The following is a 217,652-nucleotide window of genomic DNA, read 5'->3' as shown; positions in this document are numbered from 1 at the left end:
TAACACATTCACAATACCATTAACTTCCTGAGGAAATTTAATATCCATATACTGTAATGGAGAAGGAAATGGCAACCCACTCCAGTGTTTTGCCTGGGACATCTCATAGAGGAGCCTGGTGGGCGACATACAGGCCATGGGGTTGCAAAGAGTCAGACATGACTGAGCACACACACACACACACACACACACACACATACACCTTAATATAAAGTCCATATTCAAATTTCACCAATTGTCCCAGAAATGTCTTCTAAAGCTGCTGTGTTTTTAATTTTATTTTTAAAAATTCAAAGATTATATGTTGCAGTTATTGTGTTTCTTTTGTCTTTTCCTTTGTTTCCTTTCTTTTTTTTTTTTTTCTTGCATCCGTGTTAGAAATGTTTATTTAAAAGTGGTACCTGAGGTGAGAGTTCCCTGGTGGATGAGGGGTTTAGGATTTGGCACTTTCATTGCCGTCTGGCGCACAAAAAAGAAAAATGGTGATTAGGTAATTGAACAAAATGTAGGAGGCCTAATGTAACTGGTTCTAGTTTTTTCTATGTAGAGATTATTTTAGCAACGTTTTATTTTGAAATAATTTCAAAGTTACAGAAACATTGCAACAATAATACAAAGAATGTTCCTATATGTTTTACCCAGAGTCACCAATTATTTATACTTTGTCACATTTTTTTCATTTTCTTATCTACAAATATATATACAGATTTTTTTCTGAACCATTTGAAAATAAGTTACTTCTCTTGCCCCTAAATATTACAGTGTATTTTCTAAGGACATTGTCTTATATAGCCCAATGCAAGTATCCAAACCAGGAAATTGAACTGTATTTGGTACTAATATAGTTATATTAATATATACTACTATATATATTAATATATGCTAATATAATAACTAAATTTGGTACTATATTACCCATATTCAAATTTCCCCAACTGTGCCAAGGATGTCTTATAGTCTTTTTTTTTTTTTTAGAGAACCAGGATCTAACTAGGGTTCACATATTGCATTTAATTGTGTCTATTCAGTCTTTAAATATATTTATTTATTTGGCATTGCCAGGTCTTAGTTGCAGCATGTGAACTGTTAGTTACAGCATGTGGCATCTAGTTCCCTGACCAAGGATTGAACCTGGGGTCCCTGCACTGGGAGTGTGGAGTCTTAGCCACTGGACCCCCAGGGAAGTCCCTTTAGTCTTTAATCTAGGTGATTGCCCAGCTTCTGTGTGGATATTTCACAATAAAGACATTTTTTAAGAGTTCAGCCAAGTTGTTTTGAAGAATGTCCCTCAATTTGGTTTGTCTGTTTGTTTTTCATGACTAGATTCAGAGCAAACATGTTTGACTACTAGGTACGTGATGGTGTGTCTTTTTCAGTGCAAAATGTCAGCGGGAACATGTTAAGAGGTTGTGTCACCTTTTGCTTAAGCTGGGTTCAAATTGGGGCTGCTTATTTTGCTAGCTGGGCAAGTGAGTCATTGAGATGATTTTTCTCAGCTGTCAAATGAGGGTAATAATAATCCTGGTTTATGAGTTTGTTGAATTAAAAAAAAATTATTTGGCTGTGCTGGGTTTCAAATCTTTTTTGGGGCATGCAGGATCTTTTCTTCAGTTGCCACATGTAAACTCTTGGTTGAGGCATGTGGGATTTAGTTCCCTGACCAGGGATCAAACCCTGGCCCCTGCATTAGGAGCCCACAGTCTTAGCCACTGGACCACTAGGGGAGTCCCAAACTTGTTGAATTAATACATATAGGGCCCTTAGAACAGTGCAATGTGTTGTATTTGATAAATTATTAGTATTGATATTATTGTCATCAATACTATTTTTACTGATATTTATAGAGACCTTAATATGAGACGCACTGAGTCCAGTGCTCACTTCTTAGCCCTTCCAGCACCTAGGACCGTGTATGACACAAAGGAGGCATTCAATAAATATTTGTTTGCAAAATGTCAACACTATGAGATAGATTGCTATTAATAGCCAACCAACTCACGGATGAGGAAGCAGAGGCTCAGTGAAGTGATTTATCTAGGTCACTACTGGCAGTAAGAGGCAAGAGCCGGGATTCGAACCCACGCTTATAGGCTTTGTAAAACCAGGGATAAGGAATCTGAATATTTTGTAAACCCTCAAGGACTGTGTAGATGTAGAGCTGAAATGGAGCGTCACGCACAGTGCGCTGCCTCATGCATACAGAAGGCGCTCAATACATAGCTGAATGAATGAGAAAAGAGAGTGAGTTAACTAGGGAGAGTTCATCATGCCCTGGTCTGGGCCAGCGCTTGGGTGGGACTGGGAATCCACCCGTCTTCATACCTCCCGGCCAAGAGTTACCACAGGACCACGTGTTCCAGCAGGGTGTGGCTTCTGGTGACCACGCCCCACAGACAAAACCACACCTTTTTGCTTTTCCGGGCGCCCGCTAACAGCCGAGGTGTTTTGGCCCGCGCGGGAAGCCGTAGCTACAGTTTCCTCGGGCGTCCGCGGCCTGGAAACCAGCTATTCCAGGTCCCGGGCAGACGTGCACAATGTCGGAGAAGGCAGGGAGTCAGAGCGGGGGCTCCCCGGAGGCCAGTGGCGTAACTGTCAGCGACGTTCAGGAACTGATACGGCGCAAGGAGGAGATCGAGGCCCAGATCAAAGCCAATTATGAAGTGCTGGAGAGCGTGAGTGTGGGACCTGGGCTCCCGGGCGGCCTGGGAGGCGCCGCAACGCATTCCTGACCCGGCCCCAGGCCGGGCAGTGAGGCAAATAACGTGAATAACTAGGAACGATTCGAATAGATGTTCTAGCAAGCATTTATGGAGCCCTCACTGGGAGCTGTGTTAAACGCTTGACATTGGTTAACGCATTTAATCCTCCCAACAATCTTTTGAGGTGAGTTCTATTATTTCCCCCATTTTAGGGATGGAGAAACAGACATTACTTAAACCTGCCTGAAATCACAGGACTAATACATTTGCAGAGGCAGGGTGATAATCATCTCTGTCATCAGTCGTTGTTGTACAGTTACCAGATGTCCTGTAACCACTTTACCTTAGAGCTTCTTAAACTTTAATGTGTATGCGAATCACCTGGCGATCTTGTTAAAATTCAGATTCTGGTGATGCACGGGTGTATGGGAACAGCTACTGCATTTCTGCAAATTCCCAGCGATGCTGATGCCACTGGTGTAAGAACGTAACAGGAAAGGCATATTATCCTTATTGTATAAGGAGGAAACGGGCCAAGAGTGGGGCAAACCCTTGCCTAGGGTCATGTACGTCGGAAGTGGCTGTGAAGGGGTTAGTTCTCAGGTCTCTCTGGCTCCGAAATGGGTAGTTTTTCTTAAGCCATCTAGCATAAAACCACAAATCAATTTGCCGAGGAAGAGTAAATGAAATTACATTCTATATAGGGTGAATGAAGTGCAATGTAGGTGATGGTTATAAGATGAAGTATCATGTGCAGGCCAGGGTACCCTTTTACTGGGTGCTGACTGTGTGCCTGAAGGGAGCTGGTTTATGTGTATGCTATATCCTGGAATCCTCTTAACTGCTCTATGAAATTGGTATGTTACTCTGGGGCTCAGAAAGCGGAAGTCACAAGGTGAAATTTAGATCTTATGACTAGGGAATCCAGAACCTGTGCTTTCAAGTGGTTTATGCCAGCTGTTTCTCACACCTTAGCTATTTTTCTACTGCAGGCAGGATGCTGTGTCTGTATACCTCTTGTACTGTTCAATTCAGTTCAGCTCAGTCGCTCAGTTGTGTCCGACTCTTTGCGACCCCATGAATTGCAGCACGCCAGGCCTCCCTGCGGAGAAGGCAATGGAACCCCACTCCAGTACTCTTGCCTGGAAAATCCCATGGACGGAGGAGCCTGGTAGGCTGCAGTCCATGGGGTCGCTAAGAGTCAGACATGACTGAGCGACTTCACTTTCACTTTCATGCATTGGAGAAGGAAATGGCAACCCACTCCAGTGTTCTTGCCTGGAGAATCCCAGGGACAAGGGAGCCTGATGGGCTGCTGTCTATAGCGTCACATAGAGTCGGACATGACTGAAACGACTTAGCAGCAGCAGCAGACTGCCAGGGAAGTTCAGAGTTGTACACTTTAAATGGGTGGATTGCATGGTGTATGAATTATATCTGAATAAAGCTGTTAAAAAAAATGGAGAGGCCCAGATATAACAAGTGATCTGGAGATAATATGAAGACCAACACCAGTTGGAGACTTTTTCCTTGACTACTGGAGGGTTGATGATAATTGAAAAGGGAATAAGTATTTTAGATTCAGGGTTATTAAATGCCTTGTATATGAGTTGCCAGTGGCCTGGGTCCCAACTTTGGAAACCAGTCTCTGATGCGGTATTGCCTTACTGCAATCAGGAAGGCCAGTCAACTCTTAATCATTGTGAGCAGACAGGAGGCAGATACAGATATTTAGCCCCTGGCACATTTATACCGTATCTATAGAGAGTCCTGGGTTAAGGGAGTATACAAGACCCCCTTCCCCATGAACAGAAACAGTAAGTGTAACCCAGAGGCTTTCAGAAAGAGAGGGAGAGACGTGAATGGAATCTCTCCTCTTGGAACCTGTGTACACTCAGCAGTTGGTTTCTGTGCTGATCATTACAGCCCTCATTTATTACTTTCTGTGTGTATTAGTTTCCTGGGGTCATCATAACAAATGATCACAAACTTGGTGGCTTAAAACAGCAGAAGTTTATCCTCTCTCAGTTGTGGAGACCAGCAGTGTGAAATGAGGAGTTGGTAGGTTTGATTCCTTCTGGAGCTCTTAGGGAGAAGCCATTCCCTACCTCTCTCCTAAATTCTGGTGGCTCTTGGCCATCCTTGGCTGGTGGCAGTGTCACTCTAATCCCTGCCTCTGTCTTCATGGCCTACTCTCTGCATCTCTCTGTCCCATCTTTCCCTCTCCTTTCTTTTATCAGGATACCCATCATTGGATGTAGGGGCCACCTGAAATCCAGGAAGATCTCTTCTTGCGATCCTTCACTTAATTATATCTGCAAAGATCATTTTTCCAAATAAGGTCATGTTCACGTTCTCGGGGCTAGGACTGGGACATATCTTTTGGGGGCTGCTATTCAACACTCTGTGATTGTGTCTGGCACCGTGCTAAGCACCCTACGTAGGTCAATTAGTTAATTCTCAGAACAGGTGTGAAGTGAGGTGAGTGTCATTGTTCCCATTTTATAATTGAGGAAGCTGAGGCCCAGAGAGGTGGACATATTAACCAAGGACACCCAGCTTGTGTGTAGCCGAATTGAACTTGAAATCAAAGTCTGCAAAAACCCAGCTGTATGTCATATAATATGATTCATTGCTGTTGTGCACCATGCTCTGATTTAGGTAGGAAAAAACTTTAAAAATATGAAAATGGCAATTCCTTGGTGATGCAGTGGTTAGGACTCTGTGCTTTCACTGCCGAGGGCGTGAGTTTAGCCCCTCATTGCGGACTAAGATCCCACAAGCCATACAGCACAGCTGAAAGAAACAAAACATGATAACAAATGTATTGTTTTCAATAGGGAATACATTGCCATGGTCAAAATTCAACATTTACAATAAGATATAAGATGGAAAGTCTCTCTCCCTTCCCTGTCCCTAGCCACCCCTTTCCTCTACCCCAGATGGCAACTGGTAATATCAGTGTATCCTTCCAGGGATGAAAGGCCTGTTTGAAGGTCCCTTCAGATCTCTCTCTATTTTCAGAAGAACCAAAGTCCTGCCTCAGCTGGGTGCTCTTGGGGGTTTTTACCCACTTCTAACCTCCAAGGTCACCAGCCAGGTGTCAGCTGCCCATAGTAAGGAGGGTCTGGAGGAGTTGAGGTAGCCTTGAGGGTGATGCTCAAAGGAGTCGTTAGTTTTATCTGTACTGCTCTAATGTCAGAAAAGAGAGTGGGTCCACGCATTACTGGTGGTGTTAAAAGTCAGTTAAAAAATAGTGCCCACCTGCAAGGGCAGTGGTGGGAGGGCCTGGGAGAAGGCCTGGTCTGTGCGAAGTGATCAGTACATGGCTGCCGTGGTCACTGGCACCTTTATCACGACCGCAGAGGAGCAGAGTCAGGGGAAAGAGGGCTCGAGGACTTCATACCTGTAAAATCTTTCTGACCTTGTTTCTTCCCTCCAGCAAAAAGGCATCGGGATGAATGAGCCACTGGTGGACTGCGAGGGCTACCCCCGGGCAGATGTGGACCTGTACCAAGTCCGAACTGCAAGGCACAACATTGTCTGTGAGTGACCCTGGCTGGGGATGTTTCCCTACCTTGCAGCAGGAGGTGTATAGGGCACAAAGAAGTCACCAGTATTCCATATTACCTGCTTTCCTCTCTCTCCCTTGATGGGATCATCTCCTTGTCCCCATGGAGGGACTGAGAACTATGGGAATGGGATAGACTCTAGGGGTATATAGTTATAGTCTCATTTTTCTTTTTTTTTTAATCCTTTTTTTTTTTTTTTTTTAATTTGTTTTATTTTTTGGCCTCACCATGTGGCATGTGGGATCTTAGTTCCCTGACCAGGGATCAAACCCATGCTCCCTGCATTGGAAGCATGGAGTCTTAACCACTGGACCTCCAGAGAAGTCCTGTGGTTTCATTTTTCATTTGCTTTTAGGAATCTTGCTTAATTGTGGAAACTTTTATTGCAGTAACAACAGAAACCCAAGGCAGATATGGCTTACAATCCCAATCAAATCAGTTACATGTAAGGAAGTATGTTTCGCTGTTAATGATAGTGACCCGACTATGGACACTCAAGCAGAAAATTGCTGAGTCCCTCAGTAAAGACATTTGGAGGTAGGCCATGCAGGGCTGGTCTTCAGAAACCTAGGCTCTGCCATCCTTAGGAAATCTTGTTCATCTTCAGGGTCACCATATCCATGTGGCAGGCAGGAAGAAAGGGAAGGAAGAAGGTAGGAAGGACACAAGCTCCTATGCCAGCTGGTACACCTCCTGTTAAGGATCTGTCCTGCAAGTCCCATGCCCACGTCCTGCATCAATTTCTGCTTTTCTCTTATAGGCTCCCCTGCCTGCAAGAAATGTACCCCACAATGGGCGTATTGCTATCTTAAATAAAATGTCTTATGTGTATAGGTGTATATAGTGTGTCCCTGGAGAAGCAAATAGCAACCCACTCCAGTATTCTTGCCTGAGAGATCCCATGGACAGAGGAGGCTGGCAGGTTACAGTCCATGGGATTGTAAAGAGTTGAGCATGACTTAGCACCTAAACAACAGTATAGTATGTATGTGTGTATTTATTATCAAAGAACTAAGAGAGTGAATAGAGGTTGGGTAGTTTATTTGACTTCTGTTTCTGCTGTAACAAATCATCACATACTTAGTGGTTTAAAATGTCACACAAATTGGGACTTCCCTAGTGGTCCAGTGGTTAAGACTTTGCCTTCCAGTGCAGGGGGTGTGGGTTTGATCCCTGGTCGGGGAACTAAAATCTCACATGCCTTGTGGCCAAAAAAACCAAAACATAAAACAGAAGCAATATTGTAACAAATTCAGTAAAGACTTTAAAAATGGCCCACATCAAAAAAAAAAAAATCCAAAAAAAGTCACAAATGTATTATCTTACATTTCTGGAAGTGAGATGTCCACGTGGGTCTCACTATACTAAAATCAAGGTGTCAGCAGAGCTGTGTTCCCTCCAGAGAATTCATTTCTTTGTCTTTTCCAGCTTCTAAAAGCTGCCCACCTTCCTTGACTTGTAGCCCCTTCCATCTTCAAAGCCATTGGTCACTTCTCTCCAATTACTGAGTCTGTCATCACGTCTTTCTCTCATTCTCCTGCCTCCCTCTTTCACTGATAAAGATCCCTGTGATCACACTGGGCTACCACTTGAATAATCCAGGATAGCCTCCCAGCTCAGGACCCTTAACTTAATCCTACCTGTACAGCCTCCCTTGCCATGTCAAGTAGCAGATTCACAGGGTCTGGATTTAGGATGTGAACATCCTTCCTTGGGGCCACTTTTCATGCTGCTACAGCTAGGCAACCAATGATTTCTACAAGGGCCTATCAAATAGAAGGGAATTTATCATCTCATTACTCTTCCCACTTTTTAAAAAATTTAATTAGTTAACTTATTTTTGGCTGCAGTGTGTCTTTGTTGCTGCACTCGGGCTTTCTCTAGGGCTACTGTTCGTCGCAGTGCACTGGCTTCTCACTGCAGTGGCTTCTCTTGTTGCCGAGCATGGGCTCTAGGGGCGTGGGCTTCAGTAGTTGTGGCAGACGGGCTCAATTGCCCCACGTCACGTGGAATCTTCCCAGACCAGGGATCAAACCCGTGTCCCCAGCATTGGCAGGCGGGTTCTTAACCACTGGCCCACCAGGGAAGTCCTACTTTATCCCCTTGATGACTTCTGTTTTACCTATGTGAATCTTGACTCTATCTGCAGCATGCTTTGGTATAAGTTGTCTTTAGGTTAAAAAAAAAAGTTACCCAGATCCTAGCCACTCTGATGGACTGGCCTGCAGAGACAGCTTACTCGACTGTCGCGTTTGTTCCACACATTTTGAGTTAACTGGCAATACTGAAAAGAATCAGAGGACTTCATCCCCAAACTCCTGGTTTCCAGCTGTTCTCACTGTTGCCTCTCCCACGCTGAACACCACCAGTCATGTGTTGCTAGATGGGGCATTTTCTGGAAGCATTAAGAGAAAAGTGAGGTCCTCCTTGGCTCCAGCCTGCTTCACTTGGTCGCTTGCTCACGGCGCTGCTCCTTGTGTACGCTTGAGCTTGTGGCCATGGATTCGCTGGACGAGTCCCTCCTGCTCACCTTTCAGGCCTCCACTGAAATGGTGCTCCCTTTGGCAGGCCTTCCTTGATCTTCTAGACGAGCCAGGTCAGGGCCCGTGGGCGGGTCAGCCCACATCGTGGTCATCAGGTGTCACTGTAATCACTCATCCCTTGGTGGCTCTCCTTGCGGGACTGTAGGCTTCACGAGGGCAGCCCCTCTGTCTTGTTTGTAGATGAGTCCTCAGCGTCTGGCTCAACCTCTGGGATATAATAAGCACTCGTTAAATATTTACTGAATGAATGTTGGGGGCATGTCTCATGTCCTCTGCTGTCTTTTCTTGGCCCCTGATATGATACTCTCCTTCAGGCCTGCAGAACGACCACAAGGCGGTGATGAAGCAGGTAGAAGACGCCCTGCACCAGCTGCATGCTCGCGACAAGGAGAAGCAGGCCCGGGACCTGGCGGAAGCCCACAGGGAGGCCCTGAGCCGCGACCAGAGCCAGGGCCTCAGCCCCGCTCAGGCCTTCGCCAAAGTGAACAGCATCAGCCCCGGCTCCCCCGCCAGCATCGCAGTAAGCCAGGGCTGACTCCTTGAGCCCACGCCCTGAGGGTGCCTTGAGGCTGGGGCACTGTGGACAGATAGACCCACACTGTCTCCAGGGCAGCAGACACCAGGGAGGGCCAGCAGGAGTGAGGCTGTGCTGCCCGCTCAAGGAGCCATGAGGGAAACCCTGGGCCACAAGGTGGAAGGCGATAGATGTCCCAAGAGAGGGAAGGAGGTGCTCTTCCTGGGCCTGATTCTCGCGGGGCGTTGAGTAACAGACGGGAGAGTGACAACAATAGCTGCCACGTACTGAGCCCTTGCTTTGCAACACGTGTCCTGCCAAGTGAGCTCGCCTGGTGTGTTTTGACAAGTTTTAACAGCTGTGATTGGGATATAGGTCACATGCCGTAACTTTTATCCATTTAAGGTACATATATGATTGAGTGGCTTTTGGTGTAGTAACAATTAGGAGTCAGATTTTAGAGTATTTTCATTATTCTGAAAAGAAACCAGTTAGGCATTACACCTCAACCCCGCATCTCCCTTCACCCCTGACACCCACCGGTCTGCTTTCTGTTTCTATGAATTTGCCTATTTTGGACATTTCATATACGAGTGAATGGAATCATACAATGTGTGGTCCTCTGTGTCTGGCTTCTCCGTCTTAGTATCGTGTTTTCAGGGTCTGTCCGTGTTGGAGCATGTATGTCAACTTCATTCCTTCTTCGTTTTCTAGAGCTTTTTATTGGAGAATAGTTGATTTATGGTGTTGTGTTAGTTTCAGGTGTATAGCAAAGTGAAGAAGTTATACATATACGTACATCCACTCCTTTTTGGATTCTTTTCCCAGAGAGGCCATTACAGAGTACTGAGTAGAGGTCCCTGTGCTATACAGCAGGTTCTTATTAGTTATCTATTTTATATATAGTTGTGTATAATCTCCCAGTTTATCCCTCTCTCACCTTCATTCCTTTTTCTGAGTATAGTGTGGTGTCTATACTCAATATCTATAGTATAGATCACACTTTGTTTATGCATTCATCAATTCATTTCCATTTTCTGGCTATTATGAATAATGCCTCTGTGAACGTGACATACGGATTTTTATGTAGAGCTGCAATTAATGCTGAATTCCACAGCCACCCTCTGGAGTAGGTACCATTTCACCCATGGGGAAAAGCCTCAACCCCTGAAGTACTTTTTGCCAGGACACATAGCTTCTAGAAGGTGGAATTGGGCCCTGCCAGTCATCTTTAGTGATCGTAAGACCGTGAGTTACATGTTTTATCCACCACTGTGCACACAGCATCTGGTACAGAGTTGTCGTCAGCCCGTGACGAGTATTTGCAGAAGGGATGGAGGAACTGTGATCTGTGTTCTAGAACCACAGGGTCACTCTTGTCCTGGGTCAGCGTTGTGCCCCTGGCTGCTCGAATGGGGCCTTCTAGGGCAAATGTGTCTAAATGTTGACTCCTGAACAAAGTAAGCCAGATTAGCCTGCCACTCCTTGCCCTCGCACCTGGGTCAGGACCCCCAGAGAGCTTTGCCCCATGTTCCTCAAGGCCTGCAGCTTTCATCAGGCACTGGGCAGCTTTCATCAGGCACTGGGCAGACCTGGCCGGCCACCTTTTGCTCACTCTGTGCCTGGAGGAACCCCTGGAGGAGCTGGCCCAGTTATGCGCTGCCCCTCCCTGCCCAGTGTATCTAAATCCTAACCTCTTTGCTTCCTGCCTGCCATTCTTCTCGGTGGAAAACATGCTCATTAAAAAAAAAAATCAGAGTATAATTGCTTTACAGCGTTGTGTTTCTGTTGTACAATGAAGTGAATCAGCCATACGTATAACATATATCCCCTCCCTCTAAAGCCTCCCTCCCATCCCAACTCCCATCCCACCCCTCTCGGTCACCGCAGACCGCCGAGCTAAGCTCCCAGTGCTGTACAGCAGATTCCCACTGAAAATGCGTGCATTAAGTTAGGACTGTCTGAGAGGGTGAAGAGCACCAGAAGCACACTGAAGCGCTCTCCTGACTTCCTGTTTTCTCTTCTCTCTTTAGGGTCTGCAAGTGGATGATGAGATTCTAGAGTTCGGCTCTGTGAACACCCAGAACTTCCAGTCACTGCAGAACATCGGCAGCGTGGTCCAGCACAGCGAGGGGGTGAGCTGGAGGCTATGTGGTGTCTGGCCAGTGACCCTGGAACTGTCGGGGCAGGAGCTGTGGCCAGGGTGCGGGCCAGCTGCCCTCAGGGGCTGTTACTCAAGCACAGTCCTTCCCGCACGGGGCCTTTACATGGGCTGTTCCCTCTGCCTAGAATGCTTATCCCCCTGATTTCTGGCAGGCATCAGGCCAAGAAGCAGTCGGCTAGTGTCGGTGCCCTGCTAGAGGTCAGGCCTTCATTTCCACACTGACTGACCCCTTCATTCAGGCTGTGCTTAGGTGAAAGTTTATAATTTTGATTTTTGTCAAACTCATTAGTTTTGCACTTTATGGCTTATATCTGCTTAAAGAAATTCTTCTAGTGCTTTTATTTTTTTTTAGCTTTTCTTTAATCCATCTGGCATGTATCTTTTATTATTTTTTTTTATAACAGTTTGAGGTGCAATTTACATACCTTCCAGGTCACCCATTTAAAATGCATAATTCACTCATTTTTAGTCTGTTCGTAGAGTTGGGCATCCATCACCACAATCAGTTTTATTTATTTTTTAAATTTTTATTTATTTATTATTTTTTACAATCAATTTTAGAACATTTTCATCACCTCAGAAAGAAGCCTCATTCCCATTAGCAGTCACTCCCATTTTCCCCATACATACCAACCCCTGGCAGCCACTAAACTACTCTTTGTCTGTACAGTCTTGCTTGTTCTGGATATTTCATGTAAATAGGATCCTACAGTATGTGATTTATACTGTATATATATACACACACATATATGGTGTGATATATCTTATATATATACTAAGTGATATATATATATATCATTTAATGTAGTGTTTTCAAGATTCATCCATGTTGTAGCATATGTCAATACTTCATTCCTTTTTATGACCAAATAGTACCCCGTTGTATGGATAGGCCATACTTTATTTATCCATTCATTAGTTGATGAATATTCAGGTTGTTTCCACTTTGGGGGCATTATTATAGAGTAATACTTCTGTGAACATTCTATAGAAGTTTGTGTGTGCACATATGTTTTCATTTCTGTTGGATTCATAGTTCATCTGAAATTAATTTTTGTCAATGGTATGAAGCAGGGTCCCAGACATATTTTTTTTCCCCAAATGGATAGTAGTTGTTCCAGTATTGTGTATTGAAAAGTTAGTACTTTACCCACTCTTTTATATTGCCACATCTGTTATATAATTCTTATACGTGGGATTCTTTGTTTCTTTGGTCTATTTGTTTGGAACCTTTCTGGGGTTCCCTAGAATAAATCCATTTGTCCTGCTCTGCTTCCCTTTAACCCTTTGCCAGAGAAGGTGTATTGGTGAGTGAAAAAAATCACCCCAAAACTTCAGCAACTTGAAGCTTCAAGCATCTATTAGCTCATACAGTTTGGGGGTCAGGCAGTGTCCAGGAGTCGTGTAGCTGGGTGGTTTCGGTTCAGGGTCTCTCATGAGGTTATGATCAAGATGTAAGCAGAGGTTGCCGTCATCTGAGGGCTTGACTGAGGTTAGAAAATCTGTGTCCAAGGTGCCTCATTCACATGGCTGTTAGCAGGAGACTTCAGTTCCTCAGCACATGGGCCTCTCACAGTGCTGCTCGCGTGCCCCCACAGCCTGGCAGCTGGCTTCTCCAGAGTGGGCAGTCCAGGTGAGAGCAGAGAGCCGACAGCAGCACCTTCTCTGACTCGGTCTCTGAAGATTCACACTGTCAGTTCCACTGTCTTCTATTTGTTAGAAGCAGCTAAGTCCAGTCCTCACTCAAAAGGAAAGGAATTAGGCTTTAACTCTAGAAGGAAAGAATTTCGAAGCATTTATTTATCATTGTGGCATTATACCTTTGTCATCTCTTTACTGTCCCATCATCATCTTAGTGAGGTTTCTAGAGATGACACATTGTGTTATTTTTACCAAAGTCTATTTTTCACTCCTTCTTCCCCACCCCACCTCCCCAGCTTGCTAGGGTGTTAGAGTTTACTCATGTTTCTTGGGTACCTTGCTGCATGTGACAATACTTTTAAACTTTGTAGTTATCTGGGCTCATTGTTACTGCTTTGTGTTGTAAATGTGTCTCTTTTTTTTGCCTCCTGGAAGAGGTAATACTTACTAATGGCAAAAACAGAAGGAAAAAACAGTGAGAAACCTCCTCTCCTCCAGGTTCATTTCCTTTCCTCCAAAGGCAGCTGCTTTCCAGCTGTGTGTCCTTCCAGGGACGGGTTCTTTGTGCATTGGTGTTCAGAGCTACTGGGTGCTTTGATTAAGTTAAGGCCTAATGTACCCACAGCAGAATTCACCCTTTTCAGTGTATAGTACTGTGAGTTTTGACAACTGTATGTGTATGTAAATATCACCAAATGAAGATACATCGCAGTTCCGCAACCCAAAACGGCCTCATCCTTTTGTAGTTAACTTCTCCCCATGCCTCATCCCCAGGAAACCACGGATCTCTGCTCCACTCCTGTGGCTTTACCTTTTCCAAAATGTATAAGTGAAACTGCATAGTGTAAAGCCCTTTAAGGGACTTCCCTGGCAGTCTAGTGGTTAAGACTCTGTGCGTCCATTGCACGGGGTGCAGGTTCAATCCCTGGTCAGGGAACTGAGACCCTGCGTGCCATGTGGCACGACTGAAAAAAAGTCCTGTAAGTCTGGTACTTTCACGCAGCGTCCTGCATCTGCGGTTCTTCCAAGCTGGCATGTGCACTGTAGTTCATCCCTTTTCACCACTGAGTAGTAATCCGTTGCGTAATGACCCCCAGACTCTTCATCCATTTTCCCAGCGTAGGACATTTAGGTTGTTTCCACTTTTTGGTGGTTACTCATAATAGCTACTGGTTTCTAATCTGTCTCTTCTAGTTAGATATAGTCTTAGGCTATTTATAGCTAAAAGATCTGTTTTTGTTAACACTGAGGTGTAATTGACATATAACATTATATGAATATTATTTTCAGGTGTAAAACATAATAATCCAATGTTTGTATATATTGGGAAATGATTGCCACAATAAGTATAGTTAATATCTGTCACCATACATAGTAGTTACAGGGTTTTTTTGTGTGTGTGATGTGCACTTTTAAGATTTACTCTCTTAGCAACTTTCAGATATCCAAGAGAGTATTATTATATTCCATATTGCACAGCATGGTTACTCTAGTTAATAATACTGCATGAGTCCTTTTTTACAAAGGCAGTCATTGAACATTTTGTAAGAAATTTCATTCTTTAAAATGAAATTTCCTGGGGAATTCCAATATATCAAACAGATAAGTTGAACTGCTGGGATGGGCTAGAGGTGGGTGGGGGCAGTCTCACACTCTCAGGGCCCTGGGTCCTCCTAGAACCAGAGCTCAGAATCACGGATCTGGGTTTCCATGGTCTGCTCTGTGAATTGGAAAAAAAAATCTTTTTTTAACCCCATAGCATTTTATTGTTAGACATTTAGGGAGTTTCCAATTTTATGGAAACTTGGAAATTAACACCCTTGTAGACAAATCTCTGTTTCTGTAGATAAGTTTTTAAAGGTGAGTTTCTGGATCAAATGCATGTATTTTCAAAGGAAAAAAAATCTTAAAACAATATTTCTTTATAATAAAAATAGTGTGTATTCAACCATAAGAAAAGAATGGTGTACTGATAGGCTGTAACAGTAACAGTCCTTGAAGGGATTTGTGCTAAGTGGAAGAAGCCAGACACAAGGGCCACATATTTTAGAATTCCATTTATATGAAATGTTCAGAAGAGGCAAATCTATAGAGACAGAAAGTAGAGAGGTGGTTTCCAGGGGTTGGGGAGGAGGGACTGGAGAGTGGTTGCTAATGAGCACGGGGTACCTTTTTGGGTGATGGACATACTCTGAAATTAGGTGGTGATGGTTGGACAAATCTCTGAATATACTAAAACCCACTGAATTGTATACTTTATTATTATTTTAAAAAATATGTATTTATTTATTTGGCTGCACTGAGTCTTAGTTGCGGCCACCTGGGATCTTTGTTGCGGCATGCAGGATCTAATTCCCTGACCAGGGATCGAACCCAAGCTCCATGCATTGGGAATGAGTCTTAACCACTGGACCACCAGGAAGTCTCAAAATTTCTATTATTTTTAATTGAAGGAGAGGTGATTTATTTTTTTTAATTAATTAATTTATTTAGCTGCCTGGGGTCTTAGTTGTGACACACGGGGACTTTGTTGCAGAGCACAGGCTCTGTAGTTTCAGCGAGCAGCCTTAGCTGCCACGCAGCACGTGGGAACTTGCTTCCCCAACCAGAGATTGAACCTATGTCCCCTGCATTGTAAGGCAGATTCTTAACCACCGGACCCCCAGGGAAGTCCCTGAAGTATATAGTTGATTTATAACATATGGGACCTTTTAGGACATATATTCAGATGGATTCATGCTTCACTGGTTTTGTTTTATTTTTACTAAACCTACTTATTCACTGCACTATATTTAAACAGTACCTTATTGAGGGGTATTTTGGGTGTTTTCAGTTTTTGAAATTTTTGAACAGTCCAGGATGAATGCTTTGTTTATTTATCATCTTGTCCTTTTGCAAAAGATATCTTGTATGCACCTTTTAAAGATTTTGTTGTTGTTGGGGAGGTATGTTTCTCCAGGAGGATGGTACCAAATCTGTAGCCCCATTGGCTCCCCCCAGAGTGCCATGTCCCCCACATTCTCGCCAGTTGCAGAAATTATGTTTAGAATAAGCATCCTGGGACTTCCCTGGTGGTCCAGTGGCTAAGACTCTGTACTCCCAATGCAGGGGGCCCAGGTTCTATCACTGGTCAGGCAACTAGATCCCACATCTTGCAACTAAGACCTGGCACAGCCAAATAAATAAAGGAATTTTTTTTTTTTTTAAGCCTCTTTACCAATCTGGTGGGCAAAAAACAAAAAACTGCCCCCCCCACCCAACCCCAGTATCTCAGCCTTCTAGCCTGAATCTCTTTGAATGCTAAGGAGGCTGAACATAAAATGAGTTTATTTTCCTTTCAGAAGCCCCTGAATGTGACAGTGATGCGCAGAGGGGAGAAACACCAGCTTAGACTCGTGCCAACACGCTGGGCGGGAAAAGGACTGCTGGGGTAAAGTATCTGTGTCCATTCACACTGCAGTGTCCGTTGCATGCTTGTTAGACATAAAGCTGTAGGCAGGAGGTGGGGTCTTTGGGGAAGGAGGGAATTTCCAGATTACCTGTAGCAACTCATGATGAATCTTTTTGGCAGGACTGAGATTGCAGGTGTGGAGATGAAGGGAGCCCTGGTCACTCTGGGTCTTTCATTAACTGGGTGTTTGTGTTGAATGAACGGGAAAGCATGTAGGTGAAGAGCTCAGAAGGGATCACTTCTGATCTTCCTGAACGGAGCCACCAAACTTACATACTGTTTTCTTTTCTTTTTTTTCTTCCAGCTGCAACATTATTCCATTGCAAAGATGACTGTCCCTGAGGAATGGAAACAGGAAAGCATCTTCCTTTGCCCCAGACCTGGGTCCAGTGGGCATTTCCTCCTCTTCTTCTCTGCCTGAAGCTCAAGGATCTCAAAGAGACTGGACGCCTGAACTTCGAGGTGGTGGAAATGCTGTGGCCTCTCAGTTCAATCTCTCGGGACTAAGGCATTGTTAAAAACTTGATTTGTGTTTAGCATCTCTTGCAGCTTAGGCTGTGACCCGAAATGAGACTCCTCTGGATGGTGAGGAAGTGGGCGGGAGTTATTCTGGCAGGTGCTGATGTGACTTTATTCTTCTAGAAATCTTTTGTTTTCCTCAAATAAACGCAGTTTTACAGTATTGATATGATCATGTTATCACCCCAGTTGAATTTCCTATGAACCTCTCAAACCAAAGCTCAGACAGGAGTTAGAGCCTCCTCATAGAAAGTTGGGCAGAACAAATCAACAGTTGTGCTGAGTTTGACTAACAATATCTCTGGAACATGATTCTTTAGTGAGTGAGGTTTCCAAACACTCAGGCTGCACCATCTGCTTTTGCGTTGCAGCATTGCTGCTCTGGCTACAGAAATTGCATCCTCAGCATTTGGATCTCCAGGGCCACAGCTCCCTCTCAGGGAAGCCAGGAAGCACGCCTGGTGCTTTCCGTAACCCACCTGAGAGCAGAAAGGTCCTTTTCTGGAATAAAAGACCCTGCAAATTAGCCTCTGATGACTTTTCATAATTGAACCTCCTAAGGTGTGTTGACATTACTGTTGAGAATCAGCAGGGTGTGCAGACCTGGCTTCTTGAAAATGCTGATTCCTCCTGCCTGCCTTTTATTTTCTTTCTTGAACATGGCAATGTGAGTTTAAGTGATACTTAGTGACTCCCTGTTTACTTTCCTTCTCTCGTCATCGTATTACAATCGTATTACAATGCTGTGACTCCACAGTTTCTGCTAGACCACCTTCTGTTTCAGAGGGCATTGGCACATTCTGCTGAACACATGCTCCGGTTCCTCAGGGCTGGATTTGCTTGGCTTGGATACAGATACCAGGTCGTCCTGACAGGAGTCAGTACTGGGTGTGCTCCTATCCATGGGCTCTCACGCTCAGCTGGAAAGACCTCCGATTGAGTACGCGCCCCAAACCATGTACCCTAGCCAAACTTCCACTTGGATTTCCCCCCCTTGTAGTTACAGATGTGCTGTGTTTACCAGTGTTTGCTGTTTAAATTGTTTTTTTCTAATTCCATGTGTTTTCCAATCTCTTTTTATAAACCCTAGACTATAATAAACACGGTTTGTCCCATCCAGTAATCCCTTTTATTTTTTTGAGATGTGTGTATATGAAGATCCCCTGGAGTAGAAAAAATGGCAACCCACTCGAGTATTCTTGCTTGGAAAATTCCATGGGCCAGAGGATGGAGGCTACAGTCCATGGGGTTGCAAAGCGTTGGATAGGACTGAGCACACACGCAGGCACCCACATGCTTATCAGCCAGCCTTGTGAAAAGAGGGTGTGGTGGGGTCAGGAGAAGCATTCAACCCTCCTAAGAGTCTTTTGCCTCAGAGCCTTTGGCTGGTTTCCTTCATGTCTTCCTTCAGAAACCTCAGGATGGACATGCAGTCCGGCTGTCTTTTGTGAAGGGCTAGTGGAGGGTCGCTGTGAGGTGGAATCATCCTAATGGATTTTACCACACTGGTTTGATAGAAACATTTTGTGATAAGAATCGCAAGATAATGTAACCTGTGTAATATTTAATCCCAGCCAGCTAAAATGATCTACACAACATGTAGTTCCCCGGGCGAGGAGCTTGGAGGACAGTTGTATGGTGCATCAACGAGATCGGAAAATTCAGTTTGCTTTTGACAAAGAGAATTTTATCAAACAGTTTGTACTTCTTCACTTAATTCTGTCAAGCCTTCAGAAAGTCAGAATTGCTAAGATTGGGCTCTGCAGCTTCTTAGTGGATGGCGGCAAGGGAAAAACTGGGGGACAGGAAGATGAGGAAAGCCAAATTTCAGCTCGCCAAGTCGCGGCGGCGCCTCTCCCCACCGACCGCCAGGGGGCGTGCTCGGCCCGCTCCCGCCTCTTTCTGGGCACGTGATCTCGGTCCGGCCTTCTCGCTTTACGGCCGGTCGCCTGCAGCGGCAGCGGTTACCATGGAGACGGAGCTTGGTTGGCAACCGTAACTAGGGAGCCTGTGGAGAAAGCGGCCGCAGCTGGAGGCCGGGAGGTGGGAAGAGGGCTTCACGCAGCGGGACGACCCCGGCCTTTGAGGACCAGGGTGGGTGCGCTCTGTGAGTCAGGAGCGGGGTCCCCGGCAAGGCGGGGCCTGGTGCCTCTCGGGAGGCGGGGGGCGCTCACCCCACCTGGGCCCGGCCTGAGGTAGGTCCAGGGAGACCTCCACCGCGCCTGAGCTTTGTGACCCCAAGGGCCCAGACACCTGCTCCCCGCACTCCACCCCTCCCGCCCGCACCTTGCTGCTTACTTGCTGTTTTACCTTGAATAAGTCACTACACCTCTCAGCGCCTCTTAAGTTTGCTATGAGGAATAAACGAGAGAATAGGTAAAAAGGCTTTTAAACTTTCTAAACGACTGCTGCCATTTCTCAAGCACTCTGTGCTGCAACTCTGTTGCGCATTTTACAATCTTGTCATCTTCACAAGACCCCCAGAATGTAGGGTTATCATTTTCATTTTGCCAGTGAGCAAATTTAGACTCTGAGGGGTAAAGTGACTTGCCCGAGGTCACAGAGCTACTGAGTGGTAGAACTGGGGTTCAGTGCCAGCACAGGCTGACTGAAAAGACAACACTTTTAACCATTACCTGCTTCTTCCTTGATTCATGTGATTAGAATTGTCCCCAATACCTGGGTTATCATTTTGCTGCCTGTGGGAATATGAGTATATTTAAAGTGAGTTAGAGGGCTCTAAAATTATTCCTAGAAAGCAATGAATCCCCGGGGGTAGGGGGAGAAGGGGTGTTGGGCATCAGTATTTTTAAAGATTTAGGACAAGCTTTCCCAGAAGTCTGGTGTTCTTATTCTCATGGAAAGGGACCGAGCTGGCATTGCCCATTTCATTGATAAGTTTGTGGACCAGGAAATCCAAGTGGGACAGAAAGGGCCCTGCTGACTATTATGTTCAAAATTTCTTTAGAGAAAACTCCAAAGAGAATAATGTCAGATGCAGAGGAAAACCCACTAGAAGAAACAGAAGAATATGGAGAAATAGAAATGCAAGAAGAAGATGATGAAGAAGAAGAATATCCAAATTTTGAAGGGCTAGAAAATGTGCAAAAGGAATTAAAAGAAGTTAACACATTAGCATGGATAGAGTCTCCAGAGGAGGAGGAGGAGGAGGAAGGAGAAGAAGAAGGGAGGGAGTTTGGGGAGGAGGTGGAAGCAGAGAATGGGGAGGAAGGAGAGGTGGAGATAAGAGAAGAGGAGAAGGACAGGGAAGGGAAGGAGGAGGGAGAGGAAGAGGAGGAGGAAGAAGGGGAAGGGGAGGAGAGAGTGGAGGAGCATGAGGAGGAAGAAGGAGGGAAGGGAGAGGAAGTGGTAGAAGGATTTGGGAAGGAGGCTGTCAAAGAAGAAGTGGGGGAAGACACTGCGGAAGCACTGGAGGAGGAAGAGGAGGCCTCAGGAGCACAGGAAGAAAGCACAGTGGAGCCCGAAGAAATCACCACGTCCATTATCAGTTTGGAGAGATTTACGCAGCCTGATTCCCAGACAGTCTTGTCAGAAATATCCCTAGTAAGTAGGAATTGTCATTCGTTCATTCATTCCTAATCATAATTGCATGCTTGTTACCCACTTACCTGCCCAGCTGTGGGAATATAAAACCAAATAAGACACAATCCATTCTCTTAAGGAGCTCTAGGGTGTGTAGGGAGGCAGACCCATAACCAAAGAGCAAGTGTTAGAAAACTAAGTGGAGTGAATTGACTTCCCTGGTGGTCCAGTGGCTAAGATTCTGAGCTCCCAAAGCAGGGGGCCTGGGTTGGATCCCTGGTCAGGGAATTAGATCCCATATACTGCAACTAAGACCTGGCACAGTCAAATAAATATTCAAACAAACAAACAACTGAACTAAGTGGAGCGATTGAGAGATGCATAAGAGATATGTATCTATATTAAGGCTGACAACCCAGCTTAGAGGATGATCAGGGAAATCTTCCTGGAGGAAGTGTGTACCAGACCTGACTTAAAGGACAGTGGTTAGCTGGAGTGTGCTTATCTAAACAGAGTCAGCCTGTAAAACTCAGCTGTGATCCAAGAAGTGTGCGCCTGGGTGCTCAGTTGCTTCAGTCGTGTCTGACTCTCTGGGACCCTGTGGACTGTAGCTCACCAGGCTCCTCTGTCCATGGACTTTCCCACCCAGAATACTGGAGTGGGTTGCCATGCCTTACTCCATGGGATCTTCCCAACTTAGGGATCAAACCTGAGTCTCCTGCATCTCCTGCATTGCAGGTGGATTCTTTACCCACTAAGCCACTTGGGAAGCCCCAAGGAGAAGTGACTCTCTGTGACTTTGTGGTGGTTTTGGAGGCCACTTAGAAGAATCATTTTGCTGTTGTGGGTCTGCTAGTAAGCTGAGAATAAATTTGACACACCCACGATTCCTGTTATTTGAATACAAAACATCCCAGGCTCTGTTTTAAAGCAGTTCATAGTTCTGATGTGAGGCTAACACTAAGACTGGCTGCTGATTAGGAAAAGAAAGGAGACTAAATGAGGGCGAGTAGTGGCGTGTACTGGATTTGGCATCACAGTCTCCTTTTTATTTCTTTTTTTTTAAAGAAAAGTGGTAGCGAGTCAAAGCTTTCATTACAATCAGAGTTTTTGGAAACGTTCGAGCTTCCAAGAAGCCCTGGCTCACAATTAGAGTTTCTGGATTTGGATGTAACCACTTCTGGGGAACCACTGATTAGTTTCCCGGAAAGGCAGCCTTCAGGCGAGCTCGACCAGAGGCCCCAAGATGAATTGGAAGAAGAAGAAGGGAGAGACTTGGAACCAGAAAGGGGAGACTTGGAGCAGGAAAAGAGGGAAAGGAGAAAAGAAAAGAGTGTATCATATATCAGCAAGAAAAGCGAAAAAGAGTCACAGCCCAAAGCAAGGATCACCAAGGCATCGCTGGTCTCCACTGCCACTGAGGACATTTTGTTCCAAAGGAGGGAGAGTGCCAACATGTACCCCTTGGTAAGTGTGGCGTCCATTTATGTGTTTACTTTTTAAAACTTTTTATTTTTGTATTGGGGTATAGCTGATTAACAATGTGGTGAAAGTTTCAGGTGGACAGCGAAGGGACTCAGCCATACACATGCGTGTATCCATTCTTCCTCAAACCCTCCTCCCATCCAAGCTGCCAAATGGCCCCCAGTGCTTTGAGAGTATTTTGAAGTAGGGGAATGTTATGCCTATGGAAAAAATGCCACCAGAAAGATCCATTTTAAGCTAATCATAGACTTGGTCTTTTTAAAGTTCGGTTCAGAGCTCTGGCTGGACGTGTGTGACAGAATGCGCTGCATCTGGATTCAATAACGGTGCTGTTCTGCAGGCAAAGAAATTCCCCAAGCGGTTTGTCTGTTGCATAGGGTGTTATTTTCTTTCTTTCTTTCTTTCTTTTGGGGGGGGGGGCCACACCTTGAGGCATGTGGGGAGTTCCTCGACCAGGGATGGAACCCATGCCCTCTGCAGTGGAAGCACGCAATCTTAACCACTGGACCACCAGGGAAGCCCAGGGTGTCGTTTTCTTGTGGGAGACTCAAAATCTCTCTCTCCCCTCTCTCCTCTCCCCTCTCTCTGTTTCTCTCCCTTCCCACTCTCTCTCTTTGATATTCTAGTACTTCTCATCCAGCCACCAATTCTTCTTTTTCTCCTCCTCTCCTCACCTCTTCTCCTGTAACTGGCTTGATCCTTTTAGCAGCTCCCCAAACCATGACAGTTTCCTAAAAACTAGCCACCCCAAGATGGATCAATAAGCGAAAGGTCTGGAAGAAGTGAAAGCCACCAGGAAAAGCACCAGTCGATCCAATGGAGTCTGCCTTTGCTGCCACTGACAGCATTGCAGGGAGGCGCCATCTGCGAGGAATAAAAATATTATCATTTGCCAAGAGAAGGAAGAGGAGGTTTCTTTTCCCCCTTCTTCCTCCATCTGCTACTTTCTGAAAATTGTTTCCTGGGATTCATCCTCCCCCTGCCTCTCCACTGTAGATCCGTGCCTTTGGAAGATTCGTAAGTGATGGAGTGTGTATACTTAATGCAGTTCCTAACACAGAGTGAGCACTTGACAAGTGTTAACAACCAGATGATGAATGGGTGGTGGTGGTGGTGGTAATGGAAGGATGCCGAGGGGAAGTGCGGAGAAATTGACAGCCTCCTTTCTGTAGATGTGGCTGGCTTTGAGCAGTGGAGTTAAAGCTTCAAGCTTGCAGTTGCTTGGTCTGAAAGAAAGAATAACTTTGAGTTTTTTAGAGCCCATGAGGACATTGGTCTTATTTAGCCGACTAACCAGAAATCAGGTGATATCACTGATGAGAGCAAGTGATCTTTGTGCCAGGGCCCCCGCTCCCTGGACTTGACAAAAGCCACCATGCAGGTCTGGTCCCCTGTTAGCCTTGGGCTTGCTGTGGAACCAGACTTGCAGAGGCTGTCCCCCTTTGCAAGTTTGCTTAGCTCTCTGAGGGCGCTTTCTTTTTCCTTTCCTTTTGCTTTTATTGTTTCTTCTTTTTGTTAAAATGAATAAGTGCTCTTTATTAAAATTTTATATATATATATATATATATATATATATATATATATATATATATACACACACACACAGAGGTTCAGTGGCTAAGACTTTGTGCTCCTAATTCAAGGTGTCTGGGTTCGATCCCTGGTCAGGGAACTAGATCCCACATGCTGCAACTGAAGATCCTAAGCTCAAAGATCTTGTGTGCCACAACTAAGACCTGGTGCAGCCAAATAAATAAGTAGTCTGTATTTATCTTTCTTAAAAACAATTCACCCTTTATTTCTTTTTTCTTTAAAAAAGGTGAAGATTCCTATTCTTTAACACACTCTCACCCAAAACCATTTTCCTGAGATGATTACTGTTGCAGTTTGGTATAACCATGTATCTTTCCAGACTTTTTCTGGTACATATACAAATATGTATCTATACACACAGAAACGCGTGTGCACACGTGTACACACACACACACACACACACACACACACACACACGTTTGTGTTTCAGTTTTTGTTTTTACCAGTGAGATATTCTGCATCTCTGTAAAATGTTTTTGCACTTAATATCTCTTAGAGGATTTTTTTTGTATCAGTGCATGTGTATCCACTTCCTCATTTTAAATTCAGCTATTTCCCTGTTGATGGCCATTTACGCTGTTTCTAATTTATTGCTCTCACCAAAGGTGCTTCTGTTGCAGGAAGGGGGGCCTCCTCCAGGGCTCGAAAGTGGGCTCTTGTCTAACACTCGGAAATGAATTGTCTGAAGAGGTGCACGTGCTGACAAAGCAAGAGGCTTTATTGGGAAGGGGGCCCAGGTGGAGAGCAGGAGGGTAAGAGAACCCAGGACAACTGCTGTGCCAATGGGTTGCAGTCTCAGGTTTTATGGTGGTGGGATTAGTGTTCAGGTTGTCTCTGGCCAATCAGGGTCCTTCCCGATGGCACAGGCATTGCTCAGCCAAGATGGATGCCAGCAAGGAGGGTCGTGTTCCTTATTGGGACCTCCTGTTGTGAAATAATTCATGCAGTGGTTGCTTATGCTGCCTGGCCAGGGTGGGTGGCTTCAGTCAGTGTGTCTCCCCTAACTCTTCAGTGCGTATACTTCTCCATCTGTGTGCCACAGCACCCTCATTTTCCTTTGGGGTCCCCTGCCTTATCCCAGAGGCCTGTCATAAGTTGAAATGCTCATTGGTAAATAGGCATAGCCATGGATACCATCTCCACCCAAAATACTAAGTATCATGAGTTTATGAGAAGGAATCATATGACTATCGAATATAGTGAAATCTGGCTTTGACAATCAAGTTTTGTTTTCCAGATCACCACGTTTTAGAAGATTAATATGAGAGGTGACTGTCCCCATGATCATCTATCATAAACGTCAAAACTAGTGCAAAACGCAATGAGTATGAGTCCTGTGTGATTTTGGTTAATGGTAAGGCTGCTCAAGGAAGTTCTGTGACTACTGAGTGAGGTCCATCTAGTCTTGATCTTGGAAGAGTTGTTTTACCTGGAGGCAGGAGTCTAGTTAAGAATGTGTTCTTTTTATAACTAATTTGTTAAATTGGAACATAAATTTCCAGGATGACTATAAGGCCTTTTAGAATTACTAGGTTTCCAAAAGAACCCTCTCACATGAAGAAATCAGCTTTTAAGAAGCAGCTAGGGGGGACTTCCCTGATGGTCCAGTGGTTAAGATTCCACACTCCCAATGCAGGGGTCGCTGGTTTGATCCCTGGTCAGGGAACTAGACCCCACAGGCTACAGTGAAGATCCTGTGTGCTGCAACTAAGACCCAGCACAGCCAAATAAATTAATTTTAAAAAAGATCCAGCTAGATATGGAATATTTCCATTCCTAAAAGGTGCAGCTTGAGACAATTATGATTCCATAATTCTACCACTCACACACATGCAATAAAAGATCTAAATATAAGTTACAGCAAATGAGCAGATGGAATGAGGAGACAATGGAGAATGAAGTGTGTAGGAGAGAAATCGGCCACGTTGCCCACTCTGTCTGTCGTGGGAGAAATATATGGTCCATCATTTAACCTTAAGTATCATTCAAATATCAGAAAGGAAATACACCAGATTTCATCTCTGTGCTCCAATATAATTCACTGATTTTTGGTAACTAATTACATAACCATTATTTTAAACACTCTACCACATCAGCCTTGGTTAATTTTTAAAATAGACTTTATGGGGGGGGGGTGGCAGTTTTAGGTTATAGAAAAATGGAGTGAAAAACAGAGAATCCCGTGTAGTCCCTGTGCCTTCTCCCCACCCCGGTCTCCTCTGTTATTCTTGCATTTGTGCGGTGCATCTGTCACAGTGGATGAGCCAATAGGGAAGCGTAAGTATTGCCTGAAGTCCATAGTGTACCTTTGGGTTCACTGTGTGCTGTGTAGTCTCTGGCTTTGACAAATACGTAATGGCACATATCTACCACTGCTGTTTCATGCAGAGTAGTCTCACTGCCCTAAAAATCTCCTGTGCCCCACCTGTTCATCTCCCCCTCTCCCCTAGCACACCAGCCACTGGCAACCATTAATTTCTTCAAATTGTCTCCATAGTTTTGCCTTTTCCAGAATGTCATGTAGTTGGACTCATACACCATATAGCCTTTTCAGATTGGCTTCTTTCACTTAGTTAGCATGCCTTTAAGTTTCCTCTGTGTATTTTCTGGCTTATTAGCCAATTTCTTTTTAATTTTTAAAATTTTAATTTTACTTAATTTTTTAACCATGTCTTGTGGCTTGTGGGATCCTCGTTCCCTGACCAAGGATCAAACCTGGGCCCTTGGCAGCGAGAGTGGGAAGTCCTAACCATTGGACTGCCAGAGAATTCCTTCATCGCTTTCTTTTTTTTTTGATGTGAACCATTTTTAAAGTCTTTACTGAGTTTGTTACAGTATTGTTTCTGTTTCGCGTTTTGGTTTTTTGGCCATGAGGGTCCAGGGATCAAACCCACACCCACTGTATTGGAAGGTGAAGTCTTAACTACTAGACCACCAGGGAAATCCCCCCTCATTTATTTTTTATCACTGAATGATACTCCATTGTATGAATGTACCACAGTTGATCTGTAATTTTTGTAAGAGACATTGAAAACAAAAATATACATAAACAAACTGCTATTGAATTGAAAGCAATAGTCAGATTTATAGTACCTGTTATTTTTCATTTCAGGAAATTTTAACTTTGTTTTATTTTACTTGTTACTAGAAACATGGGGTTTTTAATCCTCCTAAGGGAATTTTATCTCTTTATATTGAATACTTTGTCCTTCCAGGGAGAATCATGAATAAGGAACAAATACTCAGGCTAAATAATTGCCTTTCTTAAGAAGTTACTTAGTGACTTTATTATAACTTATCCATTCTACATACTCTCAGTAAATTGAATTTCACAACAGTCAGTGCTCACTTTATGACTGATTACTGAACTGGGTTCTAGGTTCCGGGGAGTAGGTAAATAGGAAGTTGTTTCTATTTACTGTTGAAGGCTTTCCCTTATTTTTAAAGGAAACATTTTTATTGAAATATACAAAGAGAAAGCGCACACACAAGTGTAGAACTCACTGAATTCTTACACAGTAAACATACCTGTGTAAGCACCTTGCATCTTTGCTTTTCTTTCTAAATGGAGTTATTATCAATCACATACCATAAAATCCATCCTCTTAACTGTTTCTTAAAAGATTATGGTAAGGTACTTCCCTGGTGGGCCAGTGGCTAAGACTCCCAATGCAGGGGGCCCGAGTTCTATTCCTAGTTGGGGAGCTAGTTCCCACATGTCACAACTGAGTTCTCATGCCACAACTAAAGATACCACGTGCTGCAGCTAAGACCTGGTGCAGCCAAATAAATAAATACATAGTTTTAATCAGATTGTGTTAAAAGGTACATAACATAAAACTTATCATCATAACCATTTTTACATGTAAAATGATTTTGTTAGGTTGGCCAAAAAGTTTGTTCTAGTTTTTCTGTAAGGAAAAACCATGTTAGGTGGCGGTGGTTTAGTTGCTGTCGTGTCTGACTCTTTGTGACCCCATGGACTGTAGCCCACAGGTTCTTCTGTTCATGGGGTTTTCCAGGCTAGAATACTGCAGTGGGTTGCCATTTCCTCCTCCAGGGGATCTTCCTGACCCAGGGATCGAACGTGGGTCTCCTGCATTGCAGGTGAATTGTTTACCAACTGAGCCACCAGGGAAAACCTCATAAGCTGTTATGGAAAAACCCAACCGAACTTTTTGGCCAACCCAGTAAATACATTCATAGAGTTGTGGAACTGTCATCATCGCCATCCCCATAACTCTCTTCATCTAGTGAAACACATGCTGTACCTACAGCTGCCAACTCCCCACCTCCCACCCAGTTCCTGCCAACATCCTTCTACTTTCTGTCTCTATGAATTTGACTATTCTCGGTACCTCAGACAAGTAGAACCATTCAGTTCATATTTGTCTTTCTGTGACTGGCATATTTTACTTACATTATGTCCTGAAGGCTCATCCACGTTGGAGCATGTGTCAGAATCTCTGTCCCTTTGGAGGCCGAATAATATTCACACATTGTTTATCCGTTCATATGTCCATGGACCCTGGGGTTGCCTCTGCCTTTTGACTATTGCAAAACGTGCCGCTCTGAACATGGGTGTACACGTATCTTTTTGAGACTCTGATTGATGTTCTTTTGGGAATCTACCCAGAAGTGTAATGGCTGGATCACATGGGGATTGTATTTTCAGTTTTTTTGTGGAATCTCCACACTGTTTTCCACAACAGCTTCACCGTTTCACACTCCCACCCATGATGCATAAAGGTCCCAGTTTCTTCTCATCCCTGTAAAGTGTACCCTTTAAGTTTTTTAATTTTTAAAGTTATTTTTGTTGAAATGCAGTTGATTTGCAATGTTAGTTTCAGGTGTACAGCAAAGTGATTCAGTTATATATAATATATATTTGTATGTATATATATGTGTGTGTGTGTATATCTTTTTCAGATTCTTTTCCCTTATAGATTATTATAAGATATTGAGCATAGTTCCCTGTGCTATACAGTAGGTCCTTGTTAGTTATCTGTTTTATATATAGTAGTGTGTATATTTTAATCTCAAATTCCTAGTTTATCCCTCCTTCCCAACCCACTTTCCCCTCGTGTAACCATAAGTTTGTTTTCTATGTCTATGAAAATTTACCCTTTTAAAATGTACAATTGGGTCTTCCCTGGTGATCCGGTAGTTAAGAATCCACCTGCCAATGCAGGGGTCACGGGTTTTAATCCCTAGTTGGGGAACTAGGATCCCACATGTCTCAGAGCAGCTAGGTCCTCATTGCTACAACTAGAGAGTTTGTGTGCTGCAATGAATGATCCTTCATGACCCAACGAAGATCCCTGCATGCCGCAGCTTAGAACTGATGCAGCCAAAAAAAAAAAGAAAGTACAATTGTTTGGTTTCTTAGCCCATTCACAAGGTTATGCAACGTTTGCCACTATCTAATTTCAGAACATTTCTGTCACCCCAAAAGGAACCCATACACAGTAAGCAGTCACTCCCCACTTCCTCCCCCAGCCCCTGGAAACCATTGACCTACTTTCCATCTCTATGGATTTACCTATTCTGGACATTTCCATATAGATGGGGTCATACACTATATGGTCCTTCGCATCTGACTGCTTTCACTTAGCATCACATTCTTAGGGGTCATCCACGTAGTAGCATGTTCTTGACTTCTCAAGGTGATGTTTCTCTCTTTAAAAAAATTGTTATTTGATGGCAGTTTTATATTTTTGGCAGTTTTGGATCTGAGTTGCAGCCTGAGGGCTTAGTTGCCCCATGCACACGGGATCTTAGTTCTTGGACCAGGGATAGAACCCACATAGCCTGTGTTGAAAGGTGTATTCTTAGCCACTGAACCCCCAGGAAAGTCCCAAGGTGGTGTCTCTTTATTGGCTGATGATGTTGTTGCAGGAAGGGGAACCCTTTCCAGGGCCCGAAACTGGGCTCTTGTCTAACACTCGGAAATGAATTGTCCGAGGGGACACATGTGCTGACAAAGCAAGAGATTTTATTGGGAAAGGGCACCCGGGTGGAGAGCAGTAGGGTAAGGGAACCCAGGAGAACTGCTCTGCTGCATGGCTCGCAGTCTCAGGTTTTATGGTGTTGGGATTAGTTTCCAGGTGGTCTTTGGCCAATCACTCTAATTCAGTCTTTCCTGGTGGTGCACGCATCGCTCAGCCAAGATGGATGCTAGCAAGAGGGATTCTGGGAAGTGGACGGACACGCGGTGTCTCCTTTAGACCTTTCCCGAACTCTTCCGGTTGGTGGTGGCTTATTAGTTCTGTATTCCTTATCAGGATCTCCTGTCATAAAACAACTCATGCAAATGGTTACTATGGTGCCTGGCCAGGGTGGGCGGTTTCAATCAGTGTGCTTCCCCTAACAATGTGAACCCTTTTCCTCCAGGACTCGTGCTAGGATTGCCCCGCGGCCCAGCTCTGGGCTCACACACCATAGTGTCCTGCTGGTTTACCTTTGTCTTACAGACCATGACCTGGTCATTCGGGTGGAACAGTTCCCTTCCTGTTTACTACCTTCGAGAAAACCAGAGAGTCCTTCTCTACGCCAGTGGTCACACTGGGGTCATCTACAACGTCCTCAAGAATAACCAGTACCATCTTCAGGTTTGGAGGCCCCTCTTCTGGTGAAAGAGGTTGTCGTTAACTTGAATGCAGCACTTTGTTTTTTATTTCCAGGACCAACCTCATTCTATCTCAGTCACGTGTTCCTTCCTCCCTTCTGAACCAGAGAGAGTTCGGTTTGCAAACAACTTTTGCTGTTTGTTGTCTTTCTGATTCTAATCAGAATCAATTTACAAATAGCAGTTGACTTTAATTTTATAGTAACTAGAGTCTAAAGCATCTGTATTTTTTTACATTTCTGTAAAAATGGGGTCAGGAGAGACCATGTTGTCTCCACGGGACAATGATGAACGCAAAGGGAAGCTCTTCAACGGGGATTCAGACCTCGTTAATCCTTAGCCTCCTTTCCAGGGCTCTCAGGGCTTTGATCCTCCTACTCATGCTGAAAAGTGGGTGTTAATATCCCCATTTCACAGGAGAGGAAACTGAGGCTTCGGTCAATTTAGCTGACTGGCCCAAGGCTGCTCTAACAGGTGGTGAAGCTGGGTTTTAGGCTCAGGTTTCCTAACTTGAAAGTATTAAGTAGATCAGTTGTCCTCCTCCCTCTCCTCCCTCCAGCATCTGTTTTTATTTACACCCCCTAAGTGCCTCCTTAAATGCCCCACACACCTTCCGTCCCCACACTGCTCTGCTTCCTCTGTTCCGGATGTTTTTTTTTTACCCCTTTCGTTTTCATTTACCTGTCCAAATGTTTTTCCAGTGTCTGAATTTCTACTAGTTAACCTGGTAAACAGTTCCACTTCACCCCTTTCAGTTGACCTATATTTTAATAAGGACCTTCCTCAGTCAATGCCTAGAAGCTTCACCAGGTATTCTTCCAAGAGGTCAGCCAGTACTCAGCATCCTGCCAGGGATCCAAGACACGTGGATGTGTAACTTCAGGAATTTGCTTCCTAGAAGTCCTGAAATACACACAGTCAGCACGCCCTTCTTGGCGCTTAGTTGAATGTGCAGCGCCGAGCGCAGCAGAGGGAGAAGGGACAGTGTGATGGTAGGGATGTGGAGGAGGGGCAGATGGGCTGAGAAGCAGGGAGCAGCCAGGCAGGCGTCCAGCCTCCCCAGAGGGGATGGCTGGGCGGGGCCTTGGCCATTCATTCATTTCCATATGTATTTGTCATAACCACTACGTTTCAAATGAGGTCATGAACAAAACAGACTAGTTCCCCCCACCATGGAGAGGCAGACATTAACCAAGTGAACACATAAATATATAACTAAAGATTAGGGACTTCCCCTGGTGGTCTGGTGGCTAAGACTCTTGTGCTCCCAAAGCTGGGGGCCTGGGTTCGATCCCCGGTCAGGGAATTAGTTCCCGCATGCCACAACTGGAGATCCTATGTGCTGCAACTAAGAGTTCCCATGCCACAACTAAAAGGTCCAGCATACCACCCTGAAGACCTAGGGTCCCACGAGCGGCAACTAGAGACCTGGCACAGGCAAAGAAATACATAAAAAATAAAATTGCATAAAAATAAAGATTATAATAATCGCTGGAATGGGTATGTGAAATTGCTCTAAAAGAGAAAAATCAAGGTCTGAGAAGACTTCCTCTGAACTGGTAGGCAGGGAATGGAAAAGTGCTATTTCTGCTGAGACCGAAGGCTGAGCATGAGCCAACAAGGGGCAGTTTTGTGGGGAAGAGCATCCCCGACAGAGAGAGCTGCAGATTTTCAGGCCTTTTGTGTAGGGCCCAGAGAAGAGGCCAGAGTGAGCAAGGGGGTGACATGGAAAGAGGGCAATAGGGATTGTTTCCTGGCTGCCATCTCTCGTTTGTGTTTCCAGAAGATTCCTTTTTGTGTGGGGAGGATTGTAGGAGGATACAAGTGAAAGCAGAGGCCAGCAAGGAGGCTTTGGCTCCAGAGCTGCTCAGGGACGCGAGTGAGCAGTTTTAAGGGAGATGAGGCCAGCAGGGGGGTCCAAGGAGGTGGGACCTGGGAGGACCCAGACATTTATTCTCAACCAGGGTTCAGAGTCAGGTACATACCTCGACCCTAGGAAGCCACTGTTCTTGTGGGGCGTGTAGCTTGTCCTGTGAGTGTTTTGTTTTTTTTAATACTTTTTTTTTACTTTTAATGTGGGCCATTTTTAAAGTCTTTGTTGAATTTGTTGCAATATTGCTTCTGTTTTATGTTTTGGTTTCTTGGCCCTGAGGCATGTAGGATCTTAGCTCCTTGACCAGGGATGGAACCCACATCCCCGGAATTAGAAGGGGATTAGATGGTCCAGCTCCTGGACCTTCAGGGAAGTCCCTCCCACAAGCGTTTCAAGGGAAAGTTTGAAAACCTCTGGCTGTAGAGTAACACTGGGAAAATGGGCAGGAGTTGGATGTTCAGAGGTGGAGACTGGACAGGGAGCTAACGTCTCTCTCTGGGGTCCCGCCTTTCCTGCTGGCACCAGGGCTGGGCCGCACCCTCCATGTCTCAGAGCATCTTCTCTCCATGTCCACAGGGCCACCCCAACGTCATTTCCTGCCTCTGCATCAGCGAAGACAGACGCTGGGTTGCCACGGCCGACAAAGGGCCTGACTGCCTGATCATCATATGGGACTCTTTCACAGGGTAGGCATGCCAGAGTCACCTCCTCCTCATTTATGTACAGTAATGGGCTGCTGTAACCCACAAAAAATGGGGCATGCTGGTCTGGGGATACAGAAGCTGGTGCTGGAATGTAGGGCAAGGTGCAAGGGTCCCAGGAGAGCTTGTCTTCCTGCCTCAAGGCCCATGGGAGTGACATGACTTTGGTGAATTTCCCATGGACAATTCTTGGCTCTTTAAGCCAGAAACCTTGTTGCTTAGATGGTAAAGAATCTGCCTGCAATGCAGGAGACCTGGGTCCGATCCCTTGGTCGGAAAGACCCTCTGGAGAAGGGAATGGCTATCCACTCCAGTATTCTTGCCTGGAGAATTCCATGGATAAGCTGGCGGGCTACAGTCCATGGGGTCGCAAAGAGTTGGGGACACGACTGAGCAACTGACGCTACCAGGCACACTGGCCTGAGGGGAGGCCAACTCACACTCACCCAGCTGGGGGACACAGAGAAGTTGTGTGACTTTCACCATCTGCAAAAAAAAAAAAAAAAAAAAAAATGCTAATCATACCGTCTTTGTTTCCCTGGGATGCTGTAAGAAATTACCTCCAGGGACTTTCCTGGTGATCCAGTGACTAAGACTCTGTGCTCCCAATGCAGGGGGCCTGGGATTTGATTCCTGGTCAGGGAACTAGATCCCACATGCTGCAGCTAAAAGATTCAGCACAGTAAAATAAATAAATATATATACAAAAAAATTACCCCCCAACTAGGTGGCATAAATTACAGAAATTTTTCTCTCATTGTTCTCAAGGCCAGACATCTGAAGTCAGGGTGTCTGCAGGGAGCTCCTCGGGGCCCTGAGAGAGAATCTGTCCCATGCTCCCCTCCTGACTTCAAGTAGTCACTGGCATCCTTGGTGGCCCTTGACCTGTAGATATGTCCCTCCAGCCTCTGCTTCACGTGGTGTTTTCCCCTCCATATCTTTCTGTAAGGTCTTTTCTCCTCTAAAGACACCAGTCGTTGGGTTTAGGGTCCTCCCTAAGCCAGTATGACCTCATCTTAACTAATTAGACCTGCAGAGACTCTGATTCCATGTAAGGTCACATTCTGAGGTTCTGGGTGGAGTGAATTTTGAGGGGCGCACCATCTGACCTACGCTACTCACCTTACGGGATTGTTATGAAGATCCAGAGCACAGTCCCCGGCCCAGGGCAGATGCTCACAGATGTGTGTCCTTTTGTAATTCCTGGTCCTAGAGACAGAGGGCAGTGTCAGTTTCATCCACAAGATTGTAAGGGCTTGACTGGGTGTGGGGGGTGGGGTGGGGAGAGGTGAGGTGGGTTGGACGAGTCCAGGTGGAGAGGAAGGTTAGGAAGAAGTTACGTTGAATTTCTGGACACAGGAACTTCCCTCCTCCGGGTGGCCCGTGACATCCACAGGGCTGTGTTAGCTAGACGCAGTCCTTACCTCGCTTGGCCGCCCAGTGGCTTCCAACACCCTTCACTCCCCTTGGCTCCTCTGACACCATGTGCCCCTGGGTCTCCGCCCAGTGCTGTCTGTTCCTGCTCAGATTCTTCTCAGCCTTATCCTCCTCTGGCCGTTCCTTAGCTGCGGCATGAGGGGATGCAGGTGCTGTTGGTGATGTTCTCCAGCCGGGCAGGAGCACACCCAGCGCTTGAAGCCAGACCATCTTACTCTCAGTGTTTGCTGTGTTTGCTGAGGGGGCACTGCTGGAGGGGGTTCCACCTGCTGGTCCCATGGGCCTCCCCTGCCAAACTGTCCAAAAGTCCAGTGCCTTTGCCCCCAGATAACCGCTGCCTCTGCCCTTCCTCTCCTGCTTGAGCCACTGCAACAGCCTCCTGTTGGATCTCTCCTGCCCCACCTGCAGTTTTGCTCTTCAACCCACCCTTCATGGCACCGAACTACTTTTTCTTTTAGTTATTTATTTTTGGTCACACTGCGCGGCATGTGGAACTTCTCCAACCACGAATCACACCCTCGCCCCCTGCAGTGGAAGCATGGAATCTTAACCACTGGACCACCAGAGAAGCTCCTGAACTACTTTTACACATACAATTTCCTGGCATTAATTACATTCACAATGTTAAGCAATCATCACCACCATTTGCAGAACACTTGCATCGCCCAACCAGAAAACCTGAAGGAATGAACTCCTCACTCTCCCTCCCCTCAACCTCTGGTAGCCTCTCATCTACTTTCTATCTCTGTAGATTTGCCTGTTCTGGACATCTCATGTCAATGGAGTCATACAATATGTGGCTTTTGTGTCTGGCTTCTTTGACTTAGCATAATATTTTCCAAATTCTTCCATGTTGTAGCATGAATCAGTATTCCATTCCTTTTTATATCTGTTTAAGATTCCATTGCATGAATATACATTCTGTTTATCCATTCATCTGTTGATTTTTTTAAACTACTTTAATACATTTTAATTGGAAGCTAGTCTCCTTTGGCCACCATTTCCAATCCTAGTCTTCTAGTCAATTTGGAGCATTTCGTTCCAGAATATTTGCTGTTGTATTAAATACACATGTGTGGCCAACAGCATCATATGGTTTTCCTCCACAACTTTTTTTTTTAAGATCTTTTTTAATTTATTTTTTTGGCCATGTGACATGTGGGATCTTAGTTCCCTGACCAGGGATCTCTCCCTGCTTTGGAAGTGCAGAGTCTTAACCACTATCACCAAGGCAGTCCCTCTCCACAGCATTTTGAGCTTGATCTTTGAGCCAAATGCAAAATCCGATTGTGTTGCTCCCCTGCTGAGAACCCGCCAGGGACTGCTCATTGCCAGTTCAGCCCCTGCTGCAGGGGATTCGCATCTCACGCACTAGCCACGCAAACACTTCTGCCACGATCCCCGTCTGTGTGCCTAGCGGTTATCTGTAGCAATGACATGCTTTTCAGCTGCGAGTAATGACACAGCCGCCTGAGGCAGGAAGGGCAGGCCTCTCTCTCGTGTCTCTTTTCTCGACCCTTTGCCGACAGCTCCCCTGGCCCAGGCAGAGCTGGCCTCCTTTCAAACTGTGTTTGTCCTTTGCTTTTTATTTGCTTATAGAACTGTCTCCCCCATTAGACTGGGGCTGACTCTGTAGTAATTTTTTTTCTTTAACTGTGAAGTAAAGTGTGTCTCTGGTTAACAATGCAAATGATTCATCGATAATGAGTTTTATGATATTGCAAATGATGACTTGGGGAACCCAGAAAGGATATTTGGTGTTAAAATTAATATTCATTTATTAAAGTGATAAACCGTATTTCTTCATTTGAGATATCAGTTCACCTGAATCCTAACTCTGAAAATCTAGCATGTTTTTGCAGTTGCCTATAAGGGGGGCTCTGATTAGTGTTTGGTCTCACAGATTTTGTTATTATCTCCTTTTAAGCCTTGTAAACTGCATTTAGAATTGGAATATATTCAGTTTCATCTTTAAGTTCTTTAGTAGTCTGATTAACAAATAAATCTTTCATCAGTACTTAAGTAATTCTCATAAATCTAATAAACTAGACATAAATATGGCAATAAGCCACACGTAAATGTGGCAAGTCTTAAGTTCTCTTAAGTGTTCTAATATTGTTTATGAACCTAATACAATTTGAATTTGAAATCACAAGTCTAAATCAACTACAGACTGTAAATTAGAATCACAAATTAATCTGTTTGTTAACATATCAGAGACTCTGATATGTTAAATTCTCTTAAACATGACTCAGTCCTTTAAAAAAAAATCTTTTATCACAAACGTTAACAGCACAGGTCCAGCTGACTTCATCTTCTCTACATTTAATTCTGTCTCCAGAGATGAGAGACATTTCCCCACAAAGGACATCAGTATGGCATTCCTAACAACTTTAGAACTCCCTTCTCAAGGGAATTTTGGGGGCTGCTTCTCAGTGGCATAAAATTTCTCAAGTGACAGAGAACCAGACAGGCCCTCAGCCAGCACGTGGACTTGGTTCCAGTCAATTGGTACAGCAATGTGACATCCTGAGGCCTGTTTACATTAAGGTCTCCATTATGAAAAACCAACTGCAGGAGCTTCTCCTGTGTCCAGTGGCTAAGACTTCCAAAGCCAGGGGCCTGAGTTCAGTTCCTGGTCAGGAAACTATATCTAGCATGCTGAGATTTAAGAATTCATGTGCCGTAACTAAAGATCCCCCATGCCACAATGAATATCAAAGATCCCACGTGCTGCAGATAAGACCCGGTGCAGCCAAATAAGTAAGTAATAAAAAAGAAAAACCATGGATCCACACAGCCCATGTACCTGGATTAAGTCTTCCTACCACCCACTCTTCCAGTGGAGGTCAGTGCCTCCCCCACATCACAACTCACTTCCATCATGTCTTCAACTGTTTCTTTTGTTACCTTGACTCTCTCAGATATTCATATATTGTCTAATTAAATTCTGCATGTGTTAAGGCTTTGTCTGCTTCATACAGTTCTAAAGTGTTGTCAGTGACATAATACAAACATGTAGAAATAAAAAAAAAAAAAAAACGAAAGTCCCCTTTCACCCAAGCCTATATCTGGAGTCACCATGTGGTTTGCAGTTCATTCCTCCAGATTTTTTTTTACTTATAAACACACACACACATACACTCACTCACACACACACACTCAGGATGATGCTAAGTATACTGCTTTGCAATTTGCTTTTTCCACAAAATTTTAGTCATTTTCTCAAATCTACCTCATTCTTTTTGAAGGTGACATTTTTTTCTTTATATGGTTTTACCATGCTATTTGTTAAATAAACCCCATATGCAATGGATATCTGTGGTGTTTCCAAATTTTTGCTGTGAAAGCTGTGCCGCAAGGAATATGAAATGGCATTTATCTGTTTGCTTTAGCTGTTATTTCTCTAGGGAAAAAACAAGTTGTAGAAGTGAAACTGGTGGCCCTTAGGATCTGTGCATTGAAGACTTTGACACATGCAGTTAAGCTGCTGTGGAGAAAGCCTATGCTTGTTTATTCTCCCCCTTCTGGAGGAGGTTGCAGCTTTCCTGTGAGCTGGGATGGTGTCTGAGGCAGCTTGTTTCATGTTCTCATCCTTCACTCCTGGCCCAAAATTGGCCCTTGATAACCAAGGACAGACTCGAGCTCAGACAGGGAACAAATAGCACATTTACATGCTGCCCTGAGCTTTTTCTAAAAATTAATTTATTTTTAATTGAAGAATAATTGCTTTACAGTATTGTGTTGGTTTCTGCTGTATATCAGTATATGAATCAGCCATAAATATACATATGCCCCCTTCCTCTTGAACCTCCCTCCCACCTCCTACCCCGTCCCACCCCTCTAGGTTGTCACTGGGCCCTGGTTTGAGTTCCCTGAGTCATACGTCAAATTCCCACCAGCTCTCTATTTTATATATGGTAGTGTATATGTTTCCATGTCAGTCTCTCCATTCATCCCCCCTTCCCCTTCCCATCCTCTGTGTCCACTAGCCTGTTCTCTGTGTCTGTCTCCACTGCTGCCCTGCAAGTAGGTTCATCAGTACCATCTTTCTAGGTTCCATGTATATGTGTTAATACATGATATTTGGTTTTCTTTTTCCTGACTTACTTCACTCTGTATAATAGGCTCTAGGTTCATTCACCTCATTAGAACTGACTCAAAAGCATTCATTTTTATGCCTGAGGACTGTTAAGGACCAGATTAGAGGTTTTTTTTTTTTTTTTAATTAAGGCAAAATTCATGTATGGCTCAGTCAGTGTAAGACTCTGCCTGCAACGCAGGAGATGGGGGTTTGATCCCTAAGTTGAGAAGATCCCCTGGAGAAAGGCATGGCAACCCACTCGAGTATTCCTGCCTGGAGAATCCCATGGGCAGAGGAGCCTGGCAGACTACAAGTCCATGGGGTTGCAAAGAGTTGGATACAACTTGGTGACTAAACCACTACCACCAAAATTCACGTAGCATAAAAGTAACCACTTTATTTTTTATTTATTTTTTGCCCCACCATGCAACATATGAGATCTTAGTTCCCCAACTAGGGATTGAACCTGGGCCCCCTGCAGTGGACGTGCAGAGTTTTAGCCCCTGGACCCCCAGGGAAGTCTAAAGGGTAACCATTTAAAGTGAACAATTCAGTGGCATTGCATGTAATCACAGTGAGGGGCAGCCATCGCCTCTATCTGGTTCCCAAACATTTCCGTCTCCCCGAAAAGAAACCCTGAAACCATCAGCAGTCACAACCCACTCCCCCACCCTCCATCCACAACCACCTGGAACAAGCATACATCTGCTATCGGTCTCCATGCATTTGCCTATTCTGGAGATTTGATGTAAATGGAATCATACAACGCATAGCCTTGGTGTCTGGCTCCTTTCCCTCAGCACCAAGGTTCATCCGTGTAGTCGCCTGGGTCAGTGCTTCACTCCTTTTTGTGACGGAGTGACATTCCATAGTGTGGACGGACCACAGTTGTCCTGTTCCTGAAGTGGATGTCCCCCATCGTGTTTTGCAGCATTCCTGTGCATACAATATTCGACAGCTGCCCAAGAGATAACGGCATCAGGGCCATGGCCATGACCCGCGACGCTAAGTATCTGGCAACCATCTCAGATGCCGAAATCCAGGTACGGGGCCCATTGGGGCAGCCAGCCTGTCAAATGTTTCCCTGTGAGCATCTCTGCCTCAGGCCGTGCGGAATCTGTGGTTCCCTGGGTGGATGGATGAGCAGATTCCCATCAGGGGCTCCCTGCCTGAGGCTGAGCTCACTGTGCATTGCTCAGTTAGCAGAAGTCACTGCGTTACCATGAGAGGTGTAGGTGACTTCAGCAGCGTTTGGGAACCTTCTCTCTCTCCTCTGTCTGCTTTGACTTACAGAAAGTTTGCATCTGGAAGTGGACATTAGCGGTAGAAACGCCAGCGTGCACTCTTGACCTCCCCAAGGAGTATGGTTTTCAGGTGAGTTCAATTTGAACCTGTAAAGATCCACCTGAAGTTACCCTGAAGCCAGGTCAAAACTCCTTTTTGTTTTGCTGGAGCTTAGTTATGGTGTACTAGAGCTTTTTAAAAACTCCTATTCGTGTTCTTGGGCTTCCCTGGTGGCTCAGTGGTAAAGATTTTGCCTGCAATGCAGGAGACACAGGAGATCCAGGTTCAATCCCTAGGTCAGGAAGATCCTCTGGAAGAGAAGTGGCAACCCACTCCCGTATTCTTGCCTAGAGAATCCCATGGACAGAGGAACCTGACCGGCTAAAGTCCATGGGGGTTGTGAAGAGTCGGACACTGACTGGAGCAACTTATGCATGCATCCATGTCCTTAGTTTATTTTTGATGATAATAGATATTATTTTAAATCTTTAATGTGCAAGTTCTGCTAAGTTTTTTGCATGCAGTATCTCACATAATCTATGCAACATGCTAGAAAGAGGTTCAGTTCAGTTCAGTCGCTCAGTCGTGTCCGACTCTTTGCAACCCCATGAATCGCAGCACGCCAGGCCTCTCTGTCCATCACCAACTCCCCATCGAGTCAGTGATGCCATCCAGCCATCTCATCCTCTGGCGTCCCCTTCTCCTCCTGCCCCTAATCCCTCCCAGCATCAGAGTCTTTTCCAATGAGTCAACTCTTCGCATGAGGTGGCCAAAGTACTGGAGTTTCAGCTTTAGCATCATTCCTTCCAAAGAAATCCTAGGGCTGATCTCCTTCAGAATGGACTGGTTGGATCTCCTTGCAGTCCAAGGGACTCTCAAGAGTCTTCTTCAACACCACAGTTCAAAGGCATCAATTCTTCGGCGCTCAGCCTTCTTCACAGTCCAACTCTCACATCCATACATGACCACTGGAAAAACCATAGCCTTGACTAGACGGACCTTTGTTGGCAAAGTAATGTCTCTGCTTTTGAATATGCTATCTAGGTTGGTCATAACTTTCCTTCCAAGGATGAGGTTACTGTGGAATTAATATTAGTGCTATTAATTATCAAATAATTGGTCTACAGTCACCTAGCTTTTCTTATTCTAGAAGCATGCTCTGAACTGCTCTTCATATAGGGCAATTATCAGTATTCTTGATTTGCATGAGGCGACTTGCCAAGGGCACCAAGAGCGATGACTCTGCTGCTCTGTATTGTCTCAGTCAACCTCGTAGCCTTTGTTCCCCTGCACTTATTGCACTGTGTCCCAGGCGCTGTGGTAAGGACGTGTGCTGCTTGTGTGAACTAGAACCCAAGCTGGGGTCTGGGTGACTGGACTCAGCCAGACACACATCATTATCAGTTTTATATCCATTTTCTCTCTTTCTCCCCCTCCACCAACATTCTTCCTGCTCCCAGAAAAAAATAATTTCTTACTTAAAAAAAAATTTATTTGGCTGTGTTAGGTCTTACTTGTAGCAAGCAGGATCTAGTTCCCTGATGAGGGATTGAACCCAGACTCCCTGGATTGTGAGCTGGAGTCTTAACCACTGGACCACCAGGGAGGTCCCAAATTTCCTTACTTCTTAGAGTTACCAGTCATACTTGGATATTTAGGATGAGATACCAAAAATATTTTGGAGATTTTGATAGACATTGCACTGAATCTGTAGATCCCTTTGGGTAGTATTGTCATCTTAATAGTATTGCCTTCCAACCCAGGAGCACAATATGTTTTTCTATTTATTTATATAATCTTTAATTTCTTTCAGCAGTGTTTTTTTTTTTTTTAATCTCACCAGGTTTTTAGTTGTATTTTATTTTTAATTGGATAATTACAGTATTGTGATGGTTTCTGCCGTACATCAACCCGAATCCACTATAGATATGTATATGTATGGCCCCCACTCTTGAACCCCCCACTGCCTCCCCACCCCACCCCTCTAGGTTGTCACAGAGCACCAGCTTCAGGGTCCCTAAGTCATACAGCAAATGCCCACTGGCTAACTATTTTACATATGGTAGTATATATGTTTCAATGGTACTTTCTCAAATCATTCCACCTTCTCTCACTCCTACTGTGTCAAAAAGTCTGTCTCAGCAGTGTTTTGTAATTTTCAATGTACAAATCTTTCACTTCCTTGGCTAAATTTATTCCTGAGTATTTTTTATGCTTATGTTTTTATGCTTTTCATGTGGAATTGTTTTCTTAACTTTTTTCTCAGAATGTTCATCGCTAGCGTATAGAAATGCAGCTGACTTCTATACTGCAGCTTTGCTAAATACACATGGCTATTTCAGTTTAAATTGGTTAAAATAAAAGCGCACATTCATTTCCTTGGTCTCACTAGCCACATTTCAACCACTCATCATCCACGTGGAGCCGGTGGTTACCCTTGTTGACAACACACGAGATAGAATATCTCCATCCCCTCAGAAAGTACTGTGGACAGCACTGCGCAAACTCCCGGCCCCCTCCCCCCAAGCCCTGGGCGCGTCCCACAGGCAGCGTCCTCTGGATCCAGGCCCCAGAGGGCTGAATGTCGATGATGAGAATCACCCAACTGAGCAGATTCATCTTACTTAAAATTCAGTCACGACTTTCAAGAGGGCTCTCAGCCTGGCCTGGCTGCTCTGGTAGGCTGTCGTTTTCATTTCTAGAGACAACAGTTTCATACCTGCTCCTCCCATCTCCCACTGCCCTGCCTCCCATACTCAGCTGATGACCCCTACCCCTCCTGTTTCACTGAGAAAAATGGAAGCCATCAGATACAAACACCAGCCTGTTCTCCCTCCCAAACCTGCCGTGTGTGTGTGTGTGTGTGTGTGTGAAGTTCTTTTAGTCATGTCCGACTCTTTGCAACCCTGTGGAATGTAGCCTGCCAGGCTCCTCTGTCCATGGGATTCTCTAGGCAAGAATACTGGAGTGGGTTGCCATGCCCTCCTCCAGGGGATCTTCCTGACCCAGGGATCGAACCAGTGTCTCCTGCATTGTAGGTGGATCCTTTACCCACTGAGCCACCTGGGAAGCCCTGTAAATCTGCCACACACCTTCAACCTCACCATCTTCTCTTTTCCCCTCTGACTGCAGTGAAGGGCCAGGGCACTAGTTCCTGGCTGCCTGAGGCCCTTCTGCAGCTCTCATCTCTCCCTCTACTACGTATAAACATGCTTTTGGACCACTGATCCTGAGAGAATGCTCTGACCCCACATCTTCCAGCTACACCCCCTGCTCCTCTTTACAGGCAAACTTCTCAGAAGTGCCGTCCACACTTGCTTTCTCTACTTCCTTGTCTCATTTCCTTTTTATTTTTTTGCAGGAAATATTTGACCTCTTTGTGTTTTGTTGCTAAATAAGGCATACGTGCAAAATGTGTACATTGTAGAGGAGAAAATAAAATGTACCTGTGTGCTCATCACAGGATCATGGAATAGAACGTTACCTTAACCCTAGGGGCCCCCTGTGTTCCCCTTCCTGATCTCATCCTCAGTCTTGCTCCCAGAAGTTAACCATTATCCCAAATTTTGTATTATTCATGCCTGTGCTTTCCTTTATACTTTTCTCCAGTGACTTATGTATCTCTCAATACTATCTGTTTTCATTTTGCCTGTTTTTGACCTTTCTATATTTGTGATTGGGTCTTCCCTGGTGGCTCAGTGGTAAAGAATCCACCTGCCAGTGCAGGAGCTGCAGGAGCCGTGGGTTCAACGCCTGGGGTCAGGAAGATCCCCTAAAGTAGGAAATGGCAACCCGCTCCGTATTCTTGCCTGGAGAATCCCATAGACAGAGGAGCCTGGCAGGCTACAGTCCATGGGGCTGCAAAGAGTCAGACATGACTGAAATGACCAAGCATGCACATGTTTGGAATCAGAATAATTGTTTGATCTGCTCATCGTTGTTTCTGAGAATCGCTCATGTCAATCTTTGAGCTGTAATTCCTATTCACCTTCACTGCTGTTTTGTTTTTTGCTCTTTGAGTGTTGCAGGACTTATTTATCCATCCTCTGTGGATGGACATTTCCCTCGTCCCATCTGTCCTCCACCCACCCACCGCTCTAACAGAGCTGTGCTGCTCACGGTCACTGGTATCCCTAATCACATGGACATTGTTTTTTTTTTTTTTAATAGCTTCCCAATGGGTCTCCCCATTTTTAGTTTTTAATTTTATAGAATTTTATTTTAAAAAATTACAAAAAATGTTTTTGGCTATACTGGATCTTTGTTGCTGCGTACGAGCTTTCTCTAGTTGTGAGCAGGGACTCTTCTCTAGTGGTGGTGTGAGAGCTTCTCATTGAGGTGGCTTCTCTTATGGCAGAGCATGGACTCTAGGGCTTAGTTGCTGCTTAGCATGTGGAATCTTCCTGGACCAGGGATTGAACCCATGACCCCTGCATTGACGGGTGGATTCTTAACTACTGGACCATCAGGGAAGTCCCACAACTGTCAACCTTACTGCTAAATTTTTTTAAAAGTTGTGTCTTTTCCCCCACCTCTAGCTGCTTTTAAGATTTTCTCTTGGTTTTCAGCAGTTTTTCAATGGATGGTGTATATATGTGTGTATGGACATGTTGTTGGTTTTGTTTTTTTTTTTTAAACTTTATCCTTTGGGTTTTTTGAACTTGAGATGCCATGTTTCCTCAGTTTTGGAAAACTCTGGCCATTGTCTCTTCAAACATTATTTCTGCCACATTCTTTCTTTCCTTTCCTTCCGGGACTCCAGCTATATGTAAGTTAGACCTTTTCAGCCTGTCCCAAAGGTCTTTTATTCTCTTTTCTGTTCTTCTGTGTCTTTATGCTTCATTCTGGATCTTTTCTCCTGTAATTTATCTTCCTTTTTTACTGTTAATTGGGCTTCCCTAGTAGCTCCTTTTCTACTAACGAATTATTTATTTGGCTATATTTAATTTTCTGTTAAACCATATTTTGAGTTTTTAAAGCTATTTTTTTTTCAGATCTAAAAGTTCCATTTGATTCTTTTTAAAAATAGAGTTATCTTGTGGCTAATCATCAGGGAAATGCCAATCAAAACCACAATGAGCTATCTCCTCACACATATCAGAATGGCTATCATCAAAAAGGCCACATATAGCAAATATTGGTGAGGGTGTGGAGCAAAGGGAACCCTTGTACACCTGGGAATGTAAATTGGTTCAGCCATTGGAAAACAATATAGAGGTTTTTCAAAAAGCTAATAATAGAACTTCCATATGACTCAGAAATTCCACTCCTGGGCATATATCTGGAAAAAATTACTGGTTCACAAAGATACACGCACCTCAATGTTCAAAGTAGCATTATTTACAATTACCAAGATGTGGAAGCCACCTAAGTGTCCATCAACAGATGAATGGATAAAGAAGATGTGGTACATACATTCAGTGGAACACTCAGCCATAAAAATTATCTGGTGTTCTCTTTCTGTAGATCACTCATCTCCCTCCTTTTCAGTCATATGACTCTTTCATATGCCTGGTTATTTTTCATTGAATGCCTGATGTTGTACTTTAAAAAGAATAGGAATAATTTGAGGCTCAGGATGATAATAACTTCCTCCAAGGAAGACTTAGTTTTGCTTCTTTGGGGCCTTTGGCAAAGCAGTCACCTCCATCTAATCAGAGACTGAGGTGACTTGAGACTGATTTTCAGTCTTTGTGAAGCCTCATCCATGTACTTCCTTTCACTAGGTCTTCACCCCACCCAGACCTTTGTGCTGTCCTGAAATTGATCCTCAGACATTAGCCATGGTAGCTTACATTCCTGAAGTGATGCAGCAAGCAAGGGGCAAGGAGTCAGTGATGGGATGGAAGGGGCAGGAACGGAACTTAAAAAGCATTTCTTGAACCTGTCTCTCAAAGCTGCCTCCTGTGCACCCCTTCCTGTCAGATTGCAGCCACTTGCCTCCTGCACACATATCATTTCAAGACTTGCACTTAAGTGTCCGCAGGGATTCCTCATTTGTTGTAGTTGTTCTGCATTTCAGGTTTCCTTCACTTCTATAGTATCCACAGGGTTGGTTTTTGGGAAGGGAGCCAGGCAACCCATGCTATTCACCATCTTGGCAGGAATCGGAAAATCTTTCCAATATTTTGCATTCATTCCAAGTTCCCTTGTGGCCCCGTCAAATTTAGAAATCAGTACACAGCAGCCTTTGTCCAAAAGGACACAGAATAAAGGTTATTGGTGAATACTGGTTTACTTTTGCTTGTTCCAATTTATAGATGATGAATTACAGTAAATAAGACTAAATAAGAAAGGAAACTCGAGTTTATTAATTTTCACACTCAGTATTTCAGTTATATTCCTATTGCTTCTAAAATGCCATGTGTTTTCTGTTTTATATTCATACTCGGTTATTTATTTTAATTAAAAATATTATTTAATTTAATTTTATTTTTTGGCCACACCACCTGGCTTGTGGGATCTTAGTTCCTCTACCAGGGATTGAACCTATGCCCCCTGCAGTGGAAGTATAGAGACCTAACCATTGGACCACCAGGGAAGTCCCCAAAATATTATTTATTTTGCCTGGCAAATCCCGTGGACGGAGGACCCTGGTAGGCTGCAGTCCATGGGGTCACTAGGAGTCAGACACTACTGAGTGACTTCACTTTCACTTTTCACTTTCATGCATTGGAGAAGGAAATGGCAACCCACTCCAGTGTTCTTGCCTGGAGAATCCCAGGGACAGGGGACCGTGGTGGGCTGCTGTCTACGGGGTCGCACAGAGTCGGACACGACTGAAGTGACTTAGCAACAGCAGCAGCAGCAGCAACATTCAACTTAACCAGAGAGAAACAGAAAATTTTTTATTATAACATAATATATTTTAATATTTTATATTTCAGAACTACCTAATTTTTAATCCAACAAATAATAAAGAATTGGTGAGCAATAGTAAAACACAAGTAATATATTATACGTGGGTAAGTAAAACTGTTTTCATTTGTTTTAAATATATGGACAAGTATCTGTTTATTCTTTGAGTACAGATGTTTTGGTAATGTAACAATATAGTATCTACTTAAAAAGCAATAAACATATTAAAGTGTTTTGATTTAATTATAGCATTTATTTTAGTCCCACTGAAAATTAGCATATTAAGTCAGAAGCACATAATTTAAATTCTATTTAATTTTTTAAATTAATGAATATTTTTTTGAATGTATTTAAGGCCTAAGATATAGGAGTTTTCAAATCTTGGACTCTTTTCCCTTTTTTAAAAAATTAATTAATTTATTTTAATTGGAAGCTGATTACTTTACAATATTGTAGTGGTTTTTGCCACACATTGACATGAATCAGCCATGGGTGTACATGTGTCCCCCATCCTGAACCCCCGATTAGCAAACAGATTGGTGATAATGTATACTGACACAGGGCAAAATCATGATATTAAAAAGACATAAAAATGTAAACATAAAATTACCATACGACCCACCAGTTTTCAGGTATATACCCAAAAGAATTGAAAACAGGCATTCAAACAGATACTTATATACAGATATTCACAGCAACAGCATTATACACAATACCCAAAAGATAGGAGCAAATGTCCATCAACTCATGAATGGATAAACCCAGTGTGGTCTATCCACATATGGAACATAAACTAGTCTTTAAAAGGAATGAAGTGCCGACACCTACTGCAACTGTGGATGAACCTTGGGAACATTAGGCTGAATGAAAGAAGCCAGACACAAAAAGCCAAACACCATATGATCCCATTCATAGGAAGTTTTCAGAATACCTGAATCCATAGAGACAGGAAGAAGAATGGTGGCTGTCAGGGAGTGGAGGAGTAGGGGATGGGGGGTGATTGCTTGATGATAGGGGGGGTTCCTTTTGGGGTGATGGAAGTGTCCTGGAACCAAAGAGAATAACAGTTGCATAGCACTGGTTATGTACTAGATGCCACTCAGGTGTACACTTTAAAATGGTTAAAGATTAACTTTATGTTATGTGAATTTTCCCTCAATAAAAAATGCAAGACAATTGAGTTGCTGATTTACAGTGATAACTCATTACTTCAGGTATTAATGATAGCTTAAAACCTTATAAATGCAGAAGTCAGATCTGCATTAACAACGACTTAAAATCACAGTCATTTGTGGCATTATTTATTTTCTTTCAGCATGTTTTCAGATGTTCCTGGAGACAGCAGGTTCTCCTCCCTGTAGAAATTGAAAAGCTCTGACCCCGTTTTGATGCATTTGTTTTGATTTTGCTGTTATGTTGCTTTTCTTTTGGAAATGTCTTTTTTTAAAGTAGTGATTTTTTTTTCTGTGCTTATCAGTATCCAGAGGGAGGCATACTTGTTCACAGTGCCCCACTTTTAACAGAAAAAGTGAGTATGCCTGTTGTGCTTTTATATGCCTGACTTTGTAGGAAATAAGCATGTGTGTGTCAGCCTAGTCACTTTGGGGTGCTCTGTGTGTGTCCTGATATTGGGAAATAATTTGAAATTTTTACTTAGGTCCTTTACCATACTGAATGGTCAATTTAAAATAATGGAAGGGTTTGTCAAAATAATATAGAATACAAATAAATGGCAAAGAGGTACATGTATACGTATGGCTTAGTCCCTTAGCTATTCACCTGAAACGGCCACAATATTGTTAATTGACTATACCCCAATACAAAATTAAAAGTTTGAAAAAATTATAAATTTATCCTGCAATATTGAAAATAAATGGCAAAGGAAATTTACTACCACAAGCAAATACCCAAGAAAGTGGTGGCTTTTATAATGTATGTGTGCCTGTGACAAAGGATGAAAGTTAATTTGGGGTGATGTAAGTAAAGACTTCCCTGGTGGCTCAGATGGTAAAAGCGTCCGCTTACAATGCGGGAGACCCGGGTTCAGTCCCTGTGTTGGGAAGATCCCCTGGAGAAGGAAATGGCAACCCACTCCAGTACTCTTGCCTGGAAAACCCCATGGACAGAGGAGCCTGGTAGGCTACAGTCCATGGGGTCGCAAAGAGTCGGACACGACTGAGTGACTTCACTAGTCACTAAGTAAAGTCATTGGACATGAGTGGATCCTTAAGCTTCTTAGTTTTCAGAACAATTAAAAAATGATATGGAGGGACTTTCCTGGTGGTCCAGTGGTTAAGAATCCACCTTCCAATGCAGGGGACGTGGGTTCGTTCCCTGGTCATGGAATTAAGATCCCACATGCCTTGGAGCAACCAAGCCCACGCACCGCAACTGAAGTGAGCCCATGTGCCATAACTAGAGAATCCCGCGAGCCACAACGTAAGATCCTGTGTGCCACAACTGAGGCCCAGCGCAGCCAAAACCAAATTTTAAAAACGGATATTGGGTGTTTAGCTGTTTAAGGTCCAGTAGGAGGGTGGTGAGCCAGGTGTTAGCAGAAGCATTTTATCCGGCCGGCTCTCCTTGAGCGATTGCGCCGGGGGTGGACCTTGAGTCCTGTCTCCTGCATCAGGTTCTGTTTCTGATACTCGTGTAACCTGCTCTCAGTGTGCACCTTATGATGGTTTTTCTGTTTCCTTTCTTCTTTTTTGATTCAGTCTATAAAACTTTACTTTTCAAGCAAGCATGCAGGAAGAAAAAATAAAGAGAGAGAGACAGTGGACACAAGGCAAGAAGATGATTCTGTCTGCAAGCTCAGCTTTTTATAACTCGAAGTATCAAAAACTAAATAGTCGATTCTCGTTATTTGCCATAGTTAAATTCTGTAAGGTCTCTGCAGACCTGAATTAGTGGATGCTGAATCGTTGCTCCTAGGAGAGTTGTAAGAACAGGTTCCTGCCAGCTTAGGGTCACCACCATACTTTCATCGACTGACAGATCCATGACCTTGTTTTATGCATATTTCTGTTTAAAGACACCGTATTTAATTTATAACGTTAGTTCCTTAACATTAGACTCAAGGTTGACAGCACCAGGTAGAACTCATGCCTGAATGAGGCTTATCTAACACAGGTGAATTCTCTGGAAGGCATGTCACAGCCTTCTCGTGTTCCAAGAGCACCATATGGTATTTTAATACTATGTTCAGGAGCCAATTTAAATACCAAAATCACCAATAAAAAGTACCGCCCCCCCCAAAAAGAGCAAATATCATGGCAGTAAAGACCAGGCTAAGGACACTTGCTTCCTGAGAGCTGAAACCAGACAGAGAATTGCCTTGCTTGACCTCAGCTGGGAATGTCAAGTTTTTTGCCACTCGGCACACGCATACATCTGCAAATGATTGTGAGGTGCCACGAGGATTGCTTTGGAAGTTACACATACATTTCAGCATGTAGGTAAATTCACGAAAATGGAATCCACAAAGAATGAAAATCGGCTGCAGTTTGAAATGATAAAAACGCCTTGTGTTGAACAGGGCTGCTTTTAGACAGAATGTGCTGTTGTTCGTGCTTGACCAGTTGTACTTCTACTGACCTCACAGAGGTCTACCCTAGGATTTTCTCTGCCTAAGTAGAGCCAGACAGCAGACTTGCTGTATCATAAGACAGATCACTGACTTCCTTCGTGTATTCATTCAGTAAACATTCACCAAGGGTTCACTCGCTGCTCTGCATTCTTTCTATACTTCATCTCTAGGACACTGTCAGAGAAAGATGGCCTGGTGCCTTATCCTACGTAGCATACATTTACTAAGGAATCTTAGGGGCATTTCTGTGTAAAGCACTTACTTTCCACTGATGGGAAGATGATTTATGATCAGAAGAAGACTGGGAGAATTGTTTTATGATTTTTTACAGCTGGAGCATGCTTTTGTTCATGACAGACATTAGTTTCCTTATCAGTCTCTGAAAACTCTGAAAGAGAAGTTGTGCAGGTATAAACAATGATTAACCACTCTTTCTTTTGCTTTAAGCAAACCATTTAAGCCCGTACGTAGCCCTTCACTTGCTCTTAGCAAACCCTCAGAGGTTCAGAACTGCCTGGATCATGGCAATCCTCAGGGAAGTGTTTTTTAAGTTATTTTTTTTACTTTATTTTTTTCCTACTATATTTAGGTAAAACATTATAAAACGTTGTGCTGATAAATGTTTTGTTTTATATTTACCATCAACGATAACTTGTACATATAACGTGTAACCTGTCTTTTGAAATACAGACATTCAACAAGCTCGTGGGAAAATTTAGCCAGTCTGTCTTTCATTTGAATTTAACCCAAATACTGTCCGCGACGATGGAAGGGAAGCTGGTTGTCTGGGACATTTACCGCCCACTGCCATCTGCCTCCTCCTCCATGGGCTTTCCCCATATCAAACCTTGCAAACTGGTTCATTTGCAGAAGGAGGGTATCACTGTGCTCACTACAGTTGACAGGTAATTAGTGAATGAAAAAGTAGCTGTAGATGATTATAAACTTATCTAAAAACCCGTTTGGAGGTAGATACATATTTTGTATATGCAAAGATTGTTTCTGGGGAGAACCAATTTAACGGAACACTGGCTGCCTCTGAGGAAAAGAACTGAGAACCAAGATTAAGGACAGGGGTGGATTTACTTCTTTTTATAGTCTCATTTGTACTAATTGGGTTGCTTTTATTTAAAAAAAAATTGCATGGGCATGCATTACTTTTAAACGCAACCCTTTGGGGTTGGTGAAACAAAAAGTAACTGTTTTGTTTTTTTCTTCTGCTCTAATTAGACTTATTTCACACCCTAAATTTTACATTCTTTCAGTGGAAGAAAATGGCATAAAGAGCTATTTTTTTTTCTGATGACAAAATAACATTTGCCAATCATGAAAAGATGAAATACAACAAAACTTTATAGAGTTCCTTAACGCTTTGATTTTGAGGGGCTGTGGGGATCCACAACTGATCCCAGCCTTATGCCTTAGCCTCAGACATAAAGGGGTTCACATGCCAAATACATTCCTTCCTTGCTGAGTGATTTGGGACAAGGGACTTAAATGTGCCAAACCTCCATCCTTCCATCTGTAAAGTGGGCACCGTAACACTGTCCCTCTCTGAGTGATTTTGTGAGGATGGCTTGCTGGATCTTAGTTTCCTGACCAGGGACTGAACCCATGTCTCCTGCAGTGGAAGCACTGAGTCCTAACCACTGGGCTACAAGGGAACGTCCCAAGGATTGTAAAACTCTTAGCATGCTCTCTGGCACAGGGGAGCTCTAGGTACAACAGCCCTTGTCAGGGTGCTAGGGAAGTGCCCCAAAGTGCTAGAGATAGTTGCCTCATGACGAGGACCCTGCCCACGTAGTGGAAGTCACTGTGCCCTCTGCTCTCCAAAGGCCTGTTGCTCTCCTTCTCCTTTCTTTAATTTAGGGTCTATATTAAAGGTCTTCCCCTTTCTTTAATAACAGTGAGGCCCTGATGTGGCTTGCATAGAGAAATGCAGATCGTCATCTTCACCCAGTTGGTGGGAAAAGATAGCAGTAGAATCACACTTAATGAAGCAGTCAACTTTAATCATTGAGAGATAGGACCCAGGGAAGACCATGCCGGGGTTCCCCTCTCTCCATGTTAAGTAAAACACAGCCAGGGGACTTCCTCTGCAGTCCAGTGGTTGACTCTGCACTTCCAAGGGAGAGAATGAGGGTTCAGTCCCTCGTTGGGGAAGTAAGATCCTGCATGCTGAGTGATGCGGCCAAAACAACAACAAAACAAACAAACAAAAAACCCCCGCCAGGACCAGGGAGCCCTTGCAGGAAAAAGTCTTAAGAAACACAGGAGAAAAAAAAAAAAAATTCTCCTTGTTTTGCTGTTTCTGTCCAGCAGAGGGCAGTGAATGCCGTTCTAGCCAATTACTCTGCCCACTTGCCTTGCTTATTAATCAGAAACCTCATTTAATCGCTTTTCATATATAAATATATATATATATGAGAAAATTCATCCCCCACCTACCCCCGTGATTAGAATTATGTCAGAGGCTTAAAAAAAAGCAAGCTCATTGGGATGGCCCTGAGGAAATAAAAACCATTTTGTCACGCAGCACTGCCTTTGGCTGTGATGACTGGACAGGGTTTTACGATCCCTCTCACAGCAGTTGTCTCCCTGTGTCCCACTGCCAGCCTGTGTGACTTCAGAGGAATGGTAGCTGGACTCTTGTCATCTGTAGTCTGTGGTAGAGAATGGAAATCACTGCCCACAGCCGTTGCACAGGACTGACCTTGGAGGGCAAGGCAGAGGAAAGCAGAGAGCATGGACTTTGTGTTCCATACACTTGGACCCCTGCATAGTCTAGCCATGTGGCCCTGAAAGAGTTGCCAGGTTTAAGTGTGTCCCGGGACTTCCCTGGTTGTCCAGTGGCTAAGACTCTGATCTTCCAATGCTGGGGACTCTGGGTTCAATCCCGGGTCAGGAAACTAGATCCCACATTGCACAATGAAGGATTTGAGTGTGGAACTCAAGATCCCTCATGCTGCAACTAAGACCTGATGCAGAAAATAAATTTTATATATATATATATATATATATAATGTCCCAAATACTGCATGAAGCAGTTGCATTTGGGAGCATACACTATTGGGGACATACTTATCCTAGAAATTTACTCGTGGTTCATCTGAAATTCAAATTTAACTGAGTATCCTGCATTTTTACTTGCTAAATCTGGCAATCCCAGGCCTTAAACCTTAGTTTCCCAAACGTGAACTGGGAATGACAGTAAAATCAGCCACATGGGGCCATATTCAGTGAAAGTTTTTAACAACGCCTGGAGTCCAGAGGCTGGCATATGTGTTCAATAGATGATACTCAGTATCATTATTTAACCTACAATGCAGGAGACCTGACTTCGATCCCTGGGTCGGGAAGATCCCCTGGAGAAGGAAATGGCAACCCACTCCAGTATTCTTGCCTGGGAAATCCCATGGACAGAGGAGCCTGGCGGGCTGCAGTCCATGGGATCACAAAGAGTTGGACACATCTTAGCGACTAAACCACCACCACCACCACCATCATTTAACAAACTGACTTTATCCTCTGTTTTCAGCTATATTGTCACAGGTGACATTCGGGGCAACATCAAGTTCTATGATCACACCCTCTCCATTGTGAACTGGTACAGCCACTTCAAACTCAGCTCCATAAGATCCCTGTCCTTTTCAAAGACCCCAGCAGCCCCTCCAGCCGAAAATACAAACTATCCTCCAGACTGCACTCTAAAAAGTGACGATTTTGTTGTAAGGTGAGTTGTTAACTGTTGTTGTTGTTCAGTCACTGAGTGTCCGAGTCTTTGCGACCCCATGGACCACAGGCAGCATGCCAGGCTTCCCTGTCCTTCACTATCTTTCGGAGCTTGCTCAAACTCATGTCCAGTGAGTTGGTGATGCCATCCAACCATCTCATCCTGTGTCATCCCCTTCTCCTCCTGCCCTCAGTCTTTCCCGGCATCAGGCTCTTTTCCAGTGAGTCGGCTCTTCACATCAGGTGGCCAAAGCATTGGAGCTTCAGCTTCAGTATCAGTTTTTCCAATGAATATTCAGAGTTGTTTCCTTTAGGATTGACTGGTTTGATCTCCTTGGGACTCTCAAGAGTCTTCTCCAGCACACAGCTCGAAAGCATCATTTCTTCAGCGCTCAGTTGAAGTCGTTCATGAACCTCATCATTGGAACAGTCAGAAAGCTGTGTCTTTTAGTTTGTGTGCCGTGGTATATTCTTCCTGTTCCTGGGATGTGAAATAGGAACCTGGCCTTTCTAGTTAGGCCTTTCCCTGGGTCAGAGATGGATCTCCTTGGCTGATTACGATCACTGTTTAATCTTTTTTTTCTAAGTGAAACATCATTCTCCTATTAAGAATGTTTAGTGATAGGAAGCTGGAAATGGCTCTGATCTCAGTGACCTCTGGAGTCCTTCATTGTAGGTTGGTCTCCTTTCTCTGAGCTGAGTTTGTCCTAGCTCTATGGTTAAAGGGATTTGATAGTGAATAGCCATAACATTTCAAGACAGAATTATCTGTGAGCCTGCTTAATTACCCTTGCCGTATTTGCAGGCACATCTGTATGTGTGCACCCAGCACCATATTTGCATACACAAATGAATATTTGCATGTGCAGATTAGCTAATTGTACAACTGACTGTCCATCTGCATACTTAATGACTCAATTTACATGTAGAAATGTGGGCTTTTTCACTTGCAAATGGAGGCTGTTGGGTTTTGGTGGCGTATTTTTGGAGATGCTGGGTTAATAATGTCACTAAATTATAGACGACAGAGGCGTTTCGTGTGCAATTAGAAGCAGAATTGCTGGCATGCCCTGTTCCCTGCAAGTGCTGATACGGGTTGGTCTCTCCTTGGCAAACAGGAATTTTATCATCGGAACATCAGACGCGTCAGTGTACCACCTGACAGTAGATGGGACTAAACTTGAGAAGTTATTTGTCGAGCCCAGGGATGCCATTTGTGCCATCTCCTGCCACCCATACCAGCCCCTCATCGCCATCGGAAGTTTTTGCGGGATGATCAAAGTGTGGGATTATGAACAGAAAAAATACCTCTTCAGCAGGGTCTTTGAGAAGGGGCTTGGAGTTCAGAGTCTGACCTACAACCCTGAAGGTATTTTCATTTTATCCACCTGTCTTAGGTTCTAAACCAAAAGCAGACCCAAATGGCTCTGCCTTCGGCTGTAGCAGCTCCAGGAGGGTGACCTTGACCCACTCCCCGCACCAGGCCAGATGGGATGCCTGGTCCCCCTGGATGCTGCAGAACTCTGCACCGCCTGGTCTCATCCCATGTTTTCCAGTTTACTTCTTCCTCTCAGGACCTTGTCTCTCCTGTTCGTTGCTGTCTCCTTGGCACCTAGGACAAGGCTCAGCACAGAGTTGATATTTCTTGAGTCAATGTAGTCCTTTTCTTTCCTTTTTTTTTTTTTTTAAATGTATTTATTTATTTAGCTGTGTGGTTCTTAGTTTCGGCATGCCGAGTCTTTAGTTGCAGCATGTGAACTCTTCGCTGCAAGTGCTGATACGGATTGGTATCTAGTTCCCTAACCAGAGACTGAACCCAGGCCCCCTGCACTGGGAACTCAGTCTTAGCCCCTGGGCCACCAGGAAAGTACCAGTGAAAGCCTTTTTCAACCCTTGTTCTCCGACTTGTGATTTTAGGAGCTCTGCTGGGAGCTGGCTTCACAGAGGGGACAGTTTACATTCTTGATGCAATGTCCTTAGAAAGTGCAATCTCAGAGCCTTTCAGATACTCCAGAAGCAGCGTGACTCACATCAGTTTCTCCCATGACTCCCAGTACATGGCGACTGCTGTGAGTATCCTCACTGAGTGTGGTCCAGTGGATCCGCAACCTCCTTTAAAGCCGCAAGAGGGAGGAGTTGGGACGTGCAGGGGGGTGGGGGTTTGGGGAGCAGGGGCTCCAGGGTATGGGTTTCTTTGGGAGGTGGGCCATGAAAACGCTCTAAAACCGTGATGATGGACACACAACTCTGTGAATAAACTAAAGTCCATTGAATTGTACATTTCTGGGGGGTGAATTGTGTGTGGTGTGAATTATATCTCAATAAAGCTGTTATAAAAAGAGAAAGGGATGGGGGAAATGGGGCAGTGGGTGGGTGGGGGCACTTCTGCCTGAAAACAAGACAGGGGCCTCAGAACTCCCCAACTCCGGACTCTGCCACTCCGACAGCTCATGTTGGTTTGTGAGTTTTTTGGAACCCTCTCTCTGCATCCTGGCTTTCATCTTTCCCTTTGATTTCTGACGAGATGACATTCTCATTTATCTCAAGGCAAAGTCTGCCGCCAAGCATTTTGGATTCTGTTCCTTCCCTCTGTGAATAGGGCTCTTAATCTCAGTAAAGATTTTTTTCGGGACCCCCGACCTCTCCCTTCCCCCCACTTCTCCTGGGAGAGGGGGTGGGGATGCAGGGAAGTAGCTGCTGACATCCTTGACTCCAACTCGCTTTCCATCAGCACAGCGACTCAGGTGTCCCCTGTCCCTTCAGGCTGTTCCCGTCTGCTCTCCGTTGAGCTCTCAGCCATCATGTATGTATTTTTTAATCATACCTTTTAAAATTTTGTGTAGCTGGATAAAGAGAAGGGATGACAAAGGCATAAAGGGTAAGGATTTCAGTTTCCAACAGAGAATGACACGGGGACCAGCAAGGAGAGTAAGACCATAATGTTAGACAAATACCATCTCTGCCCACCCCACCACCTCCCTCCCCGCCCCACTGCCTCCCACTACCTACTTTGAACTCTGATTTTTCTCATCTGCAAAAATGGGTATTATTTTACCACTTGTTCCAATAGACAGAGGTTTTCTTTTTGGATAAAATACTCTAAAAGCAAAGTTAGTATGAAAAAACACAGTGATAACTCTTAACTTACAAAATCAAAAATGGAGTAACTTCGACTCTTTCCCTCATACTCAGGATGTAAGTTTCACTGTGGCTGTTTATGTGGTGAGAGTCAAACATAGACGAAGGGTCTGGGAATACTTGGCAAGGCTGCGCTCTCACCGCAAGAGCATTCGAAGTATCCTGTTTGGGGTTCATCTGGACAGCAATGAGCCCCGACTGCTGAGCCTCGGCAGAGACAGACTCCTGGTGAGCTCCTTTGCTTTCCTTTGTCTGGTCCTCAGGACTGTGTCTCATTCTTGTTATTTCCCAGGAGTCTGGCATAAAACCAGTATGTGTGTGTGTTGGAGAAGACGAATATATGGGGACTTCCCTGCTGGTCCAGTGGCTAAGACTCCACGTTCCCAATGCCCAGGTTCTATCCATGGTCTGGGAACTGGATCCCACATGCCACAACTCAGAGTTCGAGTTGGCAGGTGAAGATCTCGTATGCTGCAACTAAGACCCAGCACAGCCAAATGAATAAATTTAAAAAATAAATGTCTTTTAAAAAAGAAAGTGAATGTATGACAAAATAGCAAAAACCATTCTGAGTTGGCACTTGGCTTTCATGCAGCTCTGACACTGCACAGGGACTCGTGTCCTGAGTGAGGAGGGCCTGGGAAATGGCATGTTGGTGGAGCGGAGGTGGTCCTCCCCACAGCATGGACAGCTCAGCCACCCTTGCCTCTCAGTGGATATTTGGAAGCCAACACTCACAATTCCCGGGTCTCGGGGTCAGGCCCAGGCTGTTACCTCCATGTGACAACCCAGAGAGGATCGAGAAGGAAAGGCAGTGACAGTGGCAGATGTGATATTACATGATTGAGCCCAAAGGATTCAAAATGAATTGGTTTATCTGTGTATCCGTCTTAACTTCCTTTCTTTTGTCCCCTTACTTCTTTTATTCTATCCATTCTTTTTTTAAAAATATATTTAAAATTTTATTTATTTATTTGACTGCGCCAGGCCTTAGTTGCAGCACATGAGATCTTCAGTCTTCATTGTGGCACATGGGATCTAGTCCCACAGCCAGAGATGAAAGCCGGGCCCCCTGCATTAGGACTTCAGAGCCTTAGCCAGAGGACCACCATCGAAGTCTGTCCATTCTTCCATCCACCCATCATCTATCCATCCTTCCTTCCTTCCATCCATCCCGGTCTGTCCACCAAAACCTACCTATGGGTGAAATTCAGCAGGCTGCTAATGTATGACTTTCAAGAGCTGAGATCTAGCTATGAATTGGTTCGTACTCACAGAAAGTTCCCAAGATAATGCTAAGTGAAGCAGGACAACAAAGTTGTAAGAGTTCAGGTCCTGGAGTTAGTTGGACCTAGATTTGAATTCTCACTCTACCACTCCTTGGCTGTGTGACCTTGGGAAAACCACAGAATCTCTCTGAACATCTGTTTTCTCATCTGCAAAATGGGCATAGCAGGACTGCACTGCTGGGGAGCTGTATTAAATGGCATCAGCTTGCTCATAACAGATACTCCATATTGGTAGTTTGTTAGGTGTAGAAGTTCAGGCAATTCTCCTCTTAAAAGGCCTGATACTGTCTCCCCCGACAAAAGGATTGTTGACTGACTTCATTCACCTCAGTCCTCATGTGTGTTCATCTGGGCTTCCCTGTAGATTGAGTATAACCTACTCAAGAGCTACAAAGACCACCTGGCAGTCCTGGACATTCACCGAACCGACCAGGGCAGCTATCCCACCTGTATGGTCTGGTACCCGCCACTCACCAAGGAGCTCTTCCTGCTCATTTGCAACAGTGGCTACAAAGTGAAGCTTTTTAATTCTACCACAAAAATGTGCAGGTAAGCCAGGGAGCTTCCCGCAAATGGTGCATAAATCAATTTCTCAGTCCCCAGGTTATTTCAAGTCCCACCTTAAGGACCTGCAAACAGCTTGCCTACCATTACAACCCTTCTTACTTTGCAAAGTAGGAAACTGAGGCACAGATAAGGTTAGTTGTCCTTGCTCAAGTTTACATGGTTAGAAAGTGCCAGAGGCAGGGACTTCACTGGCAGTCCAGTGGTTAAGAATCCGCCTTCCAATGCAGGGGGTGCGGGTTCAATCCCTGTTCGGGGGACTAAGATCCTACATCTGTGGGACAACTAAGCCTGTGCACTGCAACGACTGAGCCCAACGCTCTAGAGCCTGTGTGCTGCGGCTAGAGAAGCCCACATACCACGGCCAGCAGTCCCTGTGCAGCAATGAAGAGCCAGTGCAGCCAAAAATAATTTTAATAAGTAAATAATAAACTGCATTGGTAACATCTAAAAACATTTTAAAAAGGAAGTGCCAGAGGCAGGATTCAAACCCAGAAACGTTGTTTCTGAGCCCAGCACTTCACAGGGATAAGGTACTCAGGCCTCGGAGATGGAGATTCAGCAAAGGCATCAGACCCCACAGCCCCAGAAAAGCTGCTCATGTGCAATGGAATCTCCTGTTCTTCTCTCCTGGAAAAAAGCGGATTCACCTGAATACTACCAGCTGTTTGATTTTTCTTATTCTTGGTTCTTAAAGAAGTTATAAGTTCAACTTGATAGCATTCTTTCTTCTCTCAAGCCCACTATATGGACTATAGCCCACCCTATGAACTGTAGCCCTCCAGACTCCTCTGTCCAAGGGGTTTTCCAGGCAAGAATACTGGAATGGGTTGCCATTTCCTCCTCCAGGGGATCTTCCCGACCCAGGGATTTCCTGCATTGGCAGGTGGGTTCTTTACCACTAGCACCACCTGGGAAGCCCCCTTTGTTCTCTCAGTAAGTGTTTACTGAGCCCCCTACCAGAGCCAGGTGCTGTTCTAGGTGCTGAAGATGGGAATGAAGACAAAACAATGTTGTTGTCACCATGAGATTTGCATTTTATTGGGGGAAGTGGCATTCAAGTTAGAGGTTGGGCTGGAGATCCATATTTGAGGTCAGCACACTTGGTGGTTTAAAGCATAAGACAAGAGAAGGTTCAGGAGGGGAAAGGTGGATAGAGAAGAGGTTAAAGGACCAAGCCCAGGGTATCCAAAGCTTAGCATCTTAGAGCAGTGGTGCCTCCATCCTGAAATACGTCTACACCTGTGGTTGCCCTCTTGCACTGCTAGGCTTGTGAGTCCAGGGTTTGCTCCTCCTGATCAGTGCATCACCCCTTCGTCAGGGCCCTGCATTCATCATCCCATTTCATCTGCAACAGTCCTGCAAAAAGATCATGCCACTGTGGATCAGACAGGTAACAAAACCTGCCCAAGGTCACGGAGCTGGTCAGGGCAGGACTTGCCCCTTGAACCCACGTGTGACTCTGTCCTCTCTTTGGGATCGCTGGTCCCCGATGCAGCCCTCACAGAGGTGAGGATGCTGTGGTGACCCCACCTGGGAGGAGGAAGTCAGAAAACACCACAGCAGCTGGCCCCATGCTTGAGGAAGACCATCCTTTGGAAATGTATCTCAGATAAGATAGGTCCTCAAAAGGCCAAGATCACTCAGGGTCTTTTTTTTTTTTTTGATTGCCCTTTTTAGAAGGGCCCATGGGAAAATGACTGAGACATGCCATGTCATTGTGGCAGGGACAGGAAAGAAATACAGCACAATTTTTTTTTTAAGCTATTAAAACACTGGGAAGGAGACATTTGAAAGAAATATGTAAAACGGAGTTTTGGGAAGATTTCAGAATCTTTATACATCATCTTTAATGGACACAGGCTTTTTGGATAAAAACTATCTCATAGGGACTTCCCTGGTGGTCCAGTGGCTAAGACTCCGTGCTCCCAATGCAGTGGCCCAAGTTCGATCCCTAGTCAGGGAACTAGATCGCACATGCTGCACGAGGAGCTTGCATGCTGTAACTGAAGATTCCCCCGTGCCACAATTAAGAACCAGCACAGCCAAATAAATAAACATTAAAAAAAAGAATATCCCATAGATGTGCCCAGTTCTGAGAAGCTCCGAGTTGGCTGAGCAGGTGGCTGGGGGATGGAGCTGCCCAGACTTGGAGTTCCTCCTCACAGTTAGTAATGAGAACTCAAAGCTGAGCGGTTAGGAGGTTCTGCCATTGAAGATCAATGGGAAATTGGTATAGAGCATCTTTCTTGTTTTAAAAAATGTTTCCACCTGTTGCCTTTATTGTTGCTGTTATTTTTTATTCCAGTTTAATTGCGATATAATTGACATACAGCACTATATAAGTTTAAGGTGTACAGCGTAATGATTTGACTTACATACATCATGAAGTGCTATTACAGGAAGTTTAGTGAACATCCGTCCTCTCCTGTAGCTACAAAATTAAAGAAATAGTAAAACATTTTTTCCTTGTTATGAGAACTCTTAGGATTTATTCTCTTAACAATTCTCATCTGTAACATGCAGTAGTCTTAACTATATTTATCGTGTTATATGTTACACCCCTAGTGCTTATTTTTCTTACAACTGGAAGTTTGTGGCTTTTGCCTGCCTAAATCCAACTCCCCTTCCCCCCAACCCCTGCCCTCTGATAACCACAAATCTGGTCCCTTTTTCTAAGAGTTTCTTTGTTTGTTTTCGAAGTATAACTGACCTATGACACTGTATTATTTCTTGTTACACAACATAGTGCTTCTGTGCATTTATTCCTATTTCTATATATTTCAAGATGATCACAACAATATGTTGTCATACAAGGATATTACATAGTTATTGACTGTATTCTCTGCATTGTACGTTTCATAACTGGGACTCATTTATTTTGTAACTGGAAGTTTGAACCACTTTATTTCCCTCTCCTATTTCTTTCCTCCCCCACAACCCTCCTCCCCTCTGGCAACCACCTGTTTGTTCTCTGTATCTATAACTCTGTTCCTATTTTGTTATATTTGTTCACTTGTTTTTTTTAGCTTCCATATATAACTCAAATCATACAGTATTTACCTTTCTCTGTCTGACTTATTTCACTAAGCGTAATACCCTTCAGGTCCACCCATGTTATCACAAATGACAAGATTTATATTCCATCGGATATATGCACTACATCTTCTTTATCCATTCATCTATTGAGGGACATGTAGGTTTCTTCCTCATCTTAGCTATTGTAAATAATGCTGCAGTGAATATAGGGGTGTGTATATCTTTTCGAATTAATGTTTTCATTTAGAGCTATGAAATCAGGCATTTCTGCCATTGAAGAGCAATTGGAAATTAGTATAAAGCATCTTTCTTAAAAAATAGTTTATTAAGGCAAAATTCACATGATGTAAAACCAACCATTGTAAAGTGAACAATTCAGTGGTATTCAGTCCTTTCACCACCTACCTCCATCTAGTTTTAAAACATTCTCATCATTCCAAAGTAAAACCCCTGGCATAAAGCATCTTTTAAGCTGTAGGAATAATAAAGCCCTGTAACCACAACTTAATTGGGAAGGAATTGCCTTTTGATGATAAATCCAAAAGAATTTTAAAATGCATTTAAAAATATTTGAAAGAACACGAAGAGGCAGTTCAGAGAAAAAGGCCAATAAACCTATGAGCAGATGCTTACCAGTACATCAAAGATGCAAATGAAAAGAAGACATCATTTTTCACAAATCAGATTAGCAAAGATAAAAATGATCGATAGCGTCAAGTGTTGGCAAAGTCGTCAGATGCTGTAATGGGCTGCTAGCGGCCGGGCTGGGGGGTGTAGTGTAAAGGGGGACAACCTTTTGGGAGAGCAATTTGTTACCCTCTATTAAATTACAGCCTGTCTTCTGACTTCTAGGAATGTAGCCCGCAGAAATACTCGCACAGGATGCCAAGGCATAAGTAAAAGGATGTCTTGTTTGAAAATATTTTTAAAAATGGAAACACTCCAAATGTCCATTAATAGGGGATTAGTTAAATGATGGCTTGTCAGTACGCTGAAACGTGATGCTGCTTTTAGAAAAAGGAAAAAAAAAAGAGAAGATAGCTCTCTGCATAGTAACATGGAAATATCTGTAAGACATAAATGAGATAAACTGCCAAAGAAGCATGAATATATTTTCATATAAAATTATATTTATATAACTTGTATATTTTAATCTAAAATTGTAATTAGGTGGGCTAGAATATATATATAAAGTTGTATACAGCAAATTATTACCCATGATTATCTTGGAATAAAGGGTGTAGCCATGTAGAGTTATGGGTAGATTTTTCTACTTTCTGTCTAAATATTTGAAAATTTTCACAATGAATATGTAAAATGTTTTCCATCAGAAGAAAAAGACATTAATTTTATGAAATTGTTAGAAATTCAGCAGTACTATGTAGCAGTTACATAGCTCCTACTATGTGCTGAGTATCCTACTATCTCCTGAACTGTACTGAGTGCTTTATATATATATTAACTTATTTAATGCTGACTATAGTCTTATGGAAGAGAGGGCAATGGCACCCCACTCCAGTACTCTTGCCTGGAAAATCCCTGGACAGAGGAGCCTGGTAGGCTACAGTCCATGGGATTGCTAAGGGTCGGACGAATTCACTTTCACTTTTCACTTTCATGCATTGCAGAAGGAAATGGCATCCCACTCCAGTGTTCTTGCCTAGAGAATCCCAGGGACGGGGGAGCCTGGTGGGCTGCCATCTATGGGGTCGCACAGAGTCGGACACGACTGAAGCGACTTAGCAGCAGCAGCAGCAGCAGCAGCATAGTCTTATGGAGAAAATACTGTCATGATCCCTTTTTTACCAGTAAGGAACCTGAGGCCCAGAGGGGTTGAATAGCTGAACTCTTTTCCTTTTGCTTATTTGTAATTTCAGCTGGAATTCATATACTGTGATATCTACCATTTTCAGTGGCTTCTTACTATGTTCACAAGGTTGTGTAACCATCATCACTATTCCATGCAAGAGCATTGTCATTACCCGCTAAGGAGATATCCCAAACCCACTAGCCATCATTCCCCATTCCCTTTCTTTCCCTCCGGCCACCCCCCGCCCCACCACAACTATCCATCCCTGGCAATTACTAGTCTACTTTCTGTCTCTATGGATTTTTCTGTTCTGGATACCTCATGTAAATAGAATCATATGATATGTGACTTTTGATGTCTGGCTTCTTAGCATCATGTTTTCAAAGTTCAACCATGTTGTAGTCTGTGTCAGTGCTTCATCCCTTTTAACGGCTAAGTAGTATTCCATTGTATAGCCAGACCACGTTTTGTCTCTCCATCCATAGCTGTCAATTGGGTTGTCTCTATTCTTCAGCTCCTACAAACCTTTGTACACAGGTTTCTGTGTAGACATCTGTTTCATTTCTCTTGGATACAGAGTTGGCAGTGGAATTGCTGAATCATATGGTAACTATGTTGAACCATTTGAGGAACCGCCCGACTGTTTTCCACAGCAGCTGCACCACTTCACATTCCTGCCAGCCATATACGAAGGTTCTAGTTTCTTTACAACTTGCCCCTAATTTTTAAGGGTCAGAGCTGGGATTCTTACCAGCGTCTGTGCTCTTAACCATCCTCTTCCCTGCATCTACCCGTTGAATAATACTGGTTTTTATTTTGTTTGGTCATACCGTATGGCATGCAGGATCCTAGTTCCCTGACCAGGGACTGAACTGGGCCCCCTGCATTAGAAGCATGGATTCCTTACTACTGGACCACCAGGGAAGTCCTACTCAGTGATATCTGAGGAAGGGCTTTAAACATTTCTACTCAAATGATTAGATAAAGATGACTTAAAATTAGCTGATGCATTGTCTCTCATCTGGTTATTTTAGTATTTTTGACACTTCACCTAATTCTCTGCATATATGAGCCTAATCATGGATCATCCAGCCTGGCCCCCCCTGCATCCTGCAGCCCAGCGGTCACAGTCAAGTCTGCCTTCATAGTTTGCCCATGCTCACCATCTCGGTTTTACCTTCCTTCACCCTCCTCCCCCAACTCCTTTCCCCTTTACTGTTTCTGCAGGTTTCAAGCAGTAGTCCACATCCCATATGTTTGAGCTCCTGTTCCCACTGCCTGTTTTTCTGTTACTGCCCTGTTTTTCCTGCCTTTGCAAACTCGGATGTCTGCTGCTAGATGTCATCTCTCCTTCCCCAGTGCAGGCTCCATGCCACGTGTTTGCTTGTCACCTCACTTCTCCCCTCGTGGTGCTTCCACAGCTGTTGTCCCTGCAAGGCTATGAGCTCAATGGCAGTAACTACCTCTCACTCATTTCTGAGTCCCGAGCCCCTCACGGTGCCTGGCACAGAGAGGTGCTCAAGAAAGTCATACAAACAGTGTCTCCTGTCCCCGCCAGATACGGGCTGGGTACAGGAGATACAGGGAGAAAACATATCCAAACAACAAGGGGTTTAAAATATAAGATGAAAAAGCTACTGGCCTTACTCAGGGGCAGACTCAGGTTTTGTGGGATGTGAAGTGTATTTGAATTTGTGGGTCCTCTTTTTTTTATTATTATTAAAAAAGAGATGTAAAGACTTCCCTGGTGGTCCAGTGGTTAAGAATCTGCCTTCTAATGCAGGGATGCAGGTTGGATCCCTGGTTGGGAAACTAAGATCCCACATGCTTCAGTTTAGTTCAGTTCAGCCGCTCAGTCGTGTCCGACCCTTTGCGACCCCATGAACCACAGCACACCAGGCCTCCCTGTCCATCACCAACTCCCAGAGTTTACCCAAACTTATGTCCATTGAGGCAGTGATGCCATCCAACCATCTCATCCTCTGTCATCCCCTTCTCCTCCTGCCCTCAATCTTTGCCAGCATCAGGGTCTTTTCAAATGAGTCAGCTCTTCACATCCGGTGGCCAAAGTATTGGAGTTTCAGCTTCAACATCAGTCCTTCCAATGAACACCCAGGACTGATCTCCTTTAGGATGGACTGGTTGGATCTCCTTGCAGTCCAAGGGACTCTCAAGAGTCTTCTCCAACACCACAGTTCAAAAGCATCAATTCTTCTGCACTCAGCTTTCTTTATAGTCCAACTCTCACATCCATACATGACCACTGGAAAAACCATAGCCTTGACTAGACGGACCTTTGTTGACAGAGTAATGTCTCTGCTTTTTAATATGCTGTTTAGGTTGGTCATAACTTTCCTTCCAAGGAGTAAGCGTCTTTTAATTTCATGCAATCACCATCTGCAGTGATTTTGGAGCCCCCCCAAAATAAAGTCAGCCACTGTTTCCACTGTATCCTAATCTATTTCCCATGAAGTGATGGAACCGGATGCCATGATCTTAGTTTACTGAATGTTGAGCTTTAAGCCAACTTTTTCACTCTCTTCTTTCTCTTCCACGTGCTTGGGAGGGACTAAATACTCATTGGAACTACTGAGTCTGCATACCACAATTAGAGAGTCCATGCGCTGCAACAAAAATCCCATGAGCTGAGACCTGATGCAGCCAAATAAATAAACTGGTTAATAAACAAATATATATAATTTTTTAAATTAAAAAGATATATAATTAGGAATAAATTAAAAATGGCAAGGGCCCCTCCCAGGCCTCAGAAGGTACGTGAGTGAGGGAGGGGTCCTGCAGCTCAGGTTTTGCCAGCTGCAGAGCAAATGCAGCTCCAGGCTTGAGGTCACTTATGGCAGCCTCACCTTGGATCAGGTTCCTAATTACCATAAGAGAATCTGAAATCAGAAATCTGACCATGATAGGGGTGCAATTCATTAGAGTGTGATGCACAGAGTTTTGGGGGGACCCTTGAGTTGCTCTCAGACCTGCTGTCAGATTTCTGGACACCAGACGGGGTCTCCCTCTAAGATCCTGGGCAACCTTGGGAGGATGGGGCTGTTTCCTCACATCCTGTCCATGCTCGTCTCATCCTTGCAGCATTTTCTGCATCCTTTGTTTGTGTACGCATTCTCGAGGCATAATGTTCCCTTCATTCAGCTGTCAAGGGGAAAGTCAGAGCCTCGGCCAGGAAGAGCATCCTTCACAAGCGAAATTTCCCTGGAACATCTGGAGCTGCTGCCTCTGATTTGCAGCCACCGTTAGCGGTTGAGAGAAAGGTCTTTACAACAGTGGGCTTAGTTAAGCGACAAGAAACTCAAAATTTAAAACATATAGGGTAGACTTCCCTGATGGTCCAGGGGTTAAGACTTTGCCTTCCATTGCAGAGGATGTGGGTTCAATCCCTCGTGAGGGAGTGAAAATCCCACGTCTCGCTGCCAAAACGCCAAAACATAGAGCAGAAACAATAGTGTAACAAATTCAATAAAGACTTTTAAAATGATCCAAAAAAAAAAAAAACAAGATCTTTAAAACGTATGAGGCATTGTGAAAGGGAACAAGTCATAAAACCTGCGTTCAGATGTGTGGAATTTAGAACGCGTTTCTTTTTTTTCTCTTGCAGGAAGACACTCCTCGGGCCGGTGTACGGATCTCCCATCGAGCAGATACAAATCCTCCCAGTGAAGTCCACTCTGGAACTGCAGAAGCGCTACGTGGTGTTTATTAACAGAGACAAGGTGCCAGCGGTTTGCCCTCTGCCCCACTAAGGTGACCGCGTGTCTGCAGTGGGAAGTAGCCACAGGTGTTACCAGACTTAAGAACACTGGCTTTCCCCAAGCCCGAGACTCTCATCCTGCTCCACGCTGCGAACTGCCATAATTGAGTGAGGACGACTCTTAGGAGATTTCCCTTGTTTTCTTTACTCCCCAAAGTACACCGAAGGACTTTTCCTTTCCTTTCCTTTTCTTATGAAGACAAGTTAGTTACACTTAGTTGTACATGTAGTAACTAATCTAGGGACTTCCCTGGTGGTCCAGTGGCTAAGACTGTGAGCTCCCAACTCAGGGACCCTGGGTTCGATCCCTGGTGAGGGAACTAGATCCCACTTGCAGTGACTAAGAGTTCACATGCAGCAACTAAGGATCCTGCATGCTGAAACTAAGACGTGGCACAGCCAAATAAATAAATTAACTAAAATTAAAAAAAAAAAAACTACAAATCCATATGGAAAAGTATAAGATCATAAAATGCCATAATTATCCTGGAAAAGCCTGGACATCTGACCATGAAGGTAAGAGGGAAGTTTCCTTTCTGTGTCCCTGGTAGAACCAGGCATCTCTCTCCCAAGGGGCCACCCTGCAGGGCGCAGTGTATGTGAAGCCCCAGCCATGTAAAATGCTTGAAATGCAGCCCTCACACACTGAGAAGGCAGTTCCAGACCGGCAGGTCCTTCACATAAACAGATCTGGAGCTGACAGGTGACTGTGCCAAGTCTGGCCTTTGGCCGGGGTATCTTAGTCTGAATATCTAGTTACTTCTTCCTTTCTAGTCTTCCCTGGTGGCTCAGAGGTTAAAGTGTCTGCCTGCAATGCGGGAGACCCGGGTTCGATTCCTGGATCAGGAAGATGCCCTGGAGAAGGAAATTGCAACCCACTCCAGTATTCTTGCCTGGAGAGTCGCATGGACAGAGGAGCCTGGTGGGCTACAGTCCATGGGGTCGCAAAGAGTCGAACATGACTGAGCAACTTCACTTTTCTTCCTTTGTAGGTTGGACTTCAGATCTTACCAGTTGATGGCAATCCACATAAAACCTCTGCCCTCATATGCCACCCGAATGGGGTGGCCGGCATGGCCCTTTCCTATGACGGCTGCTGTGCCTTCACAGCAGGAGGGCAGGATCGGTCAGTGGTGCAGTGGGAAATCAACTTAAGGTGTGTGTTGCGGTGCGAAGCTTGGCCCCCTAAGGAGGGTGTCACGTGTACACCCCTTCTTTTCACTCAGCAACAGCAGACAGGTATTAAACCCCTATGACAGGACTTCCCTGGTGGTCCAGTGGCTGAGACTCCATGCTCTCAATGCAGGGGGCCCGGGTTCTATCCCTGGTCAGGGAACTAGATCCCACATGCTACAGCTAAAAGTTCATATGCTGCAACTGAAGATCCCAAATGCTGCAACTAAAAAAAATAAAAGATGCCGCATCCCGGTTCAGACAAATAAATAAATATTAGAAAAAATGAAAACTAAAACACCCTACAACATCCTGGGCACTGTGGTAGGCCTGCAGGTATAAAGACAGCCAAGACTCAGGCATGGCCTTCAGGGTGCTCCCTGAGACACTTGTTCATATTAACGGGCTGACAGGTTACTCTTCTGTCTCAGAGACCCATGGTATTTGCAGGCGAGACCATGTAATCCTACCTCATGAACCCACGCCCCTTTCCCCCAAAATACTTCTCACTGTGTTGCCTGAAAATCCACACAAGCTAGAGAGATCAAGCCTGAATCTCCAAAATGTGTGTTACAGAAATAGTAAGAGTATTATCTGAAATGTGTATTTTCAGTCTTCTCTTTTCACCACCCTGCCCTGAGCTGCGAATTTCTGCCTAGGGCGAGGCTGAAGAGTCCCATGATCGGGCATAGGAGAGACATAGCCTTTGAGGTCAGAGAGACATGGGTTTGAATCTGAAGACTGCTGTCTGCTGGCTGTGGGACCTAGGCTGCCCTAGGTCCCAGAGATTAGCATCTCTGATCTTTAGATTCCTTGTCTGTAATGGAGGGGTGGGGAAGGGGACAACAACAGGGACTTTTATAGGATCCTTATGGAAAGCACACAGCACTGAGCTCAAGACTCAGTAAATTAATGATTTCCTTTCATCTCTTCTTCCTTATAAAGGCATTTGCTTAGGAGTGCAGGATCTTATTAAAAAAGGTTAGGGACTCCCCTGGCAGCCCAGTGGTTAGGACTGCATGCTTCCATCGCAGGGGCTGTAGGTTCGATCCCTGGCTGAGGAACGAAGATCCTACATGATGAACAGTGTGGCCAAAAAATAATAATTTTTTTTTTAAAAAGAAGGTTTACCACTATAGTAATCGTCTCATCTCTCCAAATTCATTGAATAGCCACAGGGCGGAGCCAGTTCCTTTCCTGACCACCTTTTCTATGCCCCTCTTCCTGGCAGGGTCCCATGAGGAGCTGGGTAAAAACAGCCCAGAGAAAGGTACCTTCCTAAAAGAACAAACCCAGTTTGTTTGTTGGGTAAAAGAATACCCCCAGGAAAAGAATACCCCCTAGGCTTCCCTGGTGGTACAGTGGATAAGAATCTACCCGCCAATGCAGGGGACACAGTTTTGATCCCTGGTCCGGGAAGATTCCACATGCCATGGAGCAACTAAGCCCCATGTGCCACAACTGCTGAGCCTGTGTGCTGCAACCACTGAAGCCATAGAGCCGGTGCTCCACAAGAAGAGAAGCCAACTCGCCGAAACTAGAGAAAGCCCACGTGACAGCAACAAAGACCCACCGCAGCCAAAACTAAATAAAACATAAAGTATACCCCCCACCGTCTGCCAAGTGCACATCCCTCTTCAGTGGCATTCACGTGAATAGAAGCAAGACCAGCCAGGTAAATCCGCTTTGGAACTTCGAGGGGGTTTCAGATCGCAGTTGCAACTCTGACCTTCACCTCTGTTCTCACCCAGGAGGGCAGATTTTGGGGATTTAGAAGCTGAAGGTGAACTCTCCCCTTGTAAAGAACTTACTCATCACGTCTCCAGCATGAGGTGCTTAATCCTTTGACACCTATAGCCTGTCACCTGGATGGGTGGGATCAAGTGACATCCTGGTGGGAAGACAGAATCTTCCTTTTTTTTCATTTTTGTCCTTGTCTCAATCATCTTGAGATCTGGAATGGCAGAGATTTAAGAAAAAAAAAGAGCACTCGCTTTCCAGTAGCTTTCCTGAACATGGCCAGAATCCAGGCTTGCGAGAATTTCAATTTAATCTGTTGTGGGGACAAAGGATCATTATAAACTAATTAGCACTTCATCACTGCTTCTGGTGTTTTAATATGTTCAGTGCTTCACTAATGGGAAGAAATGTAAAAACCCGAAACAAGTAAACCGGTGAAATTTCCTACTAGGTCTATTGATGGCAAGTTGTAGGGTAAAATGAAGGTGATAAATCCTGTCACGTTCACATGGTCTTAATCAGCAAACTCCTAGGCCCCCGAATTATCATTGCAGCGTCTCAGACTTCCCCTGGGAGACCCCTTCCCTTCATCTTTCCCCCAGATCCCCCCACTCTTACTTTCCCTTCCCCTATCTTGGGTGGCAGGCCACCCTTTTTCTCTCCTTGTCGGGCATCTGTTTTTAAATCCCCCATTTTTGTGCTCAACCTCACGCCCACCTGGCATCCTGCAGTCTTGCTCAGACAAGTGCCAGAAAGACCCAGATGCAAATCCCATCTCCCCTGCTACTTGGTGACCTGAGGCAAGTTCCTTCCCTTCCTTGAGCCTCAGTTTCTCCATCTGTTAAAATGGGAATATTACCACTGTGTTCAGAGCTGATTTATTTGTTTTTGATGTCTCTCTCTTAAGATGCAGTGAAAGTGCCAAGCCCTAATCACTGGACAGCCAGAGAATTCTCCCTCCACAATATCTTTATACAAATATATATATTCATATTGCATGCTATATGCACCCATCTGCACCTGCGTTTTGCACTTGGCAGTATATTTATTTGGCTGCACCTCAAGGCATGTGGGATCTTAGTTCCCCTACTAGGGATTGAACCTGAGCCCCCTGTGGGGGAAGCTGGAAGTCTTAAACACTGGACAGCCAGGGAGGACCCCAGAGCTGTTTTGAGGATAGTGATGTCTACAATTGCTATCCCCCCCCTCCCCTCCCCTCCCCCTCTCCTCCCCCTCCTCTCTGCCTCCCTCCCCTTTCCCTAGGGAAGCTTTACTGAGCACCTGCTCTATGTTGGTTGCTGTCTCACAGCTTCTCCAGCTTTGGATCATTCCCCGAGTACTGACTATATTCTTAGGCACAGTAGAAAGAGCATTCTCAGTAAATGCGCCTCCCTCTTGTTCCCCAATGACCTCTTGTTTCGTGGCAAGTGTTAGAAACCCAACTTAGGGAGAAAGGGGACGTTAGGACCAGTCCCGTCCTGGGATCTCAGGTCACCGCTCCCGCAGCCAGAACTGCCCACCCTCTGCATTTGCTCTCTGCTCACCTCTGCCGTAACCCGCTGTCACTCTGCAGAGGCGGGTTTCATCACTCGGTGGAAACATGGCCTCTGATGGTTCCTGGATTTCACACCAGAGTTGAGGCAAGGCTCATCCCCCAGCTCTGGTGGAACAAGCCCAGTCAGTCCCTCTGGCTCTCCCATCAGCTGATGGTGGCTGGGGAGCCAGGGACGTATTGCAGCTCTGACCAGCGGAGGGCTGCTCCCATAGGATCCAGAGCTCAGTGGTCCTGTTCCCTGGGGCTTTCCTGGTGGTGACAGGCTCCTCCGTGTCACATTGGGCCTTTAATCTGGCCCTGCTTCAGAACCATGCCTGTTGGGATTGGGCCTGAGGCTGGCCTCGGAGCCTCAGAGCAGGCGCCCTCTTAGCCAGACTCCTGCCTCAATGGCTAATATCAGAGCCAAGAGTTGGGTGAAGGCTGGGCCCAACTGGAGACGGGCCTCAGGCCCACCTGGAGCCCAGGCCCACCTGGAGAGTACAGCAGCTCCACAGACCACCAGCATCCTACTTGGGTGGGGCTTGTGCGGGGTCCTGACTGAGGACTGAGGACTGAGGACTGTTTGGTGGCTGACTCCTGCAGGAACGGTGGAGGTTGACCCAGGTCAACAGTACTAAAAACCCTGGGCCAGGCCCTGGGTCCCGTGCTTTCCATGCATTGCCTGATTTATCCTCACAGCTATCTGGCGACATAGGGACTGTTGACAACCCCGTTGTACAGGTCTGGAAACTCGCTCCAATGGGCTCAGGGACTGCCCCAGGCATGGAGTGAGGTGGTGAGGCTGTGGATTCATATGCTATCTTCCTAATTCAATTCCACACCTCAACAAAGATTCATCACAGGAGAAAAACAAAGGGCTTCGTGTCCAATCCTTTATGTGCATTCACTTTAATTTTCACAACTGTCTCGTGAGGCAGACCCTGTAATTATTCCCATTTTTCAGAATAGGAAACTGAGGCCCTGAGTAGTAAAGTCACTTGCCCATAATCACCCTGCTCTCTGTAGGCAGAGCCAGGGGGTCACAGGCATGTCCCTTTCACTCCAGATTCGGTATACTTAACCACTTCCCCACCATAGTCTCTACAAAGTGTGTCTTAATCATCCTCCAAAGAAGTTAGTGGTCTGATGAGCAGAAATCCAGTCAGTGGATTATTAAAATGATTTTGTATTATTAGCATTTTGTATGAGACAGTCAGCCTCACATAAAAAGTAGGTTTTCTTACCACTTAAAGGGCCTATTTTTGGAAAAATCTGACCCTGTGTTAGAGAGCAGAGGGCTATTTTTATCTGACCAGTGTGGGCCCCTTGTGGCCTCCTGAGTTTTTATGGAAGCAATTAGTGCTGGCCATCCACCTGTGCCACATCCCATTCCCCTGGCTCTGGTCACACGCAGATCTAAGGTTACAGCACGGCCGCTCTGCTGGGGGTGGTCCGTGGGCTCAGCACATGGGGACCCTCCTCTTCCTCTAGAAGATTTCCCCAAAGATTGCAGACAGATTGCCAGGCGCCTGCCCTGTCATCCGAGAGAGTATCACCATCTTTAAGACAGGGGCCCCAAGCCACCGGGTACCACACTTGAAATTGAATTTTCCATTTGCAGCTTCATTTTGGAGGGAATTTGCTTAGCAAATTTACAGAGACCCTAGTTGTATCCGCACTGTAATGCCCTTCAGAGGTCTGCAGCCTGCAGGGCTTGTGGGCCACCTCGTTCCCGCCTGAGTGCTCTCTAATAGCGATGTTTCTTTTATTGTTCTAGTGCCCTGGAGGCAGCGGTTTCTCTCGGGGGCGAAGACCTGACCCCGTTCTATGGTCTGGTGTCTGGTGGCAGGGAAGGAAAATTCTACAGGGTAATTGTCCTCAGAATAAACACTTCCCCGAAACATCTAGTTAAGTTTGTAAAACAAATGTGCCCGGGGTTAACCTTCTTGCTTTTTTTTATTTTTCCCAAAGCTCTTTTCCCCACTGAGCTCAAAATGTACTTTCTAGAAAATGTCCTTGAAGTCTTAATGGCTGCTTCAGACTAAAGCCAAAAATGCATGTTGTGTTTCCACTTTATTTCCACGTAGGAGCTGGAAGACTATTTTTACTATTCTCAGCTCCGTAGTCAAGGTATCGATACAATGGAGACCAGAAAGGTGTCGGAACACATCTGCCTGTCGGAGCTTCCTTTTGTCATGAGAGCAATTGGCTTTTACCCATCGGAAGGGGAGGTAGGTAGAAGGAAAACAAGCGCAGGCAGGACGTGTTATTTATAAAAAAATGACCTCAGGGAGCCGTCATCATAGGCCAAAGTAAAAATCTAACACCATTCTTACATAAATGGGTCAGAAAGGAGGTTCTGGGCATAGCTGAGGCACTGCTTAGAAACAGACTTACCGTAAAGATACCCCTGTCAGGCGGATTCTTTGCCAGAGTTTGATGTGGTTGGTGAGAGCATGCGTGCCTGCTAAGTCGCTTCAGTCGCGTCCGACTCTCTGCAACCCCATGGACTGTAGTCCGCCAGGCTTCTCTGTCCATGGGGATTCTCCAGGCAAGAATACTGGAGTGGGTTGCCATGCCCTCCCCCAGGGGATCTTACCGATCCAGGGATCCAGCCTGTGTCTCTTACCTACTCCTGCACTGGCAGGCAGGTTCTTTACAACTAGCGCCACCTTTCCGGAATTAGACAGAAGGGCCCTCGATGCATGAGGACCAGCCTCATGGGGTTCAGGGAGGTGATGCCTGCACAGCGCTTGGCACAGTGTAGGCTGCATAGAAAGATCTCAGTGGATGCTCACTGTTGTGATCATTTCCCTGTGTAGCTACAGTTCACCTGGCCTGTGTGAATGGGCTGCCCTTGAGGTGGCTGCTCATCCCAGGCTGGGGATGGAGCTCAGGAGACATGGCCCTTCCTTGGCACCTCACAGCTCACCACCAAATGCAAGGGGCTCCCAACAAGGACCAGAGGAAGTGGTCCTCATGGAAACTGTGGCTTAAAATGCAACTGATTGGAATATCCCTGGCAGTCCAGTGGTTAAGACTCCACACTGCCACTGCAGGGGGCTTGAGTTCCATCACCCGGGGAACTAAGATCCTGCATGCCACAAGGAACAGCCAAAAAAAAAAGCAACTGACTGGGTTTTCTTTCTGACTTAAAATGCTAGCACATTCTCATTGTAGAAAGTTTGGAAAAGATACGCAAGTGAAATGAAGAACATAATTACTTGTAATTCCACTACACGGAGACTTCAGTTATTGGTATCTTCCTAGATTGATTTATATATAATGCATGTATATATAATGTTTAAAAATGAATGAGTACCATATTGGATATATATGTTCATCCTATATTTTCGCTTAGTATTGTCATACACATTTCCCATTTCATTAACAGTTCTCTGAAAACTTGATTTTTAAAGGATATAGCTTAATTTTATAACTTTGATTTAGAAAATAGAACTGTAAAGAAGAAGAGAAATGACTCAGAGGTAGTCATTATTAACATTTTGGTGGACTTCTATCTATTGTTTTCTGTTTGGATATAGATATATAAATTTTTAAAAAGAATTGTTGTTATATGGTATATGTAGGTATAGATCAGCAAATGCATGCATGCTTAGTCACTCAGTCGTGTCTGACTCTTTTCGACCCCATGGATTGCAGCCCACCAGGCTCCTCTGTCCATGGGGATTCTCCAGGCAAGAATACTGGAGTAGGTGGCCATGCCCTCCTCCAGGGGATCTTCCCTACCCAGGGATTAAACCCAGGTCTCCCGCATTGCAGGCAGATTCTTTACCATCTGAGCCACCAGGGAAGCCATATATCTCAACATTTTACAAAGTATGTGTATACGTGTATGTATACAGCAGGATTCTCAGTAACTCTTGTTTTGTGAGCATGTGGTGAAAATTACTTGATAATGTGTTTTTTTACCCCTGGCTTTATGAAGATCTGATTGACATAACATTGTGTTCATTTAAGTATTCAGTATAGTGATTTTGTATACATATATATTATAAAATGATCACCACCACTTAGTTAATTAACGTATCACATCCATCACCTTGCAGAGTTACAATTTTTTGTGTATGGTGAGAACTTTAAAATCTACTATTTTAGCAGCTTTCAAATATACAGTACTGTGTTTTTATTTGGCTTCTCTGGGTCTTAGTGGCATGTGGGGTCTTCAGATGCAGCGTGTGGGATCTGGCTCCCTTACCAGGGTTGAAACCGTGTCCTCTGCATTGAAGGTGGATTCTTAACCACTGGACCACCAGGGAAGTCCTTTGTGTTGTTAACTGGAGTCCTTATGTTGTACCTTCTAACCCCAGGACTTGTTTATACCTGGGAGTTTATATCCTTTAACCACTTTTCACCCATTTCTCCTACTCTCCACCTTCTTCCCCTGGCAACCGCCAATCTGTCTTCTGTTTCTATGAGTTTGATTTTTTTTTTTTTCAGATTTCACATACAATTTGAGATCATACAGTGTTTGTCTTCCTCTGTTTGACATTTCACTCAGCATAATGCCCTCAAGGTCCATCCACATTGTCATAAATGGCAAGAACTCCCTCTTCTCTATGGCTGGATAATATTCCAGTAATGTTCCATCATGCACACAGACACAGCGCATATTTTATTTATGCATTCCCACCAACAGTGCACAAAAATTCCCATTTAACTTCACATCCTTGTGAGCACTGGTTTTCTCTGTCTTTGATAAAAGCCGTTCTGACAGATACAAGGTGATAACTCATTGTGCTTCTGATTTGCATTTTCCTAATGGTTAATGATGTGAGCATCTTTTCATGTACTTGTTGATCATTTGAATATCTTCTTTAGAAAGATATCCCCTTGGGTCTTCTGCCTATTTTTAAAATGGGTTATTTGGGTTTTTTGCTATTGGTTGTGAGTTCCTTATGTATTTTAGGTGTCAAACCCTTATCAGATGTGTGGTTTGGAAATATTCTCTCCCATTCCATAGGTTGTTTTTTCATTTTGTCAGTCATCTCTTCTCCTGTGCATAAGCTTTTTGGTCTGCTATCGACAACATGCTTTCTTAAGTCCATATATTCAGTTGATCCATTCCTTAGTTGATGACACAGAGGTTGTGTGAAGTATTTAGGCTGTCAGAGACATGGCTATGATGAACATCTCTGCATATGGTTTCTGTACTTCTCTGATTGTTTTCCTCGGTCAAAGTCCTAGAAATAGAATTACCAGATCAGATAATATTACCAGAATTACCAGATCAGAACTTTAAGGCCCAGTTGCCAAATAGTTTTCCAGAAATGTAGCCTTTTACGGCTCACCCTCAATCACACATAACTCCTGAAACTCAGCTGAGACTTGATGTTCGTCTTAGGTGTCTGAGCATAGTTTAGTGATGTGAGCTATGACCCTGGTCATTTCCCTTGGCCTCAGTGGCCTCCCCAGAGTCACCTCTTTTTTTAATTCTCCAAGTGTGACTAGAAGATGACTTTTATTCTCCACATAGAGTCTGGAGAAATGAACTTTCAGAGCCCGCAAACCCAAGTTGGGTCTTGAATGAGCACCTTAAAAACACCTGAGACTCTTTTAAGCTCCTTTAAAGTCTTTTGACCAGTGTGCATTTTGTAAGAGTATGTGGCCAGAAATGGAAACTATCCAGAAAGTTTGTGCAACCCACATGAAAGTGTTTTTTAAGAGCTGTGTTCCTAAAGCGTATTGCCTAGAACCCTATTTCTCAAGCTGGCAAGTTCAATAGAATCACCTGGAACATTTACTAAGAAATCAGAGTCCCTGGCCCCATCCCAGATCTAGCCATTCAGAATCTCCATGGAATCTAAGGGTCTGCATTTTCCTTTTTAAAAAAAATTTTTTTTCTCCTCCTTCTTCTGTTTGCTTATTATTATTTTTTAAAAACATTTATTTATGTATTTGACTGCATAGGATCTTAGTGGTGGCATAAGGGATCTTTATGTGCTTCATGAGAACTCTTAGTTGCAGCATGTGGGATCTAGTTCCCTGACCAGGGATCAAACCTGCAAGGTGGATTCTTTTTATATATATATATAATTAAATTTATTAACTTAGTTTTGACTGTGCTGGGTCTTTGTGGCTGTGTGCAGGCTTTTTTCTAGTTGCGGTGCATACGCTTCTCTTATTGAGGAGCATGGGCCCTATGGTACATGGGCTTCAGTAGCTACCCCACGTGGGCTCAGTATTTGCAGCTCTCAGGTTCTACAGCACTGGTGCAGTACTTGTGACATGCATGGGCTCAGTTGCTCCACGGCACGTGGGATCCTCCTGGATCAGGGATCAAACCCATGTCCTCTGCGTTGGCAGGTGGACTCTTTTAACTACTGGACCACCAAGGAAGTCCTTGTCACTCAGGATTCTTGATTTTAAACCCTGGGCTCAAGCAAATGTGTCCTCTGCAGTACTGTTTTGTCAAGAAGTGAATTCTGGATGTTTAACCTCTGTGCCTGTCACCCACCTGCCACGCAAAGTGCTCGAGGGTGGCACAGAGTGACTGGTTTTTCTGCTTTCTCTGGAAGTAAAAGGTGTAATCACTGAAGGCTCACTCCATTGTCGTATCTTTGGGCAAAAATAATAAAACTTAATCACCTATTGAAGTTCTTGCTGATGAGTAATAAGTACCCAGAGGGAATTCCCGGGTGGCCCAGTTATGTTAGTACTCCGCACTTTCGCTGATGACAGCCCAGGCTTCTATCCGTGGTCAAGGAACTAAGTTCCCACAAGCCTCCTGGTGTTCCCCCTCACAAAAAAAAATACCAGGAAAAAAAGGTTAGCCTGCCACAAATGTTTTAAAGTGATACTGAATATTATTTACCCACATAGAAACAAAAATAATGAAAATGGTCACTGCCGGGTTATCACTGGCTCTTGCATGAGTCCTCCACCCCAGCTGCCACAAAAGGGGTTCCGGTGCCCCCGTGTCTTCATAAATCCCCTGGATTCCAGGGTTTTTCATCCACTTAAAAAACATGTTTACTCTTTGGAGACGTTCTCTGAAGGCCCCCGATCCAGATGTGTTCATTGAGGAGCGCGTTTATTGCTGAAGCTCCTCGGGGAGAACTTTTTGATCTCTTGTTCTCATCAGATTTATACCGATTTTAATAAAAAATGTTTTGGGGGCTTTGAAACTTTCAGACCCAGGCTTTGCCCTGGTTCATGAAACATTTCCTACTGAGATGCAGCTGCTCCCCCTGCCCCGAGAAGTTCTATGAAGAAGTAGGCCCAGCTCATAGAGTATTTTAGCATTTGGTAACATGAAAGACTTAGAGATTCAAACCAACCACCCCCGACCCCGCCCAAGGCTAGACATTATTTATATTTTTCTTTATGTCATTTAAACTGACTTGGGAATTTGTATCTAGTCAGTGTGGCAAACTGAAGCCAAATTATACAAGAATATAACCCTCCCTAAAGGATCCCTAACCCCACCCATCTTCTGCAGAACACAGCCAAAGAGGTGGGGGTGGGTTGCTCCTACAAATCTTCATTTTTCAAAAGAAAGGTCTGCAGTGTTTATGATGTTGTATAAGGAGCTCAAACTTAGGTTTGGGTTCCTAAGTTAGGGTTCCTTCACTAGTCTGTATAGCTGATTTCACATACAAGAAAGTGTTTTTTTGGCTGCATTGGCTTCTCTCTAGTTGAGGCACATGGGCTCAGTGGTCGTGGCGTGCAGGCTTAGTTTGCCCCGAGGATTACCAGGGAAGTCCCATGAGAAAGTTTTGTCTTCCATCTTTATAGGTGTATTCTTTCCTCTTCCGGGTCTTTGGACTATCTTGTTGGGCTTGGCCTGCGCTTCATGCCACGTGTGTTCCCTGGTCCCTTGTGGCTATGTTCCTATTTAGCTTTCCGAGCGTTATACATTCTTGATGTTTTCACAGTGAATTCACAGCAGTGCGACCTCTTAGGCCAATTAAGGCCAATCCTGGCAGAGAGGCATGGGCCCAACAAGAGCTCACATGGTGGATGCTCAGCAAATCTTGGTTGAATTAATAAATGAATAATTGAATGATGCTCACCAGTCATGTTTGACTGCAAAGACAATGAGGAAGATAGAATCCCTGACTTCATGATTTGATCTCAGAGTAATTAAAAGTATTTGGTATATTCTGCAACTTTAGCCTTGTTTAGGAGAGTTTGGAGAAGGCAATGGCAACCCACTCCACTACTCTTGCCTGGAGAATCCCGGGGACGGAGGAGCCTGGTAGGCTGCAGTCCATGGGGTCGCTAAGAGTCGGACACGAATGAGTGACTTCACTTTCACTTTTCACTTTCATGCATTGGAGAAGGAAATGGCAACCCACTCCAGTGTTCTTGCCTGGAGAATCCCAGGGACGGAGGAGCCTGGTGGGCTGCTGTCTATGGGGTTGCACAGGGTCAGACACGACTGAAGTGACTTAGCAGCAGGAGAATTTGGAGACAAAATAAATAATCGCTTAGCTTTTTAAATATGCTCATTTTGGATCCAGCAATTCTACTTTGAGGAATGTATCCTACAGAAAAACTCAGGCAAGGGTAACAGTGACATATAACTATTGCAATGGGTTAGTGACTCAGTCGTGTCTGACTCTTTGCAGCCCCACGAACTGTAGCCTGTCAGGCTCTTCTATCCATGGGATTCTCCAGGCAAGAATACTGGAGTGGATTGCCATTCCCTACTCCAGGAGATCTTCCTGACCCAGGGATCAAACCCAGGTCTCCTGCATTGCAGGCAGATTCTTTACCGTCTGAGCTACAGGGAAGATCTTACAACTACTGCAGGATAGTTTATGCTGCTGCTGCTAAGTTGCTTCAGTCGTGTCCGACTCTGTGTGACCCCATAGACGGCAGCCCACCAGGCTCCCCCGTCCCTGGGATTCTCCAGGCAAGAACACTGGAGTGGATTGCCATTTCCTTCTCCAATGCATGAAAGTGAAAAGTGAAAGTGAAGTCGCTCAGTCGTGTCCGACTCTTCGAGACCCCAAGGACTGCAGCCCACCAGGCTCCTCCATCCATGGGATTTTCCAGGCAAGAGTACTAGAGTGGGGTGCCATTGCCTTCTCCGAGGATAGTTTATATAATAATGAAAAATTTAAACAATCTTAACGTCCGTTGACAGGAGATTGGATAAATCAAGCCAGACGCACCTACATTTAGTAGTTACTGAACAGTGAAATTGACCTATGATTCTTTTTTTTTTTAATTTATTTATTTTTGGCTGTGCTGGGTCTTCATTGCTGCCTGCAGGCTTTCTCTTGTTGAGGTGAGCAGGGGCTGCTCTCTAGTTGCGATGAGCAGGCTTCTGCCTTTAGTGGCTTCTCTTGTTGCAGAGCACAGACTCAGTAGTTGTGGTGCATGGGATCTTCCCAGAGCAAGGATAGAACCCTGGTCCCCTGCATTGGCAGGCAGATTATTAACCACTGGACCGCCAGGGAAGCCGACCTGTGATTCTTAACTCAGAAAGAATGTGCTGGTTTTGTTACTGGAAGACAAAAGGCAAGTTGCAAAACAGTATGTAAAGCATGGCCTCCCTTCATTAACAATAATACGTAGATCTAGAAGAACTGAAAGAACTTGTTCCAGACGCTTAGCAATACTGACTTCTGAGGCATGGAACTCATAAGAGCTTCTAAACCCTAATTTCTGTGCATCACTTCCTGTCAGCTGGGGCCTCCAGTACCAGCTGGAACCTGGCCCTGGTCCATCAGAGTTTGGGGCTGCCCTGGGGACTCTTGGTCTCCTGGGCTCGCAGCCCCTCCCCCATGTGCGTGTGCAGACTCCAGGTCATTCCAGACCCGACCCTCAGCTCCTTCCTCCGTTTCCACAAAAGCAGAAAGCCCAATCCATGCAAGACAACTTTCCCGAAAAACTGGGAATCACCAGAAAGTTTCAAGCGTAACCACATTTCACAGCAGTTTCCCTAAAACTGCTTATTAGTACTTCCCTGGCACTCCAGTGGTTAAGACTCTGTGCTTCCAATTCCGGGGGTGGGGAGTGGTGCAAGGGTTCAATCCTTGGTCAGGGAACTAAGATCCCACATGCTGAGTGGAGCGGCCAAAAAGTAAAAAACAAACCATGCCCCCTTCCAAAACCTCTGCTAATTAGACCTCCTTCCCAGTCCTGATGACCACCCCAGGGGGCTTCCTAGCTCCCCCTCTTCCCTCCCCCAGGAGCACCCCTCCTCTTCCTCTACTGGCCACGCCAACTCAGCTCTTAGCTTGTATTTCCAAATCTGCAGCATAAGCCCATATCCAGGGTCTACAAACGACAAAACTTCCCATTTAGTTGCATCCATCCTCCTTAATAGATGGTTTGGTTGTAAATTGCCAGGGAGAGGGGAGCATCTTACATACATTCCTGAAGAATTTAATTTTTCTTAACTACAGGCAGTAGCTTGTATTGCTTTTGTATTCAGAACAAAACCCAGAAAGATAAACGAACAAATCCTCCCAAAGCCTTGTGCGCTAATCTTTGTGGCTAAACCGTGGTCCCAGCTGGGGTGGAGGGAGCAGAGCCAAGTGGTACAGCGGCCCCTCTACAGGGAGGAGAAATCCGAGCGAGGGGTCATGGGTAGTTTCTGCTCTGACGAAGACCCCAGGGGAGTTTGGAAACGCGCCCTTTGAAGAGAGGTCCCTGGTGTGCTGGATTTGCTCTGAGACATAAATACCAGGAGGCGTTTCCATCCTGAAGGCGAGAGGAACGATGCACTATCATTCCTCATCCCGCAGCAATAACCAGTGTTGTGGGGAGGCCTTCCTGGTCCACTGAGAACCCCACACCAGGGAGCGCTGTGCCTCCCCACAGAGATCAGGACAGGACTTCTGCCTGCCGCACTCACAGCATCTAAAGAAAGAAATCCTGAAGTGCGGAGCGGCTACTGAAAGAGAGCACAGCTGGTCATAGTGTCATAACACCGACAGTGGCAGCAGCCGACCAGCTCTTCTCGCTTGAGCGCTCGCTGGGCGCCAAGCGCCACGCCAGCCTCCCTGGCGTCCAGTCCTCACAGCAAGGAATGCTTTCATCATCTCCATTCACCACCAGGGAAAGTAAGGCCTTGGGGGAGGAGGAAGCCCGCACAGCCACTGAGCTACTGAGGGCAGGGCCGGGGTCTGCACCCCAGCAGGCTGGCCTCGGACCCCACATTCTGTTTTGACATGTGCCTCTTACTGCAAACGAGGAAGAAATCCTGTAAGTCAGGACATGGAACACTGGTTATTGCTGCAGGATGAGGAATGATAGGGCACTTTACTTCCATCCTTTGCATCTCCAGTGTTTGAATTTTTTTTTACAAGCATGTTGTCACCTTGACTGGTTTAATGATGATTAAAGAATAGATCATAGTCATAGTGAAAAATGTATTTTCAAAAATACTGATATTATTTGCCTTGTTACTTGTCTTTGCCGTTGCTTCACCTCTGTATTATTTTTCTTTTTAAAAAAATGTTTATTTTTTTATTTGGTTGCATCAGGTCTTTGTTGTGGCCCGTGTACTCAGTAGTTGCGGCACAGGCTTAGTTATCCCAAGGCATGTGGGATCTTAGTTCCCCAACCCACATCAGTGCAGGGATCGAACCCACATTCCCTACATTGGAAGGTGGATTCTTACTGGACCACCAGGGAGGTCCCTCCTTTTATCATTATTACTATTTATCGCCATGCCGAGTGGCTTGCGTGATCTCCTGTGACCATGCAGTGAAAACACAGACTCCTAACCGCTAGACCACCAGGGAACTCTGTATTTTTCCTCCTTTTAAACAACTTTATTGAGCTATATCACAGATCACATAATTCGCCCTTTTAAAGTATGCAAGTCAATGGCTTTTAGTATGTTCACAGAGTCACGCAACCATCACCACTTTAGGTTCCTCTCAGGTGGGTGACTTCAGGACAAGACCCCCACAGGCCCTAGGAATGGGCCTGGGTTATCTAGGGAGGGGATCCTGGGGTTCAGCATTCCCAGAGTGTTGCCTAGAATGGGGAGGCATAGAATATAGGGGGGTAACTCCCTGTGAACATGCTACCTTACCTAGCAAAAGGGATTTCACTTGTATGATTGTATCAAGGGTCTGGAGATGAGGAGATTATCCTGGATCACCCAGTGGGCCCAGTGTAACTACAAGGGTCTTTATAAGAGGGAGGCAGGGGACTTTTCTGGGGGTCCAGTGGCTAAGACTCCACACACCCAATGCAGGGGGCCAGGGTTTGATCCCTGGTGGGGGAACTAGATCTTGCATGACATAACTAAGGCCCAGAGCAGCCAAATAAATAAGAGGGAAGCAGGAGGGCCAGAGTTTAAGGAGGAGCCATGATGACAGAAGAAGAGATTCAAAAGGGTGATGGGCTTGCAGGCTTTGAAGGTGGGAGGGGGCCACAAGCCAAAAAATGCTGGTTGTCTCCAGAAGCTGGAAAAGGAAAGAAGGAAGAAGGGATGCTGCCCTACCAACAACACCTTGGTTCTGGCCCTTCACACCCATTCCAGACTTGTGGCCTTGAGAACTGTGAGGTCAGTCTGTGTGCTTCAAGGCGCTATGGGTGTAATCGTTTGTTACAGCAGCAATGGGAGACACACAGAGGGTGCTTTGGAAGGGTTTCGTGGGCACCCTTCCCTTGCTTCCCCCCTCCTCACACTTGTTTCCCAGCCTAGAGTGCCTTCCCCTCCCCTCCCACTGCCTGGATCCTCCGTGGCCCACCTCTTCTGAGGCAGTCTTCCCAAGTCCCCCTTACTGAACACTCCTCCAGCCCTGGATGTCAACCTCCTGCATTCAGGCACTGAAATCTTTTAGAGCCACGGAGTCCAACCGTGTTAAAATCACTTGGGGGCACTTAAAAAGTACTGATACCTGGGCTCAGCCTCCAATCTGTTGAACTTTGGGGTGGCGCCTGGGCCTGGATAGTTTTGAAAAGCCCCCAGGTGTAGGCACAAGGCTAAGCAGCCAGTGATGGAGCCTTCCTGTTAGTTCACTGTAGCAGGAGTGAGTGTGTGTGTGTGTGTGTGTGTGTGGTCTCCTAAGTGTTTCTTCACAGGACCCAGACCAGTGCCTGGCACTTTGTAGGTGCTTAATCTTTGCTGACTGATTGGCTAAGTGTACACTAGAATGCAGGGCCGCCTAGTAATAATTAAACGACTAGTCTTCCATTTGCCAATGCCAATCCAAATGCTCAGTAACTTCTAGTAAATTGAACTAAATTAACTAGGGCAGTAAGCAGTTATTCGAAATACACCTTTTGTGAGGTTTTTTTATTTTTATGTTTATTTTTTTGGTCACGCCACGCGGCATGTGGAATCTTAGTTCCCTGACCAGGGATTGAACCTTGCATCCCCTGCAGTGAAGCTCGGAGTCTTAACCACTGGACCACCAGGGAAGTCCCAGGCCTTTTGTAAGTTTTAACAGAACTTTTTACATTGTGCCCACAGTGAATTCATTCATTCAGTAAACATTTCTCTGGGCCTTCTGAATGAGGAAGCTGCAGTGGAAATAGAGATGAATGCCATTGCTACAGCTTAATGGAGGAGACAGATGTAGGCCTGAAGAATTAGACCATGCATCACAGCTGCCACCCATCATTACCCTCAGTGAAAATCACAAGAGCTGGTGCTGCTTCTTTTCGGCACAAGTATCACCTCGGTGTAAGAACCGATTCTCAAAGCTGTGGCCCCCAACACCAGCAGCACAGTCCTCACAGGGGGATTTGTAAGCAAAGCAGATTCTCGGCCCCCATCCCAGACCTGCAGAATCAGAAACCCTGGGGATGTGACCAACAGTCCGTGTTTTAACAGGGCCTCCTAGTCATCTTTATACCTGATATAGTTTGAGTTCCCCTGCCCTAAAGCCATAACTTCTCAACCTTAGCCACACATTCATATCCCCTGGGGAGCTTTGTTAAGCTATGACTGCTCATACTCTACCCCTGACCAATTAAATCAGGATCTCTGGGAATGGGGCCTGGGCCTCAGAATGTTTAAAGCTCCCTGCCTTAGCAGATGACGGGCCAGCATGAGAATGCCAATAAAAGACCGGGTTGAAGCCAGCCAGAGCATTTTGGGTGGCCTTGGGGGCTCCCGCTCCTCCCCGCCTCTGCCCGCCCACAGGGGCCCTTGGAAGGCTGTGGTGTTTCATTCTAGCTCCAGGGTTCCTCTCCCAAGCGTGAACCTTGTTCAGACACGTAGCAGAACCTGCCTCTTCAACCAACACTTGCAAACTAGGCTTGGGAAAGAAAGTCGTGATGCCAAAGCTGCCAGCTCTCTGCTTGTTGGGCAGTGAGTTTTGATCAGTCATTTAAGGAAAGAGAGTCAGAGGTGAATCACCTACAGAGTGATTTGTGCCAAGCATGTTCCCTGAGATCTTTGGAATGCTCTGGGTATGAATAACTCCAGGCACTTTGGGATTTCTTTCTGTCATCTTTGAGTTACTGTCCTATTTCTGAATTGAATTTAAATCGTATGTTGTGTTTAGAATGTACACATATCATTTACATTATAGTTTCTATATTTATAAATGATATAATTGCGTGCATTGTAATCAGCAAGGGCGTAGAAAGTATCATAATCACAAGAACTCTTAATGGCTGTTGAGTTGTTGACTGTGTTTTAATCATTATGTCCATGCTTAGATACACTGTCACAGTAAGCTGCAGATCAGCTCTATTGCAAATCGTTCACCATATTACCTGCCTTTTCAAAAAGGGAAACTGAAGATAAGGAACATCACATTACTCACCCAAAGTCACATGGAAAATGGCAGAGCCAGGGTTCGAATAGAGGTCTGTCATCAAAGATTGTAGTTTTAGCCCCAGTCTCCTCTGGCTCATAGTAAGCGGTAGCACATGCATATACTCATACTATTAAAATCATATGGTGCAGGGAATTCCCTGGTGGTCCAGTGGTTAAAAAGTCACCTTGCCATGAAGGGGACTCCTTATCGATCCCTGGTCAGGGAACTAAGATCCAATGGCCTGTGAGGCCAGTAAGCCTGTGCTCTGCGACTACTGAGCCTGCATGCTCTGGAGCCCGTGTGCCACAACTAGAGGCCCGCATGCCTAAGGTACTGAGGCCCATGCCCACTCTGGAGCCCGTGTGCCATGACTAGAGGCCCACGTGCCTAAGGTACTAAGGCCCGTGCTCACTCTGCAGACTCTGGGGCATAGCTAGAGAGAACCCCACACACTGAAATGAAAGCTCAGATCCCGCATGCTGCAACTAACACCCAAGGCAGCCAAATAAATAAATAGTAAAAAAAAAAAAATCTGTATAGTACAATCTGTAAATAATATGCTACCATATAGTTTTACTTATACAGAAAATTATACATAGTTTAACATCAGTTACTGGAGAAGGCAATGGCACCCCACTCCAGTACTCTTACCTGGAAAATCCCATAGACGGAGGAGCCTGGTGGGCTGCAGTCCATGGGGTCGCTAAGAGTCGGACACGACTTCACTTTCACTTTCACTTTTCACTTTCATGCATTGGAGAAGGAAATGGCAACCCACTCCAGTGTTCTTGCCTGGAGAATTCCAGGGACGGGGGAGCCTGGTGGGCTGCCGTCTATGGGGTCGCACAGGGTCGAACACGACTGAAGCAACTTAGCCGCAGCAGTAGCAGCAACATCAGTTACACATAATATAACTCAATAAATGCTATACATGAAAATGTTACCAGTTAGAGCTGTGACATAGTAATGATTAAGGTTCATTTGTATCCATAACCAATGATGTTATGTCTAAAGACCATTCCTGGGAGTGTTACATTGAGAATATGTAGCTTCTTTGAAAATATTAGGTGATTACTAAGATACAGTGTAAAAAGCAGGATACAAAAAGAATATATACACAAACCAGATTTGCAAAAAGAGACACATGTATTTTGTATGCATGGGAAAAAGTGAAAAGAAAGTGCCCCAGATCTTTCACAGTAATTATGATCAGACGGTTGGACTGTAAGAGGTTTGTATTTTCTTCCTGATACTTGGGACAAGACCAAGACGCTGGGATGCTCCAGACTGGCTGATATTTGACACTGCTTCAAACTGGTGCTTCTTTCAGTTTTTGCTCTACATTATTTAGTGGACAGGGAGAAATTGGTTATCTACCAGTAAATATTGTGTACAAATACAGATTATCTTCCAAATTCATTCCTACAGACCAAGTTAGAGTTATGTTCTGGGGGAAAACATTATTTCCCACTTTTCTATGGTTCTTATTCTCTCTCTCTCTCCTTGTCTTTCTCTATAAAATTCAAAACCCCTCAATTTGGAGGAAGACATATTCACCAATGAAGTCATTTGGTCCTTGGCTTTTCCTCACGAAAGTTGTAAAGTTACTAATTCCATCTATTTACTTGTTATAGGTCTGTTCAGATTTTCATTTGTTCTTGAGTCAGTTTTGGTCATTTGTATCTTCCTAGGAATTTGTTCATTTTCCCTAAGTTATCTAATTTATTGGCACACAGTTGCTCATACTCCTTTTAATTTCTGTAAGATTGGTGTCAATACTTGCATTCCCTCTTTCATTCATGATTTTAAAAATTTGGGTCTTTATTTTCATGGTTAGTCTCCCTTAATATTTGTCAACTGTGTTGATATTTTCAATGAATGATGGCTTCCTAGGTCTTCATTTTAAAAAATATATCACATAAGTCGTGTGTATGTTACAAAATATCTTTGTGTGTATAAAACATTGAAGGATAAACATGGAAAAGAAAGAAAGGAAAAAAGAACTACAATGCAGTTGTCATAAGAAACTTACCATAGTGATAGGTCCTGTATTTGAGTTTCACACTGAATTATTTGCTTATTTTTATAAACTAATTTCTAAATTCTTCAGGATTCTGTGAGATTCCCTGATGGCTCAGTAGGTAAAGAATCCACCTGCAATGCAGGAGACACATATGAGACATGGGTTTGATCCCTGGGTCGGGAAGATCCCCTTGAAGAGGAAATGGCAACCCACTCCAGTATCCTTGCTTGAAAATTCCATGGACAGAGGAACCTGGCAGGCTACAGTCCATGGGGTCACAAAGAGTGGGACACGACTGAGCACATGGCATAAAACAGCTTCTTCACAAAGCAGGGACATAGCAAATACAGTGCAAGACTTGTTCAGTCGCTCAGTCGTGTCTGACTCTTTGCAGCCCCAAGGACTGCAACACACCATGTTTCTCTGTTCTTTACCATTTCCTGGGGCCAGTCGGTGATGCCATCTAATCATCTCGTCCACGGCCATCCCCTTCTCCTCCTGCCTTCAGTCTTTCCCAGAATCAGGGTCTTTTCCAATGAGTCGGTTCTTCATATCAAGTGGACAAAGTATTGAAGCTTCAGCTTCAGCATCAGTCCTTCCAGTGAATATTCAGGGTTGATTTCCTTTAGGATTGACTGGTTTGGTCTCCTTGCAGTCCAAGGGACTCTCAAGAGTCTTCTCCAATACCTCAGTTCGAAGGCATCAATTCTTTGGTGCTCAGCCTTTTTTTACTGTCCAGCTCTCACATCGGCACATGACTACTAGAAAAACCATAGCTTTGACTATACAGACCTTTGATACTTAGGTGAAAGTGATAAAATGAAACACTGTTCATGCCAGTGCTAATAGTATTGGCCAGTTGGACAGTGGATCAGAGCTGCTGTAAAAAGTACCAAAAACTGGGTGGCTTCACACAATGGAAATTTATTCTCTCATGGAAATCCAAAATCAGGGTGTCAGCAGGGTCAGGCTCTCTGTGAAACACATAGGGGATAAACCGTCCCTGCCTCTTCTAGTTTCTGTGGTTACCAGCAGTCCTTGTCTTTCCTTGGCTTAAGCTGTATCACTCCAACCTCTGCCTCCACCATCATATTGTCCATCTTGGCCCTGAGTGTCTTTCTCCTCTTTTAATGAGAATGTGACTGAGCCAAGCTTATTCTGCTTGCCACACGACAGGCCAATACATTAGGAGATGAGTTGTTGGAACATGGAATAACGATTTTAATAGGAAAGCTAGCAGACCAAGAAGATGGCAGACTAGCATCTCAAAAAATCATCTCCGCTCAGTCCCAATTCGAGCTCCTTTTATACAGAAGAGGGGGAGGGGCCACTGTAGCACCAACCAATCGCTGAGCAGGGCCACTAACGGTGTCTCGTTGACAGTTGCTCACTAATGGTCGCTTGCTTGGGGAGGGGCCCACTGTGGCACCGATCAATGGCTGAGCAGGCCCACTACCAGCTTGCACCTGCCCCACTGCTATTACAAGGACACCGGTCATATTGGATTAAAGGCCCACTTTATTCCAGTATTGACTTCGTCATACTAGTTACATCTGCCATGACCCTGTTTTTAAATAAAGTCACATTCTGAGAGATGAGGAGTTAGGACTTCAACCTGTCTTTCTTGGGTTGGGGTGGCGGGAGGCTACAGTCAACCCATAGCAGACATGTTCTAAGCTAACTACGAACATTTGTCTGTTATGCTCCAATTCTTAGAAATCTATCTGCTTACCATGGTCTTTCCCCCCGCCACCCCACCGCCAAACCTCTTGTCTAGATTGAAGATATGTTTAATGAAATCAGATTTAGTGAGTATGTGGACACTGGAAAGCTCACCGACAAAATCAACTTACCAGATTTCTTCAAAGTCTACCTCAATCATAGGCCACCCTTCGGTAACACCATGAGCGGCATCCAGCAGAGCTTTGACATTCTTGGTTTCACCAATTCAAAGGGAGAGAAGGCTATTCAAAGAGAGGATTTTCTGAATCTGCTTCACACTAAAGGTAAATACACAAATAGGTAGATCTTGTAACACCCTTGGGCCCATCCCCCTGGAGAGAACTGAGCTGGGAAGGCAGCCCCCAGACACCCGCATCTTTGATTTCACAGAGTTTCAGCCCTGAGGATGCTGCTTACTGACCCACATGGCTGGTGAACAAGGGATAAAGGGAAGGATGGCGGGGACCTGAAGGATGGAGTATGTGTTCCAACTTCCTGGGACTGCGCAATTCAGGGCCCTGGATGCCTTCCTCTTACCTTGGGTTTCCCAGGTGGCGCTAGTGGTAAAGAACCTGCCTGCCAGTGCAGAAGACATAAGAGACATGGGTTCAGTCCCTGGGTTGGGAAGATCCCCTGGAGAAGGGAAAGACAACTGACTCCAGTATTCTTGCCTGGAGAATCTCATAGACAGAGGAGCCTGGCAGGCTATAGTCATGGGTTTGCAAAGAGTCGGACACAACTGAAGCAATTTAGCACTGCACTCATAAAGCAGGAATACAAGTGCCAGCCATTGACCTCACGATGAGGTACCATGAGATTGGGTTACATTTGTGAGATAAAACCACACCAAAGTAAAAAAAAAAAAAAAATCATTTTTAGGGACTTCCCGGGCAGTCCAGTGGCTGAGACTTCAAACTTCCAATGTGAGGGGCACGAGTTCAATTCCTGGTCAGAGAAATAAGATGCCACATGCTGTGTGGCACAGCCAAAAGACAAAAAAAACAAAAATTTTTTTTTCCTTTTTCTCTGGGTGATCATTTCATCTCAGCGAAACTGGTGTTTCTAACATGAGGGAAACTGAAATGAAGCCAAGTGAAGTCTTTATCAGAAAGCTGTTCCCCATCTGCACAAGCCCCAACACAGTCCCCCAGGTTGAAGCCCCACTTTTAGCACCATATAGGGAAGTCTATGTGACGGTAACACGGGACTTCCTAGGTGGCTTTTGCACCTTAAGAAAAAGAAACCCATGGAATAATTCTCTTGAAGACTTTAGAAAGATGATGCTAAGCTCTGATGTGAAGCTCAGTCCCACAAGCCGAACCGCCTCCTTTTCCCTTTGCGATGCCCAGGTGAGCACATGACGGAAGAGGAGATGACGGACTGCTTTGCCACACTGTTTGGACTGAATCCCGAGGGCTGGAAATCCGAGCCTGCAGCCTCCTCTGTCAAAGGTACTACTAGCGAGTGGGCTCTGTCTGGGCACGTAACCAGGGCACGCTAATTTGTTGTTGACTTGAGTGCATTTATGTCTCCTGACTGGTGCCAGCCACTCTCCTTCATGCTGCGCACACGACAAAGCAGGTCTGTGGGGAACCCAACATGAATAAGTTATGAAAGGACCAGGGAGCGGTGGTCACGTTGAAGAGATAAAAGGCTTTGTTCCCGGGCTCTGACATCCCCTGTGTCTTCTGGCCTTGTTTTTCCCTTTATTCCCCCGACCCAGTCCTCATCTTTCCAGCTAGGGTAGGCAAACACTGGCCACTAATTGAGAGTACGGTTTGGAAGTCGTTTCAGGGGAGGTATAGTCAGGAGAGCCTTGAAGGACAAGAGGGTCAGTGACTCAGGGGCAGGCAGGAGCCCCAACCCAAGTTGCCAGAACTTGAACGTCTTTAGAGATCCTCCTGGGGACTTCCCTAGTGGACCAGTGGTTAGGACTTGGCACTTCCACTGCAGGGCTCACAGGTTCAATCCCCGGTCGGGGAACTAAGATCCCACATGCAGTGCAGTGTGGCCAAAAAAAGATCATCCTCTTCTTCTTCCCTATATGAGGATTTCCCACCTCCTTCTTTTAGTCCATTGGCCTGAGTGTGCTGGAACATGTCTATGAACAAACCCCGAGGAATGCCCCACTGCCCCACCAAGAAGTCAGGAGCAAAGACCCCTCACCGGGCTTCCTTCTTCCTCTCCTTCTGTTGTCTGTTCCCAGTTTCAAATTGAACAGGGTTCCTAATCAGACAGTTCTAGACTCCAGAATCTGATCTGTCATTTCCAACCTGCAAGCTCCCCCACCCCATTCCTTGTGTACTTGGTATCTCAGAATGTAATTTTCACACACACACACACACACACACACACACACACATATGCACAATACATGGATACAGTGTTCCTAAGTGTCTGAAAACAGTAAAATCAATGATGCCATATACTTGAGGTTTTCCAATAACGTGTGCAGAGATTTGGGTAAGAGTGCTCCAAACCCAAACCATAAAGGAGGGATTTTGACCGATTTCCACCCCAGGACTTCTCAAGGAGCCAGAGCCAAATCCCTGCACAGAGCGCCTCTCACTTCTCTTTTGTATCAGTTCCTTATATTTTTTGGAAAATGCTTCTGACTTAGAAACCTAATCATTATGAAGGCATTTGCTTTCTTCTCTTGTTTGTTAGGTTCTGAAATTTGCTTAGAAGAAGAACTTCCAGACGAAATCACAGCAGAAATATTCACGACTGAAATTCTTGGCTTAACCATTTCCCAAGATTCTGGACAAGATCCTAGGATCAGTGAAGCCGAGCAGAGTTTCTGAAGCACAAAGGACTTTGTGTGTGGATGTGTGGTTTTTCTCCCCTCCAGAGGTACCGCTATTCTGGCATTTCCCTACCCCTGCTCTAATCTTCAGAATGTTTAGACATTAAAAGCATATTTCTGTTAAGCAACAGATTTCACAGAGTTGGACATTCCACTCTGTCTGAAATAGAAAAGTGGGTGGAAGCAAGAAAAACACTGGGGGTTGGATGGACGTGGTGGCTGGAAACCCCGACTGCCATCCCCATGCTTGATCCATGGCAGTGCTTCCTGGAGCAGGGTTGCCAGGATGAGGAGGTGGCATGGTCCCCGGGGGCAGAGAGGACCTCAGCCAGCAGTTGTCCTTCCTTGTGACACGTGTGGCCTGATTCCCATCGTCTCGAGTGGCACCTGGACCCTTAGCCTAACATGGCCAGATACAGATCATCCCAGTCGGCTGTTAGACTGGGGCAGGAGGTGTTGGGCTCTCGGTGCTGCTGAGAGCCCTGGCTTGTGGCTTCTTATCAGTAAACCCCCCCGAGCAGTTGTGTGCGGCCGTTATGAAGAGCATCATCAGCCAAGCTTAACCCCGGTAGCAGCTGCCAGAGAGAATGCAGAAAAAGCCCGCCTCCCCGCCCCCCTGGAGCCCTGTGGGTGCGCACCTGGACTAGAACCACACAGCCAGCCTCCCCAGGGCAGAGCCCGGCCCGTGTCAGCCACCCTCTCCTGTGACACACACCCTGCACGGGCCCATCTGGTTGGCTCACAACCTTGAACTCCGCTGGGCTGCAGAATACCTAGCAGGCAAAAACAGATCCCCGCTCAGGGGTTGTTTCAGGAACGTGGCTAAGGCTGCAGCGCCGTTTTGACCTTGAAAAGACGGTATCCCTCGCCTATAAACAGATGAAAGTTATAGTCCGATTTCGTCCTCGGTTATGAAGCCTCTCTCAGGCCAGTGGGCCAAAGGTTATCCTTCACGTGTGTTCAGTCCAACACCCCCGCCCACCCGAACCAGTGCCTTTCCCAGAGAAAGCAGCCTTTGAGATGACGTCGCTGACCTCTGTAAAGGTCCTTCCTCCCCAGGGGCAGAGTTCCATGTGAGAGAAACAGGACGGTTCAGCATCCTTCTCCTGGCACAGAGCCCCCTGTGTGGCGGCCATTCGGAAACCTGGGTCCTGGTGAGTCCTCAGAACACCCCGGAACGCAGGACAGAGCCAGCTCCCCAGCCAGGCCGTGTCACCGTGACCTTGGGACAGCCGGTGTGGGCCATGGTCCAGCAGGCGCCCCACTGGTCAGATTTTACCTTCAGGGCTTCGCAAGCTGGTTTACATTGCATTCTTTTTGAAAAACCCAAAAAGGAAAACAAGCTTTATGAATCAACTTTGCAGCCGCTGAGGGCTTAGGAGAGATAGATTATCAAGCTGGTTAAAAGGTTCCTGGGGATGCTTTAGGGAACAGAAAACTCTCCAATGACTTGTTTCCTTCCAAAAAAAATAGCTCAGAGTTGGATGTCCTCTGGACACCCACAGGGAGCTTCTCTCATTGGATCTGGCTCCTCTTTTTTGGTTCTTATCAACGATATATATATTGGAGTCATTGTGTGGAGCAGAATAGGCCTGTGACCAGTTGGACCTGCTCTGACTGGGCCAGTAGCAGCAACCACCTTCAGGCCCAGGCTGAGCCTCAGTCCCTCTGTGCTGAGTCAGTATGTGGAGGGGAGGTCCTGGTGACGACCGGGAAGGGTTAGGGGCAGGGGTGGGCATCCCAGGTGACTCTAGTGGTGAAGAATCTGCTTGCCAGTGCAAGAGACATGGGTCAATCCCAGCATTGGGAAGATCCCCTGGAGTAGGAAATGGAAACCGGCTCCAGTATTCTTTCCTGAGAAATCCCATGGACAGAGGAGCCTGGTGGGCTGTACTCCATGAGGTCACAAAGAGTCAGACACGACTGAGCACACACACATATAGAGTAAGGGTTAGGGTCAGGGCGGCTGTTCACCCAGGAAGGCCCAAGTGGCCAGGGGCAGCAGGATCCGTGTCAACAGCCTGGCCAGAGGAGCTCCTGCTGGTGCTTTTCTTGGGGTGTCTCTCAGCCTGTCTGACCAGGAAGAAGAGCAGCACGTGTACCTTCTGGCCCCCAGAGGGCATCTGCACCTCCATCCCCCTCAGGCCCACCAGCTGGCCACACAGGCAATGGAGAAGCCGGGCCCCAGTGCCCCAGGCCAGGGGAGGAAGCGGGGGATGCCTTCCTACCAAGTGAACAGAGAACCCAGACTCTCCCAACCAGGTAGCTGGCAGAGCAGGGACACCAGGAAAGGAGGAAGGAGAGATGGCAAACAGTTTCACTGGGCTTGTACCTCAAGACGTGGGGACACACGCTGGACACCAGAAAGCACCATGTGATGCTCTGAAAGCACCATGTGATGCTCTTTTGAAAAGATAATAGCATATCACATGGGCCTCTGGCTGCTGGCCTCTGCATCCTGGCCTGTTGCTTCCAGAGTTCTGGAGGTGGAAAAGGCATAGTTGTCCAGGAACCACTCAGAGCCTCCCCCACCCCCCAGCCTCTCCTCCAGAACCCCCGGCCCCTCCGGTGCAGGGTGAGCGTTCTGTTTACACAGCACTGGCCCCTCAGGCTGGCTGGGCTGAGTCCTGCCTCTGCCACTGAGTAGCACCCTGTGTGCCCTCGGGTGTGGCTAATCTCTTAAACCTCAGTTTCCTCCTGGAACAATTCCTGGGGTGATGGTGAGGATTAAAAGAGATATTGCAAATAAAGTGTTCCTGGCATAAGGTAGTGCTCAAAATAGGAAGGCAGCTATTATTACTGCCGGCAGAAATTGTGCCTGAGACTCGGGAAGATGTCTGATGAGAATTAATCTCTTCCAACTCCAGGGTTTTAGCACCAGTTAACACTTGCTCAAATAAGGGTCTCTGCAAGCTTTGACAAAGGGCCCTCAATAAATATTTGCAGAACGATTGAATGAATGAGCATGAAGCTTCAGTGCTCTTTTAATAGCTGACTTAGTTTCTGAATCAAAGTGAATCCGGCCCCTACAGGCCATCCGCATCAGGGTCAGCAGACTCTCTGGAAAGGGCCAGAGAGTAAACAGTGGGGATCTGTGGACCCAGTGGGCTGTCGGACACCTCAGCTCGGCTGCTGGAACACAAACGCAGCCACACAGAACTTTGGTCCAGAGAAGAATGAGCGTGGCCCCATTCCAATCAAACTTTACTTATGGATGCTGAAATTAATGTGGATTTCATGAGAACTTCCACATATCATGAAATCATCTTCTTTTGATATTATTTTCAACCACTTAAAAATGTGAAAACTGGGACTTCCCTGGTGGTCCAGTGGTTAAGACTCTGTGCTTCCACTGCAGCAGGGTTGTGGTTCCATTCCTGATTGGGGCACTAAGATCCCACTTGCCTGGTGGCCCAAACAAACAAACAAACCAAAAACAAACAAATAACTGTGAAAACTATTCTTAGCTTGCAGACCACACAGACACGGCAGCCCAGATCCATCCCACAGGCTGGAGTTTGGTACACCTCATTGGCCAGGATGAATCCAACAGATTTTTACAAATATGACGAATCTATACAAAACACCTGACTAGTACTCGTCAAAAATGCCCAGGTCATGGCACTTCCCATGGTGGTCCAGTGGTTAAGAATCTGCCTTCTGACACAGGGGATGCGGGTTTGATCCCCGGTTGGGGAACTAAGATGCCTTGTGCCATGGGGCAGCTAAGCCTGCACACCACAACTAGAGAGTCTACGTGCTGCAACAAAGACCCAGCACAGCCAAAAAAAAGAAAAAGAAAGCCCGGGTCATGACAAACATGAAAAGACTCAGAAACTGTCACAGGTCAAAGGAGACTAAAGGGAGACGATGGCGAAATGTGAAGCAGGATCCTGGTTTTCTGGATCAGGAAAAAAAAAAGGACGTTAGGAAGAACCGGTGAAACCCAGAGGAAGTCTGTGGTTTAGTTGATATTGTTTGCTCCAAACTTAATTTCTCAGTTTCAATAAGTGTATCTTAGTTGCCTTAAACGTGCACACAAGGGAAGCTGGGCCAGCAGTCTCGTGGGACCCTCTGACACACCAAGGCCAGACGCATTCAGTGAGCCAAAGGTTTGTATGGTCAGACCCTAGAAAGGGACATAGGCTCAAGGTGAGGTACACGGAAGTCTAGAACCATCTCTCCCGTTCCTTCAGTACCACTGTGGCGTGGCCCTTCCTCCCAAGTCCGAATAGGGATGTTTTCATGTGGGCTATGGGCAGGAGGGAGGGAGGGAGGGAGGGAGGGAGGCCGCATATTCAAGAGGATGGTCTGGCCATTCTCACTCCTTCACTTTCAGAGTCTTGATATAGGATAGGCTGCCCCTCAGAGGAGCCCAGGAAAGACCGTAGAGAAGTCACAGGTGGAGCCGCCCTGAAGCTGGTATGTCGTCTCATGTGACAGGAGACACACGTGCAGAAAGTCACAGTGGGTTTCAGCCCCATAAACCTTAAGCCCTCAGTCAGCATCAATTCACCCTTCATGGGTTTCCCCCAGGAATTTCCACATTTTAAAAAGACACAGTTTTCTCCACTATCTCGTTGTCCATTCTCGCAGTCAGGTCTAACTCCACGTTCCCCAGAGTCGTGTTCCCCCAAGTCACTGGTGGTATCCCAAAGGCAGCCCAGCATACAGTGAAGCTTCACCAGACCCTGGTCACTTACCTCTCCCTCAGTGTGCTGTGGATCCCCTCCACCTTTTCACTGTTCTAGGAGAGAGGACAGAATAGCAGTAACCGGTGCCAGATCCTCTAACAGCGACCTCAGTTTAACTGTGTGTGCCCTGCAGCATGCTAAGCCCAGAGATAAAATGTGGCAGGAAGCACTGGCTCTTCCCCTTTGGAAGGTTACATCATAGTGAGGGAAACAGATATGTCAATAATAATTACAGTGTTTTGTGATATGACATAGGGGCATCCAGAGCAGATAGAGTGGGAAGGAGAACAGCAGGAGGAGGCGACCAGGGAGAGGTGGAGAAGTTACATAAATGTGGTACTCGCTCTAAGCCTATCTGAGTGGTGCCTGGGGGAAGTGGCAGGAGAGCAACTCAGGGAAGACAGTGGTCACATTATGGATGGCCTTGTGTGCTAAAGCAAGGAGGTTAAACTTAAAGGGAAGGGAGAGAAGTAGATCAAACTTGCATCTCAGGGGCCTAGGGTGATGGGCCTCAGGTGATGGGCAAGAGGAGTTGTCTGGGGAAAGGGACCACAGCAAGGAGACTGTTACAGTACTCTGGGGAGAAGTGAAGAACTGCAACGAGAGAAAAGGCACTCAGGAAGGAGAAGTAAGTATAAAGACTAAGTTAAATGTTATCAAAGATAGTATCAATTATGACCCTTGGTTTGCAGCAATAGAAATTGGCTCTGGTTAGCCTCAAGAGATGGGAATACCAGACCACCTGATCTGCCTCTTGAGAGATCTGTATGCAGGTCAGGAAGCAACAGTTAGAACTGGACATGGAACAACAGACTGGTTCCAAATAGGAAAAGGAGTATGTCAAGGCTGTATATTGTCACCCTGTTTATTTAACTTATATGCACAGTACATCATGAGAAACGCTGGACTGGAAGAAACACAAGCTGGAATCAAGATTGCCGGGAGAAATATCAATAACCTCAGATATGCAGATGACACCACCCTTATGGCAGAAAGTGAAGAGGAACTAAAAAGCCTCTTGATGAAAGTGAAAGTGGAGAGTGAAAAAGTTGGCTTAAAGCTCAACATTCAGAAAACGAAGATCATGGCATCTGCTCCCATCACTTCATGGGAAATAGATGGGGAAACAGTGGAAACAGTGTCAGACTTTATTTTTCTGGGCTCCAAAATCACTGCAGATGGTGACTGCAGCCATGAAATTAAAAGTTGCTTACTCCTTGGAAGGAAAGTTATGACCAACCTAGATAGCATATTCAAAAGCAGAGACATTACTTTGCCAACAAAGGTTCGTCTAGTCAAGGCTATGATTTTTCCTGTGGTCAGGTATGGATGTGAGAGTTGGACTGTGAAGAAGGCTGAGTGCCGAAGAATTGATGCTTTTGAACTGTAGTGTTGGAGAAGACTCTTGAGAGTCCCTTGGACTGCAAGGAGATCCAACCAGTCCATTCTGAAGGAGATCAGCCCTAGGATTTCTTTGGAAGGAATGATGCTAAAGCTGAAACTCCAGTACTTTGGCCCCCTCATGCGAAGAGTTGACTCACTGGAGAAGACTCTCATGCTGGGAGGGATTGGGGGCAGGAGGAGAAGGGGATGACAGAGGATGAGATGGCTGGATGGCATCACTGACTCGATGGGGAGTTGGTGATGGACAGGGAGGCCTGGCGTGCTGCAATTCATGGGGTTGAAAAGAGTCGGACACAACTGAGCGACTGATCTGATCTGATCTGAGCCTCAGTGGAAAGTGACGTTATTTGAGGACCATAGGCTCAGTGGAAAGACTGGAGCAGCCAGCTCAGTAAATGACCGGGAAGCAACCACAGCCAGGATGCCAGTGGCGCCACTGGGAGCTCAGTGCCTCCAATACCTCAGGCTCTCCAATGGCCATTTCTGCTGTAAGTCATTTCTCCACTGCCCCATATGCCCTCAAAATTCCAAATCAAAACCATAATGAGATACCCTTTTACCTCCACAAGACTAAAATGAAAAAGAAATGAAAACACAGTAACAAGTGTTGGTGAGGATGTGGATAAACTGGAACCCTCCTATACTGCTGGTGGGAGTGTGAAATGGCCCTTTGGAAAACAGGCTGGCAGTGTCTCAGCATTTTAAACATAGAGTTACCATATGACCCAGCAATTCCCCTCTGGTGAACTGGTATGTAGCTGGGAGAAATGAAAATACACATCTGCACAAAAACTTGTATACTAACCATCATCACAGCATTATTCATAGTAGCCGAAAAGTGGAAACAACCCAATGTCCATCAATGAATGTGGTAAATCCACATAATGGAATATTACTCAGCCGTAAGAAGAATGAAGTATTAATACATGCTACCACATGGATGTAAAATATGCTGAGAAAAAGAAGTCAGACCCAAAATGACACATATCATATGATTCCACTTACATGAAATGTCCAGTGGAGGCAAATCCATAGAAATAGGAAATAAACTCTCAGTCACCTAAGGCTAGGGGTAGAAAGAATGACAGCGAATGGGTAGAGGGTTTCTTTTTTGGATGACAAGAATGTTCTAAAATTGATTGTGGTGATGGTTTCACAACTCTGTGACTATACTAAAAAAAACTTTAAAGGGTGAATTTTATGGTATGTTAATTATGTCTCAATAAAGCTATTATATAAAAAAATCAACAGGCAACCTACTTGAAAAATGGGCAGAAGACCCGAATAGATATTTTTCTAAAGAAGACATACAGATGGTCAACAGGCACAGAAAAAGATGCTCGACATCACTGATCATCAGGGAAATGCAAATCAAAACCACAAAGAGCTACATCACCTCACACCTGTCAGAATGGCTGTCATCAAAAAGACCATAAGTAACAAATGGTGGTGAAGGTGGGAGAAAAGGGAACCAGTGTCTACATTGTATCCCTGAAACTTACATAATACTGTAATAAATCAACTATATGTCAGTAAAAAAAAAAAAAAAAATCAACTGACTGGACCATCCACCTACTAGATCAAGGTTAGGTCCCATGCCCAGGACCTAGAACTTCCAGGTAGAAGAAAGAGTGAAATGGCCCCCATTCACCAGCTTCTGTAGTAGGGGGCAGCCTCCATCCCTAAAGGCTCACCCAGAGCTAGGAAAGGTTTTCAGAGGCAGCCAAAATGACACGTGTGTGGGAGCAAGAGAGAAGACATTTGGGCAGCCATCTGGATTGCTGACCTAAGAGCTCACCAAGCGCATCGGTAGACGGATTCCAACTCTGCTCCGGGTCACTGGGTCATGACCAGACGTTCCGTGTTTAATCATTCATTGTTAGAAGAGCGGCTGTGTTACACCATCTCACCTTTGAACACATCCGTCTTCTGAAGCACTTTATATCTACTATCTCTCTGAATATATCCTCAAGTGGCCTAACTTTTAGTCTGGCAGCTTGCCGGTCTATTAGTATTTGAGCTGGGAACCATTTTTAGAGTTGTAGTTACAGGCAAGAAAAAGTAGGCATAGAAGCAATTTGGAATATTTGGTTTATCAAAAAAAATTTTTTAATATTTATTCAGCTGCTCCGGGTCTTAATTGTAGCATGCAGGATATTTAGTTGCAGCATGTAAATTCTTAGCTGTGGCATGTGGGATCTAGTTCCCTGACCAGTGATCGAATCTAGGCCCCCTGTTGGAAGTGCAGAGTCTGAGCCACTGGACCATCAGGGAAGTGCCCCTCCCCCGAAAATTTTTACTGACCCAGTCTCTGAAAGTTATCATCAGGCCCACATTGTGGGGGAGACCTTCCCTACAACGAACTGGGACCACATAGGGCTCCAGCAATGGCGTGCTGGTGAATGTTTGCCAATCCTCTCTGGGTGGGGAGGGACAGGAGGGTCCCGAGAGCACTCACTGGGGGCTGATTTACAACTGTCCACATTCTGATGGCTATGAAGTGGGGAGCACACTCCAGAGGCACAGGAGAGAGGGGCTCTGGCTGGAACTCTGCAGACTGTGACTGAGGGATGGTAGCATCCTCTTCTGCACAAGGAGGGAGGCTTCCAACTCTGCAGCTCATCCTTTCTGTCTCTGTCTCTGAGGAAGGAGCTGTATTTCATCCTGTGGTTAGAGTGTTCCCTTCAAAGCTCCCCCCTTGGCTGGGCCTTCCTAATGATGTTCCCCAAACATCAAAGCTCCTCTGTTTATGAAAACAGTATTCGGTTGCAAGTTGCTAGGCGAGGACCAAGTCTACCCAGAAACGCCAGGGCTGGGTCTGCATCTTCCTCAAGTCACATGTCTCCATCTGTGTTCTTATCCTTCTCCCACCCCAAACTCCCACCCCCTGGTGAATGGGCCTTCATCTCAGGGGGAGGAGTGAAGTAAGACTTGAATTCACCAGTCCTAGGAAGAGTACTTTGACTTCAGTCCCTAGCGTGGGGCATACTGATGCGAAGATCATAGAGGGTGTTATTTAACAACACTTTTTGGTATTTGGGGAAGATCCCCTGGAGGAGGGCACAGCAACTCACTCCAGTATTCTTGCCTGGAGAATCCCATGGACAGAGGAGCCTGGCGGGCTACAGTCCATAGGGTTGCAAAGAGTCAGACAAGACTGAAGTGACTTAGCATGCATTTTGGTATCTAGCACTTACAATGTGCCAAGCACTGTTCTAAATTCTTGACAAATACTGTTTTTTTTTTTTTGTATGTTTTTCAGTTGAAGTATAGTTGGCTAACAGTGTCATGTTAGTTTCAGGTGTACATGTGAAATGATTCAGTTATACGTGTGTATGTGTATATGTGTGTGTATATTCTTTTTCAGGTTCTCTTTCCTTATAGATTATTACAAACTATCGAGTATAGTTCTCTGTGCTACACAGTAGGAACTCATGGTTATTGATTTTATATATAGCAGTGTGTATATGTTGCGCTTCCCAGGTGACACAGTGGTAAAGAATCCATCTGCCAGTTCAGGTGACACAGGTTCGATCCCTGGGTCAGGAAGATCCCCTGTAGTAGGAGATGGCAACCCATCTCAGTATTCTTGCCTGGAAAATTCCATAGACAGAGGAGCCTGGCAGGCTACAGTCCATGGGGTCACAAAGGGTCTGACACAAGTGAGCAGGCACGAACGCACGTGTATAATCCCAAACTCCTAATTTTATTTTATTTTATTTTATTAATCCCAAACTCCTAATTTATCCCACCCTCCTTCCTTGACAAATACTGTTTTTAATTCACATAACTCTATGAGGCAAGTCTTATTTTCATCCCCATTTTACAGATGAGGCACAGAGAGTCAAAACACAAGTCATGGCTAAATAACTCACTTCTGGAACCTCACAGTCACTCTTTCAATGTGTCTGAAATAATCACAAACATTCAGTGAGAGCTTGACTTCCAGCCCTGATACTAAGTTATTCAGACTCATACTCAAGCTGAAAGCAACTAAAATGCTAGAAAACATATTTTAAAACATCCTAAAAGCCACCACATGCTGACAAGATAGTAAGGACTAGGAGAAACTCAAGGAAAAAAAGAATCCTCAAACATAATCCAGCAAGGAGCCCACTTGAAGCCTGTAGATATTTGCCAAGCGTAGCATATTTGAACTTTAGTGTGAATGGTTTTTTGAGGCAAGAGATCAGAAATCGAAGCCCAGGATCCACATAGTGGGGAGATGAGACCTTGCCCACAATAATGCAGATTTATTAGAATGCCCACAATAACGGGTTTCACCAGTGGTGTGCTGGCAGATGTTTATCACCAGCTCTTGGCTTGCCGGGGAAAGGTCCTGATATATTATTTTGTTGTTCAGTCGTTCACTCGTGTCTGACACTTTGCAACCCAATGGACTGCAGCAAGCCAGGCCTCCCTGTCCTTCACTGTCTCCTGGAGTTTGCTCAAATCATGTCCATTGAGTCAGTGATGCCATCCAACCATCTTATCTTCTGTCTCCGCCTTCTGCTCCGGCCCTCAATCTTTCCCAGCTTCAGAGTTTTTTCCAGTGAGTCGGCTCTTCGAGTCAGGTGAACCAAAGTATTGGAGCTTCAGCTTCAGCATCAGTCCTTCCAGTGTATATTCAGGGTTAATTTCCTTTAGGATTGACTGGTTTGATCTTCTTGCAGTCCAAGGGAGTCTCAAGAGTCTTCTCCAACACCACAGCTCAAAAGAATCAATTCTTTGGCGCTCAGCTTTCTTTATGGTCCAACTCTCATATCCATACATGACTACTGGAAAAACCATAGCTTTGACTAGATGGACCTTTGTTGGCAAAGTAATGTCTCTGCTTTTTAATATGCTGTCTAGGTGGGTCATAACTTTTATTCCAAGGAGCAAGCGGCTTTTAATTTCATGGCTGCAGTCACCATCTGCCGTGATTTTGGAGCCCAAAAAATAAAGTCTGTCACTGTTTCCATTCTTTCCCCATCTATTTGCCATGAAGTGATGGGACCAGATGCCATGATCTTTGTTTTTTGAATGCTGAGTTTTAAGCCAGCTTTTTCACTCTCCTCTTTCACTTTCATCAAGAGGCTCTTCAGTTCCTCTTTGCTTTCTGCCATAAGGGTGGTGCCATCTGCATATCTGAGGTTATTGATATTTCTCACAGCAGTCTTGATTCCAGCTTGTGCTTCATGTAGCCCAGCATTTCTCATGATGTACTCTGCATATAAGTTAAATAAGCAGGGTGACAACATACAGCCTTGACATAATCCTTTCCCGATTTGGAACCAGTCCATTGTTCCAGGTCTGGTTCTGTTGCTTCTTGATCTGCATACAGATTTCTCAAGAGGCAGGTCAGGTAGTCTGGTATTCGAATCTCTTGAAGAATTTTCAACAGTTTGTTGTGATCCACACATTCAAAGGCTTTGGCATAGTCAATACAGTAGAAGTAGACGTTTTTCTGGCACTCTCTCGCTTTTTCGATGATCCAGCGGATGTTGGCAATTTGATCTCTGATTCTTCTGCCTCTTCTAACTCAAGCTTGCACATCTGGAAGTTCACAGTTCACATACTGATGAAGCCTAGCTTGGATAATTTTCAGCATTACTTTGCTAGCGTGAGATGAATGCAATTGTGTGGTAGTTTGAACATTCTTTGGCATTGCCTTTCCTTGGGATTGGAATGAAAACTGACCTTTTCTGATCCTGTGGCCACTGCTGAGTTTTCCAAATTTGCTGGCATATTGAGTGCAGCACTTTCACACCATCATCTTTTAGGATTTGAAATAGCTCAGCTGGAATTCCATCACCTCCACTAGCTTTGTTCATAGTGATGCTTCCTAAGGCCCACTTGACACTCCAGGATGTCTGGCTCTAGGTGAGTGATCACACCATCCTGATTATCTGGGTCTTAAAGATCTTTTTTGTATAGTTCTTCTGTGTATTCTTGCCACTTTTTCTTAATATCTTTTGCTTCTTTTAGGTCCATACCATTTCTGTCCTTTGAGCCCACTTTGCATGAAATGTTCCCTCAGTATCTCTAATTTTCTTGAAGAGATCTCTAGTCTTTCCCATTCTGTTGTTTTCCTCTATTTCTTTGCATTGATCACTGAGGAAGGCTTTCTTATCTCTCCTTGCTATTCTTTAGAACTCTGCATTCAAATGGGTATATATTTCCTTTTCTCCTTTGTCTTTCACTTCTCTTCTTTTCGCAGCTATTTTTGAGGTCTCCTCAGACAAGCATTTTGCCTTTTTGCATTTCTTTTTCTTGGGGATGGTCTTGATCCCTGTCACCTGTACAGTGTCACAAACCTCCGTCCATAGTCCTTCAGGCAGTCTGTCTATCAGATCTAATCCCGTGAATCTATCTCTCACTTTCATTGTATAATCGTAAGGGATTTGATTTAGGTCATACCTGAATGGTCTAGTGGTTTTCCCCACTTTCTTCAATTTAAGTCTGAATTTGGCAATAAGGAGTTCATGATCTGAGCCACGATCAACTCCCGGTCTTGTTTTTGCTGACTGTACAGAGCTTCTCCATCTTTGTTTGCAAAGAATATAATCAATCTGATTTTGGTGTTGACCATCTGGTGATGTCCATGTTTAGAGTCTTCTCTTGTGTTGTTGGAAGAGGGTGTTTGCTATGACCAGTGCATTCTCTTGGCAAAACTCTCTCAGTCTTTGCCCTGCTTCATTCTGTACTCCAAGGCCAAATTTGTCTGTTACCCCAGGTATTTCTTGACTTCATACTTTTGCCTTTCAGTCCCCTATAATGAAAAGGACATCTTTTTTGGGTGTTAGTTCTAGAAGGTCTTGTAGGTCTTCATAGAACCATTCAACTTTGGCTTCTTCAGCATTACTGGTTGGGGTATAGATTTGGATTACTGTGATATTGAATGGTTTGCTTTGGAAATGAACAGAGATCATTCTGTCGTTTTTGAGATTGCATCCAAGTACTGCATTTCGGACTCTTTTGTTGACTATGATGCCATCATAGTCAACGCTGTCTATAGCACTTGCCAATTTCTGTAGTGTAAACGTGATCTCAAACTATTGACATGAGGTCACTGAACACAGAGTTGGGATGTGTAGGCCTGTCAGCACTCACTGACCCCACCCTGGGTACAATAAGCAAATCAGTCTCATCACTTAGGCAACCTGTATTGGTATCACCTGCAGGTCCAGGGACCCACCAGCCCTGAACTTGGATGTCAAATATTTATTTGGCCGCACGAGGTCTTAGTTGAGACACATGCAATCTTCAATCTTTGTTGCAGCATGGGGGATCTTTTTTGTTAGTTGCGGCATGCTAACTCTTACTTGCGGCATGTGGGATCTAGTTCCTTTGGAGTCCTTAGCCACTGGGCCACCAGGGAAGCCCCCTGAACTTGGACGTTGGTCATTGTGCACTAGCACTGCCCTCAGGAGCCTGGCAGAAGCAAATGTAAAGTATCTGGAGATGAAGGTAGCTTCATTCTAGGCCTCCAATTATCCCTATAAATAAATTTGGAAATACAGTGTCCAGCAAGGTTAAAGAAAATCAGGCAGATCACAAGGAAATAGGACACCATGAGTAAGAACTAGCAGAAACAGACTCTCAGAAACTTCAAATATCAATGGTCAGACACAGACTATTAAACACCTGTGCTTTGTTGAAAGGAAGAAGTGTAAAAATATCTGCAGGAGACAGTAAACTATAAAAAGTGCCACACTAGATTTATAAAGAACATTTGTAGAGAGCTTTGTAGTTTAATCGGAGATGAAAAACATACATGCTTTCAGGGGCCATGCGGTAACACAAATGAGTACAGTGACTAGGTGACACATTGGTGACCTGGGGAGCTGTATCCAAAGGGTACAGGGCTCCTCAGCTCCAGCTGATTGTTGCCATGTGGCACACAGTGCCCAGTTTGCAGATCTGACATGTCTATAGAAGCTGGATGTTTGGATTTCTTTTTATTGTGGTCAAATACACATAACATAAAATGGACCACTGTGGGACCTCCTTGGCAGTCCAGTGGTTACGGCTCAGCGCTTTCACTGCCAAGGGCCTAGGTTTGATCCTTGGTTGGGGAATTAAGATCCTGCAAGCTGAGTGGCACAGTGAAAAAAAAAAAAAAAAAAACCAACTCACCAAACACTGTAACAATTTAAAGGTATACAATTCAGTGGCATAAAGCACATTCACAGTCACCATTATCTTCTTTCAGAACTTTTTTTCATCACCCCTCCACCCCCAGAAAGGAAACTCCATACGCATTTGAAGTCACTTCCCATTCCCTACTCCCCACAGTCCCTGGCAACCACCAATCTGGTTTCTGTATCTATGGATTTGCCTAGCTTAGATAACTCGTGTAAGTGGAATCATATGATATTTGTCCTTTTGTGACTGGCTTCTTTCACTTAGGATGTTTTCAAAGTTCATCCATGCTGTGGCATGTATCAGTACTTCATTCCTTTTTAATGACTGAATAATATCCCACTGTATTAAATACGCACATTTGTCCATTCATCATTCAGTATTTGGATTTTAAAATATATCTTCTACTTTTGATTCAAATGTATGTTTTTAAATGTTATGTGTAACTTTAAGCATGTATCTGCTGGCCAGGTAAGTCAGAGCACCAGTGATATGGACCTGTGTTTTATGACCTGCTGTGACATGCTTTCCCATGTAGTCCTCACATTAGGAACGTGGGGTTCAGGATGGTAAAAGGACATGCCTAGGAAAAGGCCTTCAGTGGAGCTTCCACTCCATAGCGCCAGAAAATTCTCTACCCCACACCAAAACCTTGGGGCAAAGGGCTTGGTTTAAGAATGAGTGGTAGTCACACACCTAGCTCACAGCTTGTTGGGCTAGTTGATCTCCAAGGCACTGGGTTTACTGGCAGGGGTCATTCTCTTTCCGGAACATCCATCTGGGCACGAACCCGCTCTGTTCAATACCAGTTTAGCTGCAGCTGAGCACAAGGATGGCTTATCCCGGTAATTGTAGATTGGTGCAGAGCTGTCTTGAGGCACCGCGGGGAAGACACCAGCCCAGAAGTCCTCCTCGTAGCCGGCCAGTCTACTTTACCTGCCAGGGTCATTTGTGCGGTAGCAGCAGCTGGGCTGAGCCCGGAACTTACATCAGGTGTGGCTTAAGCTCAAATGTGGTTCTAGGACAGAAACTCCAGCGTGGGCCCGCTTCCCTTATTTATGGCGAGGGCAACTTATCACTAGAGGCAATGTCTAAGAGCCCCTCTTGAAATGCTAATAATCATCGAGCTTCTCCTGCGCCGAAAGCTATTTAAGAAGCAAGGTCGAATGTCTCTCGTGGTCACCCCAAGCTCATTTCCTCCCACCCTAGTTTTCCAAAAGGACGAAAGACAGGGAAGCTACGTCCTAGCTCGCGTATTTAAACCGGGCATAAGGCCAGCAGAGGTCCGCGTTTCTCAACTCTTTCCAAGAGCACCTCCCGTCCCGAATCGGCGCCTTCAACTCTGAGAAGTCGGGAGCCCCACAGGAAACTTGCATTATTGCAGCCGCTGCCACACATTCGGGGCCGCGGACGGGCGGCCGCGCCGGCTCCCCAGGAATGCGTCCGCTCCACGGCGGGCCGGCCAGCCGGCCCGCTCTCCACGGGGGACCCCTCGGCACCTGCGGCCTCCGAGTAAGTGTCCGTGCGCACCTCCGCCCGCCAGCCCGCCTACCCCACTACCCCGCGTGCCCGGAGCCGGGGGTAGCCAGGAGCCCCTCGTCACCTCCCCGGGGAGCGGGGGTCGCGGGCGCCTCCCCCGGGTGGGCGGAGAGGCTGCCGGCGCTGCTCCGCGGCGGCGGCGCCCGGAGGCCGCACTAGCGGCGGCCGCGGCGGCGCTGCTCCCCCTGCTTGGTGCAGCTGCCGCCCGGCGCTTGCGCACTGGGCCCTGGGCGCGCGGCGGCACCAGGCTTTGTGTGTGTGTGTATGTGTGCGAGTGTGTGTGTGTCCGTGTGTGAGTGAGTGAGCGGGCGGGCGGGCGCGAGTGTGGCCGCCGCGGAGCGCGAGCAGGACCCGGCGGGCGCGCTCCCCCAGCCTCTCTCTCCCCGCCAGAACCATGTCGGGCAGGTCGGTTCGAGCCGAGACCAGGAGCCGGGCCAAAGATGATATCAAGAGGGTCATGGCGGCTATCGAGAAAGTGCGCAAATGGTAAGCGGAGGCGCCGGCTCGTTCGCTCGCCGGCTCGGCGCCGCGGCCGCCCCGAACCCCGAAACCAGATACAAAAAGCCGGCGGGGCGCAGCGCCCCGGGCCGCCCGCGGGCCCGGGAGTTGGAGAGGGCGGGCGGCGCGCGAGCCGGGTCACCTGTGCGCGGCGGGGGCCGCGGCCGCTGCCCAGGTGCGCTCGCGCCTGTCGCCCACCTGGCGCGGCGGCGGCAGCCTGGAGGCGACAGGCGCCCCGGGCCGGGCGGTGGAGCAGCGGGCAGTCCCCGGCGCAGCGCTTGGCTCCCGGGAGGGGGGCTCGGGGCCGGCCCCAGAAGCCATTTCGTTTTGTGCAAGTCACATGAAAGCGGCTTCCCGCGCGCCGGGGCCGCGATGCCGGCGGCGGAGGGGAGAGCGCGAGCTCCATTGTGCAGGCACCGAGCGGGCCGCCGCCGTCTCCGTCTCCTCCCCGCGCGCCCCGGGCGGCGCAGCGCCGGCCCCCGCGCCCTTGCCCGCGCCGGGCCTCCCTCTCTCCCTCCCTCCCCGGCTGGCTCGCTTGCTCGCTCCCCGCCTCCCAGGCTCGGCGCCCTCGAGTCTGCGGAGTTTGTAGAGCGCGAGCCGTTTAAATTTAGCGCTTTGGGCTGCCTGGAGAGAGGGCTCTTGGCGACGAAGAAAGATGGGGGCGAGCGCGAGGAGGAAACGCTGGCTGCGGCCGCGGGGCCCGGGGCTCCTGGCGCCCCCCACCCCCCTTCCCGCCCAGCTCTGCCGGGACCCGGGCTCGGGGGCTCGGGCGAGCTAACGTTTGGGGCCAGACCCCGGTCCTGGGCCGCGTGTGCTGCTCCAAACCCGGCGGTTCGTGTTTGTTTTGCAGAGAGAGCTGTTGTTTTTGTTCTCTGCGCGGGGGGCGAGGGGGACTCGGGTGTCGGGCCGTGCGGTTTCTCCGGCTCACGTTAGATTCCGTCCGGCGTGGCCTGGTTGTAATTAATACGACTGAACGTTTCCCCGGCCTCGTCCGGGTCTGTCTCGGAATCGGCCCGAGGGCCAGGCCCGAGACGGCAGCCGATCGTCAGGTTGGGGCAGACTTGTTGAAAACTCCCGGCTCCTGGATTTCAACTTTATTATTTTTTTCCCACGGCTTCACCAGGGTCAGGGAGGGAGAAGAGCCGCCGCGACGTTCGAGTGTCAGTGCCCGCGGGCTCATTCTGACCCTTTATTTAAAGCCTGAAAACCCGGCAAGGCCCCGTGGCGGGCTCTGTTTATGTTTAGGGGTGTCATTTCTCAAGTAACGCCTGGGTCTCTCAAAACCACTGGGGGCGAGCCTCCAGTCTAGCCGTGTCACAAGTTAGCTGTCCTTTCTGAGTCAAACCCAACAAAAAAGGCAAGAGGAAAATCAATAAAGTCCACGTGCTCCCGGGCCTCCTATGGAAAGGGCTGTCTGCAGATGGCCGGATGCCCAGCCGAGGGCTGGGTTTGGCTCCAATGGGACAAAGAATTTTCAGAACCGTGAGAAGGGGAGGCCTTCCAAAGTTGAGATCCAAGTCTTCCCTGCCGTGGGAGCTCCCCTGACGCGCAGGGCGCCGAGTGCCGGGACTGGAGCCATTTAAAAATGGCAGAAACAGCTGCAGGCCAAAACACACACAGGAAAAACAAGCCCACCACCCCCTCTCCAGCGGGATTCTCAGAGGCAAGGCTGGAGTTGTCCCCTGCCTGAGCGCCTAGGCAAAGAAAGAGCTGTTGTCTGGGCCTGAGTTCCTTCTGTTACCAGCCTAGAGGTGAGAAAGGGGTGGGGGCACGCTGCCTTTCTGTGCTTCGGGAGGCCTGGTGGGGCCTTCTGCCCCAGGTTCCCAGCCTGGCAGAGGCCCCTGCACCCTGACAGCTGCTCCTGGAGGGCCCACCCGCCAGCTGCTCTGCTGGGAGGGCAGATGGAGCTGTGGGGTTTTCCACCCTGGGGGCCCCAGAGCAGCCAGCCTGGAAGCCTTAAGTGCTGCTGAGCAGGCTCTGGTTTGAGGGGGGAGGGGAGGAGAACCTGTCTCCCTCCCTTTTTGTGTTTTGGGAAACTAGGAGTCAAGTACATTAAACACCTCAGACTTTGGGATCTTATGACTGGACTTCCAGTTCACTTCCTTGCTGTGACTTTGGGCTAACCACATAACTTCTCTAACCATGACAGCAAAGGGTCCCTGTGTGCCTTCTCCCCTCCTGGAATAATACCATGTCGCCAAAAGCACTTAATCCTTCATACGGGGAGGGGTGTATGTGTGAATCTCTCAGGGGTGTGTGTGTATGTGTGTGTGTGTGTGAGTGAATCTCTCAGTCGTGTCCGACTCTTTGCGACCCCATGAACTATAGCCCGCCAGGCTCCTCTGTCCATGGAATTCTCCAGGCAAGAATACTGGAGTGGGGAGCCATTTCCCTGGCCATTAAATGCTGCCTTTATTGTCAGGTAGAAGCTTGGTTTTGCTGATTTTTTTTCCCTCCTGCCCATTCTAAGCAAAAGGGACTTTACCTTATTTCATAGGTTTCCCCAGCACCAAGAAGCCAAATCCTACCCTCGCTCTGCCTTTAGAATGTGTCTTCCAGTCAGCCCTTGTGGTTTGGGGTTGTTTATTAACTCTGTGGCCACCAACCGTGTCTGGGACGTCCTACTGGCTGGGACACTGGGTTGCCAGATTTAGCAAATAAAATTACAGGACACCCAGTTAAATTTGAATTTCAGATAAACAACAAAATAATATTTTTAAATATATATATATATATATATATAGTGTGTAAGTGTGTCCCATGCACTGTTTGGGACATACTTATACTAAAAAATATTATTCACTGTTTATCTGAAATTAACTCAACATCCCGTTTCTCTCTTTTTTTAAAAAATTCAGAATGGAGGTGCCTAGCATACCACTCAGCCTGTAAGCCTAGGGTGGTGTTTCTCAGTCCCGGTGACCCCTAAAAATCCCCCCTTCTGCCAAGCCCTACCCTTCCCCTCCTCTGGAAAAAGCCAGCAGCCAGCTTGTGGCCGCCCTGTCCATAGCTACCGGCTATTTCTCCTCTCCTTTCTGTTTGATACCCCAGCGAGGCCAGCTGGTGGAGTGCAAGGCAGCCAGATCATGGCTGAAGGAAGAACAAAATGGTGGGCTCCTCTGGGGGGAAACTGGGGCAGGGTTAGGAGGCCTGGTGCAGGTGGAGAGGAGAGGGAAGTGGGAGTCATTGGCAGGCGGTAAAAGGCTTGAGCCTTGAAGTAGGCTTAGGCCCAGGGACCCCTGGGACTGCGGTCTGAAGGGTCCCTCAGTGACTTGTGGAGCCGAAGAGAGGCCTGTTCCCCGAGCCCTCCCACGGTCCCTAGGGGCGGGGGGTTTGACTGTGCCTAGACTCTCCTCAGTACCTGCAGGGGACCCTCCTGCCAGGCACAGGGCGGGTCAAGCGGGCCTGGGCCTAGTTAGGATGAAGCCAGCCATAGCTAGACGTTCTCTGGCATCAAGGACTACCCCTGGGAAGTGGAGAGGAAGTGATGGCTTCAGAGCTGTCTTTTCGGGAGTCATGTCTCCCTGGCTGGCCAGCGCTCGGAGCTGACCCTGAGGGAACATTAGGAATTGGCCTCAGCTTGGAGGATCTAGGGAGAGGGGTGCTCGTAGTTTACACAGGAGCTTGTGCTGGGATGGGGCGTTTGGGGCTGTATTCCTCCAGCTGACTCCTTTTGTTCAGAAACCCACCTGGCGGGGAAGAGACAGGCACTTCAGCCTGGCTGGTTACAGGAGGGCTCCGGGCGTGCCCGTCAAAGGCCAGGTCGGGCTGCAGCCTGGAGGTTGTGGTGAATCCAGTCCTGTGCCTAGAGGTGGTGAGACTCAGGGGTCTGAGAGAACCAAGGGCCCCATCTTGAGAGAGGCACTGCTCCTCAGGGCATGCGGGTCCCTCATGGCCATCTTGTGTTTTTGAGAATGGCCAGCAATCTGGATTTGAATGTGGGGTTTGACTTGTTTGTTGGTTTTATTTTTCCAAGTCTGGCAATGGATTCTTATTTTTTAAAGCACCATATAGACCAGACAAAATGTGCTTCTTGGCCGCTCGTCTACCACCACAAATGTTAGGGGATAAGTACAGGGTAATACACTCCTTGGGGGTTGAGGGGGCTGCGAGTCCTAGGGTGATGGGTTTGGAGCTGGTGGTAGGAACGCTTCGCTGCTCCTCTAGGTTCGTATGTCGTTTCCTAAGGCGCTGCCGAGCCGCTGGCTTGATGACACACCCAACACTCCCTGGACATGTCTACAAAGTACCGGGTTCTCACTCAGCATCTTGCCCCTGAACTCCAGGGCCTGTCTCTCCCTGGGAGGCTGCCGGCTGGACTGCAGACTGTGATCAGAGTCTCAGCGCTCTTCCCTCTGACCCCTGGCCCCTCAGTGCCTACACCTAGAACTGGAACTAAAGAGCAGTTTCTAATGCCTGGAGCGAGTTGGGACCTGGGGCCAAGGGAGGCAACCAGAACCCGGCCGTGTTCCGCTCAGAACCTGCGGGGCCCGTAACCTCCCTGGACGGCACCTGCGACTTGCCACGTTCATCTCGGCTCACGTGTGGCCTGCGAAGCCCAGGTCTGGCACCCTTTACACCCTGAGAGGTGTCCTGTGTATTGCAAGTCAGTTACTTTTTTTTTCTGTTTTAAACACAATCAAGCCTTGGATCTGACCTACCGGGGCCTGGGCAGAAGAAACCAGCTTGTGAGGAGTGAGTGCCTGTGGCCCTTTGGGTGGGATTGGAGCAGTTTGTGCCTTTTTGTCCAGCTTCTGTGGCTGATGAGCTCTATGGAGTCATTTCTTAGTGTTTTTCACGGGAGACAGAATACCAGGGGTCACAGCCCACGTCCAACCGCGGTTCTGCCGTTGCGGTAGCTGCGTGACCGTGAACTAGTGGTATAACTTCTCTGGGCCTCCCGTTTCCTCATCTGTAAAGCAGGATGACAATAGTTCCCCTCTGATAGGCCTGTGTAAATAAAGCATTTGGCATGAAGTAAGCTCTCAGCACACAAAGGCTATTGTGATGGCTGCCTTGTCACCGAGGTTGTTTCTTGGAATGTCTCTGTCCCTTCCAGGCACCTTCTGGTTATTCAGAATGGAGATGGGGAAAGACTGGGGTTGTGGGTCATCCATCCTGCCTCCAGGAGGTTGGGGACAGGTGGATGGTGACTTAGGTACCTGCCTTTATTTAATTCTCTCAAGGCTTAAAGGGACAGGGCTGGGGGCTGGGGGAGCTACTCCAGAAAGCAGCGTGGCAGGGAGGTGTGAACACTGGTGAGAATGACTCCACCTCCCCCTACCTCAGTTTCTTTAACAAACAGGAAAGGTGACTATTTACTGTCACCAGAGATTATGGGAAAATTAAAGCAAGTGTGTGTAGTGCTTATCACACAGAAGGCACTAGAAACGGTCACAGTAGAATTGTTGTTGTTGTTTTGTCGCCCAGTTGTGTCCAACTCTTTGCGACATCATGGACTGCAGCAGGCCAGGCCTCCCCGTCCCTCACCATCTCCCAAAGTTTGCCCAAGTTCATGTCCATTGCATCGGTGAGGTCATCCAGCCATCTCATCCTTTGACGCCCTCTTCTCCCTCTGCCCTCAGTCTTTCCCAGCATCAGGGCCATTTCCAGTGAGTTGGCTGTTTGCATCAGATGACCAAACCAAAATACTGGAGCTTCAGCTTCAGAATCAGTCCTTCCAATGAGTATTCAGAGTTGATCTCCCTTAAGGTTGACTGGTGTGATCTCCTTGCAGTCCAAGGGACTTTCAGAAGTCTTCTGCATAGTAGGATAAATGTTGATAAAAGCCAGGCCCTAGGGACTTCCCAGGCAGTCCAGTGGTTAGGACTCAGTGCTTCCACTGCAGGGGGTTAGGATTCGATTCCTGGTTGGGGAACTGAAAAAAAAAGCCAGGCCTTAGCTTCTTCCAGCAGAGGACTTTGGGAACCATGCAGGCACAGTTTGGGGCGTGGAAGTGTCTGTGGTTTTGGTTAGCTGGGTCCCCAGAAGTCCCGGTGGTGGGTTGGTGCCAGCTGGTGGGAATGTGTCCCTTTAGCTCGGTCTACTTTCCCATGGAGGGGAGGACCCAAGGCCAAGGTCTTGGCGGGGAGGCTGGACAAGGTGTCCGCAGCCGCTCGTAATTCTCAGCTCTGGTGCAACCCCTGTTGCTAAAATTGCTGAGGTCTCCTGGCTGCCATGCCACCTGCAGCAGGTGTGTGTCTGGCCCCGACATCATCTCATGGGGCCCTTGAATCAGCTGATTTCCTTAGCGTGACCTCCCACGTCTCTGAGACGGCAGAGTCTGGTGCTGGGAATGTGGACTCCAGAGCCCCAGCGACCTGGTTGGAATCCCAGCCTTTCTTCTGGGGGAGCTTTCCCTGAGCCTCTGTTTCCTCAGGCATGTGGTCTCTGGTTGTCACCCCTAGTGCTAGGGTCAGGAAGCTACAGGACCTGATTTTTAGGCTGTGAGAGGTCGGGACCAAACTTGGGAGGCTGGGGTGATTACTAGAGGAGGAAGATGATGCTTGGAGTAGAGAGGTGGGAGGAGAGAGTGGTCATTATCATTACCTTTGGTGAAAACTAGTCACTCGCTTTCCTTCCCATGGCTTGTGGCTTACTTCTCACTGTCAACCTGCCTTTGACAACTGTGCCCCAGGCGTTCAGGATGCAGCTGAGGGTGGGTCAGGGGCAGCGGTGCAGATATTAGAAGCTGAGACCCTGAACTCAAGCCCATCTCTGAGTGTAGGGTCTCGGAGCAACCTCCCACCTGGCTGCTGCCCTCCGCCCGGGCCGAGCTTCCTGTCGCCATCCTTGAGCATCAGTGTCTGGGGGCCGAGGCCACTGGGCATCCAGGTTTGCCCCCGTGCTGATCAAACTGGCACTCGCCCGGAAGAGCCTGGGGAACTGGCACTCATGCTCTCTGCTCCCGCCTCCCTTCCCAGGACCTCAGAGGACTTGCCAGGAGGGCGGGGCGAGCCCCTGGATGCCCTTGTTGAAGACCCTCCCACCCCACCCTAGCCCCACTGGAGGAAATGCCCTGTTGGTCTGACGATCTCTCTGCTGCCCAGAGGGCTCAGGTGGCCCAGTTTTCTGGTTCCCTTCATCCAGAGGAATCATCCCAGTGGCAGTGACCTGCCCCCACTCCCATCTTACCAAGCACTTCTACCCAAATACAAGAAAGTGTCCACATGCTTTGTCTCCCGTAATTCTTGTGGCCACCTGGAGAGGTTGACAACCCCATGTGGTCCAAAAGATAGGGAAACTGAGGCTCTGGCTGGTGAAGTGACTTACCCTCGGCGGTGGGGGGCAGGATGGGGGGATCCCAGCCAGTGCTGGGATTCACACCTGCGTCTGCATGATCCAGAGACGTTCTCTCAGCCCCACCTGGGGTAGTTGCTGTGTCACAGCTGCTCCAAGGGCATGTGGCCCACACCCCCCACCAGCGTGAGCAGGGGTCCACCCCAGAAGCCCCCTGGTAACGGGTTCTTCCTCGTCCTCTGCAGGGAGAAGAAGTGGGTGACTGTGGGTGACACATCCCTGCGAATCTACAAGTGGGTCCCCGTGACGGAGCCAAAGGTTGACGATGTGAGTATGGGAGCTGGTCCCTGGAGTGGGGCTGCCCGTCCACGCTCCCCACCATGGCGACAGGGGACTGGCTGTCCACTGCCACCCTCCATGTGGGGACCTGGGGGCAGAACACTTGGAAAGCAGAAGGATCCAGCTTGGGGCTGGAGAGGCTGCTGGATCTACCCCTCCCCCAGTAGTCTACCCCTCCCCCATAGTCCAGCCTGAGTTTGGCCCTCAGAGAAGGGGGGAGTGTCCCCTGCAAGTCGCCTCTTCCGACAGGAGCCCTACGATTTGCCCCACACTTGAGCGCCAAGGTGTCCCCTCTCATAGACTGAGCACCATGGTTTTGGGGTGGGCATGGTGGTACCTGCAGACAGGCAGGCCCTCCGCCATCATCGTAGGGCCATTCCTGGCCCCTGACCATCTGTCAGACATTACTTCGTGGAGTTGAGCTCTGTATCCACCCTGTACAAAGGAAGACACTAACTCAGAGAGGCAAAGCCATTTCCCCAGAGTCACACAGCAACTGTCAGATCTGTCTGACTCCAAAGCACATATTCTCTACTCTTGGAGAGCCTTCTGGGGGTTGGAGCTGCTGGTGAAGGGTGACCCTAGAGAGTGGCGCAGAGAAGCCTGGGCACTTAGTTGTTAAGGGGAGGGTTCCAGGCGGAGCGATGACTGTGACCACTAGGGGGAGCCCTGGTGTCTGTGCCTAATCTTAAATTTAGTCCAATTGCTCAGTCCTGTCCCACTCTTGGCAACCCCATGTACTGCAGCATGCCAAGCTTCCCTGTCCATCACCAACTCCCGAACCCTACTCAAATTCATGTCTATCACATCGGTGATGCCATCCAACCATCTCATCCTCTGTCATCCCCTTTTCCCACCTTCATTCTTTACCCGCATCAGGGTCTTTTCCAATGAGTCGGTTCTTCGCATCAAGTGGCCAAAGTATTATAGTTTCAGCTTCAGCACCAGTCCTTCCAATGAATATTCAGGACTGATTTCCTTCAGGATTGACTGCTTGGATCTCCTCGCAGTCCAAGAGACTCTCAAGAATCTTCTCCAACACTGCAGTTCAAAAGCATCAATTCTTTGGCACTCAGCTTTCTTTATGGTCCAACTCTCACATCCATACATGACTGCTGGAAAAACCATAGCTCTGACTAGACAGATCTTTGTTGCCAAAGTAATGTCTTTGCTTTTTAATATGCTGTCCTAATTTTAGGGATTGATGGCTGGCAGCTGCCCCACATCACAGATAGTTTTGCAGCTCTTTGGCTCCCAGGCAGGTTACCCTCAAAGACCCCCGGGTCAGCTACTATCATTTCCAGTCAAAATCCAGAATGGTCCGACCAACTAGCCTCCCCGTGGGCTGTTCCTTTGGCCTGGAGTGCCGTCCCTGCTCATGCGAGGGTGGCTCACACTGACATACGTGCTTCCAGTCGTGACAGTATGCATGATTGGTAGGTTACTAGGGACCTAAGGAGGGGCAGGGAATTCCCTGGCGGTCCAGTGGTTAGGACTCGGTGCTTCCACTACCGAGGACCCAGGTTCGATCCTTTGGTCAGGAAACTAAGATCCCACATGCCACGTGGCTTGGCCAAAAAAATAAAAAAGGCAGGGCAAAGCCTCCCTCCGCCATTTCCAATGACCTACCCCACAAGTCTGGGGTCTCCAGACAGGGCTGAGGCACTGTTCTTGACCCTTTGATCACATGTTAGCCCCTAGGTGAGTCGACACTGGGCTGAGATGGCGGTGGCGTGTCGTCCCCTCTGGTCCTGGCCTGGCTCATGGAGCCACCAGGGCTGCTTTACCCCAGAGGCACCAACACAGACCATCACGGCCTTCAGTGTGGGCCATTCCAGAGGGAGAGCAGAGTGCGGCCAGCCTCCTGGAAGGCAGCTTCTGGCTCCTGCCCATGTCTGTGCCTTGCACATCATTAGGTGTTGTATAAACGCCGGTTGCATTTGAGAAGATGTGGTCCCTGCTCTCAAGGAATTTATAATCTCGTTGGGGGAAGATAATTATAGAATAGCATGAAACAGACATCAGGGAAGCGCCAAATGGATTGTGATCAAGGAGAAAACGTAATCGATGGGGTTTTGGGAAGGACAGGGCAGCCCAGGGCTGGACAGAGACCTCTAGCTGTGGAGTTGGACAGGATAGCCTCAATTAACCTGTGATTCCAGACAGGTGACCCCACCTTGCTGGGTCTTAGTCCCCTCTTTTGTGCACTGGAGCATTACTATCTGGCTCCTGGGGTTTTCTGCAACAGAGCAAAGGCAGTATATCATATGGGAAGAACTTAGCTCAGCGTGGCTGTGCAGACGGCGCTTAGATGCTAATTCGTTGTCATCTCTGAGCTGAGATGTACAATATTCCTGCCCGCTCCCTCTCAGGCGATGGGTCCCACTCCTGGCTGAGCACTTGATCCCTTGGGAGTCTCGACAAAATGCAGGTTCCCAGGTGCCACCCCAGACAGCTGAATCTGCATCTCTGATGGTGGTGGCTGGGAATCTGCATTGGAAAAGGACAGCTTTTCATGTTTTTAAATGCCCATTAATGGCATGGTTATATCATTTTTTTTCTTCAGAATTTTCTTGAAATTTTTATTCTCTTAAATAGGTAAAACATGTTACAAGATTCAAATGTTACTTATAAACCCTTTTTAAAAAAAAAACTATGACAATTCACCTGCATAAAATTCACGCTTTTAAATTGTGCCAGCCAATGTTGGTATGTTCACAGTGCTGCAACCATCATCACTGTAATTCCAGAATGTTTTCATTAACCCATAAAGAATAAGGAAAACTCATACTGTCCTGAAGATCCTGGAGTCAACTATCTGTCTCTGTATATTTGCATATTCTTTAAATGTTACTTTATTTTTTTAATAGCCTTATCTTTTTAAAAAAATATATTTTCTATTTATTTGGCTGTACTGGCTCTTAGTTGCAGCATGTGGGACCTAGTTCCTTGACCAGGGATCGAACCCTGGCCCGCCGACTTGGGAGCTCAGAGTCCCAGCCACTGGCCCACCAGGGAAGTCCCCAGTATTATCTTTTTGTAAATCTGCATCCCATTCCCATGAGTACCTCCAACCCCCCCCAGCTCTCTTCCTTGGAGACGACCGATGTTCATGTATCCTTCCAGGGAGCGTGTGCATGTGCACACCCACCCACACACGCACGCACGCGCACACACACACACACACACACACACACACACACATTCCTTTATGCTCTTCCTTTACCACCAATGGCAGCATCCTGTTCATGTGTTCTGCGTCTTTTATACATCTCGGGGATACTAAAATATTTTAATATGTGGATATTTCTGTGGATCTTTCTGCATTTGTATGGAAGAGCTTCCCTGGTGTCTGTAATTGGTGCATACCGTTGCAGTGAATGAATGTACTGAACTTTGTTTAACAAGACTTTTTCCAATGGAGGCAGTTAGGTTGTTTCCAACACAGTCCCACATGGAACTTCCCTGGTGGTCCAGTGGCTAAGACTCCATGCTCCCAATGCAGGGGACCCAAGTTCAATCCCTGGTCAGGGAACTAGATCCCACATGATACAACTAAAGATCCCGAATGTTACAACTAAGACCTGGTGCAGCCAAATAAATAAGTTAAAAAAAAATGGAACCACATGTAAAGAGCATCCCCTTCACCCCTGCTTCCTCCCTGGGCTTTCCCTCCTCACCTGGTCTCCAGAGTTGGGTCAGAAGTCAGCTGACTGTCTTTAAGGAAGGCAGTGTCGGGGGCCTAGTAGAAGTGCACGAGCTGGCTTTTCCATCCCTCACCTGGCATTCCTGTACCAGCTTCGGGCTGAGTGACCACGGCCTTTTCACCAGGGGAAATTCCCACCAGCCAGGGTGTTTGCAGGCCTGCGGGGTAGCCCCTACAAGCAAGGTGGTGTTACCCCCAGCATCGCCAGCCCACCCCCCAGAAACTTCCCCTCCACAGGGCTCCTTGATCCCAAAGCAAGGGGACCCCCCTCGTGGGACATGTTCAAAGGCAGGCCGGTGGAGCCCTCCAGAGATGTGGGAGCTCCAAGATGCGTCCTCGGAATAAAATACTCATCCCGTTCCCCAGGGTCTCACTTGTGTGTGCAGACATGGACAATTCAGTGACTCGGTTTCTGCATCACTTTTCTCCTCCAGAAAAACAAGAACAAGAAGAAGGGCAAAGATGAGAAGTGTGGCTCAGAGGTGACCACGCCGGAGAACAGCTCCTCCCCGGGAATGATGGACATGCATGGTGAGCTTCGCGCGGCCGCCGGCCGGGCCCGTCTCCTGCCCGGAGCGCTCGGCTGTGTTTTTGTTTTGCCAGCAGGTTTGTTCACATTCCAGGCCAGGGGTAGGAGGGCTGGGCAGGCTGGGCAGGACCGGGAGGCCCCAATGCCAAGGAAGAGGCTCATCGGAGGAGAAGAAGCTTCTTTTCCCAGAGCAATGAGCCAAGAATCATAAAATGAGCCAGAGTGGGTCTTCCTGGAGGTCCAGGGACACCACACTTCCAGTGTAGGGGGCCCAGGTTCAATCCCCGGTCAGGGAACTCTATCCCACATGCCACAGCTAAGACCTGGTGCAGCTAAATAAGTAAATATTTTCAAAACCTGAGCCAGAAATATTAAATAAGACCTCCTTCTCACCCAGTGACACAAACCTCACAGGAGATGTTCTGTGAGTCCCATGTGCCCAGGAAGTTTTTTGGAGTAACTATCTCTTTTTCTCCTGGGCCTGACATATCATGTAAATGACTCTTGTTTCCCATTTCCTGTTTTGCTTGGGCTACTGGGAAGCTCTAACTGGATTTCTGACTTCACGTGAATCATTCTGGGACCCTGGGACTTGCCCTTCTACATTGATGGCTTAATTTCCTTTGCTGTCATATTTCAAAAGTTGTAACCAGTGTCCTATTGATCAGATCCAGGCTGGAGCATGCTTTAGCCCAGCGGTCCCCAGCATTTTTGGCACCAGGGACTGGTTTCGTGGAAGACAGTTTTTCCACGGACCAGGGGGAAGTCAAGCAGTGGGGAGTGGTTGTAAATACAGAATGAAGTTTTGCTCATTCGTCTGCTACTCCTCCCCTGCTGTGCGGCCACGGACGGGTATCGGCTCATGGCCCGGGAGTTGGGGGCCCGTGCTTTAACCAGTCTGCAAGTGTTTTGACACTGCTGGCGTTTTTTTTTTTTTTCTTTTAACCTTTTTATCTTAGGAAAAGCACACATCATAAGTGTATGGCTCCATGAAATGTTCACAGACTACACACCCTTTTGTAACCGGCCCAAATCAAGACAGAAGGTTGGGACTTCCCCGGTGGCCCAGTGGCTAAGACTTTGTGCTCCCAGTGTAAGGGACCCAGGTTCGATCCCCAGTCAGGGAACTAGATCCCACATGCTACAACTATAAGATCTAAGGAGATCTGAGTGCCACCACAGATCTATTTGCCAAGCACAGCCAAATAAATATGAATAATTTTTTTTTTTTTTTTTAAAAAAGAAGGTTCCCAGCAATCCACAGGGTATCTGCTCCTGGCCGTCCCCACCCCATCAAGGAGAACCACCACCTGACCTCTAACTGCAGAGATTTGAACTGGAAGTGGCTAAAAAATTGAGTTTCTGATATTTATAAACTATCAGAGATCTGCTTTTCTGCCTTCCTCTGAGGAATCAGATCTGCCAGTCCTTGGGCGTGTGAATCCTTGAGGCCACAGCCCGTTGGAGCAGAAGCAGCCGTCCCTGTGGGGAGAGCCGGCCTCACGAGGCCCACCAGGCTCACCTCCCGTTTTGTCCCGTGCCTGCCCCACTGGCCTCAGAGCTCCCAGCGCTTGCCATTCTCCGTCTCGATCCCAGTTGCTGTGTCTTTTGTCCTTCTGACCACCTGAGTTTTCTTTCTGCACAGCATAGTGGTATTAGATAAATCAACAAATAATCAAAAGGGAACCTTGGCTGGATCTAGTTCCTAATCCTCCGGGTCCAGGGCTGTCTTAACTGGGGGAAGGGAGCCTAGCAGACTTCCCCGTTCGCACAAACTGACTAGTCTGGAAGACAGTCACAAGCTCTGAGGGCAAGGATTCTTGCTGGTTGCCAAACTGGCTTCAGAAAAAAGCAGAGGCGGGTGTTTGCTGACGGTTAACATGTCAAGAAAGTCACACACACTCACACAACACACACCTGGACCCCAACTAGCCATACAGTCATAATCAAGATGCATTTCATTTTCAAAAACAGCTTTTTGGGGACTTCTCTGGTGGTCCAGTGGCTAAGACTCTGCACTCCCAAAGCAGGAGGCCCAGGTTCGATCCCTGGTCAGGGAACTAGATCTCATATGACACAAGACCCGGCACAGCCAAATAAATATGAAAAAACAAAGAAATAGGTATTTGAGTTGGGGCATACCCTGTCTCCCTGGGGCTGGTCAGCATCCCTACCCTCTGGGTACCAAGGAGAGCCCTGGCCTGGCTTGGTTTCAGTTCATTCATAGAATTACAGGTGAGAACCTTTAGAGCAGAGAGCCAGATTCCACCTGGATTCTAATGTGACTCTGCTAGGATCGCCTCTAGATGATCATGAGCTAGTTATTGAACATGTAGCCTTGGGTTTGTCTGTTTTTAACCTGTCACACAGGGATGGTAATACCTACTTCACAAGGTTGTTATGAGTATTAAATAAGACAGTCCCTTAAAGGCCTGGGTGTGTCAGTCACTAACGTTTAAGAAGCCATCCCGGTGTGCCAAGCAAGCATCTTGCTAAGCCCATTTGAGGCATCACCTCATTCAGTCCTGGTAGTGAGCCCCTTTTGTACAGAAACCAGGGCTGAAGAAGGTGAAGTACCTTGCCTAGAGTTAGGAAGTTCGTCAGTGTCAGTGCTGGCGTCCGAGGTCCTTTGGAGAGTTCAAGTTTATGTCCACTAGCCCAGACTTAACTCCCAAGGAAAATCCAGAATGCCAAGCAACCCGGGTCCCTGACTCAGGAACCGTGCTCACTTTCCATTTTATTTTAGTACCTGTGCAGCCAAGAAAGACCCAAGTCTGACCACGGGTCGTGGAAGCCTGAAAGCTCAGGGAAAGTTGTGGGCCTGGTTACAATTACCTGGAATGCTCCAGGCAGATGGATGGACCTGGGACGAAGTGAGGGGACAGAGCTTCTGCATCCAGCTGTTTATAAGTCTCCAGGATCCACCTGGGGTCAGCCCGAGCATCAGGGTCATGCTGTTACCAGGTTACCAGGCTAGGTTCAGGGCAGCTGATCGTTAAACGTTAGTGCTTACTGTCCTTAATCAGTATGACCCCGTGCAAGCACCCACAGGTTGTGGCTTTGCGTTCTGTGTTTCTCACACACACTCCCGTATGTATATCTTGGCATAGAGAGGAACTTTAGATTTTTCTCGAAAGATAAACCAGGGGGAGTTTACATCTTTATTATTATTTTTTTTTAAGTCCTAGAATTCACAAGAGGGTGCTTTTGTGTAATGAGTGCCCCAGAGTACACTTAAAATAAGGTGCAATTTACCAAGTCAGGGCTGCGGGGCTGCCTGGTGCTGCCTCGCCAGGTGGAAGCAGAGGAAAGGCTTGGCGTTGGGGGCTGGGCAGACCAGCATGAGCGAGGGCTCTGCTGCTGAGACTCAGTTTCCCCACCTGGGAGGCTTCTGAGATTAAACAAGGTGACTGTAGATGCCCCGGCCTGGTGCCCAGCATGTAGTCGGTGCCCCGGACATGTTGATGTGGTTGCTTCTCCTCTCCCCTCTCCCTCTCCCTCTCTCTGTGTCTCTGTTTCTCTCTCTCTCGTTTTTACAAAAATGGCTTTGGTCCCAGGTGCACAGCATGGCCCAGAAAAGCAGGGTAAAGCTGTAGTAATATTTTTGAAATGATCATGTGGGTATCTGTAGGTTAAAATGACTCTGATCGCTTCTCGGCCTGTTGGCTAAAACGAAGTGTGGTATCTGTTCTTATCAGTTTAATATCTCTATCCGAGGACAGTGTAGTACATGGATCTTTGGAGGAAGGCACTGGGCTAGCAGCTTGCGCTGTCCGCTCCACACATCAACCTGGCATTGCAGTACCTCCAGGAACGGTGCTCCCCCTCGGGGAATAACTCAGTATGAAAAGACAGATTGTAGGGAATTCCCTACAGACCAGTGACTAGGACTCTGAGCTTTCGCTGCCGAGGGCCCAGGTTCAATCCCTGGTCGGGAACTAAGATCCCACAGCCATGTGGTGCAGCAAAATACAGAAAGAAAGAAAAGAAAATGACTCTTTGTGCCCAAGAGAGGATCCAGGGCAAGCAGGTATGTACCCCCAGGACCCCCAGCTCCACCCCTAGTGCCCTTTTTGCCCAATGAACTTTCTTCCCCTTTTCCTTTTTAGTATGAAAAAAATGTCATAATAGAGAACATTAGAGAGAATTGTTTGATGAAATCCACATGCCCACCCACCTAGATTTTCATAATATGATGCCACATTTGCCTCACCTATTTTTTGAATGTGTTAGGTTTTTTTTTAATTGAAATACAATTTACAAATTCAAAATTGCACAGCTCTTGAGTATGAAATTCAGGGAATTATGACAGTTGCATGCAACCTGTGCTAGATTTTAAAGTACATTTCCCCCACACCATGATACTTAAGTCTGTACCTAAACACTTCAGCATGTGTCAGTGATAAATGACATTTCTATCTACCCACTGTACCATTATCACTCCTAACAAAATTAATTCCTTACTTTGAAACTCCAGACTGTATTCAATTCCCCAGTTGTCCCCAAATGTCTCTCGGAGCTGGTGCATTCAAAACACGACCCAGATAAATCCCACACGTCATGTTTAGTTGTTAGGTCTCTTAAATTTCTTTAATCTGTAATATGACAATGATCTTTCCCATTTCTCTTTTTTTAAAAAATATTGATTGATTGATTTGGCTGTGTCCGTTGCAGCATTCAGGATCTTTCAATACAGTGGGGGGGGCTTAGTTGCTCCGAGCCATGTGCGGTCTTCTCCAACCAGGGATTGAACCCGATCCCCTACATTGCAAGGCAAATTCTTAACCACTGGACCACCAGGGAAGTACCCTCCTTCTTTTTTTTAATGGCATTGACTTGTTAGTGAGCCTGGGACCTTGTCCTGTAAAATGTTCACTTTCTGTTGTGAACTTGTTTCTCTTTCTGTCTCTCCCTTTAATTTTGTATCAAGTGCAGTTGGCCCAGGGCTGGATCAGATCCCATGAAACAGTTTGGCGATGCTGCCTCCTGGGACCGTGCTCCAGCCTCTGCATTGCTTCAGAGCCAGGCCCACGAGATACCTGGTTTCTTCACCCAAATAGAGACTCATGACCTCCTACCCCTCTTTTCTCAGCAGCTGCAGCATTTCACGCTGTGATTCTGTTCCCTTGCCATGCAGATGATAACAGCAACCAGAGCTCCATCGCAGATGCCTCCCCCATCAAACAGGAGAACAGCAGCAACTCCAGCCCTGCTCCTGAGCCCAACTCAGCCGCGCCCGGCGATGGCACTGACACCAAGGTGGACGAGGCCCAGGTCGATGGGAAGGAGCTCCCCGGGGCTGAAGGTATGTGCCCTCGAGGGTGGGGCTCAAGAGAGACCTCTCTATAGCCAGCTTTCAGCCAGGCAGCTGGAAGGGACTTTAAGGAGGTCCTGCCAAGTTCTGGCCCCCAGAAGGTAACGGTAGAGACAGGTAATGCCTAGAGCTCATATTCTTGTTGTTTAGAAGCTGTCTTGTCCAACTCTTTTCAACCCCATGGGCTGTAGCCCTCTAGGCTCCTCTGTCCATGGGATTTCCCAGTTAAGAATACTGGAGTGGATTGCTATTTCCTTCTCTAAGGGATCTTCCCAACCCAGAGATTGAACTTGAATTGGCAGGCAAATTCTTTACCACTGAGCCACCAGGGAAGCCCTATTTGTATGTATAGGTTTGTTTATTTTTAGATTTCTGGGTTCTCTGTTTATTTCTTTATTTTTGGGGCCATGCTGCATGGCTTGTGGGATCTTAGTTCCCCGACTGGGGATCAAACCCATGCCCCCTGCGTCAGAAACATGGAGTCTTAACCACTGGACCACCAGGGAAGTCCCTAGGTTCTCTTTAAATGGAAAATTTCCAATATACCAAAAAAATGAAAGAATAGTGTAATACTTTACTGTATACCCACCAGTCGATTTCGTCAATTGTTGATATTTAATGTTTGGGGTCTTTTGTTTTTTTGTTGGAGGCTGTTGTTGTTTGAGGGGTTTTTTTGTTTTGTTTTTGTTTTGCCTAAAAATATTTTTTTCTGGGGCCACTTGACGTTAAGTTGTAGACTTTATGATGTCTTATCTCTAAACACTTCACTGTGCCTCTTTTAAAAATAAGGACATTCCCTTACATAATCACAGTGACTATTAGTGGACCTCAGAAAATGAACAATAGTTTCCGATTGTCTAATACTGGTGTGTTTCAGAGCGTGTTGATGGATGGTGCATGGGCCGTGAGAGAGGGGGCTTGAGAGTGACTCCTGGTGCCTGGAGAAATGGCCTTGCCGTCGTCTGTGATGGGAGAGAGGTGGAGGGGCAGGGCCAGTGGGTCTGGGGTGCCGGCAGATGCCCGAGCACAGTCTGGGTTTCCAGGAAGAGGCTCGGGGTGATGTGCTCTTACCCGGTGGGGCAAGGCTGTTGGCTTCTCGGTGCTTGGGGAGGGCGTGCATTTCCTGGGGAGAAGGCCGTCCTGTGCTGGAGAGCTCCTTCACATCTGGTTCTAGTCTCTTCCACACACTTCACTTGTTAGCCCCCTGAGAGGCTCCCTACTCATCCCGGGTGACAGGCAGGGCCCAGTCCCACTCCAGACTCCCAAGAGCTCATGGGCAAGACAGGCATTGAAGCTGAGAATTACAGTCCACAGAGGTTGCAGACAAACTAGATCCAGCACGTGGTGTGCGGGTGTGGCCCCAAAGCCCAGTGTTGTTTTTATTTTTAATTGGAACTTGATGGCAAAATTTAAAAATTGAGCAATCCCACTTAAAATAAGATCGATCTCCAGCTTCTCTTGAAAAGAGAAGCCTGCATTCCCATAGAGCTGCAACCAGCTAGAGCAGAGATGTGGCTGCCTCTCCAGGGAGGGCCCAAAGGACCTACATACTCCAGTTACCACACTCCCCACCACTCCCTATCATCTCCCCACCACCGAGGCCAAAGGCAATTATGTTTTACCCTGTGATCACTGCTGTTTTTCTTGTTACTGATTTAAAAAAAAAGTTAATATGTTTCTTGAACCTTTTTTTTCTACTAAGAGTAGAGAGCCTGGGAGGAAATGCACATGTCTTTGAGGAAGAAGAGAATGTTCCTTTAGATTTTCTGTGCAAAGGTTATCTGAGTCTGAATTAAACAGCCCTCCTGACTCATTCTGGCACTGCCTGGAACATAAGGGGTCTTGACTTTGTGGTCAGATGCAATAGGGAAATGGAGCCTGGGGGCCTCTGGGAAGCCTTCCTGGAGGAGGTGCTGTCTGACTTGGGCTTAAAGGATGAGCAGAAATAGGAGGGAACCAAGCAAAATCCAGGCAGAAGGGACCATAGGGCAGTACCTGGGGAGGTCAGGGCAATGTGCCCATGTGCCAGGAGGATCTGAATTAGGATGCAGATTAAGGTCCCCTAATAGACCACCACTGCTGGATCTGTTGTGGGGCCTTCTAGAGGTAGTCTGTACCTAGAAGCATCTATGTGAGATGATTACCTCCCGTTTTAGAACACTCTCACTTAACAGTCACCATGGAGATAGTTCCACGTTAAGACATACGGGTCTTTCTTATTCTCTTTACCAGCTTATCATTCAGAGCTGTGACTGTACCATGATGTATTTAAATAGTCCCCGTGTTGGTGGGTCAATTGAGTTGCTTTTTTCCCCTGCACCGACGGTGCTGAAAGGCGTCTTGTACTCACGTCCCTTGGCATCTTTGCTCAGATGGGAATGAGTCTGGAGGATGCGGCCCTGGAGAGGGGCTATGGGGACAAAGGGCAGTGGACATCTACAGTGTCTGTAATGGTCTTCCCCTTTTCCACCCGTGCCATGGGCAGGATGGCTTCCCCCAGAGCAGGGCCTTTCCACCTGGGCTCTGTAGGTTTGTGGGGCCTCGTGATTCTTTGCTGTGGGGGTGTCCTGTGTATGGTGGAGCACTGAGAAACATCCCTGTCGCTAAATGCCAGTAGCATCCACCTCCATTTTAGTGACACCAAAAATGTTTCCAGGTGGGGCAGATGTCCCCTGGGGGAACAGGGAAAAACACCAACACCCGTTGAGAATCCTGTCCCAGCGGCTTTGGTGCAGCCTTCTCCCGTGTACAGCACGTGGGCATCCCCTCTCCTCCCCATGGGGCCCCTGCTGGGCCTGGGGAGAGGTGCTGGGACGGGGCCATGAACGCAAGACAGGCTGGTCACATCTGGGCCGACCCGTGCTGGCCGTGTGGCCTCAGGCTGGCAGCATGACCTCGGGTGCACCTTCCTGTTTCCTCGAGACAAATGAAAGTTGCCTGTCACTTCAGGTCACTGGGAAAGGGGGTGGAGCTTGTGGGTGGGGCGGGGCAGAGGGAGGGCGGAGCGGTGAGGGGCGGGGCCAGTGTGGCATATCCCGGCTTTCTGGGCCTGCCCTCGGTTTTCCCGTGTTTGGGGTCTGCATCTCCTTTGCCCTGAAGGGTCGCTTAAAGCTCGGCTGCAGGAATTCTGTCTGGGTCTGTGCTTTCATGGCTGCTGTGTTTGGACCCTGTCACTCCTACCCGCTGCCACAGGTCCACGGGAACCACACCAGCGTCCTTTCCCCGCCAGGCCAGGCCTCTGGGCCGGCACAGTTGCCCAGCTTTGCCCAGGGGACACACCCCCGGGGCCAGGCCCACCTACACACTGTCAGGGGCCTTCCCCAGGTGGGGGTCCGCTTCCTGCAGGACAGGGCAGGTTGGTCGCCAGCTGTTGACCTTGCTTTGAACTTGTTTACTGCTAAGTGAGTTCAGGGAATGACATAATGTCCAAAGTCCCTGGACTAAATTTAGGCCCTTGGAAAATAATTTCCCCTGGGTGAGTTCCAGTGCCTTGGGCTGAGAGAACCAGGCTGCAGCAGCGGGGCCTGCCTGGAACGCTTGGCCAGCTCCAAGGCCAGTTCCCGCTGTGTTCTTGGGCCAGGCAAGGGGTCAGCATGACTCTGTGGACCCACTCTGTGGGTGACTCACCACCTTCATGATTTCTAAGCCTGCATCCTGGCCCCACCTCCCTCTCCTCTCTGCAAAGCCCACCATGTAGGGCAGAAAGGGCTCTGTCGGGACTTCCCTCCTGGGCCAGTGGCTAAAACTCTGTGCTCCCAGTGCAGGGGGCTGGGGTTTGATCCCTGCTCAGGGAACTAGATCCCATGCCACAGCTAAGACCTACACCAGGCAAAAAAGTAAGTGCTTTTTTTTTTTTTTTAAAAAAAAGGTCTGTATTCAAGAGAGAAGGAGGACAATAACAACTGCAAAGGTTTGTTAAAGCAAACTTATAATATGAACTAGAATATAAGGTTAACGTGGATTTATTTTTCTTTTATTTAAATTGAGGTGAAATTCCCATAGCATGCAAGGCACCATTTTAAAGTGAGCAATTCAGTACCATTTAGCACATTCATAATGTTGCACAGTCACCACCTCTGTCTATTCCAAACTGTTCTCGTCACTCTGACAGGAAGCTCTGTACCCTTCAGCTGCCACTTCCCATTCCTCCATCCCTGGCCTCCACCAATCTGTGTTTTCTGTCTCTGTGGATTTGTCTTTCCTGGTCCTTTCATAGAAATGGAGTCATGTAACCTGTGTCTTTTGTTGACTGACATCTGTCACTCAGCATCATGGTTTCAAGGTTCATCCACACAGTAGCCTGGGTCAGTGCTTCGTTCCTTTTCGTGGCTGAATAATACTCCGTTGTGTGGGTGGACCACGTCGTGTTTATCTGCATATCTGTTAATGGACATTTGGGCCATCATGAGTGATGCTCCTGTGAATATTTGTTTGCAAACAACAGTTTGAAGACTTGTTTTCAGTTCCTGTTGGGCTACACCTAGAAGTAGAATTGCTGGGTCATATAGAAATTGTGTGTTTTTGAGGAACTGCTGTTAACGTGGTCTTTAAAGGTAAAACTAGAGATACCAAAGAAATGTCAGGTTTATGGGGAGTTTGGTTCCCTGCCCTCGATGATCCCTCATTTACTCCCACGTGGGATTATTTTGCCGCTTGGGTCCTTTTTCCATCTTTCCATTTAATCTTCATAGCAACTCAACAGGACAGCTGTTGTCAACCTCAACTTTATGGAGGGTGGGGGGGTCTGACACAGGGAGCCCGGCTTCATAGGAACAAGCGGCAGAGGCAGCATTAGGAACCAGGTCTGGGACTTCCCTGCTGGTCTGGTGGCTAAGACTCCATGCTCCCAATGCTGGGTGCCCCGGGTTTGATCCCTGGTCAGGGAACTAGACCCCTCATACCGCAACTAAAGATCCTGTGCACTGCAACCCTGACCTGGCGCAGCCAAATAAAATATATATATGTTAAATAATTTTAAAAACCCAGTCTGTGTCTAGACCCTGTGTCCCCCCCACCCAGACACCAGCTGGTAGGAAGAGCCCAGGGGTCCTGGTGTGGTGGACCCCCTGACCCTCCTGATGGCGTTAGGAGAACCCAGCTCAGACCGTGGCAGGGTGTTGGGTCTCCTGGTACTGCCCTGAGCACTCAGGGCTGCTGGTTTCGGGGGAGCAGCTGGTTTGGGGGAGCAGAGTCTGTGTTAACGGCACCTTCGCTGGGAGGGATATACTAGGGCTCAGCCTCTGGAAGGAGGGCTGCAGCTCCTTCCTGCCGCCCTGCTCCCCATCCTTCTGTGCCCTGCCGGCCTCAAGCTCTGGAATATTGCCTGCTTTTCCCCGCCCCTTCCTCTTAATTGCTTGCTTGCTTTAAAAATTAAGCCTGGGGACTTTCCTGGTGGTTCAGTGGCTAAGACTCTGCGTTTCCAATGCAAGGGGTGCAGGTTCGATCCCCTGTCGGGGAGCTAAGATCCCACAGGCTGCACAGCATAGCCAAAAAAAAAAAAAGAAAGAGAAAACTTAGACCTGGGAAATTTTTTCCCTCTGCTGTGCTTCTATCTCAGAAACCCCAGAACGTAAAACATTCTTGAATATTTTAGTGTGTTTCTTTTCTTTTTTTTTTTAACAAATCAGGGTGACATATGTTGTTGGTATCTTGAATGCAAGCAGAGCAGGGCCCTGGGCGGGATGCGGCTGCTCCTTCCGTGTGCTCTGTGCCTAAGATAAGCTTCAGGTGCAACGGCTGCTCCCTCTTTCCAAAGCTGCACCACCTCCCACAGCCTGCTAAGACCTGCACCTTCCTTCTGCTAACAGAACGTGGTAGGGGGAGCAGGGAGACCGGTGCATGAGACAGAGCCCAAATGACCAGCAAAACAGGGACTCATTAAATGTAAATGACAGCCTGATAGAATGCTGTGCAGCCATCTTGTAGGCGCTCATGTTTATAGACTTTTTAAAGACGTGCAGAATTCTTCCCAAATATTGTGAGATCCCTATTTGGGGAGAATGCAGAACTAGAAGTGCATGTAGGGAGAAACATCTGGAAAAATAGGGCTAGATCCCCTAAAATGTTAGTGGCGTGGCGGCCGTGGGTGACATGAGGTAGTTGCTGATTTCATTCCCTCCCCCCTGTATTTTTTGGTTCTTGCAATGGCAATCAGAAAAATATCCGTATTACCAAGAGAAATGTTTACAAAGTAGAAGTTCCCTCTGTGAATTCCCCCACACTCGCTAATGGAGGAGGGAGGGGCCTGCAGCCATGATGGTTGAAGCAGGCTGTGTCCACTAGAGGGCACCAGATGCACGCAGCATAAAGCCTGTAGCATCCTTTACATGGCTTCTCCTGGCACTTGGCAGGTAATAGGTGTGCAAGGGAAAGGGTCAGAGTCCCCAGTGGCAGAGTGTGGCCTGGCTGCTTAAAATGACATCCTTAAAAAATAAGAGGCTCCCCAAGCCCCCCAGCTCCTTGCAGTCCTGACAGACTGCCTGGCCTCCCAACTTACCCAGTTCCAGGTATTTTTAGTAAGTGGTTCATCTGGCTCCGTATCGCCTGTGTCTGAAAACAGCTTCTGTCATCTTGCTTTTCCCTCAGATGCTTCCGACGAGCAGAATTCACAGTCTTCAATGGAAAACTCGATGAACAGTTCAGAGCAAGTTGAACGGCAGCCGTCTGGAGATGCGGGCCTGGCTGCAGAGACATCCACAATCTCTCAGGTACCTCGATCAAGGTCTCAGAGGGGCAGCCAGCTCGGCCAGGAGCCTGCTGGGGTGTTGGGGGTACGTTGAAAGGTGTCTTCTTGTTTTTGTTTTCTCCTTTGCTCTCTAGATGGTTGGAACTCTCTGGTATTCATTGAGCAGGATCCATGAGCATCCTGTAGCCGGTCTGGTCACTGGGCCCACGGTAGAGGAGACACACAGGACCCCCTTGGGGTCAGTCCTTTATCCCAGCCTTAGCTTCATCACTTTGTTTATTCGGGTCCACAAAAGCACTGCCCAGTCTCAGTGACCCAAAGTCAACTTCACTTAGAGCTGGGAAGATACGTCTTCAGACTCCTGAATGCTAGACGAACCATCCTTTGGAATTTTGCATCTGACCACACTCCCCGCTACTTGGTCCCCTTTCCAGGTTATCACTGTTTGCCAGAATCTCGTCTCAATCAGACAGTGTAGATGTAGGTGGCCTTGCTGATGGGAGCAAATGTCCCTGGTTCGAATCCCAGATCCTCCACTTGACACACACACGAGCCTCAGTGTCTCTTGCTGCCACAGTGAGATCACAGGACTATCTTGGGGCCAGAACACGGACAAGAGGAGAGAAAATATGGGTAGCACTTAACACAGAGCTGGACACACAGCAGAGGCCCCAGCGTTGCCTTGGCTTCTGTTGTGAATTTTTTTACTGTCCGTCGTCTGTGCTCATCAAAGAGGTCTGGGGACTCGGGTATCAAAACTGCAGCTAATAAGACTATTTCCACTTGAGTATTTTCACACCTGGGGAGAAACTGAAAACAAGTAGCTGCAGAGAAAGGGGACCAGCTTGATCTGTACTCTAGGGAGCCTTCAACCAGGCCTTCCTCAAGGGGAAGAGACTCTCAGACCCTCACATCCTGGCACCCTTAGCTCCGAAACCCCCTGCCAGCTTACCCAAGACTCCTCCAGGGGCCCAAAGACAGGAGGACAGTGATGATGAAAGACGAGTTTGCCATGGCAGAAAACCGGCCAAAACCTGAGTGTCTCGAAAGGGTTTAATAAATCCGGAGTGGCAGATGCACAGCCTGGTATGCAGCTGTTAAAGTGCGTTGGCCAGGTACAGATAGAAAATAAAGAAACATTCTCACAGTGTGAGATGCAAGGCTGGGCCTCCAGCGGAGTGTGAGCCCATTTGATTACAATACAAATCCAACCCTCAGAATTGGCAAAAGCCAGGATGGCAGCTGGCATCTCCTGGCCTCTCGAGATGCTGATCCACACCCCGGGGGTATCTGGTGCTCCCCGCCGGCATCTGGAAAGTCCAGGGGTCTTCCATTCTGACACACCCCCACCTCCACTCCCATGTTCAGGGACCCAGACCTGAGATGGGGCCCCCTCCGCAGGCGTCACACTCACACAGACATGCCCTTGTCTCCAGAGCCGCTCGGCTTGTGAGCAAGACAGTGGGTGCGCGCCTTGAAGTGGAGAGCTCAGCATTGACGTTCAGCCTTGCCCATTTAAAAAAGAAAAAGGTTCCTCGTCCCCCTCTTCAGCCACTCCCTGCTGCTCCCTCTCTTTCACGGCACAGTTGTTCTCTTTCCAGCGTCCACTGCCAAGCTCATATACTGTCCCCCCCTCCATGCAGATGCTCTGTGGACACTTGGCCTGAATGGTATCCCCCTTCCTCAGAAGGCACAGCAACCCACTTGGTCCTGTTACGTTGAGACCGAGCTTTTATCACTTTCACGAGGAAAAGCCAGGGGAAAGACAGGGGCAGTTATTCCTGCCTTCCTGTCATATCAACTCTCAGGAAACTCACTCACCTCGTCCATCAAGACCCAGGGGTCTCTGTTTAGCACCTTTTGGGCCTCCACTGTGTACTGGGCAGTAAGCTGGGTCCTAGGGAGGCAGTGTGAGCCAACTGACATGGTCCCTGTCCTCACGGGGACAGGGAGGATGGGTTCAGGGAGGCGGAGACACAGCCAGGAGCCAGCAAGTGGATTGCAGTTCGAGCTGTAGGAGAATGGGAGCAGGGTGATGCAAAGAAGCCCTCCTAGATGCTGTGGGCGGGAAGGAGTGAGATGAGAACAGGAGAGAAAAGGTTACACAGGCCAAGAGGCAGAAGCCAGCCTGAGGAATGGCAGGGGAGGCCAGGGAGGCTGGAGCCAGGCGGACGAGGAGGAGGGGACGGAGAGGGGCCTTCTCCGCCTGATGAGGAGTTGGGATTTTGCTCCGAGATCAGTGTTATGCTCTGTATGATCTCTGTTTTGAAACTGTCTCTTGAGCTCTGCTGAAGGCTGGGCGGGGCAGCTGCGGAGCAAGGTGCTGCTCCAGCCAGACGAGGGACGGAGGGCTCAGGTGTGGATGGGGCGGCTGGCAAGGGCAGCCGTGGGTGGGCCGAGGGTCTCTGGAGATGGAGTTAGGCGTGGCGAGAAGGGAGGACTCCAGGGTGCTGTCCAGCTGTATCCCAGGCAGATTTCAGGGCCATCGCCAGCCGTGGGAGCGCCGGTTAGGATGGGCGACGTTAGGAGCTGAACTTGGGGGATGGGTTAGTTTGGAGCTGTCTGGGATAATAGAGCAAGAAAGTCGAGGGAGAAGTAGGTGAGTGAGTGTTGAACTTGTGTGTGTGTGTGTGAGTGCTGGAATTTCTTGGGAATTTGGTGGCACTACAGACCCTTCCCCCAGAATAACCAACGTGTATGCATTCCATAAATGTCTGCCCCAGGCCAGGCACCTGTGCTGAGCCCTGGATGAGCTGTTGTCAACACAGCCAGGTTGGTCTAACCTTCGATCTTGGAGAGTAACCTTAAAACTGCGTATATAATTACCCTGCAGTTAGTGAGCAATTGGAAGACACAGGTGACTTGGTGGACATAGGAGTAGCTCGGGTGTGTGGCTCCCGGTGGGTCCATGAACCCTTTCGAGTCCATGCCAGGGCCATGGGGTCAGAACCTCAGATGTCCACCCTCAACTTGTAACCTCCCAGCTGACCTGAGTTGCTCTCCCTGGGTGTCAACCTGCGTTTCTCTTTTCTTCCTCTTCCCCCACCTCCCAACCCCAAGGATCTGGAAGGAGTGCCACCCTCCAAAAAGATGAAACTGGAGGCTTCGCAACAGAACTCCGAGGAGATGTAGACGCCGAGTTCAGTCCTCTGATCCACGTCTCACGGGAGATCCATCCGCAGGCTTAGTTGTTGAACAACCTCACCCGAGCAGATCCCTGTCGGGTGCAAAGGGAACTACTAACTTAACAAGTTTGCCAAGTGCAAATCCAAGAAAACCTAGAACGGCGTAACTTCTCAGACACTGAAGAACTTTCTGCTGTGAAGCAAAACACTCGAATCTTGAAGTGACTGTCCTGGGGAAGGCGGGGTCGACAGCTCAGGAGCGTCTGGACACTGTCTCTGAAGCCAAGATTACATTTGTGTTGCTGCTGTATTTTTTTTTTTTTTCCTCCCCACTCCTCTATTTAATGATATAAGCTATTTGAGGGTGGTACTGATCAGGAATTCGCTTTTTCATCGGGGCTTTTCACTGTTCAACCGATATTCCTTCCGCTTTCTTTTTTTGTGCCTTGTGCCCTTGAGGTGACCTCTGGCATGTTTTCCTGGTTGTTTTGCATCTCCCCTTACAAGTGCCCTCTTGGTTCAGTTCAGGCAGCCATTGCTCCGGTCCTCGAGTCTTTCTCCTCCCTGCCTCAGGACTTCAGCTGGAGTGGACCAGGCAGGGAGAAGGAGAGCTTGAGGCCACAGAAGAGCAGGACCTCCCCGGCCATCTGGTTTCTAGGTGCAGCTGGGAGGCTGCAGGACACACCCTGAGCCCTGGTTGGGGACAGTGCTAGCCTCCAGGGTCCGAGGAGTCTCAGATGTCTGGGCATTGTCCCCAGGGCTTACTTGAGGCATCTGAACTGGTGTTTCCAAGCCCACAGCTGCCCAGAGGGACATCAGAGCCCTTGGATTGTTCTGGCACTTCCCGCCTCAGCCCCTCTCCCCCATATGGCAACCTCCCACACCTCCGAAGACAGACTGGCTTCTGCGGCTGATGGCAGGACAGTCTCCTTAAGACGATAAAGGGCCAGAGGAGGCTGGGAGCAGACGTCAGGAATAGCTGGTGCTGAACTTTTTCTCACAGGACGTCGCTTGGATTTCAAATCCACAGTCACCTGCTGCCCTAGTCTACCTCCCCAGCTCCACCTGGCCCCATCCGCGGGGGAGGTGAGGTTGCAGTCGGCTGAAATCCAGAGTCCACTGGCTTCTTTCTGCACACTGTTCCGACTCCTGGAGCCATCAGTTGGATCGTGTCTCTTTCCCAGGATGCTCCGAGGGTCCCCACGGGGGAGCAGGCCTCAAGGGTTGGAACTTGAAGGCCGGAAATGAGGCCCCCGAGAAACTGGAGAGCTTTGCGCTCCTCCAGAAAGGGGGCCCTGGGGTCCCTCCCCCGCCTCCATCCCCTGCCTGCACTGGGACAGCTTCCTGTCACTAAAACGGAGAAGCACCTCTTCTCCCCACGCCCCCCACCTTGGATGAACTGCCTCACTGTTTGGTTCTGAGGCCTGGTTTGCTCTTAATTCCTCTATGGACTCCTCAGACCCTTACCCCTTCTCCTGAGCTTTCTTTACTGCACTGGAGTTCCAACTCCCTTTGAGTTGTGTGAGGGGGGAGGGGGGAGCTCCGGGTTTTGTTGGTTGGTTGTTGTTTTTTTTTTCTGTTTGTTCGTTTGTTTTTGTTTCTGTTCGGCCAATTGGTGCATATATTCAAGTCCCACCTTTCACGTGTGGATCTCTCTCCTGACCACCATGGGGAGTGTCTGCCAGACTCCATTTTCTAAGCGTTTCTGAGGGTGAGGCTCTTCTTTGTTTCTGAAGGGAGCCAATCTATTTCCTGCACTTCAAGAAGAATCAAAATGTTCCTGAATTTCAAATACCTCATGCAAACATGTCTCCTGAAGCAAGGGAAGGGAAACACACACACACACACACACACACACACACACACACACACAAACTTTGAAAATGGTCATGTTGAAGTTAGGATGCCAGAAGGTTTCTGTCTTAAAAAATCCTTATCAATTTTGCCCCTCAGGCAGTCAGTTCTGGGAGAACTGTGTTCTGAGTTACCTCTCAGCGTATCTCAAGGCGGCTTTACCTCCAGATCCTATAGAGTTAGAATTAACTTCCTTTCTTTGCAGCAAAACTCCATTTGGATGAAAGATGAATCTGGATCTCTATTTCCTCCTTTTTGTTTTTTTTGGGAAACGAGAGGTGACAAGCAAGACAGCCGAAGACGAATCACAACACAGGCATCCGTGGAAATAGCAGGGTCCCCTCGACAGGCAAGGGGAGCGGACACGGTTGAGGGTGAACACAAGATGACGCCCAGGATACGAGGCTGTCATTAGTTTTTCTCTGAAGTGCCTGAAGGTAGGAAATGGGCCGGGGGTCCGGACCGACTGGGCCCCACCACGGCCACGCCAGGCAGAGCGGCCAGTGGCCCTGCACCCCCATCCACGCCGGCCAGGAAGGCCTTCCACGCGGGATGGTGAGACTGCAAAAACCACATGTGCTTCCTCCCCCAACACGGCCCGCTCTTCAGGGCCACCGCCCTGCCCCACGCCATCCTGCGCCCCTCACCCCTTCTCCCACCACGGAATCTGAGACCTTTCAGCCGGCCGAGCCAGAGGCGGGGGTCCTAAGCGAATGCCTTCCGCCAACACCAGGCCCCGCAGCCTAAAGGGCTCCCAGGGCGAACTTAACTCCCCGCAAAACTTGAAGTTGGGGATGCTGCGGTTACACATTCCACAAAGTGCTGGCACTTACACCCATAACCCGAAGGCGGAAGACCGACTCACAGGTGGTGACCTCCCATTACCAACGATGTCATGGTTTGGAATGTTCCATTATCAGCCAAGGACCTGGTTAGAGATATAAAGACCTTTTTATTCACCGTTACCTAATTGTTTTTTTTCTTACGATTTTTTTTTTTTTTGGTGTGTTGTACAGCAGTATAATTTTTCACTTATTTATTCCATCAGTAGATATGGTTTGTACAATGTACAATGGTTCCATTTCAGAAAATAAAAGAAAAATTCAAATCATGAACACCATGTGATTTTGGAGTAAAGAGTAAGATCCTGTGAGATTTTACTCACAGAGTGGGCTGCTCTGGTGTCTCCAGTGTGGCCCTGACTTTGTGTACAACTTGAACGCCAGGACTGTGGGCTCCCACATGGTGTGGGTGGGTGTTGTCGACCACCTTGTTGGAAGGCTGAGTTGGTAGCCAATTAGAACCCTGATATAAATTACAGCCAGGCCATCTGCCCCCCATCTTGCGTCCTGGCAGTGTCCCTCATTTCAGGAGTCTCTGGCCCATGGCTCAGGGGTCGATTCTTTGGTGACTTGCAACTCTGTCTTGACTCGCCTTAACAGCTAGTGACTCGTGGTCAGGCTGGATCCAGGACTGCCCCAGGGCCTCTCCCCCCACAACTCAGGCTCTTTCTTGCTCTCCAGCTCGGCCTCCCTCCCCCAGTGGACTTTCTCCTTTCTTCTCTGTCCAGTCTCTGTTTCTCCTCTCGCGCCTGAAACCTGGCCCTAGGTGAACCACCAGCTAGGGGCAGAAGGGGTGGGACAATTGTTCTAGCAGCCCTGTGCTAAGTCACCGTGTTGCCCGACCTGGAGGCAAACGTTCTCCTTTTTGTTTTGTCTGACTTTCCTCCCCACCCTGTTCCTTTTTAAGGTGTTCCAGTGTTTTTACCAGGATTGGTTGCTCAGTGAAATAAACTCCTGATATGGAAAGTTTATCCTGACAAAACATAAATCATAGGGACCTTGTTTGCTTAACCAAAAAGTGCCTTAGCGGGCACACTTTCACTCTCTCTGGTGTCCCTGAGATCTGTTCCCTGGGTCTCCAATTCTGGCTGAAGGTCCCTTCCTTCCAGACTCATCCTCATCACTGGATCTCTCCCCTTCCCTCTGCCATTCTTGTCTCCAGGCCCCTGGGTCTCTTGTCTCAGACATTCTGCTTTATCTTCTCCGTCTCTCTCAGCTTCCCTGTCTCTGTGGAGCTTTCTGACTTCCTCTCATCTCCCTTCATCAAGGACCAGTCATGCCCAAGGGCTGGAAATTTGGACTCTACAGGCATCACTTGAGCACCATCTGTGTACTGAGCCCTGGGCAGCATTGACTCCAACTTGACCCTTTCTTTCTAAGCAGATAAGCTGGTACGTTAGGATGCTGGGGACAGTTTGGAATTGGGGAGAGGTGCATTTTGATGGCAGGGGTCAGGGAGGCGCCTAGGATGGTGGAGGAAGCCCAGGCATGGGCCTAAGGAGTTCATTTTGCCTCGTGGATGCTAAGAAGTGGCTGGAGGTTTCTGAGCCAAGGCTCTGCTGGACTGGGGGTGGTGTTGCTAGTGAATGGCATGGACTGGAAAAAGCCAGACAGGAGGTGGGGGCAGGGCAGCTATGGAAGTAGACTGCAGGTGAAGCAGGAGGCGAGGAGTTGGCAAGAAGGCCCGTGTGCCCCCAGGTGATGTGAAGGTAACAGGCGCTGCAGCCAGGCGAGGTGGGAGCAAGTTTGAGAAGGCAAAGGCAGGCAGACAAAGCTCTGGTCCAGGTCCAAGTCTGGACCACAACAAATGTCACAGAAGTCCGCGGTTGGGCTGAGGAGGGATTTGAATTCCTGATGCCCAAGTTTATCCCTCACCTGCTTGAGGAATGCATATTTTCCTCCGGAGACTCAGAAGACACTGGCTGCCTTTGCCAGTTGCATTCCCCTCTTCTTCCGGTAGGGGGCCCCCTCACCCACTCAGCCGCAAGCGTGGCTGGAGAATCTGGGTCCCTCTCCATGGTAACAGCAATTGGCTCAAGGATGATCACGTGGCCCAATGAGAGTCAGCCCTGGAATTTTTGTGGGACCTATTGGGAAACACTTCCCCTAGAGTGTTGGCTGGAGTTGTTAAGTGGAGCTGCTGGGGCCACCTTCACTCCAAGGCGGGGAGAAGCCTGCCTGAGAATGAAGCTGAGACAGGAGAGAGTTGAAAGATGGTGAGTGTGAGCCTCCTGAGAGCACCACTTGGACCCAAAGTGTTAGTTACTCAGTCGTGTCCAACTCTGTGACCTCATGGACTGTCGCCCACCAGGCTCCTCTGTCCATGGAATTCTCCAGGGGATCTTCCCAACCCAGGGCTTGAACCCAGGTCTCCCACATTGCAGGCAGACTCTTTACCGACTGAACCACCAGGGAAGCCAACAGCTGGCCTTAAAACTGGCCCTCCTGAACTTTTCAAGTTCTTGAGCCAATAAATGCCTATGATCGTTTAGGTTAGCTTTCCCTTGGTCTTTCCCCACCTGAGCCCCCACCCCTCCAACCAAGGGCTTGGAGGGTCTCCTGGACAAATCCAGAAGGAGGGATGGTTGTTGAGATGGTAGCTCTGACCCTGACTGTTTTTCTCTTGGAAGGACTGTCTCTTTCCTCCAGACTTTGTTTTTTCAATGCTCCCATGTGACAGGAACTTGGAAGTTTCACAGCTGAGCACAAGGAAATAGAGGCTAACATAGACCTGATTTGGACTTTGGAAGCAGGCTTTTCTAGAATCCTCAGAGCTCCAGCACTTCAGAGCTGTGTGACCTCAAGTAAGTATCTTAACCTCTCTGGGCCCAGCGTCCTCATCTGTAAAATGGAAAGAATAACGGTGCTTCCTCAGGTTGTTGTGAGGATTAATACATGTAAATTACTAAATACATGTAAAGTGCTCCAGACAAGCCCTGAAAGTGAACGTGTTAGTTACTCAGTGGTGTCTGACTCTGTGACCTCATGAACTGTAGCCTGCCAGGCTCCTCTGTCCATGGGATTCTCCAGGCCAGAATACTGGAGTGGGTTGCCATTCCCTTCTCCAGGGTATCTTTCTGACCAAGGGATCAAACCCAGGTTTCCCACGTTGAAGGCAGATTCATTACTGTCTGAGCCACCAGGGAAGCCCATGGCACATAGTAAATCTCAATAAATATCAACTGCTGTTGTTGCTGCTATTATTATTGTAGTTATCCTCCAGCATGTCTAGACCCCAGAGCTCCAGCTGCTAGACCATGAAGCTCCAGGAGAGGCAGAATTGCCCAGCCCCAGCTGCTTTCGGCTTGTCCTCTGAGTTACACTTTGCTCCCTGAAGACTCGCCTCTCCCCCAAACGAGACAGACACTGGAGTTATCCACCCAGCTCAGCCCAGATGATCTAGAGCCTAAGTGGTGCCTTGTGGAATGACTGGAACCCCACCAGGAAACAGGCAAAGGGAAGACATTCCTGGCCAAGGCAAGGGCTTGAGTAAAGGGCTGGAGGTGTGACGATGCATCCCCACTGTGAGCGTTGGTGGCTCACAGCGTCAGGCCCAAGAGGGACCTTCAAGCAGAGGAATGGCTCACTGGAGGCTCATTTTTCCAGCATCTCTCCTTCATTATTGCTCTACCTCTACAGGCCTGGGGGGAAAAGGCCTCTAGGAGGCAAGCACCAGGATGTGGTACCAGGCCTGTTGTTCCTATCTCCTTCTAGGGTACCCCTGGGACAGACACTTGTGCCCATGGATGCCCTGGGTGACTTGGAGTCAGTGGCTTTCTCTCGTTAGACTTGACCGGAGATAACAATCTGCTTTGCATCAAAGAATCTCAAGAGACTCTTAAACTCAGCTTTTCTCCCTCAGGGCTCTCTCTAAGTATGAGCTCATTTGACCTCTTTGTAACCCTAAATGGTAGTTAGAGCAGGGATCAGCCTCCCCATCATAACAGATGAGAAAACTGATGCCAGGGAAGTGACTGAACAGGGTCCCGCAGGTACTCAGTTAAAAAGGCTGTGGAATGCAGCCTGTCTCCCACTAGACCCAGGGTCAGCAGATCCAGCCTGCCAGCTATTATTGTAAATAAAGTTTTACTGGCACACAGCCATGCTCATTCACTTACATATTGTCCCTGACTGCTTTCACAATTGGGAGAAGGCAATGGCAACCCACTCCAGTACTCTTGCCTGGAATATCCCATGTACAGAGGAGCCTGGTAGGCTGCAGTCCATGAGGTCGCTAAGAGTCAGACACGACTGAGCGACTTCACTTTCACTTTTCACTTCCATGCATTGGAGAAGGAAATGGCAACCCACTCCAGTGTTCTTGCCTGGAGAGTCCCAGGGACAGGGGAGCCTGTGGGCTGCCGTCTGTGGGGTCGCAGAGAGTCAGACACGACTGAAGCCACTTAGCAGCAGCAGCAGCAGCAGCTTTCACAATACAACAGCAGAATTGAGTAGTTGCTATAGAGACTGACTTGCAAAGTTGAAACTATTTACCACCTGGCCAACTGCTGCACTTGACTACACTTCCCTGTTGAAACTCTGTGGTTGAAAGAATATGATAAAAAATAATGACATTAATGGTAATAATAATAATAATTACCTACTATGTGCCACGGGCTTCCCAGGTGGCACTAGTGTTAAAGAACTTGACTACGGAATGCAGGTAGATGTAAGAGATGAGGGTTCAATCCCTGGGTCGGGAAGATCCCCTGGAGGAGGGCATGGCAACCCACTCCAGTATTCTTGCCTGGAGAATCTGATGGACAGAGGAGCCTGGTGGGCTACATTCCTTAGGGTCGCAAAGAGTCAGACAGTACTGAAGCGACTTTGCACACACGCTCAATGTGCTAGATAACCATGCAAGACTTTCCTGAATTTTTTATTGATTTGAAATGGTGTTGCTCAATGAATTTTCACTGAGTGTACCTGCAAAACCCACACCTGGATCAAGAAACAGAATATTACTTACTCTGGATGCCCCCTGCCCACTCCTTGCAGTCACTACCCTCCGAAGGGTAATTACTATCCTGACGTCTCTCTGCACAGATGTTTTCTAAATGTTTGAACATTTTCTGAACTTTCTATTCATGGAATCATACAGAATGTGCTCTTTTGTGTCTGGCTTCTTTCACTCAGTAAGATGTTTCTGAGATTCATCCATATTGCATGTCATTGGCGTCACAACACGCTTCTGCTGGTGGGCGTTTGGTCTGTTTCCAGTCTCCATGGAGTATTATAAATATGCAAGATATTGGACGTCATTTCACCCCGGCTCCAATGTGAGAGGGGGACCAATTAGCCCCACTGTACAGATGTGAAGACTGAGGTTAGATACTGTGGTGCCCATGAGGTGGCAGAGCAGGTGGGAAGAACCATGAGCGCAGGTGTCCCTGCTGTCCTGGCTCTCTGACTTCATTAGTTTCTGGCTTGACATACCATTGTGACTAATGACTGTTATGGCCCCATTTATAGGAAGAAATTTCTAGAAAATGCACAAGTATGGAGACAACGTAGAGACTGATTTGTCTAGGGCTGGGAGCAAAAGATTGACCATAAGGAGGTCGGAGGGAATGATTTGAGGCAACTGGATTGTGGGGATAATTATACAACTGTGTGTGAACTTATTTGACTAGTTGTTTAGTCGCTAAAGTTGCAAAGTCATTTTAGTCATATCCAGCTCTTTTGCAACCCTATGAACTGTAGCCCACCAGGCTCCTCTGTCCATGGGATTTCCCAGGCACTTGCTCGGTGGTAAAGAATTCGCCTACCAGTGCAGGAGATGTGGGTTCCATCCCTGGGTCCGGAAGATCCCCTGGAGAAGGAAATGGCAGTCCATCCAGTATTCTTGCCTGGGAACTTGCATGGACAGAGGAGCCTGGTGGGCTGCAGTCCATGGGGTTGCCAAGAGTCGGACACGACTGAGCAACTAAACAAGAACAGTAAACTTACTAAAGTTCATTGAATTGTAAACTTAAAATTGGCGAATTTTATGGGGAGTAGATTACACCTCAATAAAGCTTAAAAATAAAAAAAACCAAACCCACAGGCATTTATTTCTCCACCCTCTATCCACACACACCCCCATCCCCACTCCGCCTCCCCCTGTGCCTGAATTTCCCTTAGAGGTGTGAAGCTGGCTGTGCAAACTGCCCAGAGCTGTTGAGCCATGGAACTGGCAGCTCCCCACCAGCCTGCCTCTCCCTGCAAAGACACGGGGGTCTCCTTGGCCAGAGGTGACATCTGAAGCAATCACAATCCTGTTTGGCTTTACTATATCCGACCTGCCGCCTGCCAGGGGCCAGAGAGCCACGCGCAGCGGATGCACCGGCCCCAAACTGTTTCTCCAAGTAGTCCCCAGAGAAGGTCGCTGCCTTTCAGTTTCTGCACTTGTTTATTTTCAAAGGGACGTTGCCAGACCGCTAGGCCACCCCTGCCCTTTCATGGTTTGTTTTATGCAAAAGATTTCAGGAAGAAAGAGGAGGTAAAGCGACCTGCAACCAATTACTCTGCTGGCAAAGAACAGCCACAGGCCCCAGCTGGGAGGTTTGAGGGATGTGTGTGAGGCTGAGATGCCCCTTTGTTACCCTGCCACCCCAAGAACAGGAATCCTGAGAGTGTTAATAATCATTGCAGGGGATTTTCTGGCAGTCCAGGGGTTAGGGCTCTGCCTTTCCACTGCAGTGGGCAGGGATTCGATCCCTGGTCAGGGAACTAAGATCCCGCATGCCATGCAGCCATAAAAAAAAAAAAAAGAAGAAAGAAAGAAAAGGAAAAAATAATAATCATTGCAAATATTCAAGAAGAAGAAGGAAAAGAAAATAATAATCATTGCAAATATTCAAAGTGGACATTGGAATAGTTAGACATCCATGTGCAAAAAGGAATGACCCTCAGCCCATACTTCACATCATAACAAAATTCTCCAAATGACTCACAGACCAAAATGTCACTCTAAAGATTCTAGGAAAACACAGAAGATCTTTGTGACCTTGGGTTAGGCAATGATTTTTTAAACGTGACATCACAGCACTAACTATAGAAAAAAGAATTGGTAAATTGGATTTCATCAATATTTAAAAATCAGGCTCTGCTAAAGACACTGTTAAAAGAATGAAAAAAAAAAAGGATGAGCAAATGATCTTTGCAAAACACTTACCTGATAAAGGACTTCTATCTAGAATATATGAAGAACTCTCAAAACTCAGTGATAAAGCAATCCCACCCCAACCCCCGCCAAAAAAGAACTAGCCAAATATGTGCATAGACGTTTCATCAAAGAAAATATGTGGAAGGCAAATGAGCACATGAAAGATGCGGCACATCATTAATTACTAGGGAAATGCAAGTTAAAACTACAGCAAGATACCATTACACTCCCACTAGAATAGATGAAAAGGCCAGAATGCCAAATGCTAGTGAAGATGCAGAGCAACATAGCCCTCCTCCACTGCAGGTGGGAAGGCAAAACAAGTACAGTCATTTGGAAAAGAGTTTGGCAGATCTTTATATGGTTAAGCCTGAACTTACCCTGCAACCTGGTCATCCCACTCCTAGGTACTTACCTAAGAAAAAATGTACAAAAGTCTATTGTGAATGTTTATAGTGGCCTTATTTGTAATCACCAAAAGCTGGAAACAACTAAATTGGCCCTAAATTGTGGTACAGTCATGAGATGAATGCAGCAATAAAAGAGGAATGAACTACAGACACCCAGGGTAATAAGGAAGCCTCTCGGATGCGTCATGCTAAGTGAAAGAAGCCAGACCCAAGGCTGTTCACTGAATGACTCCATTTATTAATACGTGACATTCTGGAAAGGGCAAAACCATAGGCACACGAAGCAGATCAGTGGTTGCCAGGGGCTGGGGCGGAAAGAGGGATTGATTGCAAGCGGTTGAGAAGGAATCTGTGTTGTGAGAGAGTGTTGGGACTATTCCACATCTTTTATTTTTTTTCAGTTTGGCCGAGCAGCATGTGGGATCTTAGTTCCCCAACCAGGGATTGAACTGGTGCCCCCTGCATTGGAAGCATGGAATCTTAACCCCTGGACAACCAGGGAAGTCCCACCACATTTGTTTGTGGTGGTGACTACATGATGGAGTATGTTCATCCAAAATCATGAAACAATACACTAAAAGGAGAGAACTTTAGGTAAGTTATTCCCCAACACAACAAAGCAAAAATAATAATAATAGCCAACCAAGCATCACATACTATGTGCGAGGCACTCTTGAAGCACTTTCCATATAGTAACTCAGGCAGCCCTCACGACAACCCAGAGAAGCAAGTATTAATCATCCCCAGGTTGTGAAAGTTTTGTGGCCGGAGATCTCTCACCTTCTTAATTTTCTCCCCTTCCTCAGTCAGGTCCGTAGGGCCTTCCTCCTTCTGTAACCTTCATTTTATCCTGTGGCTGTCTTTCTCCCATATCTATACAGGAAAGATTTCCACCTCACCGGTTCCACTGAGAGAGACACAACCAGCGGAGCAGAGACTTCAAACTTGAATGCCTACAGGAACCAGGCAGGTCATGGAATTAACAAAGCACGCTGCGAACAGTAGGGTGTGGTGGGGACTGGGGAAAACTGGAGAGCCAGGCTGGGTCTAAAGGGCATTGTCCCTCCTCAGCTCCAGCTTCTACTGTTATGGAACTGGAAAGAGCCCAGTATTGCCAGATCTTCTGATAGTTCAGGAAGATTCTAACACCCTCACATTTATATGAAATGTCATGATTTTTTCAATGTTAGCAAGTAAGTCAAAATTTAAAAAAACTTGTTTAGATATTAGTTTTTACTGTTGTAAAGGCATGTTCATCCTTTTCTTTTCACCCCAAGTACATACAAGACACAGAAGCAGAAAAGCTGTATTTAGTGAAATAAGGCAACATCTGAAGCCTCAAACCACCATATACAGAGTAGACAGGAGAGGTCTTCCCCGGTGGTCCAGTGGTTAAGAATTCCTTGGGAGGTGGGGGGCGAGGTGGGGGCCGGGCAGGAAGAATCCGCCTGCCAGTGCAGGGGACACAGGTTTGATCCCTGGTCCCCGAAGATCCCACTGCCATGGATCAAGTAAGCCGGTGCACAAGAGAAGCCGCTGCAACCAGAAGTCCGGGCACCACAACTAGAGAGGAGCCCCCGCACCCTGCAACTAGAGAAAGCCTGCACACAGCTTCGAGGACCCAGTGCAAACAAAAATAAAATAAATCCATTTTTTTTAATTAAAAAAAAAAGAATTAATCAAGTATGATCAGACCCGTAGGTAGGTATTTTAATAAGAAAAGATAATGGGGTTTGGTTAAAAAAGTCTATGAGATAGTTGGACCTCTACACCCCTGAATTCTGCACACACCCCGATCCTGCATAATCTCTGCTGACTGCCCCTCTCTCCCTTCTGCTGCAGACAGGAGATTTAGCAGTTGGAGAAATTAAATCAGAAATTGGACCAGAGAAGCTCGAGAATCAGAGGCAGTAGGCATGGAGGCATGCAGGGAGTGAGAGGCTGGCAGAGAGTTTTTAATAAGCTATCTAACATGGTTTAACTTTCAAAACTTTATATTTTATGTTTATAAAAATCTTCAAAAATCATAATTTCAAAATTCAATTTTAAGTTTGATTTCATTTGTTTGCTCTAAGCTGTTTCTTGTGTCTCATATCTTTCTTTTCTGCACTGTGCTAAGTTGCTTCCGTCGTGTCTGACTCTTTGGGACCCTATGGACTGTATAGCCCACCAGGCTCCTCTGTCTATGGGATTCTCTAGGCATGAATACTGGTGTGGGTTGCAACACCCTCCTCCAGGCGATCTTCGTGACCCAGGAATTGAACAGCATCTCTTATGTCTCTTGCATTGGCAGGTGGGTTCTTTACCACTAGCACCACCTGGGAAGCCCATCTTTCTCTTACTTGAATTTAATTTTTCTTTTGCTGGAGAATAACCTCTAGTAATTCTTTCAAACATAGCCTACACAGGAAAAGGACTTTTAACCTGTATCCTCCAAGATTTGAGGTATAATTTACATAAAGTGAAATTCACCCTTTTTAGGTATACATCTATGCTGCTGCTGCTGCCAAGTCGCTTCAGTTGTGTCCGACTCTGTACATCTATATTGATTTTTAAAAATAAATATTTATTTATTGATTTTTTAAAATAAATATTTATTTATTTATTTTTGGCTGTGCTGGGTCTTCGTTGCTTTTTGGTTTTTCTCTAGTTGTGGTGCCCGGGCTTCTCATTGTGGTGGCTTGTCTTATCGCAGAGCATGGGCTCTTGGGCGTGAAGACTTCAGTAGTTGTGGTTCAGTTCAGTTGAGTTGCTTAGTCGTGTCCAATTCTTTGCAACCCCATGGACTGCAGCACACCAGGCTTCCCTGTCCATCACCAACTCCTGGAGCTTACTCAAACTCATGTCCATCAAGTCGGTGATGCCATTCAACCATCTCATCCTTTGTTGTCCCCTTCTCCTCCCACCTTCAGTCTTTCCCAGCATCAGGGTCTTTTTCAATGAGTCAGTTCTTCGAATCAGGTGGCCAAAGTGTTGGAGTTTCAGCTTCAGCATCAGTCCTTCCAATGAATATATTCAGGACTGATGTCCTTTAGGATGGACTGATTGGATCTTCTTGCAGTCCAAGGGACTCTCAAGAGTCTTCTCCAACACCACAGTTCAACAGCATCAATTCTTCAGCACTCAGCTTTCTTTATGGTCCAACTCTTACATCCATACATGACTACTGGAAAGACCATAGCTTTGACCAGATGGACCTTTGTTGGAAAAGTAATGTCTCTGCTTTTTAATATGCTGTCTAGGTTGGTCATAGCTTTTCTTCCAAGGAGCGAGCGTCTTTTAATTTCATGGCTGCAGTCACCATCTGCAGTGATTTTGGAGCCCAAGAAAATAAGTCTGTCACTGTTTCCATAGTTTCCCCATCTATTTGCCATGAAGTGATGGGAGTGGATGCCATGATCTTCGTTTTCTGAATGTTGAGTTTTAAGCCAGCTTTTTCACTCTCTTTCACTTTCATCAAGAGGCTCTTTAGTTCTTTGCTTTGTGCCATAAGGGTGGTGTCATCTGTAGTTTGGGCACGTGGGCTTAATTGCCCCATGGTATATGGGATCTTCCCGAGCCAGGGATCAAACCAGTGTCCCCTGCTCAGCAAAGGCAGATTCTTACCGCTGGACCACCAGGGAAGCCTTCTATGGATTTTGAGAAACTTACACAGTCATGTAACCACCACCCATAATCAAGAGATATTTTCATCACTCCAGATAGTACCCCTGTTCCTCATTGTAGTTAGTTCCTGACCCTCTAACTCTTGGCAAGCTCTAATCTGGTTTTTGTTCATATCATCTTGCCTTTTCCCAGATATCATATAAATCAAATCAAACAATATATGGCTTTTAAAGTCCAACTTCTCTGACTCAGCATAATGCTTCCAAAAGTCATGTATAGTATTGCATTTTTGGAAACCTTTGAAATCCAGAGCTATAGTCCTCAGTGGTCACCAGTGTATGTGTATGTTTTCAGTTGGGGTGTGTGTGTGCGTGTGTCTTTGTGCTCATTTGGTCACCAGTGCTATTCACCAAATATTTCTGGCTGGCTGGTTTCTGGTCTTATGATCGTGTTGTACTTCCTAATTCCCTTGTGCTTGGGGTGGGGCCATGTGATTAGTTCTGGCCGGTGAGTTGCGAGTACACATCCCTTCTGGGAAGCATTTGCCATAGTGGCTGCTCTGTGGCTCGAGTCTGGGAGCAACTCTGACCAGCAGAGCACACTGTCAGCCTATAATGGATGTGTAGTCAATAGACAGGTAGCTTTCAGTAGAAGCACACCTTTGTGGTTTTAGTTAGTTCAGTCGCTCAGTCGTGTTCGACTCTTCGCGACCCCATGAATCGCAGCACGCCAGGCCTCCCTGTCCATTACCAACTCTCAGAGTTCACTCAGACTCACGTCCATCGAGTCAGTGATGCCATCCAGCCATCTCATCCTCTGTCATCCCCTTCTCCTCCTGCCCCCAATCCCTCCCAGCATCAGAATCTTTTCCAATGAGTCAATTCTTCGCATGAGGTGGCCAAAGTACTGGAGTTTCAGCTTTAGCATCATTCCTTCCAAAGAAATCCCAGGGCTGATCTCCTTCAGAATGGACTGGTTGGATCTCCTTGCAGTCCAAGGGACTCTCAAGAGTCTTCTCCAACACCACAGTTCAAAAGCATCAATTCTTCGGCACTCAGCTTTCTTCACAGTCCAACTCTCACATCCATACATGACCACAGGAAAAACCATAGCCTTGACTAGACGAACCTTTGTTGGCAAAGTAATGTCTCTGCTTTTGAATATGCTATCTAGGTTGGTCGTAACTTTCCTTCCAAGGAGTAAGCATCTTTTAATTTCATGGCTGCAGTCACCATCTGCAGTGATTTTGGAGCCCCCAAAAATAAAGTCTGACACTGTTTCCACTGTTTCCTTATCTATTTCCCATGAAGTGATGGGAGCAGATGCCATGATCTTCATTTTCTGAATGTTGAGCTTTAAGCCAACTTTTCCACTTTCCTCTTTCACTTTGATCAAGAGGCTTTTTAATTCCTCTTCACTTTCTGCCATAAGGGTGGTGTCATCTGCATATCTGAGGTGATTGATATTTCTCATGGCAATCTTGATTCCAGCTTGTGCTTCTTCCAGCCCAGCGTTTCTCATGATGTACTCTGCATATAAGTTAAATAAGCAGGGTGATAATATACAGCCTTGACGGACTCCTTTTCCTATTTGGAACCAGTCTGTTGTTCCATGTCCAGTTCTAACTGTTGCTTCCTGACCTGCATACAGATTTCTCAAGAGGCAGGTCAGGTGGTCTGTATTCCCATCTCTTTCAGAATTTTCCACAGTTTTTTGTGATCCACACAGTCAAAGGCTTTGGCATAGTCAATAAAGCAGAAATAGATGTTTTTCTGGAACTCTCTTGCTTTTTCAATGATCCAGCTGATGTTGGCAATTTGATCTCTGGTTCCTCTGCCTTTTCTAAAACCAGCTTGAACATCTGGAAGTTCACGGTTCACGTACTGCTGAAGCCTGGCTTGGAGAATTTTGAGCATTACTTTACTAGCGTGTGAGATGAGTGCAATTGTGCGGTAGTTTGAGCATTCTTTGGCATTGCCTTTCTTTGGGATTGGAATGAAAACGGACCTTTTCCAGTCCTGTGGCCACTGCTGAGTTTCCCAAATTTGCTGGCATATTGAGTGCAGCACTTTCACTCCATCACCAAAACCACTTTTGGGTATTTAAGCCTTTGCAATTATGGGTGTGGTTTATCACAGCACTGTCAGCCTGTTTGACCCGAATGGAATGTTTGCTTCTTTAGCACTGGGAAATTTTCTTTTACTGCTGCTTTATTTCCTCTCTCCAATTTTTCCTCTCTCTTTTACTTTCTTCTTCTTCCTTTCTGGAACCATCAGGCAGGTGCTGGAACTTTCGCTGGAAGAATCCTCCACGTCACTTAATTTCCCTTTGTCCTTTTGTCAGTCTTTGGGAATAAATTCTCAGATTAGTCTTTCAGTTTACAACTGTGTTTTCCAGACAGTCATTTTGCTATTCAACTTGACTTTTCTACAAAATCATAATTTTATATTCATATTTTTTTCCCAGGACCTCTGTTTGCTTCTTTTGCATATTGGTTGTTGCTCAATGTGTTCAGAATCTTCTGTATTCTTTCCAGGGCTATTTATTTTTTAAAGTCTTATGTTTGTTCTGTTAAAGTTTCCCTTTCACTTTTTAGTTCTCAGGTAGCTTTCTTCCAGACTGCTGACTTTCCTTAATTGTTTGCTGAGCTTTGCTGGTCTGTAACATTTCGTATTTGGGTTTTTTTTTTTTTTTTGGCTGTGCTGCAAGGCTTGTGGGATCTTGTTTCCCTGACTGGGGATTGAATCCGAGACCTCGGCAGTGAAAGTGTGGAGACCTGACCACTGACTGCCAGGGATTCCCTGTATTTGGGAATTCTTCTCTGCCTGTTTGCTGATTTGATTACCATGGAATGCTGCTTCTTATTTTTGGTTGAAGATGGTTATCCTATGAGGTTCTGGTAGAAGATGGTTATCCGGTGAGACTGTGTGGTCTTGTGGCTTGCTGGGTGTGGAAGCTCTTTGTCCCTCATGGAGTTGCTGGCTCCCCTGGGACACTGCCCTGCGTGTCCCCCTGTGCACTTGCTGTCGCTGTCCACTACTCGGTAGGAGGGAGGGGGCAGTCATCAGCCTAGATCCTTGGCAAATATTGCCACATTTTCCCCAAAACTGCCCTTGAGACTTTCTTCTAGCCAATGACTGGGAGCTTGGAGCAAGCTGCAGCTCTCATTCTTGGTGGTCCTCTGCTTTTAACTGCATTTTAAACTGCTTTTCCTCAAGTCTTGCTTCTTTTCTAATGTGATCTTTAGGAAATTATGGGGAGGATTAAACAAAGCATGTTTGTGTACCGAGTAAGGCCTATATGTTGCCAGTTTTCAACTTCAGCCTTAAGAGTGTATCTCCTCCCAGGAAATTGATGGGGTTTGTTTTTTGTTTGTTTGCTTTTGTTTTTTAAAGTATATATCCTTGGGACCTCCCTGGTGATCCAGTGGTCAAGATTCTGTGCTTCCACTGAAGGGAGCATGGGTTCAGTCCCTGGTCAGGGAACAATTAATGAGATCCTGCACCCCACATGGCAGGGCCTTAAAAAAAATTTTTTTTTTTAAAGTACAGACTTCACTGGCAGTCTTCACTGGCAGTCCAGTGGTTAAGACTTCACTTTCCAATGCCGGGGGTGTAGGGTTTAAACCCTGGTTGGGGAGCTAAGATCTCACATGCCTCATGGCCAAAAAATCAGAACATAAACAACAGAAGCAATATTGTAACACATTCAGTCAAGACTTTTAAAAGATGGTCAACATAAAAAAAAAACTATACATATATATATATATATCTCCTTTCACATAGATACCTTTTGTGTTAAGAAACCAAAGAGAAATAAAGAGTACACTGCAAAGAAAAAAAGTATACAAGTAATAATTGTCTCTTTTGGTAATTAGAAAATAGTTGCCCCACCCAGAGATAACCAGTGTTAACATTATGGTGCACTTCTGACATACACACATAAATATATGAATTTTTAAAAATTGACATCAAACTACTGATAACTTTTTTTTTTTGGCTGTGCCGATGTGGCTTGTAGGATCCTAGTTCCCCAACCAGGGATTGAACCCCTGCCCCTTGGAGTGAAAGTTTGGAGTCCTCCCCACCACTGAGCCACCAAAGAATTCCGCTAATAACTTTTAAAAAATTTATTTATTTTTAATTGGAGGATAATTGCTTTACAATATTGTGTTGGTTTCCACCACATATCAACATGAATCATCCATAGGTATATGTCCCCTCCCTCTTGAACTTCCCTCCCACCTCCCACCCCTTGATAACTTTTTAAAAATTGTCTTTCCACCCAACAATATATGATATTTTCCAATGTCAATAAATATACATTTGCATCATTTAAAATGTAGTCTTTCATTGTATTAGGGACTATAATGCTAATGCTAAGTCACTTCAGTCGTGTCCGACTCTGTGCGACCCCATAGACGGCAGTCCACCAGGCTCCCCCGTCCCTGGGATTCTCCAGGCAAGAACACTGGATCGGGTTGCCATTTCCTTCTGCAATGCATGAAAGTGAAAAGTGAAAGTGAAGTCGCTCAGTCGTGTCTGACTCTTAGCGACCCCAGGGACTGAAGCCTACCAGGCTCCTCCATCCATGGGATTTTCCAGGCAAGAGTACTGGAGTGGGGTGCCATTGCCTTCTCCAATTAGGGACTATAGTATATTCAATGTATGCCCTCTTGTTAGACATCACGTTGTTTATAAATGATGCACACACAGACTTTAGGATAAAATTATAGAAGTGGAATTGCCATATCAAAAGAGGCTGGGCATTTAACTGTTTAGGATGTTTGCAACCAGAGTTGGGAGTGGTAGTTTGGGCAAGGGAGGAGACTTCAAACTCACACCAGCTGCCAGTCAGTCTGGCCTTTCCCTCCTTGAAGACATCCGGGGATGGAGTTTGCACAGTTGCTTTGATAAGAGCCATTTGTCCCTTTCACTCCCAACAGGCTCCCTCATCAGGAGGAAGGTGTGGTAACAAGCTGAGACCCCACCCAAATCTGGAAATTAAACTGGCTTCAAAGCAGAGCACAGGAGCAGCTGTAGAGGACCCTGGAGGCCCTACAGAGACTAGGATGGGAGCGCCTGCCCCAGGGGCCCCACTGGCCCTCTAGTTGCCCTGCCCTCCCTACGTGGCCCCTGCCAGCTGGCTTTGAGCCCCTTGACCGCTTTCTATACATGTCAACTATTATGTTGGGCCATATGAAATCGCTGTTTCTATAGTCAAAAGTGGCTGAGTATTGGTAATTTCTAGATGCCTTTGGTCTGGCTGGTTCAGTCCCTTCAGTCTGTAGTCTGTTTATTTAGTGCTCATTCTTTGCTTGGCACTGTGCAAAGCACTTTATAGTCATTTTTAAATTGTCACAACTTTCTGAGGCATAGGAATCCCCATTTGACAGAGAAGAAAATTACGGCTCAGAATTTCCCCTTTTGGAAGGGTTTCAGAGAAGGCAATGGCACCCCACTCCAGTACTTTTGCCTAGATAATCCCATGGAGGGAGGAGCCTGGTGGGCTGCAGTCCATGGGGTCGCTAGCGACTTCACTTTCACTTTTCACTTTCATGTACTGGAGAAGGAAATGGCAACCCACTCCAGTGTTCTTGCCTGGAGAATCCCAGGGACGGGGAAGCCTGGTGGGCTGCCGTCTATGGGGTCGCACAGAGTCGGACACGACTGAAGTGACTTAGCAGTTAGCAGGGGCTGGTTCGCCTTCCAAGTTTAAGATCTTAACAACAATGACAGTATTTTGAGTTGTAGTTAAAGGAGCTGGTGGCTGTGTCTGCCACTGACAGATTGCGATGTCCTGGGAAAGTGCCTTAACTAAAGAGCTAGTTTTTACCTCTGCGGAGGTGAGAAGTGTTAGTGATCTTGCTTTCGCGTTAGAAAATCCCGTTGGTATTCAGCGACTCTGTCTTCTCATCAATAAAATGGGGACGAAACCCTCAGGGCCCAGCAATATCTCGGAAGAGCCATTAGGACACAGTTCCGGGCCCTGCAGGAGAAAGCGGGGCCTGGGAGGGGGAAGGAGCGCCACCCCCACCCACCACGTGGAGCGCCCGTCAGGCCGCGGCGAGGCGGCAGAACCATTCCCGGGAGTGTGAGGCGGGATCTGCACGACCTGCTTGGCCAACGCCTCTCTTAGGCCAAGACACTGGCGAGTGACACCACCTGGCCACCATGTCCCGCAGCACCCCGAAGGGAAAGGGATGGCTAGGGGCGGGGCCGGGAGGCGTGGCCTCCGGTTCCCCCTCCCCCCCGCCTTTTTTTGTCCGCCCAGCTACGGAAAGGACCCCTGCGCCTTTAAGAGGCCGACGCGGGAGCCCGATTGGCCGAGACGCTCCAGTGACGTCACGCCAGGGCCGGCGCCGAGGCGGCCCTGTCGGCCCGCGCCCTCCCCCTCCCGCCCCGCCGCGCGCTCGCGGACAGTCGGCGCGCGGGCCGGCCCGGGCCGGCGCCCCGTCTCGCTCGCTCCCCTGCGTCGCCCCGCGCCCCGGGGGATGCCCCCGGCCGGGCACCCCCCATGGCCGCCGACGTCTTCATGTGCTCCCAGAGCCGGCCCCGCAGTCGGGGCCGCGCCGTGCTGCTGAAGCCCCAGGTGCCCGAGGACGACGACGACTCTGACACGGATGAACCGTCCCCGCCGCCCGCCTCCGGCGCAGCCACCCCGGCCAGGGGCCAGGCGAGCGCCGTGCTACCGCCGCCCAAGGCCGGGTCGGGCCGCGAGGAGCCTCCGCGCCGCCAGCAGATCATCCACAGCGGCCACTTCATGGTGTCGTCGCCGCACCGGGAGCACCCGCCCAAGAAGGGCTACGATTTCGACACGGTCAACAAGCAGACGTGCCAGACCTACAGCTTCGGCAAGACCAGCTCCTGCCACTTGTCCATCGACGCCTCGCTCACCAAGCTCTTCGAGTGCATGACCCTGGCCTACAGGTAGGAACCCGGCCGGCCCCACCTCTCGAGCGGGGTTCCTTTGACAAAACAAGCGTGGAGGGCTGCCGCCGGGGGACCTCTTAGCTTCAGGCATTCCCTTTGGGTCTTCCCCCATCCGGTGGGTTTATGGGTCTGGGGTCCCGAGTGGAAACGAGACGGGTGGAGGTCCTGGCCTCTTCCCTGTCTGCAAGGGCTTAAGTTCTTCCGGCTTCACGTTCCCCAGCTAGCCACCCCCCCCTGCCCCCCGCCACCAATGTCCCGAGGCCACTGATTTCAGACTAGAAAAAGGTGTAAATACAGGCTATACCTCGTGTTATTAGACTTTATCCACCCTTCCCCCCAAAGCTTTGTGTGTTTCCGGCAATAGGGAGTAGTGGGACCACCTGTCCAGGGTGGTTAAGCGCTGGTTTACTGATTGTGTAAAGTCTGCGAGCCCGTTTCCTTCTTTATAGAGGGTGACAGTATTACCTGCCTCCGTTGGCTGCTGTGGGGGTGGAATGAGATAGGTAAAGTGCTTATTTCAGCGCCTGGCACATATTTAGTTGCTCCTGAAGTGTGAGCTAATTTTCTTATTGTGAGGGAGGCTGGGTTCCCTCACACCCTCTTGATTGGGAAGCCCTGCCCCCACCCACATTTGGGAGGGGCCCTGAGTGCCTCCTAGGAAAACTTGAAGCCCTAGCCCTTGATGGTGGAGGCTGTCCCCCTGGCAAGTTGGAGGCTCCTTGGGCTGGCCCTGAAACATAATTTGGAGATGTTTAGGGCAGGTATCCCAGACACCATCCTCACCTATGGCTCTGGCTCTAGGCGGAGATCTCTTTTTTACCCCAAGTCACAGAAATGCCTGGGTTTAACCTCAGGGCTTAAAATGCCCTTCCACTCTCCCTTTCTCAGTATTTGTCAGGTATTTGCTTCAGATAACTTCTGCCTCGGAAACAGAACTTCTTTGGAGGAGCTGCAGTGCGGAGCAGCCCAGCCCTGCACAAAGCTCACGATAGGATCTCGGCAGAGTGGAGATTACTGCATTAGTAACTGGACTGGCTGGGGTTGTCTTAGGTGTCTGCTGCAGGCAGCGCAGACAAAGTTTCCTTGGAGACTCCAGAAGCAGTATCATGAGGAGTACGAACGTTTCCCTCCACCGCCCCCACCTTTTTTTGGAAAGCAGTGAGCCCCGAATATACCCAAGTTATACATTTACCTGAAGCTGAAACGCTAGATATACATAGCTCCCGGTGGCATTTTCCCCCTCTGGAATAAATGATTAGTCAACTTGTTCCTTTGTTATGTTCCTGAAACGCACCCCGACTCTGCCCGCCCCCATTTCCTCTCTTGAAGGCTTCCCTGATGGTTTGTTTGCCACATGGCTGCAGTACGTTACCCAGAGCTCTCCTCCCACCCACTTTGCGTGGCACATTGGTTAGGCTCTGCTCTGATTCTCTGGTCTTGCCAGTTTGAGCTGGCACCAAGCCTGTGAAGATTTTTTTTTTTTAAACCCAAATTGTATTGAGGTCTCAGCCCTCTGCCCGCTTTTAGCCCTGCTTCGTGCGTGCGTGCATGCTTGCTCGTGTCTGACTCTTGGCGACCCCATGGACTGTAACCCGCCGGGATCCTCTGTCTGTGGGATTTTCCAGGCAAGAATATGGGAGCGGGTTGCCATTTCCTCCTCCAGGGTTAGCCCTGCTTACTCGGTCTCAAATTTTGAGCTCTTCATTGGAATCAAACTCGACTCGACTGTAGCATACGGTGCAGTGAGAAAGAGAGGGCTTCCAAACAAACCTGGAGGTGAAAGACAGGAATGTGTTCTATAAAGCAAACTTAATCCTCGCCTTTATTTTAATATCAACTTCTCCGCATACAGAGAATGGGCGATGGAGTGCAGGAGGCAAGGGCCGAAGAGCTCACCTAAGCTCTGCTAAAGGGTAAATAAACCAGTCTGCCCTCTGTCCTCAGTTTGGATAACCTGAAGGCGTATTATTAAATGACACCAAAGAATTTTAGTAATGGTATTTTTTTTTCCATTTCTTTTGAAAATATTTTGGCAGCCAGCCGTTGCTCATTTAACTTTCTTGGTTGCAAAATGCACGCTTAGTTTGGTTTGAGGCTTACCTTGTTCTTTGAGACATCCAGCCCTGCTAGTTGTCTGTCCGGCTTTGCTGTCATTCCCCATGCAGAGTCTCCTGCCACTGCGGGTCCCCCATTGGGCATCCGCCTAGTAATTTCTCATGAAGATGCTCATCGTGTCCCTCTCTGCGTGAGGCTAATCTGGGTGGCCCCAGAATTTAGTTGGCAGCGTGGAACGTGGGTACAGATTGACAGGAGGAGGACTCAAACCCAGTTATCTGGGCTGCAGCCTCTGGCCCAGAAAGCAGCATAAGAACAAATGTTTCTGACCTCAGCTATCCTGCGAAGACTGCTCACTGGCTTTCAGAGAAGGAGGGTTGCGATATGGGGGGCAGAGGGGAAAGAAAACAACCCCAGAGGTGGCCTCACTCCCCTTTCAGGGCCATGTTGAGCCTTCACCCCTGTTTTCCAGGTTTTCTCCCTCTCCTGGCCGCTGGGCCTCCTCCTCTTCTGTCTGTTTCTGGCCTGGGCTCTTTCTGACTTCAGCTTCCTGTCGGTCCCCCGGCCTCTTCGTTCTAGCCGCCTAACTCTCCCTGGTACACTCTGTGCTTTTTTTTTTTTTGGGTTTGGTTTCCTGTTAACTGCTGCCTCCCAGCTGTTTCCAGATGAGGTTCAGCAGCTCTTTGGGGGGAGGAACTAAGGGCAGGGGAAGTTGTGGTGGTTTTTTCCCCAGTCGTGTGAAGTGGACTAGGGACTCTGATGTGATCTGTCCCTGAACTTGCAAAGTCATGAACTGCTAAAGGGTCTTTGGCAAGACTGACTTTGGGGAAAATGTGGGGTGCCCCATGGTCCACCTGGACAGGTAACAGTGTGGACGGATTCCAGCTTCCTGTAGCTGGCCGTAAAATCCACATCCTTCCCACACCATGATGCTAAGAAAAGCCCCCTGTAGTGAAACATCTTGATTTGGTCCTGCAGTGTGAGGTCAATTGTTGGAATGTTTGGAAGAGGAAGAAGTTGCCTCTCCCCAAGGCAGAGCTTAGAAATTCATGGCCTGCCTTCTCTAAAGCTTCCTATCCGCCACTGGGGACGTGGGGAGAGTACGGTGTCCCTGCAGGATGGAAGGGAGGATAAGTATAACTTATAATTATACTTATAACTTATAAATATAACTTATAACTAAGATAATGTCTATAAATGGGTCTGCCTGCCTTCTCAGTCATGTCCGATTCTTTGCGGCCCCATGGACTGTAGCCTGCCAGGGTCCTCTGTCTATGGGATTTTCCAGGCAAGAATACTGGAGTGGGTTGCCATTTCCTCCTCCATGGGATCTTCCTGGCCCAGGGACTGAAGCCACGTCTCCTGTGTCTCCTGCATTGCAGGCGGATTTTTACCGCTGAGCCATCAGGGAAACCCCACGAATGGGTCTGCTGCTGCTGCTGCTGCTGCTGCTGCTAAGTCGCTTCTGTCGTGTCCGACTCTGTGCGACCCCATAGATGGCAGCCCACCAGGCTCCCCCGTCCCTGGGATTAGAATGGGTCTAGTGCCTGGCAAATAAGAAGCAACAGGAGGTTTAATGGGCTGAATCCCTTCTGCATCATCATTCAGCTGACATTTTTTAGGAGCCCAAGTTACTCATCCATAAACTAAGGGAAGTAACATATCTGACTGGGGTCTTTAATGTGGCTTTTAAATGCTGGCTTGACAGATGCTAAATGGATGCATTCTTGGCTTGTCCATACTCTCTGAAGCCCCACAGTGGAGCTATGTCCTCTAGAACATAGTTCATGGCTCTTTCCCTCTTAACATTGTGAGGAAAGTCACACATGTAAATCACCCACGCAGATTCTGAACACATCTAGTAGACAGCTTTCTGGGTTTGGTTTTGGTTTCGCTTCTCTACCTTTTTATGTAACTTTATTAGGGACCTTTGGTGTAAATATCTGTGGGGTGAGGGGAGAGACGATTCTTTTATGTATTTAGAGATAAACAGTAGCTTTCTGGACAGTAGATTTCTTTCTTTTTTTAAAATTATTTTTGTTTCTTTCTTTTTAAAAATTTATTTTGGCTACACCAGCTCTTAGTTGCAACACATGAACTCTTAGTTGCTAGATCATGTGGGATCTAGTTCCCTGACCAGGGATCGAACCTGGGCCCCCTGCATTGGGAGTGTGGCGTATTAGCCTCTGGACCCCCAGGGAAGTCCCTGGACAGTGGATCTCTGCTCCAGTGGATAATCGAGGAAACCTTTAAATTTGGATCTGTAAGATACAAGTTTCCAAACTGTAGCCCTGTATATGTATGTATCAGTTCGGTTTAGTCGCTCAGTTGTGTCCAACTCTTTGCGACTCCATGGACTGCAGTACACCAGGCCATCACCAACTCCCGGAGCTTGCTCAAACTCATGTCCGTCAAGTCGGTGATGCCATCCAACCATCTCATCCTCTGTCATCCCCTTCTCCTTGTGCTTTCAGTCTTTCCCAGCACCAGGGTCTTTGCTAATGAGCCGGTTCTTTGCATCAGGTGGCCATAGTGTTGGAGCTTCAGCTTCAGCATCAGTCCTTCCAATGAATATTCAGGACTGATTTCCTTTAGGATGGACTATATATATGAATAGTTACCCACTGTTCCTGACAGACAAGGATTCAAGGTTTATAGCAATTGTCCTCTAAATGTTAAGTTTGCCAAGGAAGAATTTTCTAGTCCTGGGCATGGTAACTAGTTGTAAATGAGAACCATTCACACAGATGACTAAATTGGTTTTACTCTTCTGCAACCATGCCGAAGAGAAGCAGTTTCTCTCCTCTTGGGCTTTCTTTGGTCTTGAATCATTATATAGTGTCTATTAAAGGGCCATGCTGGGTTGGAGTGAGGGCTCCAGAGATGAGAAAGAATAGTCTCTGTCCTCCAGGAGCTCACAGATTTGGAGTGGGGGACAGATAAACAGGCAATTGTAGAACAGTTAGCAAGGGCTGTGATGAACAACGTGAACCAGGTCTAACAGCAGCAGTGAGGACGGTCCCGAAACCAGAAGAGTGTGTGTCTGTGTGTGTGTGTGTTTGCATAATCGGGATCAGTGTGGACAGTTTCCCGTGTCATAGGGGTTTCATACGTATCTCCCCTTCCCTGTGTTACCTATCAGAAGTTACGATCCACCTTCCCAGGAAGTCCAAAAATTCCTTTTACCTGTGCTCTTTTCATTGGTGGTCCAGGACAAATTTCCTGTTTATGTAGAGGCTGGCTGGCTGATTGCCATCCTGATGGAAGAGCAAAGAAGGGTAGTCAGATTGGGAAGAGCCTGGGGAAAGGAGGTGGAAGAGAGGATGGAGGGAAGTCATTTGCTAGACGGAAGGAAATTCACACTAACTGAGCAATTACTGTGTCCTAGAGTCTCTATGTTATCCTAAGTCGCAGTAGCCATCTCAGGCAGGTGCTGGTGGAATTCATATTTTTCAAACCAAAAAAAAAAAGGCACAAAGTTAATTTGCCTTGTTGCTGGGAGGTGAGGCAGCTCATCCAAGGTGGTGTCTCTTGCTGAAAAGTCTCCTCCTTGTCTGCTCACAGAAGCGTGCAACTCTGTAAGAGAGAAGGTAGAAGTGCTAGTTCCTGTAGGATTGGAAGAGGGGAACCAAGACGGGGAAAACAAGTGCCTTTAGGCCACCCCATGCCCTTCCTCGTGCCGCCCTGCCCCACTGGTGAGATCCTGCCCTTCCCTCAAGCCTCGGCTCAAGTGCCCGTGGCCTGGTGGTCCCTCTCAAAGGGAGTGAACCCCTCGATGCCAGGCAAATCCACGACCTTATTGATTGTGCCTCGTGTCTTTATTTACATAGACGTGATTTTCCTGCTCTCTTCACCTTTGACTTTCTCATGGAGTCTCACAGTGTCTGGAATATACTAGGTGGCTAAGATAAATATATGGAATTGAACAGGGAAACTCAGGGGCCTAGTGGCCACATCATAAACTCTCCTCTGGTGGACCTTGTTTCTCTTCAGATGCACAAAGAAAAACCCCCTCTGTGGAACGCTTGTCTAGGGGTGCTGGTGTAGAGTGGGACAACGGGGTGGTGTTTGTATTGGGGGGCCCACACAACCTGAGATGGGAGGTAGATGAGTGGTGTCCCAGGACATCTACGTGCTCATTCCCAGGACCTGTGAATACGGTAGGTCACATGGCAGAGAGGAAGTAGGGTTGCTAATCAGCTGCCTCTAAAATGGAGAGATGATTTTGGATTGCCTGGGTGGGCCCAGTGTAGTCACAAGGGTCCTTAAAAGAAGAAGAGGAAAGCAGAAGAGAGAACTAGCAGGAGGAGTTGGCCTGAAGTCGCTGACTTTGAAGATGAGGAAGGGGCCACGAGCTAAGGAACACGGGCAGCCTCTAGGAGCTAGAAAAGGCAGGGAGCCAGATTCTCCCCTGGAATCCTGGAAGCCAGCACTGCGCATATCTTGCTTTTAGCCCCAGTTCTGGAGACCCCTTCCAGAACTGTGAGACAGTAACTTTGCATTGTTCTAAGCCACTAATTTTGTGGCCATTTGTTACAGCAGCGGTTGGAAACTAGTACAGACTGGTTTCGATAATTTTTTGTTTTTAATTAATTAATTACTTTTATTTTTGGCTGCACTGGGTCTTCGTTACTTTGCATGGGCCTTCTCTAGTCTTCATGGGCTTCTCATTGCAGAGGCTGCTCTTGTTGCAGAGCACGGGCTCTAGGCGAGCGGGCTTCAGTAGTTGTGGCCCACAGACTTCGTTGCTCTGCAGCATGTGGAATCTTCCCGGAGCAGGGATTGAACCCATGTCCCCTGCGTTGGCAGGTGAGTTCCTAACCACTCTGCCACCTGGGGACGTCCTCAACAGTTTCTCCAGGTGATGTTTTTAAGCCCATAACCCAGGTCTAAAAGTCTTTCGTCAGACTCCTTCCCCCACAGAAGAGCTGAGCACACTCTGCCGTCGTGTCAAACTGTGCAAAGTGTATTAGCGAAGTGCCTGCTTCAGGCGATCTAATGATAGGGGGGCCCTTGTTGTAAAAGGGAGTCTGTAAAGTGGTCTTATTCTGTTGCCCCAGCACAGTTCCTAGAATAAGGGTACTGTAGAAAGTTAACAGCACATATCTTTAAGGATTCATATATGGCTGATGAAAAATTCAGAGTGTGAGCTCCTATTGCCCATAATTGAGTTACTTCTTGGGTCTAATATGTGCAGTTCAGACAGCAGATATCTTAGGTGGTATTTTCTGTCTTGTTGGAGTTCTGTCTGTGGTTAGAATTCCGAGCCACAGGGCTTGAGTTTAGGCAGAGCCCTTTTGGCCATGGGAATCAGGGCCCGTCTCAAGCTGGCCCTTGCAATGGGGATTTACTGCAGGGATCAGGAAGTGTGTTCATGAACCTCCAGGATTCCCAGGACTTCCAGACCTCTGGATTCTGGAGGGGTCCCGGGCTGTGGTGGGTCCTCAGCAGAGGGAGCTTGCCCTTTCCTTAAGGCTTACCCACATAAGTGACTCAGCTCCTGTCTCAGACCCTGCTTTGCTTTGGGATCTTACTTCTGCTGCTGCCAGCTGGCGCTCTCACCTGCCTCTGCTCTCCTCTGCTTCAAAGCCCCTGACTATGGGGGTTTCTGCATCTGCCTGACAGGAGCTTGTGGGTGGCCTGAGTTTCGCACACAGACCTGCTCAGAGCTTCCTGTTACCATCAGTGCTCTATGCCAGTTGTCTAATTGAATTAGCCCGTGTCTAGCCCCAGAGCGTCCAGTGATGCCCTTTCCTTTCAAAAGTATTAATCAGGCCTCCGATGAGTGCCAGGCCTTGTTCTCGCCCTTGGGGATGCAGCATTAAACAAGACATGGCGTGCGCATTCTTTTTGTTGTTTGAGTTTTATTGAGAATGGCAACCCACTCCAGTATTCTTGCCTGGAAAGTCCCATGGATGGGGGAGCCTGGTGGGCTGCAGTCCATGGGGTCACTGAGAGTCAGACACGACTGAGCAACTTCACTTTCACTTTTCGCTTTCACACATTGGAGAGGGAAATGGCAACCCACTCCAGTGTTCTTGCCTGGAGAATCTCAGGGACGGGGGAGCCTGGTGGGCTGCCGTCTATGGGGTCGCACAGAGTTGGACACGACTGAAGCGACTTAGCAGTAGCAGCAGCAGGTGGCGCACAGCTATGTGCATGTTTAAGACGTCCGGCACAATAACTGACTTACAGGTATTGTAAAGTCATGGAGTCTATAGTCAGTTGAGGGAATCAGTAAGCAAATCAGATTTAAATCGTTCCTGCCACAAAGAACATCAACCACACCAGAAGATGGAAAGTGATAGCGGGTGGGGGAGGGCAGGCGGACACTGTATCTCGGCAGGTCAGAGAAGTCTTCCGAGGGGCTGACATTTCAGGTTGAACTGAAACCTGAGTGGTGAGTGGGAGCCAGCCGAGGGCAGTCATTCCAGGCGGTGGACGAGCCCGAGGCAGAGGCCCAAGGTGGAAGGATCAGGCACATTCCGGGGCTGGGAAGGCCAGGGTGGCCAGCAGGTTGAGGGCAGGGCGAGTGTTGGGGAGGAGAGGGGGAGATGGGTTTGGTTGGGAGGTGGGAGGTTAGGAGACTCCATTCATTGCTTTGGAGATCTGGCTTGTTGAGTCTGCGCAGTGGGGACCAGGGGACAGGAGGGCCGGGGGAACTGATACCAGAATGGTGGCTGGGAGGTGGTGAGACGTGCATGGATGCAGGGCGGGTTTGGGCTTGCCAGTGGAAAGGATGTTGGGGTGTAAGCAAGGAATCAGCAGTGGCCCTGAGGGTTTTGGTCTGAGCCGTGGGGGCTGTGACTGAAATGAGGAAGCCAGGGAGCCCCATCAGCTGTGTGACTAATGTGAGCTGTGTCGAGGACCTGTGCTGTGCGCTTGACTTGGCTGCATGGGCTATGGGTGGGGCAGCTCCCTAAGAAGGGGCTGCGAGGGGCTGTCAGTGTTGGGAGCTCTGCAGTCCAGGGAGGTCATCACTGTCACCAGAGTACCGGGATTCTTTCTTCTGTCCTGGCTGCTCCATCTCATCTCCCTAACCTTTCTTGTGCCTTGTAAGGGACCAGTTGGCCATGGGAGGTTTTGGCGTTTTGAGCTTGTATTTGGGATGGCAATGGTTTTTGTTTTCTGTGAAATAGATACTCTCATATCCCGAATGATATTTTTACTCCCTTGGGTTTGGTTGTGGTAGAAGAGTACTACCTGGTCTTGAATGCCCTACGAGGAAACATCTCCAAATCGAGCATCCCTAGTGTGTTTAGTTAGGGTTGGACTGCACCATCAGAAAAGCCTTCTAGAAGGAGGCAGGGTGGAAAGGGTTATCTGGTAGCTCTAGAAGGACGTCCAAGATCTGGAGGAATAATTCCAGAAACAGAATTCCTTGTCAATAGCTTTTGAATCTCAGAAGTGATAGTGTAAAAATTAAAAAGAAAAGAAAACAAAGAAGAATCCAGTTGAAGAACAGTGAAGAGTGAGGCCAGGAAGTAAAGAGCTCAGAAAGGGATGTCAGGGAGAACCAGGCTGCTGGTGGGAACGGCACTGGAGAGGGGACCCACGGGGACTTGGTTCACTCTGCTTCACTGTGAGGACTATTGTGTGCGTAGGAGGGTCTGTTCTGAAAGCTAGTCACCACTTCTTTCCTCTGTGGCTTATGGGCACAGGCTATCAGGGAAGATGATGGCCTCTTGTGTTCCATCACCATGGGGCAGACAGTCATCAAACAAAAAACAGCTGCTTCGGTAGAAAGTAGGAGAATTAAACTAGTTTCCAGATATTTCCCCAATATTCTGGCTTTTAAAAAACAACCTAAAGAACCCCTTTTTATGCTCAGGTGGTCACTGGCCCATTTGCAAATGGACTGCCTCATCTTCTGGGACCAGCCCAGAGAGCTAGACACTATGCTTTCTAGAGAAAGTGAATTTATAAATCTCTCTTATTTATTAGAATGAAACCCTTTCAACGAGTTCTTAAAACAGTGCATGATCATATTAGCTTGCTGTTTGAAACAGTGATTTTCCAGCTGAGTAGCAGGGCCTTTTACCCAGGCTCCTCTGTTCTTTAAATAATTATTATTTTGTTGTTGTTGTTCTTCACATTATTAAACGGATCTTTCTCTGCCTTGGAGCAGGACTTTCTTCCACTTGTGCAGACGAGTTTATGTTATCGTTGGTGTTAACAGCTTTATCAAGATGGGATTCATGTACCTTAAGATGTGGTCGCTATACGTGTGCCGGTCATTGATTTCCTTTTTGTTGTGTAGCCATAATTGGAATCCAGTTTTAGAACATCCCGTCACCCCACCAAGATCCCTCATGCTCTTTTATGTTTAATCCCAGGTCCTGCCTTCGCCCCAGACAGCCGTTAATCTGCTTTCTGTGTCTGTAATCTGCTTGTCTTGCCTTTTCTGGACGTTCCATGTAAATGGAATCATACTGTATGTGGCCTTTTGCGTCTGTCTTTTTTCACTTGGCATGAAGTTGGTGAGGTTCATCTGTGTTTACAGTGCACATACATGTCTTGTTCCTTTCGATTCCTGGACAGTATTCCACTGTGTCATTGTACCGCATTTTGTTTATCTGTTCATTGACAGGCATGTTTCGGGGGGAAGCCTAGTAGCTTCGTTGTTTGGATGTTGGTATTCCATTTTTCTGTAGTAAAGTTCTCGTACAGATTCAGCAGGGACTTCCTTACAGGGTGAAACTGGGAACCGCAGTGACTATGTTGGAAAGATGATGGGTCAAACACCACTAGGCGTGGTGCCGCTGGTGGGTAGCATTTCGCTCAGCCCTGTAAGTCCTGAGGCCTTTAATTGTAAAGGAAGGAAAAAAGTGAGAGGGGACGTGGGGTTAGACTAGAATGACCAATCTTATTCTTATTTACCAATCTTATTTTTCTTCCATGGACCTTGTGTATTTGAGAGATACAGCCTTAGGAGTAAATTGTATTGAGCAATAAAAAGGAACAAGCTTCTGGTATGTGTCAGAAACATTACGTCGAGTGACGCAAGTCTTACTCAAGAGATTAGATATTGATTCCGTTTATGTGACGTTCTAGAAAAGGCAGAGCTAATCTACAGTGGAAAAAAATCAGATCAGTACTTGGCCTGTGAGGGAGGTTGAAGAGGGGAATACTGGGGAAAAGCAGGAATCTTTTAGGATGATGGTCATGTTTTATAGTATTGTGACTATACTAGAAACCAGTGAACACTTTTAAAAGGCTAATGTTTTGGTGTGTAAATCATGTCTCAATAAACCTGTTATAAAAAAAAAAAACCCACGTCATTAGGACTGACCCGGATGCATTCTTCTTTTTGTAGCTGAATAGAATCCCTTGAGAGCCTATTATACAAAGTGAGGTAAGTGAGAAAGAGAAGGACAGATACTGGACGCTAACACACGAATGCGGAACCTAGAAAGATGGTACTGATGAGCCTGTTTGCAGGGCCGCAGTGGGCGCAGACACAGAGCGCAGGCTTGTGGATGCAGCGGCGGAAGGAGCGGAGGCGTGAATTGAGAGAAGAGCACGGAAGCACACACATTACCATATGTGAAACAGAGAGCAACTGGGCATTTGCTGTGTGACACAGGGAGCTCAACCCAGTGCTCTGTGACAGCCCTAGAGGGATGGGATGGGGAGGGAGATAGGGGCGGTTCAGAAGGGAGGAGACATATGTATACTTGTGGCTGACTCATGTTGATGTATGGCAGAGGCCAGCACAATATTATAAAGCAGTTATCCTCCAATAAAAAACAACACCAACAGAAAACCCAAACCATTTAGGTTTTCAACATTATCTTTAGGGAGTCGTATTTGAGATCTTAAATGCTAAATATGTCAGTGTCTAGGAGTTCCAAGAGTCTCTGTCTTCCATCTCTTCTGTGTACAGTAAATGAGAGACTGCTTGGGAAGGTGACCTACCCTGAGCATTTCCCCTAGATTAAAATCGACTCAGGAATTTGGCTCTCCAGGTTACCTCAAAGCTCCACAAATCACCCTAAGGTTATCCTGTTAAGGCCTTTTTTCCTTTTAACATTGTCTGGGTCAGGGGGTCACCAAGTCAAATGCCCACAAGGGTCAGGAGATAAAAGTGTGGGTCATTGGTAAGGCAAAGAGGACGTTTGCTGTCTTTTATTTTCTGGCTTCTGATGGAGTCATGGTTACAGACAAGCACTTACTTATTATGAAAACCCTGCAACTATAAACTGCAGTTGACCAGGCCTGCCTGATGGAAGTGCAGCGGCGGCGGTGGGGGGTGGGGATGGGGTCTGTGGTGAATTGGTGGGCACCTGCCGGCTCTACAGGGGGCAGCCATCACCCAGCTCCAGGTGACTCTAGCTGTTTGGGAACGTGAGCTCAGTCTTACGAGGTCTGGCGTATTTGAAAATTGGAAGAAGTCTGAATTTGTATGTGAACTCTGCATTTCCATTTCTACCTTGGATCTGAGTTCAAGTATTAGGAATTCTAGGGAAATGAGTTTAATCTCGGTTGCATCTGTTTATCTATTGGCCTTTCTTTTTATTTTTTAATTTATTCTCAAAATCTGTTTTGGCTGTGCTGCATGGTATGTGGGATCTTAGTTCTCCAACCAGGGATCGAACCCGCCCCCCTTGCATCGGAAGGGCAGTCTTAACCACCGGACCACCAGGGAAGTCCCACGGTTGCGTCTCGTTTAGAACTGAGTCCTGGCCTAAGGGATGAAGGAGTGTGTGGTGCTCTTTGCCACAAGGGCAGCCCTGGCACAGGGGATATCTTGTGAGGTGTTCTCACTCTGAGGTGTACCTTCCTGAAATGTTCATGTTCATACAGTCACAGGACCGTCATCTTCTGAAAACAAAATCCAAGACTGTCCTCCTGGTAAACCCGAGAGGTGTGTGTGCGCCTGGTAGACAGTTACTCGTAGAGTTATGAGGAACCAGGGCAGTTATTTTAAATGATCGTGATTTGGGGGTGGAGAGTTGACTTCACTTCACTTCTCCACGTGAAGTTCTTGGACAGTGGGTTACTCATCGTTTTACATTCCATTTCTAACTGTTATCCCTTAACTTCACCACCAGACCTGCCTGGGGCAGGGCTGTTTTCATAGGGTGATTCCAGGGTGGAGGAAAGGGATAATCATTTGACTTAACTCCAGACAGTTGATTTGGTTGTCGCTGAAACAAAATTATAGCTTGAAGTTAGACAGAAGAGGCCTCTCACTTGGCTCTTGTTCAAAGTTTCTAACCGGCGCATTGGACGTTGCGTTACAGGCCCCTGGCTTGCTTTGCAGTTAACTACGTGTGTGTGTGTGTGTGTGTGTGGTAGTAAAGAAGGGATGTGCTTGCTTTGAACCCTTCCCCCAGCGCGCGGGCACGCGCGCACACACACACACACACACGTTCTCGCACAGCCACCTTCCTCATGATCTGAGGCTTTTCACCTCTTGAAGTTTCTGTCCATATTTGATCTGATCTACAGAGGTGTTGGCAAGTAGCTTTATGGTTCTTAAAGGCCACGACTTTGCTCCTGAGCCAGATTGAAATAGTTTGTACTTCTCAGAGCAACAGCAACCACGCTCACTAAGAAGTTGGGGGTATTACTCTTCTAAGCTTCGGACCTTACGTTTTGGATTTTGACTGTATTTCTGGGCCCCCTTCCAGGAAAAAAAAAAAACCCAAACTCAATACCCACAGATAACCACCATCATTTCCCTGGTGTTTATTCTCTCAGACCTTGTGGGGTTTTTATTTTTCAAGTGGAGTAAGTGTGTTTTGTGTTTGTATTTAACAGATCACGAATGCCTTTCCCAAATACTCGTCTGCAGTATTTTTAGTGGCTGAGTAGTATTTCATTGTGTGGGTATACTGTCACTCACGGAACCCCTCTCTGGTGGACCTTAAGACCATTTCACATGAGTTTTGTGTTCCTGAGCCCCTGTTCCATTTCTCTTATCCCTACTTTCTCTGAAAACATCCTTCTGCCTCCTCCTCCTTCCTCACTGGATGAACTCTCTCCCTGAGAACCTTTCAGCAGGACCCTTGAAGAAAAGGGTCAGGGTTCCCCGGCCTGTCCCCTGCCCCTGCCTGCTTGGCTGAGGTATGTGTGGAGGGTGGAGGTGAGCAGGTTGCAGCCCAGGAGCAGCCTTTGCTCTGCGCCTCGGGCTGGAGAGAGGAAGGCTGGCTGCAGTGCCAGCCTGCAGAGGGGCAGGGGACGCAGGGGAGGGGGTCTGACACACCCCGCAGCAGCGTGCGTGCCGAGCTCGCACGTCCCCACCCTGAGGCCAGGGCTCCTCACTCCTGCCAGCAGGAGGATGCCAGCGCTCGGCCTCTGTTGTTCCAGAGGCAGGGAGAGAGCGTTGAGCTTCAGGAAAGCTGGTGGTTCCAGCTGCAAGCCCGCCCAGCTGGGGCACGCTCACCTGAGACCGGGAGCCATGTGGATGCATGTCCCTGCGAGTCACAGAACAGATGCCAGTATGACTTGGTACATGGAAAGAAGAGCTCACTCAACTCTCTGGAAAAGTTTAAGTACTTTCCAGCCCATCAAGTCCAGAGATGCTGATCTCTGGCTCTCTGGCAGCCTTACTTGTCAGCCTGATCCGTTGTGGGGTTTCTGTGGTTCTGTCTGTCTGCCCACCCACACTGATGGCAAGAGTGTGTGGCGGCGGGGTCTGATATAAGGCAAAGGACTTGGGTGATGTTTTAAATGCTGGATGAGGTTGTTACAACTCCCTAGGCTCAGTGGCAAGGCTCGGCTGCCCTCAGGGCATCCAGGTTCACTGGCTGCGTCCTAGCCCAGAGCTCCTCACTGTGACCCCCATCTCCTAGCCCAGCAGAGCCTGCTCTAGCCTCCCGGCTCTCTCCCAGCCTGGCTCCCTAGTGACTGGACCAGTTTTCAATTCCTCTTAGTTTTGAATTTCATGATTTTTTTCCCCCACAAGAAACCTTGGCAGAAGACTTTGTTCCCTGGGAAAAAAGCTCTCAGAAAAGCAGAGAACCCAGCTATCAGCTCAGCCCCTGGCTTGTCCTTGACGATGTCCCAGCACAGTACTTGTGAGCCGGCAGGCAGGTGGTGCTGAGGAAACTTACCTGGTGGGCACGGCCTTCGGGTGCTTCCCACAGCAGCCAATCAGAGACCTACTGATTACAGTCGAGCTGGCACAGCCTGTATGTAGCCAGCTGCTTTTTTGCCCGATAAGTTTGTTTGCTTATCTCTATTTTCCTGCCAATTGCTGGCTCCCTGGAGCCATGGGTGTGTTTGTGGTCATTTGAGGTGATTGGTAAAGTATGGATTAAGTGAGCAGGGCGGGGCGGGGTGTGAGAAATACGGGTGTCATCTTCTGGTCTCTCTCACCCCCTGGCTCTTACCTGCAGAGAGAATTTTCTCTGGTTCCTGCCCTAGAGGGTAGCAGCTTTCAGGCTTCTGGAAAGCTGGGAGCAGCCACCTCGGCTCAGTGGCTCTAGCTGAGGTCTTGAGTGTGCTGATGCTCTTGAGTGCTAAGTTGCTTCAGTCGTGTCTGACTCTTTGCGACCCCATGGACTGTAGCCCGCCAGGCTCCTCTGTCCGTGGGGTTCTCCAGGCAAGAATACAGGAGTGGGTTGCCATCTCCCTCTCCAGGGGATCTTCCCCACCCAGGGATCAAATGTGTGTCTCTTACATCTCCTGCACTGGCAGGCGGGTTCTTTACCGCTAGTGCCACCTGGGAAGCCAGAGTCCTTACAGCAGTGTCCATCTAAGGGCAAGTGAGTTTCCTTGGCTAGGGCAAACCAAGAGAGAAATAACAGGGTAGTCCAGACTGAACGCAAAAGCTATCCCGAGCAAGCTGCCCAGCCAATGGACTGGAACAGTGACCCAGCAGCACTGTAAACAAGCTTGACGCTCAGCCCTGTGTTCTCTGTTGGCCAGGATCCCTGGAAGCGCATCAGTATGTGAGACTCAGATATGTCCCGGGAGCAGTAGGAGCCCCACGACTGCAGAACGCCAGCCTGGGTGATGTGTCATCGCTGAATGGCAGTTGGCCTGCCTCTGTTGCGTCACACACTGTTAGTTTCTGAGTATAACTTTCTTCCCTTTTTAGCCTGGTGTCTCCAAGTCCTGGGGACCAGAGATAGAAATGAAGAGGGGCGTGCAGGGTTTGTTGGGCTGTTGCAATCTGCCGACAAAGCCATCATTGTCTGGGATAAAGCACCAGTTGGGTCACTTTGAATTGCTCCATCGCTCCAGTGCTCAGTAACGGCTGTTTTTCTTCCACCTCAGCGGCGTTCCTGGGGAGAGGTGAAAGATGGACTGCCTGATCCAGAGCGGAGAAACTGCTCTCCCTTGCCCTGTCTGTGCAGCAGCATCTCGGGTGATCAGTTAAGCATCCAGAGCAGACAGTCTGCTCCTGGTCAGCCGGCGTCCCAGGCTGCTGCTGGACCCCAGCTGCAATTTTGCTGTCTTGGCCTCTTGCAGGAAGGGAGCTTTTAAGAACCAGGCTGCTGCTCGTGGCCTCAACCTCCCGTGGCACTCACCTCTCCCGGCCAGGTGCCCCACCCACAGCCTTGTTGCTGAGCTGACCTCCCCTGTGACCTTTTAGCCTACCGTCTCCCCCGTTGTGTACGATACCTCAAGCTGCCAGGTTAATCTGGAGATCGAATCTTTCCTCTGGCTGGCTGGACTCCCGGATGCTGTCCCTCGAGCCTGGGACAGACACCCGGAGTTTTGATCCTTTCTGGTACCTCTGCCCCTCATTCAGTTCCACATTTGTGTGGTCAGATTAGTCCAATCCGGCTGTCTTTGTGGAAATCCCAGCAGCTGGGGTGAGGCCACCAGGGACTCCTGAGGGAATGAGGGAGCTCACACAGGAAAGCCTGGGCCTCCATTTGCTTCCAGTGCCAGGAATTTCATTTCCCTGCATCTGGATAGCTCTCCAAGTCCAGTGTGGTCACGAAATGACGTTTGAAGAGCTTAGGAGAAACGCAGAGTATGAGAAACATTTTTTTTTTAATGACCCTGATCCCAGACAGACAAGTTCAAGTGCTTGTTTTCTCAAAGATGGAGCTGCAGAGGCCAGAGAGTCTGTGAGGTGGACAAAGCTGGATGGACAGGAGGGGGTGATGTAAAATGCCCTTGTCCACATCGTTAGTTCTCCCTTAGATATAGTCTTGGGAACTGCCTCCATGAGGGGCTTGGGGAGAACAGAAGAACCTATCAATGGAACTGAACTGCTTCTTTAGTTCAGTCCTTTGAATTTTGTGGTATTAAAGTTGGGTGGGTAGCTATTAAAATATGTTTGCAAAAATGACTCATTTGTTTGCCCTTCTCTTAAGGATTAGAGCTTCCTTTGATACAAGCCAGTTTTCCAGATCACCGTTGTTTATTTCATTAATCATCTCTTTTATAAAATCAGCCATTCTTAATGGGAAGTGGAAATCCCTCTCAAATTGGTAATAATCTTCAATGCTTTCTTTTAAAAATATACATATATATTTATTTATTTGGCTGTGCTGGGTCTTAGTTTTGGCACCCAGGATCTTCAATCTTCTTTGCAGTGTGCGAGGTTTTTAGTTGCCGTATGAGAACTCTTAGTTGTGGTGTGGGATCTGGTTCCCCGACCAGGGATCGAATCCAGGCCCCCTGCATTGGGAGCTGGAGTCTTAGCCTCTGGACCACCACGGAGACCCCTGCACTGCTTCCTTGATTCTTTAGAAACCTATTTCTGAGTGTTATTTCCTGTGTAGTCCTAGCACCATAGTGGCTTCTTGATAAAGTTGCACCGAGGCAGTGTGTTCACTTCTCTATTCAACCCTCTCAATCTCAAGTGAGCCGAGTTTTCAAATCTTCAATGACCCGTCTCCTCCGGGCTGTTGGCTGCCACCCATTCTGCAGTGAGTTTGCCATTTCCGTTCCCTTTTTGTCCCGGGCCGCCCATTTTCCATTGGTTTGCATAACTTGTTAAATTGAGTGTAAAATGAGAGTAATTAACTTAGTGAGGGCTTAGAGACTCTCCTCTGAGTCAAGTGCACAGACCTTTACTATCTGCCTTGAATTATTTTCACTTTCTTCGGTGTACCTAAATTAAGCTCCAGCTAGTTGTGAGATAATGCTATACTTCTCAACTTCTTTTACAGAGTAATTTTAAGCCATTGTTATCCAGTTACATCAATGAAATTTGTTGGATGGGTTAACTTGTATGTATGAAAGAAATTATTTGCAGATCTTAAGACTACTGAGCTCTTAAGAAAATGCCAGTTTCTATCTCTGGGAGGGCGGCTGAGGCGGCGGCGGCCGGGGCGCCGGCTGTGGGGGCGCTGAGGCGGGAGCTGTGGTGGCGCTGGGCGCCCCTCGCCCCTCGGCCTCTGGGGACCAAAAAAAAAAAAAAAGAAAAAGAAAAAAAAAAAAGAAAATGCCAGTGTGTTCTCATTTCTGAAATGTGGCAAATTAAAAAAAAATAAAAAACTCCAAATCAACATGATAAACCAAGTCCCCTGGCTAATTAAGTATTCCTTTCTAATAATTATGAGAAGGAAATTCACTTTTTCCCCTTTTCAAAGTGGAAATAGTTTTATGAAGGTTCCTTTCCAGCTCTCCTCCTTGTTGTATAGAAATGCGTACTCATTGTCAAATGGAGTATTCAGGCATTTCAGGAAGACAGAATTAGAAGAACAGAATCCTCTGAAACATTCTTCTTGGGTTTATTTATTTTGTCACGGTGCCCTTTTTACTCTTTTTCTATGCCTGAATAGGTAAAAATAGACCTGTACCATCATTAAAGAGCCAAAGTTTTTACTTTTGATAAAGGCCAATGCTTGTTGTTTTTAAATGGTTCATGCTTTTTTGTGTTCTGTTTAATAAATCTTGCCAAACCCAGGACCTCTAAGATTTTTTTCCTAGGTTTTCTTCCGGAAGTTTTGTAGTTTTAGCTCTTACGTTTAGGATTGTGCTCCATTTTGAGTCAGTTTTTACATATGGTGTGAGGTAAGGGTTAAGATTCAGTTGAAGAAGTACTTTGATGAGTGTTCTTATTTATATCTCTTCTCATTCTGCTTCTTTAGTTGTTTTCGTAAGATACACTTCTAAAAGTAAAACTGTAAGGTCAAAGATTCACACTGAAGTCTTTGATATATGTTGCCAGACTGGTTTTCAGAAGTTGTATCAATTAGAAAAGACAACCCACAGGGAGCTCAAACCTTTGCTCACCCTGACAACCAAGAGGGGTTGGTGGGACGGGAGGGAGGGTCAAGAGGGGGAGCCTGTACCTGCAGCTGGTTCATGTTGATGTACGGCAGAAACCAACACAGTATTGTAAAGCAGTTATCCTCCAATTAAAAATAAATTTTAAAAAAATGACAGCCTCTATAATGGGAGAAAGAAAGTGTTAGTCGCTCAGTTGTATCTGACTCTTTGCGATCCCATGGACTGACTGTATGTAGCTCACCAGGCTCCTCTGTCCATGGGATTCTCCAGGCAAGAATACTGGAGTGGGTAGCCATTCCCCTCTCCAGGGGATCATCCTGAACCAGGAATCGAACCTGGGTCTACAGCACTGCAGGCAGATTCTTTACCATCTGAGCCACCAGGGAAGCCCATAATGGGAGAAAGTATTTGCAAATCATATATCCAATAAGGGCTATGCATCTGGAGTATATAAAGAACTCTGCAACTCCAAAATAAAAAGACAAACAGCCCAGTTAAAAACAGGCAAAGGAGTTGAATAGTTGTTTTTCCAAAGATATTATAGATATATGGGCTTCCCTGGTGTAGACGGTAAAAAAATCTGCCTGCAATGTGGAAGAACTGGGTTCGATCCCTGAGTCAGGAAGATACCCTGGAGAAGAAAATAGCAACCCACTCCAGTATTCTTGCCTGGAAGATTCCATGGACAGAGGAGCCTGGTGGGCTGTAGTCCATGGGGTTGCAATGAGTCAGACACGACTGAGCAGCTAGCACTTTCACAATAAGCATGTGAAAAGATGTTCAACACTACTAATCATTAGAGAAATGAAAGTCAAACCCACATTGCAATCCTGCTTTATATCCACTGCTAAGTCACTTCAGTCATGTCCGACTCTGTGCGACCCCATAGACGTCAGCCCACCAGGCTCCCCCGCCCCTGGGATACTCCAGGCAAGAACACTGGAGTGGGTTGCCATTTCCTTCTCCAATGCATGAAAGAGAAAAGTGAAAGTGAAGTCGCTCAGTCGTGTCCGACTCTTAGCGACCCCATGGACTGCAGCCTACCAGACTCCTCCAGCCATGGGGTTTTCCAGGCAAGAGTACTGGAGTGGGGTGCCATTGCCTTCTCCTACTAGATTGTGATAAATGTTGGCGAGCATGTAGACAGATTGGGACCTTCCTATAGTGCTGGTGGAAATGTAAAATAGTGTAGCTGTTGGAGAAAGCAGCGTAGTAGTTCCTAAAAAACTTAAACATAGAGGTGACACTTGCCCCAGCAATTGCACTCATAGGTATGTGTCTGAAAGAAAGGAAAACACTGCACACAGACGTTCTTAGCAGCAGTGTTCCTGGTAGCCGAAAGGTAGAAACAGTTCAAATGCCCATCAGCTAATGAATAAATAAACAAAATGTTATCTATCCGTTCAATGGAATATTAGTCAGCCACGAAGTGGAATGATATACTTGCTCCAACATGGATAAGCCTTGCAGACATGCTAAGGAAGAAGCCAGTCACAAAAACCCACACATTGTGATTCCAATTCTATGAATCCTGCAGGATGAGCACATGTAGAGAAAGTGGATTAGTAGTTGTTCAGGATTGGGAAGTGATGACTAAGGGTACAGAATGTTGTTTTGAGGTTGTGAAAATATGCTACATTTGCTTGTGGTGATAGTTGCACAACTCTATGAGCACACTAAAACCATTGAATTGTATACTTCAATAAAGTGAATTATGTCACAATAAAGCTGTTACCTCCCCCCCCCCCAAAAAAAAGGTTGTACTGACTAGTATTCCCACTAGCAGTGTGTAAGAGCCCATTTGCCTATATCCTCCCCAGCTCTGGGTTGTTCATAACCGTAATTTTAAATTCTAAATCAGCTCTGTTGAGGTTTAATATGTAAACAATAAAATGCATGCTTTTAGATGTGCCGTTACATGTGTGTGCTCAGTCAATTGCTCGGTCGTGTCTTGTTTGTGACCCCATGGACTGAAGCCCACCAGGCTCTTCTGTCCGTGGAATTTTCCGGGCAAGGATACTGGAGTAGGTTGCTTTTTCCTTCTCCAGGGAATCTTCCCAACCCAGGGATCGAACCCAAGTCATTCTAAATCAGCTCAATTGAGGTTTAGTATGTAAACAATAAAATTCACCCTTTTAGATGTGCAGCTGTATAATTTTGACAAATATACACACGTGTACACGTGTATTACCACTGCGGCCCAGACACAGGGCATTTCCACCCCCGAGAAGGTTCCCCCCGACCCTCCCTGGGCATTCTGCCCCATCTCTGTCTCTCTCACTGTAGCTTAAGTTTGTCCAGTGTTTTGTGTAAATGGAATCATACAGGATAATACTCTTTTATCTGACTTCTTTTGTTCAGCATATATTTAACTCATCTGTCATACATGTTGCTCCATGTATTAGTATTGTTACCTGGATAGACCACAACCTGCTTATCTGTTCACCTGTTGGTAGATATTTGGCTTGTCTTCCTTTCATTGTTTTCAGCTTTATCACGAATAAAGCTGCTACGAATGTTTATGTACAAGCCTTGGTGTGGACGTATATTTTTATTTCTCTTGGGGAAATGTTTGGTGATGTGTAAAGTGTGTGTTTAACTTCATAAAAAACTGTCAAATGATTTCCGAAAATGGCTATACCTTTACAAAAATATCAGGTACCATTATTACTGTGCATTCAAAACTCTGTTAATCTGATAGCCAAAAAATGGCGTCTCTGGTGTTTTAATTTGCATCTCTTTTATCTATAGTGTATCATTTGTTTCCTGAATTTGACCATTTATTTTATTTTATTTTTTTTGTTTCGATTGTTTATTAACCAGATTACAATAATAATCCCGGTAGATACCTTAGTTCATCCTTCTAATAAGCCTGTTGATCTGGTCTTCCCTGTTGCCAGCATCTCCACCTTCTACAAAATGGGTGGTCTTTTTCTTCATTCCACCTCGTGGAGAAGACAATTTAAAGGGCCACAGGAAGTTGTTTGCTTCTTTGAAACGTTTTCCAGCGGTATAGATCTCATGAATCAGATCCTCCATGCAGATGAGTCCATATTTCCCAAGAGATCGAGCAATCAATGCGTTGTCTGTCAGGGCAATTCACTTTTTGTTGATTTTGCCGTAACCACGCTTGTAAATCAATTCATTTACAGACTTCAGATTTGGGTACCCCATGCAATGTACGGCTCCAAATTCTCAGCATGTTAACTGAGGCCTTGTTGAGCTTCACAGAGGTGCCGTTGAAGATCTGCCGGAGGCGAAGGAGCCGCAGCACCTTTCAAGCCTTTGGGCTCACACCATTGATTCCTCTGATCCTGATGACAAACGCCAATTTGGGTTCCGCGGGTACATAGAAGTTACCCGCTTTTCGTGCCATCTTAGCCATTCAAATTTCAGTTCTGTACATCTGCCTGTATTCCTTGTGGTAATGCTTAGCTTTTTCATAGATAAGCTTCCTCCTTGCCTTTCGAAGCATCTTTTGGGCAAACTTCTTTCTCAGTCGCTTGATCTTAAGCTCTGCGAAATTCTTCCACTTTTTCTTAAGGGTTTCTGGCACAGCAGGAACCTTCTTTTTCTTCTCTTCTGCACCCTCCATGGTTCCAGCCGGGAAAGAGCTGACCATTTATTTTATATTTGTGAGTTTCCTTTTAATTCTTTGGATTTGTTCTTTTTTTTTTTTTAAGTTGGGATGTGGGTCTTTCCTTCTCCAGTTTTTTTTTTTTTTTTTTCATCTTTCTGTTATAAAAAATGATAACAGAAAAGTTGAAGTAACGGTGCAGCCATCATGTTTATAATCACTGCCCATACAGTTCACATTTGTTAACTTTTGCTATACTTGCTTAATGTGTCTGTATCTCTTACTTTCTAAACCCCTAATAATACAAGAGATTTCTTTCTAAAACTTCCCTTTCCTAAACCCTACCCTCTCTTCTTTCCTTCCTCTCTCTTTCCCTTCTTTCTCATTCTGCTTTAAAAAAAAAATTTTTTTTTAATGTGGACCATTTTTAAAGTCTTTATTGACCTTGTTACAACATTGCTTCTGTTTTACGTTTTGGTGTTTTGGCTCTGAGGCGTGTGAGATCTAGTTCCCCGACCAGGGATTGAACCTGCGCCCCTTGCATTGGAAGGCAAAGTCCTAACCGTTGGACCCCCAGGGAAGTACCCTCATTCTGCTTTATTTAAATAACTGGTATGAGAAGCTAGCTCTTCCTCCTGCCCTATCGTCTTTTTGGATTATCAGTTCAGTCAGTTCCGTCGCTCTTCATGTCCGACTCTTTGTGACCCCGTGAATCAGAAAATAACACTGAACCTGAGCGTGAGACAGAGAGACGCTGACTTTCCACGGCTCTCTTCTTTTCCCAAGAGTATAACTACTGTAGCGGACCCCAGCCCACCAGAAAAGGGGAGGCAGCAGTGAGGTGGAGAACTTAAGGCTCCAGAGAGTCAACACTCTAAACTCCCGTCATCAAAGCCAAGAATGAAGGAGGCAGGGCACCAGAAGCCATAACTGCCGATACTTTGAGAAAGACCTCTTTATTTCTCCTGCCGGAAACCGTTTTCTCTACACCCCCTCTCCTGGGTTAAGTCCCGCCTGTCTTGGAGACTCAGCTCAGGCATCCTGCTTGAGGAAGCCATCCTGAATCCACGACTGGGCGCCCTGCTGTTTCCATGCCCTGCACACATGCCCTCGCTCCCTTGAAGCAAGACGTTTCTGACTTTCCCATTAGCTTTCGAGGTCCGAGGGCCAGAGCCTGGCTTTTGCGCCTGGTCCTCCACGCAGAGTCTGATGCGTCCCACGCAGGCTCTTGGCAAGTGTTGCTGGGAGGCTTCACTTCCTGGCCGGCTGACGATTTCTCCAGTTATGGCTGCGTTTGCTTTCCTGGTCGTGAAAGCATGGTGGACTCGCAGGCTCTTCTTTATCAAAACTCGTATTTGTCTGAGCCTTATAAAAAGCTGAGAAATGAAAACTGTGGCCTTTCCCTTTTTATTTGTTCCAGCAGCTGCCTTCTAATCATTTTAGGGCAGTCGTTTCTCACTTGGTACTTTTCACTTTTCTTTATTCTTTTAGATTCTTAGAATTATGGGCTTTGAACCGAAAGAGGCTTAGCCATCAGCTGCACAACCTAAAGGGCTTCCAGGTGGCTCAGTGGTAAAGAATCCACCTGCCAATGCAAGAGATGCGAGTTTGATTTTTGGGTCGGGAAGATTCCCCGGAGAGGGAAATGGCAACCCACTCCAGTATTCTTGCCAGGAAAACCCTATGGACAGAGGAGCCTGGCAGGGGTCCATGGGATCGCAAAAGAGTTGGACACAACTGAGCGACTAAACAACAGCAACAACACAACTTAAAATGTGAACCCAACTGGCCTGTCCACTTTCTTCTGGAGTACCTGCAGCGTTTAGAACTGCACCCTCAGCATTCCTGCCTGGGTTTTCCCTCTCTCCCTCCCGCTGTCTCCCAGGTTTCCCCTCGCTGGCCTGCCTGAGTGGTGCTTGATACAGGGCCTTGCTGTGAAGCGTGCCTGAGAGCTGAGGTGAGGGTGAGTGATGGGTCCCTGGCGGCGTTTTCTTGCTCGGGAGGCTGGGAGCATGGGGAACGGCAGGCTTCAGTTCCTGTTAAAGAGCTCTTAGGCTTTTCTCCTATGTAGATACTTGTCTGGGCTGGGAGAGTGAAATGGTGCTAATAAAAAAAGGGAGAGAGTTGTGTTTGTGCTGCTAATACTGGTGGGATTCAATCTGCCTTTTCATTGAAGAACCGCGTATCTAATCTCTTAAGTGGTAGTTCTCTTTGGCTCTCAAGGACCTTTGCTCATCACCCACCCCTAACAGTCATTCTCTCCTTGTCCCTTGAGTCGAGTCGCTGGGAGGATTGGCTGAGGCGGCCAAGAGTCCTTCAACTGTGCTTTCTCACAGCCTAGGGTCAGAACTGTTCCGAACGTTGTGGGAAATGTCAGCCGGATGCGTTCATCCGTTTATCAAGAACCTCCTGTGTTCCACACCCTGTTAGTCCATTCTGAATACCTTTCTTCACTTCATTCTTGCCACAGCTCTGTGAAACAAGACTGTCTTCCCCCAAAAAAGCGAAGTTATGGAAGGCCAGCTGTCTGCCTGAGGCCGCATGGTTGGCAGGCGGGGACGCGGATGGGAGAGTCGCAGGTGGTTAGGAAAGCGTCCTTCTGAGTAAAAGCTTCTGCTGTACTTTAGAGTCAGCCCTAACCGTGAGGCACGTGGCGTTTCTACCCATGAAGTTAGGCCGGCCTGAGATTCTGTCGATGGATTTTTCTGTCATCAGGACAGCACAGTGGACAGGATCAGATTTCCTCAGTAAAACCTGGAATTTCGACATGAGAGGAATCAGATGTTATCCTTCTTTCTTATGCCAAGAAAGTGTAGCCAGCCCTTGCAATAATAGAAAGACTCTGAAACTTAACAGTTAAAAAGTCCCCGTAGAGCTTTCTTGGCAGCTCAGTAGTGAAGCATCTGCCTGCCAATGCAGGGGACACAAGTTCGATCCCTGGTACGAGAAGATCCCACATGCCTCTGAGCAACTAAGCCCGTGTGCCATAACTCCTCAACTCACATGCCGCGACTACTGAAGCCCACATGGCTAGAGCCTGCACTCTGCAGCAGAAGCCATTGCATTGAAGAGTAGCCCCCGCTTGCGGCAGCTGGAGAAAGCCCACCCTGTGTGCAACAATGAAGACCCAGCCCAGCCAAAAATAAATAAAATTATTATTATTTTTTTAATCCCTGTAAATGGCTGGCTTCAGGTCTTGTTCACAAGTACCCCTCCCCCAGCTCCTCTTCCCTGCAAATGCACACTGGTCCCCAAAGATCTGTAGGATAAATAGCACAAAATCTTGCCGTTTGGTTCAGTCTGTCATTGCCCCACAAACTCCTGCCCGGCCCATTTGTTGCTTTTGTGTGTGATTGTGGAGCATAGTCCTCAGCATAGCAGGGACTTCAATTTTGAGAAAATAAAATGTTCGTCAGTTTTTGGGTGGACTTTACCCTCAGCCCTTCTGTTTGTTGGATTATTTGTGCCTTAGATATTCCCATTTTATTTTCGTCTGCTCTCCCAGGAGGCCTTGAAGCAGGGGGAAATGAAAGAGATAAGTCACCCTGACCTTGATTTTTATAGCACTGTAGTAGCTAAAGGTGTGTTTACCCTCTCAGGGAGCCATAAAAAAAACACTTTTCTTTTTAAGCATTTGCAACAGCAGTTAAGATGGCAAGTAGCTCTGCAGCTGGGTTTATAACACATAAAGATCAGAGGTTAAAATTCGGGTAGGGTAATAAATCAAAACCTCTTTTCATCTTTCACCCCTGTTTTTAAGTTTGGTTTTATGAGTAACAAATTGTTGCTTCTGACCAAGAGGGCATGGTGCAAATGAGTATATCAGAAAGGGAAAATGTAAGTATTTTGAAGGCGAGAAAGTATGTGTTGGGAGACAGTGTCAGCAGATGTCAGTGTCATCTCAGCTGGCCAGGGCGGAGACGGATGGCGTTTCTGAAGCAGAGACCAAGCAGAGATTATCCAGCTTGCCTTCGATTTAGGGTGTTAATCTCCACCTCTACTGCTCATCCCCAAAGCCTCTGCCACTTAGAAGGTTAATGAGTTGATTAAAAAGCATGCCTGGGAGGAGGATGAAAAGAGGGAGAGACGTAGGGTGACAACCGATTCTCAGCAGCAGATGAAAGGAACAGTCTCTGTATAGGCAAAAGTAGAACAGATTTTATTTTGAAATATCTTTTATGGGAAGAGGGCTGTGGAGAGTTCTTCATCTGTTTGGATGCTTTTTAAAGGGGCCATCCCCTGTGGCTCAGACAGTAAAGAGTCTGCCCACGGTGCAGGAGGCCCGGGTTCAATCCCTGGGCTGGGAAAATCTCCTGGAGAAGGGAATGGCTACCCACTCCAGTTTTCTTGCCTGGGAAATCCCGTGGACAGAGGAGCCTGGCAGATTGCAGTCCATGAGACAAAGAGTCGGACCCGACTGAGCGACCAGCACTTTCAGTTTTCTTGCCTTTTATAGTCCCTCTTCTCGACAAGAGATGAGAGGTCTGGGGTTGTGGTGGGGTGCTCTAGACCTTGCTCATCCCTCTTTTGCTTAATGGTAGCTGGTGTTACCCCATCACCTCCTACTGTGGGTGCCTCTCAGTTGTATTCTTAGGGCCAGCCTCTGGGGAGGGGTACAGTTCAGACCCTATGAACTGGAAAGGACATTGGGAGAAGCTAGTTCAGTGCTCCCCCATCGAGAAAAGGGAAACTGAGGCCGGGGTAAAGGAATGACTTGTGGGGCAGAGATGGTGTCCCTTTGCCGTTTAGCATCCAGAACTGGGACCAGGGGGCTGGAGCGAGCCTCCTGGTTTCGTCTTCTGCAGTTTGCAATAAACCCTTCTCTTTCATCTAGGCATCTTCTCCAAAGTGAAGCAATCCTGGAAAAAGTAGCAGTCAGTTAATTCACAAAGCCCTGTGGCCTGATTTTAAATGGTGAGGGGAGGAGATGGGAGGTGGAATGGGGAGAGGGGGACATAAAACGAGGACAAAGGGACAGTAACACATCCTGTGAGAGCCTGGACTTGAGGCCAAGGAGGACTTCAGTGTGGGAGGGAGCAGGTATTGAGAGGGGGAGGGCTGCTGGAACGGTAGGGAGGTGTGGGTTGGGCAAAGGCAGGAATGAGGCCGGCGGGAGGTGGGGGAAAATTAGAGAAAATCAGAGATACCAAGGGAACATTTCATACAAAGATGGGCACAATAAAGGACAGAAATGGTATGGACCTAATAGAAACAGAAGATACTAAGAAGAGGTGGCAAGAATACACAGAACTTTACAAAAAAGATCTTGATGACCCTGATAACCATGATGATGTGATCACTCACCTAGAGCCAGATATCCTGGAATGTGAAGTCAAGTGGCTTTAGGAAGCATCACTGTGAACAAAGCTAGTGGAGGTGATGGAATTCCAATTGAGCTATTTCAAATCCTAAAAGACGGTGGTTTTAAAGTGTTGCACTCAATATGCCAACAAATTTGGAAAACTCAGCAGTGGCCACAGGACTGGAAAATGTCAGTTTTCATTGCAATCCCAAAGAAAGGCAATGCCAGAGAATGTTCAGACTACCACGCAATTGCACTCATCTCACATGCTAGCAAAGTAATGCTTAAAATTCTCCAAGCTAGGTTTCAACAGTATGTGAACCAAGAACTTTCAGATGTTCAGGTTGAGTTCAGAAAAGGCAGAGGAACCAGAGATCAAATTACCAACATCTGTTGGATCATAGAAAAAACAAGAGAGTTCGAGAAAAACTTCTGCTTCATTGACGACGCTAAAGCCTTTGACTGTGTGGATCACAAAAAACTGGAAAATTCTTAAAGAGATGGGAATACCAGACCACCTAACCTGCCTCCTGAGAAGTCTGTATCCAGGTCAAGAAGCAACAGTTAGAACTGGACACGACAATGGACTGGTTCCAAATCAGGAAAGGAGTACGTCAAGGCTGTATGTTGTCACCCTGCTTATTTAACTTATATGCAGAGCACATCATGGGAAATGCCAGGCTGGATGAAGCACAAGCTGGAATCAAGATTGCCAGGAGAAATATCGATAACCTCAGATTATGCAGATGACACCACCTTTATGGCAGAAAGCAAAGAGGAACTAAAGAGCCTCTTGATGAAAGTGAAAGAGGAGGGTGAAGAAGCTGGCTTAAAACTCAACATTCAAAAAACTAAGATCATGGCATCTGGTCCAGTCTCTTCATGGCGAATAGATGGGGAAACAATGGAAACAGTGACAGACTTTATTTTCTTGGGCTCCAGAATCACTGCAGATAGTGACTGCAGCCATGAAATTAAAAGATGCCTGCTCCTTGGAAGAAAAGTTATGACCAACCTAGACAGCATATTAAAAAGCAGAGACATTTCTTTGCCAACAAAGGTCCGTCTGGTCAAAGCTGTGGTCTTTCCAGTAGTCATGTATGGATGTAAGAGTTGGACCATAAAGAAAGCTGAGCACCAAAGAATTGATGCCTTTGAACTGTGGTGTTGGAGAAGATTCTTGAGAGTCCCTTGGACTGCGAGGAGATCCAACCAGTCCTTCCTAAAGGAGATCAGTCCTGAATATTCATTGGAAGGACTGATGCTGAAGCTGAAACGCTAATACTTTGTCCACCTGATGCGAAGAGCTGACTCATTGAAAAAGACCCTGATGCTGGGAAAGATTGAAGACGGGAGGAGAAGGGGACGACAGAGGATGAGATGGTTGGATGGCATCACCGACTCAATGGATGTGAGTTTGGGTAGACTCCGGGAGTTGGTGATGGACAGGGAGGTCTGGCGTGCTGCAGTCCGTGGGGTTGCAAAGAGTCGGACTCGACTGAGTGGCTAAACTGATCTGAACTGGGAGGTAGGAAGACCATTTTCCCTCTGGTGGGGGAAGTACTAGTGAGCAAAACAGACGAGTCACTATGTGCCTCGTGGAAAATGCAGTTGGTTGTGAAGGCACACCGTCAGTCCACACACACACACACACACAGGCTGTCGCAGGTTATGGTCGGTACAGGGGTAGCCAACAAAGTCATTTACACTGAGAAGTCATTTACTCTGGGAGGGAGACAAGGAAGGTGAATAAGGTTCTTGTTTAACCCAGATGTGTAGCTGTGGGGACCTGGACCTGGGTGAATATGTAGGGATTCTCTCTAGCAAGCAGGGCAACCCCTGAAGGAGTCTCACTGGGGGAGAAATGTGAACAGACACGTATTGTCCTGGTCCAGGTTGTTCTGGCCTCCTGGGTGGGAGGGAGGCAGGCGGGGCGGAGCCCGGAGAGGAAGCCTGGGGACCTTGGCGGGGGCCCTGTGTCAACCCTGCCTCCCCGTGCCCCCTCCCCTGGCCTTTGCCGTGCACCACTGAGGGACCCCTGCACAGCACACACATGGTCTCCGCCTGTCTGTCAGCTCCACGAGGCTAGGGACTTGGTTCTGTCTGCTCCTCTGTCCTTGCACCTAGCACTGCCCTAAATAACAGATCTGGGTGAGTGGATCAGGATTGTGTCCTGAAGAGAGTGGTGTTTCAGCTGGATTAATCTGCCCACAGTAGGAGTGCTGTATATGGCCCATATGTAACCCGAAGAGATTCCGTCTCTTGCCATCAACCCGTTGCTGGTGTTAAGCACCATTTGACACAGGGCGTTATGCTGTGATAGGTGCAACATAGAATTAACTACTGGCTCCAGCTTCGGGCCCCATAAAGGTTAGAACTTGATAGATGTACCCAGAGCAACTTTAGTTAACTTACTGTAGTGTCACTGTGACCCTAGTCACATTGCCAAAGGTTTGGAGCCTTGAATGCAATAGAGAACAGATCCATCTTTTTTTTTCTTAATAGTCAATGTTGACTTTTAAAAACGTAGCAAACACAGGACCTAATAAAAATGTAGCACATATTTGCACACTTTATTAGGAGCTTTAGCAGAAATAAACACTAACAAATCCCCCCCCCCCCGCCCAAAAAAAACGTAGCCAATGCTTTTTAAAGCCTATTTATAGGTCTTGGCTACCTGAAGCGTGTCACCTTATCCTTTGAAATGCATCAGACAGCTTCAGATTTCTGTGCCTGTTAAGTAGGTTACGTAGCTGGCGGTACCTCAAAGATGGCTGATGATGGTGATAATAACAAATTCGTTTCTTGCCAGCCTTCATAGGAACTCAGAAACATTTGCAAGATGACCTATCCCGACTCTGTCTCTGCCAGCCAGTCCCGTGTCTCCAGGTGCGCTCTGGCTGGAGACCTCTGCCGATTTACGTCCCCTCTCTGCCAGGTGTCCGCAGCTGGTGGTTTTTCCATTCTTCACACAGAAATCTTAACCTTGGTGAATACTTGAACCTGCTAATTACCTTTTCCCGTAGGCGAATGAAAGTGCTAGGGAAATGCCGTATTCTTTGAGGCTGGTACTGAATATAATCGAAACCCCTTACTTGTACCTGTGAGTTGGCCACTTTGATCAGGGTGAGGGCGGCAGTTACCGTATCAGCGAGGTGGGGCTGTGCCGTAGACAATAAAATGGGAATAGCGCTTGTGTTTGGGTGTGTAACCATGCGACTTTGTTTTGTTTTGCTGGCTTCACCTTCTAAACTTCCTTTTGACGTTAAGTGTTACGGTTAGAAAATGAAAGGGACATGTGTGAAGAAAATTAAAGAGGGCAGTTTCAGATTTCTCTTTTTAAATAGGTTAAGTTGTTTGAATAAGTAGAGAAACAGACTCCATTCTAAGGCGGAAGTGACCCAGCCGAAATGGTTAGTGCTGTCCACAGTGGTGTATTTGTTAAGGGCAACTCCAATCAAAATGCCAGAATAGTTTTCTTTTGAGATTGGACACCATGACTATAAAGTTGGAACATGGAGGAATAAACAGGCAAGGATTAAAAAAAAAAATGATGGGGACTAACTCTACTTAGTAACGTGTATCACAAACTTCCAATTATTAAATCACTGTAGTACTAAGACAGGTAGACACGAATCAGTGATAGGAGGCCCCCCCAGAACAGACCTTAGCGTATATTATGACCAACCTAGATAGCATATTCAAAAGCAGAGACATTACTTAGCCAACAAAGGTCCGTCTAGTCAAGGCTATGGTTTTTCCTGTGGTCATGTATGGATGTGAGAGTTGGCCTGTGAAGAAGGCTGAGCGCCAAAGAATTGATGCTTTTGAACTGTGGTGTTGGAGAAGACTCTTGAGAGTCCCTTAGACTGCAAGGAGATCCACCAGTCCATTCTGAAGGAGATCAGCCCTGGGATTTCTTTGGAAGGAATGATGCTAAAGCTGAAACTCCAGTACTTTGGCCACCTCATGCGAAGAGTTGACTCACTGGAAAAGACTCTGATGCTGGGAGGGATTGGGGGCAGGAGGAGAAGGGGATGACAGAGGATGAGATGGCTGGATGGCATCACTGACTTGATGGACATGAGTCTGGGTGAACTCTGGGAGTTGGTGATGGACAGGGAGGCCTGGCGTGCTGCAGTTCATTGGGTCGCAAAGAGTCGGACATGACTGAGCGACTGAACTGAACTGAACTGAATGGAAGTGTCATCAACTAGTGAGGGAAGATGAGATAATCAGATAACCAGTCGGAGTTTTGGTGAGCTGTGTAAAGAGCGCAACGAGTTAAATATAAAAATGGAAACCGTTTAAAACATAGGCACAAAACACCAAAAGAACTGGGGCGCTCAGAAGTGGTCCCAGGTGTTACATGTGAGAATGTGGTGTATGATGATGACAGTATTTTACTCCAAGGGGAAAGGTGGGTAATTGAGTGAACGGGTAGGAACCACTGACTGAAGCAGGATCCCAGTATCTTCATGACACCAACACAACTTCCAGATGAAGGAGATAACTGATAAAAATGTGAAGCTGTGAAAGAAGACATAGATATGTGTTTTCACCGTCTTGGGATAGAAAAGCCCTTTTAATTATGACACAAAAGATGGAAACATAAAAGACAGGACTTTACATTTTTGATTGTATTAATGAACAATTCCAACTGAAAACAATAACAACCCAAAGCTCATCTTGTATGAAAAAGTTAAGTAGAGTGAAAAAGCAAAACAAAGCACCCTGAAAATAGTCAAGACGACATACTAACTCTGCCGTGTGTGCTGCAGACATTTCTGCCAAATTCAGAGCTCTCACACAACAGGAAAGGAACAGAAGACGTGCAGACAGTTAACATGAGAAACCCAAAGACCAATAAACATGAAAAGATACTAATAAGTCGGAACTGAAAAATGAGTGATCTGAATTTTTTTTGTTTGTAAGATTAGCAAACATCAATAATGACTAATATAAGCAAGGGTTTGGGAAGTAGGCAGTGTTCACTGCTATTAAGAGTGTAAATTAGTATAACCCTTGAAAGTCTTTGACTAAAACCAAGTTATAAATGTACACATACCCTCTGATTCAGGTTTCCAATTTCTAGAAATTTATCTCACAGAAACAGTCATGCCATTGCACAGAAATATAAGTAGCAATACGGTCATCTCAGCACTAATAGTGAAAAACAGAAGCAATGTATGTCCATTAATATAAATGAATGCCTGTTTATGGAAAAGTGGTTAGGTAGATTGTTTTAAATGTACACAATGGAATATTCTGTAACCAATAAATCTATACCCAACTATAATAAGATGTTCATGACCTGTAAGTGAAAAAAAGTAGACTATAAAACAAGATAATCCCATATATTTTTTTTTCTTTTTTTTTGTTTTTCTTTTTTTTCTTTTATTTTTTTTTCTCTAATTTTATTTTATTTTTAAACTTTACATAATTGTATTAGTATTAGTATTAGTATACCTGTGGCGGATTCATTTTGAAATTTGGCAAAACTAATAATCCCATATATTTAAATATTTTTTCATAGGTTTTAATCTGAATGTATGCATGCATATACATAATCAAATAAATATACATTACAGGGACTTCAGGCCAACTGCAAAGTGAGAGAGAACAGTCCACAAGACTTCCCCCACTTCTGACACCAACTGCAAGTTCCCAGAACCATCCTCGGGTCCTGTAATTGCTAGAAAGATACGCAGGACTCGCTGAGCACTGCTAGACTCATGGTTACAGTTCATCACAGGGACAAGATGAAATCAGCCAAGGGAAGCCGTGCGCAGGGCCGGGGCTGAGAGGGTGCAGGTGTGGTGCTTCTGTCCGCCCTCTGCCACTGGACCGCGTGACCTCCCCCCACCACAGTGTGTGACACTGCTCACCCGGGACGCGCACCTGAGTCTTTGGTCTTCAGAGTTTCTCCTGGGCTGGGTCACTGCCTGTGTGACTGACCTCTAGTCTCCAGCCCCTCCCAGAGACTGCCGATACTTCTTAGTCATCACTTCCTCTGGAGATTGGAACCACACGCCCTGCTCCCTGCTCCACGGTCCCCATCCTCATCACAAAGTGAGGTTGTCCTGAGCCCCAGGCACACTCAGATCCAACTGTTAAGCAGGACATTCCAGCGGCCTGGAGGTCACCTCCAACCCCCACGAGGCGAGGGCAAGGGCTAGACTTCTCTTTGGATAAGGTTATTTCTCAGTACACAGTGTTATCACCAAAATTTAAACAAGGGTGATTACTAGGTGGTGGAATTGCAGTCGACTTTGCTTTCATTCTTGGTACTGTTCTGTGTTGTTTGAATTTTCTTTCAGTATGAGTATATAATTTATTTAAAAGTTAAATAAGACTAACAAAGCTTAAAAAGAGGTTAAAATGAAAAGTAAGTCTCTGGGTAAGGTGGGGGTGGACAGGTATGCATGCACGCTTAGTCGTGTCCCACTCTTCACGACCCCATGGGCTGTAGCCTGTCAGGCTCCTCTGTCCATGGGATTTCCCAGGCAAGAATACTGGAGTGGGTGGCTGTTTCCTTCTCCACGGGATCTTCCCCACCCAGGGACTGACCCTCTGTCTCCTGCATTGGCAGGCGGATTCTTTACAGCTGCGCCACTTATTCAGAGACATGCTATAAAAAGAAGTAAAGACCCAAACCTAGGGGAAACATTAGCAGAGGAGTATCACAGAGTGTTAATGTCATTAATGTTACAGTATTACCGATATAAAATAGCAAGAAAAAAACAACTAACATTTCAACACATGTTGAAAAGTGAGTTAAGATTTGTCGTCTAGGTAACAAGAGTGTCCCAAAGCTGGCTTCCTGCTTTTGAGGTCATGCTCCAGCTGCAGAAGATACCACGACTGGGGAAGGTGGGCGAAGAGTACATGGGATGCTTTATACCTTTTTTTTTTTTAACCTTCTGTGAGTCTATGTAATTATTTCAAAATAATAAGTTTTTTTAAAAACAAAAGGCACAGATAGCTCATCAAAGAGACGCATAGCTAGTACACAGATTTTTAAAAGCGTTTTACTGACAGGTTATACAGTTGAAGTCAGGCACCACTTTTTCCTGTTGTTAAGTCCAGTCCTATCCTCAGTCCAGAGGAGCCGGGTACACCTGGGTTCTGGGTTCAAGTTTACGCCCCTGGCAAATAGACATGTGGTTATAGTTTTAACTGGTACCCTGCCTAGCATCACTGCTCCCACCTAGAAGGCCAGTCGTGGCTCGAGGCGGACAGGAAACACCAGGCTTTCACACCCAGAAACACACCTAAGACTGAAGTTCGGTGCTCAGCAACGTGCCCCAGACTTGGGCATCGCCTGCTCTGCGCCACCCGTGGTCCCAGGCTCCCCTAAAGAGGAGGGGCATCGGCATCCGCTTACCAAAGGCGGGACTCTGACAGCTCATGCCAGCAGTCCAGAAAGGGAAACCATCCTTTGCTCATTTGCTTGGCAATGGTATAAGCGTGGTGGCGTCTGTGCCCAGGTGGGCGGCCTGGACACGGAGCGCTCAGGCAAGGACTTGAGCCACTGTCCTTCACGTTCAGGGCCAGGGGAGTCACTGCTGCGGCCAGCCCAATTCTACCCGTTTCAGCTCCATCAGGGTGCTCTAGGTTTTGATTGTCACGGAAATGGTCACTCCCAGCTAAGTACACAAAACAGACAACCACAGTCCTCACAAACGTGCTCATACATGTGAGCAGACAACACCTAGACACGGGCACACCCGCACACGCAGGCACACTTACACACTCACACACACCATGCACACCACGCACACCACACCCATACCCATGCACCACACACTCATGCGTACACCGCACACATGCCCCCGAGACACACCTGCTCACTGCACACCACAGTAAAGACACACACACACACCCATTCACCTTGTCAGTAGGACAGGCCTGGAATGAAGCGCTCAGAAGCCCATATGCCTGCCTTGCTGCCTCCGCCCTCTGAGCCTGCTTCGCCAGTAGGACTTTCTTTGAGTCTTAAAAAAGATGCTAAGTGCCCCAGGAGGGGGATGAGTTTGGGGTGCAGGAGATAGGACCCACGCCTGGGCGTGGGAGCAGGCCCTGGAAACCTCACAGGCGCTCCCTGGGCGGCGGCTCTGCTTGGGCAGGTGGCCCAGGGCGGAGGGCCCATGGCTCCAGGGCGATTCCCCTGAACACAGCGCCCTCCGCCTGCCGTGCCTCACGCGGGGCCGCTCCCCACGCCTCGGCTCCTCAATGAACCTTTGTCCGTCTGGAGCCTGTTAGTTTTGGCTCCTAGCAGCCCGTGGAACCAGGCCCAGATCCCAGGAAAAGCCAATGGAGACCGCTCTTTTGAAGAAAAAGAGTCGGAGTCCTGGAAGAGAGACCAGTCTAGCATTATTCACTCATTCGCTCATGTAAGAAACCACTTATTCACCATTATCCTCGTATTTGGATCTAGGGCACAGAACCGACTTGTGCACAAGTTTCGTATCTGCTCATGTGATGAATTGCCTTCTGTAATTAACTGGAAGCCCTGTAAGGCTTTGGACTGTACCTGGTCTTGTTCCCTTGTTTATTTTGAAGAAAAAAAAAAAAAAATATATATATATATATAAAAAATACATTCCTATGTTATATTTGAGCAGTAGAAAACAACAGTAAACAGTGAAAACTTAACTCACCGACTGAGGCTCCTTAATTCTTGATTCAGCTCTCCAAAGGAAATCACTGTTTCCTGTTACCTGTTTTCTTGTGTGTCTTCCCTGAGATTGACTGGACATTTTCTTCCCTCCTTTCCTGTGTGTGTGTCTGTGTGCACGTGTCTTTTGAAAATACAAATGGTGGCCACGCTGTGTATCTTCCACCTTTTCTTTTTTTCTTTCCCACTTAATACATCTTGCAGATCTTGCTGTTTGTTAGGTACTTAGTGTTAGTCACTCAGTCATGTCTGACTCTGGAACCCCATGGTCTGTAACCCGCCAGGCTCCTCTATCCATGGAATTCTCCAGTTAAGAAGATTGGAGTGGGTTGCCATTTCCTCCTCCAGGGGATCTTCCCGACCCAGGGATCAAACCTGGGGCTCCTGCGTTGCAGGCAGATTTTTTACTGTCTGAGCCATCAGCACATGTAAATGTTTGTTGTTCCCAGCCTTTTCCTCCCACCGACAGGGCTGTAGTTTAATGTCTTCTATTTATGTCTTTGTGTCCGTGTGCAGATGGGTCTGGAGTAGAGTCTACTCCTAACCATGGGATTGGGAGTTGGGGGGATGCGCATTTGAAATGTTGATACACAGTTGGCCACTTGCCCTCCGAAGGTCACAGTTGTTTTTGCCCCTCATCACATCCCGTCCCTGGTGCCAGTGTAACCATCACTCTCGCTTACCAGAATTCTGAGCTGACTGGGAAATCAAAGTGGAGTCAGTTCACAGCAGCACTGTTCACAATGGCCAGAACATGAAACAACCCAAATGTCCGTCAGCAGATGAAGGAGTAAACAAACTGCGGTCTCTCCATCCAGTGGCACGTGATTCAGCCATGAGAAGGGAGGAAGCACTGACACATGCTGCAGTGTGGGTGAGCCTCGAAACTATTGCGCAAGGTGAAAGAGCCAGAGTCACAAGGCCGCGTATTTTATCATTTGGTTTATGTGAAATGTCCGGAGGAAACAAATCCACAGAAACAGAAAGTAGATCATAGTTGCCAGAGGCCAGGGGAGGAAGTAACAGGGAGTGACTGCTATGGGTACAGGGCTTCCTTTTGGGGTGAGGAAAACAGCACTGAAACCAGCAGTGATGGTTACATGGCATTCTGGACAGACTTCATGCCAGTGAACTGTGCATTTTAAATGGTCAAAGTGGTAACTTTGATGCTACATATATTGTCAGTTCAGTTCAGTCACTCACTCGTGTCCGACTCTCTGCGACCCCATGAACCGCAGCACGCCAGGCCTCCCTGTCCATCACCAACTCCCGGAGTTTACCCAAACTCATGTCCATCGAGTCGGTGATGCCATCCAGCCATCTCATCCTCTGTTGTCCCCTTCTTCTCCTGCCCCCAATCCCTCCCAGCATCAGGGTCTTTTCCAGTGAGTCAACTCTTCGCATGAGGTGGCCAAAGTACTGGAGTTTCAGCTTCAGCATCAGTCCTTCCAATGACCACCACAAAAAAAGGTTCAGCAGATGTTGGCCAAATTATCCCCTGTATCGTTGATCAAGCTGCGGACGTGACTTGTCAGGGAACCCCAGACTGTCTTTCTAAGCAGCCCCAGGCAGCCCAGAGCTAGGAGAGGCCTCCCCCACCCCAGGCTCGCTCTCTAGGCGTGGAATGGGAGGGACATGGGCCCTCAGGAGACAGCTTGTCCCCAAGAGGAAAGAAGGGGCTGCAACCCCCATGCCAGTCCCTTCTTCTACAGTCTTTAGCACACCAACTCACCCTCCCTGAGGAGGAGACAGATCTAGGAATGTGTTTTTGTTTTTTAATAAAAATTTTTTGAAGTACAGTTGACTTACAATGTTACATTTAATTTCTGCTGTATAGCAAAGCGACTCAGTTATACACACACACACACACACACACACACACACACACACACACACACATATATGTATTCTTTTTCGTATTCTCTTCCATTATGGTTTATCTCAGGATATTGAATATAGTTCCCTGTGCTATGCAGTAGGATCTTGTTTATCCATCCTGTCTATGCTAGTTTGCGTCTGTTAATCCCAGACTCCCAGTCCTTCTCTCCTCCACTCTTACTTCCCCGATGGCAACCACACATCTGTTCTCTGTGAGTCTGTTTTTCTTTCATTCATGGATACGTTCATCTGTGTTGTATTTTAGATTCCACATGTAAGTGATGTCATATGGTATTTGTCTTTCTGACTTACCTTCGCTTAGTATGATGATCTCTATTTGCATCCATGTTGCTGAAAATGACATTTTAACGGCTGAATAACATTCCACTGTGTGTATGCAGCACGTCTCCTTTATCCATTCATCTGTTGATGGACATCTAGGTTGTCTCTGTGTCTTGGCTATAATAGATAGCGCTGCTGTGAACACTGGTGTGCGTGTCTTTTCAAATGCTAGTTTTCTATCGGGGTATGCCCGGGAGCGGGATTGCCACGTCACGTGGGCCTCTGTTTTTAGTTTGTTTCCTGAGGAACCTCCATGCTGTTTTACATAGTGGCGGTGCCGATTTACACCCCTCCAACGGTGTACGCAGGTCCCCTTTCTCCACATCCTCTCCACGTTTATTATTTGCAGACTTTTTAATGATGGGCATTCTGACTGGTGTGGGGTGATACCTTATTGTAGTTTTGATTCGCATTTCTCTAATAATTAATGGTGATGAGCATCTTTTCATGTGCCTAGTGGCCATCTGTATGTCTTTTTTTGAGCAGTATCTATTTAGATCTTCTGCCCATTTTTTGATTAGGTTGTTTGGTTTCATTTTTTGTTGTTATTAAATTGTAGGAGCTATTTGTGTATTTTGGAAGTTAAGCCCTTATCAGTTACATCATTTGCAGATATTTTCTCCCAGTCCTTAAGTTGTCTTTTTGTTTTGTTTATGGTTTCCTTTACTGTGCAAAAGCTTGTAAGTTTGATTAGGTCCCATTTATTTATTTTTGCTTTTATTTCTATTGCCTTGGGAGACTGACCTCAGAAAACATTGGTACGATTTTTGTCAGAGAATGTTCTACCTATGTGCTTTTTTAAGAATTTTATGATGTCTTATATTTAAGTCTTTAAGCCATTTTTGAATTAATTTTTGTGTGTGGTGTGAGGGAGTGTTATATTTTCATTGATTTATATGCAACTGACTTTCCCAGCACCACTTGCTGAAGAGGCTGGCTTTTCCCCCTTGTGTATTCTTGCCTCCTTTGTTGAAGATTAATTGCCCATGGGTGTATGGGTTTATTTCTGGGCTCTGTTCTGTTCCATTGATCCATATGTCTCTTTTTGTGCCAATACCATGCTGTTTTGATTACTGTAGCTTTGAGGTATTATCTGAAGTCTGGGAGGGTTATGCTTCCTGCTTTGTTCTTATTCCTCAAGCTTGCTTTGGCAGAACTGGGTCTGTTATGGTTCCATTAAAATTTTTAAGATTATTCTAGTTCTGTGAAAAACGGCATGGGTATTTTGATAGGTAATGCTTTAAGTCTGTAGATTACTTTGGGTAGTATAGGCCTGGGAACATTTTGCCAGTGGGATTCCAGGAAGCATGAGGAATGGTGAAGAAGTAATACCTTACAAGCAAATATGGTTGCATGACCAAATGAATGGACTCCACCACTGTCTGGGCCCTATCTTGGAGCCTGTGCCTGCTTTCTTTTGCAGAGAATGCTCTGACCAGGAGTTCAGAGCTCCCTGGAACCAGCAGAACCCCAAATCCCCACCTCAGTTTCATCCTTACCCGTTCTTAATGCCAGCTCCTGTCTGTGCAAGGCTTGTATTTTAATTTTCATTCCAAAGCAGTCTCTTGCCATCCTGCCAGAGAATTCAGTTTGCCATTCCACTCAGCAGCAGTTTCGAGAGAGAGTTTGTTGTGCTGTAGACTTCCTGCCTGGTGTCATGAACCTGTCTTCTAGGAAGGATGGCCGTGGTAGGGGGTGTGTGAAGACTTTTCTTTATGGAAAAGTTTAGCATTCACTTAGTCATTCCATATTTAATCACACCTCCCACCTGCCAGGCACTGTGCTCGGATGAGTCAGACCCAGACCCTGGCCTTCGCAGAGTCAGATTGGGAGAGTAAGGGGTGAATCCAGGGTCCCTGTTCTAACCAGGAAGCCCTGGTGTTGGTGTGGGGGGTGATGTTTAAGAAGGCAGGGTTGGGAGGTAAGGCCAGAGGAGGTCTTTTGTTTATGGAGGGCGAAACCAGTAGTCTCGGAGATTTTTTTTCTTTTTTACATTTTAAAATTTTATTTGTTTGTACCAGGTATTAGTTGTGGCACATGGGATCTTTGATCTTCATTGTGGGCATGTGGGATCTAGTTCCCTGACCAGGGATGGAACCCGGGGCCCCTGTATTGGGAGAACAAAGTCTTAGCCACTGGACTACCAGAGAACACCTCAGAAATTTTAATAATGTGTTTCTGGTTACACTTTAAAGAAGGAATATAGCAGAACCCTGAGTTAGGCGAAGAAGCATCCCAGCCAACTGTGTCTGGAAGCCGAGTTAAGCTAGGGTGGGGTTTTGGGGGGAGCAGAAGTCTGCCCATGGGTGCTTTGTGGGAATCCTGCTCTAGGGATCCCTGCCAAGGAACTGCCCATTAGAACTCCGTAGAGCAGCCTGTCTTATACATTCCATGGGAAACTAGACTTGGGGTGCCTCCACAGGAAGGGCCCCCGCCCTTGTCTGTGGGTGCCTGCGTGGGGAATGTCTCCTGTCCTCATCGAGGGTTAGCAGTGACGTCACATCAAAGGCGGGAGAAGCCCTTTCCATAAGGAAACATCTAGATGTGTGTCCCGCATTTTTCTAACACTTTGCATGTGCAGTTGAGTTGCCGTGTGTGGGTGAGTGTCCATCAGCCATCGCCTCTGCTTTCACCCTCTCCACCTCTCTGGGCGGTTTAGGTTTTAGTTTTGGTTTCAGACTTAACTTGTTCGTGTCAGCTGAGCGCCGCCTATCGGCTGTTGAGGTATTACAAAAGCCTAGGGTGATGGGTGATAGCCGTTGGACATAAGGAGTGAACATCCCTAGGGTAGAAAGAGGCAGACGTCTAGCAGTTTGGGGGGAAGAAGATGAGAACCCGAGAGTTACTTTATCAGAGTGGGTTTCTAGCCTCCAGGGTCTGACCTCTCTCTGAATCTTCCCACCCGTTTCATGGTCAGTAATTGAAGATGTCGGTGTCATCTGACTTCTCTAAGGCGCTCTTATGCTCTCATCAGCCACTACGTAAAGTAAGGGTGGGTTTATATTTAAGCCTGCTGGTTTGTTTTGTGGGTTTTTAAAAAAATATTCTTTCGAGGTTATGAAGAATGTGTCTTAAGAATGTGGCTGCGCGTGTGTGCATTTAATCCTTCTTAAAACGCTCTGGAGGCAATGGTATTATTGTGATTTTACCCAGGCAACTGGCATGTCAGAGGAGTTTCGTGGCTATAATAGTTCACTTCTAGTATGCAGTTGCACCACAGAGACTCAGAAACACCAGGCTGCTGGCTGTTGAATGTGGGTGACAGCTGAGGTCGAAGTGCCTTTGGACTGGGGGAGCAAAGGCAGAAAGGCATGTGACTGGCTTAAAGCCCCTGACCCTTTGCACTGAGGCTGCTGCTGTCTGTCTGACCCTCCAGTTCTCAGAGGACTTGCTGTGATGTTTTCTTTGTGGGGTTCTCAGCCTTCTCTCCGACAATCCACAGCCTGGCCTGGTGCTGGGTTGGAAGATGGGGCATGAGATTTGCCAAGAGCTTCTGATGAAGAAACCAGGTGTTCAGGTTTGGGGAGCGTTTATTACTTAGGCGCTCTCTTTGAAGACCCCAGCTGTTGTGACTGCTGGCACATCTCTGCTTGTCACATGGCCTGTGAGTGGCTTTGGAGAAGGGGGCAGGGCTGTGGCCTGCAGTGATGTAGAACTTACAGAACCCCTTTTGGTATGGACCAGAAAGAGTGCCTTGCCCATCTCAGCCATCTGGAGAGGGGAAGCCCTATGCCAGCGGCTCAGAGGTGGCTCCTGGCACAGCCCGTGGAAAACCAAACCATCTGAGCAGGCTGTGCCACCAGGGAGTGTCCCTTGCCTGCCACCAGCTTTGTTGGCAAAGGCTCTTTAACTCAGTCAGTGAAGGATTATTGCACGAGCCCCTGTGTTGTGCTGAGTTCGGTGCTGGGTGGTTAGGGTGGGGATACTAGAAGGGCCCTCCCCTGAGAAGCTGCACTTTGGCGGCCGGAGGTGTGGAGACACATTGCTGTACAGGGAGTGGATGATTGTGTCCTTGAGGTGTGAACAGCGCTCAGAGATCCTGAAGGGGCTGGCAGCAGCCTGGGAGAGGCCAGTGCCGGCTTGGAGGAGATGGTGTTTGAGCATCACTTGGAAGGATGAGCAGCTGGCCAGGGGCAGAGTGAGCTCCGTGAAGAATGGGGACTGCCAGTGCAGGGGCCTGGAGGCAGGAGAGGGCCCTGCGGGTTCTAGGGCCAGTGGGACATTTGTGTGCCTGGATCGTCAGTGCCTCCTGGGGACTGGTGGTCGAGACCAGGTTCAAGGAGCCTGGCTTTCCTTCAGTGGTCAGCAGATTTCTTTTTTCTTCCCCCCAGCTTTGTTGAAATAAAATTGACATGTAACATTAAGTTTAAGGTATACAGCATGGTGATTTGATACACGTATAAGGTCAAATCCACAGAATTTTAGCTTTTAATTATGGAAAAATTTGAAGATATGCAAAAGTCAACAAAATGAGATAGTGAAAGTGACTTTATATCCTATTGAGCCTAGCCTGTGGCTTGTATGGATTAATCCAGAATCTTGAGGCCTGGAGTGATGGGGTGGCACATTTCATTGTCAGAGAAACCACTGAGTGTCCCCCTCCTCATTTTACCTTTCAGTGGGAAGTTGGTGTCTCCGAAGTGGAAGAATTTTAAAGGCCTGAAGCTCCAATGGAGAGACAAGATCCGGCTCAACAACGCCATCTGGCGGGCCTGGTACATGCAGTGTAAGTGCTGAGTGGCTGGACCCACGACCCTGTAGGTTCTGCCACCGAGAGGCCTGTGCACCTTGGGGCCTGGAGCCGGGTCTTGGAACCCTGTGTGTCAAACAAAAGTCTCTCTCGGGCAATCTGCGGAGACAGGAGAACCAAGCCAAATCCAAGTGTCCGCAGGAGGCTCAGTGTTGTAAGGCAGAGGGGAAGGGTTGGGTGTACAGCTGAGGGGTGACATTTGGAGAGTCAAGGAACAGTCCCCGTTTTCAGCGGGCCTGAGAAGGTGCAGGCCCAGGCCATGGCCTGTGTCCGGCTGGCGTGGGTGCTGGGGGGTCTGGTGATTCCTGCAGGAGACCGGCATGCCGGGGGTCCCCTAGGCTCAGGCTGGTGTTTCCTCTTGATCGGGCAGACTCCCTTTCTCGCCCCCACATCACTGAGAGAGTCTTTCCCTTTGACCTGGACCCTTTATTTCCCCAAATCTCTTTTTCCAAGAGGAGAGCACTTCAGGATCCCCCCAAGGGGTGGGGTGTAGACAGCGGGGCAGGGCTCCTCGGTGACAGCGTCTCACCCCGCCCCGCCCAGATTTGGAGAAGCGCAAGAACCCCGTGTGCCACTTTGTTACTCCACTGGACGGCTCTGTGGAAGTGGACGAGCACCGCCGGCCCGAGGTACTTGGCAGTGATGGGCCCTCACTCGGGAGAAGGAGGTGACTCACGAGGGCCGGGCCGAGGGCTGGGTCCCTACAGAGGAAGGCTGCAGGGCAGAGCACTTGCGTCCTGGTGGCTGTTATCCCGTGAGATGCGACGGCGATGTGGGGGCACGTGGCCCCTGATACCCCGCAGAGGCTCCCCCTTCTCAGGCCAGGCTGATCCAAGGACTTGGGGCTTCCTCCAAACAAGACTTACCCTCTGCTTTCCTTTAATGTCGGCGCGTCTCTGGAAGTCAGCTGGGGAGGCGGTGGGGGGACAAGGCAGACATCTTTAACCACTGAAGAGTGACCTCCAGATCTTTATATACTGAGAGGGAAAGATGGTGAAGACATAGTAAATGAAAAGAAGCAAGTTGCCCAACAGGGTTTTAGTATCTTCAGGTTAATTTTTGGAAGCATGTATCTGTGTGATTATACATGCATAGGAAATGTCTCAAAGGATATTCAGAACTCGCACTTGTGGGATTAGTGTGAGGAGGAGAGAAGACTCCACTTTCACTTTCTTCTCTTCTGTATTGTTTTAGTTTCATCCAAGCTTGTCTTACTGTTATGATGAAAAGGGGGAAACTTGGAAAGTAACCTAACACAAGACAGCTTGGAGCCAAGGGACACAATCTGGTATCAGACGGTGGTAAAGAATCTCATCACTTTTTAGGTCTGGTAATAGTATTGTATTATTCACTGTGGAGATTCTTCACTGTCTAAGACACATAGTGAAGTATTTTAGGTGAAATTATATGACATTTATGATAGGATGTCTGGGACTTGCTTTAATATTCTGCAGCCATCAAAAGAAACGAATGTGAAAGTGAGGTGGTCTCGCTGAGGCTGTCGTGATTCCTGGTCACCAGAATTCAGAGATAACTGTGGAAGGGGCTCCCGCCCTGCATGGTGGGGAGGTTGAGCTGGACCTTGGAGGTCCCTTTCTGCCGGAACCTTCTGTGACTGGCTGTTTCTTTTCACCCTTTGGCAATGTGGTGGAGCCTCAGGGCATTTGAGAGCTAGCCCGAGTCTCTGGCAATTCCTCCAGCTCCCGGATCTCTGTGCTCCTCCCCTGCCGAGCACTTTATCTGAGCCCTACTCCAGTCCAAGCTCTGGACCCTGGGCCCCCAAAGTCCCCTAGGTTATCTTGGGGGGTAAGATAACCTAGTGAAAGCTCACCTTCACTCAGAGGCTGGGCATGGCCCAGCAGAGGCCGACACACTCTGTGGATGAAGCCGCAGGCAAGCAGCCGGCGACTCAGAGCTGGATTGCCTGGGCCTGACGTCTGGAGTCAGACGCTTGTTCGCTGGCAAGGTGAGCTCTGCGAATAAAACCCAACACCGCCTCTTCCCTCTGCCCTGCGTCTCTCCCACAGGCCATCACCACGGAAGGAAAGTACTGGAAAAGCCGCATAGAGATCGTGATCCGGGAGTATCACAAGTGGAGAACCTACTTCAAGAAAAGGGTATCTGGAGACTTCCCTGGTAGTCCAGTGGCTAAGACGCAGTGCTCCCCAGGCAGGGGACCCGGGTTTGATCCCTGGTCAGGGAGCTATATAGATCCTACATGCCACAACTGAGACTCGGTGCAGCCAAATACATTTGAAAAGGACTTCCAGCCCATATTTACTCAGTACACTGACCCCTGATGCTCTGGCTCAGAGCTGTCAACCCATTGCCCACTGCCCCCCACCATGGCCCCTGCAGCCCATCGTTCTATCCCAGCCCAAGTGGTGACCTGCTTTGGTTGTGTGAGCTTTGTTCTCAGTCTGTCCAGCTTGGGGCTGGGGCTGTTTATTCTGCAAACGCTGGTCAGGAATCTCTGAGCCCAGCTTCAGCCTGGGGATGACAGGAGCAGGATCCTTCTCGCCACCTTCCTCCCAGAGAGAGAAGGCCTAGATGCTCTGAAAGTGATCCTCTTCTGGGGAGAGAGGCTGAGGGCCTTGTCCCCTCTCTGGGCCTTGGGGGACCACCTTGTCCCTCTCTCCTTTCTCCACAGCTCCAGCAGCACAAGGATGAGGATCTTTCCAGCCTGGCCCAGGTGAGCAAGTGTGGGGGCCGTGAGGACCCTCACGGGACCTGCCCCTTTACAAGAAACAGCAGTGGTGTGGGTGGCCCAGCACCACAGCAGAAGGTGGTGGGGACATGGACTCTCCCTGGGGCCAGAAGAGGGACATAAAGGAAAGAAGCCAGTTCTCTGCAGGTCCCGTCCCCTGGCCTCGTCTTTTACCTGGCAGCCCTTGCTGCTCTGAGAAACTGGGCCACGTATCTCCCCAGCGTGACTTGACTGAGAACTTGCAAGTCACCGGTGCCTGTTTGGCTTTTCCTTCCCCTGTTGGTGGTAGGACGATGACATGCTTTACTGGCACAAGCACCGGGACGGCTGGAAGACGCCAGTCCCCATGGAGGAGGACACGCTGCTGGACACGGACATGCTCATGTCGGAGTTCAGCGACACCCTCTTCTCCACACTCTCCTCCCACCCGCCCGTGGCCTGGCCCAACCCCCGTGAAATAGGTAACCCGCCCCCAGACCCTTGATGGAAAAGGGTACCATCTCCACCCCAGGAGGAGTCCCCAGGGCAGGCTCCTCTTTGGGTCCATCCCTGAGCCTCTGTCGCTTGTTTGGGGGGAGTGCTGAGGAGAAGGCGTGGCCGACCTTGCTGTGTGGGGGCCCCATCGAGCCTATGGTGCTGCTGCCAGGGAACAGTGGGGGGTTTGGTCTGAACGACTTCACATTTCTGATCCTGTCCCCTCACCTGAGGACATGGGCCTGGGGCCAGTGACAGGGCCTGAGACTCACTCTCGAGAAAATCACATGCACTCCAGTTGCTTGGCCTCTCACCTCAGAGCTTGCAGCCATCCAGTTAACCCTCCGGGAGGAGCCCACAGATGAAGTCAGCACCGAGGGGTCTCTGCAGAGCTGTTCACAGCACAGCGTCTGCTCCCAGATACTCACTCAGTTTACCTTTCCCCTGCAAACTCACTTTCTTTCCCACCCTCTGAGGGTGGAGAATGCCCATGAACCCCCCCCCCCGAGAAATCCTAGCCCAGGAGAATGCGAGTAGGGCCAGGGAGATCCAATCTGGTCCCCTCATACATTCCCACAACATGGACTGAGAAGGTCAAACAATCCCTCTGTCTCCTTTTTATTCTAACAGCGCACCTGGGAAACGCAGACATGATTCAACCTGGGCTGATTCCATTGCAGCCCAACCTGGACTTCATGGACACCTTTGAGCCCTTCCAGGGTGAGGACTTGGGGCAGAGAGAGAGCTTGCGTCTCCCTTTGCCCAGGACAGAGTGGGCCGGGCTTCCCTTTCATAGAGGGGAACTGTTAGAATGGGCCAGGAAGCGGTCTTAGAATTCGTCCAAAGCTTGCTTTTTTTTGGTAGTAGCTGCAAGGCAATGGCACCCCACTCCAGTACTTTTGCCTGGAAAATCCCATGAACGGAGGAGCCTGGTAGGCTGCAGTCCATGGGGTTGCTAGAGTCGGACACGACTGAGCGACTTCACTTTCACTTTTCACTTTCATGCATTGGAGAAGGAAATGGCAACCCACTCCAGTGTTCTTGCCTGGAGAATCCCAAGGACAGGGGAGCCTGGTGGGCTGCCGTCTATGGGGTCGCACAGAGTCGGACACGACTGAAGCGACTTAGCAGCAGCAGCAGCAGCAAGGCCTGCAAGTGTTTCTCAGCCTGCGCGTCCCAGAGCCCCAGGTTCAGCCTTGACTGCAAGCAGTTCCCCCTCTGGGCAACAGGGGGCGCTGGCGACACAGCTGCCGCCTTGCGGTTCCCTGCAGTTATAAATGATCCTCGAACTCCCGCAGTCCTTAAACACCGAGGCCTGGGGCTGTTTCAGAGCCCACACTGGTTGCCAGCATGTACAACTCCAATCAGAGGGCCTGTTTCAGCAGAGTTACCTCGGTGCGGGGGGAGGGGTGCCCTCTGGCCATGGCATTCCTCTGGGTAAGGTGGGGTTCAGTGCCCAGTTTGTTTGGATCTTAATTCAGTCAAATGGCAGGCACAGAGCTCACAGGCCCCCGATGTTGTCTTTCAGACCTTTTCTCTTCCAGCCGCTCCATTTTTGGCTCCATGCTGCCTGCACCCGCCTCAACGCCTGCACCAGATCCCAACAGCCCACCTGCTCAGGTAGAGGGAACTTGGGGAAAGGGAAAGGGCACCGGGCTTCCAGTCATTAGACCTCTGCAGCAAAGTGCTAGGGGTTGCTCGATCCGGTGCTGGACTCACACATAATGTGTAGAGAAGTTATTCTAGCCCTCCTAGAGAGCGTCTGTAGGTGTCCACAAGGTGGGAGACAGTCTCAGTAAATGCTGCTCCCCCCTAAGGCCCCAGATAACCTGTGTGTGGCAAGCTTCGTCTTGACCAGTTAAGAAAGGACCAGTGAAATTATCTTTCAATTAAAAATAAATAACTTTTTTTTTGAAAAAGAAAGGACCAGTGAGATAGCAAAGAAAAATGTGGTTGCTAAGAAGTTCCTCGTATTTCTTTTCCTTTTTGCTACGCACTCAGCACAAGTTGGCTACCAGGAGCTGGGGCCGCTGAGCTGAGGGAGGCCCGGCTGGTTGCCCTTAAGAGGCTCTCAGTTAGTATCCAGTTAGTGTGCCCTGGCCCCCGCTTCTTCCATCTGGCTCAGGGAAGAGCTTCTTCTATGGTGACCGACAGCCGAACAATTGATTCCTTATAGCATTTCCCTTTTAGGAAGACGTGACCTCCCTAGAAGGTGATATGAGACAGCGTCCTGGGGGAGCCTCCTGAGCAGCTGCTAGCCAGGCTGCCCCTGCTCTGTAACAGAAGATAGCAGGGACTTTGGGGGGACCCCGCCGGACTCCAGGAACAGGATATCCCCAGGCTGTGAGCCAAGTGTGTGCAGACAGTCACTGTGTCTGAGCCCTGTGTTATCACTGAGTCCCCAAAGGAAACAAGACCCCTGCTGGCATCCGGGGAGACCCAGCTCCATGTCCCCCAGATTAGGAGTCCTGGGCCTGGGAGATGTCACCTCTGTCCCTTCTGCCCAGGGCTGGGTCCCAGGCACACGGTGTACGTGTCGGGCTCCGTGGCGTGTAGCGCTGGAGAGTGGCGGTGAGCTGTGTGACTGTAGCATTCGTTGCTCACTTCTTCTCTTCCTTCCTCAGGAGAGCATCCTGCCAACCACTGCTCTCCCTACCGATCTCCCCACCGCAAGCCTCCCCGACAGCTTCATCGCACCCCCCGCAGCCGCTGCCCTGGACCCCACGAGTGGGCAGGGCTGTGAACACCCGCCCCAGCCTGGGGACCCTTTCATGCAGCCGGCAGACCTGGGTCCCTCAGCACCGCCCCTGAGTGGCCCCCAGCCGTACCTGCCCGTGTTCACCTTGCCTTTGCTCTCGCCCAGCCCCGCCCCGCCGCCTCCTTCCCCCGTCTTGCCATTAGGCCCCCCTCCCGCCACTGCCCTGAACCCCCCAACTCCCCCCACCTTCCTGCAGCCCCAGAAGTTTGCCGAAGCTGGCAAGTCGCCCTCCGTCATCACCCACACGGCCTCCGCCACCCTCACCCACGACGCCTCTGCCACCACCTTCAGCCAGAGCCAGGGCCTCATTATCACCACGCGCTATCCGCCCCCCTCCGGGTCCCCCTACGGCCTGGCGCTGTCTCCCGTCACCCGGCCGCCAACCGTCGGGCCTCCCCAACCCCGTTTGACTTTTGTGCATCCCAAGCCTGTCTCCTTGCCTGGGGGGAGGCACAAGCAGCCCCCCAAAATAGTGCCTGCTCCCAAACCAGAGCCGGTGTCTGTGGTGTTGAAGAACGCTTGCCTCACCCCAGGTGAGTCAGGTGGGGGAAGGCAAGTGTGACCCCCCCACCCACCCCCAGGACATTTCCTGTCCCTGAGGCTGACAAACTCGTGACACACACACGTCATGATCTTGGAAGCAGAAGGTTGTAAAAGACGATGTGTGTAGATCGAGTCTGTTTTCTATTCTGTGGTGTTCTTCCAGTCTCAACCCAGTGTGGGAAAAAACGTGGCCCTGGTCATCTCTTGCCTGGGTCTGTAATCTGTCCCCACCAAGGAGAAGTTGCAAAAATCTAGCATTGTCTCTCCATGCCCTACAGTGAGGGGTGGCGTCTCAGTGGCAGCAGAGGGGTCGTGTGCTGCTCCTGAGGCTCCCCCCGCCCAGCCCCCATGCGGCCTGGCTGGCCCAGGTTCAGTACCCGCGTCAGGAGCAGGCGCACAGCTGGGCCTCACCCTCACCTCCCCTTGTTCCAGCAGCTGCCTTCCCAGGCCAGCCGCAGGCAGTGATCATGACATCAGGCCCTCTGAAGAGAGAAGGGATGCTGGCTTCCACCGTGTCCCAGTCCAACGTGGTCCTCACGCCTGCTGCCCTCACCAGGGTGAGTGGCCGAGACAGGCCCTCAACATCTTATGATCCCGGGTGGCCCTCACGCGGCCTAGCTGTGCTCGGAGTGACCTCCCTCCTCCACGTCCCCTTAGGCTCCTGGAGTCGCAGAGTTCCCCAGCAGCATCCTGGTGACCGACCTCGGCCCTGGCCCGGGTAGCCAGCACGCCCCCGTGTCCCGGCTCTTCCCTCCCGACTCCCTGGTGAAGGGCGAGCAGGGCCCACTGCACGGGGGCATTGCCCAGGTCCCTGCCACAGGTGCCGGTGACTCAGCTCTCCGCTTGGACCGCTTGGGACCGCGTGAGTGGAGTAGGGGGCCCACTGCTGGACCGGGGAGGCTGCCGCGGGTACCTGGGTGGAGCCTGGGCTGCCAGGCCGGGCGGTGAGGGATCCAAAACTGCCGGTGGCCTAGGCTAAGTGCAGGATCAACGAGGGATAGCCGCTAGCACCTTGTGGTGCCAGCAGCTTGTGTGCTCATGGGGACACCACTCAGCCTCCTTCAGAAGGGCCTGGCTCTGATGGGAACGTCCCTGTTGGTCTGGGGGTCGAGACTCTGTGCTGGCACTGCAGAGAGTGCAGGTTAGATACCTGGTCAGAGAACTGAGATTCCACATGCCATGCCAAGAAAGATTTAAAAAAATTTTTTAAAAGACCAGGCTCTGAGCTGCCAGTCCTGATCCACAAGAGGGCCTGGGTGGTCCTCGTTGATGGTTTTCAGAAACTGCAAGCCTGTGGTTGCTGTGGCCGCGGGAGCCCCCAGCCTGTCTGGGTTTGGCTGGTTGTCCCTGGCCTGTGTGCTGGCAGCGTACCTCGGGAGCCCCCTTCCTGCCTCCCCGGCTTGGACTTCGGTTGGTGAGATGGCCGGGGTAGGACTGATGTTGCCCAGGGAGGTCTGAGAGGTCTGGGAAATGATGTTCCCAAGACTCTGCTGCTGGTGGGGGCAGGTGGGGGGCGTTGGGGAGGGGTGGAGCCAGATGCCACCTCAGAGAGGGAGACCAGAGTGTCTTCCTGTCTTAGATACAACCAGCGTGGCTAAGCCCTCTGCCGAAGCATCTTTCTGAAGTGAAGAGGAGAACATGATGAGCGGGGAGCTAGCTCTCTGCTTACAGGGATCAGACAGGGACTCGTCCAAGGACAGGTTTTAAAGAATGAGGACCCTCGTCCGGGAAAATACAGACGCAGACTGGCTGTGGGTTGGGCCTGAAATGCCATGTGGGGGCTCGGGAAAACGTCACCTTGTCCACTGAGGCGGATCACCAGAGGTTAGAGCCGTGCTGGAGGCTTGAGAGCAGGGTAGGGAGGAGAGCAGCGTCAAGGCATCCGCGTCAGTGCTGTGAGGCGGGGCTGGGAAGGGCTTCCTGGGCGCAGCTCCTGAGCTGGGGCCACAGGCTTCCTCCATGGAGTTATTTATGGGTACAAGAGTTCATTTGTTTTCCTAATTAAAAGATTTCTGGGGTGGGTAAAATTGAAAAAAGTATAAGAAAACACACACGTAGAGTTCAAAGAACAGGTAGCCCAGGGTGAGCACCAGAGCCTTGCAGACGTGGAGGGGCCCCTGGTGCTCTGGGAGGCGGGCCTCTCTCTTTTCCTAGACCTGTGACTGCTGCACCCGGCAGGCCTAGCCAGGACCACCCCGCTGCCCCCCGCCCCCAGATGCTGGCAAGGATTTGCCTAGTTTTTGCTCTGGGCTGCCATGAGAGGTTGAGGGTGGGTTTCCCTTTGTGGGTGAGTCCCCACGCGGCTGGCACAGCCTGGTCCCTAAGGGGAATTTCTGCTCTTCCCAGGTCGGGACTGCCCGAACTCAGGGCAGGCCTCCCCGTGCGCGTCCGAGCAGAGCCCTAGTCCTCAGTCCCCCCAGAACAACTGCTCAGGGAAATCGCCTGCAGACCCCAAAAACGTGGCTGTTTTAAAGGTACCTCTTGGGTCTTGATCCCCTCGGAAGGCTGGGGAAGCAGGGAGAAGCGTATCCAGGGGCCATGGGGACAGCTGCGTCCCTGCTGGAGACATACTGGGAAGCCCCATGGGCTTGACAGGGGTCCCACACCTGAAATGGGGACATTCACCGCTTTGCCCTTGAGCATGTTGCCTCCTCCCCGCCCCACCTGCCCCCAGCCTTGAGGTGACAGTGGCCCCGAGCTCTGTGGAGCAGGGGCTGGCAGCTGCCACAACCGGGTCTGAGGTGTGGGGGTGGCCAGGAAGGGCCGGATCTGCAGCACCAGGCCCTCGCTGTGCTCTGTTCTGTAGGGATGGTTTTCTAGCCCCATCTTGTCGCCTCCTGGCTCCTCCTGGAGCCTCTTAGCTCCCTGTCACCCCCTCCTTCCACATAGCTCTCTATAGAGAATCTGAGCAGCAGGTGGGGATGGCAGGGGGGGGCCTGTGGCCAGTGACGGGCCGATTCCCCAGCAGAACCGGCAGATGAAGCACATCTCAGCCGAGCAGAAGAGGCGCTTCAACATCAAGATGGGCTTCGACACCCTGAACAGCTTAATTTCCAACAACACCAAGCTGGTGAGTGGCTGTGGGGGTCGGGGGAGAGGGTGGGCAGGGCGGGGACCGACAGGACCGGCACGTGGGGGCACCTGGTGTGCTGCGCGCTCTGACCCGGCCCCCTCGCAGACCAGCCACGCCATCACGCTGCAGAAGACCGTGGAGTACATCACCAAGCTGCAGCAGGAGCGCAGTCAGATGCAGGAGGAGGCCCGGCGGCTTCGAGAGGAGATCGAGGAGCTCAACGCCACCATCCTGTGAGGCTGGGCCTGGGGAGGGGGTGGGGTGGAGGGGGCTCGTCCTCCCCTCGCTCTCTTGGGCCTGCCCGCTGGATCCCCAGCCCCGCAGAGCTCCCCTGACTCTTGCTGTCATTTCAGCTCCTGCCAGCAGCTGCTCCCTGCCACGGGTGTCCCTGTCACCCGGCGCCAGTTTGATCACATGCGAGACATGTTTGACGAATATGTGAAAAGCCGGACCCTGCAGAATTGGAAGTTCTGGATTGTATCTTTGAGTTTTCTTTGCTCATTCCCCCCATCCCCACAACCCGTGACCTGAAACGGTGACACTGACCCTTCGGTTCCTTTAGAAAGAGGCTCTCTAAATAGTTGTCATTGAGTTTGTCAAGACAGGTAATGCTAGTTTCTGTCTCAAGAGAGACAGGGGCCCGGCCAGGCCTGCAGTGTTGGAGGGGGCTGTCCTTGGTGAGTGTACTGGCTGAGGGCTTCCCAGGGACACAGAACAGGCCTGCTTTGCACTGCCGAGTCCTTGAGAAGGGAAGAGGAGGCTGGAGCCGCTGGTGGGAGCAAGGAGGTGGGATCTGCTCTGACACGTCCCGGCATCAGCTCTGCCCTGCCACCTGAAACGGGCTCACAGAGTGACTGTGTGGCAGAGCCTGGATTTGAAGCTGGTTCCCTCTGGGCTGTTCTTTGGGTTTGTACCACATGCCCTTGACAGCTGTTAATGAGGCAGGGATGCCTGAGTGCTGGGCTCTGTCCCTGGGGCCCAGGCCTCCCAGCACTTGGCCTTCCAGATGGCAGCATGGCCCTTACGGGGGATGGCTCTGGCCCTGTCAGTCTCCACCCAGCCTCCGCTGTGCCCCTGAGTGCACAGTGGGGACACACGCGGGGTCGGCCGCCACACCCCCGGCCGTGGGACTGACAGGCTGAGGAGGGGTTCACAGGAGAGGAGGGCTGCGGGGGCAGGGGTATCTATGTGTGCGCTCCTGGGCGGGTTCTACAGGAAGAGATGACCGACAGCAGCTCCAGTCCCCCCTTTGCTCTGGTCCCTGAGTGGAGCTGGGACAAGTCAGAACCTCTGTGGTCAGTGGCAGGTTCCTCGGCATCAGGCTGAGAGTGGGGACTGAGGTCACAGCCTGAGCGCAGGGACGATTAGGGACATCTCTCCCCACCCTTCCATCCCCCTCCCCAGCTGTGCACAACACCCTGCCAGTCCCGAGGGGTGTCGGTCACGGGCACACCTGTGACTGGACTCCGCTCTCGCTGCGCTGGCTTATGGTTTCTTTAACCCAAGCGCCGTGCAGTTCAGCGTCATCATCAAGCCGCTGTTTGAGTCCTTCAAGGGCGTGGTGTCCACCAGCAGCCTGGATGAGCTGCACCGGACGGCGCTGTCCTGGCTGGACGAGCACTGCTCCCTGCCCATCCTCAGGCCAAGTGAGTGGGGGCTGCATGGGGGGCGTTGTGGGGCCGTGGGGGGCTTAGCCATGGAAGCGGCTGCAGAAATCCCAGGCTCCACCATAGTTGGTCTGCACGCACCTGAGGCAGGAAGGTGAGGCCCTGCAGGTGAGGGGGTGCCTCCCAGCGCCTCGCTCGGCTTTCTGCCGTCTCCGTGTGTCCGTCTGATGATCAGACCCAGCTTGTGTTTGTTGAGCAGCTGCTCTTCCCCTGGCCTTGTGTCAGGTGTTTTCAGGCACACTTTCATGTTCAGCTCTTTTCATAAGGACCAAGGCTGTGTGTCAGGTCACAGGGACAAGTAGGAACAGCTCAGGGTGTTCCCCACTCTCCTGCAGGGTGGCAGATAGGATCGGGCATCATCTTAAAGGCAGAGGTGTGAGTGTCCAGACCGCAGCAGAGGCTCCCCTGGGGTTTGTGCCTCTCCTGGTTTGGGGGGCCCTAAGGATCGCCCCTCGGGGTGTACACGTGTAACTGCATGTTCTGTCTCTCGGGCTCAGAGCTGGCTCCCCCAGGCCACATCTGCAGGCTCCCCCTTCTATCTTGCAGCCGTGCTGAACACCCTCCGGCACCTGAGCACCACCACGTCCATCCTGACAGACCCGTCCCAGCTGCCCGAGCAGGCAGCAGAGGCCGTCAGCAGAATCAGCCAGAGAGCCGGGGAGTCCTAGCAGCGCTTAGCGGGCACGCGGCCACGTGGGATGCCGAGGAGACCCTTCCCCGCCTGTGGAGAGGAGGCTGCGCCCCTCACCTCTCCCGCTTCAGGGCCTCCTAGCCTCCCTGCGACTGTGGCCCTGGCCGCTCCAAATGCCGCGCTCAGGTCTGAAGCAGGTTTGGGTTCTGCCAACAGCAATAGCCCAGCTCTGGGAACCCCTTGCTGTGAACTCTGACTCAGCGACCTCAGTCACTGACCTCCCCTCACCTCAGAGAAGCCCAGATGAAGGGAAACGAGGGGACGCCGCCCCTCCCTGTCCTGTCCTGCTGGTGGGTGTCGGGGAGATGGGGGGGCCTGGCAGCAGTGCAGGGAGCCGACGGGCAGGAGGAGACCTTGCCCATTCCCCCAAGTTAGGACGCGTGAGGGTCCTTCCCAGCTGCTGTCTGGGATGCACCCTCCTGTCACGTCTCTTGCACCCCTGGGCTGTTGGAAGGTCTCCTCCTTCCTCCCCCAACTCTGACCTAATAGAGCGGATGTTGGCTCGGGCTTCGCAGGGCTGGGAAACCCTACAGCACATGTGTGCAAAGCAGTGGGTATGTGTGCCCCAGAGGATAACGAATGCGCCAGTGATGCGGAGCTGCTTCAGTCCTGGAGGTCCCCCGGGCGGTGCTGTGGTCTGTTTCACAAGTGGATTTGGTTCCACTTCACATTGCGGCAGCCACGATGGCACCAGCCCGGATTTCACATGGTGGGGGCTCAGCCAGGCCCTGCCCGCTCATGCCCCACCTGCTTCCAAGCCAGGAACAGCCGTGCTCGATGGACACCGCTAGCCCTGTGGGTGCAGCACGTGAAACACCAGGCTCCGCAGTGCTGCCATCGACCGGGTCCCCTCAGCTGGATTGTCCAGCCGGGAGCCCCAGCCCGTCCATCCCAGTTCCTGGACCAAAGACGCCAGCACCCCGGCATCTGCCCTGTCTTGTGTTTGGAGGCAGAAATTGGTCGACGCAGAGCTCCGAGGTGGCTGCCTCGGAGCTGTCTCCAGGCGGCTCCGGATCAGTCAGGAGTTGAAGTCCGCTTTGGTCCAGGTGGAGGACTGTGGGGCCCGCAGGCCGTTTCCGAAGGTGGGAGTTACACCTGGAAGGGTTCGGAGGAGGGGGCCCGTGCTAGTCCTCCTCTCGCCGCGTCTGCGGGAGCAGTTCCAGGCAGAAGGATGCTCTCTAACACTCAGGAAGCCCAGCCAGGGCTACCTCCTCATTGAAAGAATGTGCTTTTCACGTCCTGCTGTGAAGTTCAGAGGCCGGCAGGCTTCCCCGTCAAACTCTGTCCTCCCTGCCCGAGATGGAGACCTGCCTGAGCAAGGGCCAGGCCAGGAGTCCTGCTGGGCTGGGCAGAGCTGTGGTGGGGGCTGCTGCGGGCCGCCCGCTGAAGCTTGGATCCTTTCGGAGGCTCCCACTGGCTCCTGGAGGCCTGTGGAAGGTGCCCTGGGGGCAGCCCCACCTCAGCCTCCGCTGGTGGAGGACGGAGGAGGGTCCTCCCCGGGTGGCCGGCCATGCCACTGCCTCCGGTCCCTCATCTGTGCGCCGGCCCTATCAGGAGCGCCCCGGCGGCCCCCTCTGCCTCCCCAGAACACGTGTTTACAGGCCTTCGGATGGCTCTCCTGAGGGGCGGGCACAAGACAGGCTGGGCCAGCCCTGCGTGTCCCCTGGGAGGCGGGATGAGAGCTCAGCCTCCCCCCGAGTGGACACGAGGTCTCCCTCCAAGGGGGAAGAGCACTGCGAGGCTCGAAAGGAAAACAAAGGAAAATCAGAGACGTTCCCGGCCACGAGGGGCTGCAGAGGGTCCTGCGCTCAGCCGCGTCCCTGTTCCTGTGCCTTCGTCAACCGCGTGGGCGGCCGTGGAGCTCGGCCCAGCCACGACCTCTCTGAGATCAATAGCTTTCTCCCCACCCCATGTTGGGAGTCTTTTTATTTTTATTTTTTTTTAGCTCCATGGGATATAAAATTGGCCTCTTGCTTCTTTGGCCTACCTCTCCTGCCCTTTGGCTGATTTAATGTTCACGATTCTGTTTTTTAAATATTTAAAGCTGTTAGGTTGTATGAAGCATTGAAGGGCGCGTGTGCGTGTGCGTGTGTCTGTGTGTGGGCACGTGCGGGTGTGTGTGTGCGGTGTGTCCCAGCAGATGGTTAACTCGATGCATGTTTTGTTTTGAGATTTACTTAAATCCATTTTTCTTGGTGCTCACCAGTATCACGGCTATAGGGCCACAAAGCTGTATTTTTTAACACAGACACAATTGTTTCTTGCTCTGGAAGTTTTCTTGTTTCAGAGTCTTGCCCACTGAGTCTGGCCGGACGGGGGGTGGCCCTAGCTTTGACCCTTGTCCTGGGGTCCCCAGCCGGGGTGCGGGAACCCCCAGGGCTGCTCTGCCAGCTGCCTCCAGTGAACGCTCTGATTTGTTTACACTCCCTTTCACCCCACCTCCTATTTCTTCTCCCATAAAAGAGACTTAAAAACGCTGATTTTGGAGGATACAAAAATCAGTCTGAAAGAAAAAAAAATGCGTGCCTGGCACAGTCTCTGAAAGTGTTTCTGTGAAATCTTTCTGTGCCATCAGCTCCCTTCCTACCGCTGGTTGCCCTTTGACGACAAGTGGGAAATGCAGGGAAAGAGCGGGGCTTTCTGAGGTCGGCCGGCCCATCGCTGCCTCCGTCTCAGGCAGGTTAGACATCAACCGGTCACCCCACACGCACACCCAGGAGGCCCCAAACCGGCAGGCGGGTGCTTTCCGGGGTCTTCAGGGCACAAGGGAAGGGTCCTGTCATCAGGAGTCGGTGCTGATGTGAGCGCCGGGTCTCGTTGGGGAGGGGTGGTGGGCGCCACAGGTGACCCCATGCACTCGGCTCCCTCCACTGTGTCCTGGCGACCCAACCCCACCTTCCCGGCCAGACAGAGGTCTGCTCTCTAGGTTCTCTCGCTCCGGGTAGTGGGAAGAGAAACTTGGATTCTGGGGATACGTGGCACTGCAGGGTGTGGCCGACCCCCTTGTCGCCCCCAGGTGAAGGGATGCAGTGATCTTACAGGCCCCCCTACCAGGAGGGTGTGGTCCCAGACAGCGCCCCTGCATCCTCTCAGCTCGGGCCTCCCCTCTGCGCTCCTGGAAGAATCCTGAGTGGCAGGCTCGCTGTTATTGTCAAGGTGGTCACCGGTTTTCACGGTGCAGCTAAACGAGGGCTTGTCGGGGTGGAGCCGGGGTGGTGGGGGTTCCCGGGGGGCCGTCTGCATGGGGCCTCCTGCACACTTGCGCAGCATGGACCTGGCCCAGCGCTGGCTGAGCTGCCCACCTGGGTTCTTTTATCTCGTCTGGTAGGCGGGCTTAGAACAGCGCCCACCGGAGCAGCTCTGCAAAGTGCCTCCCAAGTTGTGAGCCTGCCCAGAAAGGGGGCCGAGGCGCCCCGATGTGGGCGAGGGAGCAGCAGTGGGCCGTGGTGTTTGGCTCTGTGCTCCAACGCCTCATATCTTAAAAGAGGATTTTCACCTCGCCTGAACATGAGGCAGGAGAGCAAGGGTGGAGGAGCTTCAGCCTTAGATACGTCATACGTGTCAGTGGTTGCCATGGCCTTAACCCACCTAGCAGACGGGTTTGGGTATCGGAGGGGCTCCAGGAACAGAGAGAAGCCTTACAACCCCCCAGGTGCCTCCACACAGATCACCTGCCCGATTTTCTTTTCCTTCTAAGGGACTTGGCCTTCCCTACTCACCACTCGGCAGGGGGTTTGCTGTTTTCTGTTGAGGCTTATGAGAAGTCAGCCTTTGAGAAAGAAAAGGGAACTTTTCCTGTTGATTGTTGGCTTTGTGTGTGTGTCTACACATGTGTGCTTGCACAAGCCTGTGTGTGTGTGTTTACTCAATGGAATTCTATTTTTGTGAAATTTCTTTACGATTATGTAGCAAAATTCACCTCCATCCCTCAGTCAAACTTTTGGTTCCAGAATCAACCCTGGGCATCGCTCTTTTGAAGAATTCTCTCCTGGGTTTCTAAAATAGAGATGGGCCTCCCTCAAGGGCCGAGGTGGGGGAAAGGGTCGGGAGAAACTGAAGTCTGATGGTGTTCCATTGAGTCGACATCCGGAAGCTACAAGTAGGAAGGGCTCCACCCGGGAGCCCCGAAGCCCAGGCTGTTTCTCACGAGGGAGGCGGGCCGCGGCACCCGGCGCCGCTTTATCTGAATCTGTTCACACCACTTGTTTTGCTTGTGTAACGCCACGGCTGAAACAGCACCTTCTTTTCCTTTCTCGGGTTTCATCTCACGGTGTAAATGGTCCATTTTTTTTTTCCCCCTGTTGTGCTCTCCGGTGACTGTGTCAGAGCTCCCCACCCAGGAGACAAGTCACCCCTCGTGGGCAGAAAAAGCAAAACCCAAGAAGAGTGTTGTTCATCGCAGCCTCCCTCAGGCCTGCGCCACGCTGAGCTCGGTCGTTGATGCTCTGCTGTCGAGAAGCACGGTTCCACCAGCTGTATCCAACACTACAATGCAGCTCCAAAACTATATTTGCATCCAAGACAATAAAAAGCCGTATTTTTGGAAAAGCCTGTGACGTGTGGTCTTTGCTAACCCGGTTGGAGCAGTGGAGGAGGTGATAAAATGAGATGGGGGCAGAGGGGTGCCCGCCCCTGGCTCGCTCGTGCTGGCTTTCCCAGGTGGACAGAGCCCAGAGGTGCTTGAACAAAGTGCCCGTTTGCTCACATGGCGCTTCGGCGAACAGCAGCCACCCTGGAGTCTTCATAGGGTGGTCGTCAGGGTCACATGAAATCACGAATGTCCAGC

The 217,652-nt window shown here is 47.8% G+C and overlaps 4 protein-coding genes, 2 long non-coding RNA genes and 2 pseudogenes across 15 annotated transcripts; 6 read left to right on the top strand and 2 right to left on the bottom strand.

Annotated features, from left to right (window-relative positions):
- The first annotated feature begins 2,519 nt into the window (after positions 1–2,519).
- Positions 2,520–17,266, top strand: PSMD9 (proteasome 26S subunit, non-ATPase 9). The gene is made up of 6 exons (NM_001034441.2): positions 2,520–2,672; positions 6,142–6,244; positions 9,129–9,334; positions 11,362–11,463; positions 16,475–16,563; positions 16,889–17,266. The coding sequence occupies exons 1-6, from the start codon at positions 2,535–2,537 to the stop codon at positions 16,914–16,916; spliced, it is 666 nt and encodes a 221-aa protein (NP_001029613.1). The 5' UTR covers positions 2,520–2,534; the 3' UTR covers positions 16,917–17,266.
- Positions 17,267–19,075: 1,809 nt separating this feature from the next.
- On the top strand, positions 19,076–93,361 carry CFAP251 (cilia and flagella associated protein 251). Of its 5 annotated transcripts, none has more exons than XM_059876370.1 (22): positions 19,079–19,210; positions 20,072–20,667; positions 21,715–22,113; positions 30,198–30,335; positions 32,802–32,911; positions 39,379–39,490; positions 39,741–39,821; positions 46,619–46,696; positions 48,067–48,117; positions 50,869–51,083; positions 53,717–53,911; positions 55,029–55,279; positions 55,828–55,979; positions 57,103–57,276; positions 58,702–58,886; positions 67,373–67,487; positions 68,518–68,681; positions 73,750–73,840; positions 74,060–74,203; positions 90,481–90,709; positions 91,775–91,876; positions 93,093–93,361. In XM_059876370.1, the coding sequence occupies exons 2-22, from the start codon at positions 20,092–20,094 to the stop codon at positions 93,227–93,229; spliced, it is 3,699 nt and encodes a 1,232-aa protein (XP_059732353.1). In that variant the 5' UTR covers positions 19,079–19,210; positions 20,072–20,091; the 3' UTR covers positions 93,230–93,361. The 5 variants fall into 5 exon arrangements, with proteins under 5 accessions (XP_059732355.1, XP_059732353.1, XP_059732352.1 ...); XM_059876369.1 differs by having other exon boundaries at positions 19,079–19,298; XM_059876368.1 differs by having other exon boundaries at positions 19,080–19,197.
- On the bottom strand, positions 87,808–89,972 carry LOC132342614 (uncharacterized). The gene is made up of 2 exons (XR_009491069.1): positions 88,713–89,972; positions 87,808–88,018 (listed from the first exon to the last, which is right to left on the bottom strand). It is a non-coding gene; the product is annotated as an uncharacterized lncRNA (long non-coding RNA).
- A 15,952-nt stretch (positions 93,362–109,313) lies between the features above and the next one.
- On the top strand, positions 109,314–139,399 carry BCL7A (BAF chromatin remodeling complex subunit BCL7A). 2 transcript variants are annotated; one of them, XM_024977701.2, is made up of 6 exons: positions 109,314–109,481; positions 116,978–117,059; positions 121,212–121,308; positions 126,444–126,611; positions 133,206–133,327; positions 136,366–139,399. In XM_024977701.2, exons 1-6 carry the CDS (start codon positions 109,390–109,392, stop codon positions 136,435–136,437), a joined length of 633 nt encoding a protein of 210 aa, XP_024833469.1. In that variant the 5' UTR covers positions 109,314–109,389; the 3' UTR covers positions 136,438–139,399. The 2 variants fall into 2 exon arrangements, with proteins under 2 accessions (XP_024833469.1, XP_024833468.1); XM_024977700.2 differs by having other exon boundaries at positions 133,206–133,390.
- Positions 124,953–125,133, top strand: LOC112442104 (uncharacterized; annotated as a pseudogene).
- Positions 139,400–146,299: 6,900 nt separating the features above from the next.
- Positions 146,300–147,907, top strand: LOC112442004 (uncharacterized). Its single transcript, XR_003029962.2, has 2 exons — positions 146,300–147,277; positions 147,565–147,907. It is a non-coding gene; the product is annotated as an uncharacterized lncRNA (long non-coding RNA).
- Positions 147,908–156,694: 8,787 nt separating this feature from the next.
- On the top strand, positions 156,695–217,414 carry MLXIP (MLX interacting protein). Of its 5 annotated transcripts, none has more exons than NM_001369916.1 (17): positions 156,695–157,218; positions 200,823–200,929; positions 201,497–201,582; positions 202,981–203,070; positions 203,604–203,645; positions 203,950–204,121; positions 204,765–204,854; positions 205,663–205,754; positions 206,759–207,425; positions 207,871–207,992; positions 208,093–208,297; positions 209,782–209,909; positions 210,404–210,505; positions 210,614–210,741; positions 210,862–210,985; positions 212,025–212,154; positions 212,722–217,414. In NM_001369916.1, the coding sequence occupies exons 1-17, from the start codon at positions 156,806–156,808 to the stop codon at positions 212,841–212,843; spliced, it is 2,820 nt and encodes a 939-aa protein (NP_001356845.1). In that variant the 5' UTR covers positions 156,695–156,805; the 3' UTR covers positions 212,844–217,414. The 5 variants fall into 5 exon arrangements, with proteins under 5 accessions (NP_001356845.1, XP_024833263.1, XP_024833262.1 ...); XM_024977495.2 differs by having other exon boundaries at positions 156,706–157,218; positions 210,401–210,505; XM_024977494.2 differs by having other exon boundaries at positions 156,706–157,218; positions 207,868–207,992.
- LOC783255 (large ribosomal subunit protein uL30-like) lies at positions 179,240–180,034 on the bottom strand (annotated as a pseudogene).
- Positions 217,415–217,652: the final 238 nt, after the last annotated feature.

This window comes from Bos taurus, chromosome 17 (genome assembly GCF_002263795.3).
Source record: "Bos taurus isolate L1 Dominette 01449 registration number 42190680 breed Hereford chromosome 17, ARS-UCD2.0, whole genome shotgun sequence".
NCBI lineage: Eukaryota > Metazoa > Chordata > Mammalia > Artiodactyla > Bovidae > Bos > Bos taurus.
This window is presented reverse-complemented; position numbering and strand designations above follow the sequence as displayed.

Coding starts and splice junctions, on each gene's coding strand:
- PSMD9 (NM_001034441.2), top strand. CDS start 2,535: ATGTCGGAGAAGGCAGGGAGTCAGAGCGGGGGCTCCCCGGAGGCCAGT. Junction 2,673..6,141: donor ATTATGAAGTGCTGGAGAGC/GTGAGTGTGGGA, acceptor TCTTCCCTCCAG/CAAAAAGGCATCGGGATGAA. Junction 9,335..11,361: donor GCTCCCCCGCCAGCATCGCA/GTAAGCCAGGGC, acceptor TTCTCTCTTTAG/GGTCTGCAAGTGGATGATGA.
- CFAP251 (XM_059876370.1), top strand. CDS start 20,092: ATGTCAGATGCAGAGGAAAACCCACTAGAAGAAACAGAAGAATATGGA. Junction 30,336..32,801: donor ATAACCAGTACCATCTTCAG/GTTTGGAGGCCC, acceptor CCATGTCCACAG/GGCCACCCCAACGTCATTTC. Junction 58,887..67,372: donor TCTACCACAAAAATGTGCAG/GTAAGCCAGGGA, acceptor TTTCTCTTGCAG/GAAGACACTCCTCGGGCCGG.
- BCL7A (XM_024977700.2), top strand. CDS start 109,390: ATGTCGGGCAGGTCGGTTCGAGCCGAGACCAGGAGCCGGGCCAAAGAT. Junction 121,309..126,443: donor GGGAATGATGGACATGCATG/GTGAGCTTCGCG, acceptor CTTGCCATGCAG/ATGATAACAGCAACCAGAGC. Junction 126,612..133,205: donor GGAGCTCCCCGGGGCTGAAG/GTATGTGCCCTC, acceptor CTTTTCCCTCAG/ATGCTTCCGACGAGCAGAAT.
- MLXIP (XM_024977493.2), top strand. CDS start 156,806: ATGGCCGCCGACGTCTTCATGTGCTCCCAGAGCCGGCCCCGCAGTCGG. Junction 204,122..204,764: donor GCCCAACCCCCGTGAAATAG/GTAACCCGCCCC, acceptor TTATTCTAACAG/CGCACCTGGGAAACGCAGAC. Junction 204,855..205,662: donor CACCTTTGAGCCCTTCCAGG/GTGAGGACTTGG, acceptor GTTGTCTTTCAG/ACCTTTTCTCTTCCAGCCGC.